This window comes from Pieris napi, chromosome 4 (genome assembly GCF_905475465.1).
Source record: "Pieris napi chromosome 4, ilPieNapi1.2, whole genome shotgun sequence".
In the NCBI taxonomy this organism is placed as follows: domain Eukaryota; kingdom Metazoa; phylum Arthropoda; class Insecta; order Lepidoptera; family Pieridae; genus Pieris; species Pieris napi.
Genome location: NC_062237.1, coordinates 5640836 through 5868973, shown reverse-complemented (window position 1 = coordinate 5868973; position 228138 = coordinate 5640836). Strand labels below are relative to the sequence as shown.

At 32.9% G+C, this 228138-nt stretch overlaps 20 protein-coding genes and 1 long non-coding RNA gene across 38 annotated transcripts; 10 read left to right on the top strand and 11 right to left on the bottom strand.

Moving 5' to 3' along the window:
• Nucleotides 1-8969: 8969 nt before the first annotated feature.
• Nucleotides 8970-76929, top strand: LOC125048605 (BAI1-associated protein 3). The gene is made up of 25 exons (XM_047647354.1): nt 8970-9157; nt 11192-11396; nt 20623-20815; nt 24491-24710; nt 29910-30057; nt 30534-30611; nt 31139-31317; nt 36807-36970; nt 41840-42078; nt 44335-44547; nt 46004-46087; nt 47807-47971; nt 48156-48207; nt 53145-53232; nt 54018-54150; nt 58797-58879; nt 60269-60332; nt 61774-61934; nt 63943-64033; nt 65262-65424; nt 67246-67471; nt 67679-67844; nt 69304-69463; nt 72216-72450; nt 74537-76929. Exons 1-25 carry the CDS (start codon nt 9004-9006, stop codon nt 74626-74628), a joined length of 3756 nt encoding a protein of 1251 aa, XP_047503310.1. The 5' UTR covers nt 8970-9003; the 3' UTR covers nt 74629-76929.
• Nucleotides 9719-10444, bottom strand: LOC125048606. Its single transcript, XM_047647355.1, has one exon. It carries the CDS (start codon nt 10393-10395, stop codon nt 9838-9840), a length of 558 nt encoding a protein of 185 aa, XP_047503311.1. The 5' UTR covers nt 10396-10444; the 3' UTR covers nt 9719-9837.
• A 656-nt stretch (nt 76930-77585) lies between the features above and the next one.
• Nucleotides 77586-79337, bottom strand: LOC125049216 (lipase 3-like). Its single transcript, XM_047648366.1, has 5 exons — nt 79155-79337; nt 78843-79044; nt 78340-78710; nt 78108-78266; nt 77586-78000 (listed from the first exon to the last, which is right to left on the bottom strand). The coding sequence occupies exons 1-5, from the start codon at nt 79293-79295 to the stop codon at nt 77608-77610; spliced, it is 1266 nt and encodes a 421-aa protein (XP_047504322.1). The 5' UTR covers nt 79296-79337; the 3' UTR covers nt 77586-77607.
• A 5707-nt stretch (nt 79338-85044) lies between these two features.
• LOC125048886 (lipase 3-like) lies at nt 85045-88448 on the bottom strand (the record flags this gene model as incomplete). The annotated part of the gene is made up of 5 exons (XM_047647840.1): nt 87909-88448; nt 87438-87639; nt 86820-87190; nt 86522-86680; nt 85045-85452 (listed from the first exon to the last, which is right to left on the bottom strand). Coding segments are annotated over exons 1-5 (1290 nt in total), but the record flags the coding sequence as incomplete, so codon positions are not given.
• Nucleotides 88449-91070: 2622 nt separating this feature from the next.
• Nucleotides 91071-94884, bottom strand: LOC125049237 (lipase 3-like). Its single transcript, XM_047648393.1, has 5 exons — nt 94712-94884; nt 93275-93476; nt 92762-93132; nt 91941-92099; nt 91071-91486 (listed from the first exon to the last, which is right to left on the bottom strand). Exons 1-5 carry the CDS (start codon nt 94856-94858, stop codon nt 91094-91096), a joined length of 1272 nt encoding a protein of 423 aa, XP_047504349.1. The 5' UTR covers nt 94859-94884; the 3' UTR covers nt 91071-91093.
• Nucleotides 94885-95439: 555 nt separating this feature from the next.
• LOC125048817 (programmed cell death protein 5) lies at nt 95440-97317 on the bottom strand. The gene is made up of 3 exons (XM_047647732.1): nt 97125-97317; nt 96895-97003; nt 95440-96198 (listed from the first exon to the last, which is right to left on the bottom strand). Exons 1-3 carry the CDS (start codon nt 97188-97190, stop codon nt 95984-95986), a joined length of 390 nt encoding a protein of 129 aa, XP_047503688.1. The 5' UTR covers nt 97191-97317; the 3' UTR covers nt 95440-95983.
• A 1647-nt stretch (nt 97318-98964) lies between these two features.
• LOC125048816 (tRNA-splicing endonuclease subunit Sen34) lies at nt 98965-100557 on the bottom strand. Its single transcript, XM_047647730.1, has 7 exons — nt 100316-100557; nt 100141-100227; nt 99941-100076; nt 99763-99878; nt 99581-99694; nt 99262-99411; nt 98965-99190 (listed from the first exon to the last, which is right to left on the bottom strand). The coding sequence occupies exons 1-7, from the start codon at nt 100365-100367 to the stop codon at nt 98997-98999; spliced, it is 849 nt and encodes a 282-aa protein (XP_047503686.1). The 5' UTR covers nt 100368-100557; the 3' UTR covers nt 98965-98996.
• Nucleotides 100558-106230: 5673 nt separating this feature from the next.
• On the top strand, nt 106231-110579 carry LOC125048646 (epimerase family protein SDR39U1). The gene is made up of 5 exons (XM_047647426.1): nt 106231-106472; nt 107031-107232; nt 107507-107741; nt 109050-109283; nt 110224-110579. The coding sequence occupies exons 1-5, from the start codon at nt 106448-106450 to the stop codon at nt 110428-110430; spliced, it is 903 nt and encodes a 300-aa protein (XP_047503382.1). The 5' UTR covers nt 106231-106447; the 3' UTR covers nt 110431-110579.
• Nucleotides 110571-121603, bottom strand: LOC125048645 (purine nucleoside phosphorylase). Of its 2 annotated transcripts, none has more exons than XM_047647424.1 (6): nt 121428-121603; nt 115102-115214; nt 114471-114649; nt 113113-113355; nt 111819-111962; nt 110571-111130 (listed from the first exon to the last, which is right to left on the bottom strand). In XM_047647424.1, exons 1-6 carry the CDS (start codon nt 121520-121522, stop codon nt 110945-110947), a joined length of 960 nt encoding a protein of 319 aa, XP_047503380.1. In that variant the 5' UTR covers nt 121523-121603; the 3' UTR covers nt 110571-110944. The 2 variants fall into 2 exon arrangements, with proteins under 2 accessions (XP_047503380.1, XP_047503381.1); XM_047647425.1 differs by having other exon boundaries at nt 115120-115214.
• LOC125048643 (farnesoate epoxidase-like) lies at nt 120273-137091 on the top strand. 3 transcript variants are annotated; one of them, XM_047647422.1, is made up of 9 exons: nt 120273-120607; nt 126833-127084; nt 127771-127996; nt 128664-128844; nt 130164-130263; nt 132194-132377; nt 133185-133302; nt 135222-135360; nt 136446-137091. In XM_047647422.1, exons 2-9 carry the CDS (start codon nt 126928-126930, stop codon nt 136631-136633), a joined length of 1293 nt encoding a protein of 430 aa, XP_047503378.1. In that variant the 5' UTR covers nt 120273-120607; nt 126833-126927; the 3' UTR covers nt 136634-137091. The 3 variants fall into 3 exon arrangements, with proteins under 3 accessions (XP_047503378.1, XP_047503377.1, XP_047503379.1); XM_047647421.1 differs by lacking the exon at nt 120273-120607 and adding an exon at nt 126196-126757; XM_047647423.1 differs by lacking the exons at nt 120273-120607; nt 126833-127084 and having other exon boundaries at nt 127166-127996.
• A 515-nt stretch (nt 137092-137606) lies between these two features.
• Nucleotides 137607-151039, top strand: LOC125049169 (equilibrative nucleoside transporter 4). The gene is made up of 10 exons (XM_047648311.1): nt 137607-138052; nt 139205-139359; nt 139547-139750; nt 140224-140462; nt 142619-142688; nt 143799-144014; nt 144445-144632; nt 148824-148952; nt 149710-149821; nt 150848-151039. Exons 1-10 carry the CDS (start codon nt 137886-137888, stop codon nt 151033-151035), a joined length of 1668 nt encoding a protein of 555 aa, XP_047504267.1. The 5' UTR covers nt 137607-137885; the 3' UTR covers nt 151036-151039.
• A 10154-nt stretch (nt 151040-161193) lies between these two features.
• On the bottom strand, nt 161194-165437 carry LOC125048744 (ATPase family AAA domain-containing protein 5). The gene is made up of 2 exons (XM_047647597.1): nt 161913-165437; nt 161194-161617 (listed from the first exon to the last, which is right to left on the bottom strand). Exons 1-2 carry the CDS (start codon nt 164978-164980, stop codon nt 161371-161373), a joined length of 3315 nt encoding a protein of 1104 aa, XP_047503553.1. The 5' UTR covers nt 164981-165437; the 3' UTR covers nt 161194-161370.
• Nucleotides 165438-174970: 9533 nt separating this feature from the next.
• On the top strand, nt 174971-179609 carry LOC125048678 (cytochrome b-c1 complex subunit 2, mitochondrial-like). Its single transcript, XM_047647487.1, has 10 exons — nt 174971-175101; nt 175214-175344; nt 175446-175620; nt 176411-176542; nt 176827-176997; nt 177655-177746; nt 178440-178537; nt 178626-178789; nt 179089-179310; nt 179429-179609. Exons 1-10 carry the CDS (start codon nt 175057-175059, stop codon nt 179510-179512), a joined length of 1314 nt encoding a protein of 437 aa, XP_047503443.1. The 5' UTR covers nt 174971-175056; the 3' UTR covers nt 179513-179609.
• A 670-nt stretch (nt 179610-180279) lies between these two features.
• LOC125049123 (multifunctional methyltransferase subunit TRM112-like protein) lies at nt 180280-180997 on the bottom strand. The gene has a single exon (XM_047648240.1). The coding sequence runs from the start codon at nt 180670-180672 to the stop codon at nt 180295-180297; it is 378 nt and encodes a 125-aa protein (XP_047504196.1). The 5' UTR covers nt 180673-180997; the 3' UTR covers nt 180280-180294.
• Nucleotides 180998-183158: 2161 nt separating this feature from the next.
• LOC125048741 (DIS3-like exonuclease 2) lies at nt 183159-188055 on the top strand. The gene is made up of 3 exons (XM_047647589.1): nt 183159-185818; nt 185944-186202; nt 186690-188055. The coding sequence occupies exons 1-3, from the start codon at nt 183285-183287 to the stop codon at nt 186900-186902; spliced, it is 3006 nt and encodes a 1001-aa protein (XP_047503545.1). The 5' UTR covers nt 183159-183284; the 3' UTR covers nt 186903-188055.
• Nucleotides 188056-192025: 3970 nt separating this feature from the next.
• Nucleotides 192026-193714, top strand: LOC125048735 (E3 ubiquitin-protein ligase FANCL). Of its 3 annotated transcripts, none has more exons than XM_047647579.1 (4): nt 192026-192826; nt 192897-193055; nt 193236-193426; nt 193602-193714. In XM_047647579.1, exons 1-4 carry the CDS (start codon nt 192337-192339, stop codon nt 193701-193703), a joined length of 942 nt encoding a protein of 313 aa, XP_047503535.1. In that variant the 5' UTR covers nt 192026-192336; the 3' UTR covers nt 193704-193714. The 3 variants fall into 3 exon arrangements, with proteins under 3 accessions (XP_047503535.1, XP_047503537.1, XP_047503536.1); XM_047647581.1 differs by having other exon boundaries at nt 192040-192373; XM_047647580.1 differs by having other exon boundaries at nt 192041-192234.
• Nucleotides 193715-194023: 309 nt separating this feature from the next.
• LOC125048734 (COP9 signalosome complex subunit 1) lies at nt 194024-196395 on the bottom strand. Its single transcript, XM_047647577.1, has 4 exons — nt 196276-196395; nt 196059-196140; nt 194639-195985; nt 194024-194421 (listed from the first exon to the last, which is right to left on the bottom strand). The coding sequence occupies exons 2-4, from the start codon at nt 196068-196070 to the stop codon at nt 194332-194334; spliced, it is 1449 nt and encodes a 482-aa protein (XP_047503533.1). The 5' UTR covers nt 196071-196140; nt 196276-196395; the 3' UTR covers nt 194024-194331.
• A 563-nt stretch (nt 196396-196958) lies between these two features.
• LOC125049121 (gamma-glutamyl hydrolase A-like) lies at nt 196959-205363 on the top strand. 12 transcript variants are annotated; one of them, XM_047648227.1, is made up of 7 exons: nt 196960-197096; nt 197705-197972; nt 198810-198860; nt 198967-199199; nt 201673-201779; nt 202619-202716; nt 204363-205363. In XM_047648227.1, exons 1-7 carry the CDS (start codon nt 196982-196984, stop codon nt 204694-204696), a joined length of 1206 nt encoding a protein of 401 aa, XP_047504183.1. In that variant the 5' UTR covers nt 196960-196981; the 3' UTR covers nt 204697-205363. The 12 variants fall into 12 exon arrangements, with proteins under 12 accessions (XP_047504192.1, XP_047504183.1, XP_047504191.1 ...); XM_047648235.1 differs by having other exon boundaries at nt 196961-197096; nt 202619-202729; nt 204363-204488; XM_047648229.1 differs by having other exon boundaries at nt 196966-197096; nt 197807-197972.
• A 1119-nt stretch (nt 205364-206482) lies between these two features.
• On the top strand, nt 206483-212400 carry LOC125049240 (gamma-glutamyl hydrolase-like). Of its 2 annotated transcripts, none has more exons than XM_047648397.1 (6): nt 206483-206699; nt 207185-207235; nt 208240-208472; nt 210711-210817; nt 211390-211482; nt 212051-212400. In XM_047648397.1, the coding sequence occupies exons 1-6, from the start codon at nt 206485-206487 to the stop codon at nt 212336-212338; spliced, it is 987 nt and encodes a 328-aa protein (XP_047504353.1). In that variant the 5' UTR covers nt 206483-206484; the 3' UTR covers nt 212339-212400. The 2 variants fall into 2 exon arrangements, with proteins under 2 accessions (XP_047504353.1, XP_047504351.1); XM_047648395.1 differs by having other exon boundaries at nt 211390-211487; nt 212056-212400.
• A 2333-nt stretch (nt 212401-214733) lies between these two features.
• Nucleotides 214734-224237, bottom strand: LOC125048908. The gene is made up of 6 exons (XM_047647872.1): nt 224086-224237; nt 223957-223982; nt 223411-223502; nt 218183-218271; nt 215470-215593; nt 214734-214900 (listed from the first exon to the last, which is right to left on the bottom strand). Exons 1-6 carry the CDS (start codon nt 224117-224119, stop codon nt 214753-214755), a joined length of 513 nt encoding a protein of 170 aa, XP_047503828.1. The 5' UTR covers nt 224120-224237; the 3' UTR covers nt 214734-214752.
• Nucleotides 218970-220390, top strand: LOC125048909. Its single transcript, XR_007116893.1, has 2 exons — nt 218970-219394; nt 219562-220390. It is a non-coding gene; the product is annotated as an uncharacterized LOC125048909 (long non-coding RNA).
• Nucleotides 224238-228138: the final 3901 nt, after the last annotated feature.

Genomic DNA, 228138 nt, shown 5'->3' with positions numbered 1-228138 from the left:
TTTTGTCTTAATATGTGACATTATAAGAATTATAATTAATATACTTTGACAGATATTAGAGTATAGTTATAATAATTTATATCGAAAATACAATATTGTAATGATATCAGTAACTCGATCTCTTTAGTCAGTCTTCAGAGAATCATAAAAAATTGGGTTCACGGAAAGCCTGAAAAATAATGATTATGAAATCTACTTTCGAAGTAGTATGTCCTGATACAAAAATTTATCGATAAAAAGCAGCCCCTTTCTAGACATACACTGATAAATAAATATTTATTGATCTATGATATCATATGGTACACTACTTAATCTGTACTAAAACATTTTTATATTAATATTTTAATTCCTACTAACAAAAAGCCAATAGAATGTAGATGACAATGATAGGCTTGTTTATTTAATAAATGTAATTAACAGCCATATATATTCATAATCATACTGTAAGCCTCTAAGACGTGTTTGTGTATTTAAACTTGAATTCATTACATCATTTACATAACAGGACTAAATATTCTACTACTATAATCAAACTAAAATCAATTATTTAATTTGACTACAATTAATTGTCGTTTATAACTAAATCTTAATAATATCGTACATAATTATTTTAATAGTCTTGTTACAAAACAGATATACCCAGTGGATCACACAAAGTCCCCGAAGGTTGCTTTGAAGTTCAAACTAATCGGCAATCCTATTTACCCTTAAACAGAGGTCCGAATAGTAAATTACTAAGTCAGAGTGTGTCAATGCAGTCAGCGTTAGATACTGTAGAGAGATGTTTTTGTTTAATCCATGAGTCAACATAGAAAATAGCGTTTCAGTCTTTTAGTACACAAAGGTTTACACAAAGGTCACATTGTTTACATTTGGAGATTTAGAACCCACAATATTGTTACGAGCTTTTATCAATAATATAATATAAAGACAGACAACTAAGAAATCTAGTACCAAGCCTAAGATAGCGCTAAGGAGGATGTGAAAATAATCTTTACTCCACAGCTTTTTTATATCTTCACTTATCGTATAAGCATTTATAACTAAACATAAAAAAAACGTTATAATTGTTAAATCTATGGCATAATATCGAATCTTGTCAGTAAGCACTTTGAACAATATTTTGAGATATAGCGCGGTCCCAACACTCATCACTGGCCATCTCAATGCAACACAGATTATTAAATAAAACGTCCAACAGTCGACAAGTCTGTTGTACACAACTATTAAAGCATACAACCCTGCGATCGGGATCGGTATTAACCACGAGTAGCACGTCATTTTGTAGAAATCACTCTTATTCACTTTCACGACAACTATAATAAGACTCTCGTACATATGTTTTATGAAGAATATTAATAAAATTAGTATCACAAAGTAGGAGTAAATATGTATAGTCAACAATAGGTCGTTATTGAACGTATCTGGTATGGATTGAAAAATGTACATATTCACTATTCTATCCAAAAGGCGTGCAATGGTTATTTGCATTAATAGTTGATTCCTGAAGTTCCTTCGCCATTTTGTAAGTGTAAATGTGGCCACAACTGATACTACGACCAGCAAGGAAGCCAAAACACATTCGGATGTAACGAGAGCACCGTACACTTTTATTTTTTGATTTATATGATATTCATCAAATTCGTTTAGGTATATTTCTGAATTATTTGCCGTATCGTTTGTCAATTCATCCATTTTTCATATTCACTTTGATCGTTATAACTATAACCACGTTACACTGGGAATAGAGAACTACAGAATAACCAATACAGGAAAATTATGTTCAATATTATTCATAAAGGAATTTTGTGGTTTTATTTATACGTCACTTTGGTTTATACAACGTACGTAACGTATATTATATTTTAATTGAAAAAAAAACAAATTGTTGGTAAAACAACAATCCAGTTGCGCTTCAATCCAATATGGGTCATGGTTTCAGATCACAACTGTATCTTTCATATTTATTTATTTAATAGGGAGATTCATTGCCCTAGGTCTGGAACAGTTTAGTCAATATAATATATCTATATATCTTGTACATGTGTTTACTATATCTTGTTATAGTTTTCACTTATAAGTACCGGTAAGAACAGTGATAGCCTAATAAGCACGACGCAATCTTCAGTCCATGCGTTGGATATCGAATGGATTTTATATGTAATTGATATTCTCATACGGTGAAAATAAAAACTACGTGACAAAACCTTAGACCCAAAAATCGTGTGTATGGCGCTTGTCTATAAAGAAAAAAACAAGTGAATGTTATAAGCGTCGAATAAATGCAGCTAAGTGAACAATTTTCTCAACTTTAATTTATAGAATGCATATGGCCGTTGGTCGATCGATAGTTTTAAAATATGGGTCAAGCTCACTTTATGACGCGATACAGCCAGGTGACTGACGCGTTAACTTGTTTGCGAACATTAACAGATCCCTATACATAATATATGCAAAATTCCCTTAATATCTCGTTAGCTTTGGCCAAAAAAAACATTAGACCTACCGTACTATGTAAAAAAATTTTATATGGTACACATTTGCTAGAATATAATTTATCATTATCGGGTGTGTCGTAATTTTTGGACACCTAAGGTTTATTTAATTGACTATGTGGTTTAAATGGCACATGACATGTTGTAGCCTGTAGGTCATTTTCCATTTTCGGCAAAGTAATTATGGTTTGGGTATAGAAGACTGCTGAAATGCATGTTTGGTACTTGTAAAAATATTAAAAAAGAAAGCACGTTTGATGACCGAATTGTATCATTTTTCTGCATAAATAACACCTAAGTATAAAAATAAAGACTTATTACTAGTAGTAGATACTTTCGTTATTCTAATATCAGAAATAAGCATTAGTAATCCATCCTTCCAATGAGTATCTTGAGGATTGAGCTATTGTTTATAACAAATCCCCCTTTCCGCTTCAAATCTCTGCGTTGGACTTTCTTTAAGTCCCCTGAGTGCGAAGCCATTATAACTTGAGTCCTTTTGGGCAGAAATGTTCTAAGATGATCAATAATTCAATGCAAGGTTGAAATTTCCGGTTAACGTATTAAGAACGTATTTCTTGAAGAAGTACAAATTCTGGTTAATAGCGCCATAAAATGGTAAAGTAGAATGTCAAAATAACTTGACCGTGAGTTGTACTCGCAGATTAAAAAAATAAAAGATAATAAACCATGTATGAACTTCGAATTAACAGTCATCATTCTTGCGCGACTATGAATTGAATTGTAAGAAGTACATTTCGTAGCGTTTCAAAGAGAGACAATATAAATGTGAGGAGCTTAATACATTTTTGCAAAGGTGAATTGTTAAGGTGTCTGAGAAAATAACGGGCTGGGAGGGCAGAGGAATGTGAGCCCTATAAATCAACTCTTCTTTTGATAAATTTGAATGTAACAACTGACTTTGTCACTTCTTATATAAGAAAAGTATTGTTTTTTATGCTTCAATACATTACCAGGCATCTAAGTACCCCTAAGGGATTAGCAGGTCAGTTATTACAATTTGACGTTAAAAAAAAAATCTGTGGCGCTACAACCTCTTTAGGTCTTGGACTCAGATTTCTGAATCTGTTTTATGATCATTTTTAAATCTAAAAGTCAAGTAGGTGATCAGTCTTCAGTGCCCGTCGACTTTTTGGGTCTAAGACATGTCGGCTTCCTCACGATGTTTTCCTTCACCGTTCAAGCAAATGTTAAATGCGCACATAGAAAGAAAGTGCATTGGCGCACACCCGGGGATCGAACCTACGACCTCAGGAATAAGAGCCGCACGCTGAAGCCACTAGGCCACACTCACAATTCGACGTTAACCATCTTAAAAACTATGTTTAAGACATATTTTCATATGCATTTGTCGCGCTCTACTACACACACAAACTGTGTACGACTATTGTTTATATGTGAAATCAATAAATAGTACAAAGTTTGCTTTGAAAAATTTAAAATTTTAAAATGAAACCAATTATCATGTCTTGTTTGAATTTCTCATATTTAATTTAATTTTTACTTTTTTTTACAAAAGAAATTTTAATTTCATTCAAGTAGCTATATGTTTTAATAAATGTCGACTTTAAAAAAAATAGTAGTAAAGGAAATTTTGTACCTCATTTGTGTCACTTTTTGTTACTCATTTTACAGCAAGTGTCGTAGCACCGTGTAATTCTATGTAATACAATTCGTGGTTAACACAAAATTCACGTTAATTCGTTAAATATTACGCACGTACGTACGTATAAAAGATCGTAGTCATCAATCGTTATTTAATTATATGTAAAATCACAAATAAGGTAATACTAGGAAAGCATTAAATATTAAAGTAAAATATATAAAGACTAGCTGAACGCTGTGGGATCGGTTTCCACTGAAGGTGATTTATGGTTATAGTGCATATAGGCCTCGTAAAAAGTGAGAATTGGAATAGTTCAAATATCTCAGCCCTATTACATCAAGTTTAATGTTAGATTTTATAGTAGTTTATTTAAAAAACGTAACTCTAAAAACAAAGATAAGTCTCTTTGCGCGGACTTCAGTATATTAAAATCCAATACAAGTTTGAATATGTCAATCAACTGCGCAATTACATTCCGGTAGCCCAGTAACATTGAATTGAATTAGAGCGCGGGAAAAAGCTCACATTAAACACCAGACATGATAAATGATAATCAATATTGGCTTTTATCACCAAATAATAAAGATTAACGAGCTCAACACATTTAAGTTAACGATAGTATATATTGTTTATAGGTAACAACTCTTAAGAAAGTAAGGTACCACATTAAAATATTAGATTAATACTTTTAAAATTTCAAAATCAAAGATGTTATTAAAATAATAGATTATTCCGATTCATATTGTCAATTGCAAGTAAAGAGGCTTTTCTTATTAGCTCTTAAACTTAACTTAGTATAACGGAAAAATAGACTCGATACAATGTCATGAGATACTTTCGCCTTAAATTAAGATTTACTGGCTCCGTATTATGCCGGGTAAAAATTGTTAGGAATATTATAAGACAAACATACAACAAGGATTCTCAGCTATACATAACAAAGTATGTAAAACCTAATTCCTTATATCTAATAAGGTACCTATTACCTGTAATATTTACAAAAATATAGAGAAATCTTTTCGTGTCGAGAAATAATTTCGTGACTGTTTAAGTATCATAATTTTAAGAATATCGTTAATAGGAGAAAAAGTATAGTTAAATCCATTCCGTAACAGAATTATCAGTATTCCCTATTCAATATTAATGTTTTCAGCAAATCACCAACATTATTATCATGGTCTGTTATTCAAGATTGAAATGAAAGCTTTTGACATCACCTGTCGCATACACAATCAACAGGAAGCGTATCCGGGCGAGGCTCGAAGGAGCACGCAGGCTGCCGCCCTGCGGGGAAGCCAGTCGCCGCCCAACCGCCCTAGCGTTCGACCTCACAACCCGCGCTGCGACCGCGTTCAAATTGCACATTCATCAAAGCTCTCTCATTCACTAATCATCACAACTAAACGATGTAAAGCTTGGTGAAGCTGTTTACGTGAAAAAGATCGGGTGAGGTAAGTGAGCGCTGTTTAATTTTCATTCCCTTTTTTGTTTTTAAAACTTGTATCCTATTATATTTAAGTAAATATTGTTATTTTTTTTAATTTCTCGTGATTACGCAAAACATTGCTTTAGGTACCTATAAATAAGTAGATACTATTGATGTCTATATATGAGCTGTTGACGTAATTTGTAAACATAAACAGTACGATTTCTCATATTATTTTAAAGCAAGTTCGCAATATTTATAATAAAATTAATTATTCATAAAAAAAGTTGTATCGAAGTTAAATAATGTCTTAAAAATGAATAATTTTCTTACATTTAAATATTTCCCTAGTAATTGGCAGGTGCTGTGTTATAATAAAAATCTATTAGCTGAAAGGCGCACCTGATCTTCGCCAATTCCATTAAGGAATGTCTGCAAAAATTAAAGTAATATGTATCCTCGATATAAATATTGAAGCTCTATTGATTACCATATTTAAACCTATAAATCAATGACTGTCATACAAATCGAAAGTTATACAAATTTAAACATTATAAAAACATACATTTTTGTTTTATGTTTTCATAATGTTGTCAGCTTGTTCGAAGTAATATTTGTAATAGAACACCCGATAAATTACAGTTTATGAGAGGAACTATTCGTAACAAATATTTCTCCGTCATTCATAGATCAATTCGATAAAATAAACTAAAATAGATTTAATTGATATGTTACCTAAATATAATTTATAACATGCACAACTTGAATAATTAATTACGTGTTTATAGTTTAAACAAGATAAAATATATTGATTAGCTTAAAACTCTATTTTATTACAATATGAGAAGTAAATGATAGATAACGATTTTACTGTACGGCAAACAGATGTTTCATTTTCACACTATTATCGACTCCCAACTTTTATCTCCCAATAACATTTGTTTCATATGTAAACAGCAATATGGGTGATAAGTCTTAATGAATCGGGATTGTTTACTTTATCAACAATACTTAGGCGTAGGGCGTAGTTCGCAACTTTTTGACGTACATTATTGATTTAGGCCTCATTTAGAGCTGAAACTTAACCTTTTCATGACATCGTTATATACTTTATACGTTACAGTATATGATGATGTGTGTGCGTTTATTTCTAACTCTACTATGAAAGGTATAAGCTTAAACATAAAACATGTAATATTTATTTATTGCAAGTTGATTATACATACATACATGCAATAATACAATTTCAAAAGTTGTAGACTTAGGCTTAAGAGCCTGTGTAACGCCGTCAAAACACACGGTGAAATTGTTGATCAAAGATGGTATAAAAATATTTCAATAACATACTGCATACAAGTGATGCGAATAATCTATGGCCCAAAGATTAGAAAGATAAGAAATCACGGTTTCCTAGTAAATATACGCTTATAACATTTGCAACCACAACCACTTCTGTAGAAACAATATACGACGATATTTTAATAATTAAAATAATATATTTCCTATATTTCGACATTACTTGGAGTATGTTTGACTTCTTCGTTTTTTGTATTCGCAACTTTAAAACTTTGTTTGAGATGTTTGATAAGAAAGAAAACATTCTTACCTTAACTATTATAATAGTACATTTCCTGCGTTTCAGTCCTACTTTATGTGTTAGAGCTAAATCAGCTCTTGGTACATTTCTTAATACAATATCGAATGAAGGCAACCATTCTTTTCAGTCACATATATTACTTAATAGAAGTAACAATATAACAGGCGTAAAAATTCATAATTTAAATTGTTTTATAAAAATTATAGACTTATATTTACTTTGGAGTTTCTACAAAGTAGTTTTTTTTTTGGAAAGAGAAAAAATAGGATTTCCATCGAAAAAGTAATTGGTTTTATCGTCACGTATTTGTTACATACAATTATACCATGTATGGTCAATATTGGCAAGGGTTTCGGAGTTTAACCTGTATATTAATTGGATATTGGTTTTGCGCATCACATACACAAGATATACAAAAACTACAAATATAAGTACAACAAACCAAGCTACAATAGCTTGTAGCTTGAAGTATTAGTGCAATAATAATTTAATACAATGCTTTAGTCAGAATTTACTTGGTGTGCAACTCCATATGAATACAGTCTCGTTAGAGCGAGTACAAAATAAATTCACCCGTTACCTATCCGTTACTGTATGGAGCGTATACTTTGTATCCCGGCGCTATTAGTTTTGGGTATGGTGGGTTATGATCAGCTCAGAAAAGAGCTGGCTATATTAGTAAGCATATTAAGGATTCTTACGGGTGCATTATGTTGATTAAATTCTTGAAATCGGATCAGCGGGTTCCAAGTGAGACTCTGACTACTTCTTTTATTAATGGGAAATAAATAAATACCATAATCAAAGCTCTATTCTAGAAAAAATAACAGTTTGGGAGAACAAAACATGATGAATAAAACAGACGCGGAAATCCATTTGCCCCATTGCCCTTTAGGGACTACGGGACTTCACTCAACTACTCACTTCAAATTTCACTCCACCTACTATCGGGGCTACTTAGAAGATTGACTCTGTTATTTTGACGTGATTAATGTATCCTCAAACCCTTATCTGCTGTCTCCTACAAGTGATATAATTAAAGCTGACATATATGAGTACCTTAATGTAATTGTAAGCCAAATTGACTGCTTAAGTACTGTCATATCTGTTTAACACTGGGCGTGTTTTGTTCACACACCTAATATGGGCTCTGTTCGAAATTATTTCGAAACTGTACTAGTTTAAAGGGTTATTAGGAAAACAAAGCTTCGCTAATTATTTGTGGTCGACATAACGAATAGACCTTTGCCGGCCATCTTCCAATATTGTGACCAAGAGATTAAGCTCACACACCGGCCGTAACTCGAGGCTTAATGGAATTACTTCTAGATTGTAACTGTGGTTACTCTACACAACTTTCTCTAGTGAAGGTCTAGTCCCTTTTACTGTAATGTATCAGTAAAACTATTTAAAGAACAACTACATCTCCGATTATGACGTCATGTTTTGAGGACAGTAGTAAACATATTAAGTACAGCATGTTGAACGTCCGTTGTTAGATAATTACTCGTATATTTTCAAAAGGAAATATCGAAATTAAATGTTGTAACTAAGTTGTAAGAAGTGATAATTAAATTTAAAGTGCAGCAATTATGCGGCTTTCAATCAAGTAATTCAATAATACCAGATGAATGTCAACAGCATTGGAATTTGCATAACTGTTGCGATTTAAAATATTAAATATACTTTGAAGTCAAATAGTTTTTAAACGTTGATGATTTATCAAACTTTTCCTCTATGCAGGTACCCTACGTGTCGGTTCGAAAACAATGTGCAAATAAGACTTGGGTGTTTAATTGAAAAGTGACAATTGCTTAGAACGAGGAACGAAGTGACTCATGCGCATAGTGTAAGCACGATGAGTTTTCTATCATCCTTAAGCCAATATGTGGCGGGAGTGGCAGATAGTGTGGCAGGACTGGCCCTATCTCCGCGCCGAGTTCCGCCATCACGACATCGGTCAGCTGAGGAGTCACAACAACAACCGCAGTCCTCAGCTGCAACCATGAGAGGTGAATTTAATTTATTTTTAAATATGATATATAAAAAGAAAGTCAGTCAGAGACATCTAGAAATTTCAAGTAAATAAACAAATACATACTAATACTAGCTGATCCGGCAAACGTATGCCATGTATATCATTTATAGTAAAAAATAGGGGTTGATCGTAGAGGGGTGAAAATTAGGGGTTTTATATATTTTTTAATGCTGTTTCATAAAAAAATAAAGAATATTTTTTTTATTTAAAAAAGAAATTAGGGGTGGACTACCCTTAACATATAGGGGGGTGAAAAATAGATGTTGTCCGATTCTCAGACATACCCAATATGCACACAAAATTTCATGAGAATCGGTCAAGCCGTTTCGGAGGAGTTTAACCACAAACACCGCGACACGAGAATTTTATATATTAGATAAAAATTTTAGAAATTATGAAATGTTTTGTATATGTCTTTGAATGATGACTTTTTGGATTTTTTTCCAACTTATTATAAATTTAAAAATTTAGAGAATGTTCATTATCAGCTTATATGTGTACGTATAATATTAAATAAAAAATAGTAAAACCAGTCTTATTTTGTCAATGGCGTTTATTTACACATTCATTTCAAAAAATGTACAAAGGTCTCAAACAAGGTATTTATTATGCACGTCCTGTATTATTGTATTATTGCGCAATCTATTTACGCACTTACTTCTTGATGAATTGAGTGTAGGCTAAGGGAGATCCTGCGTAGTAGGGAGAGGAGTAGTAGGGAGAAGAGTAGATAGGAGCAGCGGCAGAGTATGCGGAGTAGGCGGGGTACGCTCCTGAAGCGATGTAGGAGGCTGAGGGCACGATCAGGGGGGCGGCACGCTTCTTGATTAAGTGAGTGGTGTACACTTGGCTAGAGTGAAGTAGGGGCGCGTTGTAGGCGGTGGCGTAGGGGCTGCCAAGGGAAGTAGCTGCGTAGGTGGTACCCAGAGGAGCAGCGCCGAAGCCCCAGGGAGCTGATGCGATGTAGCTACTGACCAGAGGTACAGACCGTTTCTTGATAAAGTGCGGGATGCCGTAGTTACCAGAGTAGGCCAAAGCTGGGGACGAGTAGACCAGAGGAGAAGGGTTGTAGAAGTTTCCAGATGCGCTGTAGGTTGTGAGGGCTGGAGCGAATCCGTTCGAGTAGGCCAAAGAAGCAGTACTGATGAGAGCTGGGTCGGGTGACGCGGCGGCCACGGCGAGGAAGGCGACGACTGTTACAAACTTGAACATCTTGCTATCGATTCAACGAACAAATGTTGATTGATACTTTTTCAAATCCGATTACAATATTTATAGGCAGTACGCGTTAAAACAAAGGTTTTTTTTTTAATAAAACCGGTGTAGAAAGGAGCTGATATTTACATAGAAGGCCGCCAACTCAGCTGTTCATCAAAGACGAAGGATTATTTGCTCTTGTATAAACTGGATTAAGCTTTTCTCTTCCGGGTTTGTATTTGTTCTGTAGTGACAGGCTTATTTCTTTTACAAATGTTAAACATATGCATTTTCATATATCATAAAAAGTCCTTTTAATAACTATTCTCTACCAACAGTTCCAATACAGATACATATAGGTACATAGGTATTCTATTTCAATCTTAAATTCTAACGTTTGTGAGAATTGAAGTTCCATAATTATTTTTTCTCATATTGTTATATTCTATGCGATTAGCTCACGAGCTAGGATCAAAAGCAAACTAAATGCTTCACAATGCTTCAATTCACTTAGCCATATTTTACAACGTTAAAAAATAAGTCTCTTGCTTTTATGTTGAAACACTCCTGTGATTTATTTATATTTCTAGCGCAGAAAAGTTTTTTGCTTCAGTTTTATGTTTTTTGGAATTAATTTTGTTTTCTGGCATATGTACACTCATTTTTAACCAATGTTTTGAGAACATCATATACTTATTCGTGACTAAAAGATTCCAATCACATTTAAGACCAGTTAAGCAGCCGTGTTTTACTGTTATAGGTTAACAAATTAATTTAAACTCCCAAGCATATTATTCTAATATGTTCTTAGGTTTCCCTCGAGTTTTACCAACGGAAGGTGCATCAGCTCTGAACGCTCGAAGGAGGACTTTGGATTGCCTGGCTCCAGCCTCCGCTCCAAGGCGAGGTGGATCGTTGCGCGTGCCTCGACAACAACAACCACCAGAAAAACCATCGATGGCTTTCTGCAAGCGTCGCCTGTCCTGGCCTGAAGTCGATAACTCTGTTAATTCCGGGTGAGTTTCTAGGCAATCACAAAGTATGTATAATAGTGTTCATTTTGTACTTTGCACAATTATATAGATCATAGTTGTTATATATACGAGTTTAAAAGATTATAGGTCTGCTAAGGTTTTCCATTACAAGGATAATGTTATCAGAGTAGGTATAAAGTATAAACTCAAGTGGAACTTTAATGTATGACACGAGTTATACTTGATAACATTCCTCTGAATTCTCCCCTTACCTCCAATAACACCTAACGTTGGCACAATGCATTGCGTATTTGGGAAGAAATGTAATTGAACAAATGTTTTTCAACATTTCTTAACTAATATTTCGTTAAAAAGAGGGCATTTAGAACGATATATTTGTCTATGTTCTTTCAGTTACGCTATGCTAAAATAATTATTCAAAACTTATTTACTTTTTTAACTTGAAATCTTCATTTTATGTGGAAGTTAATATTAATGAATATACATCTTAATATATATATTTCTTGTGTGCGTGTGTATGTGACTGAACTCCTCCTAAACGACTGGACCAATTTTGATGAAATTTTTTGTGTGTCTTCAAGGGGATCTGGGAATGGTTTAGATTCACAAATCAGCCCGCCAGATGTTAAGGGTAGTCCACCCCTAAATTTTTATTTTTATTTTTTAGACAAAATTTTTAATTTCTATTTTTTTATGATACAGCATTAAAAAATACATACAACCCCTAATTTTCACCCCTCTATGATCAACCCCTATTTTTTTATTATAAATGATATACATGGCAAAACGACGTTTGCCGGATCAGCTAGTTTATATGTATATTTATATATGTTCCATTTTTGTACATATTTAGTAAAACAGTCTGAATTTATGGTTGTTTTGTGTGAAACAAAATCTCGAATAAATACAAATATTCGCTACGAAATCGTTTCGTGTTTGTAAGATATACAAACAAAATATAAGAGCGTCAATTATTTCAGAACAGTAAAGGGTAAACCACATGAAACTAGATCATGAATCACAAGGGATTTTGGGAATCAATGATGCCAACACAACAATATGTCAACGACGTGCGAACGGAGACAGACTAATGAATTCGTAGATTAGGACATTGTTATGTTGGTACAGTGAGTCACATTTGTATCGTCAACCAATTTGTATTATTCGAGTTTTTGATTGAAAGGTCTCGGTTGTTAAAAATGCTTTGAAGAAAGTTTGTATATATTTGGTTTAAATATTTCAATACAAAATTCATCAAAAGTCGAATTAGGACCGGTTTTTAACTCTAACAGGAATAATAAATAAAATTAAAAACTATTACAATTTATTTACTTTATTTATAAGTCCTAAAACAAAGCGTTTGCATAATTATTCAAGAAAATATGACATCGCAAATTTTACACACACACACATATACAGCAATTAATATAGAACGTAAACAAGCAAGCAAGGGAAAAAATAAACAAGCAACCACAAAAAAACTAATAACTAAAAAAAAATATAAACTTAAACCTCATTAAGAGCATGATAAACAATATTACGGTAAGTTGGAAGATTGATGTAAAATGTATAAATATTTTCATCAATGTTAGTAATTAAGTTGTAAGAGCGCACTGGGCCATTAAATTTAGCAGATATGCGAGCCGTAGGTACATTACAAAGAAAGGCACATTTTTCCAGAAGGTTAGTAAGAGTAATGAAATAAAATATTTTATACAAATCGCATTGGAGTTTTAGGGTATTTAATTTAAAAATAGTCCAAACGAGCCTCGTACGTTTCAATAGACTACGCGGGTGTAGACGATTGCAAAATACGTAACTAATATAAAATAAAAGGACTTTATACGAGTAAAGGCCTCCTCAAAACCACTCTATCTTCTATCAATCGCCAAGCCCAAAATTCTCCCCCTGTTTATAATTCCATCTCCAGTGGCCTTCCCCTCTTTTTCCTTTTTCATGGGGACCAAGCGCAACTCCAACGGAAGAGTGATTTTAATTCGTACCACGTAATTCTCTTTACGATATTAGTAGGTACTACGCGGAAACTGGATTTAATCCATAGATGACGTTATAACATCGGCTCTACGTTAGAGTGTCTGTTTCAGGCAATTATTGAGTCTATAATTGAAAATCGGGAAATTTAACTGTGTGTGATACGAAATTTCAATTTCCAATGAATTTGGACAAACAAAAACATGTACGTAACAAGCTTACTAATAATATAATAGATAAGTAATATAGTACGCGAATGGAAGAAATATAATACATTATAACATTATACAGGACTAACAATAGGGCTGGCAAAATACCACGGGGCCCAGACCCAATAGGGTCCTCCCCAGAGATATTATGTTCAATGGATGAATATGAAGTCTCCAATACGCATTGGGCTAGCGTGGGGACTACAGACCATTCCCTCTCGCATAAGAGAGGAAACATATGGCCATTAGTGGGACATAAACAACGTGTAGTTGAGTACGCTGAAAATCTCGAAGTTTATTAAAATTTAACTAAGTAGGGACGATTTTTACTGATAGGGCCCCATCAAAAGTATTGCCACGAAAGAAGATTTGCCACGGGCCCCAGATTGTACAGTAACGCCACTGACATTATATAGATATAACTAGCGACCCGCTCCGGCTTCGCACGGATGCAAATAAATCTCGTAGGGTTCGCAATGTGGAAAAAATGAAATTATTTACCGACATCACATATAAACAAAATCAACAAGGTCAAAAATAACAGTATTTCTCCATCCATATTTAATGGATGTTATTATATAAACCTTCTACTTCAATCACTCTATTAAAAAAAGCCGCATCAAAATCCGTTGCGTAGTTTTAAAGATTTAAGCATACATAGGGACAGAGAAAGCGACTTTGTTTTATACTACATATATATAGTGATTTGTATCATGCGACATGAGATAACCAAAAAACCGGGTAAAGCCCAAGGATAAAACGCTTGCACTGACCACTGGTGGTTTGCTATGTCCTTTCTCGATCTCAGTATTATTTAAACATGCCCTTGGTTTATAATTAATATTTGACATCTTTATTTCTTTTTAGTCGTATTGTCCTTCCGTAATTATACGTTTCAATATTAAACTACAGTCTTGAACTTCACTCGCAGTGGTTGAAGATAAAATATAGCGCATTTCAGTATATAAATTACTAGCTAAGTCCCGCGGTTTCACTCGCGTAGATCATGGTAGTGGAAAGTCTACTAAGTCGGACTATATATCGGACACAGCGCAGGCGATGATAGATTTTTTATAAAAAAAAATTTCACACCTTGGGTTATATTATTGCATTTTTCTTAGGGTTCCATATTTTTTTTTAATATAGCCTATGTCTGTGAAGATGCAGCTTTTTAATGGTGAAAGAATTTTTGAAATCGGTCCAGTAGTTTTTGTGTGAAAACATTACAAACATACATACAAAAACACAAATGTTTCCTCTTTGTAATATTGGTATAGGTAAATCGGGAAGTGGATAAGGCTCTGCGGTTACCACATCCTGCTTAGGGCAAATGTTGGTGGCGCCTTGGGGTTTTATTACATTTGCACAAAAGCAATCGCGCCGCCGAAGGGTATGCGCCTTGTATTTTTCCAAATAAAAAACAAAAATATAAAAATAATAAAGCGTATCAGTAGTAGGTACATAGGCTTATTAAATGAAAACTAACTGTTTGCTCTTTCGAAATTTTTTGAGCTGTGTTGGCCTAGTGGCTTTAGTGCGCGCCTCTCAACCCTGAGGTCGTGCGAATCACGGGTGTGCATCAATAGAATTTTTTTTCTACATAGAAAACACATGCGCATTTGACACTTGCTCGTACGGTAACGGCAACATCATCAGGAAACCGGCTTGCCTTACACTCAAAAATCGGCTGGCAGGCAAAGAATTTATTAAGAAAAACATATATTTTTGTGTATATAGTGTAAATATCACGAATATCATCCAACTTCTTACAATTGTTGAGCTATCAAATGCATTTCAACCCTATAGAATTCAAGATACCTTGAATTCGGTATTGGAGCACAAATTTTACATAAACTTGCAAACTTACACAAACAACCGTTCTAAAAACCCATACAGTTCACACATATCAAAACTAGATTCATAAAACCATTGATGATCGGCCTGTTTCATTTTAAAGTACATACTTACTAAATTGGTATATTCTTAGTATTGTCTTTGTTTAACATAACCTTTACACATTTAAAAAAAAAACGCTGACCACGTACGCTGTAAAGCACGCGAAACGTCGGATAAATTTAAAATTATGTCAAATAATTGTAAATTTATATAATACATAATTTTAATCCGGTAAAAGCCTTTTTTTGTCTTTAAATGGTATATTCTTTTTCATATATTATAAGTTTTGTTATATATATAACTATATATATTATAACTTTGATATTATACGTTTATAATATTTCATAGATGCCATAAAAATAGATATCTAATGATAGTAATGGAATGGTTGTAATAATATGGACATCGGTATCCCGCTGCTAGATGAGTTCATTTATCAAATGGGGCTTCAACCAATTGAATGGTAGTTGATTAAAACTCTTTAGCCTTATTTACCGAACCCTTCTAAATGCAATCAATTTTTATTCTCAACAAGTTGGTTTCAAAAGTAATCGTCTAAACATTTTAATTGGTTTATCTTAGGTTTGTCTCGGATTGTAAACCTTACCGCAAAATTTTTGTTGAATATTCGAACGCATTTTTAAATTTCGCCCGACAGCAATAATTAGTTGTCTATGCACGCTTAAACTTTATTAAAGATAGTATTGAGTAGTAATATATAAAGTTATAACTATACCGAACGATAGAAGAGCTATTTTATAAATTTTCATATTCATTGAATTTGCTATTTGTTTAATTGCATGTCTATAGAAGTAATAACTGTAATAAAATGAAGAATAAAATAATCCATAGACTATTCCATAAACTATAGAATTTAGTGTGTTATGTGGTCTGTGCATTTTTTACGCTCTGATTTTCTAGTCTACGTTTTATGCCAAGCTTTTAACGATATTACTCAGACTCGTTGACATCGTGGTATAAAACTTGTTAGGCAAATATAAACTTGGCCTCTACTCTCCATATTTCAAAGGAAGTCCTGAAATTGCTTTATTCATATAACCTGGGACAATTATGGAGGCAGCGTACATCCTACTCATGAGAAATCCAATTACTTCGCTCTTGATACAGTTCATCTATTTATTGAGGTGGCCAATATTCAATTAAGGAACGTGTTGACAATTTGCAGGATAGTATTAAAATGTGTATATGCGTACGTACTCGTATAGAGTACATCGTACATGTGACTACTATGATGATTAAATAAATTTTAATTAACCACTAGAAGAAGTGAGACAAAAAATTCTATTCTAAGTTAACATAGCAGCTTATAACTCAACAACAGCATGGTGCTAGAAGAAATAAGAAAATCTGTGAAGGGGTGTACGTGCCCACGTGGCGTATACGTCTAACAAGGCAGACGTATTTTCGTAATTGTTTCTCTGATACTTTTTATATGTAAGTGGGCCTTTCCACCCGTAATAAAGGTTGAATCTGTTTTATTTTAAAATAATTTATACATGAAAAGCTTACAAATATTACTTCATTTAAATCAACTTACAGTTGTAAGAAAATATTGCATTATCATAATAAATACAATTTTATCTCATTACTGCATAATTCAGTGACAACACTATAACTTATAGTGTAGTAAAGCTACTCCAATTATAAGCAAGATGACTATAATATACTATATAACTACGTAACAAACTTTCTGTGAATTCCGAAAAAGAAATCAATATTCGAAAGCTGAAATTTACCAAGCTTATGAATTCACGAAACTACGCAACAAATGTAAATTAATCTTGCTCAAATACGCATAACATGATACAGGGAGAGGTCATAGCGAATGCCGATTGGAGCGTTCAACAGGTCGCTCCATATTGACCTACTTAAAATTATTTTGTTATTCTACACATCGTGTAGGAATATCACGGTGACACAGTTACATTTTAATATGTGGCTAGGATCAGCTATTTTGTAAAAGACCAAATTTATGGAGAGACTTAAAGAAGAGAAATACCAAATTTATAGTCTCTGAAAAGTGACAGGAAAATATGTCTCCTGCCAGAAAATTCGACTTTCATTGGCGAACAATGGATTAATTTGTATGCACAAAGAATACCCGCCCATATGGTGATGAAAAACGACGTGAAATCAAAGACGCAAAATTGACAATGCCAGTCATGAACGCTGATCACCAATTGCGTATAAAGATCAAGAAAACAGATGGAGATAGTGCCACATGTTTTGTCATGTTTGACGACTCATTGGTCTAGTGGTTAGTACCCCTGACTGCGAATCCATGGGTCCCGGGTTCGATGCCCGGCTGAGACGAACATCGATGTGATGAGCATTTGGTGTTGTGCTTAGGTCTTGGGTGTTTAAATATGTATTTATATGTCTATCTATCTATAATATGTATGTATATCCGTTGCCTAGTACCCATAACACAAGCTTCACCAGCTTAGCATGGGACTAGGTCAATTGGTATGAGTTGTCTAAAAAAAAAAATGTATATAATCCCAAGTTAATCTTTACGTATGAGAGATCGCCTGACACGTTTGTTTCAAAGCGTATATACTCCTAACCGAACAGGTAGATAAGGTATCCCTCTCTAAGCCCCTCTTTATCCCCAAAAAGTATTCAACCTATTACATTTACCGATCAGAAATATATTGCTTAACCTTAAATAAGACCAAAACCTTTTTGTATAAAACGTAATAATATATTGGAAGTATGATGTGTACGAAATACGAATGAACAAGAAAATGTAAAGGACTATGAACGGAAAGAGAATGCGTGGAGCATTTCAGAAAAAATAATAATGGAGCTCTTGTGTTTGGAATCTGAAAAATAACCGGTGTATTTATAAAGTTCTCGAGGGTTATATTGATTTTGCTCTGTAAGGTTTTTATGAATGAACTCGCGAATGCAAGAATAATAGAGGAATGTAAAAATCAGAGAAACTGCATTTTTAATGTATTTTCCTTTTGCGTTCAACGTATGAGCAAAAAACAACATGAGAATATTTTATTACTTTATGCAATATATTTTGCCATCCACGACATAATTGCGTTTCCCTTATGAAAACAGCTTTTGAATAATAAAATCCATTAATATAAGTTAAAATTAAGAATAGAGATAGTATTGTCTGTGATTTACATAACCTTTACACATTTAAAGAAAAAACTGTTTAACCGGATTGAAGTTATGTATTATTATAATAGAGGACACCGTGAGCCATTTTTGCCAAAACCCTCCATCTTTTAGTCGATACCAACACCGGGGTAATAAATACAGATAAGGCAACTTTCTCTACAGCTGTGATGCTTTTTGACATCCAACATCTTTTTTCTTCAGTCACCGTGACCACGCACGCTGTAAAGCACGCGAAACGTCGAATAAATTTAAAATTATGTTAAATAGTTGTAAATTTATAATAATACATAACTTCAATCTGGTTAAACAGTTTTTTCTTTAAATAAGAATAGAGATTCCAAATCTTATGAACCAATCAAACGCATGACTGGGTTATCGCTATTATGAGAGATATTTGTATGGCTCACTAGTTTTGGGGCCCCGGGCGCCGCGATACATCTTTTTATAAACATAAAATAATATGAATTACATCACTTGTTTCGCCAAAAAAATTTTAGTAACTTTACAGTGAGACTTTTCAGCCTCCGATTTAAAACTATATTTATTAACATTATTTAAATCTTTACTGATTGTATACTCTGAGAACGACCGTAATTGACAGAATTATTATAATTATTTAGACAGAAATCGAACAACCTCATATATTGCTGCGCCTTGTTAATTGTATACCCTCAAATCTCAAAATAACCCCCGAAAATTGCAAGCGTACCGTAATTAAAAGGTATTTTTAGACAATCTGGATGTGATTGATTAGTAATAAGTCATATTTAAGTCATATTTTTATTTAGATTTTTGTATTAATTGTATTTTTTTTAAATTCTTACATTATAATTAATTTGAATTTATAGTCTGGTGTAACCCTTCAAGCACCAAAGTTTAAGTTAAAGCTTAGTGGTTTTTTTTAATTATTTTCTGTATTTTTATTTTACTTATTATATTAAGCAATAATAATAATAAAAAAATATGAATTAAAATTAGAGCGCTTACATATTGTAAAACTTATTTGAATATTTCCTACATATTCTCAGTACAATATTTGCGCTATTCGGTTATTTCTCTAGACTCGTCATTCCTAACTCCAAGATAACAAGGAATAGGAGCCATCTTTTGTAAAAGTATTTTCATATTATTCCTTTGAGAAATATGTAAATCGCAAATTTTCAAGATATTTTATTGAATAAATAAAACATTTTATTTATTTACATATATTTGATCGCACTTATACTTTACAAATCTGAATGTTTCCTTTTAACATGCGATTAACATATTTCATGAGAACCCATCAATTGAAGCAAGTATAATATTGACAATAAGGCGTATTAATTTAATTAACTAATGGAAGTATCGCTGGCGAAGTCATTTATAACATAATTTATTATGAAACTAAACTAATATAAGCTGATGTTGGAGCGGGTACAGAACAAATTTTTGAGGCACATCTATCATAGGTATATCTACGGTGTGTACCCTTTTTACCACTCATGTATCCGACCTTATTTATTTTTGGTTCTGTCGGCTACAACGAGCTACGCCGAGAGTTTGTGCTTGCGTACTTATTAAAATTGTTACATGGTTAGGTCAGTAATTCGGCAGTACTATAGTGCCTTAGCTTCAATGTGCCTGATTGATACGTCAGAAGGCGACACCGTCCACTGGTACTTCATGTGGCCATAGTTAGGACTAACGTTCTGAAAAGGGCACATATGATTCAACAGTTAACAGACCTTTTTTATTGTCCGTTGAGTGAACTGACAAAAGTGCTACTGTTTGTTTGTGCATTTAGAACTTAGTTGTTAATTCGTGTGTGAATTTTTTATTGATTAGGCTCTTGTTGATTTAAAAAATCCTGTCCATTTTGTTTTTTGTAAGTAAATAAATAAATAAAAATAAAAATTATAGTTACTAACTATGGGTTAAGACAATAACTGACAGATCAATCTTCAGCCGGTATTAATTCGCTTGTTTAATAACTTAGCTCATTCTTGTCATAGGGTTCAAGACACCGATGGATCATACTTCGAAAGCTTCACGGCTCTATCTTGGCGACAAGAAAATCGACGACTCGCTGCCCTGCGTTTGGCTGAAGCTAGAGCTGAACGTCCGCCGCCCGCTCCTCATGATCTTGGCTTACCAAGCGTCTCGGCTCAGCTGTCGCACAAAGAACACGAACATCTTTACACTGAGGTAATTTTAATTAACTAACCAAATTCGGGCTGATCAGTGGTCAGTTTTTATGAAAACGCACATCATTCCTTCCTTCACAATAGGAACTTGCCCAAAACCAAAAAGTGGGGGAAAATTATAAAAGGCGGGATATTGTGAGAATAGAAATTATCCATATTTATATCATAAACGTTTTTGATTTTGTAAATTGCGCATTTACTAGCAGTCCACATATGAGGTGAAAATATTTCCAGGTCAACGAATTCTCTAGTCTCTGAATAAAATACATTAAAGAAATTGTATGTTATTCACAATACCTACACGTCCGTAAGAGTCCTAGATCACGCAATGTTGCCCTTCCACTTGAAAACATTCTCCGGTGTCAGGCGTTTTCTTATACATACTTCGCTTTACTCTAAGTAATGATCAAATTTATATTATACTAGCTGACCGGGCAAACGTCGTTTTGCCATGTATATCATTTATAACAAAAAAATAGGGGTTGATCGTAGAGGGGTGAAAATTAGGGGTTGCATGGATTTTTTAATGTATCATAAAAAATTAAATATTTTTTTATCTAAAAATAAAAAAGTAAAAAATTGGAGCTAGCCTTAACATTTAGGGGGATGAGAAATAGATGTTGTCCGATTCTCAGTTATACCCAATATGCACACAACATTTCATGAGAATCGGTCAAGCCGTTTCGGAGGAGTTTAACCACAAACACCGCGACACGAGAATTTTATATATTAGATAAGACATCGTGACAGGCCGGATATATTTTGCACCGGTTTCACTTATTTTATTTTTTTAGTCAAATCTATTTGGCCTTTTGATTGTTTTGAGTTATGGGTATTAAATTTAATTATGTCAATTGTATATTTCAGTACATGCAACGATGTGATCGACGATCACTTACTTACCTATTAGAAAAAACAAATGATCAATACAGAAATCCAGGCATAAAACCTTCTAATTAATTTGCGTTATTTGTTTTAACATATTTTTTTAGCGCCACTTGTATTTGCACATTTATGCGCGGTTCTCAAAAGCGCGGTAGAATTTGCTTATCTGTGATCTTCGCTAATATGCCACTGGCAACAAACATAATGAATGTTGAAACTGATACCGTAGCTTTCGAGAAAAATGTCCAATGTAAAATTATTTCTGTTTAATATGAGTGTGTTATTAATATATTAATAACACATTGAAATTGAATGCCAAAAAACCATAAACAACACTATTTAAAACTAACACTGAACACAATACAACATAGGGATCGTGCGTATAAATTATATATTATTTTAAATATTTTTACGTTTATGTGACTCCTACTTTCTTTTACTAAAAGCTCCCAAATGTATAAGCGAAAATAATGTTCCTCCCAGAACACTCTCCTGACTGATATTAATTATTATGATATACGTATATTAGATTGATTATCAATCACACCTACGTACAATTTGTATTTACAATTTTCTTAACCTACAAAGTAATAATAAAAAATATTATAAAGAAAATTAATACAAATTTAAAAAGTTTGGTCCCTATGGCAGTGTACCTACCTTTAACGCTGGCAGCATTTCCTCACTGTATTTCGATATTTATTCGTTGAGCTAGGAAAGCACCAGCTCTGGGGTCACCGGTACTATCTACCAGACGCCAACTTAAATCTTTAATAACCTGTGCACTTGAACCCCACGGCCCAAGAGTCTCTACTCCAAAGGGAGCAAAATCGATATGTTATAAGAAGTAAACAAAATAAATTATTATCGTGAACAGCAACAATGAAACATAATATGATTATTGGTAATTGACATATTTAATCAATTCCAAAAGTAAACAATCTGTCCTCGTATTGGATCTCATTTAAACTGATGCAAAATATAACTCGAATCAATTTCCTACTCCGAGCAGGTAAATAGAATTGTTATTCGTCCGTTTCAAAGAGTACTCTTAATTTTGTTCATTAAAAATAAATTAAATCAGAATTGAGTTTTACTTCAATATTTGTATTTCGAATTCTCGTAATTAATGCAAAGTTAAATTGTTTTAGATACAGACAACAAAAGGGTACATGTTTTTTGTTAAAATTAGATTTTTTTAATTTTTACTACCAATAAGAGCTATAAAAATATTTCATAATCCACAGAATACAATTGTAGTGCGTTTTTAAAACTAAATATGACCTATAGATATCTAGTCTTGAAATGATGAATTAATAAGTTAGTTCTGTGTTTTACTTGTTAAAAATTAGTGTTCAAACAAACAATAACATTCTAACTTTGTTGTTTGACTGTCAAATATACTAGTTACATTCCTATAACATTATCGTAAATGTAAAGAATGCGGGTTCACAGATGCGACGAAGTGTTATTATTTAACGTTTTCCCTAGTTTTTCTTAAGGAATTTTTGTTTTCCTTCTTTGAAACATGTACGTTTTTCCTTACGGTTTTATTTATAAACATACTGTAAGCTTAATGTAGCTATTGAATAATTTGTTCTTATGAGCGTTGTCACTTTGTAAATGGAACAACGTTGTATAACCGATTTTGATTATAAAAAGCTTTAAAACCAAAAAACAATGTGTCTTATCTACGCCCAAAAATAAGAATAAGTATTTTAATTACATCTCAACTAGGACACATCTTATGTTTAGCATTTATTAGGAAACGTAAATTGTTAATTAAAACACTTTTTGTTGTACTAAATCGGATGAAATCGCAATATAATATTTGAGATTTATTTCACATAAAAAAGGTTTGTTTACTTAATAATATCCATCCATGACATCCATTTATTCTTCTCCACAAAATTGATGGTGAGAAATTAAGTCTACTTATATACTCCCTTGATGACAATGCAATAACTTAATAGCAAACATTCATTAAAATTCAAATGTTAATTAAAATACAAACATGCGTGCTATTTCTAATTGTCCTTTTCATTTGAAATATAAACAAAAATTTGATACTGTGCTTCGTTTGATTGGTTAATATAACGTATACCTACATTACATTGTACGTAGATGTGGTTTGCGATCCGATTTTTCTAGAATGAAATTGAATCTCCGGTAGATGGACTAGATCCGTTTCGAATTAATCAAGTTGTCACATGCCTACCCAATGCCATATGACGTAGTACGAGTACAACTAATACTAAAAAATGTGTGCGTGTACTAGGTGTACACACGTCATAACGAAGTTTCACTTCGTTATGACCTTATTTTTCGAAAAATTATCTACTATATGCAACTTTACAGAAATTGGTTAAATAAAGTTAAATTAGATAAAGTTTAACAAAAGGCTTTTATTATCATAGACATGAATACAAATACAATTATTTCATTTTAACTTATTACTGTACTACTATGTAGTAGGACTAAGATTATTACAGAATTTCATTAATTGTAATAGAATTATTAGTATTACTATCATTGTTATCGTTATTATATATTTTTGTTACTAATGGCTTCGAATCTCTTCGGATCAACCGTGGACAAGAAAAAGATGGCGCGTAACCGAAAAATGTGACAAATGTGTGTAAATTTTTTTCCAACGCCGATAAAGAAGTTTGACTTCAAAAAGCAACATGGCGCGTAACCTGCTACAAAATTTCTCCCATACGTCGATAAAGAAGTAACACTTCAAAATACATTTCATTACGAGTATGTTTTTAATACTGCTATTTCATAGGTCCTATACTGCATCGAGAACGCAGTAGGCGCACCAGCCCCAGGCGGTCAGTTTGCAGCTTACAAGGAAGAGGTGATTGAATATGCCAGACGGGCTTTCCGCGTGTCACCAGAAGTACACGCCAGGGCACTTAGGGCTGCAGACAGTGAGCGTCCACCTACCGTAGTGTTGGGCTGCGCTGTTATAGAAGCTGATGGGCTCGAAGCTAAAGACGCTAATGGTAAGGAATATCAGTCTATAGTATATTTGTGTGTAAAAAAATGAAATGTTCGTAGGAAGCTACGCTGAATTTTTTTTATTTGAACCTTTGATGTAGACTTATGTCACGTGAGCATATACTTTGTCTAACTGATAGATCAGGTTAGGGGGCGTCCATAAATTACGTGAGGTGTTTTTTTTTATTTTCTGTACCTCCTTCCCCCCCCCCTGGTGAGATGTCGTGAGATTTTATTCATCCCCCTCCCCCATCCTCCAATCTCACGTGAGATTTGTCAAAATGTGGGTTTCTTACGTAAACGCGTTGGATTGTTATTGTAAAAAGAAAAAATAATGCTTCGTGCTTTTATTTACGACTAAAACAAAATAAGTGAAATGTTGAGTGTTTAGATCGTGGTGTTAGCGGGATGTTGCAGAGATAGCCTTTAGGGTCAACCGTTTTCCTAAATTTTTTTTTAATTAGAAAAAAAATTGCGTGATATTTGCCGAGACCCCCCCTCTCTCCAACGTAAGATTAAATGAGAATTTACTCGACCCCCTCCCCCCCTTAAATACCTCACGTAATTTATGGACGCCCCCTTAACAGATATAGTTTAGTGATTAATCCCTCTACTTGTAGCCTAAACCTTGATTACTAGCCCTGAACCTTCGGTCCATTTCAGAAAAAATTGATTTACAAAAACGTTTAAGTGAAAGCGTGTAATTTTATATTTATTTATTTCGTACATCTAACATAAATTATATATAACAGAAAAATTTTTACTATAGATATAGCCAATGATGGAATACTTAATATATACAAAAATGTTCCAAATTTACGAAAGGAAAAAAATAATAAAACATATTAAATAGATATAACCTAAGAACAGTCTAATTCGGCTGTGTTATGCGATGGCGTGAAAGTGAGGGTATGCACGTGAGGGTGTGCTCTTGATGCAGGTGGTACCCTATTGGATATTCTTAATACACCTTTTACGCATGTTCCGCGATAGCTTTATTTAATAACAGTGAGAAATAGTTTCGTAATCGAGTGGTATTACGAGGGATCTGTCATGGAACAATTACAAAACTTTTAAAGCTTTGTAATTGTTCCTTGTTTGGTTTGGTTATATCAAAATAAGTTTTAATTGCTTATTTGATTTGAAAGGCTCTATTAGAACATCGTAATCCTAAGCTCTCTCGTTAATTGTAGCTGCGGGGCTTAAAAGCATTTAATATAACAACAATAACTGTTTACGAATATAGATCTCAATAGTGTTAAATTGTACGAAATTGAGTTTTTCTCGCGAAACGTGACAATAATTTTGAAACTTTGTCAGCCTCCGGCGCCCAAGTTTGTGAACCGTTATTCCCTTGATAGTACTTAAATTATTATAGAATAGTACTAGGTTTACAGGGTTAATAGTTTATATATAACGTGATGTATTTAAGATAGAAGTCGTAAAATCTTTTAACCCCAGCTTTTGTCTTTTTAGTCTTTTGTTTTTATCCATCTCGAATATTATTTGAGAATAGTTGAATCTCCGCTTTAAATATCTCCTCTTGTATAAAGTGTTGACCTAGTAGTTATAACCTGTGACTCTCATTGAGATCGTAGGTTCCCCGGCTGTGCACAGCCGTGTGGGCAGCTGGAAAGAAAACATCGTGACGAAACCGGCATGCATGATGCAATAGTGAATAGACCCAAAAAGTCTACGGCGTGTGTCCAGGCACAGAAAGCTAAAGCATTTGTCTATTAAGAAATACAAATGATCAGGAAACAGATACAGAAATTAGACGCCCACACTTAAAAGGTTGTGCGCTACCGGTTTTCTTAAAATATACTACCACTTAGCTATGGAAGCGGACTAAATTAGATTACAATTCAATATTTTCATCTTATCTTAGAATTGGGCTCTAAAATAAAAATACGGGGTCAAATAGGGATATTTACATGGAGAGTTAGAAGAACGTTTTAGAGAAATCGTGTTCTCAAATTCAAGAATTTAAGTCAGCCCATATTTCACTTAACCCGCTAGTTAAATAACACTGTATTTTTATGAGTTAATTCGCTTTACTGTTCAAAATGTTCCTCAAGTTAAATAAGTATAAAATAAATAATGTTTTCTTTTGTAATATTTTGCACCGACGTCAATTCAATATACTTTTCTACAACTTTGACGTCCCGTGACTTGGAAAGTATAGATGAACATTTTTATTAAAGAAAAAATTTATTCGACATCAAGTAAATCTTAAACAAATATTTGTTTTCAAACAACTTGAGCTATTTTGATATAATTGGCTTTTACAGTTCTTAGCGCATGTGGGCGAGACGCCTCAAAAGCAATATTACCAAATTGTAATACTTAAAACTTAAATTGTTATTCGTCATATTTTCTTCTTTTTGATTTATTACTTATCAGATACTAAATGAGGTTTTTATTGCCTTATTACTTAGTGCGAAGTAATAAGATGTGTTGTAGAACTGTGTTATTAGTGCAACGTTAGCAGTCTTTGGGTGTAATGAATACGTTTTGTAAGCTTTAGACAGTGAAAAACTGTTATCGTTTTCATTTATCTGCCAAGTAACATTAGTGTGATAAAGACAAAACATTATATGAGCATTTGAGTTTTAGGTTTTTTTTAGGTAATTTAGGGTTTTTAGGTACCATTAGAAAACGTTGGTTAAGGTCCTTTAGAATTTGTTCTTTTTACTAGATATGCTAGGTGTTTAGAGCAGTGTTGGCCTAGTAACTTCAACGCGTGACTCTCATCCCTAAGGAAATAGGCTCGAGCCCCGGCTGTGCACCAATGGACTGTATATCTATGAGCGCGTTCAAAACCCGCTCGTACGATGAAGGAAAACATCGTGAGGAAACCGCCGTGCCTTAGACTCAAAATCTCAAAAAAATTATGTACCACAAAGAACGGTTCGGTGGCCGTCGATACACAATTCATATTAAAATAATAAGTCCTGAGTACATACCTCGTCAATGTCTCCTCACAGGAAAATAGGCACACAATAATATCAGCCGTAAGGATTTGGATTAGTGTTAGTATGGGCACAAAAAGAGGTTAGACCGAAGATAATTATTGATACCTTGCCTCAATAGTTCTCAAACACGCACTAAACACTCACTATACAATTTTAAATAGTGGACGTGTCTATAATCATCTATATTATATTTAACAAAAAGTATATATCCAAATAAAAAATGCTAGACGCACGAGAACACGTAACCCGACAAGCGCAACAATGACTAACTAAAAAATGATGTGTCGATCGGCCGTGTAAAAATATTTGAGATCACCCTCATCAAATTAAATAAAATTAAAATTATGTATTTCGAACAGTGTTGGACACAGAAGACTGATCCTAACTATTCTAACTATTAGAAAAAACAAATGATCACGAATCAGAAACAGAAATCTGAGGCCCAGATCTAAAAAGGTTGTAGCACCACTGGTTCTTTTTACAGGTGGGAGTTGTTATAAATTCTTGTCAACTCTAGTCATGTTTAAACGTTGATATTAATAAGCATATACTGTACCTACACTTGCTTTTGTTGTTGGGTGGTTTTAAAATCTTACCCACTTGGGATATCAAATTTTCATTATGAAACGTCTGGGTACAAACTTTCTTGTGTAGCCCGGAGGAGTAGAAATTCCTATAAATTTCTGAGAAAGCACCTAGTCACCTATCAACTTTGAAGGTTTATTAATTAGGCAAATTACTGTAAGTAAGTAATTTTAGCGTAATGAATTACATAGCTATAGGTATGTTAACTAAAGCTGGCGGCTTCAACACATTTACACTTTGTGCTTGTGTAGTGTCTGTGAATAAGCGCGAGACGTGATGTCAAACTGAAATACAATCATAAATACATCATGAATAGACTGTCCGTCGTGTATGAGTGGACTAAAATGTATAGCATGGCAAAAAAATCATATTTTGAAAAATACTGTATGTGAAATTGCATTAGTGTGAGTACTGTGAACCCGCCAGCTTTCGATAACCGACCTGAACTTATATTCGTGCGTTATATTTGACGTTTAGAGCTAAAATGTTGGAAGCGAAGATTCTATTTCATTATCATTATCTTTAAAAAGTTTTTTATTGTTTAGATGTCCGGATCTAATCTATTTGAAAAATAGTTTTTTTTTGACAAGGTATTATACTCATAGGAATCATAAAAGCAGATGTACAATGAGTAGAATTATGAGAGCTTAGAAAAATCGAGGGAATACTTTAAATTTTATGAAAACGCAAAGGGACTTGAATATTTTTTATAATTTATTCGGAATCGGTAACAGCTTTACAAGATTTTGTTTTAAATCATTCTGATTACTAGAGTAATAAATAATATAAATAGTAGAGATACGTAACTAAAGTTATACCAAACTTAATTTCCTTGTAATGACTAGATTTCCTACAACTCTCGCAATTCATAAAGCATTTTCTTTACGAATGAAGAAAGTTTTATTTGGAAGCTTATATAGACGTAAACTAATTTTGTTTAAGTAGTCTTGTTTGTTATCAAATTAATGTCGGTCGGGAAAAAGGGTCAGTGATTGAGCAGATGGATCAAGAAAACCCAAGAAAACTTTCTATTTTCTTACATATGTCATAAAAGTAGATAATATTATATTAAGACTGGCGGGAACTGTCTAATGATTTTAATCGATTCGGCATTTATAATTAAGTTATTCCTTCGTGAACAAAAATGTCCTTTGATTCCTTCAGAAATATTATAACAAATTGTTAATTGTTACTTGTCAACGATTAGTTTAAATACTAAAAACTAACTAGTTTTAGCTTTATTAGATTAACACTAAAGTAATAAAATATAAAACATACACAGACACACAACCACACACATACACATAATTTACACATACACACATATCCCATGTGGTTTCCTCTATATATTGTAATGTATTGTATTGTATAAGATCTTCTGTCGATCCGAAGTGGTGGAGGCCTGATGACCTGTAACACAGGTACTCTTACCTTTAGCAGGCATCAGTCTCACACAGACTAGCTTTTTCCATAAACAGAAGTAAGAATATAACTGTCACTTGCTTATGTCCTAAGTATAAGTTTTTGTGAGAAAATAAATAAATAAAATAATAAATTAGTTTAAATCAATATTTTCAGCTAATTCTCACGTTATGTGTTATAAGAAATATATAACATATAATTTAACGGGACTTTTATTAATAGGCTTCAGCGACCCTTATTGCATGCTGGGTATCCAGCCAGCGTCGCTGCCGGCTTCTCCCCGGGCGTCGGAAGATGAAGGTCGCAAACATGGCTTCAGGCTGAGCTTCAAACGGCGAGACGGGCGCCAGCAACGAGACAGTCTCGGCAGGTACTACGACTGACCGCGTTTTAACCTTTACCGATAATCGCCTTTTAACTTAAGCAGTATTTAAAATGATTCACTCATAAACAAAATTCAACGTTGAGAGGAGTTTAAACAAATCTCAAAATTTATACATATTGACAGACAAAATGGCCGATGCTTGTTATCAGCTTTGTAGTATTACTTTGATTATTTTATAAAGCACGAGAAAATTATTATATTAGACAATGTGATAGTGAATTGGGGCCCACGATACGATTTAAATTTAGTTAAACATCGTTCAGATGTTGAGAGCGGTTCAGGTATGAACTAGCTAGGCAGGCAACCTATATTTGACTAAATCGGAAATAGACAATGCAAGATCACATATTAAAGTGATTTAATTATCAAATATAATAATTTTATGGCAGGGGTTCTCTATAAAATTGGTCGATATCTACGTAGCTATTGCGTAAAATTAATAAACACAATTTACTCGACAGATTGCCAGCTCGATACATTCGCGCCACAAGTGTGCGACCTCACACTCTCTCGCCTAAGTGGAATGAAACATTCAAATTGTGAGTAATTTAATTTTTAACTTTAAAATAGTATAGTTCATTTTTTACGTCTCTCTGAATTCTGGAATTTTGAATACTTATTTATAGGTTTTTTAGGTAGATAGGTTCACAATTTTATAAACAAAAATAAGATACTTAATAATTACTGTGATGGATATCGGTAGTCTCTTCTTTAGTTAGGTTAGTTAACAGCTTAGTTAACCAACAGAGTTAACTTACTACTAACTGAGTCTTACTCATGCAGAACTTTTTGGTAAATATTCCTTTCTTTGAAATCCTACAGTTACTAGATATTTATTTTACGTACCTAAGATTCGTAGGTATATCCGCAACTTCTTAGGCATATAGAAGCCATTATATCTATATAAATAACTATATCTTCACGTACTGTACGTAAAGAAAGTACACAGAAATTGGTGTAAGACATTATTTTCATCTGTATTCCGATTTGCGTGGCTCGATAAAGATATATGCAGTAATATGTTTGCTGCTAAGGTGGGACTGAATTAAATTTTCGTTTATCACAGTGATATAGACGATATATCATCGGATGTTCTACACCTGGATATCTGGGATCATGATGACGAGAGCTCAGTCCTGGATGCAGTATCTCGGCTTAATGAGGTGCGAGGTGTTCGTGGGCTGGGCCGTTTCTTCAAGCAGGTCTGCCAAAGCGCTAGGCAGGGAAGCCAGGATGATTTCCTTGGTTAGTTTCAAATTTTATTTATTTTATTTTGTTAGTATGCAACGATTAATATAGTAACGAAAACGATCTCTATGACGGTCCGGCGTGTAAAGATAATTTATTTTCAAAAACACCGTAAAATATATTGATTTACTTCGCATTTTGAAGCTAGTTTGGAGGTATAACCCACAGATGCGGCATAGAATTCTGTGAAAGGCGGGAAAATCTATTATCACTAGACCATAGATTTTATATTTTTTTACCGCATACAAAGAACAAAACAACGTACTGATTAAACATTCTATATTTGAAATTGAATTTTCACTTTATTCAGCAACACAATTTAAATCTCAATTACATGCGAGGCGAGTGTAAACATTCAAAGTACCCAATTCGTGTTTAAATGAACATTAAAGTACAATATTTGTTAACGAGGCCAAACAAACCTTTATCAATTATTTGTAAAAGAGGTAATATATTCTGAAAAGGTGCCCTAATTGGTGCGCATTTTCATATTGGCATTTTCTTACATATGATAGTCATCAAAGGAGAATGTTGTAGTAATAATTGTTACACGCTTTATATTAGCTTCACCTGTATGTATGTATGTATGTATGTAACCGACTCCTTCGGACTCGATTTTGACCCACATTAAACGGACAAACTTAATTCAAACTTTGTACACTTATAAAGAATCAGCGACAATATAATAATTTCATAGGTTTATCTCGAAAAAACAATGAATTTTTTTTTAAGTCCACAAAGCAATACGATTAAATTGAGACAACAAATTGCTGCTAGGACTAAAAAGTGGAAAATAAATATAGTTAAAAAAAACTAAAAAACACGCTTTTAAAGCACATCAAACTAAAAAGTGAAAAATAATTCCTAATTTAGGCTGAAAATGGTAATGAACAAAAAATACTGGTATTATTGTGAAAAAGCGTGGCGCGTTCTGTGCCATATTTTTCGTCTATCGAGCAACCCACGCTTGTTCACAATAATACCAGTATTTTTTGTTTATTACCATTTTCCGCCTAAATTAGGAATTATTTTAATTACAAATCACGTTATGAAGTTACTGTTGGCAACGGAAGTTGTAGTCTTACTCGTTATCAGTATGTGTAACTTGGAACAGTTACTGTACAAGTGATACGTCTATTGAATACTTCCTTAACTCAATGTGTATGAAGATTACTCTGTTTAATTATGATATGTTGATGAATTATGACATAATTTTAGAAAGGACACCATAGCTAGTCTCCTGCAAATAATTTTCTTTAAATTATTTTTTTGTAATGCACGATGACAAGACTTTAATAATTTAGTTTATTAATTAGAGACTATAGAACCTATACTAATTGTTTTGTTAACTCTGTTAAGTATTTGTTTTAAAATTCATAATTTCAATAATGCGCATTCACACTTCTCTAAACAAGATGGCGTCGCGAACGTGGAATGGGACGTCATAGGAACTGGCTACGACGTCCCATTCCACGTAATCAAACTTCAAATTTCAAAGTCTTAATTATCATTCTTAAAAAACCCAATTACACATTTTATTTGATCAGAATCAGTGTTCAACGAAATTAAACTCTAAATATTAGGTCTATATAGGCGAAGACATATATTTTACAACGAGCTACGTCATTGTTGATTTGTCTAATCTGTGACGTAAGAAAATTAAAATATTTTGAATTGATTTTATAAATAAATCATAAGTTATTTTTAAAGCAATGTTTTATACGGAATAGTCTCAACAACACTTGCTTTTTCATACTTTCAAACAGCCTCTCGATTAACGACTACATATTATTCAGTCTACATATATGGTTTTCTCATATTAAATTTACATGTGAAGTTAGTGAAATATTTTTACGGCAAATGCATGAAATGCGAATGCGCATTGAAAAATTGGATTTAACAAGATTGATGGTAGCGCGGATCCAATATTTATTTAGCAGGAAAACGTTTGAAATACACGTCAAACGGGAAATTATACTGTAACATGTATAGTCTAGTCGACAAGTCGAAAATGGAACAAAATAGAGATACTACTCCTAAAATTATGTGCGATAGCTCATTGGATCCGGAATGGCGTCTAGAAAAATGTGCTAAAAGCGTGTATTAGCACATAAAAAATTGCAAAAGTTATAGACCATTAAAGATGAAAAAATAATGGCATTTAGTTTTTTGCCAATATTTAATAAACTATTAATATTTAAGAAATTTCAAATAAAGATTCTGAAAGAGGAGGAAATTTCTAATAAAAAACTCCTGACTCCCAGAACTCTATCTCCATTATTTATAATGTTAATTTAACGCTGAAAATAGGTCTGCGGGTGACATTTTTAGGATTCGCGCGTGGCGTCAAAAGCGACTACGGCACATTAATTAATTTATTTAAGGTATTGAATATTTTTTTTTAAATTTGAAAAAATTATGGTGTGTTCTGAACACTATAATTAATTTATTCCCGTTGAAAATTTTACTTAAAGTTAATTTTTCAACAAGTTAAATAATTGTTAACTAACGAAATTTTCTCGAACGACCGTCTTAATTGTAAGTGAAAAAAAATGTTTAAATAATGGTCGTAAAAATATTTCGCTTCGTAGAGCCTTTCTTACATACATACTTAACAAGATCGTGCCATAAAAGTTAAAAAAATATTTATACTTTGTTTATAACAATTTTTTTACTTAAACAAAAACTTAAAAATCCATGTAATGATGTTAAAAAAAAAATTTTTTTTCTCAATCATCATATAATCGTTTTTTTATTAATACAAGATATTTATTGATTTGCAACAAAAAAAATTCCCGCCATTTGTTGATAATTTTTTTTTAAACAAATTGATTAAATCAATATTTTTTTTAAAAATTTTAACACAACTTTATTACATTAAAATTTTTATGATTTTTAAAAAAAAAATTTTTCCTTAATAACAATTTTTAATTATTTATAATCGTTTTTTTTTAATTTTCTATTGTTTAAATAATTAGTTAAGAAATTTTTTTTTTCCTAAAAATCATAATTGACAGTCTTCTATAAAGTAAAAGAAAAAAAATTTTTTTTTAATCAACAATTCTATTGTTTATTAACTTACCAATTTGTTATAAACAAATATTCAACTTTTGTTTATTTTTTTTCTAAAACTTCTAAAATTAACAAAAACAACCATATATAACAAAGTATAGAAAAATTTTTTTTGTAAATTTTTTGATTATCATGAATATTACTTTTATTTAAAATTAAAAAATTTTTTTTCTAGACTACTAGTCTAGTCGACAAGTCGAAAATGGAACAAAATAGAGATACTACTCCTAAAATTATGTGCGATAGCTCATTGGATCCGGAATGGCGTCTAGAAAAATGTGCTAAAAGCGTGTATTAGCACATAAAAAATTGCAAAAGTTATAGACCATTAAAGATGAAAAAATAATGGCATTTAGTTTTTTGCTAATATTTAATAAACTATTAATATTTAAGAAATTTCAAATAAAGATTCTGAAAGAAGAGGAAATTTCCAATAAAAAACAAAGTATAGAAAAATTTTTTTTGTAAATTTTTTGATTATCATGTATATTACTTTTATTTAAAATTAAAAAATTTTTTTTCTATACTTTGTTATATATGGTTGTTTTTGTTAATTTTAGAAGTTTTAGAAAAAAAATAAACAAAAGTTGAATATTTGTTTATAACAAATTGGTAAGTTAATAAACAATAGAATTGTTGATTAAAAAAATTTTTTTTTCTGTTACTTTATAGAAGACTGTCAATTATGATTTTTAGGAAAAAAAAAATTTCTTAACTAATTATTTAAACAATAGAAAATTAAAAAAAACGATTATAAACAATTAAAAATTGTTATTAAGGAAATTTTTTTTTTTTTTAAATCATAAAAATTTTAATGTAATAAAGTTGTGTTAAAATTTTTTTTTAAAATATTGATTTAATCAATTTGTTTAAAAAAAAATTATCAACAAATGGCGGGAATTTTTTTTTTTGCAAATCAATAAATATCTTGTATTAATAAAAAAACGATTATATGATGATTGAGAAAAAAAAAATTTTTTTTAACATCATTACATGGATTTTTAAGTTTTTGTTTAAGTAAAAAAATTGTTATAAACAAAGTATAAATATTTTTTTAACTTTTATGGCACGATCTTGTCAAGTATGTATGTAAGAAAGGCTCTACGAAGCGAAATATTTTTACGACCATTATTTAAACATTTTTTTTCACTTACAATTAAGACGGTCGTTTGAGAAAATTTCGTTAGTTAACAATTATTTAACTTGTTGAAAAATTAACTTTAAGTAAAATTTTCAACGGGAATAAATTAATTATAGTGTTCAGAATACACCATAATTTTTTCAAATTTAAAAAAAAATATTCAATACCTTAAATAAATTAATTAATGTGTCGTAGTCGCTTTTGACGCCACGCGCGAATCCTAAAAATGTCACCCGCAGACCTATTTTCAGCGTTAAATTAACATTATAAATAATGGAGATAGAGTTCTGGGAGTCAGGAGTTTTTTATTGGAAATTTCCTCTTCTTTCAGAATCTTTATTTGAAATTTCTTAAATATTAATAGTTTATTAAATATTGGCAAAAAACTAAATGCCATTATTTTTTCATCTTTAATGGTCTATAACTTTTGCAATTTTTTATGTGCTAATACACGCTTTTAGCACATTTTTCTAGACGTCATTCCGGATCCAATGAGCTATCGCACATAATTTTAGGAGTAGTATCTCTATTTTGTTCCATTTTCAACTTGTCGACTAGACTATAGTACGTACGGATGGCAAAGGCTCCGACCGATAGCCGGAAAAACCAATACAACCAACCTTGCAGATTCTAAATTTGATTTTATATATTAAACATATTATATTAATAAATAAATATATTAAATTAAATTTTTATCTTTATACTCTCCTACTCGACTAATAAATTAAGCTGACAAAAGACGATCGGAGAAATTCAAAAAAGTACTTTTTTATCTTAAAATGATAATTTTGAACGAATTTTGTGAATTGTTTTTAATAGGCATTGAGATTAGTAAGCGTCGATACGCGTTTTAGACACACTTAGCATTTAATATTATTTCTTATCTTTACCTATTTATGAGCATTAGTAGGGTATTCCTTAAAATACGCTAATTGCGCATTAACGTTAAAAGTTTTGGTTCATTTGCATTCAGAAATAGGCCAATTAAAATTTTGTACGCAGAACTTAGTGCACGTCTGAACCTCAGAATGGATTCAGAAAGGATTGACTCAGAAGAGATGCTTGAACTTCAGGCAAACGGTTTACTTATAAACGTGTTAAAACAGTTGTAACTTTCTGCTGAAAACATATAATCATAGTTCTGTTTAAGTACTTGGGTATTCATTCGTCAAGAAGTCGATAGCTGCAAAGGAGTTAATTTTAATTAACCTTTTATTCTAACCTTATACGGTCGCCAATAGAGATTGATAATATATTATATATTACTTCGTAGGGTGTGTAAACATTCCATTACGAGAGATCCCATCTACTGGAGTGGAGGCGTGGTACAAGTTGGATGCTCGATCCCAACGCTCATCTGTTCAAGGCCGTATTCGGCTTAGGCTTTGGCTGTCTGCCAGAGAGGCTGGTAGACACGATGACGATAACTGGCAACAGGTAATCCACTGTTTATTTACCTCTGAGTATATATGGTCTCTATTTTTCTAGAAAGCGTTTATTGTTATGTTTAGACATTTAATCTCTTTGATCGTCTAGATTAAAGTTATACATAAAATAGTGTGATTCATATTTTGTTTTTTATACATTGATAGTGATACCACTGCTCATGGACACGCACACTACCAAAAAGTCTTTTAAGAACAAGTACACCTGTTCTAGAAGGATTCTTAGTCGTATTGTTTCGGAAATATCTTGGTGGGTAACTGGTTCCACATAGTGGACTTGCGCGACAAAAAGTGCCTTAGAAATCGGCCAGTTGTGGAACGACGGATGTCGAGGTGATACGAGTGGAATTCGTATTCTGCTCGATATCCGACGATGAAACTTGTAGTCTAAGGTAATCAATCTTCTATGGTATAAAGGTATATTTTTTCTGTTATCTGCAAATAAATGCCCACCTTATAAAAGTTAAATTAAAAAAAAGGGCGTGTACGCGCGTAAGAAGTTATACTTCTTTGGCATTATTAAAAATAGTTTTTGATTGCAAGCAAATAATTAATTACAATTAAATAATCAAAAACTGGAAAAGGAGTCATTATAGTCAATAAAGTTCAGTTTACATTTGAAAAATTCAATAAATAAATATTTATTATTATTCTCTTACATTCAGTGTAACATAAATTCTTTTATTATTCGAATGTTGTTTTTAAATTATGTCCAATGCCGTAGCATCTTCCGTGGGCATCTTCATTCTGTTAATTTTGTGTAACGGTGCACGCGCATCGTAAAATTTCACACTCATCAATTTTTCATAACGTGCCTAAAGAAGTATAACTTCAAAAATAACTTGATTCGACAAAACTGGAATAAATATGTTAGAAAATTGTCAGCGAGCTTTTAATTTCTATCTAAAACCGCGCAGCTATATTGCGGTGTCAGTGTGATAGTGAAATGAAAAACAATTTGCGGATTTCAGAGGGAAAATTGAAAAATACACAAAAGCGGTGAACGTCAATGCATATGCAGAGTAAATTTATCATTGCGGTTTAAAGCAGATATTAAATCTATAAAGCTTCTGTCCATTACATAATAACACAATATATTATTTCCATAAAATAGTGAATCGCAGATATTTTGTTTTAAGGAAGAATGGTTTATATTAGATCTTGGAAGTCCTCTATCGCCCTAATACGACATTTTAGAAAATAATTTCTATAATATTATTATATATAACTACATATTGTGCAGACTTTTAATTGTGTACTGAGTATTCCTATTGAAAAACTAAATATTATCTACAAATTATCTACTAGACTTCTTTACAATTGTACAAAATTTCTTTATTTATCTATTTATTTATAAGCTCTAAAACGTGTATGCATAAAATTATTCAAGAAAATATGACATCACAAATTTTACACACATACACATCAATTTTATTAGAACATAAGCAAGCTAGCAAGGGCAAAAATTCAACAAGCAACCATAAAATAATAATAATAATAATAACTAAAAATACATGATTAGGTTTTCATTTAGAGCATGATAAACAAAGTTATGGTAAGTTGGAAGACTGTTATAAAATATATCAATATTTTCATCAATGTTAGTAATCAAGTTGTAAGAGCGAGATAGTCTATGCACTGGACCATTGAAATATGCAGATAACCGAGCCGTAGGTACGTATAGAAGTCTTTTAGTAGTAGTAACTCTAGGATGAGTATAAAGTTAAATATTTTATACAAATAAACTGAAAAATGAAGTCACGTCGGAGTTTTAGAGTTAACTTGAAATAGTCCAAACAAGCCTCGTACGTTTGCAAAAGACCACGCAAGTGTAGACGTTTGCAAAGCTTTCTAAGGAAACGTTTTTTACTGTTTCAATAGTTTTACTGTGCATTTGGAATGTGGTGAGCAGATTACAGTAGCATACTCTAAAATACTACGGACTAGTGATTTGTAAAGAGTTAGTGCCTTGCGATTCTGTAACTCACTTTCCGAACTCACACAGCGGTTTTCACAGCGGTGGTCGCGCTCAAACCAAGGATTGGTTGGATCGCAAGGCTATACTTTGATCGTTTGTAAAGGATGAAGAGGACCTTAATACGAAACCTAGCATTTTATTTGCTTCGTTGGCAACTGTTTGCGTGTGCTCACTGAAATTCAGTTTTTGATCTAAATTAAATGAGATAGAGATTCGTGATTAGGCCGCCCCCACGTATCGTATACGAAATGACTTTTTCTATCGTGCGAAGTAAAGTAATAAACAACCTGTTATTTAATGCTATTCAACAAGTAGTTGAAATACGTCGAGGTTATCAAAGAATAATGTGAGGATTGATTGTTAGACATAAAAAGCTGTTGACCGCACATAACCTGGGGCCATACGGTTTAATAGCTTTCAGCGTGAGGCCTATAAAAGTTTTATGTTTTACGCAGTAGTTTAGCAGATTGGCAATATGCCTTGAAGTACCATTATGTTATTAAGCACATACCTAGTTTAATTGCGTTGTTATGTCTGGCTTATTGCAAAGACTGCGACGCTTCACATTCTCGTCATTTTCGTAATTAATTTAACGTAAGCGATCGATACTTCATTGGCGCACATTCGTGTGTCATCATTTTATGAGCCGCAAAGTGATTTTAATCGCGTAAATCTTTCAAATTCAAACGGAAGTTCTTGTGAAATTATTTAAGCGTTGAAAGCATAAATAATTAATTTCACTTAAGTTAGATTACATAAAACAGAATCGCTTCATAAGCTCCTTCAGGCAACCAGGTATTGAAAGCTCTTAATGTGGAAAGTGCAAAATATAAAATTAATAGCAACGACTTTTTAATGTTGCTAAAATAATATTATAGTAGTCCGTCAGTAGCATTTTAATAGTATAAGATTTTTTTAAATCGAACCAGTTTAGTTTCTTTAAAATATTAGTACAGATAAGCAGAATTTATAGTAAAGTAAATAGTATTAATTATATAAGTTAAACAAATGAAGAGTTTCCTTTGCAAAATGATAACAGATGGCATCTTGAATGTCATTCCCAGGCCGCCCTAACATATCCGCTGAGTGAACATCGTTGGCCTCGCGTAATAAGTGAGTCAGCGAGTGAAGCGAAATTGCGATTACACGATAAATCCAATTCATTCCCCTGGCGTACTTTATTCACTTTACATTCAATGGGACCGGCGTTTTTGGGTAGATCTTCAAATTTTAGATAATAATCTATGCTGTGGAGGTTTTCTTGGCCAAACGGAAAATTATAGTACTTTTATCGAATCTTAGCATTTATTGATTGGAACTAGAGAAGATGTTTACTGAAAGAATTGCTTACACATAAGTTTCTGAAGTATTTCCAAAGCAATTCGACTTAGGGTCCTTCAAGAAAAGACCGTGCCAATTCTTAAAAGGCCAACAACTCACTCGCGAGACCTCTGGCATTGAGCGCGTCCCATTCGCGTCACTTAACCTCAGTTGAGCCTCCTGCCAGTTTGGGCAAACTGTTCTATAATAAAAAAGTTAATCAAAAATATACATCAAATATTAAGGAGGAAAATGAGTTGAAGTCTTGTTATTAAACAAAATGTATCTATAGCATATTTTTTACGTGTTCGATCTTCGGTGAAATATTAATTTTTAATAACTACCCACTTATAAACATAAAATCGTTAAATATGAAGCTGCAGCCGTGCGATTCTGTAACTCACTTTTTGAACTCATACAGCGGTTTTCGCATCAGTCGTGAAGTCACCTTTTTAGAATGTCAAATCATAAAATGACTGCTTCACGACTGATTTGAGAGCAACCGCCGATGCGAAAACCGCTGTGTGAGTTCAAAAAGTGAGTTACAGAATCGCAGGGCAGAAATCTTTATCAAATTCCAATCTGTTACGAGATGAATAAAAAGCAACTTAATCATAATGAGTGTACTTAATGTTAAAGCTTCAATGTATTACCAATATTGAGTAAATCCTAATTAACAAATCTACATAGGAGCTATTTCCGAGACTTTCTGTGCTTCCGATGAATCGAACGTTTAAAAAAGTAACTAAACGAAACGTCAATGATCAAAGTAGCGTAGCGTGCCGGTGTAATTTAAAACTTAATGAAGTCTAGATACAGGTGCAATGATTCACAGTCATTAATTGCACATGCGTTATAAATCGTACTAAGAAGGGAGTAATATAGAAAGTATTCCATAAGGGAGCGTTCAAGTATTACGTAACGCAATTTGAGGGGAGGGGGGAGAGTCTTCAGCACAATTGTGCCAAAAAATGCCAACGAAATTTGGAAAACGGCTAAAGAAAAACTAAAAAACAAAGAATTTTTTTTAAGAACATATAAAGGATGTTATACATATAACTTAAAAATCTCTTCTTTTGTTTATTACAACTGCAAACGCAATTAATACAATAACAAAGGTATTACTTTGTTAAACATGATTGTGTCTTTAATGGTTAAATGTGACGTAACGTTAGGGGGGGGGGGGGGGATAGAAAAACGTTATGGTGCGTTACATGCGTTACGTAATACTTGAACGCTCCCAAAGCCTCAATTAGTGAAATAATGTTTTCTCACGTTTCTTTATTTGTTGAAAGTGATAAGTAGAACATATTGTATTTTATATTTAGCTAGTTACTAATATATCCCTAAGATCATTACTTATTTATTGAACACTTGTTGTATAAACATACTACAGTACAGTTTTTGAAAGGTAACAAATAGCCTTCGCATACGAGCTGCTTGAAATGAGGATAATAAAAAAGAATATTCTAAAGTGTGTATAAAGTACAAAATTAAAGTACCTATCTGATTTTTTCTTTTGTTTTCTTTTAAATTTTGAACTCAAAATGATATCCTCTAAAGGTACGTCAACATGAGCGCCTATTTGGAGTTCTACTAGCCCACGAAGTTGAAACAGCGGCTAACATTGCATGTGAGGGCGCTGAGAGTGACAGCCACGCGTGGGAAGGTGATCTTTGTGGGGCAGCTCAAACATTGTTGCATCAGCACGCCGTACAGGGGGATATGAGTTCCCTGCAGGCAGCGATTGCTCGCTTTGCAGCAGCTTGCAGACTTAACAGCGAGGCTCCTCTTGATCCAAAGTAAGTTTTTCAATTGTTTTAACAGTATATACAGAATAAGTCGTTCTCCGCGTTATTTGGCCATATCATGCTTTTTTAAAAAGTTCGCGCGCGTTCAAAAACCTACAACAAAGATTGCCGCGTATGACGCTGGTGAGTTAATTTTAAGGAACTATAATACCGTAAATTTTAAACTTTGAGCAGCCTTGCGATTCTGTAATTCATTACAAGGTGGGAGCTTGTAGTTTATTGTTTATCAGAATGCCAAATCGTAATATGACTGCTTCACGACTGATATCAGCGCGACCGCCGCTGCGAAAACCGCTGTGCGAGTTCGAAAAGTGAGTTACAGAATCGCAAGGCAGCAATTGAGAAATATTCGTTATTAAAAATGGAGAGCTATTAAAATACTTAAAACATTCCATAAGCATGTGAAAATACTGACTTCAAAGAAGTTAATAATTACTAATTCAATTCACAACCTGTATTTCCTAAACATACGCTTTGTAAGTAAATACATTTATGGATACTAAAATAACGGTTGTTCATGTTTATCAATAACTTCCATAAATGAGCTGTTTTCATCGGCTTCCTGCCATGAATTAATTTAATCATGAATCGACGTGATCCAGAAATTGAATCACGTGAATGCATGCCCGCTAGAGCGACTTTGTTCTCGTATATTGCATTACTGGTGACGTAAATGCATCTACAATTCAATTTCCTCAGTATAATTAATCGAACAGTGTTTATGAAGGCACCTTTCATCTGTTTTTGACGTTATTAAAGCTAGGTATATTTGCTAAACAAACTAGTTGATTTTCTTCAATTTATTCGATGATTTTTTTTTGATTGTATGAACAAAAGTTGTTTGAGCAGTGTTGGCGTAGTGGCTTCAGCGTGCGACTCTCATCCCTGAGGTCGTAGTCTCGATGAACATCTGTGCCCAAATGGACTATTTTTCTATGTGCGCATTTAACATTCGATCCAACGGTGAAGGAAAACATCGTGAGGACCGGCTCGCCCTAAGGAAAACCCTTTTCAAAAGGCAAAAAAGAATTTTTGGGCTTAGACCCAAAAAGTCTTTTTTGACGGTGTCTGCAGGCACAGGAGGTTGATCACCTCCTTGCCTATTAGAAAGACAAATTACCATAAAACAGATACAAATCTGAGGCCCAGACCGAAAAAGGTCACTGATAATTTTTTTTTATATTAACAAACGACATTTAGATTTTATTTAAACAATCGAAGTATTTTTATGTGACTGTTAATAAAGTTTATATATAAAATTACAAAAAGTCATCGTAGATTCGACCACAACGGCTTAGCTCTATTGTAACGGGCCATGTACATGAAGACACTATTGTGGGCGTAGACAAAACTGAAACTCCATTCCATAACTGTCATTACCCGATGGGGCGGATGTCCGACATGTCCGGAGTATTACGAGAATATACACTGTACATATATCCCTACTAGTTTTCTTTTTTTTCTGTATAAAAAAAATCGAATTTCAATTAACATAAGACTTAATAATTGTAATATCACCCAGAAGTTTGCAGCGTATGAAATCAACTTGAAGTACGTAGAATGATATGGACTTCGAAGTTTCGAAGTTTGTCTCCAGGTGTTAGCTATTAAGGGCCTGAAACTTGGTGAAACTTGGAATCACGCTTTTCGCTAGGATTATTACTGTTTATTACTATCCAATGTCTCCTCTGTACTTATAAACAGTATTTTATCTTACTAAAGTTATATAATTTCTAACACTGCTCGGCCTGGTGGTATATCGTGCGACATCTATCCCTGATGTCGTAGGTTCAAACCCGGCTGTGCACCAAAAGACATTCTATCTATGCGCGCATTTGACACGTGAGGAAACCGGCATGCATTGTGGACCAAAAAGTAGACGACCTGATCACCTACTTGTATTATTAGAAATACACCTGTTCTCGAAATACACTGTATTTTTTTATATGATTTCGATTTTTATATAAAGACTAATTGAATAATATATAATAATATTAAATAATATATTTTGAAAGAAATACATGATATATAACTTTGACTTTTAACTTTTTACAATAATATTTTATTTTTAAAAATAAACTTTTTTTTATCATAATTACTGAATATATACAATTTTGAACACTATTGCCATAGGTAGAGCACCTCTGTAAAGGAATAAAGAAAAAACAAATGCAAAACCTTGTGTTCTTTTTTTAAATTAATTTTTTTGAGGATTCCATTTTCAAATCTTATTAAAAAAATCTATAGGTATATGTTCAAACTGCTCAACGAACTGGAAAGAGCATGGTGCGCCAGCGAGGCTTTAGTTGGAAGTGGAAGTGGTGATGCCGGCACGTGCGCATCTAGAGATGAAGAGCGTTGGTTAGCTGATTGTTTTGGCGAGTTGGTTGAACGGGCCTTACACCAGCTGAGGCTTCACCGGGATCTATACCCAGTACTTCATCACCTAAGTTTGAACAAGTAAGTTGTTTGTAAGCGTTATGATTTTTGTAATAATCATCTATGTGTACGCTTATATCACATCCTCAATAGAATCGTTTAGAGTACACAATTGTAACTATTTATTATATCATTAAAATTATGAAATTGTACCGAAGTTTTGCGGATCAACAAATGGTCCGTGACAACGAACGTGACGTGAACGTGAACGAATAATAATTATAATGAAATTGTGACAGTCAAACGAGTTTTTATCTAGTTTAAAATAAATAAATTATCAGCTATTATATTCTGTAAATTTCACTATTCACATTTCTTTTCTTGTCTTTAGCTACTGGAAGATGGATTAATTAATTTGTTTTCTTTACAATAAAATAATTTACACGATTATATTATTACGAAGTATTTTATAATATGTAAAAAATGCATACGATGTTTACAATAATGAAACGAAATAGTAAATGTGTTGTTTGTTATTCCAATGCTTTAATGTTATACTTATAAAACAAAGACCTTTACACTCCTTCAGTACTCAAAATGATATTCACCAAAAGTGTAATTCCTGAATATGATGTGTATTCATGGCAAACACGAAATCCACGCGCCAATTTATACATAAATGAAATGTATTAATTAATATTAAATCCGTCTCAAGAAACTGTTGAAGCAACGCCAATTAGAGTTGCAACAGTTTGTTGTTGCTTATTTATAATCCAGATTATTCCACTTGGTACTGTATTAATGAAGCTCGCTGAACAACATCCTACGCAAATATTGGAGTGGAAAGAGTAGACATCTTTGTAAAGGAAAATAAAAGTTAATAAATACACATTGTTCAATTAGACCTACATTCAACTAAGTCTAAATGGTTCTAAATATTTGTAGAAAAGGCACAGTTTAAAGCTAATCCATAGACAAATAAGATGACATTGATCAAAATTGGTCTATTCGTAGACGGAGGTGATTGTGTTTTTTTTTTTGTTTTTTTTATTGGAGAATTCACGCCAATTGACCTAGTCTCATGCTAAGCTAGTGAAGCTTGTGTTATGGGAACTATGCAACGGATATACATACATATTATACATCGATAGACTTAACACATATAAATACATATTTAAACACCCAAGACCTAAGCACAACACCAAATGCTCATCACATCGATGTTTGTCTCAGCCGGGGATCGAACCCGGGACCCATGGATTCGCAGTCAGGGGTACTAACCACTAGACCAATGAGCCGTGTTTTGGATGAACTTATAAGCTACACAGAAGGATAAAGACGCAAGGAGGAAGTGGCTATTTGATACCTTCTTCTTTCCTTGTATCTTTGTATTTAATTTCGAAAAAAAAGTAGTGATAGGAGCGTACCATACTCGTAGCTATGTGAAGCTTATACTGGTATGAATAAGTGACTTTGTGCCCCTTGAATATTATTTTATTATTAAAAACACTTCTAAGACAAATTGTAAAATTAACAGATTAGAATATCTCCTGCGGTGTTTGAACCAGCTGTCGCAGATGAAAGCTTTTTGGCGTTGCTGTCCATTTAGCAAGGAAATGAGGTAAGTGAATTGAGACGTGAGACGCGGCAAAAATGCTCGCATTATAATTAAAAATTGTTTCACATTTTACTATGATTTAAAATGTAAAAACACAACCTGTCTTAAGGAGCATTGAAAATCGGAAAATCTTGCTGCATACCAAAGTTATATTTCTTTTTATATTATTTTTTAAATGTAAATGGAATGTTATGTAATGTGGCTGAATAAATGTTCTCTTTCTTTTTATTATCTTTAGTAGTTTATCAAGAAAATAATTACCAAACTTGTATTATAAACGTATGTTTAGTAGTTCGCGGGTCCTTAATGTGATTTTACTTAGCCTACCTTTTTACGTAGTTCATACCAACTTGGAACATTTTGCTATGCTACACCAGAGACTGTTCGGTTTTCCGGAATGAAAGCTTTTTAGGTTTTTCTGTGAATTTTTCTATATATATAAACCTCAGAGTCCAGTTCCAGTCGTAAGATTTTAATTAACAAATAAAAAATAGGGATTTATCGTAGAGAGGTGAAAATTAAGGGTTTTATGTATTTTTGCTGTATCATAGAAAAATAAAAATAAAAAAAATTATCTAAAAAATTAAATTTTAGGGGTGGACGTAGTAGCTGATTCTCAGACTTACTGAATATGCATCTAAAATTTCATAAGACTTGGTCGATCCGTTTCGGAGGAGTATGGGAACGAACATTGTGACACGAGAATTTTATATATCAGATAAATATGTATTTATAATTTCATTTGACGTAATTAGCACACAAGTCGCTGCAAAATTATAAATGAAATTTGATAAGATCGAAACTCTGCTTATTAAGCATAAGTCCCTTAGTAGTCAATTAGGTAATAACGAACAAGGAATTTCATGATACCGTGTTCTCTTGGGGTAAAGTTAATAGGCAACCATATTAGCGAGGATCCTATAATACACTATTTTAATTAAAGATAGGCGAAACCTTGGAACCACAAATTAATCGGATTCAAAGGTACGAGTTTATCTAAATTAATCTTTATTTCGGCAGAGATTGCGACTGAACGGTTTCTTAGAAACCTGTTATTTATCTTCATTGTCCCTTTATTTTCATTCAAGTTAAACTCCGTAATGATTTTGCTAACATTGTGTACCCGTTCTGATTGAAGTTTAATTTAGTGTTAGTACCTCGAAAGCAATATTTAAAGACTTTATTTTCTCAAAAGGACAAAAAATTTCACTTACATAAGAATAATACTCTAGATTAACATAACATGGTAGTCGTTCTTAAAATAATCAAAATAAAAGATAGCCGTACATGGAATAAACTTAAAAATAAAAGTAACCAAAGAAATATGAATTAATTAATTAATAAAAGTAAGTAAGTAAGTAAAAATAAAAGTAATTTTAAGAAATGAATTTAAAAGTAATTTTGTTAAACATATTCACTTAGCTTCGATTTGAATGAATTGATAGAAGTAATATTTTTTATATGTTATATGTTTAATATTTAAATAAATCTTCTTTTCTTTTCTTAGTTCCAAGTGCTTTATAGCAGTTGTAGTCGGCGTAATACTGTAATTTTACTTATCTTCTTCTTTTGGTCTACACTCACTAAAAATATAGCCAAAAATCAAATATGCATTCGTAACATTGAGAAATCATGATTGATTATGGTAATAGGCATGTCCTATAGTTTATACTATGATTACTCACAAATATTTTTGATTTCATCCTAATAATTTGTATACAGAAGTGAAATAGTAGGAGCTCTTCGCAAGGGAACAGCTGAATGGTACGACGCGCTGTGTGCCCAAGATACGGAGTCAGAACGCGGTGAAGACCTAGTCAACCTCATCACGCTAGTCCAAATTGACCTTCAACAAGGGCTTACGTACTATCACCCGTTATTTGAAACGTGAGTAAATCATGTATAATTTATTGGAGTAACAAAAATGTTCACAAAACAGATTCAGAAATCTAAGGCCAATACCTAGAGGTAGCGCCAGTGCTTATTTTTGTTATAGAGACTTGAGGTTTCTTTCATGTTTTCTAAAATTTAATATTGTTATACACTGAAAACATTATTTTTTTTATTATAGAACAAACAACGTACCCTACTTCAACGTGGTGTTCACACAAATCGATAAAATGGTAAGTCCTTAGCCCAGTTTGATAAAAATAAATATTTCCACTAAAATAACCAATTTTAAACAAAGCTTTGAATATGCAAAATGGAAAATTCAAAATACAATGATGTAAAACAAAATAGGGATTTGCAAACTGGGTTTGAAGCCTCGGGGCGTGAGAATATACACGTTGCAATGCCTCACTCGCTTTAACTTTACGCCATTGCGAACAATGATACAAATATATTATGTCATAACATGCATTTCAGTTCTATTTTTGAATTATATTGCAAACTAGCGGACCCGACAGACGTTGTCCTGTCTTAACTATGAATATTGATTTCAAATTGGTATAATTAATTAAAAAATATTTCAGAAACAAAGTTTTATTATTCTAATGCTTTATGTTATACAACATTCTTTGTTTGTTTTTCTGGCTCGCATATTATTATATTATCAATATAATAACTCCGATCGAAGCATTTATTTTAAACGATATTCATTTTTCTTACATTTTGACGATATTTGCAGCACGCGTTCTGTCAATGTTGTCAAACGCCATAAGGTTACATCAAAAAGTTCGAATTGTATGTTGGTTAAGTATTCTTAAATTTTCTAATTTTCCGCCCAATTTTTATCGTTTTTTCTTTTATAAGAACCTTCTCCTGACAATTACAAACACAACAAAATAAAAATCAGACAAATCGGTCAAGCCGTTTTCATGTTATGTCGTGACAACGGAAAACGGGTTTCATTTTTATATATATAGATGTCTCTTCAGCGAGGCTTATATATAAGATTTAAATTCATATTCAGACTTAAAGCTATAGGGAAGTTTTCATATGTAAGTTTGTATGACCGCAATAATTATTTAATTCGGACTGAACTCTTAAGTAAAACAAGAATGAATGAAGGTTTGAAGTACTGAAGAAATAATGGTTTGACAACAAATTTGCTTGCGTGAGCTTACTTTAAACGACGCTAATGTAACTTTCATTATGCAATGGAGCAAGTGGAGCTAGTCACACTTACATTATTTATTATATAATTGAGCAGTGTCGGCTTAAGCGTGCAGCTCTCTTCCCTGAGGCCGTAATTTCGATTCCCGGCTATGAACTTTCTGTCACCACATTTAACACACGCTTGTAGGGTGATGGAAACCGACGCGACAGATAGACCCAAAAAGGCGGCGTCGTGTGACAGTCACAGCAGAAGGCTGATCTATTTGCATATTAGAAAAAACAAATGATCATGTTTTTTTTAATAGGACGAGTTGCCGATTGATATTTCTGGTAATATCTTTTAATGAGATTTTAAACGCTTCCACAAGGATTTTAAGGTTCGTACTATATTGCAAATCAAACAGTTTTAATACTGGAAGCTATATCCGGACTTCTAACAAACTTCGATTGATCAATTAACGGTTAGTGAGCACGACATTCGACTGCTCGTTATTCGAATGACTGATCGCTTCAAATTTCTGGTAATTCGATGTTGTTTTATTTGTAACTAGCTGGCCTGGCGAACATCGTACCGCCTAACAGTCTATGCTTTATTTTTGTTTAAATACTAATTCTGCTATTCGGGACACCGGTCACACATTATGTCAAAAATAAAAATTTACCTTCCCGGAACCCCTCCACTAACACTTGAACTCTATGATATGGTATTAAAGTTCAAATTGACTTTTAAGTATTATTACGAATATTTTGTATGGGAATATAGAAAAGTTGTTTTTAGACTTTTTCACTCATTTTTTTTAATTTTTCTCTCCGTAAGAACCATCCTCGTACTTCAAGGAATATCATTAAAAAAAATCAGACAAATCGGTCAAGCCGTTTTCATCTTATGTCGTGACAACGGAAAACGGGTTTCATCTTATATATAAAATTCTCGTGTCACAATGTTAGTCTGCATACTCCTCCGAAACGGCTTGACCGATTCCTCTGAAATTTGGTAAGCATATTGGGTAGGTCTGAGAATCGGCTAACATCTATTTTTCACACCCCTAAATAATAAGGGTGGTCCACCCCTCAATTTTTTTTTTTATTTTTTAGACAAAATTTTTAATTTCTATTTTTTTATGATACAGCATTAAAAAATACATACAATCCCTAACTTTCACCCCTCTACGATCAACCCCTATTTTTTTTATTATAAATGACATACATGGCGAAACGACGTTTGCCGGATCAGCTAGTTTTTATATATATAGATTAAACCAACGGTTATAAAGAATATATCGTGTACTGTGGGCTCAGTTACCGCACTTAGACGCCCATTTTGTCCTTTGTGCTTAAAATAATCGTATTTATAATAGTAAAAGTTATTGGCTGATTTGGCGGAATTCATCAAAAAGGAGACTTCGATTGATTATTGTTTGCTCTTATCGCAGAATTGCGCCGTATTCATCAATTTTACCGTTTTTAATAATCTTAAATGGTCAGTTTATATTCGATGAGTCATACCTATAAATGTATATTTATTTATCTACATATTACTTTCGATGTCATTACTTAAGTGAATTATTTCAGATATAATGAAAATAAAATGACTAACTATAGGCGTTGCTTAGATGATGTATTCAAAAGCATATTCCCAGATTTGTGCCTTAAGAATTACAGTAATCTAATTGATTAGAGTTTAAATTACATGATATTTGCTATATACCAAATCTCTAATATTTATCATCGTTCCCAGAGCTTGATATAAAAAAAAATTGTATGGCCATACACCATTGACGAAGAAAACAATGATTCTTTAAGTGTGCGGTTGTCTGCGATAAGTCTTTATTTTGTCAAGCCGCGAAATTGAAAAGTTCCATGTTGAATTGCTACTGTACTAGAATCTTCAATGGTGATTTAAATGATTGACTTAATAATTATTTAACAATAGGCGAGCGCTAAACATCTAGTGACAGAACTCAATTTCGTTCTTTCAATATCTGTAGCGCTAATGTGGTAACTTGGATTAACGTGGCACGAAAACTCAATAGTAAATGATAGATGAAAGTAACTATTTTAAGAATAAGCACGCTAAGCTCCTTTGGGTTTTTAAGCTGATCAAGTCTAAGCAAAGCCTGCGTGGGCAGCCCAGACATGTACAGTATTATTTGTCTACAAATACAACCTAAAATGGTCGACGTTCCTATATAATGTAAGCATTTGCGTGTTCATTGTTACTTACAACAACTATTAGTAGCCCATAAATTACAACATAACTGAAAATTAGTGAAATTATAGTGTAAAGATTCATATCACAACACGTTATATTGTTTTTCCTTAGTTAAAATAGTTTAATTGCTTTAATGTTTTTCGTAAACACCTTTTTTACTTATTGATAAAAATGGTTCAAATATTTATTATGAAAAAACTAATTATATTCGTATTTAGTTAAGAAGTAAAAACCTGTTCTTATATGAGTATAAGGCTTACGTCGCACAAAACATTCGCCCATTTTCATATTACATATTGTTTGAAAAGGCGATATATTTCAAGTCTAACCAAATTCAAAGAAACATAAGCGAAAATTCTTTTTACTTATCTCACTACAATAGATTCTTTATCCAAGGCACTTTTACGACAGGCAAACCGTTGTAAGAATGCTATAAAACCAAAATACTGTTAAAACAACGAGACTACGTGGGCGGCTAGAATTTCCTTCCAAACCATTTCCCGTACATAAATATGTATTTTTCTTTAGGCGCTGATTTAAATTACAAATGTGGATTCAAATAACTATAAAAGATACATACTTTTATTTTATTTTACTGATCTTACGCTCCTAATTGATTAATATAAATTTGCATTTTTATGGATTTCGTCATCATAATCCTTATTAGGACTGCACAGTTAGAATATTGGGGTCTATATAGAAAGTGGGGGAAAAAAAACGCGTAGACCCTCAGCGACTAGAAAGTAACTCCCGTTAGTATTGGTTGTGAACATACAGGAATCAAACTTAGCACCAAATCTTGACTCAGAATTTTACCCTGAAATATTCCGGGTTTTTTTGTCGCAATGTTTTTTTCACCGCTCAGAATAAGACACATTTAGGTTACATTTGGGGTTTAAACATACGACATCAGGATTGTGAATCGCGAATTAGTAATTAGACTAACTTTTATATAGTTTGAATATTATAATAATAGTTTATGCAACTGTCATATAATAGAGGGTATTAAAACATGAGTGTAGTTTTTTGAAACGAGCCGCAAGCGAGTTTCAAAATAAGATTACGTGGTGTTTAGTTAGTGTTTTAATACCTAATTATATGCAGTTGCATACACTACTATTATAATAAACTTAAATATTTATTTAATCTCATGGATACAGGCTACCAAGTCATAAAGTCTTCTTGATTTTTCTGGTAAAACTATTCGTCAGTTTCGTAGCTGTTTCTAGAATGTCAGGTGAAGTTAAATTTTCATCGGAATCATCGGTGTTGCTTGACATTTTTGCTACTAAAGTTTTATCCAACAAAATGTTAACTAAAATTCGTTTGACTTTTTCCATTTTGGCGCTATTTCCTACATGAAAAAGCACCAATTGAAATCTCCTTGGTCGGGACACATTTGTCTTTAATAATTAAAAAAATATTTTAAAGCATTGTTTTGTTAGGAGAATAATGCTTTAATTTAATTTTTTAATTTTCTTAAAGAAGTATGTAAATAAAATATGCCAATACAAGTCTGTATTTCATTTCATAATTAGAATATTACCGAATGAGATTATATAAATACATATAAGGGAATTTAAGCCTTGACGGCCTGAGAACAAGAGAAAATATGAATGGTTTTAATCAAGTACGCGGTACGTACGAAATACTCAGCATGAGATAAAACTTTTCGTATTTTAGTGCACGATCTAAAAACGAATTTACACATTATTTAATGTGGAGACCAAAACTTTAACAACATTACAATTTGGGTTATGGTACATTTATATTTCATATTTGTTCAAGGTATCCGAAGATGTGAAGCAATGCGTCGAGCACTGGATCTCTGAGGGCTGGTGCGGCGTCGCTGAAGAGGAAAGCTATGATGTACACGGTACAAGTACACACAACCATTATTAATAAAGAGCATACTAATTCTTAAAAGACCGTCAACGCATTTGTGATCCTTCTGGCAGTGTGAGGCGACGGTATCACTTAACATCGGGTGTTTGCCCTCTCTTCTATAAAAATAAAGCATTAGGGTTACATAGTATTATATTGTTTAATATGATTTAGTATACTTATCTATGACAATTTTCTGTGTATAATTTTTAAGGTGAGTTTTTTGAAGGTAGGAAAAGTGTCAAACTACATTCTCGATTAGCTGATCTTAATTTTTGATTTTATGAAACGACGCAAATATTTGGCGTTTTTTTAATTAAGTCATTTGTTGTATGTTTAAGTAGCTTGATATATTTTCCTTAGTTTAAATGTCTGAACGCACGCATAAGTATTTGTCAACCAATATATATGTCAATTCGTTGTCATTATTCTACATTTTTTAAATAAAAAAAACGCCACTATCCGAAAATTGTGGATATATTGTCGATTCGGTCTTTGTATTAATACGTTTCAAGAGAGATTTTACCATACCGACAGGATGCACATGAAATGTTTGACAGTTAGGAAACCCATTATTTTAAATTTTCCAATGTTATTAATTATGCTATTCGGGACGATGACAAATACAATATACATGGGAATCGGTCCTGCCGCTCTCGAGTTAAAAAATGACTTTATTTTATATATTAACATTTATATAAACAAGGACAACATGTGTTTGTCCCAATTATAAGTACATTTTTACAAGCTTGGACTTTTACTAAGATCCTTGTGCAGTATGCAACATAGTAGCAGCAAAAACGTTGCCATTCGAAGTACTAGCAGCAGTGAGGGAGCTGAGTGCAGCAGCTGCGCCTGCGCCGCTGCCTCACCCGCACGACCCGCCACCACAACTGCTTGATGCCTACCAGTAAGTTGTACATATATAGAAGCTGTATATAAATGACTTGCTTGAATAATAATAATAAAATATCATTGTGCTTTTATTTTTTGTTAATATTGAAAATTCTCAAAACGTTTATAATTATTTAAAAAAATAAAAAAAGCATGTTGTCAGGCAAAGTATATATAACGATGGTGGATATGATAATATGATAATTTATTTTACGATAGACATATGTATTTTTTTATATCATTCCTAAATGTGTATTAAAGACACTGTTTTATTCTCTTAGTAAAGTATGCTACGTAAAATTTAAATTTATGTCTAAACATAAACTAATGATGATCACTAATGATGGGTTTATCAAAGATTATCTCACTGACGTCGTTTTAATACAAAAGGTAAATCAAATCATCTTGAATTAAGTTAGCGTTGTGGTAAATTTAAAGAAAATATTTGTATTTGGAGACTTTTATTTACAAACGTAGTTATTCATTCTATACAGGTTTTATGTACATCATTTGGAATTGACAGTAGGCACGTTTGTTTAAGTTGCTAGTGTCCAGATGGTTTTTGAAGCTGAATGGATGGAGGAGGGAGTCCTTAGAACTTTTCACTTCTTGATGAATTGAGTGTAGGCGAGGGGAGAAGTTTGGTAGTAGGGGGAGGAGTAGATAGGGGCAGCGCCAGAGTATGCGGAGTAGGCAGAGACGAGGGGACCGCTAGAGTAGGCTGCTGGTGCTATGTAGGATGCTGAGGGGAAGATCAAGGGTGCAGCACGCTTCTTGATGAAGTGAGGGTTGGAGTATATTGGAGATGTGTGCACCAGGGAAGAACCGAAGGTGGAGTAGGTGCTGGCTAGAGGAGAAGCGGCGTAGGTGGTGGCCAAAGGTCCTGCGGCGTAGGTAGTGGCCCACGGGGCAGATGCGTAGTAGCTGCTGACCAGAGGAGCAGACCGTTTCTTGATAAAGTGTGCGTAACCGAGGTTGTCAGAGTAGGCATAAGAGGGGGATGAGTAGACAACAGGAGCTTGGTTGTAGATGTGGCTAGCTGCACTGTAGGCAGGACCGAATCCGGCAGAGTAGGCCAATGGAACGGTGCTGATGAGGGCTGGATCGGGGTCGGGTGACGCGGCGGCCACGGCGAGGAAAGCGACAACTGCTACACACTTGAACATCTTGTTATAATATCCTTCGACTGGGATCGACTGATATCCGACTAGAATTGTGCTTCGTATTTATACAAATCCCACTTAGTTTTTTAAGGGCGTACTACTTAATAAACCGGTGCCAAAAGGCTGTCCAGGAAGCTGATATTTACGCTTATGAAGGTCATAGCAAAGCTTGAATCGGCACAGTATATCATCCACGCTGTAAATAAGACTAATTAAATATCAACTGAACATTGCCCGTGAATGTTACCGATAATATTTAAAGTACGCAGGTGTAGTTGCTAACGACAAGTGACATTTTAAACATGCGCAATTTTTTTTTGTGCCAAACTTTTTGTCGCGAGGTAGGTAGGTGTAGGTGGCTACTAACGATATTATTAGCTGTGGTTATAGGACCTTTAGAAGTTATCTGATGACCAGTATAAACTGGTTATAGGTAGTTGACAACGAATAAAATTAATCATTGTTCTGTTGTTATTACCAATTTATATTGTACGAATATTACGTTTTTTTGTGGTCATAGTTAAAACAAACTAATCTTTTTAAATCTTCATAATATGGTAAATTTAACAGTTATACCTTCATAATAAATCATCTGCAACCTTCTAAAGAAAGTTAATTATTCCATGTTTCTTCTTTGTATTTGAATTTGAGAGTATTTCTGAGTTTATTTTACTCTTCATTCATAAAACAGGTAATCCTTTGTCTGAATGCAGTAACTTTTTAATTAAGTCTTTGTATAACAGCATTGTAAACATTAATAAAAGTACCTTGTTAACACAGCTATTGCATGATCGCTCCGATAACATCAAAAATAAAAGTAACTCTAATATCCTAAGTTTTTAAATTTCTTAACTGAATACTCAATAGTTTTTTAGTATTCTTTCGTCCAAATTAACTTTGCATTAAATCACAATTGTTCGGTATTAAATAAAATTTATCCTTGAATCATTTATAAAACAATGTAACATTTTGAAATTTTATATCTTTGCTATAGCTTACATTACTACTACTATGTAATATGTATACTATACATTTTAATGATTTGAATTGAAATGTAATATAATAATGATTTTAAGGCTCACTCTCATTATATATTTTAAAATCTAACTGTGTTTATTGGTATATTTTATTCTGTAATTAAATTACGTAACATCATTAATTGGGCCTGAATATAGTAATTAAAAATATACTTTATATATTATATTTGTCACTAATATGATTAGTATGCCCCCTAGCAGTTTATTATAATAATCCATATACATATATGGGTACAAGTTGTGTTGTTGCCTAACATTTTAATAGATCTGTGGTTTATACGTTATATTTTCTCGGCCGTCGTAGAACTTTTATCGCGTTTTTTTTTCTTGCATCAATGTACCTTAATGACCATTGATAGTTAGAAAAGGATGATTATTATAAAACGGAAATGAATCCATTATATCAAAAAAAGTGTTAAATGCAAAGTTAAGATAAAATAAACATTTATTTATTTAAACATTTCGTGAGCTTTTGAACTCACTTACGCTTTATAAAAAGCGTACTTTATTAGTTTTTTTTCACTGAGTAGGAGTCTCTCTTTTGATTTTGTTAGAGAAGACAGGTAAATCCTTTAGAATAGATTAGATAGTAGTCAGATCTAAATAATTTTATTATAATTATATTTTAAATATTCTTTGTCTGTTGTTAAGTATTATATACGTACATAAAAAAGTTCAAGGCTTCTAATAATAAGTAGGATTATTATCCAAGCATATATATGTAAGGCTATACCAGTTACTCTATAAAAAAAGTGTAATTTTATTCATAAACAAGTACAAAATTATAAATATTACACAAAAATTCAAACATGTACTTCTTACGGAAGTAAGACTACTTAATAAAATTTATAGTTAATTTATTAGTAATCATGACCATCAAATACCTACAGTTTTAAGATTTTCTTAACCTACATAGCAATAAAATAAATAATTAATAAAATTCAAAGAAATTTAAAAAGTTTGGTCCCTGTTTTTTTGTACCGTTTTTTTAATATTTTCTAGGTAATTCCCCGACTAAGTTGTCGTCGGAGGTATTAAATAACTTACGTAAAAGGTATTGGTAACCCGGATGATTAAATTACTACCTATTTCTTTTAACAACTTTTTGTATGACCTTTACAGCAAATTCCATAAAGATGCCTCTTAACCTAATGTTGAACATTATTTCCTTTAAATTCGACTCTGTTACTTTTATTACTATAGCTTGTTCAGTGTTATACCTGTCGTATCCATACATTGAACAGTCGGTCAGAACATGCAACGGCTCTTCATTCGTTCTTCAACAGTGATATGGGGATCTATTGTACACGGGTGATTAAAAATTAAAACAGAAGCAACATTTTATGAAGATTTTCTCGATGAAATTGAAAGACCTGTTTTATTCGATGAAATTTAGATATTAAACATATTGTGCAATGCTATTTTTAATCATCTAATAATGCTATCATTAATCGCAAGCCTCGTCCGTCAATGTCCACTTCATGCAATCATTTTGATTAAGTAGCATAAAATAAGTCAACAATGATTCCAAGTATAAAGAGCGGACTTTGCTTTATTCTAAAAAAAAGCTATTGCGCATTTATTTTCCAGGCCTGGTTTACCTTCTGTGAAGTAGGATGCATTGGTACGATACAAACGCTTGGCTAAATGTAGAATAAAAACATTTCAATAATATTTAATAAAAATAATCCTAACTTAAGAGTCAATATGTTTAGTGTAAAAAATGTCTTTTACACATTCTGGATTGAACACTCTTTAATGTTTCTTTAACTGAGTAAAATGAAGATGGTCACATACTTTTTTAGTACCTAAGCAGATTTCTATAGATGACGCACGAAGTTTAGGCTTTAGACTAAGATAGGCCCTTATTTAGGCCTTTGTAAGAACAAAGTAATTTAAGGAAAAAAAAGCTGTGCTTTAATTACCTATTGAGTTTCCTTTAATAATATGGTAATAACTATGGTTTTTGTAAATGAATGAACAGTTTGATATTGTTATATATCTTATTGATTACTGTATATGTTATGTTTTTGTCATATTTTTATATCCGCCTCTGTGACTCCAATGGTGACTAATCACCACTAATCACTTCCACCGGCAATCGACAGTCGGAATCATAATGTTTTGGAGCACTAAACATAAAAAGATAATTATTAGTTGCCATAAAAAATATCAATTAAACAGACACAGAAATGTGTCCTCGTTTCTAAAGCTTTTTGTTTAAAGCCTTAATTATCTTGCAATTGGTCTACATGTTAGCCGTATTAGTTTTATTTTGATCAAGGTTTTGCTTTTAATTGAAATATCTAAGAAAAAACAAACAAGTCGTAATGTCGTTAAAATAAAAATAACAATGACCGTGAGTCACCCACACTGGATAGGTTCCAGTCGTACTAATGCACCTCTTTAAAAGTCAAGGCCCATTAAACCTTGTATATGTGACAAAGTTATTATCTTGTCAGATGGTTTGAGCCCCTAATCGATCGTTGGTTGGCGGTCACTAAAACTATGGCGCTGCAAAGAGTGCGAGCAGCTGTAGAACTTGGTATGTATATTTTTATTGTCTAATACTCATGACTTTACTAGACGAAATACCTCGAGTTTCATCGAGAATGTATGTATTTAATGTAGATAAATTGTATGTACAGCAATTTTGACAGTATTAGACAAAGTTAAGTTCTGTTTATGCAAAATATGTCTTAGATTCCATGCGTCAAGTGTGACTGACACCGCATAATCTATATTTGTCGGAAAAATTTTTTTTTTTACTTATTAAAAATCAATTAAAAGTAAGTAAACTCAACTTCTGAAGTGTGATTGAATTAAGAGAATTATTAAACTTTCCCGAAATTGTAATGGAGTTTGCGTGTCACATTACGCATTTCTGCTAATTGCTACTGTCAAATTACAAGGTTGAACTAGTTCTGAGTAAGAAAGCTTAACTCGCGACAACCTTTTTTGATAATTGTTTTTTCAATAAATCAGCGATTTTATATCGATAAATACTGATGCTTATTTGTTACAAATTCTATTTATACTGTCCTTTTTACTTTTTTTAAGTAATAAAATTTTAGTGGTAATAAAATTGTATGATTGTGGATATTCAAGTTTTAACTACTCCGAACAGATTTGTTTTATTATTGATAATAAATATGTGTCCTTATTTTTAAATATTTAATAGTCTCTGTATACTGATATTAAGCGCCTTAAACCTATTAAATTTTACTTCCATAAAACAATTTACTGACTTACCATAAGGTAAATGGTAAATATCTTGAAAACTGTTATAATGGAACCAAAGTACATAAAATATAGCGAACAAAAGATCTGTTTTCGAAAAGAAAGAGCATACCTAATTGTGGGGGCAAAAGGGGAAAGTTCACACCCCAAGCTAGGGCACCCATTTAGATAACAATCAGCTTCTAAACGGTGCCGTAACATGAAAGCTTTTATTGGTCCGAAACAAATAAAAGATGCCGCGAAAGGAAATCATATCTTTGATTCCAAAAGACATTTCTTTGAAATATTTGGAGTTAATCCCTCAAAGCGATGTGTTACTACTTTGTTAAAACCCAAATATATAAATTGAACAATAAACTAAAAATAAAATATCTTATAAAAAGTAATAAAATAATTCATATAAACTTGCTATATCGGACTATGACATCAATCCCACATCTAGTAAAAAATCAAATTCGAACTTTGACGAAACTTTGACGAAATTGTATGACTGATCAAGTTTATTATGTCTACCCACATTTTTGTTGCTGTTTTGTTTTTATACGTACCTACATCTGTGTGCTCTAATTTTTAATCTTAGTTTTACATATTGTTTCTCAGTAAGTGAATTATGTATGCAATTCTTATGAGAAATAAAGTTATTCTTAAACCGTTATCCTTCATACCTCAGTACTGATGTATTGTTTACTTTTAGATCGACCCGTTGACGGAGAACACATTGTGAAACATAGCACATCCTCAGTGGATACAGCGGCATGGTGAGTCACTTATAATTGACGTGGAGACCTGAATAATTGTTCTGAAACCAATTAGCCTTCGAGGACATATTCGCACTTGATTTTTGATTATGCCAAATAGATCGATTTGTGTATCTATTTTGAGGATTATTTTTTACTTTAAAGAAAGATGTCTGCCTGAAAAGGGCCTCAAATTGTAATGCACGATGAAAATATATTTGATATTTGATTAATCATACACATCGGGAAATATTCTTTGGTGCACAGATGGGGTACGAACACACGACCTCTGTCTTGAGATGCACGTAATAAATCAGACCAAATTATTAAATAACCAAATGTTTTAAATACATTATTTTGCATTTTCTGTTTGCATGAATATAATGCATTTCCCACCTAAATCCCTTACGTAAGCTTTGAAGTAAATTTGAATAATCTGTGGTACACTACACAGAACACGAAAGTAAATTATAAAAAATACAAGACTATTGAAAAATTATTTTCATATGCATTTGCTGCGCTCCTGACAAAATTGCTATTGTCACATTACAATAAACAACAGTAATTTTCAAATTAGATTGTATTGTTCTAAAATAATTAAATTTAAAAAATGCAAATACTTCTATAATTATTAAATCCGATTAATAGAATATTTTTTTAATGTTTTTTTAACTATTTGTATTGTACATTTTTAAGTTATTAGTTTGTGTTCTCGTAGTAAATAGTATATTTTTTCAGAGAATGAATTCTGTAACCGTTAAACATATCCATCAAAAACACATTTATTTTTAATATCTGCATAGGTTTTGCATATTCATATCAATTTACCTAAAGAAGTAAGTGAGACCTTAATAATTAGGAATGTAATATTGAAAATTACTGTCGATACTCTCTATGAATGTACTGTTCCTGTATATCCTGCTTCTATTTATGCGAAGGCTTCAGGTGCGCTCCGTAATAACTTATATCCCCAGTACAATAACCCATTGTGTGGCCCGCTCTTATTTTATCACTCTAAATTAAAGTCTATATCGTGGCGGTGTATTAAAACCTCTTTGCTAGAATATTACTTTATTAATGAGTACATGCAGTAATACAAATATATTACCTAAAATTATTTTAGCACATGCCTTCCAAGGGTGAATTACTGCGCGCAATCGACTTTTTTTGGTATTTTATTGACCTTACCATTTCTTTTTTATCGACCTTTTTTTTCTTTAAATAAATTTTATATTATAGAGGTTGGTTGGTAAGTTCTTGGGGTTCTTGGGTCTTCTAAAACCGATTCTGCAAAATGAAAGTACTTTTTGGTGTTAATCGTATTTGAAAAGTTGTTGAAAAAACCAGCGTCCTCCACCACCTCTATTAAATTAAACACGCATTAAATTTCAGGAGCATAGACACTATATCTATATAACTACCTACTCTAGGAATAATTTTAAACTGTTTAATATTGTTTTAGTTTATACCACATGCGGCTTGTCTGGCGTTCCATCGGTGGGGCTGAAGAAGGTACTCTAGGAGGAAGCGTGAGACTTCTAGAGGCAGCTTGTGCAACCGCTTTGCACTACGCCGATTTAGTACACGGTGCATTAGCTGACCAGGGATATTACGAAAACCATGGTATGAAATTTCTTTAATATTATATAAACTAAATTGGGATTGTAACATCTAAATACAAACAACTTAACTTAAATGAAAAGCTTACTTAGCTTTGATTAATATTCTATTCAACCATTCAGGTAAATTATTTTCTTGAAGGTAAAATAAGTCGCAAACGAACTTCGATTTCTCTTTGTCTTTTCTCTAATTTCTTAAGTTAAGAACTCTGAGCGTTTTGAGAAAATGGGCGGAATATACTGATCAGCGAACTTTCGTGATAATTGGAGTCCAATTATATACGTTTCAGTGATATTTATCAAGTTTGTACACTTCGTTTAACATGGGAGATTTTCTTTATAATTATTTTACCCGTACTAACGAGTTCTCGTATGAAACGGAGGGTCCCTATTGTGTTGTAGTCACTTACGTTTATTTTACTCACTTACCTTGGGTCCTAGCGTGAATTGGAAGATAACGAAACGAAACCATCGGAGAGAACATCATGATGTTTTTAGCATGCTATGCACAGACTCGTATAGGTATAAATGTACTGTTACGGTGATATAATAGAAATATTCATTTCACGAATAACTTAATTAGCGCTCGTGAGGGTATTTTGAACTAAAACATGTTACGATATTGTTCGAAATCAAACGTATATATATATATTATTTTATTTCGTATATTATACTATGAAGAACACTGTGTTGCCAATTATCGTTACTATTATATTGTGTATGTACCAATGGCCAATGGATTTGGCCAACAATCCATAGTTTCGGGATTGTTGGCCAAATCAAAACAACACTAAAATTACAGCGAATCCAATCCTGATGGAATACAACTTTGGTGGTACTATTGAAATATTCGCCTTCTCCAATTTTTAATGCCACGCATTAAAACAATTCCTATCCTACAACTATTACCCGAAACGTTATCGAAAATTACAGGATAAATCCTAAACACGAACTAGGCTGCCTGACGCGTGTTGCTTCCACTTAATTTTAGCACTCTGTGTGAGACCCTGCTCTTTAATACATAAATATTTACTTGTTTATGGCAGTTGTCTAAAAGTGGAATATGAAGTTCTAAATTCAATTTTAGACATAACAATATTAAGTTGTGATAATGTGTATATTGTCCTAAGAACATATTGGTTTAATTTAACAATTTTGGAAGTAAGAAGGTTACTTATACATATAACCTTAATTTTAATCAATTAAAAAAAGCTCTGTGTCTCTTTCGCAATCAATTGTTTTTTTCTATTGGGCAATTATCCTCGCAATGTTTTCCTTCACTGTGGGAGCGAGTGTTAAATGCGCACATAGAAAATGCATTAGTGCACAGCTGTGGATCAAACGAACGACCTCAGGGATGAGAGTATGCTGTAACCACTAGACTATTGCTCTTAATTATTTAATCGTATTATTAATAACATGCCTAGTTTTTGCATGGAATAAGATTATAAATACTATTTGTAGGAAATAAAAAGTGTTATTTATTAGGTAAAATATTCATTTTATGATCCATAAAAGCCCATGATAATATTACCTTCACACTTCATATATTGAATATGTTCCCCATATTTCGTCGTAAAAGGTCGTAACAAAATTCGATATTTGCCCTTTGTGTTTATTTTTAGGCTGGTAATAGATTTATCTGACATGAAGTATTTAGTTCTATGTGAAAAGAATGAACTGATGTGAACACTATGTGTTAGGCGTGGGCAGCATGTCCTTTCATAAATCCTTTATTTGTTTTTGGATATTCGATTGTCTCTAGCATGTTATTGTCATATGGAACAAGTAGGTCATATATTCGTAATTAAAATACACATATACACATGGCTAAATGAATACTTCAAAGATTCCCGCTAATCTAATGTGATAACATTCCTATTATACATTACACCCACTAAATAAAATAGGATTTGTCATGGCAATATGTCGAAAATAGTTAAACAAAAGAGCGGTTACACTTATATGTAATCATTATTAAAATATTTATTTAATATAGATAACATTTTCAGGTCAGAACAAATCAACTGAAGAGATTTGTACAATTGTTAACAATTTGGAATACGTTCGCCGTTCTCTGTCTGAATACGACGATGAGCAGATGTAAGTATGTAAAGCATTGTAAAGTTAGAAACCGTTACAGCTTTGATCTCGCTAAGACGTAAGCTCCCGTCACTATTTAATGCTATAAGGTGATTCCTTCAACCAAGTCTTAATATATACCTAATAGTACAAGTAAAAATATTTTTTTATATACAAATTTATAGATGGATGTGGATGAATTATGGAAAGAACATATTATGACAAAAACATGAACAATAAATGTATAATAGCGAATTATTATAAAAATTAATAAGTCCATTAATGTTTTTTTATCTTTGGCAACAAATGATAATATTAATTTAAGTAATACCTAATCAATTAATTATTTTTGTAATCACAATATACATTGTTATCGTAAAACGCAATATGCTCGTGCGAAATATCAATACGTTTGTTAGGACATTATTATAATTATCAATTTGTGAAGTGATTGATGATATACGAGTTGATTTGTTTACAATAAATACAAAAGCATAGACGATATGAATGATTTTTTTAATAAGTGACACAGATTCTATTCTATATAGTTATAAGACATTTAATATAATATATTATTATCGTAAAGGCAGATCTAGATTTAAACCACGATATTGCTTTATGTTTAACCTCGCTTATATGAAATATTATATATATATGTTAATGTAAAATTGTAAACACCGTTAGATTGTAATCTATCTCGCGAGATTATAAACTGTCGAAAGATTGTGAACCTCAGCTTACTGCTTACAATTTAACGTATTATTATTCGGTAGATTGTACTACACTAACTTAGTTATCATTCAAACTTCTTTGGTGAGTCTTTATGGGATCTAATGAAATATTATATATATATGTTAATGTAAAATTGTAAACACCGTTAGATTGTAATCTATCTCGCGAGATTATAAACTGTCGAAAGATTGTGAACCTCAGCTTACTGCTTACAATTTAACGTATTATTATTCGGTAGATTGTACTACACTAACTTAGTTATCATTCAAACTTCTTTGGTCAATTACAGATTAATTTTACTTCCCAACAATTTCATATAACTACGTTAAATTGTAAGCAGTTCGTTGAGGTTCACAATCTTTCGGCAGTTTATAATCTCGCGAGATAGATTACAATCTAACGGTGTTTACAATTTTACGGTGACATATATATACTAGATATTTGAAGTATTTAACGATACTTCATAAATTGCTTATTAAAGTATAGAATCCTATATTATTATAATACTTATGAACAGTGCTAACGACGACAATTCCCGCCAACTGGTTCGCGGTGCTTTGGGTACCCTGGAGTGTCGGTCGATTCGTGCCGCCGTTCCGCTTGCAGTGAGGGCTCGACCCCCTCTCCGCAAGGCTGTGTTCCACCTCGCCTGGTCGCCTGACTCACTCCCCACACAGCAGGTGGGAATAAGAACCTTTAACTTGACTAATTGTGGCATTTGTTCACTGTTCTCACTACAAGGTAAATTATTTTACCTATTTCTAAGAATTAAACGTAATAAGTTTTTTTTACAATTTACCAAATTAAAATAGTCTATTAGTAGTATTTTGATTTAACTTTTTCAGATAAGTAAGACATCTAACAGTTTCCTTTTTCCAATTAAAGAGATAAATATACCCGACTTAAGATTAACAAAACTATTTAATTTTGCCTTCCTGTATATAAAGATAAAAATACTATCGTTTTTGTTTCGAGTAGGATGTGATCTTGTGAACCAGATCTTGTTATTAAATTCGTATTTCCGTTTTATAACGTTAGTTCGAATTACTGTATTTAATTGCATTATTTAAAATCTGACAACCTTTCTTATTAATATCCTGAATAATAATTAAATACATTCGAATATTGAGGTACTTATAAAGTAACACATCAAAACATTAAAAACACAAATTCGCCTTTTTGTGACCCTCAACTCTCAAATAAAAAGGGAGCGTTCACTCTGCAATAAATAAAACAAGATAATATCGTGTTAAAAGTAGATATAAATCCCTTGGGATTCGTTTCCCAACTTCAGTTTTTGAAAAGGTCAAACAGTTTCATGAAACCTCACTCTTTCAGGCTACGAAGGGCTTTAACTCGACCTCGCTGTAACTTTTAAACTAATTTTGTTATGACAGTGCAGCACTTTGTTCCACTTAAGAACTTTGTTATACGTCGAGCATTTAAATCGAGGTCCTTTTAAAGTGTTAATTTTAGCCCAAACGTTACACCGAGGGAATATTAAGAATATACTTGCAATTAAACTTTTTTAAAAGCCACGTCTCAGTTTTAATTTTGTTTAAAAACAATCATTAACATACATTGATATACAAAAAACCCAAGATGCACACTCAACGTCAAAAAAACGTCCTCAAAAAATGAGCGCAACATTCTAAATTGTGCGCTCATTTCAAATAGTCTCGCGTCTACAAGTGGAGTCGATGTTATTTATTTGTGTTTTTTTTTATAAATAAATTTATGTACTCTTGAACTTTTTTGTGTGTAGTTTTTGACAAATATATTTACGCTATATAAAGTGTGGGTCAGGAGGTAGCCAATTTAACATTTTTTTTTAATTTAAAGAAAAAACTTTTTAACTGGATTAAAGTTATGTATTATTATAAATTTACAACTATTTAACATCCAACACCTTTTGTCTTCAGTGACCGTGACCACTCACGCTGTAAAGCACCCGAAAAGTCGGATAAATTTAAAATTATGTTAAATAGTTGTAAATAAAAAAGTCATGTTCGACTCCACTCAATACCTTGTCCTACCGACCACGGTCGGTCGTTAAATTTTATTGCTTTAAGTACGTATACACTGCGTTGTAATAACAACTTTAAGCAATTCGCGTAAGGTTGATTTTGCAATAATATATGCTTGTAACATATACTGTTATGGACAGAAATAGTGTTTCGGGACACTTTCGAGTGTTACTTTTATATGAGACTGTGCATCTTGGGTTTTTTGTATATCAATGTTAACATATCGACGAGAGCTCAAATGACAGAAGTTTTATTGACATCGGAAATGCCATCCTTACTCGATATTAGTAGTGATACTTAAAGGCCGATTTACATTATCTTAGTGTTTAGGAGAGTGCTTTAGTACAACTTGAAAGGCAAGTTCTTTAGCGTAACGTTTACTAAAGCAAGTAGCGTTTACATGTTTCAACTAAAGTACTATCCCAAAGCACTCTCCTAAACACTAAGATAATGTAAATCGGCCTTAATCCCCAGGCAATAACACCGCTATTGGAGTATTTGGATCAACATCTATCATCTTTGAACACCTGGTTGTTGCCTCGAGCCTTCACAAGGGCTTTAGCGGCCTGTTGGAACGCTGTGCTCAAGGAGGTGTCGAATCAAGCAGACTCGGGAGGTGCAGAGAAACCCCGGGTCTATCATCACAGATTGAAGGAAGCGTTGGATCTTCTCGCTGAATTTATCCACGCTGAAGGAAAAGGTACAAATTATTTGATTAACAAAAAGTACGTTTCTATATAGCATATAATACTTGGGTCTGATTAAAATCTCAAAATTAAAAATAGTATAAATGCTAGTAAAATAAATAGGCTTATGAAGAAGCATTGTATGCTGACACGTCGTAGACATAATAGATAGATAAAATTTCGGCAACGGATCTGCCTAACTCATTAATTGATAATATTAGGTCTCCCAATGACGGAAGTGCACAATACCGAATGGAAACGTCTAGAACAACGAATGCAATATCACCAAGCACCAACTGAAGAGTTGCTAGAGCTTTGGCTAGAGGACCGGTTAACAGATCAAGGGCGTACACCACTGCCTTCGCCCTATGGGTCCATCTTAATCAGGTAAATGCAATTGTGAACTAAAAAAATTATGTTAACATTTTATTATCACATTATATTTCTTTACTAGCTTTTTTTTTTTTTATGACAATTCACACCAATTGACCTAGCCCCAGCTGGTGAAGCTTGTGTTATGGGTACTAGGCAACGGATATACATACATATTATAGATAGATAGACATATAAATACATATTTAAACACACAAGACCTAAGCACAACACCAAATGCTCATTACATCGATGTTCGTCTCAGCCGGGGATCTAACCCGGGACCCATGGATTCGCAGTCAGGGGTACTAACCACTAGACCAATGAGTCGTCAATTTTATTAGTGTAATTGTAACTGTTTTATATTTTTAAGATCTTTCGGGCATCAGATCGGGTTTAAATTTTGTTTAACGGATTAGAAATGGTTATACTGAGTATATCGTGTTTAGATCGAAATAATTTTGGTACGCATAGATAAAATCCATAACACGACCTTGACATAAAAATAGCTTAACAAAGTACTTTAAACAATATTTATCTATTTTATAATACGCTATTGTTCTAATTTGATAGTATTTAACGCAATTAATCGTTCTGAAATATCTGAAAAAATTAAGCACAATATTTCGACTCAAGGGCGCTCAAAATCTGCCAGATTAAATAAGTAATTGAACGGCTCTGACAAATTCCACTAGACGTTGAACTAAAAGGTTTTAGAGAAATTACGACCGTTTGACAAGGGACTCAAAGAAATTACTCTTTAACGTTAAATATAGGTTTATCAAGCATATCGTGTCTATAGAGTTACATAGGAGCGACTTGTGTTTAATTTCAATTAAAAAGCGGGTCTAAAAAAATAAATCGTCGTAAACAAAACACTTTCGACATTGACAGTGAACTAAACAAAACAAATAATTTGATGCAATTAGAAAAGTCAATCACCGCTTCCATGGCTGAGAGGTTAACGTACGTACGATTGGCCCCATATTGGTATATTAAAATAGTGGAGAGTTTCTTGCCAGTTCTCCTTATCTACGCCCTTGATTTTTATTTTTATTGTCACTCATAAGTGACATAACGTTACTCGTATGAATAGATGATAATTTGACTTTATTCGACTAAAGGCTGGTTTACCTTCAAACTTACAACACAAGCGATTTCTCTTAGGGTAATTTTCTGATTTCGGTAACGAAACTATAATTGTTGTCCTATCTAAAGTTTTTTTCGTTTAAAATATGAAATCTTCTTTCAAACAGTTAATTAATACTATAAAATAAATATTCTACTAGTATACTATAAAAAATATTTATTCACATTTCTATATAAACAAGTAGGTACATTTGCAATAACTATACCTACTTGTTTAGTATTTTCAGCTTTAAACGTAAACAATTAACAACGTACTGTTTTACCTTAGTCCTCAAATACGATTTTTTATAAAACGGTTATAAAATGTTATCTAACATTGTTACAGAGTGTACTTCAATCACGACTCTCTATGTGTGGAAATACTGTCGGCGCGTGACGTGATTCCGCTCGATCCGAACGGATTAAGCGACCCTTTCGTGGTCCTCGAGTTGCTGCCCAAGAGGCTCTTCCCCAAAACACACGAACAGACCACTAATGTACAAAAGGTGAGCCATATTTAATTACAGATATAGCCTTTAACACCAGTGAGGTTTTACTTTCAACTGCCGTCGTGTGTTTTTACTCGGCTGTAATTATTTTTCATTACGCGAAAGAAGATACGGTTATCTGCTTGCTTATAAATAAAAAATAACAAAGAAATAGATGTTGAAATCTCAGGAACACGTAAATGATGGAAGCGCTACTTACCTCCGCTTAAATTATCGTAATATTTAAATCGTTAATTGGGTATAAAGTTTTTTTTAAATTCATATAATTTATACTAAAACGGTAATTCTATGTTTCGAAATCTTTTTTAGAAATGAGTTGTGATTACAAAGTTTTTAAAATTTGAATTGAAAAATGTTTCATTTCATATTGCACAAATTCTTGTGTAATATAAATACTACAATAGTACTATTATTTTATAGTAGATAATTAATAGAATTCAATTTTTTTACTATAATAATTTTTGTATTCATAAAACGCAGTTCTAGAAAACCCTTTTCATGAATATTAATGGACCACTATATTTGGGGAAAATAAATGAATCCTCTCAGAGGTTTCATTTGGTTAGAGAGCAAAACCCTAGATTTCAATTTTCACGCGTGCGTTATTTAATTCTATCTGCCGTTCAAGTTTTTTAAATTATATTTACGTGCATTATTAATATCAAGTATTAATATTAAGTAATAATACTAAACAAATCGGTCCCATATTGCCATTGATGAATAGAGAAAGTTTTAACTATTTACGTTAAAACGCAATAATGAATATAGCATAAATTACAGACAAAACTAATCATACATGCTGAATGTTCCCTTTACTTCAGATGATAAAAAATAATACGTACGTAGTACGATGTTAACGGTAAACGCATATGCCGTACAACACGTTCTCGGTTCGGCGAAAGTTTCAGTAATTATTCTGGAATATTATCAGGATCAAAAGGTTAATCAGATACTTGCTTTAAAAATTACGCAGATGTATGTCTGATGCATGTAATGTAATGTTATTGAGGGTTACGATACTTCTAAAGAATATACATATTTTTTTGTGAATTATAATTATACACTATACACTAAAATAAAGACAATAATTTGTGATCTCATTTTCTGTTGTGAGATTTTATCAAATATTTTAGTGAGGTACACAATATTAAAAGAGAAGAAACTCCACCATTCCATGCCCATTCTTCTCCACACGAAACTACCTTTTGGAAGGGGCAACTAGAATCTTCTTTATATATATATATTTTTTTTTGACGTTCAAAAGTGCCATTTTAGATGGTCTAATTGAAATAAATGATTTGACTTTGACTTTGACTTCTCTGACCCCGTGACAAGATCACTATCGTTGATGCTTCCAGCCCTATAGACATTACGACTGAGTTTAAATTATGAATCAACTGCTGTGCATTTTAATAACGCTCCTTAGTACTTGGAAACAGCTGTTCTATAATGTTACGTAATTAGGACTTTGAAAGTCCGAAATCACTTTTAAATTTTTGTTGTTGCTTCCTTGGAGGTTGTTCAATAAATGTATATCTTAATTACATTCATGCCTTAATGTTATTACTGACTTTAAATATTTAAATCTCGACATTACTAGGTAAGAACATACAGTTTATATACCTACTACTTCTTTGTGATAGTACTTTTGCTATAGATTTTTAAGTAACATTCATTGTTTTTTAATATTCAATTTAAATAAAAAACTAGAAAGTAATAAAGCAATAGCTACCTCGAACGTTATCAACTATTATATCATGACAGTGCATACGTGATCGAATTTATATAGATTTAAATCCATGATAGTACATAACCGATTAATTAATTCATTAAATTTAGGGATTTTCCTTGTAAAATAAAACTGTATGTAATGTATTAAAAACATTCTGAGATCGTGTGTTCGAACTCACTGCACAAATAACTTATTCTTCAATGTACGCAATTATCCTTACGAAGAAAAACATTATAATGAAAACGGCAAGTGTTAGACTAAGGGTGAGATCTATAGTGCGCACTTAGACTTTGCTCAGACTTAACTACAACCATTCTTTACTTTTTTAAAGGATAATAAAGAAGGTATTGCATGAAATGAAACATCAATTTCTGTCTTAGCTTGAGCTTAGCTTAATCTCACCGTTAAAATGTCTATAAATATACTAAATCATAGTTTAACCTTAGTGTTTTTCGTAAGTAAAGTCTGAGCAAAGTCCAAGTGCGCACTATAGATCTCACCCTAAGATTCTAAGCCGAGGCTTAGGGCGCTCTATGATTTTCATATGCCACGCTCCAATATGTTTCTGTCATATAATAAGTCCCGACTCTCCCTAAAAAACAACAATGAAGTGGCCCAGAAAACAATGAAGTGTTATTAGTCACAGAAAGTTGATCCCTTATCGATCACCTATAAAAAAAAGGGTGCGTGTACTTATGTACGCGCGTAAGAAGTTATACATCTTTGGCATTATTAAAAATAATTTTTGATTGCATGCAAATAATTAATTATAATTAAATAATCAAAGACTCCAAAAGGAGTCATTATAGTAAATAAAGTTCAGTTTACATTTGAAAAATTAAATAAATAAATATTTATTATTATTCTCTTACATTAAGTGTAACATAAATTCTATTATCATTCGAATGTTGTTTTTAAATTATGTCCAATGCCGTAGCATCTTCCGTGGGCAACTTCATTCTGTTAAGTTTAAGAGGTTGTAGCCTCATTGGAATAACCCTTTTAAAATATTACTAGAAAACACTGAACCCGGTGTGGGACGAGTGTTTCGAGTTTGCCGTGTCCTTGGAGGCGTGTCGGTCACCACAAGCGACCCTGGCTTTATCCGTGTGGGACCGGGATGTACTGACCGCGGACGATTTCGCCGGGGAAGCCTTTGTACCCATCTCACGTGTGCCCGGGGTCAATAGTCACGCACCGCCGGACCCTCTGAGGCCCATAGAGCTACCACTTATGCAGTTACATGATCGGGGTAAGTGTTTATTTGTGTTTGGAACAAAACTGAAAATAAATTAGTACTAAACAATTTTCGTCTTAACAAGTTTGAATCGCAACACCTTACCCAACAAGCATGGTCCATAAAAAGAGCCGACAAAAAAAGTTTGTCGCTAGTAACACTTTTAAATGAAGTTTTAATTGGTTTAGTGTAGCATATATTTATATGTAGGAGTACCTTGTTTTTATTTATTACTATATGGAGGATATTCTAAACAACTCTATAAATAACAATTATACAATAATAAATACCTTTATATTGAAAAGTTTATTAATTCAAATTGGAACATTTATTAAGCGTAAGCGTAATCGCTTATATCCTTGGTGATATCTACTATACGAAAATTATTATAAAAATATTACACGTTGAATTGTAACCTTCGTTTTTTTTTGATACATTTGTTCTGATCTATGAAATAATATAATTTTACTACAATATACTCGTATAAAGTTAGTGTTTGTATAATTGTTAGAGCAAAGAAACACAGCTAATATATTAGCACATCAACATTAGGATTTCACACAATTTGCGTCCTAGATAAACCTGTTAATATGTAAGAGACACTTTCAGTACTTGAAGAAAACTATAGAAAAATACAAATATAAGTCTAAAATCCTAGTAAAAAATACGCAACCATATGACGCTACTAAGTATACTCTAGCTAGACGTTATGACAATAAATCATTAGATATAGACTAAATATTGGAATAGTGCTATATGTCGGATGTAAACGATAATTCAGTGACGCACGATAGGATTATTTGACGGTAATCATCTCGAATTGAAACAAATGATTACATTTACTAATTAACAATTATCTAATCACGTGCTATCTAATTGTATTCACTATCATAAGTATTGATGATCTGTACTTGTAGTAAAGCCGGAAATGTTGAATATAAATAATACTGTTTACGTAAAACGTAATAAGATAACGCCAAGGCAAAATAAAAGCACGCGTTAATTATCGGAAAGTAAAAATTCAAACGTTTCAAAACGTTTTCAAAAATTGCATGTCCTCAAATTTAAATTTAAGCACAGGCACTTTTAATTTTTTATATTATAACTAGCGGACCCGACAGACGTTGTCCTGCATGATATTTCAAGCGATTAGGATATTAAACAAAGTATGAAAGTACCGACTGCAGCTCTTCTCCAGTTTGTAGCCTGCTGTTAATTTGAGTTCGTGCTCCCATCTTTTGCGTTCTGTTTCTTCGATTTATCTGATCTGAGTTGCTAATAGGTATGATGTTGGTTCGTTAGTTTTTACGATATGTCTTCTGCTAGGCAAGCTATTGTGCTTTCAATGAATCTTAGGGGGTGCCATTTTAAGCGATTCTCTAACCAATAACCATGCGATGGTTAGTATTTAACTTTAACCTTGAAATTACTTTGGTGTCTGTCTTATAATATAATGTATTTCATTTCTGTACTTTCTGACCCCTGTCCACTTGTTGTTTTTATTCTTCTTGAAGATGCTGATTGTAAGATTATGTTCTAAGAGGAGATCTCTTTTCGTAGCCGAATTTTTCCAGTATGTATTCGTCATCATTTTGTCAAGCGCCTACTTATATAATTTGAGATAGTGTGATGATGAGTGATTTTGAATGATGTTCTAGTTCATCAGCTTGTTCAGTTAGTGCGTAGACTTGGACGGTCAACCGTATTGTTTTGAAGCTGGGTATTTTAAAATGCAGTATAGCTATTCCCTCCGTCATACCGATGGAGTTTTATAAAAACCAACTCCTCTTTGGCCTCCAATTTTGCCTTTATGGAACATTCTTCCATATTTTCCATTCTTCGATTGATTGTCCTCATCCTCAACCTCATCCTTCACCTCACCTCATCTTTCAACGCTTCAAGCTCAGATAGTGATTCACGAGTTCTTAAAGTCCTGGTATTGAGTGATGCTAGATATATATTATATATGTATTATGTCGTTTTGTTAACCGTGGTGGGAAGACTTCTTGAGTAGGTGGTTTTAGAATTTGTTTTTTCTATATTTGTTTTGTTTTTTTTTATATTAGAAGCTCGCAATAATAACTTGTTATTAATCTTACAGGACACCCGATTTTGCAGATTCTGGAATCTCGAAACACGGACAAAATGGCTATGGATTTCATTAAAAAACAAAAACTGCGATTCGCTGAATAAATTTTCTTTTAATTTCAATTGTATTTACAAATATAAAACTATCCTTCGCTGTTTCTGTCTGCACAACGTCCATTTAACATTTCGACAATATATTATTGAAAAGTATATTTAAAAAGATTTCGATGTATTTAAAGAGTTGGTTTTTACAAAAGTATTATGAGATAAGAAAATTTTATCAGTATTAAATTATAGATGTATATGTATAATTAATGTGTACCAAAGACTGTATCTTGTATTGAGAGAATATTGCGTATGTTGGTTTTCTAAATATATATGTATGTGTAATTACTGTATAGCCTGCACTCTCAGAGCTTATGTCCCTAGTTGTTAGAATCTAGTAGAAAATCCCGACCAAGTATTATAAGACTTGCTGTTGTGTTTGTAGTTCTCTATGAATATGTAAGACCTGAACAAACGTAGCAATTTCACCATATATGATTATACATAATACTAGTTTCATTAAATGATCGAAAAGTATCGCGTACTTGAACGTCGGGATTATAAAATTACATTAAATGTTTCCGACAAATTTGTGTCAAATCAGTGCTAAAGTCGGTTAAAACAAGAGAAGGAGACGCGTTTCTTTATCTGAATAGCTCATCCAATCATCCAACATTTAATATGCCGAGACCTATACAATAAACCAGGTTTAACAACGCCGTGTTCTATGCTTGCATGATGTCCATTATTCGAAGAAACTTTCTGTCTTTTAAAAAAAATGATAGAAGCATGCAATCTGAGAGAAAGATTGCATTTGGTTTATTATCAAATTGCTACGTTTGAACGGTCCCATCTCAACAATAGACTCGTTTTAATTACTTTCGTTATCAATATCCCTCATGGCTTTGCCTTCTGACCTCACCTATCTTGCACAGCTCTCACCGCAAAACTTTGTGCCACAACCTAAGCTTTAATATGAGCTTCAGAGCGTTGAGAAGTTCTATCATATCTTGTTCTTGTCTTGTCGACTGATTTTTCATTGTTAGTCTTAAGTATTTGTAATTATGGATATTTAGTATTTTATAATCGATGTGAAAATTTTCAATGTGTATACAATTGTAGAATCGTATTGATGTTTATGAAGTAAGATTTCTATGCGATTTTTCGGCTTGATTTCGTTAGAGCTTTTATTGTGAAACGATAATGTATTTTATTTACAAAACACTGAACTATTTTTGTATTTAAGTTTTTGTCGAAATAGTTTATCGCTATTTATTTAACAAATGCCAAATGCTTGTGTGTTATTTATATCTTGTATTGACATCATAGATAAATGGAAATATATTAGTAAACAAATATGACACAAATCAATGGGTTGGAAAAAATTTTGGTCACACATTTTTGAAACGATACATAATGTCATGAAAAATATCGTAGCAATAGTGAATATTTTAAATTCCTGCCGGAGATTGTAGTCCGGGCGCTAGAGGTGGTTGAGTATTCAAAATGTGTGTGACGAATTTCGCCAACGGATTTGAGTTAAGAAAAGGTCAAGGATTAATAATGTGGATCTTGCCGGTCTATTTTTTTGGTCCATTTTTTTACCCCCTTTTCTCTTATGCGTAAAGGGAATTAATTGAATACTACTACCTCTAGCGTCTGGACTATTGGATGAATTTTTGAAAAGTTATATGAAACTTTATAAGTGACTGGAATCACTATCTAAAACATATAATTATACTTTTTATAAATGTATCCTATAAAGAAAAAAATCTTAAAGATTTTTAATTTCCTATAGTCCAGCCATTTTGTAATGTCTACAAACTACTATAATATCCAAATTATATTTGAACCAAAAATCAAAAATCCATATCCACTTGATAAAAGTTTTTATATTACAGAGCTTATTTATAAAGAATTAAATTTTTTATATTCTTATTTACCTAAACAGTACTTTAGTGTCAATTAATGTTTAGGCTAAAATTTTCTTATAAAATATGACATTAATTCTTATATTGCAGAGATATTTTTTCAGATTTTAACCGCATCTACGAAAGTATTTGATATTTTTGGCCCATATTCAATAAAATATATACTGACAGTTTGTATTACTTTACGTTTTGCTAAAACATGTAGTAATTTCAAATGCTTGTCCAATGAAGTGTTGTGCTTTAGAATTTGCAACTTATCGCAACTATTATTTAATGTTCTTTCCTCTAGAACGATAAATATTGTATCCGTGTAATCAAAAATTGTAGTTGGTGTAATGTATAAATGTTTTGTGGTTATGTTCCTAGCTCATAGACTGTATAATAATATTTTTCTTCATTTGCTGTGGCCAATAATAAAGAATTAAAGAATTATGTTGTATTTACTCAACCTACTTACTTGTTAAAAATGTAATTTATGACAAAGCATTATATGGAACGACTATAATATCTAATAGCGAAATAACTGAGTCAAAAACCTCAACAGATATCCTAAAGCAACTCAACAAACCAAACGTAGTGAAATATACTTTAGAAAAAATCTTGGAAATCAACTTTATTTAAACTTTTTATTTGCAATCGTCATAAAGCGAATCTATTAACTTTTTCTTTAACCACTATACAAAATTAACTTGACATGATTATTAATAACATGACATGATTATATAGAACTGTATTTATTCAATTCTCCAGATTTACTTTTGTATTATACAACTGACAGTATTAGTGTATTGATGATACTTTGAGCCATGCTTTAAATTATATATTATAGGGAAATGTAATATTTAAAAGGAAAACAGTTTTATGCCAAAATATTAATGCTAATAAAAAGAATGATAGTATCAAAATAGTTTGATGCTATATATTATTCTAAAAAGCTTGTTTAAAACTAAGTGCCTACGTGAGCAAAATGTACTACCGTGGCTACTACAAAATTCACTGACTATATTAATGTCTCAATATAAAATCATTTCATTTTTATTTGAATAAATTGAATTTTATTCCTACAAAAGAAATAAAACTACACAATACAACTTAGTTTTATATTATTTTATTTTCGAGAACTTTCAATCTTTCTTATTTCACTTATTACTCTATCATATAGAACAGTTTTAGCATTTTTGCCCCACATGAAATCAATGTGACTGAAGTTACCGTCTGGCACACGGATTAATTCTTTGGTCGTATCAAGCGAGTCGTATAACAGATGAATGTCAACGTCATTTGTTCTAGAATCACCATCAGAATAATGTAGAAAAACAGGGTTTTTAATGTTAAGTAAATTGTATTCTGGCGGTGTAGTTTTGCCGTAGCGCAGAACATTCTGAATTGGGCCATAATCGTATCTGCGGAATTTCTTTGACGCCATATTCTGAGTCAAGTGTGCGAATTGTCTCAAGCCGGAGCCGGCTGGTGTGTGGGCTAGTTTAACAGGCAAAAGGGTCTGAAAAGAACAAAATATGATTATAATTGCGAGTTGAAGTTTCATTTGCATGATTTGGATAAACTATCCGGTTCATTTAAATATTTAAAGTTGGCTTAATGGCATACCGCATTGTGTTGACTTTCACTCCAGCCACCGAGCATAAAGAGTATAGTACTGCAAAGACTTTGGGTTGGAACTCCGTCCCTACAAAATCTACGTCCAATGTCTGCCATCAACTCACTCTTTGGGAACAATTCACCGAAACCATTATCGGTTGCCCACGACTAAAAATAAATAAAATATAATAATAACAATAATATAATCAGCAACAGCTTGTACAAAAGCAAGAATAATTACCACAACGGCTGCAACAATGGGTGCTACAGTATCCATAAGAGGGTTTCCGTTACCAGTGTTAAATACAACAGGAGCTAACATGTGGGCTGACGCAATCTTTTCACTGAAATCAGGTCGAAGTGATCCTAATACAAAGTAAATGGTAGTGCCTTGTGACATTCCAATGTAGTGAAGGTTGGGTCTTCTTGTTCTTCGCAGAATATAATCAATCGAGGAACTTAAGTCCACGTTACCCATTTCGTCAAGAGAAAACTTCCAAAAATCGGTACTGTTAGTGTCATTAGGATCTAGAAGCAAGTGCCTCCTTGAATAGTAGTTTCCGCGGTTATTGCCCAGCCATACATCAAAACCCTCCTCTGCGAGAATATACCCTGAAAAATTATTTCAGAATTAAAAGTCTTTGTTATTTTACACGACATCAGAAAGAATCAATTGTACCCGGCATTTAACTCATTGAAACAAAGATACAATAATCTGTGGCGAAATAAATATAGAAGACGTACCCAGTCCAACGCCAGGTCCAGTGAGTACCCAGTCAGCTGAGGAGCAAAGTACACCATGCATAACAAATACTGCAGGTTTGTTACCAGATTGTGTGTTACTGTCGCGTCCATGAGGGATACGATGTAGGGTTAATATGTATCCATCTGGAGTTATCACATGGTGCTCTTCTAAGGGGTACTTATACTTTCTAACTAATTGGGGCTAAAACATATATTTTTCATTAGTATAAAACAAAACACTACCCAATATTAGACTCGTTAGTTATAATTTTTAAGTCTAAAACTATTTATATCATTCGTATATGCACTTACCACATCTAATCTGGCATCTTCAAGAATTCCGCTTGATACGCTTCCAAAAACATTGTTTTTAACTAATTCTTCAACAAATTTAGCATTTGGTGACCCACCAACTGTTGCCAAAACACAAAACGTGGCCACTATCAACAGCATTTCTAAGTCGTTCCTTAAATGACTCTATTCAATGAATGATGGGCTTTTATAATGATCATTCAAGAGATAAAATTGCATATCATAATCAATACCTGCGATAAATTTTATATTTTTGTTCATTCATGTTTAATTAAATGTGAAAAGTGCTGGCTAATATGACTCTTATAAACAACTCAGCATATAATGACAGTGATGGAACTAACAGCAACATCTGAATCGCCTGAAAATTTTTGGAGGCAATGAAGATATTGCAGTAAAAAATATTATTTTTAATGTCATTAAATGTTTATGGCTAGACCCAAAACATCCTACAAATACGAATTAGGTATGAATAAAAAGTTACTTATTAATTATAAATCATACTCGCGTAAATTTTTACTTGATTAATTTTAGTACTGATCGTCCATCACTATAGACCATATTGTTGAACTTATCAAAATCCAATGCAAAGCCGTCTTGTAACGTCATCAATTTGTTCACGTTCATAGTTTTAAGATCAATAGAATAAATTCCATCCTGAGCTACAATGTGTGGCACTCCCTTCACATCAGTAACCAGTCCTCGGATATTGTTAACATTGTTTGTAAACCAAACGGGACTGTTTTTATTATTATTTTTATCCAAATAATATAATCCATTTGAATTTGAAAATATAACAAGATGCCCAGCAAAGGTAAAGTGTTGTATGCCATACTCTTCTATAACTGTAATCTGAACTTTTTTACCGTTTTTCAAAGCATACAAATTTAGATTTGCCGTATCGATAAAATACAACAATTCATTAAATTTCATATCAAATATATCTATATTCTCAATGATTGCTGGGTTTTCTATGTCTTTAAGATGCTCGTTATATCTATAAATTCCATCACTGCCAGCCAAATAAACTGTGCTTGTCTTGTTATCTACTGCACTTGCAAACCCGTTCCGAATGCTTGGTATAATCCATGGAGACGCAGTTTCTAAATCTACAACTGCCGACTGAAAGCTTTGATCACAAAGTTCATCAGCGTTTATGCAAAAGAATAGCTTATTTTTATTTCTATCAATTGAAAAATTGTATGGTATATTAACATCTTCTAAAATAACTTTTCTACAACTGTTTTTGCTGTTCTGCATTTTGCTTAAAGCGCAGATTCATGATATTTTTTTTTACATTTTAAATTCACTAGGATGTAAGTAATATTATTTTTTTAGTAATCATGGCTCAAGATAATGCACTTAAACTGTCATTTTGATCAACTATATTATTATTCTCATTCTAGTACATACAATCCCCGTAAAGATATACTTAATGACAAATAATTGTCATTAAAACAAAAGTGTTCACATCACATAAAATTTATTTTTATAAGAAAAAATAATTATCTGGTATCATTACTTGGTATTTATTGTCTATAGTAACCATACAGATGTCGACTATTTGCAGGGGCAAGGAAAGAATGACTATCGTTTTACTAAAGCAATGCTACAAATCATAAATAAACAATGATATACATTAAGTAACAATTGTTATTTCTGTGCGGACTTTAAGACCAACCTAGTGCTAAAATGACCAACATAGAATAAATATCTTAAATAATATTGAGAACATTGAGAATTTATAATTTTATTACCTAAAAACCTTTGTTTATCTTACGATTTTATCAAACCTTTGCATTATTTTAACTACGCCATGCTCGAATGATATATTCTATAATAATTTGGACTAATTACAAAATTTTCCTAAACGGGATAATTGTATCTTCTGATCAAATCAGGCTTCAAAATATAGATATTGACTATATTTATATAATCTTACCTACCTACTTATTAAAACTAGAAATTATACTCATTCTTTTTTGTTTTTTTGTTTCATTGCTTTACAGACTTTTGAAAACTGCTACTGATTGTTTTAGTTATAATATTTTAAATCATTTATTACGACAATTTGATACATAACGAAATATAAGTAATACTGTCGATGTAAGGATACAGTATAAAAATATTGGTCGTGGTTAGTTTTTTCCAAACACTATGTCTAAACAATTCATAGAGTCACCACGAGGAGATCTTCCAGAACTTAATAAATAAATAATTTTGCTTGTACATTTACAAACATTATCAACGGAAATGCTTTTATTTTCGATTAAAGAGATAAACATTATAATCACTGATAGACAATCGTAAATATTTATTTAGGGCTATGTGTACAATAATGAAAGTTTCTCAATTAATGCTGAAAAATATGATATGTAGACTCGTGGTTATTTTGTGTCGAGCCTGCGAGCTTCTGAGCGTCGCAGTACGGTAAGCAAGAAATTGTTTTAGTGGGTATTGCCACCTTGTTCTTGATTAGCAGCCTAAGCAAATTCAGTCATGTTTATCCTAGAAACAGCATTGAGCAATTTTTTTTCAGGTGGTTCGAATGGTTTTATTTCCAATGACGCTGCAACTTTACCACGTTCGGGCACACGATAGTGATTGCTGGTACAGGAAATCCTAGAGAGTCTAGAGTGTAGGATTGTGTATTTTAATACGGTTTCTAAAAAAGCCCACTAGATTTAATGAAGCATCAGTGCATCAGCTAATGAATACATCAAGACTACATTCCTCCAAAAAATAAATGTTAATTGAAGTACTAACTCGAAACTATAGTGTTAGTTATCTGAAGTTACCAACAAATACCTCTAATGTTTGATAGAACTTTCTTGTTAACATACGTTTTTAGCCTCAGTTTACCGTACTAGATTCGTTTTAGTAACATTATGTAACAAAAAAATATGCTAATACTGTCATAGTTTCAATTTAAATTTGTTTTAGGTCTGGGCCTCAAATTTCTGTATCTATTTCGTGTTTTTTTTCTAATAGGCAATTGTGTGATTTGCCTTCTGTGCACGACCCACGCCGTCGACTATTTAAAACTTAAGCAAGCCGGTTTCCTCACGATGTTTTCCTTCACCGTAAGAGCGTGTTAAATCCGTACGTAAGTAGAAATTCCATTGGAGCACAACCCGGATTTGAACCTACGTCCTCAGGGATAGAGTCGCACGCTGAAGCCGCTAGACCAACTACTCTTCTTAAATGCACTTACCGCATCTAATCTTGCATCTTCAAAGTTTTCTTCTGATATTTTACCAAACACATTGTTTTTAACTAGTTCCTCTACATATTTAGCATGTGGTGACGTTTCGACTATTACCAATATTACACAGAACACCCCCACAGTCAAAAGCATTTCTGTGAATTCTTAAGTGTTTCCTTTTAATAACTGATATGCAAACCTTTTATTCAAGAAATAAAATGGCATATCACAATTATCAATCATAATACAAGCGATAATTATTATTTATTTTATCCATGTATGTACTATAAAATGTGTAAAAATTCTTGCAATATTTCGTATAAAAACAACAAATCACTATATCAGCAGTGATAGAACAGCAATAAGCGCCTGATAATTCTTTAAGGCAATTGGGATTCAGAGCATTTCTTAAATTTATTCTTTAGATATTAATGGGTACGACAAAACGTCCTTAAACATTATGTTATAATAATCAACCTTTTTATAGTGTTAGCCGTAAGGTATAAGGTATGTATATATTCGTCTTCAATTTGGTATAACTTAATTTTAGTACATTGTTATAAAAATATTACTTAAATCGTTTTTAAATTGAAATAGAAATTGTGTGGATGCACAGAAAATAAAACTTTATCGCATTTATTTAGTTTAAGTACCCATGGTAATTTTTATAAACTTGAAAAAGAGAAAGGATTTAGTGTTGATTAAACTAATATAGCAAAATAACCAAATTGCCGGTTAAAACATACAGAGCCACTTAACCACGAAGAAATACTAAAAACTATTAACAATAGTAATGTTAAATTTACTAATTAAAACTATGTTAGCGCAGTCTCTTCTGCTTCCTATTCTCGATTATGCGGACTCATGCTCCTCTGATTTGAACGAAGAGCTACCTACTTGACAAGATCGAACGCCTGCAGAATTTCTGCATACGGTTCATATTTGGTCTTAAAAAATATGACCATGTGTCTAAAATTCCGCAGGCAGCTGGGGTGGCTACCTATTCGATTCAGACGTCACGCTCATCTTCTTCAACTTCTATACTCAATTCTTTTCAATCCGAAAACCCCTTCTTATCTCAAATATCACTTCAAATTCTTAGGTCCTTCTAACTATATGTTACGCTCTTCTAATAGATGTTTATTGGAAATTCCATCTCACACTTCATCCTTCTTAGGAAATTCATTCACGATCTCCGCCATTAACTTGTGGAATACGCTGCCCGACTCCATACGATTGGCTACCTCTCTTTCATCTTTTAAAACTCTTCTGTATAATCATTTCTTAACCTTATCCTATCCTGATCAATCGTGACTTGTATAAATCTTATGTTTCCTTTTACATCACTACTTGCTGTCCATGTATTTGTAAGATTAGCTTTTAAGTTTTTAGTCTGTTGTTAATTTTTTTTTGTATTACTTTAGATTAAGGTACTATGTATATATATATATTTTTTTATATAACATTTGTTTCTGCACTTCTCGCACGCATCATGTTTCTTTTTTTCTTTTTTTTTTAGTTTTTCTCTTTAACTAGGGTTGCCTGGAAGAGATCGCTTATTAGCGATAAGGCCGCCCGTTGCATCCCTTATAATTTTTTTGTATTGTGTTTCATTCTTTGTTTTTTGCAACGAAGTGTAAATAAATAAATAAAATAATTAAAACTAATCATTAATATATTATTATCTGTCATTGCATTTGTATGAAAATCATGGATTATGAAAATTACTTTAAAAAGATGCGTTACGTACAAGAAAGTTTAGTAAATTAAGATTTTTTATCGATATTTATTTTTACGCTCGCCACATAACTCGTAAAGTACTTTAAACTTTGCAGATTTAACATGTTATAATATTATGGTTAGACTGTTTAATCCAGCGCTAATACACAAAAATTTCATAATTTTGACATATTTTTTGTTTGGTGCAGCTTCTCTGTACATACTTTATATTATTACCCTAATGCATCAATATAAGTAATTTTTAATATATCTAAAAAAAAAAGAATAGCTAATACAAAAAACTATATTTTTAACGATTTAAAAATAAATAGTCCAAATTAAGTTCTCCTCGCAATTTCAAAAATATGTATCAATTTATTTAAAAATATTATTGTTATTTCAACATTGTATAGAATTGGTATACAAAGTAATGGAATAACATGAGTTATATTATTATGATAATAGTAGGTAATTCCCATTTTGTGAAAGAAAATATTGACCAGTGTAGGTACGAAAGTACCAATTGCAATATCCTACGTCATTGTTGGGTCTCTTTTGCTTATGAATGTTTCAATAAATCTATAACATTTAGAATTAGGTAAATACATATTTGTTATTTTGATACACGTAGTCAGAACGCGTATCAAATTTGTAATTACCACGAGACGCTACTTTTCCTTAGCAATTATTTGTATATTAATTGTCTTTGGTATAACTGACTCGGAGAAGCTACGATGTTCGTTTAATCATCAGCGGTCGTCAAAATCTATCGATAATAACCCGTTAGATAAACGTACAACACACGGCCGTGTCTATGATATAGTCACACACTATTTGTATATAAACAGTAATTAGTTAATAAAATACACAACATACAATTTATCTCTTATATTTCTATTGAGAACATCGAATATTTAGAATATTTATATAATAATATAACATTAATAATTCGTAATTTTATATATATCTAAAGTCTTTTGTTTCTTTTCCGGTTTTATCAAAGTTTTTCATGATTTCTATCACGTTATCATAGACTAAGGTTTTTGCATCAATGCCCCACACGAAGTCAATATGGCTGAATTTTTTGTCAGGAACACGTATCCTTATCGGAGTACCACCCAATTCGTTAAACAATTTATTGACGTCAATGACATCAGCTAATGGATCGCTTTCGGAATAGTGAAGGTATACAGGACAGACTATATTTGATAAGTTGTAGCGGGGAGGCTCAGGTGATCCATATCTTAATAGATTTTGAGCCCAACCATGGTCATATCGTCGGAACATTGAAGTTGATATACTCTGCCCATAGTGGCTTAACTGGCGGACTGAGGCACCGGCGGGGAAGTGACCGAATTTAACCGGTAACAAAGTCTGTAAAGAATTTAATCAAAGTATTAAAATATAATAATAAAAACACAATTAATTAGACACAGTCCAAGAGTGTGTTATTGTTTTACACTGTTATACATATTATTTTTAAATATTAAGTTAATTATTCTAAATAAAACAAATGTTAAAATATACGCGTGTATAAAAATCCATGTCTAATTTAATTTATTGTAATTTTGTTTATTTGTTTGCATTGGCTTCAAAATAACTGGACCCATGAAACCATTAGAATAAACACCTGATCAAGAGCCCATAGAATATTTACAAAAAAGGTGGCAAACAATACAATCACTGTTTCGTTTACGCTGCGGAAATTATTCGTCAAAGTAGAACATCACTAAAGTTATAGTAGACATCAATATTAAATCCGCGCGAAGCCAACTACTGAATCTAGTGTTATAAAAGCGCTGCTCAAAAATTTAATTTTTATTACTAAACTAGCTGACCTGGCTAACTTCGTTCCGCCCTACAACCTTATAATATCGTTGTTACTTTAATTTAACTTATTTTAGGATTTCATTAATGTTAAGTATTACATTAATACAACTTTTTTGCAAATACAGAAATGTTTTATTGCTTGCCATTGCGAACGAAGAATGGCAGTTTTACACATAAGGCATCTTCTCTCTAGCGTCAATATGGCGATACTGCACGTTAAGCACTTTCTGATATCCAACATCTTTTGATCAGGATCAAAGCATGGTTATGCATCTCCTCATTCACCTCAAGATCGGAATTTCTTGAACTGACACGAATTCGACGTAAAATGATGCGTAGTTTTGTCAACAGATGGCACCATATGGTTTTTGCATTCGTAAAAATAATTAATTTATTTATTGTTATTCGATAACTTATCCGATATTTTATTGCTTATTCTGCTATTCGGGACGGAAACAAATCAAAAATCATGGCAATCGGTACAGCCGTTCTCGAGTTATAAGTGTTGTAACAAACACGACTTTCTTTTATACATATAGATAGAATATCAACGATTATATATTTATAATTAATTAAACTACGTTTACATATTTTAAGCTCTCTTATTACTTACAGCATTGAATTGATCTTCATTATGGCCTCCTATGAAAAAGAAAATATTTTTGCAGACTACTTGTAATGGTGCTTTGTCTTTGCACATATTCTGACCAACCCATGTCCATATAGCTCTGTTTGGTAAAAATTCTCCAAGACCAATCAAACGCGCTAAAGCCTAAAAATCATTAAAACATTCAATTTAATTCATTCAATCAAAAACATATGCAATTAAAGTGGTTGGAATCCTTTTTAAATAGGTACATAAAAGTGAGATTTTTTTAAGCTAGAATTTAAATTATATTTAATATATTTACCGCAAGATTTGCTGAATAACGCGCTATATGCCTTAATAGAGAGTGCTTGGTATGTCCCAAATACGCTACCGGTGCCAAAGCGTGCATTGAGATTATCTTTTTGTTGTAATCCGGCCGCAAGGAACCCATAACAAAGAATGACGTAGTTCCCTGCGACATACCAATGTAATGCAACGCCGATTTACCAGTCTGAGCGAGAACATAGTCTATCATCGTTGGTAAATCAATGTTTCCAATTTCATCCCAGGAAAAGTCCCAAAACGATAAAGTGTCTTCCCCTTCGGGGTTGAGTGTTAAATGCTTCCGCGAATAATAATTTCCGCGAGCATTGCCAAGCCACACATCATATCCTTCCTCCGCCAGGATGTAAGCTTTAAATAAATTTTCAATTTAATACAACACTTCTAAACTGCTACCTGCGCCTCATAAAAAAAATATTAATCTATTTAATACTTTGACTAGACAGTCATAGACTAATAGGTTAATTAATTTAACTTGACAATTCAAAAGTGTACTTGGTTACCCACTTGAATAAAGATATTTTGAGTTGAGTTGAGTTTGAGGTATAGAAAATGATATAATAATTACGTGAAAAGAAAAATATAACAAGAAGTTTACCTAAAGCATCTCCAGGACCTGAGATCAGGTAATCGGCTGAGGAGCTCAAAAGGCCATGCATAACAAAGACAACTGGCCTGTCTCCAGGGATATTGTTCCTGTCTCGACCGTGGGGAATCCGTTGCACGCCCAGGATATATCCATCAGGAGTAATTACAAAATGTTCCTCCATCGGATAGTTGTATCTTCTGATCATATCAGGCTTGAAACACATAAATATTTACTATTGTTGTTTAATGTTAGCTATTCCTAATAATTTCTTAGGGATTTTAACAAGCTTTTTAAGACAATATTGTTAGATAATATAATTAAGGAGAAATGGTTTTGATGAAGAGGTACCGCGATGTTTTATTTTTAGCATTGCTTTCTCGTCGTACTTGAGGCACTATATTATTTTAAGTATTTTCATAGAACTTTATAGTGATACTGGATTTTTATCAAAACAATTCAAAGTAAGCAAAAGGTACATACTACATCTAGAATAGCATCTAAAAGGAGGTTGTCCGAAAGTGTTGGTCCAAAAGCGCTTTCCTGGTTTAGACGAGTCACGTACTCAGCATGAGGAGATCTTCCAGCACTTGTCGATATAAATAAACCAACAATTAATAATAATCTAAACATTTTTGCTAGTTCGCATACAGAAATTATACACCCTAATGTTCTTAAATTCGGGCGTTTTAATAATAAAGATAAATAGATAAACCTAACTATAATCTATGATAAACTATCGTAAATAGTTTCAAGGGTTAAATGTGAAAAAATAAAAGTTGTTAAAATTGTTATTGAGAACATGATTTGCATCTTTGTGTGTGATTTCTACTTCCGGTTCGTCCGATGATGTCTTTTAAAATTCTCGAAATCTCTGAAAATTTTAAGTATATTTTTAAAATCCTAGTGTAAGAGATTTTATATTAATAAAGTGTAGACTTGATTGATTAATACAGATTCAACATTACTCCATTTAGTAAAGTTAAATTTAGCTACTCAAAATTTCGCTTAATATAAAATTGAATGAATGATTATGGACAATACAGAACCCTACCAAGAATATATCTTGGAGGAAGTAATAAGTCAAAACTATCAACTATCAAGATATCAAATAAAGTAGTCTTGGCAACAGAACTAATTGATTTTATTTCCCTTTTTATATTTCTATTTCCTAGGAAGTATTTTATTATCAAATGGTAACTCAAGCAATATTGCATTGATTGTATAATCTTTATTCTAAATTGTAAATACTAATCCTACTTTAAAATCCATTAGCAATTAGTACCTACTTGCGATGTTGTTTGCAAGGAATATGAATATGTTTCGTCTTAGGAAATCAGTCTGAATTTAAAAAAAATTAATTTCTTTTATAAAATGTTAACTAAAATCTCGTATTAAATCTATACAACTTAGAATACGGCTATGAATCCCGTATGTTAAAATTCAATACGTGTTTGACATATGAGATGTGTGTTACAATCATACTTAACGCTGTGTAAGAACCTGAGTTTAATTTTGTGACTGGTTTATATAAAGAGCATTAAAGTCGTTCCCTCATTGCTTTACGTGGGTAACACTGAAAATGTTTAGAACTGGCCAGTTAGAATTTGCCAATAAAAACTTTTTTGAATTTCAATTTTAGAGTTCTAAAATTGAAATTCAAAAAAGTTTCCTAGGTAAGGTTTCAAGGTAACCTAAGACCGGATATCAAATTATCGCATGTTGGCGAGCAAGATAATACTTTTTCAACTTCAAATTACCGAAGGGACCAATTATCATTGATTTTATTCAAATTATCGAGAGATTCAAATCAACGAGTGTCAAATTATCGAGAGTCGACTGTATATTGCATTCATTTGTCATTTATTTTTGTGAATTGGCGGCAAATCTAAAACTCTTGTTGATAATAAATAATATCTTGTTAATAATAAATTGTCGTGAAAATGAACTGAACGCGAGAAAATTTTCGGTCAATGATTTATTATGACTTTCGTTGTGGGCTTACTCAAAAACAAAGCTATGATAGGCTGCGATTAGCATTTCTTAATGAAGCCCCATCTCGTGCCACTATTAACAATTGGTTTAACGAGTTTAAGCGCGGACGTAGCAATATCAATGATGATTCGCGTGAGGGACGTCCTTTAACAGCGACTACTGAAGATCACATGACTAGAAGATGGAAGAACAGTTACTGCAGACATGTTAATCGCTGTTTGCCTGTTGTCTTAGAAAAAAATTGACAGCAGCGCCCTCGAAGCAGTATCCTCCTTCACCACGACAATGCTTCAGCGCACTCCGCAAAACGTACTGTTGAATATTTGACTACGGCAGGTGACGAGATAATGAGTCATATAGGAAAACGGTTGACCCTAAAGGCCATCTCTGCAACTTCCCGCTAACTCCATACCTAAACTCTCAACATTTCACTTATTTTGTTTTAGTCGTAAATAAAAGCACGAAGCAATTTTTTTTTCTTTTTACAATAACAATCCAACGCGAAACCCAAATTTTGAAAAATCTCACGTGAGATTGGGGGATGGGGGAGGGGGTTGAATAAAATCTCACGACATCTCACCAGGGGGGGAGGGAGGTACAGATAATTTTAAAAAACACCTCACGTAATTTATGGACGCCCCCTAAGGAAGAATGGGCCCATTGTTTTTCTCAGTGGTTCCATCGAATGCGACGATGTGTAGAGAGGAACGGAGATTACTTCTAAAAACAATAAAAGTATTGGAAACTTTCTACATTGAGCCGTTTTTCATTTTCTTAACATTTCAGCGTTACCTAGGTATTATAATAAATGACAAACAAGTGCATACAAATCTTTGAGCAGTTGAAAGCTTGAACTCCAATGTTGCACCCATTTTTTAAATGATTTCAATGTCATTTATGTGTGTGTTTTGAGTGGGAGTGAAATCTTAAAATTATTTTATGTTATCAGATATTACACGTTATCTCATTGCCTTAATGATGTCGATAGAATAATTATTGTGTTTTTCGTTATGACAACAATTATATAATACAACAAAATATAATAGGGGAACGAGCCATGGAATTAAATTAATAAAATAGTTTTTGCCTAAAATAGTTATTTTTATATATTACTAGCAAACTCGGCGAACTCCGTTTCGCCACCAGATGGCTTCGTTTTATGTAACATTTCGTTTGGTGATCCCGCTTTTCTGTTGAAATTTTTCCTGTATGATGTATTACCAACTGTATTTTTAAGGCAGGGGTCAGACGGTCGGTATGACATTATATGAGAGATTAATCCTTGAAACATAAGTCTCGGCACGTATCGCTATCACTAAAGATTTTGTATATTCGCAAATGTAGTTTACTAAAATTAGATACTACCATAGGAAAACTTTTTGCGCAAAAAAATCAATTATAATAAATATTAAATCGTCTAGAACCGTCAAGTAGCATGCAGTGCTAATAATAAGATCCATATTATGTGAAAGTGAAGGTATGTCACACTATTGCTATAATGACCGCATTTTGAAAAACAATATATAATACATAGCTGTTACTACAACTAAAAGCAGACACCAATTTATTATTAAAAATATTGATTCAACCACGTTACAAGTTTTCTCGTTTTAGCCAGCCTTAAAATACAAAAAAAAAGAAAACAAAGAAGAAATTATAATAAATTTGTGTATTTAGACTTCCAAAGCATCCATAACATGTAGAAAACTAATAACTCTATTATAAACCAAGGCCCTTGCATCGATCCCGTACATGAAATCCAAATGACTGAATGTGTTTTCTTGAACTCTGAATTTTCCAACAGGGTTTTTCAGTTCTGACCATAATTTGTCCACATCATTTACGTGGGCCAAGGGATCACTACTTGAGTAGTGCAAAAACACAGGTGTTGTTATTTTCTTCAAATCGTAATCTGGGGCGCTGATTCTGCCATACGTGAGCAAATTTCTTGTCATACCATGGTCGAAACGACGAAATTTGTTGCCAGATATACCCTGTCCGTAGTGGGCGAATTGCCTTACCGACGCCCCGGCTGGAGTGTGGCCGAAAACAACAGGCATCATTGTCTGAAATTTATATTTTTTTTAATTTTATTTAACATTTATTTTCTGAAGAAATTTATTTGTTACCATATTTCAAAGAGAGTCACGAATCGGAGGTGTTACCCCAGTAAGTTTACCCCGAACATCAATAGCGATCGCGATTTAGACGTTAAGTTTGATTACAATGTAATTTCAGTTTGACAGCAGAGGGTGACAAAACGAAATAAAAAAGTCTCATGATGTCTTAATTAGTGGAATCGTTCGTAATGCGTATCGGTCCTGTATCATATCATACAATTCAAGATAAAAAAAATAAAAAAAAAATCTTTTTGAATCGTAATTCAACTTATTCGTATAAGTTGTATAAATTTTCCTAAAGTTGTATCAATTTCTACTACCAATTTATAGCAGATAAATATGTGTCGTCAGTAGAACAATATCGTTGAAATTTATAGTAGGTATAAGAAAAACACCCCACCGTATTGTGTTGATTCTCATTCCAACCTGCGATCAAGAATAGAATACTGCTGCAAATCGGTTGGAATAGAGCTTCATCTTTGCAAAATGCTTCCCCAGCCCATGTATAGATAAGTCTGTTTGGCATAAACTCGCCAATTCCAATTAGATTTGCTAATCTCTGAAAGTTTAGGTATTTATTAACTTATTTCTAAGCCTCATAAACAAATTATAACCCTTAAATAGAATTAAATGTCCTTATCATTCTCGCTCCCAATAAGCAAACGAAACTGAATGTTTTCCGTTTTGAAAAAAAAAATAGTATAAAGTAATTAAACACATATTAAACGGAGAAGAAACATTTTTCCCTTCGGAATGATACTACATAATAATACAAGCCAAGAACGAGGAGGATATAGAAAAATAGGTAGGCAATGTATATCACCACGCCACATCTCAGGCCGTTTGAAAGTTTAATACAGATACCAGCATACATCTTGAACAAATGCCTGCGCAGAAGCGATTTTTAAGTATCACTGGGAGGGGAGGCGGCGGGAGGGTGACGTGTCGATCGCGTCATTGGTCAGTTGACGTTTGTGTCCCGCGATGCGCAAGCTTTCCCCCACTCGCTTGTTTAATGCTCAAGAAGTTTGCCGGTATCTGTACGTATAGCCCTGAGCCCTAAAGCGATACTTCGCAAATCACTCGGTTTAGTTTAGTGTACTTGGCTTGTTATTCATATTTTTTTAGTCTATTTTTAGGCGTATGATATGTTTTGGGATTATTATTGAGATTATATAAAAACTTCGTACGCGATCTATAAAATCAGTAATAACAACATACCGATAAACTCCTAGAAAAAGGTGCCAAAGCGTTTAACAGAAGATTCCTATTATTGGCCATGAAAGCGACAGGCGCTAAAGCATGCATGGATATAATCTTATCATTATATTCAGGCTTTAGGGATGCCAAAACAAAGAAAGTAGTTGTGCCTTGAGAAAATCCAATGTAATGCAAACGAGATCTTCCAGTGGTCTCCAAGGCATGATCTATCATAGCTGCTACGTCTATGTTCCCTATTTCATCCCATGAGAAGTTCCAGAAATCTGTGTTTAATAACGCATCGGGACGTAATTTTAAATGTTTACGAGAATAGTAGTTCCCACGAGCGTTGCCCATCCACACATCATAGCCTTCATCTGCTAAAATGTACCCTGAAAATATAAGTAAAATTATATGTATTGTGAATAAAAAATAAATATATAATATCATGACTCCGTTGTTGTAAGACTTATTCATCTATTTTTACTATCCTAGCGAAAAACTATTGTTTTAGGCATTGTTAGGTTTACTCACCTAAACCAGATCCAGGACCCATCAAGACAAAATCAGCAGAGGAACTAAGGAGGCCATGCATCAAGAAAACAACTGGTCTTTGTCCTGCATCATTGTTTGCTTCCCGCCCGTGTGGAATACGATGCATGGTTAAAATGTAGCCATCAGATGTTTCCACCGTGTGCTCCTCCAACGGATATCCGTATTTTCGCACAAGTTCTGGCTAAAATATATATAATAGTACGGAAAAACAAGACATTACTAATAGATACATATTGCGTTGTTCCATTAGTAAACGCAAAATAATACATACCTACTTGTTTATATATCATAATCAAAATATTATTTATTCATATAGGTAACTCAATGTACACTTATGAACGTCGCTAAAAAATTGTTTTTTCAAAATGTTTGTGACCTTGATCCTTATCACATGTTATATAAGTATTATAATGTTTACCTTATAGTATATTTTACTTTAGCTGGTGATGGCGCTTTAAATGGGTAGGTTCATAAATAGAACCATCAGTTCAGACTTAAATTTTTAAAGGTCCAAATTGTAGCGACACCTACATTCTATGGCTAACAAAACTACTTCTGCTGCTAAGGACATATGTATACAACTTCTCCTCCTAAGCTACTGGGGTCTTCACCAGGGTTCACAACCGTACGATAATTATCGTACATATACGATAATTTCATAACTATGTACGATGGTACTCGACTATCGTACGCAGATTGTACGATAATTTCCGTTCTGATGAAAAATTTGATGATTACAAATATATCCAATAGCCCAATAACAATTACAGTTTTTTAGTGTCAGTGCCATCTATTGGCTCATAGCCTAGCGGTCTTATTAAGTGGCAGCTAGGTGAGGTGGGGGTTCGATTCCCTATTCTCGGCCTTTGGGAGGGTTGTGCGGTACTGGGCGTCCTTCACGCTGGCCAGTCAGTGGTTAGACTAGTCCTGGATCCTCTCTTTCGGTTGAAGGATCTGTTCACCATTCTCCTTCCACAAAATTCATACTTCAGCGCTAAATATTACTCCCGCAAGTCAAAAATACGTAGTGGATGTCGTTTAGGGATTTCGACATTGGTACGGCAATCATGTATTTGGTAATAAGCCCTGATCTGACGGCGATTTTATGTTACTCTTAAGGCCGATTTACATTATCTTAGTGTTTAGGAGAGTGCTTTAGGATAGTACTTTAGTTGAAACATGTAAACGCTACTTGCTTTAGTGAACGCTAAGCTAAAGAACTTGCCTTTCAAGTTGTACTAAAGCACTCTCCTTAACACTAAGATAATGTAAATCGGCCTGAAAGGCAAGTTCTTTAGCGTAGCGTTTACATGTTTCAACTAAAGTACTATCCTAAAGCACTCTCCTAAACACTAAGATAATGTAAATCGGCCTTTAGAATTAGGTACAAATAAAAAGTCATACAAAAACTCTTACCACGTCCAATGAAGCATCTTCTTGTATATTGTCCGAAAATCGTCCGTCATTATTCAACACGACTAGTTCTTCGACAAACGCAGCATTAGGGGATTGGCCCGCTACAGCCGATACTATACAAACTAACACCACAAGACACCGCAACATTTTCAGGGTAACAAAGACTTTTTTGCCACTTTAATTCGCAGTTTTATATTGTGTTATTATCTACTAAAATCTTAGATTAGACTAGAAAATCATTTGAGATAATTTTTAATTCCAATAAATTTCAAAAAAAATTCAATAAATTAATAACTTTATAATCTTTATTTTAAACTAGGGGGGGGGGGCTACATGTATATATCGGCGGGACTATCTCTCTCTCTATATTCAATCTATGCCTTAAAGCATCAACATTCTCAGATCGTTGAAAAAATAGCAGTGGTTCCGGTGCCTGAAGATAGACGAAGTGAGTGGACCATTTTAGGTGATATTATGTTCTTACTTAAATTTTTGTAGTAATAAGTTTTCTATTGCATTAGTATTAAAATACTGTTAGAATATAAAATAAACATAACTATGTTTAAGACATAATATAGCTATTAGCTTTGATTATCAATTATCAATGAATACAATCTTGATAAGTTATAATTTCCTAACAAATAATAATATCAAGATTGGAATACAATCAATTATTAAATTATTACAACGACAAACAAAAAGATAGATAATAAAATAAAAAAACAATGTTTTTGGGCATACTTTAATCAAAAGTTAAATTGACGGCACAGCAAAACATACACATACGTACGAATTTGTAATAAGTAATATAGAGGCTATGCATATACATTTGAGTACTTATATAACTCAAGTTGCTCTATTCAAAGTAATATAACACGACTTTTATATCTTCTTTTCGTACAGTAGGTTATGAACAAAAAAGAACTCACAGATGACTTAAAAGTATTTAAAACAAAGTTAATGAAATAGCGTAGATTTGAGTTACTTTTTGACAAGATATGTAAATATAATACCCTCAAAACTGTTTTGAATAGGGGGTAACAATTCCGTCAAATGTTTATTCTAATTTCGCTTTATGAGAATAAGTTTTAAGCGTTATTGAAATTCTATAAGAGCATAAATCTAGAGTCAAAAAATTCTCTATTGCCATTGGTAAATAGATTAGAGAATAGTATACCTCACTCAATCTTTGCAAAAATATATATTACTTATTGTTAAAAAGACTCCTGAGTTTTTGTTAAATAAGGCATTAGTATTGCTTTCATGAGGTTACTACAAATCATCATCATCTGAATCAAGAGCCGCTCTTCTTCTGTCAAACTTTACAGTACTTGTAGACCTGGGCATCTGCTGGTTAACAGACTCCAACAGTTGAATGAGTTCCTGCTCAGATATTTTAGTATTCAGTTGGCCCATCTGGGCCATTCTACAGATCATATTTTCCACCATAGCCGCTTTTTCTGGTTTACTGTGCTTTATTATATTTACTGAAAAAAGGAAAATCAACATGAGCTTAAAAAATCTTTATGTCTGTAAGTTATAAGCATGTCTGAGTAGATATTGATCACTTCATGATGTGGCTAATTTAGCTAGTAAGATATGGACAGTCTGTTTGAATGAATAATCAGTATTTGACAACATCAAGTAAAATTAATGCTCATTTAATGAACATTTTTTAAGACATTATTTGCCGCACACCACCACTATGGAATCTGCTGCCCACTGAAGTATTTCTAAACCAATTCTACATAGGGTCGTTCATAAAGAGCATACCAAATCTTAAAAGGCCGGCAATGAACTTGTGAGCCCTCTGGCAATGTGAGTGTCTTTGAGCAGCGTTATCATTTAACATCAGATAAGCTTCCTATCTGTTTGCCCCATTCATTTCTTAATAAGTAAGAATGTTAGACTTCATAGGCCCATATTTAGTAAGACTAGAATATGAAACAAACTTAAATTTAGTTTCAAGAGCTGTCACACCGTTTTTTTTCTATATGAAGTTTGACACATTTGACAGCACTCAAGACAAGATTGTGACTAGATAATATGGACATGAGCTGAAGCTTGAAGAAAAGATAAGTTTTTTTTAACACAAAGGCATGTACATGTTACCATAAAACAAATCCATAAACAATCATGAAACTGAACAAACTAAAAAACATAATAATAATAACTTAAATTACATCTGGTTCTAGCATCTTGGCTAAGGGCTTGTGACAGTATTGTGTGTCTAGCATCTTCCATTGCCTTCATTCTTTCTTGCTGAGCCTTCGCTTGATTAGGATCTCCACCCTGAAATAAAATATACACAATAAACTATACCGCAATTTGATTAACCGGTATTCTACAAACGAGATCATGACTTATTTATTCTAAATATTTAAGTTAACCTGTATGATACTATCAAACTTACCCCATGTTGAGCTTGCAGCTCAGCCATTCGCTGCTGCCGAATTTTTTGCAACTCAGGATCATTCATGTTGTTATTTGTTAAATAAGTAAGTTGAAACCTTAATTAGATTCAACAAGGAACGACAAAATTAAAAAATAAAAACATTTGTTTTCACCGTATATATGATGAAATTAAAACGCTAAATTTGACATCTGACATTTATTAAATGACAAAGATTATATTGATTGTCTATGCTCTATAAACAGATAAAATAAAGTCGCTTACAAATAAATATAGTGTCAAAATAATTTATATTTTATATATGTAAGTTTACAATCTACTTGAGCGAGACCGGAGAAAGGAAATATATTTATTTATTTACACGTCTTTATTACATTAAAAAAAATCAAATAAAATGATAATTATAAGGGATGCAACGGCCGGCCTTATCGCTATCAAACTATCTCTACCAGACAACTCTAGTAAGGAAAAACTTAAAAATTAATAGTAGAATCTACTAGTCTTTTTTAGTTTTAAGCGCAGCTTAGATTAAGTGCATAACCAAATCTTATACTTATAGGAAAACATAGAATTACCAACCTTAATCTAAAATAATAATAAATAAACTAAAAGCTAATCTTACGGATTCATGTATTACGAAGCAATACAAAAGAATAAGAAATACAAGAATTACAAAAGGTACGATAGAGCAGGATAGGATGTGGTTAAAAAATGTTTATGTAGAAGAATTTTAAAAGATGTTCGGGAGGTAGCCAATCGTATGGAGTCGGGCAGCGTATTCCGCAACTTCATGTCGGAGGTCCTAAACGTTTTAAAATTACCTAAGAAGGATGAGCTGTGAGATGGAATATCCAAAAAACATCTATTAACATATAGTTATTTTCGTTAGATATGAGCGAGTTGAAGGAAATGAGCGACCCAACCTGCCTGCCAAATTTAGACACTTGTTCATATTTCTTAAGACCAAATATAAAGCGTACCTATACAGAAATTCCGCAGGCAACCAATTTTGTCAGCAGCTCTTCATTCATATCAGAGGTGCATGAGTCCGCTTAATCAATATAGGAAGCAGAAGAGATTGCGCTAATAAAGTTTTAGTGCGGATAGGAAGGAAATTAGAAAGACGTCTCATAGCATTAAAGTGGCGTGTAATTAGCGGCTGATTACTTTTACGTGATAACCCCAGGACAACGTTTGTTCGAAGAAAACACCAAGATTTTTTAGCAGTTACTCTAGGTAGCTGAGCCCATTTGACCATTGAAATAAAGAAAGGACTTCCGATGATGATGACTTGGCTCTTGGCACGATTAATTTTAAGACCAAGGTTTTTACTCCAATTGGCTATATTATGAAAATCATCATTTATCGCCAAAATCACCAGAGCAAGTTCATCTAGTGTAGACAGAACGTAATTTGGAGGTCATCTGCGTAAAGGTGCAGCCGATGAACGCGCTGTCAGGGAGTTGATGAAGATAGCAAAAAGAAGAGGCGAAAGAACGTCACAATACTTACATTATTCCATTGAAAGTGGGTCACGTTATATCATATTTTAATACGCTGGCGACGACCGTAAAGATATCTATCAAACCAGTCAATAGCCAGTGGAGAGAATTTAATAGAGCGAAGCAATCCAAGCAGAATTTCGAAGTCTACAGTCTTCAGTTACATATCCCTCGACAGATGTTGTCAGAAACCTTAACTAATACAGTAGCTGTGCTACGCCCTGGCCAGAATCCAAATTGGAGAGGGTCTATGTATGGTCTTGAATTGAGAGTATAAGATGAATAATAATAGTTATATCACCTAGTAGTGTCGATGGTTTCAAATTTCAAAAGCTTAATTCAACAAGTACTCAATTTATTTCTTATTTTATTATCTTACTACACTGTCATGCCATTGTAATGTCTGGTATTCTATTGCACCAGTATTATTGAAATAGGCTAAGATTGCAAGTTTATTTACAGCAACAGACAATCTTCCAAATGCGACTAAATTAGCTGGACGAAATTTTGTTGCAACACTGGTACATTTCACCATGTATGTAGCATGGAATTTTACTGGATCACCTTTAAAAAATATATATATTTATAAAATATTCAGCTCTCACTATAAATGCATCATAAATCTTATTATATACCTTGATAAACCAAAAAATCTGATCCAAATTTTGATCCATTCGTTAAATAATATCCATTTTTCCATAAATCATTGAATACTGCATATTTTATTTTTCCTTTTTCAGTTCTGAGGCTAGGATCCAGGACATCGGTAGATAATATTTTTTTCTCTATAACAGATTTTTTTCTTTTCAAGAAGTAGAAAACTGAAGCCTACTTATAGATAATTAACATAAAGAAAATATATCATATTACATCATTTGGAAATAAAATAAAACTTCTTTATTCTACTTAAAATAATTTCTAAGTGAGGAGTAACTCATAAGGGTACCTACTTACCATTACATTTTAAATGATGCTGAGTTGGTAAATGTACAAGTAAGTGCCCTGGTGCAATATTAGGAATTTTGTTAATTTCTTCTTGTAATAAAATGTTTTTATCTAAATCAACATCTGCAAAACATTTTACTAATTACATTTGTTTTAACTTATGCCTTATAAAAATGTAATAACTATCCAACCTGAGATTCCTTTAGATAATAGTTTTTGTTTTTTACCAGCTACAATTATATCAATTTTTTGTGATAACTGCTCAATTTTCCTTTTTTTTAAAGCTTCTGTTTGTTCAAGTGTTATTCTGAAAGGAGAATTAAATTAAAATTATTACTAAAGGTTACAATAAAATGTCTTAAATTTTACCTGTTTTCACAGTCATCAATTTGCTGCTTCAAATCATCAGATGGCTTCACATTTAAGTCTGTAATACTAATCAATTCACATATGCCTTCATTGACTAATAGTGTTGCCTCTTCTGTCATAAGAGACACAGGTAGCCCTACAAATAAAATCATTTTTAAGTTATAAAACAAAAATATTGTTAAAAAATAACTAAACTGTACCTTGAAAGTCATTTTGCCTAGGAAATGATGGAAGAGAACCAATCAAAGCACCACAAATGCGATATTTTACACGTAATGTGTACCAATCTGAAAATCAAAAGAGTAATATAAAAAAATAGGATACAATAAAAGTAGTAGTAGTAGTATAGGATATAATAAAAGTAGTTGGATATACCTTCTGAATTCCAAACATATGCAGAACCATTGGTAACATAAAGAGGAATCATTTTAAAATATGTATATTGTAATAAATTGATGATAGTATTTAAGTTTTAAGCCGTTTATAATTCATTGGGTATTAAAATAATGTTATGGATAAACATGACGATAACTGATTAATCTTGGCGAATAAATTATAAAATCTTTATTCTTTTGTATACAACTCAAAAATCACCTCTAATTTCTAAATACATATTATGTACCTCAGTGAAATTCTGAAATTATGAAGTATGAACACAGGCTACGAGTTACGACAGTGGACAGTAGCACAGATTAGACTAGAATACATGTAAGTCATAAAAACATTCCTAAAAAGAATGTATAGCTATCCGATTTTTTTAATTTAATGCTGAGATCGAATCCAGCCGATTTTTGGATAACCGATACCATAATATTATGGAACTAAGGAGATTTTTTCAATTGTTTAAATATCGGATGCGGTCAAAAAGGTGTGATTAGGACATAATATAGTGTAGGTGTGTTATTATGGAGCCGTTACTGAATTACAATCGAGCACTTTAGTTTATTTATATTATAAATTGTCGTATTTTTTCATAGTAATTTGTGAATGCTGTAAGAGCTCCTGGAATAATCTAACAATTTTAAGACGATTGAGATGATTCAATGAAAAAGAAGATTTAGAGTTCTTTTAGAAAAATGTTACAATTCAAGACTAATTTTCACCACAAGGGTTTTAGCTATCAATGAAAGTAATGCCTTTAAGCCTATATTATGTTGTCATCGATGCTTAGTCAATTAAGTCTTTAGGGATGTTGGTTGAGTGTTGAGTGCTTCAGAATTACTTGGTCGATGTTAAAATAAAACTCCCTAATTACTTGTAGAGAAGAGGTGTAGATGGAATAATGAATGATATTTATTTACAAAACTGTGTACAATTATACTTAAAAATTATCCTACACTTACAACTAATATTGACATGTGGTGCCAAGATGCGGAGCGTTGATTGGTTGCGCAGGTACCAGAGTAGGCGATAAAAATGCGGCGCGGCAAAAAGTTGGCCTTTTTCTGCACGCAGCCGCCGAAGCGTACGAACGTGTTCATCTCAGAACACTTCGGTATCGTAGCCTTACGATAACGCTAAAACTGTCCTTTTCAGGACAAATTATCGTATCACGACTAAACGTCTAACAACTGTCCTTTTCAGGACATATTATTCTTGTTTCACGACGAAAACGTTTGACAACTGCCCTTGTCAGGGCAACTTACCGTGTCTTACGACACGATGAAACTGTTCTTTTCAGAACACACGACCGTAACTATTCTGATATGTTCTTGTCAGAACACATCACTGTTTCAATACGACACGTTAATCAATCACCTACAGGATTCCCCCTCTAGCGAAGCGTACCGGCAGGCGTATAACGCGGCCTCGGCGAGTTGTCCTTGTAGGTATTGAGTTGTTCCCAATGTCTTGTTGTTTCAGGTCGTTGTCATTTTGATGTTTCAGGTTGTTATCGTTTTGATGTTTCAGGTTGTTGTCGTTTTGATGTTTCAGGTTGTTTGATGGTTTATGTAGTTCGTTCGCACTTGATGTGATTTGCTTGTTGCAGGTACTCGGTATTGTATCAGTGGGCACATCTGGCTCGGCAATTGTGTAGGCGGGTTTGAGTCTGTCAATAGAGATCTTTGTTTCACGGTTAGGTAACTGCAGCGTGAATATCTTGCTATCTCGTTTCAGCACGCGGTAGGGTCCGTCGTAGGGTGCTTGTAATGGCTTCTTTACGGCGTCTATGCGTACGAATACGTATTCACATGTCTGCAGGTCGCGGTGTACGAATATAGGTTTTGTATTGCTGTGTGGTTGGTTAGGCATTGGTTGCAAGTTACGTATTGCGTCACGAAGCTGATCGATGTAGGCAGAGTCCATAATGACGTTATCGCGGGTCGTTGATAAGAAATCACCGGGTAAGCGTATGTTGCATCCGTAGGTAAGTTGGGCGGCGCTTACGCCGGTGTCACTTCGCATAGCGGCGCGTAATCCGAGTAGGACGGTTGGTAGCTCGTTAATCCAGCTTCTTGCGGTCTGTAGTCTTGCCTTCAATGCGGCCTTAAGGACACGGTGCCATCTTTCGATGATACCGTTACACTGTGCATGGTATGATGTTGTACGCGTTTTTTCAATTCCGAGTAAGCGAGAAAGAGATGCAAATACTCTGCTTTCGAATTGGCGTCCTTGGTCCGTTGTTATTGTAGCAGGGCAACCGAAACGGGAAATCCAACCTTCGTATAATGCTTTGGCGACGTCTTCGGCTGTTATTTCGCATAATGGGTATGCTTCGGGCCATCTCGTCGCTCTGTCGATCATTGTCACTAGGTATCGGTGACCGGTGGCCGCGGTAGGTAGCGGGCCAACGATATCGATGTGAACGTGTTCGAATCGTTCGGTTGGTGAAAAAATTGATAATGGACTTGTTGTGTGGCGTTGTATTTTGGCGCGCTGACACTGTAGGCATACTTTTGCCCACTTGCCGACATCTGCGTTCATTGAGGGCCAAAAGTAGCGTTGCGTAATTAATTTCCTCGTGGTCTTTATTCCAGGGTGGCTAACGTTATGTACTGCGTCGAATGCGGTACGTCGGTATTCTTCAGGTAGGTACGGACGTATGTATGAGGTTGAAGTTTCGCAGATTAATTTGATGTTTGACGCGGGCAGGTTTACTTCCTTGAAAGATAAGTTGCTCTGTAAACTGAGTGCTTGCATTGTATCGCTATCGCGCTCTTGAGCTATTGCAAGTTGATTGTAGTCGATCGGCGATGGACATGTGATTGCGTCGATGCGTGATAATGCGTCTGCGGCTGCATTTTGAGACCCACTGACGTGTCGTATGTCAGTGGTAAATTCGCTGATATAAAGTAGTTGTCGGGTGCGTCTCGGTGATTCGCTGTTTGTATTTGATTTTGTATAAGCGAAAGTTAGCGGCTTGTGGTCCGTGTATATTATTATTTCACGTCCCTCGAACATTTTTCGGAAGTGTTTGACAGCCATATAGATGGCGACTAGCTCTCGATCATATGTACTGTAGCGAGTCTGTGCGTCGCTGAATTTCTTCGAAAAATAGCCGAGTGGTTGCCATGTGTTGTTGACAAATTGATTTAGTGCGGCACCAGCTGTTTTGTCACTCGCGTCGCTGAATATAGCAAGCGTCGCATGGTGAGACGGATGAGCGAGTAAAGCGGCGTTTTTTATGCTCTCTTTACATGCTTCATAAGCTTGCGTCGATTCAGCGGTCCAGTCGATCTTTGTTTTGTCACGTTTCTTGATGCTGTGCAGGTAGGTATTTAGTGGCGCTTGTATGGTGGCGGCGTTTTTGATATTTTCGCGGTAGAAGTTTATCATACCGAGAAAACGTCGCAGCTCTTCTACGGTTTGTGGCTTTGGAAAGTCTGTGATAGCCTGTACCTTCTCTTGGGGTGGCTGTATTCCTTCCGCCGTGACTTGATGACCGAGGAATTTGACAGTTGGCTGGCCGAAAACACATTTTGATGGGTTGATGGTAATACCGTATTCTTCTAGTCGCTGTAATACGGTGCGTAGGTGTTTTCGGTGCTCTTCCTCGTCGATTGACGCTATCAGCAGATCATCAACGAAAGGGAATACGAAGTCGAGTTCGCGCAGTACTTCGTGAATAAAACGTTGGAATGTCTGGCCGGCGTTCTTTAGACCAGGACACATGCGCGGAAACTCGAAAAGGCCAAATGGTGTGATTATGGCGGTTTTCTCCACATCTTGCTCGCTGACTGGCAGTTGTTGGTAGGCGCGGTTGAGGTCAAGTGTGGAGAAAATTTTCTTCCCTGCGAGTTGGTAAGTGAAATCACGTATGCGTGGTATGGGATACCGATCGGGCTTGGTTATGGCGTTGAGCCTTCGGTAATCGCCACACACGCGTAACTCTCCACTCTTCTTAGGCACGACGTGAAGAGGTGATGCCCAAGGGCTTTTGCTTGGTCTGCATAACCCTTGATTTATCATGTTCTGAAATTCTTTCCTGACCATTTCGTAGCGATGCGGCGCAATGGGGCGTGGTCTGCAGTGAAGAGGCGGTCCATTTGTTTCAATGAAGTGTTCGACGGAATGTTTAGGACTTAGCTTCATTGAAGTGAGTCTAGTTGTGCCTGGGAAATCTGCTAGTATGCTGTGGTAATTTTGCTCAATGTCTATACTGCGAACTGTAGGTATGCCCGCAGTACTGAGTTGAGCGTTAGTTACCAGCTGTGTTTTCCCGTCGATCAATCGTCGGTTTTTTACGTCGACAATGAGGTGGTGGTACTGTAAGAAATCTGCTCCCAGGATTGGCTTGGACACATCTGCTACGACGAATTTCCATGTGTATGGTCTTCGAAGGTTAAGATCGAGTGTGAGTGACTTCTCTCCGTATGTAGGAATTACAGTATTGTTGGCGGCGTAGAGTTGAAACGGCAGTGGTTTTTCGCGTGAGCCTTTTTTCTTTGGTAGCACGGAGATATTGGCTCCTGTGTCGACCAAAAAGGTAAGTTTCGTTACCCTGTCGGTAACGAAAAGGCGGTGTGATGATTCGGTAACGCCAGTTCCCGCCGCGGCCAGCGTTACTTTTAGTTTTCCGACTGGTTAATGGGCTTGACACTGCATGGTGGTGCGCATTTCTGTGCGTCCATACCGTAGCGATGATGGTAGTAGCAGTATGGCATTGGAGACTTTTTGCGACTTCGGTCTTCCATCTGCGACTCTCGTTGGTTTTCGTTACGATTTGTAGATGCGTTCTGCGAGCGTGATTGTAAACGGTGGCGAGGGCGACGGTTGCGATGGTTGTCGCAAGGTTGTGCTCGTAGCTCAGCAACTTCCGAAGACAATCTTCTTATTTCACCGATGAGTGTGTTGATGGTTGGCTGTTGCGGATGAGGTGGTGGCACGCGGAGCGACAGTGAAATACCGGAGGCTTCCTGGCTCGACGGTGATGATGAAGTTAGACGCTCTGCACCGGATTTTTCTGTTGTCGACATCTTCAATTTTCTTGGTGTTCTTCTCGGGGTTTTTCTTCTCGGGCTTGTTCTTCTCGGGGTTGTTCTTCTCGGGTTGTTCTTCACGGGGTTGTGTTATTGTTGTTATTAGTGATATTTGGTAATTATTGACTTGAAAATTAAACATTTGTTATTTTAGAAACGCACTAATAAACTTATCTATGTAAGGTGGCTTCACACAAATTGCCACTTGTAAACACGAAACAAAACGTGTTATTTATTATTTTGTAATTTGTATTACATTTTAATATGAATTAATTATGAAAAAATACTCTCTACCGTTGTTGCGCCAATTTTATGCAAAATATATTAATATGTACTGCATATTTAAATAAAAAACAGTCTCAGTCAAAGATAAACTTCACAATAGAATTAGGATTGGACAGGCTAACATATTTACAAGCAGCCTACGTCATCGTCATTTCGACGGAATTTAAACAATATATTAATTATTATTTACAAGTTATTTTACTCCACAACGCTTTTTTAAATAATATTATATAATAATCGCTTTCAATAAACCTTTATTTTTCATACTATCAAATAGCCTATGTAGACATAAATTTATTGTAGGTAAGTAAATTGTGATCTTAACATTCTTTAGTTGATTCCAATTATGTTAAATTTGTGGATCATCACCCTAAACGCCAAATTAAAAGTATTTTTATTTGAATGTGTATTTAAAAAGATCTCTTGGTACTCAGGTCGAGTGCAAGCTCGTCGTCAACCGTTTCGATCACGTCATGCTTTGATCGTCATGATTGAATCGGATCAAGCTCGAAAAAATATCTTGTTGATCGAGTATGTGTCTGTCATGTTTTCGCTCAATGTCAATGTGTCAAACGATATCTGGGACTAGACGATTAGAATTATTGTTGTGAAATAGTTTGACATTCAAATAAAAACTCTAAATATATCAGCTGAGCAGCTGACTATTGAGTCTCAATAATAAATATTCAAAATACTATTAAATTTAGAAGAAAAATAAGGTTTTAAACATTTTGTTGCTATAAGATCGTTGTATTTAAAATGTTGCGACTTTAATTTTCAAATTACTATTCATTATATAACAATGGCATCAAAAAAAGTTTTAATCGGTATGTACTTTTTATTATTTATTACTGTAACTTTTTACCGATAGACTTAACTCTTAACTTGATATATTTATATCCCATAAGATCGTAATTTTTATGTATACATATCTCATTTCTCGATATTATAATTTAATAGGCGACTTTTTGTGTGGATTAGTCGCATGGTACTGCGGTAAAAACTATATAAACGCATGAATAGTAAGGAACAGAACAAAGCGAGTATTATTTTTTCCATTGTCAAATGGATACCATGATATTGCTGAAAATGTCCACTGAGTGATTTTTCATCTTTACTCTTAAACGCAGAATAATCTTTTAACAGGGGCTTTAAATGATGTGAGACAGCTTGTAAAATATTACTTGTAGAAATTTGAGTTAAGATTAAATTGGAGTAAAAAAAAACTATTACAATATTATTAAGCTTTTTATTTTTTAGGTACCTTATTAAGATCAAGTGTCTAAGGAAATATACAAAATATTAGCAGTAGTAACCTATAAGATAAAAACACAAAATTTACATGCTTAAGGAAATAAATCTGAAAATCTAAATACTAATTGCAGGAGGCGGTACAGGCTTTATTGGAAAGCACTTGGGACAAGTATTGACAAACAAAAAATATACCATTGTAAATGTATCACGAATGCCAAGCACAAATTCAATCACATGGACAGATGTTGAAACTAGTTTACCTAAACAAACAAATGCAGTAGTCAATCTTGCTGGACAACAAACAATGGATTTTACTAGGAGCTGGACTCCAGGGTTAGCAGAACTTGCTGGAAATTTTTAGTTATAGTTTGAAGTTAGAATATAGAAAACAATATCAAGCCTCAGGGCTACTTAATTTATATCCTATTGTCATAACACTTGATCATCTTTGTAATTGTGTTATATATTATTTTTAGTTATATGAGAATGATTCAAGCAAGATCTAAACTGTTTAAATCTTGACTCATTTTAGTATAACAAAAATAAAAATCCAACTAACATAAAAACATTGTTTAAATGTTTTAATTACAAGTATTTTATTTTTCAGCTTTAAACAAAATGTTAAAAATTCAAGAGTATTTACCACAAGGGCTTTAGCCACAGCTATCAATAAAAGCAATAATAAACCTAAAGTATATGTTGTTGTCACTGGAGTGGGTGCTTACGAGCCTTCGGATATTAAAAAGTATGATGAATTCAGCCCCACAACAGGCAATGATTTCTTTTCTAAACTCTTAGTGGAATGGGAAGAAGCTGCTAAAGTGGACCCACCAGTGAGGCTTGTAAGTAATTATTAAAACTCAACTCATCATTAAAGTAATGCAATAACAAACAAAGTAAAGGTGTCATAAAAAATACATGTCTATTTAATGAAGTTAATATAGGGTATATTAATGGTTGAGATGGCAAACCTAATGAACCCATAATCAAAGGTATGTTCTTATTAACACCAATTATAGTGGTAAACACTTTACTACATAAATGATATAATTATGAAATAACCACGGGGTTGAACGCTGGGGTTCACAGGTTTAAGGTCGGAACATGCTCCGTCGATGACGACCTTGATGCTCCGATCGGCTCTGGCCGAGCTTAGAGCTTAAAGCTGGAGATGCAGTCGCATAATTTCTCGGGAAGCCCGTAGGCTGGAAGCTTCGAGAGCACTGCTCTGTGCCACACCCGATCAAAGGCTTTCGCTATGTCCAAACTTACCGCTAGCGCCTCCCCCTTAGACTCAATTGCCTCTGCTCATCTATGTGTAAGGTATACAAGAAGGTCACCAGCCGACCGACCACGACGAAAGACGTACTGATAATCGTAAATCAGCTGGTGGCCCTCTAGATACCTCAAGAGCTGGCCATCTATAATGGATTCCATTATTTTGGAGGACAAGAAGGAAAATAATGGATATATGATTTGAGCAAATACAAATATTAATAGCTTGTCAACGAGGAATGGAACGCAGTGTACTAAGTTAACAACTAAAGGACAAGACAAGAAGTACAGAAATAAAAAAGAATAATTTTTGCAGCATTATCTCATTGTAAAAAAACTTCAGTGAAAATGGCCAGGCAACACATCTTGCATGACAGATGGACAAACAAAAGGAAAGGACCAGGGAAAAGAAAGAGAGGTCGCCCAAATGTGGGGTGACGTGCTTAAAGAGAGTTGAGAGAGTTGGTAAGCAAGATTGGCAGAAAAATTCTCAAGATAGAGATAGATGGAGACTCTTGAAGGAGACTTTTACTCTTTAAGACGTACATGTAAAAAGTATAGCTAGTTTTGTATAAAAGTATCTTTTGCAAATAGTATTGTTTCACAGAATAAATAAAGCTTAATTATGAATTATTATTATTATATCATTTTGTGGTGCTCTCAACATATTAAAAATAAATGTTATGTTTTACGTAGTAGAGATAACTTAGGAAAAATTTTATTCTAATTAATCTAGGTATTTTTTTTTTTTAATGTACACTAAGCTATTAAATTGATCCATCTCATTAAAGACCCGAGATATGTTGTCTCCAACACATTGTATGTATTTAATGAAAGAAAATAATATTTTTTAATGTAATATTTGTATACTTCAGGTTATAATCAGATCGGGGGTTGTCCTTGGACGAGACGGTGGAATGATAAAAAATATGATTGTACCATTTTTCTTTGGTCTTGGTGGTCCACTTGGTTCAGGAAAACAATATCTACCCTGGATACACATCGAAGACTTGAGTCGGCTCATAACATTTGCTATAGAAAATGAAAATGTCAAGGGGATATTAAATGGAGTAGCGCCACATGTGGTGACGAATGGAGAATTTACGCAGGTATATATATACTTAGGTATTAACAATCGGGTCAACTGCAGTGTGTAATCTTCAATTTAAACATAAAAAAAATACTAAGATTAATATAAGAAAGTTCTTTAAAACGAAAACAGATTGATAAAATGTGTTTATTGATAAATTTAAACGACTATTTAAGGTAAATTTGAATTTTTAAAAAATTGGAGGCAAACACACTTATGAGCATATAAAGCTGTCAATCATGCCAGGTGGACTGTCGTGTTATTCAAATCGACTCTTACTCACAACACGAGAGGCTTTTCTTTTTTATTGAGAAAAAGCTTGCCAACGCTTGGCACACTGAGACATTGGTAAACACAAATACAATTTTTAATGTGACAAGCACTTATAGGCAAACATGACATACATATAGAAATCATATAGAGATTATTAAACAAAACAAACATTACAAAAAAAAAATATTGGTTGTTTGTAAAGTAGGTTTACGATCGAGATGTTTACGTGATAACGTCTTATTGGTGATATAAGTTTTTGGGAAGTAAGGAATTAATGAAGATAACAATTTTTTCAAATTTTAAATTACATCTATCGTTTTATTCACACTTTTGATGATAAATTTCGGGTGTAAAATGACAAGTTTACTTATTCGACTATGATATACATTTTTCTTCATACATTCACGGAATGACTGGCAGCGCTCGAGATGAGACGGGAGATCGGTCCGTCTCTCGTTATACCTGCGATCGCGCTCGTGAGGTTTTGGTGTGACACAAGTTTCTGAACATGTCACCCGACTAAAACGATTTTAAAGACGTTATCACGTCAAAAGAATTCCTTATTAAAGAAAAAATTCTAATAACAAAAAACTAAACAAAAATCCATTTTATTTATATTATTATTATATTATATATTAGAGGCTTTGTAATTATATTTTCATAAATTAATGGTTGAATATTTACAGGCATTTGCGAAAGCGTTATCAAGGCCAGCATTGTTTCCGGTTCCGGAATTTTTACTGAATTTCCTCTTACACGAAGAAAGGGCAATGTTGATGACAAAAGGACAACATGTTACACCGAAAAGAGTTTTAGAATATGGCTTCGAATACAAATACGATAATATTGATGCGGCTTGCAAGGAGTGCGCACATCTGTTTCCGAAGAAATAGTTTTAGTTATGTAAGATAGGTTTTTGTATTTCAATGTATTTAATGATTTAAAGCTTGAAAAACTTTCGATTTACTCTCTTGTTTTAAGTATTATAAACACTGTAGCAAAGGAATTAAATGCGATGTGATAAAAGAAATTCTCGAAATAATATATTTATTTTATTGAAAACATAAATTATTTACCTATTTTAACATTTAAAGGGATTGTCATTAATAAATTAAAAAGGTAAGGCACCATATATAAAACGATAAAATTATATGTATTAAGTAGATATTAAAATTAAAGTTTTAGTTATATTTTTATATAAAAAAAGAATAAAATTTTATAGATTCAATCAAAGGCATAAAAAAATAACAACTATACAAAGTGAATTATATGACGCAAAGGAAACATAAATAACTGATCAATAGAATTAAATACACATTTCGCTATTATCTATATATTATTCTAACTTTTTACATATTCAATATCCTTTATAGATAAACGCGTTTGATTTATGGCTCTCTTCCTGTGTTAAACTTTGCTGAATTCATTGACAAGTCTAGAAATATATTCTCTTAAAAGGTCCTGTCTCATTTTGCCCACGTCTAGTACCTCCTCGTGGTTGGCTTCGGCCTCTACGTCGTAATTCGTGATACATTCGTTGGTTATTAAAGAGAGACCGAATACTTTCATATCGCAATGGCGCGCTGTGATTACCTGTAAAATTATATTGTTTTCATCAAATTTTACCACATTTTACCAATCAGCAATTCCTAAAATTTTGCACTTAACTGTAGATCGATTTTATAATGCATATTTGGAAGAAGTCTAAACGTTTGAAAGTATTAGTAATACTATAATTTTTCTCTCCGTAAGAACCATCCTCGTACTTCAAAGAATATTATAAAAAAAGAATTGGCCAAATCGGTCAAGCCGTTTACATGTTATGTCGTGACAACGGAAAACGGGTTTAATTTTTATGTATATAGACTAGTTGACCCGACAGACTTTGTCCTGCATGATATTTCAAGCAATTAGTAAAGCAAAGTATGAAAGTACCGACTGCAGCGCCATCTGGCGGGCTGATTTGTGAATCTAAACCATTCCCAGATCCCCTTGAACACACACAAAAAATTTCATCAAAATCGGTCCAGTCGTTTGAGAGAAGTTCAGTGACATACACACTCAGAAGAATTATATATATAAAGATATCCTATAGTGTTTTTTTGTTTTAATGTCTGTTTCGTTTTTATGTAATGTGTAATTTTGTAGATATTGTTATAAGTGTAGCTGTGGGAATACTGGAAATCAAATAAATAACTTACATAAAAACTGCTGACGAAACATTTGTAAGTAGTATAATCTCAAGGCTTGAGGCTTTGTAAAAGTCGTGTTATTTACGTACCTCATGTACAGTAGACATGCCAACAGCGTCCACTCCAACCATTTTTAACATTCGTAATTCCGCGACTGTTTCAAAGTTGGGACCACCCAGGCACGTGTAAACGCCTTCCCTTATGATGTTGTCCAGATTCAGTTCCTTGGCTACCTTCAAATTATAATCGAGTTATAAATACTTAAGGTTATCTACTCGGAAGAACAGATGCTTGATATAGCCTGGGTCATAATAGTACTAGATACTGCGACCTATAACTAAGAAAAAGCACACGGTTCTTATCTCATTTGAATTATCATTAAAATATGATACCCACTTCCTAAAAGGTTGTCTACACACCCTAAACGGGTTTTGTAGTCCTTATTTCTCAATAATACTAGTCAGTCTGCTTTTCTTCTATTAAAAAACATCCGAAAGTCAAAATATGATAACACAAAAATGCTTTGTTTCAATAATTACAGTTTTATGTTCAACAAACAGATTTCACAGTAGGGATGTGAAAAAATAATCGATTAAAATCGATTTTCTTACGCGATTTTTATAATTGAAAATCAATCATAGTCGATTTTTCATCTGCCACCTCCCGACATTATGTCTGTATGTTTACAATGCGATACATTGAATCCGATTCTTTGAAGATGTATTGATATACTCGATACATTGATGTTTTTTTGTAAAACATCTAAAGGATGATAAAACCAATTAATTTTACAAAAATTCAAGTTTGAATGGAACACTCTTATTTAAAAGTAAAATAAATTTATTCAGCAGCACAAGACTACATACAATTAAAAAGACAACAAAAATACTGCAATGTGCTACTGAAAAGGCATACACTCAGCATTTATCAAATTTCACCTAAAATCTATCAAAACGAGAATAAGTTAATTTCGATTTTGATTATTCTTAAACGTTAATTTGTGTTTATAATTTCTTTTGTTTATTTTTAATTAAAAATAAAATATTTAGGGTGTTTATTTTGAAATTAATTCAAAAATTAGGAAATAATCGATTAATAAAAAAATCGATTATTTATTAATCGATTTTTCATGCTAAAAAATAATCGATTAATAAAAAATCGATTTTTTTATGCAGAATGTCACATCCCTCAGTCACCTGTGGAATCTTGAATCGCGGTATTGTTTTGATTTGAGAATAGTATAAGTTTTTCGAAGAAGGTGACATCTATTTGTTGAACATAGAACTTTTATTATTTAAACATGACTTACTACTAAATTAATTGTAATACACTAGCAAAACATATATATTGTTACATATTATTATGTACTTTATTTGTATTTACCTTTTTAGCAATTTTTCTGTATTCGTAGTTATACGCTTTGTTCATAGGTGGGAAGCGAGGACCAAATCTCTCATCATTGGGACCTTGTAACGGGTTATTACCCGCAAATCCCATCAAATTAATATGGTCGTTAACAATCATTAGATCACCAATTTTGTATGAAGGGTTTAAGCCACCCGCAGCATTCGTCGCCATTAAGGTTTTAACTCCTAGTAATTTCATAACCCGTATGGGCAGACAGCACTGAAACAGATATTGAATTTTATATCTATTATAATTTCCTTGATAACTAATTTAAGACATATACCTACATGGTATTATCAGGTAAACTATAACCTATTTCGTCGCAATACGTATCGCACCGATTAAAGTATGTTTTGGTAGGAGAAGATCTAACTCATTCCCAGTAGAAATTCTTCACATAACTTAAAGAGGAAAAACTTAGCTTATTATCTGGTTAAAGATTACATAAGCAAATCCAGAATATCCATTATACCGATAAAATACATTGGAAAAGTTGCGGCATGTCAAGATTTGATAACAGTACATAAAAAGTCTTAAAACCGAGTACCTACTCTGTTCGCCTTTAGCTAAATCTTATCTAAATGCGACATATGGTTCAAAGAGATAACCCCGTCGCTGGGGGTCGAGACACAATACGCCCTTGCATCATCCTATATTATCTGTACAGCTTACCAATCAGATGACTATACTGGAGTAAATTCAAGTTTATTTATCACTGCTGTACCTTACTCTATAACAATATTTGATTATTAAATTTTGTTGATAACAACTTTCAAGCTAGTGTTTCGTCTCTTGCAAACATTATTTCTTAGCTATTAATAATACTATTATGTCTCATATACAAGTCATAGATACTCTTATAACGTATTTTAAATTTATATTCGATTTACAATCAAAAGGACAATGCGTGATATATTCTATGAATGCAATGTGAATTTTATTTCAGTGATAATTTCTGCATCAATAAAAATATTTTAAATTTATTCTAACGACGGAGCATAAATATAGTCAAATTATGGAATTCGTCAATTTATATTTTAATACCAATCTTATTTTTATATAGAATATAAATTTCAATATTCAGTTGCTCAAATGATATTTGCATATATTAAAAGTATTATCGCTTATTGCCCTATGTTGAGAGCCGTCATTTATCATCAAGAAACTTCCTTATTCATTTTATTGTAAATTCTAATAATTAAATTAATTGATAGGATCTCATCTGATCGAAACGTCCGATGTCTTAAGATGCGATGCGACCTTGCCTTGCAAATAATATAATTTTTACGGGTCTTAGATTAATTACATTTAAGCGTTTCACAAGTAGACCTTACCTTCCATAAAGGGTATCCTTCATAATAATGGAATCGTCCTTGCATAGCTACGACGGGGACCTCTCCAAGGCGACCAAATACAAGTTGACCATGGTGACCTTCTACTGTGCTTGTGGGGAAGTTTGGTATTTCCTCGTATGGAATCCGCTCAGCGTCTACGATAGTATCTGCTAACGATCCTGGAACAAGAATGTAAGATAAAATATAGTCTTTTGTCAATCGTTAGGTTCAATTAGTAAGGAGTTTGTAACAATAAGTGTATCTTTAACTAGCACCTTTAGGATGAACTGTATGTAACAAGAGCTGTAAAAGAATAGAAATGATAGATTATTTGAAAACGAGTTTGTAAGTAAATGGACGCACAAACAAGCATTGTTCAAATAGAATTCGTACTCCTATAATATGGAAAATCGAAGACTAAAATTAACGAATACTTGGCTTTAAATAAGTCTCTATTTTTCAGACAAATATTAATTCATATGCTATAATGAAGTTTTCAACATTATAGCTGCAAGTTTTCAACAACACACGGTAAAGGAAAATCATCGTAAGTTAACTAAATTCAAAAATGTAAGATTTTTTTTTTCTAATACATTTCTCTCATAGAATAATGGAAGTAATTAATAGGTACCGTCTTTCCAATACGAACCCATGCCAGAGCCGCAAATTATTCCAATAATTGGTCTAATTTTTGTTTTCGTCAGGAGGAAATTTGCAATCTCCTCGAGCATTTCGTATGAGTACCTGTTAACAAATAAAAAATATTGTAATTCGAAAAATAAATATAACCGATATATATGAAAATATAACAAAACAATCAAATCAGCTGACTTTAATTTTTATTTATTCATTTAGTTGCAAGTGCAACCTGACTTAGAAATTTACTATTTAAAAACCCATTCTCCTGCTAAATATTTTTTCACTATTGTAAATGTCGCCAGAAAAGACTTATTTGCGTTTATTGCTGTGTATATTGTAATACTAAAATACGATTCTCAACCGTGAGTTAGTGCGTTCGCGAACCCTGGTTTTTCCACCAATAGCTTTTTCTTACTATGAACGCATGACACGTTGATTAAAAACATTGTAGGGAAACCCGCATGGATAAGAACGACATATATCGGGCTTTGATCACTGAAAATTACGCTGAAATGTACCCCATGCCCTTTAGATTAAAATGACCCTAAAGAAGAATCTAAGATAGAATTTCCTTTTTAAAGTCAGTTAAAAAAATTAAGCATTTGCATGAGCATTTTTATGTGATATAAATTCAAAAGATTTCGTCATATCAGTTCAGATTTATAAAATACTTATAAAAACACGAGAGCAAAGTCACTCAGTTGTCTATTTATAAAAGTAACCGATTTATTTTTATTCTATGACTAAATACAAGCCAGATTTGTAATATGATATTTTAGCTTCCATCCAAGTAAGTTTTTGTCCTTTCTAAGGGTATAGCGGATGAGTGGAGGAATACGTAAGGCATGGCTATGTGAACCTCAAAAATTAAAAAAAATATTTAATATTTCTTATTTTCATTTAATATTTATTTTTTTCAGTTTTGTAGTGTAGTACTAAAATAAAGGTTTATTTTTTCTTCTTTAAATTCGATCTTTACCTTATCTAAAGGCCGATTTACATTATCTTAGTATTTAGGAGAGTATTTTAGTACAAGTTGAAAGGCAAGTTCTTTAGCGTAGCGTTTACTAAAGCAAGTAGCGTTTACATGTTTCAACTAAAGTACTATCCTAAAGCACTCTCCTAAACACTAAGATAATGTAAATCGGCCTTAAAATATATAAATAGTAGTGGAATTTTAAGAATAAGAATTCAACAAAAATTGACTTAATGCCTACGAGATCTAATTAAACGAAAATATTTTGAGTGACAATTAATGGCAAGATCTTATCTTCACGATAAAAAACGAAATATTTAAAAAAATATAATTGAAGATAATATTAACATTTTAATGTATTCTAAATATTATACATGTTCTAAAACCAAAATTTAATATAAATTACTATTGACCCTCGTGCCTACTCCGCAATGGCTTCATTATTCTGTTATCTATGTATTTTCATCTACATATAATCTATATAGTAGAATTTATTGACAGAATACAGTATAGCCAAAGTAGTGGTTGAATGTATTTTGTCAATAGATTATTATGATAATTTATGACATTACTAGATAAGACACAAATGCTTGATTCAAGTTTAAGCCTAATTATAATATTATACAAGATTATTTTAAAGATGTGTCAAACTTCTCCATTAATGTGATTTTTCGCACACATGAATATCACCTGTATGTTTGTATTTTGTAGGTATATTAAATAACTTTTACGCCGACTTTTTCAGTGTAGAAAAGTCTATCTGGTCCATCGTTACCTTCCATAAAGAACTATATAATTTATCACACAGAGGAATGAATAGGTATTGCCTAGATTGAGTCGCAAACAGATCATCTACTTGCATTATTAATGCCAAAGTAATTAATAAACTAGGAATAAAAATAGGTCCCATCTAGAAAAATCCCTCGGAATCATAAAAGCCTAAGGCGCGTACCGAGAGCTGTTTATTTAACCAACTCATTTCAAGCATTTATGTAAAACCCACAAGTTAATTACTTTAGTAATAAATTTAATTACTAGGTCGCGTTCAGTTGTTTTATATTAATATAAAAATTACAAAATATTCAATATGTACCTAAAAAATCATCGTATTCTATAGTCGTATTGAAGACGATGAATGATTAATCGTTTAATAATGAAATATCTCGTTTTTGTATAATTTAAATTAATGGAGTCAATAGAAGAAAAAGTTCAAGATCGTTTATTTATAAGAACAACAGTTTTATTGAAACGGGATATAAATTATTGTTACTTTTGACTTATGACTTGGAATGAAATAAGCTGATAGACGTTTGATAAATTCAACATTCGATTTTTCTTTCTAATTATTAATTTCATAACAAATAAAGTTACTTTAACAAATATTCGAAATAACATTAGTCGATTTTAAGCTGCATACGGTCAGGTCCGTCGGGTATGCACGACAAAGTATATTTCCTATAAAATGTTTATATACCAAAGAATCCAAAACTGTAAGTTGGGAAATTGCATATTATATAATGTTTCAAAAACTTGTTTTTGTAATAGTCTAGTCGACAAGTTGAAAATGGAACAAAATAGAGATACTACTCCTAAAATTATGTGCGATAGCTCATTGGATCCGGAATGACGTCTAGAAAAATGTGCTAAAAGCGTGTATTAGCACATAAAAAATTGCAAAAGTTATAGACCATTAAAGATGAAAAAATAATGGCATTTAGTTTTTTGCTAATATTTAATAAACTATTAATATTTAAGAAATTTCAAATAAAGATTCTGAAAGAGGAGGAAATTTCTAATAAAAAACTTCTGACTCCCAGAACTCTATCTCCATTATTTATAATGTTAATTTAACGCTGAAAATAGGTCTGCGGGTGACATTTTTAGAATTCGCGCGTGGCGTCAAAAGCGACTACGGCACATTAATTTATTTATTTAAGGTATTGAATATTTTTTTTTAAATTTGAAAAAATTATGGTGTGTTCTGAACACTATAATTAATTTATTCCCGTTGAAAATTTTACTTAAAGTTAATTTTTCAACAAGTTAAATAATTGTTAACTAACGAAATTTTCTCGAACGACCGTCTTAATTGTAAGTGAAAAAAAATGTTTAAATAATGGTCGTAAAAATATTTCGCTTCGTAGAGCCTTTCTTACATACATACTTAACAAGATCGTGCCATAAAAGTTAAAAAAATATTTATACTTTGTTTATAACAATTTTTTTACTTAAACAAAAACTTAAAAATCCATGTAATGATGTTAAAAAAAAAAAATTTTTTCTCAATCATCATATAATCGTTTTTTTATTAATACAAGATATTTATTAATTTGCAAAAAAAAAAATTCCCGCCATTTGTTGATAAATTTTTTTTAAACAAATTGATTAAATCAATATTTTTTTTTAAAATTTTAACACAACTTTATTACATTAAAATTTTTATGATTTTTAAAAAAAAAATTTTTCCTTAATAACAATTTTTAATTATTTATAATCGTTTTTTTTAATTTTCTATTGTTTAAATATTTAGTTAAGAAATTTTTTTTTCCTAAAAATCATAATTGACAGTCTTCTATAAAGTAACAGAAAAATTTTTTTTTTTAATCAACAATTCTATTGTTTATTAACTTACCAATTTGTTATAAACAAATATTCAACTTTGGTTTATTTTTTTTCTAAAACTTCTAAAATTAACAAAAACAACCATATATAACAAAGTATAGAAAAAATTTTTTTGTAAATTTTTTGATTATCATGAATATTACTTTTATTTAAAATTAAAAAAAATTTTTTCTATACTTTGTTATATATGGTTGTTTTTGTTAATTTTAGAAGTTTTAGAAAAAAAATAAACCAAAGTTGAATATTTGTTTATAACAAATTGGTAAGTTAATAAACAATAGAATTGTTGATTAAAAAAAAAAAATTTTCTGTTACTTTATAGAAGACTGTCAATTATGATTTTTAGGAAAAAAAAATTTCTTAACTAAATATTTAAACAATAGAAAATTAAAAAAAACGATTATAAATAATTAAAAATTGTTATTAAGGAAAAATTTTTTTTTAAAAAATCATAAAAATTTTAATGTAATAAAGTTGTGTTAAAATTTAAAAAAAAAATATTGATTTAATCAATTTGTTTAAAAAAAATTTATCAACAAATGGCGGGAATTTTTTTTTTTGCAAATTAATAAATATCTTGTATTAATAAAAAAACGATTATATGATGATTGAGAAAAAAATTTTTTTTTTTAACATCATTACATGGATTTTTAAGTTTTTGTTTAAGTAAAAAAATTGTTATAAACAAAGTATAAATATTTTTTTAACTTTTATGGCACGATCTTGTTAAGTATGTATGTAAGAAAGGCTCTACGAAGCGAAATATTTTTACGACCATTATTTAAACATTTTTTTTCACTTACAATTAAGACGGTCGTTCGAGAAAATTTCGTTAGTTAACAATTATTTAACTTGTTGAAAAATTAACTTTAAGTAAAATTTTCAACGGGAATAAATTAATTATAGTGTTCAGAACACACCATAATTTTTTCAAATTTAAAAAAAAATATTCAATACCTTAAATAAATAAATTAATGTGCCGTAGTCGCTTTTGACGCCACGCGCGAATTCTAAAAATGTCACCCGCAGACCTATTTTCAGCGTTAAATTAACATTATAAATAATGGAGATAGAGTTCTGGGAGTCAGAAATTTTTTATTAGAAATTTCCTCCTCTTTCAGAATCTTTATTTGAAATTTCTTAAATATTAATAGTTTATTAAATATTGGCAAAAAACTAAATGCCATTATTTTTTCATCTTTAATGGTCTATAACTTTTGCAATTTTTTATGTGCTAATACACGCTTTTAGCACATTTTTCTAGACGTCATTCCGGATCCAATGAGCTATCGCACATAATTTTAGGAGTAGTATCTCTATTTTGTTCCATTTTCAACTTGTCGACTAGACTATAAATCTTACTACTTAAACCACTGAATCATAGATAAAATGAAATCACCGTAAAATTAAACTCATGGTATTGTTATCTGTCAAAAATTTAATTTGTGACATAGGTATAGAGAATCTTACGAAGAACAACTGTCAAATTGTCAAATGGAACATGACAGAACTCTCTGTTTGCTCTCTTTCTCTTGCTTTTTTGAAACACATTGAAGGATCTTATTGTTTTTGTTTTCAATAATAACTACTAATTTACTGAATTTAAAATGTATAATTAATCCTCTTATTATGCAAGTCACACGCATTTTGGTTGAAGGTTAATATTTGTTATTGCAATTATATTAAGTAAACTTAATGTGACTGTAATAAAAAAGTAATTACCTAATAACATACGTATAAGTGCACACGTAACAGTGCCTTTTACAACAAGAAGAGAACTGGTTTACAAGGATGTAAACAATAAGGACTTGTTTTTTTCTTTAAAGACAAGAAAAATTCCTGTCATTAAGAAATGCCAATGGCCTACAGAGTGATCCTACGTTGCTCCCAGCCTAGGAAGGTTTGCAACTTTCAAATGATTAGAATGACGAATAGTTTATATTCAACTCACATTGTTTCTAAGTATACAATTTCAGTGATAGCTAAGATATTTCCTTTTAAAAAATCGAGAAACTTATTAACCACCATTATTGTTGGGCAATCAATTTATATAACCCCGCGCCGGGTCCGTCTGAAAGTGATGCGGGGAATGTGGGGGTCGATCCATGAGGTGCAAATTATTATTTTTTTATGTACATACCTAGTTAGTTTTTTCTAGGTCCACCTAAGAAAATTCTACCGTAGGCTCTGTGATGTATTAAACAATGCATTTTATAGTATCATATTTTTTCTGATATCAAGAATTTATTATAGCGATAAGTAGTGATTTAAAGGCAGTATATTCATTCATTTACTTAAGGAAATATCTGTACTATTGATAAGAATACAAAGATGCCATTCAATCTCGTATCCAATTAACCCTTATTTATTTGCGAACTACGATCATGAAGTACTGTTTTATTACAAAGTACGCAAGAGTGGAATTGTTCATTTGTTCCGACGTTTAAAATTTATAACAAATTTTCGTAAATTTTATGAGTAGTGATAACATATGAACTATAACATATATATATGATAGGGTTTTAGAAATGACGGCGGCGGTCATCAGCTCTAATATTTAAAGTAATTTTATAAATTGCATTTGTGATTAGTTAATTTTGAGTTAAAGTTAAAGATAGAAAATAACTTGATACAATATTAACATAACTATTGTAATATAAAATAATATTGCGTAATTGTATCACTAATAAAAAAACCTAATATTCACAAAGCAAACTTACATCTTGTGACCATTTCCATTGCTTTCCACCTCAACTTCGGGTAATGTTTCCTTCGCCGGTTTCACTTTTGTTCCATTCATATTTGGGACCGACATCACTTCACAATTTATCAATCAAATTATTTGAGAACTGTCCACAGTCTTCGATAACATACAATATAATGCGATCGGCACGTCTCTCTCACTTTTATATAGTGCGCGGACGTTCAATTTGTTCTCGTAATCTTTGTTTTAAGACCTTACTGCTATTCAATTATTTTTCAATTTTCTTGTTTGAACGTTAAATACCTGGATTGTGATAGTTTTATTTCAAATCTACTCACGCGGCAGCTGGTCAATCCAAGTTTAAGAAAAAATAATTGTATTTAACAAAAAAAATAGGATAGTTTAATATGATATATTTAAAATATATGCACTATTTAAAAGGCATTCCTTATAATATTTATGTAGGTAGGTACATGTCATTGATACCGTCAATATTTATTTATGGAAAAACAGTGATTCTATTATTTTTGTTATTGCTTTATTATCAACTTCTATCTAAGTACTTCGTTCGCGTAGAAAGGAGTCAGCAATATGCTTGTCAAGATGAGTTTTAGACTTATCAGTTCGTAAACTTACAAACTTTACATCTATAAAATGTATCTAAAAAAGCGTCGTATTTGGTTACCATAACATAACACGTTAACCTACTGGTCATTCGGAAAAATGTGCGCGCATTACAATAATAACCAGTTCGTAGGCTATAAAAATACTTATTAAACGCTTTGTTTAACATAAATTATTATTAAAAATCAAATTAAGTAGCAAAGATACGTGAAAATTATCGATTTTCCTTAGATCTTTATGAATTAGATAGCATTTTATATAAGTATGAAAGATAAATATAAAAATGAAATTAAAAAAAAATTAACTTTTAGGCAATTTTATGAGATTATAAATTGTTTTATTAAATTAATAAGGCAGATATTAATATGGATATCACTATCAAAACATGGTTACCGAAATGAAAAAGATTTCATCATCTTCATAACAATAATAACTTAATTATTAACCTCTTAATTGTTTTTATATATTTGTTTGTGTATCAGCTACCAATAACATTATTTTTGACATCATTATTTTGTTTTAGTACGTTAATTCATTTGCGGTCCGTTAAGGGGACTATACAGTATACAATGAGCGGCTACGAAATTACTTTCGTAAAGACACTTATCGAACATCGTTTATATGTGAGAATGCCTACAAAGTCGCCTAGGAATTTGGTCCGTTTCCTGACTAATCGACAAAAAAGGATTGTAACAAGATAAGGTCAATGTTAAAAAAAACAATCGAACACCTAACACCCATCCTGACAAGTTTGTTTTTTCTTCAAGTTGTTGTTGACTCAGCCATTATTATTCGGTAATTCAATCAAGTGGAAATTGTTGCATTAATTAATGCTATTACCGACTTCTTAACGACTATGTTGTGGATCTCATTAATAATTTTATATGATATTACTATTAATCAAATAATAAATCCGATCGAAGCATTGGTTTTAAACGATATTCATTTTTCTTACATACTTTGACGATATTTGCAGCACGCATTCTGTCAATGTTATGTCAAACGCCATAAGGTTACATCAAAAGTTTGAATTGTATGCACTGACAAAAAAAGCTATCGTAACAAAATTCAGGATTACTTAGTATGGTGTATAAGTATAGTAAGTATAAGTATTCTTAAATTTTCTAATTTTCTTAAACGGAAATAGGTATTCATTTTTATATATAAAGATGTAAAGTTAAAAGACGTTTTTTGTTCCAAGCAGTTACATAAAGCACCTCACTGTTCACAAATATATTTTCAGTGGAAAATATAAGTGTCGTTGAGTAGATATTGTATTTATCTTCTATGAGGCGAAGCTGCGAATCTATAAAAATAAGGTGCATTTTTTGCACGAATATTTTATTAATCAGTCATACTCATACCAGTTTGGTCTCGGATTTCCTGCGAGAGATTGCTTGTTAGATAAGCCACAGCATCGTATTATGTTTAATAGTGACTTTTTGTTTGCAATAGAATGTAGATAAATAATTTCTTTCTTGACATTTTTTGTCAAATGAATTACAGACGCAACAATGCTTGACTCACTATAAATATTGTACAGTCCTTGTTTTAGGAATCAAGATAGAAGACTGAACTTTGCCTACTTCAAAGGGCAACTCTGTTAAGTTTTATGATTAATATTTTCTTTATACCTACTTATAGTACGAGATCCCGCTGCAGGATTGGTGCGCTCATCGACTATTTGTTTAAAACCAAATTTTTATGTTTATTTATAATTAAGAGAATATATATTTACTAGGGTGCCTATCAAAATTTGGCCGCAATTATTTTTAATTAAATTATTTTTAATTGATTTTTGGTAAAAAATTTCGTTCATGTATTATTTAAATAAAATAACGTCTACATCACGGTAATTAATATGAAGATTCTAAAAAACCACGGGTGCCTTTGCGCACCTGGCCGCACCTCTTTGCAGCCAGGTGTAAACAGGTATGATTTCGATAAATTTATACGTTTATAACCTATTTTTATTAATTATATGTCAAATTGAAGCTAATTTTTTTCTATTAATTATCATATAAAGTTGCTTAATTAAATCTGGCCGCAAATAAGGGCTACTGGCTGTTAAAGATAATAAATATTTAAGGTAGAGTGAAAGAGAGTTAGCGCGTAACATCATTTGTCAGACGAGGACAGCGATTGTCGGCTAAGCGACGCTTTTAAGCCATTGCGCATGCGTCGAATGTCAGTGTTCTCAAACTGAATACAGTAGAAGCTCGTTAAGTCGAACCTCGACAAGTCAAAAACCTCCAAATCTCGAAAAAATGTTTTGTTCCCTTCCCTTAAAACACCAAAACCTCCATTACTTGAAATCTTGACCCTCTGTTAATCGAAATAATCACCGAGTCCCTACAAGCCATTTTGGTACATATTTTTTGGCGTCTCCCTTGATGTTCGACTTATAGAGGTTCTACTGATGATAGATGCAACATTTTTATTCTAACATAAAAAACCACGCTGTTTTGGAGTTCGTAATAAACAACGTTTTATATTTACATTGTTATTTTATTTGTGCATCTAAAAATTATTATATTAATTAATGTAAAATAAAATTGATAAAGATGAAGTCGTGTTTTTTGTGTAACGAAAAAAGCAATGTACTCGACTTTAATAATGTATCATTCCAAAAGTGCTCGCTAATGTTATTGTTTCGTCGTAAAAAAAAATATAAACTTCAAAATTTATTATCATTTTAAAAAACCATTTAATATCATTAATATCTAATAGAGATATAATATTTAAGTTTGAATCATTCAAATAATTTGTAATTGGATTATTGCTTCATCAAAATGTTCAACAAATTGCTAACTAGACCTTCGATATTATATCAAATCAATATTAATTTTTTGTTGCAATTTTTAAATTTGTCATTTTGAAAAAAATTACATATTTTTTATAAGTCGTCTCTATTACTCCCCGGTGGTTGAGAACACTAACGTTCGACGCATGCGCAATGGCTTAAAAGCGTCGCTTAGCCGACAATCGCTGTCCTCGTCTGACAAATGATGTTACGCGCTAACTCTCTTTCACTCTACCTTAAATATTTATTATCTTTAACAGCCAGTAGCCCTTTTTTGCGGCCAGATTTAATTAAGCAACTTTATATGATAATTAATAGAAAAAAATTAGATTCAATTTGACATATAATTCATAAAAATAGGTTATAAACGTATAAATTTATCGAAATCATACCTGTTTACACCTGGCTGCAAAGAGGTGCGGCCAGATGCGCAACGGCACCCGTGATTTTTTAGAATCTTCATATTAATTACCGTGATGTAGACGTTATTTTATTTAAATAATAAATGAACGAAATTTTTTACCAAAAATCAATTAAAAATAATTTAATTAAAAATAATTGCGGCCAAATTTTGATAGGCACCCTAGTACATATATATTCTCTTAATTATAAATAAACATAAAAATTTGGTTTTAAACAAATAGTCGATGAGCGCACCAATCCTGCAGCGGGATCTTAGACCATTACAGTAAGCAGTGTTAGCCTTAGTTTTTAATAATGTGATTTTTAAGCTTGAGATTTGATGCATTTGATGAATGAAAAGCTAAACGGTCTCAGATTAGTCGAATCGACGACGACCTAGCTTCGATAATACTAATACGGTTTTAGTGTTGTCATTTCGTCGGAGATTGTTAGAAATAATACGTAGTTTTCATGTTATTTAATGGTTATAAACACTTAAAAAAAATATATTGGTTGTTTGTAAAGTAGGTTTACGATCGAGATGTTTACGTGATAACGTCTTATTGGTGATATAAGTTTTTGGGAAGTAAGGAATTAATGAAGATAACAATTTTTTCAAATTTTAAATTACACTATCGTTTTATTCACACTTTTGATGATAAATTTCGGGTGTAAAATGACAAGTTTACTTATTCGACTATGATATACATTTTTCTTCATACATTCACGGAATGACTGGCAGCGCTCTAGATGAGACGGGAGATCGGTCCGTCTCTCTCTCGTTATACCTGCGATCGCGCTCGTGAGGTTTTGGTGTGACACAAGTTTCTGAACATGTCACCCGACTAAAACGATTTTAAAGACGTTATCACGTCAAAAATTTGACGCTTGTTACGACGCAATCATGGTAATTGTTTATGGTAGCTACATACTGATAGATGGTACGTATGGATCTAACTAACGTATCTGTAATTTATTCGACAATAAACTATTTGATTTTATTTTTTATTATTTGGCATAAAAAATAAATATAAAGCTAATTTTTACCTTTATATCACTAACCTCCATATTTTAATAGCGATATTAGTTCTTTAATAATATTTATAACGGCAAAACAACGTTGGCCGAGTCAGCTAGGTCATTTATGAAAATTTTATTTCAAAGAAAAGTATACAAAAGATAACATTACGAACTTATAAAATCGCATTGCTTCAAGGTTTTCTTAAACATCATGAGAAAACCGGCACCGTCGGTTGTTATGTGCGGCCAAAACAAAAGGTTGTAGCCCCATTTTATATATAGATATTGAAATCCCATTATTATACGACTTACTAGAATACAATACACACATTTAAATATGAAAGAAGCGTTACGTTAAACGTTAAACGATTTAAGTTAATCCCGACACCAGTAAGTCTCGTGTAAACCTATAGCTAAGATGTGGGTGTTAATAATTTTCATTTTAATCATGTTCATATTAAAGGAGGCCGTACAAAAACCAGCATATTTTCCACCAGGTTGACTGATTATTTAAAATTTATAAGTAAGACTTTTTGACTGGTATTTTTTGTTCTAAATTTAAATACTTCCAGGACCACCAGTATTACCAGTCATAGGCAATCTATTAAGCGTGTGGCTGAATTTAAAAAGGTACAAATATCATCATTGCGTTTGGAAAAATTGGTCCATGAAATATGGAAAAATACTTGGCTTACGATTAGGCGTAGTTAATGTTGTTGTGGTGTCTGGGAAGAAATATATTAAGGAAGTGTTGTCTAGAGATGTGTTTGATGGAAGACCGGATGGATTTTTGTACACCATAAGGTCGTTCGGAAAGAAACTGGGTTAGTATTTTTTGAGAATTTGATTCCGTATATCGGTTGCAAAGTTAGTCTATGTCAGTCACGATTACGTAAACAATTTTATATAAAAAATTTAAATAACTTAACCATCTATCAATCGTTATTATTTGATTTAATAATTACTATATATCTTATATTAAAATGTTTCATACACAGTAATATCGATTGAACTATTTCTAATAATTACGTTTAAATAACGGTGCAAGTACAAAGTTTAAAATAGTAACGATTGTTTGATTGAAACCATTTAATACAAAAAAAAATTATCGGGTAAGCGTGAATATAAGTTTTAGTTTCATTTTGTTTGGGTTATTAAAATATCCATACTAAAGAAAACGTTCACATCACTTCACTTCACTTTATTTATAATGGCGACATCTGTGTAAATCACAATTCCGCCAATGTCACGTTCTAAGTCTTCACACAGTGAGGATAGATTTGATAATTTTGAAAGAAAACGTTCACTACAATATATTTTTTTGTTTTATATTGCCGTTACTGTCAGCTGCATTTCGTTTTAAACGGTCACAGCTTATAAATTAACAACGTAAAAGTCTACAATGACACCAATTTGCTCATTTTAAAAGGTCATTTATACAACTATGCATGTATCAACGCGTATTATTTTTCTTTTGTTTTATTTATTGTACTCAACCAAACAAACGTAGGTATTGTTTTTTCCGACGGTGCTACGTGGGCAAAAACAAGGCGTGCTGTGCTGAAGCATCTAAAGAATTTCGGCTACAGCTCACGAGCTATGGAAGCCAATATAAGCGAGGAAGCTAAAGCAATCGTGGAGCTTCGAAAAATAGATGCCGGAATACCGATTGTCGTAAATCATATACTTGATGTTGCCATCGTCAATATTTTGTGGAAATTAGTCGCTGGGAAAAGGTGAGTGGAGCACTATAGTCGTATTTTTAATTAGACGAAGCCAACTGACAGTAGCTAATGTCACTTTGTAAAATAATGTTGACACATTTAAAGTAATAGTGATGCGTTCAGTTCTTGTTAAATCAGATGAATGAACAATGAGTGTGAATAGTCAATCATTTCAAACAATAAAAGAATATTATTTCTATTTCAAAATTGTATAAAAGTGCTCTGATATAAGTTAGATACTAGTACTATGTAACTACAATCAGTTTTTTGACGTCTTATTACAAAGCGCGGCGCGTCGACTAGTGCCATCACCGATCATTCATTCAGGGGTTTTTACTTTGTCACAACACTATTTTTATTTCATTAAAAACTGACAACACCGTAAACGTCAGTTAACTTCGTCTAATTAAAAATACGACTATACTTCCATATGTCTCTCACTTTAAGGTCATAACTTAAGTACTATGGTATAGAAACTTGAAGGACAACAAAGAGAAAAATAATTAGGAGAGAAAATCATCAATAATATTGCCCGCCTTAAAATACAGATGGAGGTTATGAATTCGACGTGAAATTTATTTTTAACTAAACGCATTTTTAACAGGAAAATGTGTTTAATTCAAAAACATATTAACAAAATCATCTTGTTTGATAAACTATTAAAATTTAAATTTTCTAGATACGATTTGAACGATGGCCGATTGACACTATTGTGTGATTTAATAACGAAATCATTCCAAGTTGTGGACATGAGTGGTGGAATATTAACCTTTATGCCATATCTGAGACATTTATTTCCAAAAATAATTGGATATACAGACTTAAAAGCCGTTAACGATGATGTATATAAGTTTATAAAGGTAATTAATTTATTAATAAAATATTTTTCCCTTAAACTTAAGATATGCCTTCTATTTATTTCATAATTAATAAGTATTTAATTTGTAGTCGTTTCTTAAACCGTTTAAACAAGAATCATTTCCCATTTATTCTTTAGCAGACAGGACATTAAATAAATTGGTATGAAGTAATAGTAAGTGTATATAATAGTAAGTAGTGTTATATATGTACTTATCTTAATATATAAAACAATGTCACGTTTGTTCGAACACTTATAACTCAAGAACGGCTGGACCGATTCTCGTAGCTTTTGGTTTGTTGTCTGTCTGTTGTCCAGAAGAACTATTAATAACATTGGAAAATTTACGGAAAAATTCAATACAAAACCTTCATGGGTTTCTTAGCTGTAGTGTTAGTCAATACGAGGTTCGCCAGGCCAGCTATTATATTAATAATAATGCAATAAAATTGTTAAATTTCAACCGAATGTTGATGTAAGTAAAATATAGACAGAATCACGCAGTACGTTAACGGTTAACCTTATTTGATAGCCCATTACTTTAAATATCTTTGACAGCACATTTAAGATTTAATGACGAAAAACGTACTACAGAACTATCGAGGTCATTTATTTAGCAATTGATGAACGATCAATACAATATTTGCACCAAAATTTGCACCAAAGTTCCATCACTTTGTAGAAGTGCGTAATTTATGGTTTTGAAGAATACATTTAAAAAAGATTGCGTTCCATTTATAGTATCATATAAGTTCTCATTTCGTAGCTTATACTACTAGATTATTTAGATGACTTTATGTAACGCTATATAGTCTGTAAAGAGGTTAGTGACGAATTCCATCTGATATTTCATTTAGTTTCTGTTTCGAGATTATATGTTTTGTATAGGCATGTAGGTGATAAGCTTTCTGCGTACGAGTCACGCGTCAGGCCGTACGAATGTTAAATCCATAGGCCGAAAGTCTATTGATGTTTGTTGTTGTGTTGCGCAGTTGACCTCAATAATGAGTCGATGAGAGTAGTACGCTGACGTATTTCAGTACCGCTAATAAGAACTGCCAATAAGAAGGGAGGAGTCCAGGAGCAGCCTATATAATTTTTCCTTTTTTGCGGCAGAAATAATATGTAAATATATAAAGGTTTAAAACTTCGAGTACAATACTGTCGTTCATCTTTATTTTCCTTTACTTTCTACATCTTGGTATTAAGAATAACCCTACACAATAACGTGGTTCATATGATTTTTCCTTTAGTACAAGTTTTGGCATTTCATGTTTTAATATACATTTAAATTGTTATCACCTAAAATGTTTATTTTAGGAAACCATACACGAGCATCGTACAACGCTTGACGTCAACAAACCAAGAGATCTAATCGACTCTTTTCTCATTGATATTATGGAACAAAAGGACGAATGCTGTATGTATTCTATTGTATACATTATCAGTTATCTATATATAGACTAATATCTATGTCCTCAAATAGGGTAGAGCACCTGGAGCTGCTTTGTAAATTCCAAAAGCGTATGCGATTTTAATATTAACTTACGTACCTGAATTTCGAGTGCCATGTGCTATAAATTAAGAGAACTGCGTGAATCGGTTTTGTCAATAGATGACGTCATTCTTTATTGTCGATTAAATCGGTATTGTGTTAACATTTAAGAAATACGCGATAATGTCTTTGAGGTTTCATGATCAGCTTGTCGACGCCAACTGCTGCTCTCTCTCCTGAAATCTTAGTTCGATTTCACGTTTAATATAAAACTGACACAAACTGCAACCCTTTTCCCTTGCTCGTACGGTGAAGATATAGAAAAACATCGTAAGGAAAACAGCACGTCTTAGACCCAAAGTTCGGCGTGTGTCAGGAAATATACATCTCTGAGTAACCGAAAAACGAGAAGTTACATTACATTAATAAAAACTTGTAATGCGTTATCGTTAATGAAATCAATTTTTCAAAATTACATAATTTGTTTATGTTTTTTCTACTATTACAGGTTTGATCAGAATAACCTAAAACACTTTTTGACGTGACAACGTCTTATAATTCGATGGATCCGGCTGCACGTACGAAAAAACATGACTCATGCGGCGTTACCTCGCTCTGAGGCGTTCCATTTAAGGCTTGAAGTGCAAGCGAAACCTCGGGACGAGCGACAAAGAGGCACAATCGGCCTCCGCGTTCGGCTCAATTCAATTGTGATTTCCATTTACCTCGTTCTCTATATTCATACAAAATATCTATCAAACAAATAAAATTAAAAATTTCTTTTGAAACATGCAACCATTCCATCAGTATTTTCTTATGACGTTGTCACGTTCAACTATCGTCAGTAAACCGACTTTACAGACAAACGATTTTTTTTAACAAAACAGTGTTACGTTAGCTTTTTATATATATATTGTCTCTGCACAAAGACATCAACATTAACAATTAACATTACGATGTAGCCTAACTTAAGACTAATAATAAAAAAAGTAACCTAATTTACTAAAGTAATATTGAACAAAAGAAAGTGTCTAATAACACTACTTACAGTCTCTATTAAGGGAAAGACACTCTGATCTTGTGTACTATTTTTTTTCACCACTGTTTAGCACTTAAGACTACCGTGCACTCACACTAATTCACTACTTCGAATGGTTTCCTCCTTTTTAATTTTCTCACCAGACCCGTGGTGTCAAGAATTTGAATAGCCTCGACATTAAACTTGGTGGAGCCTTTGTTTGTTGGCTCCAGCAATCTTTGTGATTATTGTGGTAACGTCCTCTACATTAAGGTCCCGATGGAGGTCATTGCGAATGTATCAGGAAGCATTGACTATTCCCCTGAGCACTTTGAACAAAACAGGACTGCAATATAAATAATATAATTAGTTTATCTCATATTACAAATATACTGTTAGATGGCCTGCATATGATAGCAAATAATAATTATATAGGTGTTGTGCACGAACATGATACTTATAAGAAAATTACATATTAAATAGAATGTAACACATGATTATAGACGCCGCGACCAGGTAATACAGTAGAGTTGTAATTCAATCAAGGTAAACGGAAGTTAGCTGTTGTACCTCATCATGTTCATATAAAAATAAAAGATATAATAAAACTAAATTTTGTGTTAAGAAGCATATTTAAACTATGAGGAAATAATTTTAATATTTTTTAAAAAGGAAAATATTTATAAATTTTGTTTATACATTTAAGGTTCCAAAATGTAAGCGGTTAAATATGAATGAAATTTTTATATAATTTTAAATCAAGAACGTCACCGGCAACTACCGTCCGTATACCGTACCTATATTTTCCCTTTTCCTTTATATTTTATTTATTTCCAGTCACAGATGAAGAGCTGCAAGTTATCTGTCGCGATTTGTTGGAGGCTGGAGTAGAAACAGTTAATAACACGGTAGTGTTTATGCTACTTCATATAGTTTTAAATAAAGATATACAGACGCAGTTGCAGGCAGAGATCGATACGGAAATCGAGAATCGACCTCCAACACTTAAGGATAGGTCCAGGTGAGTAAATATAAAAGCAGTAGCTGACATTTCTTTGTTCCTTCAGTAACTAACTAGCCAATATTGTTCAATGTTTTTGTTCAAATCGCACACCAGCCCTGCGATTCTGTAACTCACTTTTCGAACTCACACAGTGGTTTTCGCATCGGCGGTCGCTCTCAAATCAGTCGTGAAGCAGTCATTTTATGATTTGGCATTCTGAAAAGGTAGCTTGTAGTTTATTGTTTATCAGAATGCCAAATCATAAAATGACTGCTTCACGACTGATTTGAGAGCGACCGCCGATGCGAAAACCGCTGTGTGAGTTCGAAAAGTGAGTTACAGAATCGCAGGGCAGTATTGACAGCCTATGAATCAATTTAACATTTCTTTAATATCTAAGCCAAGTTCACATTTCAAGGATCGTCATGCTCGCTTAAATGTAATGACATTTGTGTGTGCAGGAGCACGCACTTACATTCTCGTGGGCATGGTGAAATAGGAATCGCTGATAAAGGACAAGTCTTTGTTTTTGATTTATGTTATTATTATTTATTACTTAAGATGTCACATGGAACATGGTGTATTGGTTGCAGCTCCTTACAAACGTTGTGTAAAAAAAAACATGGCGATTAAAAAGAGTGGCGAAGAGTTTATTGCCAGTTCTTCTCTTCCGTTCTACGCCCTTGATTTGAGAACTGGCACTAAATGTAAACTTAGAAGCATTTCATACACATTTCTTTTTTTGACGTTCATAAGTGTAGGTACATTGTGTTACCTATATGATTAAATGTTTTTGACTTGACTAAAATAATAGTCTCCTTATAGGATGATATACACGGAAGCAGTAATACTGGAAACCTTGCGAATATCGAGTGTAGCAGCAGTAGGTATACCTCATATGGCAAGAGAGGATGCGCGACTTGGTGATTATATAATAAGAAAGGTAATTTCTGCATTAAAGTCAGTATTTTAAGTATATGTATTAAATTATACATAGTAGCCTTTATGCCCTGGCCAGTTTATTCTACCGTAGTTGATTCTACTTAACATTACCACTCTCCATTAGTCTGACTGTTTCGGCCCTTTACCATTAATTCTTTTATCTGTTTTTGACGTGATAACGTCTTTAAAATCGTTTTAGTCGGGTGACATGTTCAGAAACTTGTGTCACACCAAAACCTCACGAGCGCGATCGCAGGTATAACGAGAGAGAGACGGACCGATCTCCCGTCTCATCTCGAGCGCTGCCAGTCATTCCGTGAATGTATGAAGAAAAATGTATATCATAGTCGAATAAGTAAACTTGTCATTTTACACCCGAAATTTATCATCAAAAGTGTGAATAAAACGATAGATGTAATTTAAAATTTGAAAAAATTGTTATCTTCATTAATTCCTTACTTCCCAAAAACTTATATCACCAATAAGACGTTATCACGTAAACATCTCGATCGTAAACCTACTTTACAAACGACCAATATTTTTTTCTTTATAAATATATTATTTCTGTTGGGTTTACAATTATTGCTTCTCTCGTTACTCTTTGAATTTCCGAAATCTGTTTACTAATGTAGGTATGCACGATTATAATTTACTTGATAAACTAATTTTGATATAATGACTTTAATTTATTGTTTCAACAGAAAACTGTGTTTAGAATATTCAAGTCAACGTACAGCACATTTTAAATGTTATCTTTGTCTTCTGTTATATCTTATTGGGTTTTTGATAATCTTTACCATCATAAAATGCTACGATTTCGGGCGAAAAACAATATGAATTAATTAATGTGTTTTTAAGTTTCATATGTGCAATATATTTAAATGTGACCTTTAGCACTATTTTTTTAAATATGATAATTAAGCGTTATTAAAAACTAGAATTTTGATATTCTAAATGTGTGGTATTTTTATTGTCTCCACATAAATAGTGATTCATGAATTTTAAAATCAAATCCGATAAGTATTTTTATTTATCATAGGCTTAGACTTATAATATATAACGCTCAATTACAACATTCATTCATACATTAATTCATTATGGAACAGGAAATATCTGGCAATTTCAAGGTCTGAATATTCGAAATAAAATTCAGTCGGCCTAATGGTAACCCTAAATAATAACCTAGCGGTATCCAATTTGCGGAAGTTTTAATCCAAAAATCATAAAACCGCCGTACATGGCTAACAGCGTAACGGGAGTTGATCTCCCGGTCTCCGGCTCCAAGTCCTTGTAGTCAAATTGTAGTAAACCTTGAGCAATTAATAGGGGTAGTGTATTAAATTCAAAATGGCCGTAAAAAATGATGGCCGCCTTACAAATGCAGGAGTTTCTCGCATGTATGCATAAATTGACCCATGCATAAATTGACCCATGCATAAATTGACCCATGCATAACTTGACCCATGCATAACTTGACCCATGCCTCGGTATACTCAAAAATTGTTACGACCTCTGGTTTCGTAATTCATAATGTGGCCCCTATCCCATCACCGCCATCTCGCGGGCCGCGCATTTAGTTTTCATATTCAGTTGCAACCAAACCAAAAAATAATCTATTTATATATTTTCATTGATTATAATGTCTTTTATTTATACAACTGCATAAGAAAAGTTCCGAATAGATTCTCAATCGCACATCACCATGGCGGCATAAAAAAACAATATTTTGCAAGTAAACACAAATCTTAAAACATCAATATCTTATAAAATAATAATAGGAACTTGTTAAAAATATTTTGAAGTAACAGTGACGTAAAATAAAATAATAACAATTGTTAAAATGACCTGTTATCAGTGATACTCGTTGAACTTGTTTTGCTCGTGTTATCATTTTATTTATTATGTAATTATTCCTCTTAGGGTACATTTTTGCTACTGGCTATCCATGATCTTCACAACGGGGATCAATGGAAGAACCCTGATGTATTCAAACCAGAGCGATTCATAACAGCGGAAGGAAATTTGATTCAAAGTGACTTATTAATGCCGTTTGGTGCCGGTAAATATATACCTGATAATTTTGCTATGGGCTAAACTTTCCAATATGGACCATCGATTTGAATGTCCATATTGCCGTTAGCCGCTACGGCTTGCATAATGCCTGTGCTTTGTTACAGCGGGTGGGGGCTGCTCTTCCTCCGCGCCTCCGATTTTTTATATACACTCTAGGGGTAGGTTAGGTTAGACAAGACCACGTGGATAGTGGGGTGCTCTGATTCGGTTTGGGGTACTTTTTGAATATAAAATTTTCGGCATAAAGAAAAACACTTTAAAGTATCGATATTTTCAAATTTTTCGGAACCTACACTAATTGAAACGTGAATTGACGTTTAACATCAATTATTTGTCAAATGTTAATACATTATAATAACACGCCATAACATAATTGTTATGGCGTGTTATTTGCCCATTTTTATTAAGTAAAAATAAATTTATCTTATGAACCGTAAGTTTCCGCAACTTAAAACTTTGCAAAACGCTACTATCTACATAAAAAGTATGGGCATTCAAATCGATGGTCCATATTGTAAAGTTTAACCTTGGCGGTATCATCACATCATCTGCTAAAAAATATATAGATTTTTGTAAGCTCTATAATTTTTCGCTAACGTGCGGATCGGCAACATTTTTCAATTGGACCGTTAAATTAAATGTCATACAAACTTTGTATTTCTAGTATCTCAAGGAGGATCTTTCATAGTATATCGCGATTATTGCTTGAGCTGAAGAATTTAATTGGTGGCTGCAACAAATATTTCGTATTTAGAGTAGATTTATTGGCGTAGTAATCAAAAGCCTCTTCTATGAGACTAAACAGGGTTTATATTCAAATTAACAATGAATAGATACTACGAGTTATAATCTTCGCAAAAATCGCATGATTTCCTACAGAAAAATATTAATTTATTTATCTATAACTAAAAGTGACTTTTGCCTGAAACCTAAGTAGGCTCAGATCGTAATATTACCGGTATTCATTTTGGTATGAAAGCTCATATTTATCTTAAATTGTATTGCCTATTAACGATACGAATTTAAGAGATTAAATTATTCGATTGAGAAATTAAGAATTACCTTTTACAGGTAAAAGGCGCTGTATTGGCGAGGGACTGGCTCGTGCTGAACTATTTTTGTTCCTTACTCATATTTTGCAAAGGTTCAATCTTAAAATACCTAATGGAGATCCCATACCATCGACTGAACCGATAGATGGCGTTACACTGTCGGCAAAAGAATTCAGAGTCATTTTTGAATTAAGGCGGAATAAATAATTGAAGAGTACAACTACAGTAAAACCTCTATAAATCGAACACCAAGAGATGCTAAACAATTCGAGTTGTAACATTCGTATGATTTTGACTTAAGCGGATTTTGTTTCAACTTTTAGAGTCAGAATCCATGAACTAATAGTGGGTTACGCTGTCGGCAAACAGTAAGATTAAAGCAGATAACTTATTTTGTTTCGAATTATAGACGAAAAAGCTTCAAATTATTGCGTCGTAAAGTTTGTAATATAAAACAGTGCTATGCTGGAGATACAGTGTTCCAATTAAATATTTCGAGTCATTATGTACTAAACTGTGTGGTTGAGTTTTCGAGTAAAGGTACTTTTGGAGCTTGAGGGAATGGGAACAATTTCTTTATCGAGTTTTGGAGAATTTTCTCTTATTGATTATTTATTATACAGTAGAAATAAAGATTTTATGTGTGGAATAAATCATAAATTTAATGTTTTATTTATTTATTTTATCCCTACAAAGTCAGATTATGGTAGTAATAATTATTGTGGTTCCAATTATAAAGCAATAAGATTGCTAACAAAAAAAAATGTTGTCTATTAGCAACAATGTTAACAAGAAACGGCCCAATCAAAAGTATGACGCATTACGCAAGCATTATAAAACTGTATGGGATTAACCTTACAGTTAGTCACGTGACCATTTCCGTAAAATTTCGCTGGGAGCGGGAGAGAAGCGGATAACGCCTGTCACCAAGTATTTTTGTCTATGGCATCAAAGCAGTGTTGAACAAAATCTTTAACATTAAGTTAGATTCAAATTATTAGGAATATGTCACAGCGCATTACAATTTCATGTGAGAAATAGTTCTCCAAAGTTTTATAAAATATATTACGAATTTGCATGAAGAATCCCGCCCACTTCCTACAACATCATCGCATACAATTTCTAAACTTGGAACTGGTTTCGTTTTTTAACATTAGACATCGATTTTGTCTCACGCATGCGCCCCTAATTGCAATCCCAGCTGTCAAATTGAGCCGGTGCACCGCGACATAAATAACTTAAAATACAAAATATAAACGAATCATTATCTTATAATTTAAACTAAATATCAATCAATAAAGCGTGAGAAAAACCACTACTGTCTTCGAAACAAAAATCAGATAAATGTAAATAAGTGAAAAGACAAAGGTCGTCGTAATTTGTAATCTGTGAATTATGGTATGTGACGAAAAATATTCGAATTTGGAATACGCCGAAATGGGTTGCGAATTTGCGTAAAATGAATGAGTTAGGTCGCGGGTACGCCCGCATTGAAGCAATGCGTGGTGCTCGAGGGGAGCCCATGGGCAGTGTCCCGGAGCCCAGCCCACCACCTCCAGATAAATATAACTCCGTTTATTTTACCCTGTTTGTCTCTGGTGCTGCTTTCTTACTACCATTTAACAGGTGAGTGCTTACTTTATACTATATAAACAAATTTTGTTTGATAATAAAATTAACAATAGTCCGGTTCATGTTTTCTATTTATTACAACATTAATGAATTTTTATACAGGTAATTTTCGTACCGCACACGTTCAGCCAGGACGTCATATTTGACCACGAGAAACAATAGTAATTTCGGCAAAATAATGTTTTTCTATGAAAATGACATCAATTAGTCCAATAATATAATTGCGGATTGACATATATCATGTTTACAAATATATAATCGCGAAACGCATTATTTTGTAATGATCATAATTATTCGTATTTTTCTATACAGACAATATTCTTAAAAAAATAATTTTAAATCGAGGTACTTATTCCGTAATGCCAGTGAAATATAACTTCGCGTGTTCTTAAACAGGCTTAAAGTATGTAATTACCACCATTCTGTTTCTAATGAAAACAATAGCAACAGAAATTAGGTTAATCATGTCTAGTTTTTTTGTGTAATTGAATATTATTTTGTCGTTAATTATATAAGAACCAGTTTCATTCATAAACAACAATAATTCTATTACCTATAGATTTTCATAATTTTCTTTAGGATGGTAATGGCATGGCAAGTATTTTGGTCGCATGAAGGAAGAAAATCTATTGATGCACAGAATGCGATACGGCTAACCCTTAGATAAATAAGAAATTTGGATGTCATTAAATGAAAAACGTTAATATTCAGCAATGCCTCAAGTGATAATTTTGCCCCAAAAAATTTACTTTTTTTGCCTTAACTTTTTAAGTGCGAATAAATTCAACACCAGTACAAAACGATTTCGCTGACTTCATCGCCTACCGTCCGGTAGACAGTACGGGGATAAACAAACTACCATCAAAATGGCAATAACAATACTATATTATAATATATATAATTATAATATATATAATATATTATAATTTGGGCGAGAACTTTGATTAGCTGAAATAAAATAAAAATGCCAAACTTGTAAGTTTTCATACCACATTTCACAAGACCTAATACTAGGTTAGTATTTTCACGTTTACAAAACTCAACTAAAACAAACGCGCTTTGCAATTTTATATACAAAATATAGCGTCCTCTAGTCGTAATAGTAAAATACAAGAACAGGTATCCAATATAATAATAATATTTCAGTTTCATAATGGCAGTAGATTACTTCCAACATCACTATCCAAATTCGACGATAATGTTTGATATGTCGACTGTTTACATCGCGTCTGCTTGTGTCGCTGTCGTCATTAACAATCTGCTGGTAGATCTCTTCACTTACAACACTAGGATAACATTTGGTACGTAACTTAAAATACTGACACTTAATAGTAAAAACTATTGATGCACCATTTATTATGCAAACATTGTATTTTATATGAAACAATTTGGTAATTTAATTTTTAATTTCTTGATTGTTGCTCTAATTTATGAGATAAAAACCCGCTAACCGGGACCAATATTTAACCAAGATTGATTTAATTTCAGGTATACTATTGTCCCTAGCAACGATGATATTTGTCGCGGTGTGCAACATAGGATGGGATGGATTTCCCAATAATGTGTCCTATACTATCAACTTAGTTGCAATAGGAGTTGTCGCTTTCGGTTGCACAGTACAGCAAGCCTCCTATTATGGTTTTACAGGATGTCTTCCTCCAAGATATACCCAGGCTGTTATGGCAGGCGAAAGTTAGTATATATGGTTGAAAATCGATAGCCCTACAACCCTTTATAGATTGCCTCGAATCTGTATCTGTGGATCATTTTCTTTATAGGCTAGTAGGTTAAGTGCCTGACACGCGTCATTGGTTTTTGGTTATAAGACACAGTTTCCTCACGATTTTTCTGTAACGCACAAATAATTGTTTATTGCAAATGAATAAAATCATGGACGCTCAGTTAATGCATAAGTTTAGATTTGCACGCAATTAGTAGGGTAATAACTTTGTCAGTATAATAGGCAAATTTAATTAAAAAAAAAATTTTTTTTTCTAAAATCAATTTAGATAGGAATTTTTACACTTGGTCTAAAAATTAACAACAGACATCATGCTAAATCCTCTATATATTTTAATGCTCAAAAGTAGATAATTCTCTTAAAGCACCATGAATTAAAAGTGCTAAAAGTGCACCTAAACTGAATTGCAATAAAACTTTACCAGGCGCGGCCGGTTTCTGGGTGTCTTTGGACAGAATTATGACGAAGTTCGAATTCAGTGAACCTCAACGAAGTACATTTATGTTCTTCACATTCTCCATACTCATACTTTTGGGTCACTCGGTGCTCCATCACTTGATGATGCGGCATCCTCTTGTTCTTCATTACCTAAGGCTCACCGTGGAGTCCCGTCACAGGCGACGTATTCAGCTACATTTAAATCCTACTGAAGATGCTACTTTGGTTAGTAATTTTAACATAAATAGTCATTTAACACACTTTTTAGTTTATATGGTACTAGTGGACCCGACAGACGTTGTCCTGCATGATATTTCAAGCAATTAGTAAAGCAAAGTATGAAAGTACCGACTGCAGCGCCATCTGGCGGGCTGATTTGTGAATCTAAACCATTCCCAGATCCCCTTGAACACACACAAAAAATTTCATCAAAATCGGTCCAGTCGTTTGAGAGAAGTTCAGTGACATACACACTCACAGAAGAATTATATACACTCGGCGTCAAAAAAATCGCACCTTTTCTAAAATTCGTGTCAAGCGATTATAACTCCGAAGATCCTTCTTGTACCCTATCATTATTAGTATCATTTGAAAGCTAATGAAATCCCTTATTTGAAAACGGTAGGAAATTGGTAACCACCCCCCTAAAAAAAGAAAATTCTGGGAAAATGTGAAACATGTGTGCTGTGTATTCTGATCAAAATTACAAAGAAAATTAACAATACAAAAATTAAAAATAAACAATAACAATAATTAAAAATTAGTCTTAAAACCTAGTGTTGCCTCCTCTAGCCCTCCGGCCAGCTTCCAAGCGGCCAGTCATGGACCTGATAAGCGTCACGACGTGTTCCTGGGGAATATTGTCCCACTCCTCGATGACGGCATCTCGAAACTCATCGAGAGTGGCAGAAGCTGGATTACGGGCCCAAACTCGCCGTTTCAGCTCGTCTCAGAGGTGCTCAATAGTATTGAGGTCTGGGCTTCTTGCGGGCCAGTCCATAACCTCGATGCCAACTCGACGTAGGTAGTCCTTGACAATCATGGCTGTGTGGCACCGGGCGTAGTCGTGCATGAACTCGAAGTTGGCGCCGACAAAACCTGCACATGGGACCACATGCTCCTCCAAAATCTCGGTGATATACCGGTGGGCAGTCAGAGACCCCTAGCCGCGACCATCTCCAGCTCTGGAGACGCACACGAGGTCTGTTTTGCCGTCGATAGAAATGCCGCCCTAGAACATGCAGGATCCTCCTCCATATCCGACGGTTTCCACGGTGCAGGCTGGTGTTAAACGCTCCCCTGGTCGCCTGTAGACTCTTTTACCCATGTCTATGGTGTACAGGCACACTCGGGTTTCGTCGGAGAACAGGACATTCCTCCACTGGTCGAATGTCCACGGCACGTGCGTTTCGTAAAATCGCTTCCTCTTCGTCCGGTGGATGGCAGTCAATTGGGGGCCTGTAGCAGCTCTCCGGGGCAGCAAATTCTTCTCTCACAGCCTTCTTCTGATAGTGGAGACGCTGTCTGCTGTCCTTCGAGTAGCTCGAAGCTACTGCTGCAGCTCCACAGCGTTGGAGAAGCGGTTCCGCAAAGACGTCGAAAAAAGTAGCGAACATCTCTGACGGTAGTGCAGCGACGTCTGCCGGATCCATGTCTCCTCCAGTCCTCCAGATGTAACCTCCAGTCTCTTGGAACCGTTGGTATACCAATTGCACTCGAAATCGGCTGATTTTCAGTTGCCGAGCAACTTCAACCTGCCGTAGTCCGGTTTGAGGTAGGGCCACCACTTGAGCTGCTTCTTCTGCCATGGTATTCATTTTCACTGGGTTTTTTATTGTCGAAGCTCTTCAGGTGTGACCTCTGTGACGTTTGGATAGCGAATAACCCATAATTGACTTGTACCCCCTCGTTTCAGACGCGTCCAGGGTGGTACAATTAGTGAGCCTCCAAATGCGTACATCGCCACTTTTTAATCAAAGTGCTGGCGATTTGTGTTTTTTGATTTTCCGTAAACAAATGATTATTTTTTTGAAAGCTTATTAATTGAGCTTTTAAATGATACTAATAATGATAGGGTACAGGAAGGATCTTAGAAGTTATAATCGCTTGACACGAATTTTAAGAAAGGTGCGATTTTTTTGACGACGAGTGTATATAAAGATTTGTTTTGCTCTTTCAAATTTATATGTAACGTAGAGTAAACTCTGATCCTTAGGGCTCATTAATAATTGTGGTCAGTTTTTTAATTGTTTTAATCTTTTTGTATAAAAACATATTACATTTTTGGCTATTTTTACAGTTATAATTTTATTTTATTTTCTGTAATATATAATTTAAGTGAGCTGTAGGTTTACAAAAAAAATATATTAATTATTTTCTAGATGGAGAGTGAGGCTGGTGACGCAACTTATGGTGTGTTGAAGTTACAAAGCCCTGCTCCTTCGAATACAGGTAAATTTATTTTCAAGTTACCTTGTATTGGGTAGAAAAGCTAAAATATTATAAGTGACTAGTTGACCCGGCAAACGTTGTTTTGCCATGTATGTATATTGTAGATTATTTCTAGGAAACATTTTTTAGTTTAATAAAACAACTCTACTATAATAAAAAATAGAGGTTGATTGTAGAGGGGTGACAATTAAGGGTTGTATGTATTTTTGTATACTGTATCATAAAAAAATAAAAACAAAAGGTTTTGTCCAAAAAATATTAATGTAGGGGTGAGACCACACTTAACATTGAGGGGGATGAAAAGTAGATGTTGTCCGATTCTCAGACATACTGAATATGCAAATAAAATGTCATATGAATCGGTCGAGCCGTTTCGGAGGAGTATGGGACCGAACATTGTGACACGAGAATTGTATATACGTATATAAGATATTAATAATAGCGCTTCAATGTAAATTGTGTAAATCAGTAAAGTGATCTTCTAATCTAAACAACTGAAACCGTTAATTTCAGTAAAGCTGTACTAAGAAACGCTTACTGACAAATCTCTTCCAATTGCTAATACGAAAGCTACAAAATATACAAAATCTTCCGTTGGAATATATGTACCTTTATTTATTTTTTAAAGTGAAACTTCTTTATCGACGTATGGGAGAAATTTTGTAGCAAATCGTCACGTTTTTCGGTTACCTGCCATGTTGCTTTTTGAAGTCAAACTTCTTTATCGGCGTTGGAAAAAAAAATACCATCACATTTTTCGGTTAGGCGCCACCTTTTTTTTGTCCCTTCCACGGTTGATCCGAAGAGATTCGAAGCCATTAATAACAAAAATAACGATAACAATGATAGTAATAATTCTATTACAATTAATGAAATTCTGTAATAATCTTAGAAGTAATAAGGTAAAATGAAATAATTGTATTTGTATTCATGTCTATGATAATAAAAGCCTTTGTTAAACTTTATCTAATTTAACGTTATTTACCCAATTTCTATAAAGTTGCATATAATATGTAGTAGATCTTTTTTCGAAAAATAAGGCCATAAAGAAGTTTCACTTCATACGTGTGCACACCGTACACATTTTTATTTAATAATTTAACATTCCAGGTGAAACTGATAACGCGTTCAGTTTCGCTAATCCCGTTTACTCACCAACTGCGAGTGGCCCAGAGCCTAGAAGCTCTGGTGGTGCTTCACCACCTCCAAGTGCTTCTCAACCTTCAGCTTCCCCTTCCGCGCTGCAAACCCCAAGGCCTTCATACAAAGTTGAGGACGTGGTCTTCGAACCACCAGACCGACCTACCTCATGGAGGGGCTTTAAACGTAAGTTTTCATTTACCGCGTAATAGAAATTCAGAATTAAAACTTGACTCCTACGCCTATACGTTCTAGCAAAATATCGGTGATAAGGGATGAACGCCTGCTGACAAAATATAGCAAAATCTGTTATCTGCGCATATGAAAAATTAACTGAATTTATTTTATTCATAAAAACACTTTGGCATTAGATTGTACTCAAGAAAGTACAATGCTTTTCGATCTTGCACATTTTTAATAAGTTAATTTCGCATACCTCATTTTTTAATATTTTTAATAGGTATGATAAAACTATCAGTGCTTGCCTAATATCATATGTAACCTGTTTTTTTATATGTGGGTTTAAGGTAACGAAGTGTAAATAAATAAATGCTTTTAATAAACTAATTAGACCGATTTACAAATAATCGTTAGACAAAATATTTTTTTTTTTTAGGTAGCGTGCAGGCACGATGGTCTGTTGCAAGAGCCATCTACCCTTACATGGTTTCGATCGGTCTGGTCTACTTCACAACACTGAGTTTATATCCCGGAATTGCTTCTGAGGTACCTTCATGTCGACTGGGGTCTTGGATGGCTATCGTTCTGATGTCATCTTTCAACTTCTTTGACTTAATAGGAAAGGTATGTAGAGCTTTGACTGAGAGACAGATGGGGCAACCATCATCATTTTTATTTCTATGTTCATCTTTCTGTGCCAACTAACCCGAAACAATTGTTTCGCCGGGAATTAAATCCCATTGCAATACCAACCATACATTTGTAGTTAAATGAAAAAGTAGATTAATAATTGCTTAAATTCAACATCCAATACCGTATTACTTAAAAAATTGTATTTGCTCGTTAACAAATTAAAAAAAATTAGTCCTTCAAAAATTGCCAAGGATACTTTTCTCCTATTTTAAAATACAGATAATGTTAGCCTTAGACAAAACATCAAAATTACCGACAAGGTATAATAGCTTTACAATAAGGAAGTAATATATATAAGTTCCTCATAGTCTTTTAATTAATCATGACGAGATGAAGTAATAAATCTGAGCAGAATGACGTAATGAGTGTCATTATTACAATGCACCAATGTTAAACAGAAAATGTATTCTATGTTAATACGTTATAATATTATTCGTTGAACTTCGATGTCGCCAAAAGCCAATAAATTTTATTTATCAATACTACAAGCGAATTGTCGTTTATTTCGTGCGTTACGCATAACAAGTACGCATACTTGGTTTTATATCAATGTTTAAGTTAAAACTTGAAAAATATAAAACATTAAGAAGAATAAAGAAGTTGATTTGAACGTAGTACTCGCTTGAACGTTGTGGGTACGTACAAATTTATTAGGCATACCAATTAACATGAAAATTTTACTTGATTTTGAAATCACTTACATTTTTTTAAAGGATTTTTCAGGCTGATTTATTAGTTAACGCCCTGTAATCCATTATTCCGTATGCCTCCCAATTTCATATTTGAACTTGTTACCAAGATCGACCTTTGAAGTTTATCTTAATATTTAGTTTTTATTATCAATTTTTTAGTTCCTTATTATGTCTTCCGTCTTGAACTTTATCAAAAGTTGTATTTTTAGCTCAATCAAATAACGTTACAACATTAGTGGAAAGTTTGTTATCTATTTTTCAAAACTTTTAGGTCTGGGCATCAGAATTCTGTATCAGTTTCCATTTGTTTTTTGTAAAATGCAACCCTTCTATGCAGGACGCACGCCGTCGAACACACTTTTTGTTGTGGCTGGTTTCCTCACGATTCCTGTGTTGTTAATGCACGCATTGAAAGTAAATTGGAGCACGCTATGAATTTAGAACCTCAAATCAAACACATCTTGAGAATGTAATAAATTAAAATAATAAAAATAAAAGTTTAATATAGAATATGGTCAATATTTTTCAATTCATTCAAAAATTTATTATAGAAATTCTTAGATTCAAGATTCTTAAGGCGCTTGTTACCTACAGGTGAAGTATTTACTGTGTCTCGCCAATAAATGTTCATGTATCATGGTATTTATTGAACGTGTAACTAGCGTACTGATGAATGTCAATATTTAATAATGGATTTCTAGATTTCTTGATTCCGTATTGACGATCCTTCAGAATGTGATAAATATTGAACGTTTAATCTCAATTGGTTCACTTTTCAAGTCTTTTAGATCTACTTGAATACCTAACACAATATGTTTTTAAGTAGATAGATAGAGATAAAAGTGCTTCAAAGCCCGATCCATGCGATAATAATTTTCGTAATCATCCTTTTCGCCGTGTAGTTTAATTTCGGCCATTCAATTTAAATGGGTGTACCTTTCTATTTGTAGGTACCAGTTTTATTACCATCGTCTTATTTTAACTTTTTTTAACCAATTGCTAAAATTATAGCCACACACTGTATAACTTTTACCTCTGTGTCCATTTTAACGAGTATTCAGCAAGAAACCGGACTATATACTGACGTAACAAATATTGAACATGTGTCTGGTGTAATAATCCATCATTAGAAGCAGACAACTATCAACAAATACCGAACTGACGAATCACAGTAAATACTTTTTGTGTAACAGGCGCCTAAGAAGTAAAAAATATAATAGTGAGGTTGTGCACGTGAATATCACGAGAGTGTCGAAATATAGTTTCACTATCACTAATTTACGATTACCTAAAATTTAAGATTATACTCGTATACATTTTCTCGACCATTCCATATAATATAATGCAAGTGAATCTTTATAATGATAATGAATGAATATAAAAATATATGTTTAATATTTTAACGAAAGAAATCAGCACATATCTACATCATTATTCATCAACATTTAAATTCACACGTCCATATACACAATTTAAAGGAAAAACCGTGGAGTAGCTCCATATCAAAAGTAGGGGACACCGGGCTAAGACGAGGTCCAGGACATAACGGGAAATATAGTACGTAGTTGGTCCCAAAGTTCTGTCAATGTCACATTATTTTTAAATTTCGAACATAATTTTATAAAAAAATATTGAATTATATTTTTGAATGTTTGACTATTGTTTTAAAACAAAAAACAATCACTTTCCGTAATTTTTCACGATGGAGTGGACATTGAAAGAACACCGAATAGCTGTTATTGCGTTGCACCGCTGTGGACACTCTCCGAGTACCATTTTCAAGTTGCTCAAAAGTTTGAATATAACGCTTAGGTTTCTGTACCGTACTATTGATAGGTACAATGAAGTCTCCAGTGTTGAGGATAACAAAATAACTTGCCGGCCACGCTCCACAAGAACACCAGCAGTAATCAAAGCTATCAAGGCGCGGATAGTAAGAAATCCTGCCCGAAAACAGAAATTGATGGCTTGGCAGATGGGTGTCAATAGGAAAATAGTAAAAAAGGTTTTAAATGAAGATCTTGGTCTACGAGCATACAAAAAAAAGAGTGGGCACTTACTTAATGCTCGTCTATCCATGCAATAAGGCTTAAGAGATCGCGGGTGTTGTTAAAGCGGTACGCGAAAAACCGACACCGTGATATCTTCTTTACGGACGAAAAAAATTTCGATATTGAAGAAAAATACAATAAACAGAATGAAGAAGTTCTGAAGAAGCTAAAAATAAAGTTCCAAGGGTGCAACATGGACATCATCCATCATCAGGAATGGTCTGATTGGAAGTGTCATATTACGGGCCAACTGAGGTTCATTTTTGCGAAAAGGGGGTCAAAACCAGTGAAAAAGTATACCAAGAGACGGTTTAGGATCAGCTTGTCAAAGACCTGCCCAGCACGCTATTTATGGGACATCCCTTCGTGTTCCAGCAGGACTCTGCGCCTTCACACACAGCCAAGACCACTCAAGCCTGGTTTGAGCGTCAAAACATCGACTCAATTAGACATGAGGTTTGGCCTTCCTCCAGTCCGGACCTTAATCCTTTGGACTATAAAATTTGGCAGGTCTTAGAGAGGAAGGTCTGTGCTATACCACATAAAAAAATGGAGAGTCTGAAGTCATCTTTAAATAAAGCAGTCACTGAAATCGACATGAATATGGTGCGTGCTGCGATAGACGACTGGCCGTGGCGCTTAAGGGCCTGTATTAAAAATGAGGGAGGTCATTGCGAACAATTTCATGCTATTTCTATTCCTTAATTAATGTACTATAAATTGATATATCACTCATTAAAAAGTGATAAGTACTTTTGTTTTTATCATTATTTCCATTTATGACAAAACTTTGGGACCGACTACGTATAGTGCGGGACTCCTACACACGAATTTGAAATAAGTCTGATCAATAAATCTTTCTTTTCAATCTTTGTCCATCATGGACAAAGATTGAAAAGAAAAGAATTTAAAGAAAAACAAAACCGAAAAAGAAAAAAGCTACAGATAGTTCGAGTTCTTGCCAAGAATATAATTGAATGTTGAAATAACAGAATGTTGGGTTTTCCGCAATTTTTACCATGCTTCTGCTCATAACTCTAGTTCAGGAGTTGACAATAAGGACGAACTAGCATGCAAACGTTGATATTATTATAACAACACTATACTCGTTTTGCCCCGACGCTGGGGCAGATTGGGAAAACTATCATCATCTCCAAATATATTATTTCCAAGGAAAATTTTGTTTTTTATTATCTAATAAAGTCTTCAATGATAAGTAGATTAAGATATAAGAATTACTGTTATTTGAAATGAAAAATATTTTTAATAAAGTATGTCATTTCCTTTATATAATGTTTTTTTTTCTTCACTATCCCACTTTGCCGCGGTCTCTTCAAATAGTAAGTAATCTGTTCTAATTCAAATAACGCCCTTTTTAGTTTGCAGCGGCATGGCCTTACGAGTGGAGTCGCAGCCAGCTACTGATGGCCAGTGGTCTGCGGCTGCTGCTAGTTCCTTTACTTCTACTATGTGCAGCACCTCGGCATTCACCTCACATTATTGGAGACGTTAGTATTTTTAGTCTGTTTCAAATTAGTTTGAAGCCGACCACAAAAAAAACAATAACTTGGGCCCACAAAAAATAATTATACACGTTTCATGTTAATTTAAAAATATTGCAACAAAGTCAAAATAACTTTATTCATATAGGTAACCAAGTACACTTGTGAACGTCAACAGAAACTATGTTTAATTTTCTACCAGTTCGCATGTCAAGGGCGTAGAGCGGGCAAGAAGAACTTGCAAAAAACTCTCCGACACTCTTTTTAATCGCTAAGTTTTGAGTCATACAAATTGTTTGAACTGGAGCAAATGAATCCCAAGGATTAGGATCATTTAAATATTCGTCAAATTTATAAAAAGATTTATTGATTAATTTACGTTTAACGAGAGCTTTGAATTTATTTAGTGATAATTCTCTAATTTCACTTGGGAGTTTGTTGTAAAAACGAATACAATTTCCATATAAGGAGTGGTTTATCTTCTGGAACGTGGTTGATCGTATACTTAAATTAGTTCTGTTTTGAGTATTATTCTGGTGAAAGTCACAATTTGTTTTAAAATCTTTTATATTTTACGTCTTTACGTCTGTGCTCGTGGGTTACGCGCGTGATTTCTTCTTTTTTCCCTATTTTGCATTAGGAGACGATAATATAAGGCAAAGAGTTGGATAGTGATACATTTTCTAATAGGCTTAAGGGCCTAAGAAATTAATAAGATAGTTTAGATTAAAATGGAATATTTATTAGAATAAACAAATTTCAGATTTACCCAATTATGTTCTCCGTCATATTGGGCTTTTCCAACGGCTTGTTTGGATCGGTTCCGATGATAATGGCTCCTTCTCGAGTTGGGAGAGAACATCGCGAAATAGCTGGTATGTATCGAAACTAATTTAACATGCTAACTAACTTTTATATATATTCTAGATTAAAAAAAGATTTTTAAAGGGAAATAAAAATTGTTTCGGTTTAGATGATTGATGATGTCAATGAAGAGATGTGATCGGTGATGGTAAAATTTCAACCAATTTAGGTTAAAATAATTATTGTTTAAACAATGACGTTAGTAAAACGTCGTCTGTTACATTAAATTAATTAATACGGACCCCATTAGGATTTACGATAATTCTAAACAATCTTGCTACTAGTGGGCATAGTTAAATCAAAGTGCGCATTTAACATTCGCTCGAACGGTGAAGGAAAACATCGTGAGGGAACCGACATGTCTTAGACCCAAAACAACGACGGCGTCAGGCCTACTTGCCTATTAGATTGAAAAATGATCATGAAACAGATTCAGAAATCTGAGGCCCAGACCTAAAGAGGTTGTAGCGACATTGATTTAGTTTTTATTTTAATGATTTTAGTTAAATCAAAGAGACAATTAGGTTGCTGTGTCTGACACGTCGTCATTATTTAGCTCTAAAGGCCGATTTACATTATCTTAGTGTTTAGGAGAGTGCTTTAGGATAGTACTTTAGTTGAAACATGTAAACGCTACTTGCTTTAGTAAACGCTACGCTAAAGAACTTGCCTTTCAAGTTGTACTAAAGCACTCTCCTAAACACTAAGATAATATAAATCGGCCTTAAGACATTTTTCTCCACGTTTTCCTTTACCGTGGCACAGTGTGCATCTTGACTTCAAAAAAATAATTACACATCGAATTGATAACGAACTTCTTCTTCTTTCGCTTTTTTTGAAGTCGATCAAAAACCGATCCCTTTTTTACATTCTCGTCGCAGTATAAACTCCCGCATGTTTACAATGTACATTTTATGGGTCATATTTCACAGAAAATGTGTTAATTTCTTAACACTACGACCACAATTGAGCTTAAGATATGCGATTTCCACGCTTAACCACATACAAATGAATAGTGAGTAAGAATGTATTTACAGGTAACATGATGACGCTTTCATACAATGGCGGGTTATTATCTGGTACTCTAGTATCGTACTTGCTTCTTAACATGCTGGGGCCCCCAACCGGATCACCATGTCGGATATACCCCACTCCGCCTTTACCAACATTACCACCTATTATTACTACACCATCTAACATTACTTTTATTACAACGCCTCATTAAAGAATGGCTTTACAGTAGACACAAATTACCACAGTGAAGAAACAACACAACTTCACGAGCGATTTGAAAAATTACGTACGTATTGGTTATAACCGAGAACCATAATGACGTCAGCTAGATTCCAAATTTCGACATGGCTGTAATTTGGAATCACCATTGATTTTTATTGTATATCCAAGGAATACAGATTTACGGATAGAAATCCCCCGTGATTTAACCATTATACTGAACAGATTATGTGCGAACTAGTGGAAATTAAAGCAGCAAACATTTTTTTTTTGTTATCGCTTCATAGGATGTCAAATTTTGACTATCGTTTAGAAATTTCTTTACTTTAACTAAGAATATACCTTGTATGCTATATTAAATATCTGCGATATAAAAATTGTATATATAGTTGATTGTTAAACACCTAAGATAGTTTAGAAATTAATATTAGTATTTATTTCGGTAGATTATAGTTATCATATAAATATCAGTTACTAACATTTTAACGGTACATTATTTCGTATCACCCATTTGTTGTGCTTGCTTTTGCTTTTTTTTGTTATTTCTTTCTTATGTTTTTCTTTCTTATATATTATTACTAAAATTGTGTAAATTGAAGATGGCTTATCAAGGACTGAGAATATGGTAGGTAGGTAAATAAAATTACCTTTAGTACAAGGAATTAGAAAAATACTAATGTGAGGTTTTATTATTAAATTGGCGATATTATACCAGGACGGAAATATTACTGAAATAATTTTATTACATACAAAATAAAAAAAAATTGCAATAATATAATAAAAACAATGGCGCTAGAACTCTTGGTGCTGCCTTAGTTGCTTTCGTTATTTGTTTTAAAGGCACGTAGGCGATCAACTTCTTTTACTTACATACGCCGTCAGCCTTTTCAATATGCCGTGAACAAGACCAAAAATTGTTAATTTCACAAATACAACTTTTAAAAACTTTCATACATATTAAGCATTGAAATACAATACAAAATGGCAACACTCCCGATGCCGGCGCCGCACCGTACACATGTGTCCACGACCTACCGGCGGCGGTGTCGTGCCGTAACATGGTGGCGGCACACAGTAGTTCTTTTGTACCATACAGTTGTATTAATTTACGGCAACTTTGGTTATCCATAATTGGGAGCGCAACAAACACAAAAAAATACGATATGTCCGTCCCAACTGGCGCGCGCGCGCCACGCGCGTAAAAAACCGACACCCGTCGGAACGGACCGCTCCGCGTTCGGACGCTCCAACGAACACATTGGCGCGCGTTCCAAAGTGGTATCCATTGCGCGCGGCTGGAGCGCGCGCCAATGTTCGCCCACTTGGAGCGCGTAGTCGATACGCGGCTTTAGGCATGAGAACGTCAAATAATAGTGACATAATGACAGCCTGTAGAAAAATCCACATTTGTGCACAGTCGGGATTTAATAGGCCAACACTGCTCAATAAAATAATACACTAATATTGGTCTTTAAACAGTTAAAAGTTTTAAAATTTTCAAATTCATTTACATACAAAATAGTCGTAATATTTTATAATACTATAATTAATCTGAATATAACTAATCGTAATAAGTGATGACGTTAATTCTATAAGTGCGATAAATATAATTGTAAATGCAATTATCATGTTTGGAAAATAAGCAATTATTTTTTCTACAATTCGCTGATTGCTTGTTATGATTTATTTAATGGGTGTTACCAAGTAATTATGACTGATGATAAGCATTAAAATATATAAATAATTGTAAATCGTACTCGTAACTGCATTACAATTATCTTAATGCTACATATCACCAATCGTTATTTTTCTCGTAAATATTCAGATAAACTAAACACACACTGTCGGAGTAGTCACTACATATCTTAATAGAGAAGCAAGCCTTTATTTCGAAATCAAAAGTGTGAGTTAACATATTTTGATATTTACATTTTGTTTGCTTGCTATGAAACAAGTAGCGCATTATAAAGCGTATGCGTTTTACATCCATTTTCTAGTAAGGCCGATTTACATTATCTTAGTGTTTAGGAGACTTTAGTACAACTTGAAAGGCAAGTTCTTTAGCGTAGCGTTTACTAAAGCAAGTAGCGTTTACATGTTTCAACTAAAGTACTATCCTAAACACTAAGATAATGTAAATCGGCCTTTACGTGTCGCTACGACAAGTACACTATTTCGTCGTCTCCGATGGAACGGATGTCCGCCAAGACCGAAGTATCACGAGAGAATGCGCAGCTTTGTTTGCTCATAGGAATCTTTAAACATCATCAATCATTAGTAGTCGCTTTAAACTATTGACTTTTGATAAAATCGCAATAGCATATTTTATTTTTCAATATGCAAACAGCTAGGCCAAAATATAATTTCTTTTACAAACGCTTGACAATGGTTCTGTTCAATTGCTCCTAACATCTTGACCAATAGATTTTTAATAGTATTATGTAAGGGTTACTAGTCAGTACTGAATGCTTTATTTCGTTACTTATCATTTTGTGTTGTTACTTTATAAATTTTATAATTAATTAAATACAAAATTATTTTGTGTTTGCTAAATACTAGCTCCTTATGTTTAAAAATAGAAACCTATGTGTATTAAAATAGTACATAATAATTATATTTTTTATGATTTTATTATTTATATTAATTGTATAAAGATATTTTTTGGATGTAATAAATATTTTATCGTTTTTATATTATTATATACGTAAGATTATATTTAAGATTTGTAAAATTATTATTAAATACGTAATTGTACCAATATTGTATCTCATTTTGGTTTATAGTTATAAATTAGTTATTTTCTGTAAATAACAGTTAGTATCAACTGAAAAATGTTTTCCAACATAATGAGATATTGTTGTATAGAATTTAGTAGCTAAGTAGTGGTTATAACTCAGTGTAATTAAAGTTCACCAATCTGGAAAAACTTTTCTTAGGTGGAATGTGTAAACTTTTACACAATACGGCCTCATTGTATATACGTGGACGTTATTACGGTAAATGTTAACATCGCTATGCGATTATTTAGCCTTATTATACAACGTGGATATACAATTGTATATCCGCGTTGTATAATAAGACTAAATATGAGAACAATCTGCCAAGTATAAATTGGCGTGTGGTAAAGGGGAAATTAATATTGATAAACGTAAATTCTTAATGTAATCTTGAAAGCGTAATTCAGGGGTATTGAGATGAAAGCACTGTACGACAGGCGAACACCAAAATATAAATTTGTATCAGAATAACAATAGCTCATGCTCACATGATTTTCATACAAATTTCTTTTGGCGTTCAGTGGCTCACGTCTATCGCAAAGTGATATTGTCTCAAGCAAGTCTCAATTTGATCTAAAAAACTGTTACATAATACCTCATGTAATTAGTATTATTTTCAAGGAAGCCATAAAACACATACCTACAATAAATAAAGGTAAAACATAAAGTGTAGGAGGCGCCACTAAAACGTCAAGTTATTCTTGACAGCACGTAATATTTAATTAAGTATCTGTCTCTTACCTATCATAATAATTAATGGCATGAGTTTCAAAAGCACAAACAATTTCCCACAGATCAAAGGTCTGAGAAATAGCTTTATTATTTTAGTAACGTTTAATTTAATATTTGTAATGTCATATCTCTCACTTGTGCTTATATTGAAATAAAGTGATGTTGAAAATTTTAGCCGGCTTTTCTTTGTCAGAGAGAGCTTTGTAAAATTATTATCTTGGGATATAGAAACGTTTTCTACTTAAAATTAATTAATTTCCAACAAACAAATATACAGTATTAACAGTATTCTTAATAATAGTAATATTAATTAACAATTGATAAATAGGAAATTAAAACAAATTTGAAAGGTTTGGTCCTTGACGCCGTGTATCTTTAATGCTGGCAGCATTTCTTCGCTGTATTGCGATAGTCATTCGTTGAGCGAGTAAGGCACCAGCTGTGGGGTCGTCGGCAGGTAGGTACTATCTACCAAACGCCAACTTAAATCTTTAATAAGCGCCTGGGCACTTGAATCCCCACGGCTCAAGAGTACTGCAAAGGAAACAAAACAAAGTTAGAGGAAAGACTCTTATATTTTAGCCATTTATTATTATCCGCCTGCTCTGCGGCCTCGCCAGCTTTTGTGCTTGTTCTACGGGGCTAACGTGTCAACACGAGTAGCCATACCAAAGCCCTTTCCATCTAAGGCTTTCCAAGCAAGGCTTCAAAGACAACCCATCCGGCCGCTTGCCATCGTCTCTAGCGATGCTTGTTGACTCCAAAATGGCTGGAATATTGACGGGGACGAGAGAACTGCGTATGATGTCGTTGACTGCGGCGCGGAGTACCGAGAAAAACGACCTTTCTTTTACGGTACTTAAATTTTATATTTTTATACTGCCTACTTGATTGGATGGGCACATTTCTATGTATCTTTCATTTTAAATCTTTATATTTAAGCAGTAACAACATTAGAATTCGAAACGGTTACTTTTTTGCTGAGAATCAAACCCTACTCTCAGACTCTTCAGGCATAACTCCGTATTCTAATTAAATGCAGGTAAAACCGCGGCCACCGGTACCGATAGCTGTATGAAATTTATTACGATTCTGACCTTTACTGTAATTGTAAAATAGTGTGCGTAAATACGTAATTCAATTATATTATTGCTTGTCAGTATTTAATTATGTTTACTATAACCAGTAATTCACTCCATGTCACGATATCGATATCTTGTTGTTGAGCTAAAAATATCATAGGTACATCGTTTCCTAAAAATAATTATTTTTTTGTTTTTTCATTCTCGTTTTATCACGCCAAAGCAATTTGTCGCTTAATGAACTCGATGTACGAACACTATCTTATAAAAACAAAGATTGGGACACATCAGTAGTTTAACTCATATATTTTTCAGTGAAACAAATTTTCTTATTTTTAGAATGCCTTTACTTTTATTGTATGAAGAGTGAAAATATTGTAATAATTCTGTGGAATATTGAGCCAAAACCGGATCATCAATCAAGCGTTACAGCTTCATCTACTAGTAACTTTTCAGAATTTGAATCTTATATGCTCGTAATATTAAAAAGAAAAGAAAATCCCGAACCACTATGAACTACAATACATTTTCTGCCGAAAAATGGGTATGAGTTGGAATAGATACGAGAAGTCGCATTTATATTTTTTCTTACTAAAAGAACTTACTCCCACCACAAAATGGTGCCAAGTTAGTACTTATACAAAAAGAAAATAATTAACTCCAGATTTATCCATCTTAATATATATAAATTACGTGTCACGTTGTTTGTCCGCCATGGACTCTTAAACTACCGAACCGATATCAATCAAATTTGCACACCGTGTGTAGTTTGATCCAACTTAAAAGATAGGATAGCTTAGGTACATCTCAATTTATACCCGCAAAATTATTTTATTGCAAAATATTTGTTTATTATTTGATAGTCACAATTCTAACAGATGGCGCTGTGTTGAAAGTACCAACGTTTCACATAAGCTACAATTTTATGGCATAATCACCAAAAAAGTATGGTGGATTGGTGTTCGCCTGCCGTTTCTCTTGAATAGTTTACTACACTGTAATATAACAAAAATCTTATCCACAGCAACGCTTGGCCGAGTCTACTAGTTGTTATATAAAAACGCTTTAAGTTTTTAAATCTTTGTGTCGAAGTCACATCCATATCGAGATTTGATAGTCGGTCGACAATTAAAAAATCACGCTGATATCATGTACCAATGTAGTGATTTAGAGAAAGTGCGCAATACTGTTAACCAGCCGCAAATAAACCTTTGTTTGTTCACAGACACAAAAATTAAAATCAACAGTGTAAATAATTTGGGATATAAAAGAGATTAATGCGATATTTAGCGCACATAGTAATCGATAAAATTTAAAATTAATAAAGCCATACATTTTAGCGATTTCAATTTTTAATACGTACCTAAGTGTATAAGAAAAAGAAAATGAGTTGTCATAGATTAGATATTCATAATGAAAGGCTGTGTGTTTAAACAAGTATTTTGCAAAAAATACAGAAAGATTAATAATAAGATTATACTACTATTTAGTTATATTTTATTTATTTCTGACACAATAAAATTACCACAGTTGAAATACAATCTCACTTATTAGGTGTGGTATAAATGAACATGTAATTATTAATTATTGTCAATTGGGTTTCAGTAATAAAACAACAATACATAAAAATAATTTATGAATACATAGGACATTGAACATCATACATCGGATACACACAATGACTAGTATAACACCGCTCGCTGTACACAACAGCTTTTAATAGGCGTTTGAATAGGAGACAATAATTCCAATAACATCTCAAAGTTCATCTATCTCTTACGGCGTCTGGTTCGAGATCTATTGGACTGTGGACTCCACTCCAAACTGAGATCACTTGAAGAGGGTGGCGTTTCAGGGAACTGTGCGTTGGACGTCCATCTACATGAAGCGCACGCTGGTTTGGGAGATTCAACTACTTTTTCACCACTGCTGAGCCCTCCATACGACTCCAAAATGTGTTTATATGCGCACTCCAAGGGCTCCGGGCTGCGGCCACGGGCGGCGCACAACCTCAACCGAACACAGGCATTGCAATAACCGCAAGTGTCACCGCGTAGAGAATTTTTCACCATTTTTGACGTGCGTAACAAGTTATTGTCCTAAAAAGACTATTGTGAACGTCTTCGATACGGTATATTTATGCGGCGTACCGCACGCGACAGCTGATAACCCCTTCCCGGCGCCGAAGTGTTACCGACCGCTTAGCTCTGGCCTTAGAATCAATAATGTCTAATACTTATAAGTAGGACTAAATGAATACGACTCTACGTAGTCTGATATAGAAGGAATCTGACGAAATAACAGGAAACTATAAAATTCTTATGACTAATGCTATTTATAAAACTAGGGAACTCGACTCTAGGATTTTTTTTGTTATATAATATTGCATAGAAATACACTAATTTTCCATATTAAGTAATACGAGTCCCTATCATTCCGCAAACTACAACCTAGTTTTCACATTAGCTATATAAAAAACCAGCGGCAACATAACCCACGTAACACGTTATTATATTTTTGATTTATGTAATTAGATATTTCTTGATACATTTTTCATTGATTTCTTGATTTATTTCACTCACTAACAACTTTTAAGAGTCTAAAGCATGCCGGGTTCTTTTCAACGTTCGTCGCGAATATAGAAAGAAAAATCTATCGGTGCAAACCGGGCATCGAATCTGCGTCCTCAGGGATGAGAGACGCACGATCAAGCAACATATACAACATTATACATCGTATTTGTGCCATCATTCCTATTCCATTCCTTACACACACTATTAAGTAAAATAGGAGAACTGGAGGGGCATGCTCATTGCTCTACCCAAGCCAATGTCTTATAATCTGTAACGTATTAGTGTGGTCTGGGTCATAAAAAAAATGTTAATGCGAAGATAAATTTACATAGCAATGAATGTAATTCATTATTAAAACAAGTAATAAACCCTTATAAGTGTAAAATCTTAAATTGAAGATGTCAATTATATTTTATGTCCGATAGCGTCAGTATTGTTCTAGATCTTTACCAGTAATCACCAGAATGGCAACCTCAATATAAACTGCAGCGCATTCAATATGACTCGTAAACAAAGATTAGTTAACATATTATACTATTTCATTCCCACGAATTACTAAAATTTTGTATGAAACTATCAGTTCCCTGTAATAGTGTTGTCACATGTTTATCCAGTGAAATGGCATGTTTTTGAGTTTTAAGCTAATTTTTAATTTCGCAGAAAATATTGGAATTTGGCCTCTAAATAAAATGATTTGAAAAAATACAGCGTCCGCGTTAGCTTCGAATAACAAATCGAAAAAAAAAATAGTATTTTCTTGTACATGGACGTCAAATAATATCAAATTGTTTTGCCATATTGTCTTAATGCATTACTATATTTTAAGAACACTAATTTTGAAGTTAACTGTACAGAAATCGCCGATATCATATTTTGTACTTCAGACATGTTCATTCATAGAACAAACGAATGTGTACGATATTTCTGGAAACTGATGAATGTGTTCTATATTTAATACATGGGTCCGCTTATCGATGAGTGACTTGATGTAAACAATCACTTTATATCCTTAATTTCACTCGATTTCAAGAAGTAACGGAAATAGGAATATATTAAAAATTAAACTCATTCTATAAAGTAGGTAAATTCTCTCAGAAACGAGAATTAGCACTAAGTGACTACCGTATGTCAAAATCATATGAATCAATGTCTTAGATTTATTAAATTAAATTTTTATTTAAATATGTATTACTTTTGTAAACAACAAAATACACAATTATAATTCTAATAAATCTATGACCATCGCAAGAAATCGTCTGCTTGTAGAAATTTCACGGCATATTGTACAGCCATCGAAACCAAGTTATTGTAACGAAATATGTGTCAAGCAAAGAAAAAAGAAAGCTGATCTCTTAACAAATATTTCACTGAAACAATCACGTGTTGGTTACATGGAATGATCGACAATACACATATTAGTGACGATAAATTTAAGGGGTCATTCATAAGATAATTCTCACACTGTAAGACACAATACCTATATTTTTTTTAATTTTCCTTAAGCAGCAACGAAGGTCAAAAAATGCAACAAAATATCTAAACTTATTTTAAATAAAATAATTTAAGTAAATTAATTAAATTATTTTAAGTAAATTGTAAATAAAGTCTATAATATATATAATTCGATAAGCGGTCATTTACCCATATATTGAAATAATAACAAAAAATAAGAAGACTAGGTATTTACATAATGTATAAGTTGGTCGAAACAAATTAGGTAGGTATATCTGCATACTTCCTGGACATTTTGTTCCAAAAATATTTGTTAAAAAACGTTATAAACTTGAAAGGGCTACAAAATTTGTAAATATTTTAACCTCAAAACATAAAGATATACGTCCAAATAATTTTTATTTTCGTCTTGCTACATATAGGATTTTAATAATTTGCGATCAAGAAGCTTTCGTCTTGAACTTTTGAAAGTTCGTTAGTGTTACTACTAAAGATGCCCGGCCTTTGAACAAGTAAAGGCCCTTACGGGGGACCATCACCCAGGCGCAGGGACTTACCGAAGACTGGGGAGAGTGGAGGTAGTTGGAGGAGGCCACTAACACGATCTTCAGAAATGAAGAGAGCGACTGAAGAAGATACTATACTTTGTATTTTATTATCATTGTAGGCAGGAAGACAGTTACTTATACTATCATACATATACTATCACACTATCTTCCGTTTACAAATTAGCATTGAGCCAGATTTAACCTAGACAAAACATACTTTAGCATATAGTCGATAAGAATTTTTTGGTTAAATTTTGCTGTCTGATAAAAATTATAATTTTGAAAATATCAAATACTACATATGTAAACTAATTATCAGTATTGAATTGGCAGATAGTTGTTGCAATAACCTTAAAGGCCCGGCCTTTAACTTACGGCCGTCATTTTACGGTTGTTAATAATCGCCGTCCTTACTTTTTAACATAATGAAAAAAAAACATAATTTCGGCTCGTCCAAGTCACGTTTCCACTCATTGTATTAATTAAATATAGGCACCGCTACACGCGAAAAACGTTGAACTAATGTTTATCGCCGCTATGACGGCCGTCATTTCAAGACAGCACGGCTATTTGACGTTACGGTGACACTACCTTCTCTAGGAAAACTACTCCAATGTTATATATAGACAACGTATGGGTGACGTCACCCAACGCTACATTACGGCCGTTAGATAACGGCACCGCTTTTCTAGGAAACCTAAGCTTTAGTGAAGTATATTTTTAGGTTTTGTCAAAATGCGCCGCGAGACTGTTTGAGAATATTCCGATATTACCTTCTTTATTTAACTTTATATTATTATTTAACACTTGACCAACTAGCCACGGTTTTCACAGTCGTATCTATGGTGACTTGAATTATGAAAAATGATTGAGGGATAATCAAATATATATTAAATTAAAAATGAAATAATTGATGTAAAATTTATAAATAAGTAATATACAATACTAGAAGAATGAAATATTAGGGAGGCAGAAATGTAAAAACATAGCTATATTAAAAATGTATTAAGTTTATTTTATAATATATAGAACCTATCTTAATACTATACAGATAGCCAGAAAGTAACTGCAAAGTACTGATAAAAGTAAAAAGTTATTGGCTTAAAACAAATATGATTATGTTAAAACTAGGCGAATTTTGTTTTATCTATGATGTTTTTAAATTATAGGGCATTGTTCAAGCTTTTGCTGAGCGCATCAAAGTAATCATTTTTACATAGGACATTTAAAGATTTAAGATAATGACAGAAGCGGTTATTTCTTTTTGTATTCAATGTGTTTTTCTCCAACCTACATATGGTTCTGCAAGACGGCCAGTAGTCTAGGGCTAATGCTCTTCTGTCCAGTACCACTCCAAGATTTAAATAACTTGACAAAGTATGATGACGAGATGCAATTTTCTCTTGCTCTCTGAAATGTAATATAAATTAGATTTATTTTTAAATAACTTTATTTGATATTTAGATGAAGTGAGAATTTTTTTTTTTCTGATTAGTAGTTCAGTGATGTTAAGGTTTTTTGTTGTATGTATTTTTAAAACAGTGATAATCAAAGATATAACATAAAAGGAATGGAGTAACTGAAAAATTACATAATTTCTAAAATGTCTAAAACAGAAAGCCCAACTTGACTTAATGATATACTTGCCTGGAACCAAAAATATTATGTTTAACTAATGAGATCAAAATACACTATTAAAACTCACCTTTCTGTATAATATCCTGGTGCAGAGATATCGATAATAACTTCACTCTTGCAATTTGTTGTACATTTTGAACCTAATAAACCAAGCTCTCTAGCTATATCTTTGCTAACTTCATTATTCCTATTATAATATTCATAACTTTCAGTTTCATTGAGACTGGCACTTTCTTTTGGATACCACATTTTGTTACAAGTGTTTGCTCTTTTGGTGAAACAATCAGCTTCAGATATAATAGAAAGCCCATTTGATATAGATATTAGCTGTTTCGAATCCTGGTTATCATTTTCTATGTGACTTTCATATACATTGGAAATACTCCACCATACACTTAATAGGTCTAATGGGGCACCAAGACTGATTACTTTAATATGTTGCTGTACTAAATTTTTTGATGTATTTGGTTGGGTGGTTTTGTCTGTATTATATTCATCTGTCCAAGATAAACATGAATTCTCGTCTTCTACACTTAATTTATCATGTATTTCCTGTGAATTTTCACATGTTGAGTGCTTGTAGGACACCATGTAAAATTGCAGGCTATGAATTGTTTTTCGTATGTCACCTTTGTAGTAATCTAATAACCCATCACCAAGACCAGGAAAGCAAATTCCCGTGTCAGCTACACACATAATATCTAACCAAGTCCCTGACATTCTTGGTAAAAACTTATGCATTTTAATAATTTTCCCAAGCTGAATGAATTTTTGCAAATGTTGACAAGACAGAGAACTTGTTATCAATATAACTGGTCTTTTTGAACTTTGAATTAATTGTGAGATAGCAGAACAGAATCCATCATCTTGTTCAAACACAATATCAGCATCATCAATTAATATTAAAGAACTGTCAGTTCTTACACTATCTTGACTAGAAGAACATTCTACAATGCATTTCATATTTTCGATTTTTTTTACATCTTTTGACAAATCTTTTGCTTTCTTGGGTCGTCCTCGTTTCTTGGGCAATTTGGGTTTAGCTGTTTCCTGAAGTTTTTGGCTATTATCTGAATTACTTTTTCCCCTATCTACTTTATGGGATCTTGTTGCTTCTTGGAGATCTTGTAACATTATTTTTCCTGTCCTTTTACTACTAGAATTCACTTCAATAACTTTTATAGCCAGTTCTGCTGCAACTGCATAAACGCTAGATGTTTTACCTGAACCGACGTCTCCATAGATAACCAACACATTATTAGAAGTTCTCAAAGTCTCTCTACTCTCATCATCTGAATCTTGAAAATCATCAAAATCAGAACTACCACTACCTCCACCTTTTTTAGTCTTAACCAAACTTTCAGTCCAAGATTGTAACCATTTCTTTAACTCATCAATTGCTGCAAAGTTCCCAATAATTTGTTTTGTAGATGTAGGTTTATATTTTTCAACCCAACATAATTTGTCTAAAGAATCAAAATCATTTGGAAGATCATGGATTATTTCAATACTGTTGTCTAAATCTGGGTAATTGAAGTCTTTGTTTTCACCATTACTTTTTCCTTTTAATAAATGATAGGTTCTGTACACTGGAAACTTGCGATATGAATGTTTTATCATATGTAAAAGATTTTCCTGGTCATGTTGATTTGATGGAATTATTTGCTTCACTTCTTCATCCAAGCTAGTCAAAGACTTGAAAAGATTATCATTGGTTTCTAAATTTGAATCATTAATCATCAAAGATGAATCACAGAGGGAAGAAAAATTTATTTCAATTTTATCTAATGTCTTTGCAATATTTTGTTGAATGTGGACTACAGGATGAAACTCTAATTTAGAAGTATTATTTTTAGGTTGTGAATTATCCTTCTTCAACTTTTGAGGAATACCACTATGCAAGAATTTCTGTCTGGCTTCTTTTTCTGCTACTAGATTCGATAGTTTTGATGTAAAAATAGGAGCTAATTTCAATGGGTTGATTAATTTATGATCTCTACACTTCATAGACTTTATTTGTGACTGTGAATTTTCATGGTTTTCTATAATAGATGGATTTTTATTTTGACATAATTCTTTCATACCTATTGAATTTAAGGTAGACTTATTTACAGTTAATCTTCCTGAATTCTTTTTTTTTTTTGGTGTAAATATGTAAAGCTCCTCATCAGAACTGCTTACTTCAGCATCATCTAGGTATTTTGCTGGCCTTTTAGTTTTTCGTTTAGGTAGTTTACCGTCATTTATGACTTCAGTGTCTTCTATTGGAATTAAGTTTGAAGTAGTACATTCAGATACTTTGAGCTTCCTACTTTTAGTTAAATCCTGTATTTCATCACATCTGCTGATTTCCGTCTTAATCTGAGGATTATTTAAAAAGTTTTGATCTCTGTTTCTTCTATGTGATATTTTCTTCATTATTTTTGAATTAAATTTTACCTTAATAGTATCAGTTACTTCCACTTCATCAGCAGGGTTATCTGTATCAGCAACTTTTTCTTCTACTTTAGGAAAGTAACTCATCATATTTTCTTTTTTGCGAATAGAAGGAGATAATTTACTTAAAAATTCCATATCCTCGGTAGAAACTTTCTTATTTGTCAATTTTTTACTGAAACCCTCTGCATCTGATTTTTCAAACATATTGCATAATTGTAAAGTCTTCTTAACATCTAGTAAATGAGTATCATTATCATCAATGATTTCAATATCACTCAAAGAATGTTCTTTATTCTCATTAGTTTTATTTTTGCTCTCAGTGTTTTCCTGACTAAGCATAAGTTTAAATGTTTCTGCCTGTTTTGAAAGTTGTTTCTTTATGGATCTATCTCTAAATTCTTCAAGTTCTTTATTTTTCAGTGATCCTTTCGCCTCAGCCATTTTTTGTAATGACAATACTCTTTTTGCTTTCAGTTCTTTCTTTTCTAAAAGTTCCTGGCATTCAGGCTCAATGACAGGTCTATGTTTCCCAGGAGAATTGCTTCCAATGCTTTTAAGTCTGGACTCCATCAACAATTGAAATGCATTAGTAGAAGACTTTTCTTGGCTATTGTTTAGCTCTAAAGTCATAGCCTTACTATCTTCACTTTCTTTATTAGATTCAATTAAGATATTACATTTTCTTCTTTTACCCATATTGGCCTTTAATTTATATATCTTTAGTAGATATTAAGGATACTATCTCCAACACAAATCGTGGCTTATTGACAACTTTGAATTCAATAGGTACCTGAACTGAAATTAAGATTTCTAGATTTTTCTGTCATTTTTATAAGCATAATAGTTGTATAAAGTCGGTTATTTGACCATTTTCCTTTAGAAATTCAAGCATACTGTCATAGTGCACACACATTGCTTTCATATTTCATTTTCAGAATAAAAATGTAACTACGTTTATTGATAAAATAGTTTTCTTATTATTACATGACTAAGAAGTTATGTCAGATTAATAATTTATTTAGATAAAATACATTCAAAAGCACGGACAAATTAAAGGAAATAAATTGGCGCTCAAAGGCAACAAGCACTAACATAGATTATGAAAATGAAACATCACATTACACATGTAAATAAAGCTACGTCATAAGTCACAATGGAGGCCACAATTCACAAACTTGAAACTATAGTCCTTTTCATGAAAGAAGTCCCCCAGACGCGGCGCTGCAATCGCATGACGTAATGTTGCCATTTATGAGTAATAAATTTACCTATTTTATTTACATTTAGCAGATGTAATTTATCAAATAATATTATTTTCTGCATACTTCGATGAAACAATATTTCTGTTATGTAAAAAGTATTTTTTTTATTTACTTATATTAGCGGTGTTCTACCTGCTAACAGGATAAAGATGAGAAAATAGGGTAAAGAAAAGCAATACAATTTTTTATCCAGAGTTTTATTGCATAATTGTTGGGTTACAATTTTTTCCGAAGTACACGCCGCTGTTATACCTTCGTTTGTAATTCTTGTTACAGTTTGCTCTGACACACCTGCAATTAAATTATGAACAATTGAAAATAATAATAACTTTAAGTTTATAATGCTTATGTAATATGTAATATATTTTTAATTTCAGTTACCTAGTTTCATCACGTTATGTATTTGTTCAATTTTGTCGCAAAAACGAATTTATATCATAAAAGTCCCATCAATACAGCAAAAAATTATTAAATGGCAACTCTAAAAAGTACCTGTTATGGCGGCAACTCTCTTCCGAACATTGTTTAGTGGTATTAAAACACCTTGATTCTTATGTTCCGCTTCACAGAAGTCTTTCACCTTTGATATAATTTCTCGAGCCGAACTTTTTACAACTTTTGGCATTGTAGTCAATCTTTAAAATGCACTAAGCTAGATAAAAATTCACAAAAATCTACCACAACAAACGAACTTGATAACATTGCCGACCTGTCAAATTTAGTTCCAAAAATCACCGCGGGACTTCTTTCATGAAAAGCACTATAGTAGAATTTGACAAAAAGATATATAGAGTCCTTTTCATGAAAGAAGTCCCCCAGACGCGGCGCTGTAATCGCGTGACGTAATGTTGCCATTTATGAGTAAAAAATTTACCTATTTTACATTTAGCATAATTATATAATTTATCAAATAATACTATTTTATGCATACTTCGATGAAACAATATTTCTGTTATGTAAAAAGTATATTTTTATTTACTTATATTAGCGGTGTTCTACCTACTTACAGGGAAAAGATGAGAAAATAGGGTAAAGAAAAGCATTACAATTTTTTATTCAGTTTTATTGAATAATTGTGATCAGCAGCCATAGGAACATCACTGTCTGAAGAGTGGATGGAAACAGAATCAGATTCTGTTTCGGTATCACCAGCCGTAGATATAATTATTCTTTTTTATATTGATACTATTTCGGATGCGCGCGACTCTTCCCCGAGGTGACAATTTTTTTCGAAGTACTCGCCGCTGTTATACTTTCTTTTGTAATTCTTGTTACAGTTCTCTCTGACACACCTGCAATTAAATAATAAACAATTAAAAATAATAGTTACTTTAAGTTTATAATGCTTATGTACTATGTAATATATGTTTTAATTTTAGTTAACTAGTTTCATTCGTTATGTATTTGTTCAAGTTTGTCGCAAAATGAATTTATATCATAAAATTCCCATCAATACAGCAAAAAAATATTATGTGGCAACTCTAAAAGGTACCTGTTATGGCGGCTACTCTCTTCTGAACCTTGTTTAGTAGTATTAAAACACCTTGATTCTTTTGTTCCGCTTCACAGAACTCTTTCACCTTCAATATCATTTCTCGAGCCGAACTTTATACAACTTTTGGCATTGTAAACAATCTATAAAATGCACTAAGCTAGTTAAAAACTCACAAAAATCTACCACAACAAACGAACTTGATAACATCGACGAATGACAACATGGCCGACCTGTCAAATTTAGTTCCAAAAATCTCCGCGGGACTTCTTTCATGAATAGGACTCTAATTTGGAAGTATCAAATGTAAGTAGATATAAAGCATAAAAGGATCTCTATCGGATTTGGGGCTTAAGAAAAAATCACTTTGCCAGTAGGCGTCACCGAATTAACTCAAAATTTTAATTTTTGAAGTGAAACTTCTTTAGAAAAAAGATTACCCTCATGCTTCTAGACTACAAGCCCATGGAAAAAAAATACGAATGACTTATTCACGTTGGTTCATTTCACAGGTATTTTTTTCCATGGGCTTGTAGTCTAGAAGCATGAGGGTAAATTTTTTACGGATGAAACGTCACGAAGATGTGCAGCGTTTTTGTCGAAGAAAAGGGAGAGAGTGATTGAGACCGATTGAGAGAGAGTGAGAAAGGGAGATCGAGAAAAATACATGCTATTGGTTGATGTATTCGTATCTACCTATTAGAGTAGCTACCTATTAGAACTTTAGATGGCAATTCTGTCGCTTAACGTCTTGTGCAGTGCAGTATACGCAGATTTTTTATTTATTTATACATATTATCTTTAGCACGTATACAGTGTGAATATAGCTGTATATACAAATACATGGAGTGATCATATGTACTGTATGATCATATATTGGGCCTTTTACTTTAGTAGTAATTAATTTACAAAAAAGTTTTACTACTGACATGTGTAACTTGTACGCAGGCACTTTTTTTTGTAGCAATAGTTTCAATTTTATGCCAAAAATTCAAATTTATCATTATATAGTGTAGACAGACTATGGTATCCACCAGGCATCAGCGTACAGCGTGTGAGATAGCGAATGATCGACATATGTCGTATTTACAGTTTTAATTCATTGAAGATTGTTTATTATTGACCAAAATACACATTCGAATGAATAATTCTTGAACAAAGTTAGTCGTCAAAATAAGCTACTTACCGATGAAAGGTTATGTTTGGTTCTTTACGTTCACTATAGCTTTTACAGCCAATTATGCAACAATTCACCATGACTGACACTTTAAATACACCTCTTATAAGGATAAAATCTTAAAATATGGGTTTGACTTGGGTTTCACAGATTTATCAGTAAGCGGTGAAAACTTGTTTAAACCAAACAATCACCAAGGGCTCGGTGGTAAACAAATAAAACCCGATACGCAAATAGAGACAGAAAAACTGATACTTTGTTTCGCTCGCACTTAAGTATTTCACGTTAATGCCTTCTCTCTTTAGTTATTATTGTCATTTTAGAAGCTCATCTCTCTAGATAGAGTTCTATACTCTATCTACGTTTTTTTTTATTTATTTTTTTTATGGCTCTGGCACGGTTTGTGCATTAGCCAGCGTCAAGTATAAGATTTTTAGAATTCGTGCTTTTTGCCTTAGAAATTCGACCATGTCCTCCATGTACGGTTTAGGCACTCGCCCGGTACCGCACAACCCTCCCAAAGGCCGAGAACAAATTTAAATTAAATTAAAACTTGCCCTCGAACCGGGAATCGAACCCGGTACCCCTCACCTTGCTGCCACTTTCTATCTATATACGTTATATAGGGTATGTTCCGATATACACTGCGACCACTGTACAGAGTACCGTCAATTTAGTATACTGTGAAACCGTTTCTCTATAGCCAGCTATACTGGTTACAATTTAAAACGGAACGCAGTCCAGTATACTAGTCAGCTTCGTTTTTCGACATAGTTTTCAAATGAGTGCATCAAAGTTTTTCAATTCAACAAGAAAAACTATTATTGGAGTATTATCGCATTAAAAAAATCTATATTAATATTAACTGTCAATTGAATTAATACTACAAAGAAAGTAAGTTAGAATTTTAAATGTTTGTTATTAAACTGTAAGTTATATCAGCCGTCAGGCATTCAAGTGGTTTTGATTGATCACGTGATCAAAGCACTGCGAGTACCTTACCTCGAAAACGCCAGTGCTCGCAGTAGAAGTATAGCGGGGATTTGTGACGTCATATATTTCCTAGGACGCTGCGGCTGTATGCTGCAGTCCATAGCGGAACAAATTTTTGAACAGTGGGAGCACTATACAGTACTCGCAGTGTATATCGGAACATACCCATAGTAAATTTGTGACACTTTGAAGTTAAGGTTTGAAGGATCATGACAAGTGTCACGATCCTTCAACAATGACACGAGTCCATTTTTGTCAATGTCACTTATGAATTATTGGAACTAGGGATTCGATGATCCATGAAACGGGTTAGCTTTGGTTGACGCACGTGTTAGTGAGATTTCCGTGTTTTTCTCGGAGTTTCTGTGATTTTCCTAAGCTGAAATAGTTGTTATTGTGCTATTTAGATAAAACTAACCCTATTGGTGCTGGTAAAGTATAAAATTTAAATTAATATAGTTGCTGCAGTTTTAGTAATATGGATCTAGATCCTGACCCCGAGCCTCCTGACCCGGGAACCTCTTCTACGTCTCGCAAACGACAAGGAGAGGAGAGAAATGAACCATCCTTTAAAAAAACTATTACGGATCCCGCTCAGGCGAACCCGTCTATACAACACCTTTATGTCCACCCCTCCTTCTCCGATGGACCTAGGTCTTACTCTAATGAAGATAAAGGTCCGTTCATTGTCCAAGTCTCCCGTGAAGTAGAAGACCCATCTTCCGGAGCCTCTTTACGTGCTATAACATTCGGCCAGTTTATGCATAAGCACAAAATTAATTCTATCATACACGATGGTGTAAAAAATATAGGCCGTAATAAAATCACCGTTGAGTTCTCTTCTGCTGAAGCTGCCAACAACTTTCTGGTCAACCCGGTTCTTAGTATGTGCAAGTTTAAAGCTATTATCCCCACTTACAACATTACCAGAATGGGGTTGGTCAGAGGTGTACCGGTGGACTGGTCAATGGACGAACTCGTGATTTCATTAGAGCTTCCTCCTGGATGTGGTGAAGTATTAAAATCAAGGCGACTGAACCGAAAAACAGTCACTGAGGGTGTCACCACCTGGGTGCCTACCCAATCTGTCGTCCTTACCTTCAGGGGGCAAATGCTCCCTGCCAAGGTTTACTCCTACCACACTTCCCTCCCTGTCGAAACCTACCAACTCCCAACCATACAGTGCCTGAACTGCTGCCGTTTTGGACATATCAAATCGATTTGCCGATCTAAGCCAAGATGTTACAGGTGTGCTCAGCCCCATACAGGTGATACGTGTGAAGTCACTTTAGAAAAATCCACATGTTTACATTGCTCAGGCAAACATTTTGCTTCTGACAAGGGCTGTCCAGAATTTACTCGACAGCAATCCATAAAAATGGTGATGTCCCAGGACAACATCTCATACGTTGAAGCAGCAATTAAGTTTCCTCCTGTCCGACGTTCATATGCTGAGATGACAAAAGAAATGTTTACCCCTCCTGCCTATTCTCTAAAATCTACTCAAAAAGCCCAAACTCCTACCAATGCCTCCTATCGCCAAACAATTTATCGCTCCCCTCGTCCCCAAGCTCCTCTAGCAAAGGGGTACGATAGAACAGCTCACCAGACTATTGTTGGTGAGTGCTCCTCATCCCTCCCAAATGGTTGTGCTCTCAACAATAATGTTGACACCCTTCCCTCTCAGGGAAAAATGTTAGAATTTATTTCTGAATTTCTTCTAAGTATTGTCGCTCCATGTAGCGAAATCCCCCTACCGCCCAACGTTGCCAAAAACCTATCCCAACTTTTTAAATTACTACAAAACGGACCCAATAACCCTAATTCAATGGAATAGTAAAAGCTTACGTTCAAAAAAACATGAATTAATTTCCCTCATAAACCTCCATAAACCCACGATTGTTGCCATCTCGGAGACATGGCTGAGACCTGGTTCCCGATTTCGGGTGCCTGGCTTTTCCTGTCTGCGGGATGACAGGAATGATGGGTATGCGGGCAGTGCTGTCTTTGTACGGCATTCCCTCCCATTCTCCCAAATTCCTCTCCCTACCCACAGCGATCAGATTAATGCTGTTGCTGTTCGTACCTTAGACATTTCTTTTGTATCTTTGTATATTCCTCACCCTTCTCCTTCTCTTCTTCCTGAGATACAATCAATTTTATCATCCCTTCCCAGCCCTATCATAGCCATGGGTGACTTTAACACCCATCACACTATGTGGGGGTGCCATGCTAGTGATAGGTTTGCTCCACTGCTGATTGACTTACTCGACGATGTCAATCTCTGCATCCTCAATGATGGCTCTCCTACTCGCAGGGTATACCCTAATCAGAATCCCAAATCTGCAGTGGATCTCACCCTCTGTTCCCCTAACCTAGCCTCGCAACTAACTTGGAACGCCCTTGAGTTCACCTATGGCAGTGATCATTTTCCTGTAATTATTTCATTAAATAACAAATCCTTACCCCCCTCTTACCACAACCCCCTTTTAAAATATAAACTCAAAAAAGCAAACTGGAAAGATTATGCCCAATCCGTTGATTGCATGGTAGACACTCTGCCTGATTTGGAATGCGAAGAAAATGTCTTGTCGTGCTATGATCTTTTTTTAAATTCTCTCATATCTTCGGCCGATTCCCAGATCCCCAAAAAGCACTCTCCTAAAAATCAGCTGCTTTCCTCGCCCTGGTGGGATGATGAATGCAGCGATTTGTTTGGTAAGAGAATGGCTGCAGAGAAATCCTACTCAGCCAGTATGTCACAGGAGAATTTTATTAATTACCAGAAGCTTGATGCTAAAATTAAAAGGTTGGTATCCAGGAAGAAAAGATGTAGTTGGATACAATTTTGCGAATCCCTTAGCCCTCGTTCTCCATCCTCTATTGTGTGGTCTAATGTGAGGAGATTCCGTCGTTCCCTGAACCATGTTAATCCTTCTTCAAATAACCCTTCTGACTGGCTTAACAACTTTGCGGATAAACTGGCTCCACCTTTCGCTCCCTATGTGGACTCATTTCTAAGTTCTACGCCAGCTCCGGCTAACAATGAAATGGATGCTCCCTTTTCTTTCTCTGAGCTTCAAATCGCTCTTAATGGTCTCAAAGATTCAACTCCAGGGGAAGATGGCGTTCCATATTCCTTCCTGACTAGACTAAATGACAAAGCTAAACTTTACTATCTAAAAATAATCAACAAAATTTTTGAAACTGGTATTATACCGACATCTTGGACATCTCAAATAGTCATTCCCATTCTCAAACCTGGAAAAAACCCTTCAGATTCAAATTCTTATCGTCCCATAGCTTTGTCATCTACTTTAGCTAAAGTAACGGAACACCTTCTTAAAAACCGACTGGAATGGTTAATGGAAAGTAGAAATATTCTCCCCTCATCCCAATTTGGGTTCCGGAAGGGTATGAGTACCACAGACAGCCTCAGTATACTGACAACAGACATTCGCCTAGCCTTTACAAAAGGAGAGTACCTTGTGGGTGTGTTTCTTGATATTGCTGCTGCATATGACAGTGTCCTACTTCCAGCGCTCAGGCAGAAACTGCTTAAGCTGAGTGTTTCTTCGAGGATGGTACATCTCATATGTAATCTGCTATTTACCAGATCTATTTTGATAAAGCATCAGAATACCTCTCTTCCCCCCAGACTAGTCTGGAAAGGTCTCCCTCAAGGCTCAGTTCTCAGCCCTCTGCTCTATAGCATTTATACCTATGACCTCGAACTGTCTGTTACCAGTTTTTGCAATATTTTACAATATGCTGATGATATTGTCCTCTATCACAGCTCAAGCAGTATAGGGGAAGTATCCTGTCGTATCAATTCTGCTTTGTATTATCTAGGCCAGTGGTTGTCTGACCACGGCTTGTCCCTGTCAGTGGGCAAATCTCAGGCAGTGGTGTTTACAAGGAAGAGATACATTCCCACTCTACTCATTTCATTTGAAAATCAAGCAATCAACCTGACAGATAAAGCAAAATTTTTAGGTATTTATTTAGACAACCGGCTGAACGGAATTGCCCATTCTGAACACATTATCAAAAAATGCGAAAAAGGTATTAACGTACTAAGAGCAGTAGCGGGAGTTTGGTGGGGCGCTCACCCCTATTCTTTAAAGTTATTGTATAATGCCTTAGTACGTAGTCATATGGATTACTGTATGTTTGTTCTGGATCCCTTTAACAAATCAGCTGCTGAGAAACTAAACAAAATTCAATATAGGTGCCTTAGAATCATTCTAGGTGCAATGAAATCCTCCCCCACTAATGCTTTGCAGGTTGAGTGTGTTGATCCTCCTCTACACATCCGCCGGCAGTATTTATGTGACCGCTTTGTTAGCAAGATGTTACAGCTATCATCCCACCCTCTTTGGCATCGATTATCCCAACTATCACATTCTCCTTGTACCCGCAACTCCTCTTCCTATCTGCTAGATAGTTATCTAAAGTTCACCAGCCTCCCTAACCCCCTGATATCTTTTCCAATAAATCCCCTGTATTCTACTTCTTATAAAGCCCTGGTATACAAACCTCCCATCATCACAGACCTTGGTCTGATCAAAGGAGCCCCAGATACCAACATCAAATTACAAAGCTATATTAATCAAAATTGGCCAAATCATCTTCTTATTTACACTGACGCATCAAAGCTGTCTCCAGACGGCTGTGTTGGTGCTGCCTGTTGGGTTCCTCGGTATAGAATTATCCTGAAATTTAAATGTCCTCCCGAATCTTCAGTGTTCACAGGAGAGGCTACTGCTCTATTGGAGGCAATCCTGTTTGCACACTCCCATAACATACAACAGACAGCTATTTTGACAGACTCTTTTAGTTGTTTAATGTCCATTAAAGAAAACCCATTTCGCAGCAAATCACGTTTTCCCATTATTCTAAAAATCAGGGAGACTCTGCTCTCTTGTAATCAAAAAGGATTGTCTATCATACTAGTTTGGATTCCTAGCCACTCAGGTATCCCTGGAAACGAGACTGCTGATTCATGTGCCAAATCAGCTGTTGAGTCAGGTTCTCTAGATCATTTTGAAAATTCAGCACAGGATCTTTGTACTCTTGCAAAGACATATCTGGACAGAACCTGGAAGACATTTTGGAATGACTCCAAATCGGTTAGGGGTAAGTTTTATGCTTCCATCCAACCAAACATACCAAGACAACCCTGGTTTTGTCATTATCGGAATGTAAATCGCTGGATTACATCCACAATCTCACGTCTTCGTCTTGGTCATGCTTGCACTCCTGTTCATCTAGCCAAGCTCCGGATAAGGGATCACTCTATCTGTGAGTGTGGCTTGGATGAAGGCACTGTATCTCACATTCTATTTAATTGTCCCAAACTAACCTATCCTCTCTATGACGTTCTTCCCCGTAAAGTCCCCCGTCCTTTAAGTGTTAAATGTTTGTTAATGTTTGTGTTTAGTCCATATTGTAGATTTTTATGTAAATATATAGAAAGCAATAAAATTAAAGTGTAATATATATATAAAAATTATTATAAAGAGGAAACAGTATTTAATAATGGTATTATTACTCACTCATATTTGTGTTGTCTGTGCAGTCTTAAAACTAACAATCGAATTGCAACTATTTTGTTTTTGTTTAGGTGCATATTCAAAATTAACTTAATTATTATTTTCACCGATCAATCTCCATCGTGCCTTCTCCATCTACACGACACTGGCGAAGTACCTTGTGCCCAGTTGGCACATATAAAAGCCATTAAAAAAAAAAAAAAAAAAAAAAAAAATAGGGATTCGATCGCTGGCCACGGCCAACCAATTTTTTCGAAAAAGAATTAATAATTAATTTTGCAAATCTATCTAATATGACTTCAAAGGCCATGGTTTTGCCCCTTGTTCGTCAAATTGCGGTAAATATCTTCATTGTAATATGTGATGCTATATTAATGACTAGTGTCAAACCCTATTATGTAAACGCGTTAATGATAAGTTCTTCCTTTTAAATTTTTCATATTGTTTTAGACGAGGGGTTATGCACAGGCTGCTCCTGCGACAAGGGAAGTGCGCGTGAATTCGAATATATTGTCGAATAAGACCTTTGTTGCTACAGTAGATAATGGGTCTCCAGTTACCAGAGTCACCATAGCCTTTAAGTAAGACTTATTTAAAGATTTGATATTTACTTATCCGCCAGCAGAATAATTAATCAACTCATTTTGTAGATGATATGATAAATTGGAGAATGTAATTTCAGGGCTGGTTCCCGTTATGAGCCACAAACAGAGTTGGGTGTTGCTCATGTCCTGCGATCTGCTGCAGGCCTCAGCACTAGGAATGCTAGTGCTTTCATGATATCTCGCAAACTGTCACAAGTTGGAGCTTCATTCTCTGCATCAGGGGACAGAGAATTCATCTACTACACCCTTGAGGTAAATTACTTTTTAATAATTATATATACAGTCAAAATCTGTTATAACGACATCGAAGGGACTACTCATATTTTGTTGTAAAATCGGATAGTCGTAACAGGCGATGTTGTTGTACCTACTACAATAGAATTCACCTGGAACCTTTGATTTTGGTCAATATAACTAGTATGTTGTTTTAAACGAAGTTGTCATAGAAAATTTTTGACTGTATATATGATAATTATGTTATTACAGTAGGAGTGCTTTGTACCTAAGTACAGTAGAACCTCTATAAGTCGAACATCAAGGGAGACGCCAAAAAATTCGAGTTATAGAGTTTTCAACTTATGGAGGATTTCGACTTAGGCGGATTTTGATTAGACATAAAGAGTTTGAGGTTTATTCTTATAAATTGAACACCTGACACAAAGCAAGCAAACACGTGTTTCCATGAGTCATAAATTTATTATTGTATACTCCTAAAATGTTTTCTAAAAATAAAACGTTCCTATGTTCGAGATACAGAGGTCAAATTTAATTTTTCGAGTTATACAGTGAAAATATGTACCAAAATGGCTTGGAGGGACTCGGTGATTATTTCGATTAACAGAGGGTCAAGATTTCAAGTAATGGAGGTTTTGGTGTTTTAAGGGAAGGGTACAAAACATTTTTTCAAGATTTGGAGGTTTTTGACTTATCGAGGTTCGACTTAACGAGGTTCTACTGTATATATATTTGTAGTTAATTTTTTAAATCTTTTGCTTCTATTAATTTATGAGGTATAAAACCATAATTTTTTATGTAATTTCAGGCCACTCAAGACAATTTAGATGTTGCTCTTGAATATTTGAACAACATTGTGTCTAACCAGGAGTTCAGGCCTTGGGAGCTCAGTGACAATGCTCCTCGTATGAAATATGAGATTGCTTCTCTAGCTCCTCAGGTGACAGATTTTTTTTCTTATCATAATATAAAAAAATCATTGTAGGTAAGTCAATGTCCACTTATGAATGTTAGTAAATAAATGGCCTATGGCCATTAGTGGGACATAAACAATGTGTAATTGAGTATGCTGAAAATCTCGAAGTTTATTAAAATTAAACTGAGTAGGGACTGTTACTGATAGGCAATTCTTTGCCCCGTAAGAAGATTTGCCACAGGCCCCAGATGTTATAGTTTTTCCACCAAAGCCACTGCTTTCACATATCTGTTGTGTTAAACTTTCAGATCCGTGCTGTAGATCTTCTACATCGTGCAGCCTACCGCCGTGGCCTTGGGAATTCCCTCTTCATTTCCCCGAAGAAAATTGGTCATATCAGCTCAGAGTCAGTACAACATTATGCCAGTACAACATTGTCACACTCTCGTTGTGCCATTGTTGTTGTTGGAAGCAACCAGGTAGTTTTACCTGTTATAAAATATTACATTAAATTTATCTGAAAAATTAAGATATAACAATTCAAACAATTGATAAACAAAAGGTTTGTGTGACATGGCCCATTTGATTGTTGTATTTTTTTTATATTTAAGATTTCATACCTGACAGTCTCCATGCAGTGTTACTATGAATTGAACCAAGTGCAATGCTCAAAAATACAACAACAACAAAAATTATCCTAAGTTTTCAAATATATTTAAATTAATTGCCCTTCCTGCATACTAAATTAATTGATTCTTAGAAATTGGTTTGACCCATTTAGTCCAACAGTTATTTAGATAAAGAAGTTTTTATGAGTGCGCTTCACCAATTCTGTTGGTTGACAATTAACCTGGACGTAAGAAGGGGGGATGCTTTTGAATTTTGTTACTAAATTGTTACTTGTTTTGTTTATTTGAAATTCTACTTTATATCATTATAATATTTTTAATATTATCAAATGTAAATTAATAACAAACAATAATTGGCTAATACATATTTTCAAATCATTCAGCTCACCAGGAAATTTAATTATCAGGTTTGTAAACACAATGTACCCCTCCTATCTATCCCATATACATATGTGTATTTGTGTTGTACAATAACACTTGATATTTATATCATATTAATTTCACTAGGAGAAAGCCAGCATTGTTGCTCAAGCTTTGCAGTTACCTTCATCTGGTGATGCATCATGTGAAAAGGCTTCTTATTTTGGAGGTGAACTTAGGTATGCAAATTGAAGTAATTTAGAAGTTTTTAAATATTTTAATCATCATGGCCTGTATAAAGAGAGTGGTTATATAAAGTACAAACCTGAGCTAGAATCTGGTGTACATGTCATTTTTGAAGTTATACTTCTTTAGGCGCGTTATGAAAAATTTATGAGAGTGAAATTTTACGATGCGCGCGCACCGTGACACTAAATTAACAGAATGAAGTTGCTTACAGAAGATGCTACGGTGTTGGACATAATTTAAAAAAAAACAACATTCGAATAATAATAGAATTTATGTTACACTTAATGTAAGAGAATAATAATAAATATTTATTTATTTAATTTTTCAAATGTAAACTGAACTTTATTGACTATAATGACTCCTTTTCCAGTCTTTGATTATTTAATTGTAATTAATTATTTGCTTGCAATCAAAAACTATTTTTAATAATGCCAAAGAAGTATATCTTCTAATGCATATTAGTGTTAGAATATGGACCTTAATGCGTTTTGAACTTAAAATTAAAAAACTTATGCATCATTGTAGTACATTTTTTAATAAAGGCAGACAAACAGACAAACTTTGTTGGGAAAAATATTGTTTCACTTTTCAGTCATGTAAAACGAAAAACTCTAGTGTGGGCCAATTTACACTTGTGTAATAATAAGTTTATTGTTAAATATCTGATATTGGATTTTTACCAGGAAGGAAATGGGTGGAGATTTAGCTCATGTGGCACTAGCAGTGCAGGGAGCTTCAGCTGGTTCTAAGCAGAGTCTCGCCCTTGCTGTAGCTGCTAAGGGTATGTTGTATTTGAAGAAGAAATGAGAGAAGTAACTCATTTGGGATTACTGAATTATTTGATTAATGATTATCTTGTTTCTCTACAGCCATTGGAAGTGGACCAGTTACTAAATGGGGAGCTGACAACTCGCCCATTGCCAAGGCAATTGGCAATGTAGGTCCATTTGCTGCAGCTGGATTCAATGTCTCATACTCAGACAATGGACTTTTTGGTGTCATCCTTTCAGTGGCTAAAGACGAGGCAGCTAGTGTATGTATTTCATACAGTGATTGTTTGTTCATACATTATGATTTTATTTCTTTTTGCTTTATTAACTTAAACAGAACTTAAAACTTACTCTACATAAGTGTTGATATTTAGTTTTGAGATCAACTATACTTTAAATTCAAAATGAATCAATTAGAAGAGTTGCTAGTCACATTATAAAGAGCTGAGAAAAGTCATGTGATTTAAAATGTAAATTGATTTTTGTTTAACTATTATTTGTTAAATTATTTTAAGAGCACAAACTTAATTAATATTATATTCATTTATTTAAACAATTTCAGGCAGTAAAGAGTGCTGGTCAATTTTTAAAGAACCCCTCACTGTCAAGTGAAGCTATTAAAGCTGGCAAGAACCAACTAAAACTACAAGTATTAAGCGAAGCTGATCAGGGCTCCGCCCTGGTTGAATCTCTTGCTGCCCAGGGCTTTTACACAGGAACAGCCAAATCCCCTATTGAGATTGCTGCAGAAATTGATCAAATTTCCGACATTGATGTATCAGAGGTAGATTGGTTTTTTATCTAATAAATAATATTTTGGATTCCCAGATGGACATATAAAATGTAGAAACTTATACTATTAAGCTTTCAAATAAAACAAATTAATTTTTACTTTGTTACAGGCTCTATCTAATGCTGTAAGAAACAAAATGTCAATGGGAGCCGTTGGTAACCTAGCATTCGTTCCATACGTAGATGAAGTATAAATTTAACTCCTTTAAATGTACCTTAATTTAACAATTAAGGAAATTTCTGAATTGTACATTTATTATAATTTATTGTTAAATAAACAATAGCTGTTAATAGTGAGTTTTATTATATCATCAAAGTTTTCTTTCAAAATAATTTAAATTTTATAAATCAACTAGCGACCCGCCCCGGCTTCGCACGGATGCAATGCTGATACTAAATACACTACAAAAAAATTGTGAACGTTTACGGGTATAAAATATTATATAGACTATGTCACTCACTGAAAAAAATTAATGATTAAAACCGATCCAGTAGTTTTGATTTATTCATTACTGCCCGTGGCCCGCACGCGTTAAATTTGGATATTTTTTTATTTATTATGTAAAAGGAAAAAATGAAATAATTTACGGCATGACATTAGAAACCTCAACAATAACAGTATTTCTACACTATTTAATGGATATTATCATACATATAAACCTTCCTCTTCAATCTCTCTATCAATTAAAAAAAACGTCATCAAAATCCGTTGCGTAGTTTTAAAGATTTAAGCATACATAGGGATATAGGGACAGAGAAAGCGACTTTGTTTTATACTATGTATTGTAAATCAAAGTACAAATTATTTCCAAGAATCACATCTACCAGAAGTTAGAAGTGCAACTAAATGTTAAAAGTTACATAGGTACTGTTCAAGATGTGGTAATATCTATGTATGTAGGAAAATTTATTTTTAAAATGGATTCATCTGCATATGATATAAGCACAAATAAAAATTCAATTACTGCATCAAAATTTATTGAACTTCTGCTTCTGTTAATAACATATTTGGTATGCCTTTAGATATGGGAAAGCGCCTACCCGATTCTGGACAAACTAAATTGCCCTCTTCAATGTCTACTTCTAGTAGCACTCTGTGTGCTTTCTTTAAAAACTCATTGTTTTCTTCAAACTTTGGTTCAATTGTCTGTGGAAGTCCATCACTGTGACCAATACTATCAGCAGCCCTCCACAACACTTCCCAGTCCAGTTTTGGTATTATTCGAGTAATAAATTCAGGATTGTAATCAACTTCTGTTATATTAATGTTTGTAGCATTGATTGATAAAGGATAACCTGTAACTACGCCTTTAAGGCATTTTGAGGTAAGCATGTTATGAGTGATTAATTTCATTTCGAGCTTTTTACTGAACCAAATATCAGATAAATGAAATTTGATGTTTTAGAGAAACATGTAACATTTATGTTAGTACCTTTATATCCGTCTTTTTAAACACTTCGACATTTGGAAAGTGATTAATAAGTTGAGTGAAATCTATTTTATAGAATTCCAAAAGTCTTATTTCATTTAAAATATTGTGCCTTGTGTATATTCAATTTTGTAAATTATTTTTTGGTTATGAAATAATATGCACTACAATACAATCTACATACACTTTTTTTTTATTTCCATTTCTTGGCGTCCACAGATTTGTGAAGACAGCTAAGTATTATATAATATGTGCGCTGTAGCATGGTGCGGGTGCGGGGTGACACTTGACAGCTAAGCAAAGTGTTATGCGTATAACGTAAGGCCATAGACGTATTCAGTGATGTACTGCTACGATGGATAGTCGATGTTTTTTATAATAAAAAACGTATTTTGTGCGTAGTTCAATTTTTATTGTTAAAAAGTCTATAATTATATAAATGAAACAACAGAACATATATAGGGTAAGGTTACTTAAAAGGTTGCTAAGAAGAAATATATTTTATTCGTCAAAACTCATATAGGTGTCGGTCATTGAGTCAATAGCCACTAAATTCATCATCTGAATCTGTGATTGGCTTCACCTTGGTCCTTTTTTAGTTGAGTGTCGATAATTTATTCTCAGACATCCCTTATTGCCCAATTCTCTCACGTGTTATTTGCGAAACAATATTGCAGCCAATATCAAGGGCTTCGGCTACTCGATCCACAATTCGATTCATTGGTAACAAAGGTACATTATTTTGTATTTCTCTTTCAAAGTACTATCGAAAGCAAATAAAAAAGCTCTTTGGCATGTAGTATTGTCTTTTATTAACATAAATTTTACACATTTAAACACTTTTTTGACGGATTGAAGCTATGGATTATTATAAACTTATAATTATTTTACATAATTTTAAATTTTCCCCGACGTTTCGTGCGTGCTTTACAGCGTGCGTGGTCACGGTGACTTATCAAGTTATCACTAAAGACAAAAGGTGTTGAATGTCAAGTACTTTCGGTTGGACAAAGCGTTTGTAATGATTAGGCTGGTTAAACTTGGAAAGTTCGATTATTTATCGATTACATATTTCCCAATTTTTGAACTTTAAAGTTTTAGAATTTCCACTTTCAACCAACCCCTTTCACGCGCCAGAAACAGTTATTTAAAAAAAATATTAATATAGCGAGTACTAAGTAACTACAAAAAAATATAGGCATTCAAATCGATGGTCCATATTGGAAAGTTTAGCCCGCGAGGACGGAGTCTCCACATAAATACCAATTAAATAATAATAATTTGCTTCTTAAACTAATTTTCATAACAACATTAAAGAGAACTAGATTTATGGTGCGGGAATCGTCAGCGATAAAAATGTATTGCTAAATGTCACATCCCTAGTCATGTGGTACTGACAGATGTCAACGTCATACAAGTAACTGTCATCCGCCCCATGCTACAGGGCACATAGTATAACAATTTAAAGTATAGTGCTTTTCATGAAAGAAGTCCCGCGGCGATTTTTGGAACTAAATTTGACAGATCGGCAATGTTGTCATTCGTCGATGTTATGAAGTTCCTTTGTTGTGGTAGATTTTTGTGAATTTTTAACTAGCTTAGTGCATTTTAAAGATTGATTACAATGCCAAAAGTTGTAAAAAGTTCGGCTCGAGAAATGATATTAAAGGTGAAAGAGTTCTGTGAAGAGGAACATAAGAATCAAGGTGTTTTAATACCACTAAACAATGTTCGGAAGAGAGTTGGCGCCATAACGCGTACTTTTTAGAGTTGCCATTTAATAATTTTTTGCTGTATTGATGGGACTTTGATGATATAAATTCGTTTTTGCGACAAAATTGAATAAATACATAACGTGATGAAACTAGGTAACTGAAATTAAAACATATACTTATTACATATTACATAAGCATTATAAACTTAAAGTTACTATTATTTTTAATTGTTCATAATTCAATTGCAGGTGTGTCAGAGAAAACTGTAACAAGAATTATAAACGAAGGTATAATAGCGACGTGTACTTCGAAAAAAATTGTAACCCAACAATTATGCAATAAAACTCTGAATAAATTTTTTTATTGCTTTTCTTTACCCTATTTTCTCATCTTTTCCCTGTAAGTAGGTAGAACACCGCTAATATAAGTAAATGAAAATATACTTTTTACATAACAGAAATATTGTTTCATCGAAAAGAAAATAATATTATTTGATAAATTACATCTGCTATTATTATTATTAAATAAAATAGGTAAATTTTTTACTCATAAATGGCAACATTACGTTATGCGATTGCAGCGCCGCGTCTGGGGGACTTCTTTCATGAAAAGGACTATACTTGCTACACACAGAATGGACCATATACAATGTACTCTATGGTATAGATTAATCTCTGTGCCGTTCTCAAGTTTCAAAATTCACTATCAAATGTCAATAGATAACAAAAATCAACTACCAACCTTTTACGTTGGCATTTGCCTTTCTTAATATAAAATTAATCAGTTTTCCACTCCATGGTTAGTAAATTAGTATCCAAAAAATGGGTACCGTTACTCCAAAAGATTTTGATGACGGGACTTTAAAATCCGAAACAACTGTTCAGGAATCTGAAAACGCCAGCAGTGAAAACAATGACCTGCGAGATCATCAAAAAAACGTAGAGAAACAAGAAACAAACAATGATTCATTACTATCGAAAAAGAAAAATGCTCGTAAACGATCAAAATTACGTAAACTGCATATGCCTGATTCAAATAATGCACAAACAGAAGCAATACATAATGAGTCCCAGGGTTATGAAGAAAAAAAAAATATGGCTTCTACTTCATCTGTTGACCCTAAAATACCTAACAGGAATGATAACTTGAACATTCAAGCTACAAAGGGAACTAACCATATGCATGGTCATAATATAAGTGGAAATTTCAATAATCTACATATATCTCCTCAGCAGATAGGGCATAATGCTAGACCCCAATGTAACACACAAAGTGCTGAGTCTGTTCAAGATTTTTTCATAAGACAAGTCATACCTTTGTATTCAAATGCTCAGTACATGGAAAATCTTGCACATCATCCTCAGTTTCAGTTAACACAAAATGTAAATACACCTCAGCCTGGACACAGTTCACCTCAAATGCATGCCAAATTTGGATATCCAATAAGTGTCCCTAATTCTCCATTAGTTTATGGAAGTCCCAGTTTTCCATTCCAGCCATCTAATTTACATTCTCCAAAATACTTACAAAATCTTATGCAACATCCATTACTAAATTATTCCCTTAAGTCTCCAAATCATATAAACAATATATGTAGGAATGTTTTTCCTGGATCATCAAGTGGACATTACTTCAATTCTCCTCAGAGTAAAAACAAAGATGGTAAAAAAGATGTAAATAATGATGATAAAAAATTTGAGTCATATATGTCAAAGGAAAATGTGGAAGCTGGTTTGCTACAAAATACTTTAATTCAAGGAGTAATAAGAATCAATCCAAAGCAGTTTCAACATGCTTATATAACAGGTACAGATCGTAGCGAGCAAGATGTTCTGATAGACACAGTAAAAAATAGAAACCGGGCCTTAGAGGGTGATGTTGTGATAGTACAAATTTTGGATAGTGACACTGAAGAGACTAATGAAACTAATGAAGTTAAACAGAAAAAAGGAAAAGTTGTTTATATCAAAGAAAAGGTGCATACTCGGTCATGTATTGGTTCTTTAATGTTAATGCCTGATAAAAATAGACAGCGAGCTCTATTTGTACCCCGAGACTACAGAATACCAAGGTTAAATATATCTTGTACATTTTGGCCAGATAATTTTTATACTGATTACAAAAGGTATGAAAATACCTTATTTTTAGCAACAATTTTAGAATGGCATGATACAAGATTTGCAATGGGTAGGATTGTGTGTAATATAGGGGAATCAGGAGATATGCAGTCAGAAACTAAAGCTATTCTGGCACAGACTGATTTAGATGTGACGCCGTTTGAACCAGATGTGAAGCATCTATTTCCAAGCATAGACTATGTTATACCAGAAGAAGAGATAAAGTTGAGGGAAGATTGTCGTAAATTATGTTTATTTAGTATAGATCCTTCTAACTGTAGAGATATCGATGATGCTGTATCATGTAGAAAACTTGATAATGGCAACTTTGAGGTTGGTGTACACATATCAGATGTATCTCACTTTTTGACAGAAAATACTATTTTAGATAAAAAAGTAGCAGAAAAGGCTACAACAATATACATGGTAGAAAGAGCTTATCACATGCTGCCAGATGAGCTATGTATGCTTTGTTCCCTTTTCCCTGGAGTTGATAAACTTGCTTTCTCTGTATTTTGGGAAATTACAGAAGATGCTCAAATTCAAAAGACAAGATTTTCTAAAACTGTCATTCATTCTTGTTGTCAGTTAGCATATGAACACGCCCAGGATATTCTTGATGATAAAGAGGAATCAGAAGCAAGTTTCCCCGAAATTTACAATGGCTTTAAATTTTTAGATATTTTAGAAAGTGTTAAAAATCTCGGCAGAATTTCATCTATTTTGCGGGATAGACGTTTTGAAGGCGGTGCATTAAGAATTGATCAACTAAAGGTTTCATTTCACTTGAGTCCCACTAATGGTTTGCCAGAATCATTTCAGATTTATGAAAGCAAACAAAGTCACCAACTCATTGAAGAATTCATGTTACTTGCAAATATGGCCGTTGCAAATAAAATTTATGAGGACCATCCCAAATTAGCATTTTTAAGATGTCACCCTGAACCTAGTAACTACATGTTACGGCAATTGGCCAAAGCATTAAAACCTATGGGTATTGATTTAGAAATAAATTCTGCTGGTGACTTATACAAATCACTGTTACCATATATGGGTCCAAATGCAGACAAAGGCAAAGCCACGGTACTGAGTATGTTGTGTGCTAAGCCGATGGCGAGAGCAAAATATTTTTGTGCTGGAAACTGTGAAGAAGATTTCAATCATTATGCATTAAATGTTCCACTGTACACACATTTTACAAGTCCTATTAGAAGATATGCAGACATTATGGTCCACAGGTAAGTTGGTTCAAATTGTATAAACTTATAAATAAGTGATAATTTCTTAGAGTGTTAGAGCGTATTAAATAAATAAAATTTAAAATAATCATGTTAGATTAACTTGGTAATGTGATTATTTTCAGATTATTATCGGCAAGTTTAAAGTATAGAAACGTACCAACATGGGACATTGACTTTGTTAACATGGTTGCAGCTCAGTGCAATAAGCAAAAATACAATGCCAAAAAGGCAGGTGAACTGTCAACAGAATTATATACCCTGAAATACATAGAAATGCACTCGCCTGTCTTCACTGAAGCAGTAGTTGTTGAAGTAAAGAAAAAATACATTGATGTCATCATAGTTGCTATGGGTTTAAACAGGAGGATATTTTTCAATAATGTAAGTTTTTTTACCATGCCAATCTACATAAGCCAAAAGAAATGCGTGTTGTTTTGAACAAAGTACTTTTTCATAACAGCATGCATTTATATTGGAACTATACAAGAAAAAATCTACGAGTTGCACTCTGGGAGTACCGGCAGAAGTGAAAACTTGAATATTAACGTTGTACATTTTTGATATTTTGTAATGGTTAGGGAATAATTTTGCACGAATTGCTTTAATTATCAGTATAAAAGTACTATCATTTATGTGGTAGAATACAATATTTATTTATTGCGCTATTGTACACAAACATGACAATTTATATTACATTAAATACGCCGCGCCAGCTGTCTACTATCCATCCGTCTTACGAATTTTCGATCAGGTCACGTGTCCTGACGCTAGTTTAAATTTTTTTACCCATTCCAACAAAAGTGTACAACGCCGCTAAAGAAGATTTCACTGCAATAATTATTATCATTTTTACTTTTTTTTTTTTCAGGACTTTCCTGGAAAATATGAACATATTGTTAATGAAGCAGGATCAAAGCTATCAAAGATGGAATTAACTTGGAATGCAACAGAGACTCTTCCTCAAGTAAAACAAGTTATTAGTGTATTCTCAACTTTAAAAGTTGAAATGCACAAAGGCGATGATATGGTTAAAGTTGAAGTTAAACTTGTGAGACCAGATGATATAGCCCCAATTTTATAATTCTGAGCAGTACATTTCTCTTATATTTCTTGCTATTGCATATTTGACATATTTCAAAATGAAATAATGATTACATAATAAGAGTATCAGTAAGACTAGATTATGTTCTTGAGAATATAACAAAACTTTTATCCCTAATTGAGGTCAATTATGCACATCATTATTATTTAAACGCACAATCAAATGATATTAATTTTTTTATGACTAACTTTTGACCATCACAACTTTTTACACTAAATTTTTATTTTTATTAGTAAAAAATTAAAATCGGCCATGCATGTGATGATATTTTTTTGAATAAACACGTGGCTGTTATATTATACATAATTAGCAAAATTTTAAATTAGATCATATTTTAAACAAACATGTTTAGTTATGATACTTCTTTTAAGTTGAGTGGAGAAAGTGTTGCCTAGAATGCATTTACCATTATTTGGTTTTTTTTGTTACAATAATTATGAAATCTTATTTTAATATTTCTATGCATTTTTGTCCTTTTATAGTTTATATAATTTCAACAATGAAAATTAAAATAATGAAATGTGTTAATAATGATTTGTTTAGAATGGATTTTGTCAAGTCTTCTAATCATTGCTAAGACTCATTTCTAGGTACCTGAGTTATTTTAATATAATATTACACAAAAAAATCCATTAAGGATCTAATACAAAAATGTTTATTTATAATAAGTACATATGACAACATGAATGATTCATGTATAGAATAAGTAGTTTTGTGATCTCTGTTTTAACCTCTTGTATTATAATATTTTTGTAACACCTTTTTATTACTAGTTAAAACTAGGAGAATGTCTTTAGGCTAAATTTTAAAGAACGAGTTGCTGATATACCAACTAACAACTGTTAATATTTAAAAAACCAAGCAAATCAATACTTTCACAACCGCAGCCCAACATTGCAAAACAATAACTTTATCAGCCCAGTGGTCGAGGGCTAATCGAATTCAAGATTTTTAAAATTTATTGCTGGTGGTTTGTTGGCCTATACAGTTGGATTATACATATACTTTTTGATGGACTTTGTTGTACTTGATGAAATTTTAAAGATATATGTAGTTCTTGTGTCCACTTTAAGTAAATTGATGTTGTGTAGAAATAAGATCTCAATATGATAATAAAGGTTGTAGTCATTTTTGTCTGTGTATTAATCTATTTCAATTTGAATAAAATTTTATTTTGAGTAATAATGAGTTATTATTAATTAAAATAATAATTATTATTAAGCCTTATGAAAAACAGATGAGAGATGGAGATCCGGCTGCAGGATCAGTTCGTTCATCTGTTATTTTTGTTTTAATTTATTTAATAATTTTTATATGCACAAATAAAACAACAATGTAAGGTATTAGTGGGGGCAAGATGAAAAATCATGTGTCCAATTCACACGTGGTAGAAGTGAAACCTTCAAAAACAAAGTTTTTATAATTAAAATATGTAAATTAGACTTTTTCTCTATCTAAATGTAGGATCTTTTCTTTAAAAAAATATATATTTTAATGTTAAATTTTTATTTATAACTTTAATATCAATCTTTAATTTGGTAAAAACTAAAATAATAAAAGTTTGAAATAAATTCACAAGATCCAACGTGGGAGAAAATGAGATAGGAAGCATTATACAGTGTATAAACTTTTAATTAAGTGTAGTACGAAGTTTTCACTTTAAAAAGTTTCTATAACTAAGGATTTGTAAATAAAATTGATAAATAATCTAATTTTATAATTAAACTACTTACTTGACTTACTTATTTAATTTTCATCAAATCTGTTTTTTTATTTCAGAAAATGTTCAAATACACACTAATTTAAAGTTTATACACTGTATAATGCCTCCTATCTCACTCTCTCCCACGCCAAATCCTATTAATTTATGTGTCTGTCTCTTTTTACTGTCGCTTTTTCCGTTGCATCCGGTTTGAAATCACAACGATTCTAAAGAAGTTTCACTTCAAAAATGGGGTATTAGACAATAAATCGTCTTTAACACCTTATTTTTTTGAGTGCTGGTATTTTTATTGAAACCGCCAGTTTCTAACGTTCCAAACCACATTCGAAATTATCCGCGTGGAGAAAGTACGTAAATTTGAATAATTTCTGCTTCGTGATTTTTTCGTTAAATATTCAAATGATTTCTATCTTACCCCGTGTACTTACTGTAACTTTAATTATAAGATAGGTACGACTGTTTCATAGGCTTATTTAACTATAGTTTCTTAGTGACGAAATCACATCAAATACGTCAATAAACAACTATAAATAGTATGTCAAACGCAAGAACTCATCAGTACCAATCTAGTGGATATTATGAAAAAGATACAGAATGAAGATATTTTCGAATTTTAATAAGAATTAGTTAAAAAAAGTCAATTTTCATATAAAAACTAAAACAAATCATAACTCTGCAGGGGTTGACCTTAGAGACCTCCCGTAGAACAATTTTTTGCCGCTGATGACCTCATCTATCCCCTATTTGCGTTTGATCCACGACTTTTTGGCCATCCTGTATTTTTTTCAACAATTCAAACTTTCAACCTAACTTCAAGCGTAGTGTTCAGTGTGACCGTTTTAAGTATATTCAGTACCAAATTGGTATAATTTGGGCTCCGTAAAACTAATTTAGTTTTTGAAGTTATACTTCTTTAGGCGTGTTATGAAAAATTGATGAGAGTGAAATTTTACTATGCGCGCGCACCGTGACACAAAATTAACAGAATGAAGTTGCCCACGGAAGATGCTACGGCATTGGACTTAGTGTAAGAGAATAATAATAAATATTTATTTATTTGATTTGTAAACTGAACTTTATATTATATTATGTTTATATAATGACTCTTTTTCCAGTCTTTGATTATTTAATTGTAATTAATTATTTGCATGCAATCAAAAACTATTTTTAATAATGCCAAAGAAGTATAACTTCTTACGCGCGTACATAAGTACACACACCCTTTTTTTGTATCCTTTCATATTGATATTCTGGTATTTTTTGGTACATTTTTAAACATTTAACATTTTTAAACACAATATTGATATTTTTTTTTGGGTTGGGCGGGCACGGGGCAACACTAATTTCCATTCGTTCACATAATTTCGTCTTTGTCTGATGTTTACCGCAACTGTATCATTTTGTCTCTTTCGAATCGTCATCGCGGGGTATTACTGAAACTTAAAAAAAAAGCGTGCGTGTACTTATGTACGCGCGTAAGAAGTTATACTTCTTTGGCATTATTAAAAATAGTTTTTGATTGCATGCAAATAATTAATTACAATTAAATAATCAAAGACTGGAAAAGGAGTCATTAAAGTCAATAAAGTTCAGTTTACATTTGAAAAATTAATTAAATAAATATTTATTATTATTCTCTTACATTAAACAAATAAAACACTATTTATCTTTAAAACATTTTTATTTCATTATACTATTTATTTTTAAGTGACTCTAATGTCTTCATCAGAATTTCGGTTTGTAATTTTAAATTAATCATTACTTGGTTGTGCATCTACGAGGCTTCTCCAAAACTACTTGCTTTCTGCAACAAATAAGAGAATATTAATTTAAGCTCTGTCCATGCAAAACTTAAAATTTTTTATAATTCATATTATAAATTTAAATTAATATTATAAAGTAATGTTGTAAGCATATGCCTATGCTTGAAAGGTTGAACCTTGAACATCACCATACATCATATTTATAATTAACATTCCTACCTCGACAGCATCACAATCAAATTCATTGAAATCTACTTCAAACCATTGTGTCTCGAGAAGGTGATGGTGGCTTTGTTCCACCTCCAGTTTTTGATGTTTCACGGCGATAAGATGACAACTCTTTTTTTGTATTCAATTAAGTGCACTTCCACTGATTCATCAATTGTTTTTTGTCTCTTGTCCTTATATTTGCTAGATTAAATCTGATGTTTTGATTAAATAATGTGGTCATTTTTTTGAGATGCAGGTACTTATTAAAATGTTTACTTCTCTGTTATATCGCTCCAAGCCTTCATTTTCTCCTTATTAGTATTCGTGCTTAAATCTTTGTTCTCAATTATTGATATATAGGGTCGTAGAATATTTCTAAAAAGTTGCTGTAACAAACGCAATAAACAAAAGCAATGAATAATGGTTCATGTTTCAGTTTTAATCAACAATAATACTCGATAATACATACGGATAGTTAACCTCAATTGTATTGAAGCACTCAGGAAGGTTAGCACAGTTTTTTCACAAATATTTTATATTATTTCACAAATATTTTGTATAATGAAAATAACTAGGTATATAATTATTAATTTTAAACAATAATTAAAACTCCTATATTTGTTTAAAAGGTAAATGTCATTGTCAGATGTCAATTGTCATGGTCATTCAAAATTCTTGTTAAGCTGCTAAGCTAGAATATGCGTGAAGTTAGCTTCACGCATATTCTATTTCTTTTTACTTGTAGTTTGTCTTATTCCCATCTCGCTCGCGCACGCTATATCACACTGCCAATTTTGTGTCATAGGTGCGCGCGCAATCGTAAAATTTCATTCTCATGAATTTTTCATAACGCGCCTAAAGAAGTACAACTTCAAAAACGATTCCTAGCAGCAATGATTCCGAGTTACGTTTGATAGACCCACAAGTAGCGGTTTGTGAAAATTGTACATCTCTTACCAGCGTAATCAACAGGTTTCCGAACATTGACAAATGACACTACAAATGATACAGTAAGACAATTAATTGACGAGGAATATCGTCAAATAAAGTATGATTCAGAGGTACAAAACCTGATGAGTGGTTCTAGTAGTAGTGCTAGTGCTGTATATAATGAACAGTTATACAGTAAATGTTCCTAAGTACAAAAATTTGACTAATAATGTAAAATGTCTATTGGGCATACACATTTCAAACGCTGAATGCGAAAGATTTTCAAAAGTTGTTCATATAAAAACTAAATACAGAAACAGGTTTCTAGCTAAACATATTGCGTGCGTGTTGCACGTTAAGCAAGGTATAAGTGAAGGGATTGTAGTTGTGTCTCATTTGACCCATCATTATCAATGATATGGTAAAAATAATCAGTCGAATCGTGTTTTGGTATTATTTAGTACTGGCACCTTGTAGTTTTAGTAGATCACCATATTTTCAAACGGTCACACTGGTTGTGTTGTGCACGACGCACGTTGTACTTTAAGAAGTTTTATAAAGCTCTAAGACACTCGTAAGAATAAAAGAAGGAAGAGTTTAAGAAGTATTAAATAAAACGTGGCAGTCCGCACTCCGCAGTATGTTTATATGGCTTTAGCCTGCGCTCTTCCCTCAGGAAGAATAAGTAATAAAATTAGCGGTTTTTTAAATGATTAATGAACAACAATATTTTAAGTACCTTATTAATTTATTAGTTCTTGTTTAATATTTTTATATTTGGAATAGAATGAATAAAGCGCAGTGCCTTCGAAATGTATTACAAAGTAAAGAATTTAATACATTACCAATTTTTTTAAAAGGACTCGCCAGTTTTATTAGTGGTGATGAAGATAATAAGTTCAAATCAATTAGTTCGTACTTAGTGGATTCACAATTTTTATCTGAACTTAAGGCACCTCTACCTGGTGTTGATTTCGCTTTTGGCGACTCGCTAAGGGATGTCAAATGTACTTTAAGGGACGAAGAGTCAAGGCTTCATGAATTATATATAACTTATGAAGGTGTTAAAAAGTTAAAGATCACTGCAGGTGATATCCCGTATGCGCCATTTCTCGAGCAATGCTTTAGCAATGTTGAAGAGCTTGTTGGTGCTTTCTTTAGACATGTCAAAAGCTTACAAAGTTATTTCTATGAACTTGAAAATATAGATAATAATTGTGTGGTATTGGATCCAATCAAGCCAACTTTTAAGGATAATTTCAGAAATATTCGCATTGGTTTGTTTTTAACTTTCTACATAGGTTTTTGTTACCTGTTTGCTCTTAATTAAATAAACTTCTTTTGTAGATGACAAAACATGGCTGTATGTAGAAGTTACTCTAGATGGATACCCTACAAATATGCATTTAATAGGGCAGTCCCAAGTATGGCAAGGAAAATTACAAGATGGAATTTTAAATTGGGACCATGATAAAAATATAGTAGAAAACATAACATCCATATTTGGTAAGTTATCCATATAATTTGATTGTATTTCAGATAGGGGTCTTAGATAAGTGATTGAGAATCAAAAACAACATAATACAACTAAATATAATAATAGGTTGACAAGATTGGTACTAACTTCAAACTATTTAAACATAATACTTTAGAAGACTGTAATGTATGAGTAAAATAATTTTTCAGATTTAAATGATCAGTCAATCGCATTTAAATCACTAAGTGAAACTATGAAGCCATATGATGCACAAGAGAAAGATGATATAATATGTGGAATATGTTTCTGTTCTGAGCTGCCTGATAACCTCACTGTACCACAGCCATTATGCCAGAATTCAAATTGTGATGTTCACTTTCATAAAAGCTGTTTGTTCCAGGTAATGTAATGCGTCTCATTACTATGATTTAAAACAATATTTTAACTTAAACTATGATGTCTGATTAATAACAAATCACGCTTAGGGTAAGATTCAGAGATGGATTATTTCTGGCCATGGGATAATTTTACTTTGTATTTTTTTCTATGCCATTTAAAAATTTTATATTTTTCAGTGGTTGGTTGCATGTGAAGGAGGAAGGCCTCCATCTTTTGGAATTATAAACGGTAGCTGCCCTACATGTCTTCAACCAATCTCATGTAGTAATAATAACTGAACCATTGGACATGACAAAAATAGCAATGTAATTATTTTTTTTTTGTTTCTTAAGATGTATGTCATAAATGTTAATAATTAAAAATCCAGAAAACAATATGTTCAACCATTCAATCTTGCCTAATGGCTAACGCGTGCGACTCCCTACTTTTGAGGTCGTGAGTTTGAATCGCTCAAAATCGAAGCACCAATGGTAAATCTTATTTATGTGCACAATTAAAACTCACTTGTGAAACAAAGAAAAAGCTTGTGAGAATAACAACATGCTATAGATATAAAAATCGTCAGCGTGCTTTTGTGTGTTAGAAAATAATAAAGAACTTGCATTTACTTTTTAATATCATAAAGTTGTTGACATATCAATATATGGTTACACATATTAATTCTGTTTATAGAAGCTTTTTTGTGTGATTTCGTTCATTTACATAAACAATTAATTTAGAATCAATCAAGGCCTTAACAACCACAACAGAAAAAATAAAAATTATTTATCAATACACAAAGTAAATGCATTAATTAATTATTTATTACTAAACAAGTTTTTATACAAAGTTGATAAGTTTTGGGTGTGATTTTCAATTACCATGTAAAAGTAAAAAGTAATATGTCAACTACAGAGAGGTAATTCATCACAAGGGGACTGCATCAAATGTACGCGTAAGGCTTGTGCTTGACCCTGGAGCTTCCCCACCCTGTGGACCAGTATCGCGCCCAACATTCTGAAATTTTTTTTGAGTTACTAGAATTATACATACACCTATCTGACAAAATTAAGAGTGAATTGTAAGCATAAACTGATTATTTTTTTGAAAATATTGTATACAATACTTGTACTTCAACATTGTTGGTTGCAAATAAAACTATTACTAAATTATTAAAAATTGTTGGGATATTATTTCTGTATAATATTATAAAGTACAGTTTGCTGTTCCTTACCTTAACTTGCATTTGATTTTTTATCATGGCAGCTCGTAAAATAAACATAGAAGTACGCCGCTGATACTCTTTACCCATGGCCAAGCTTTTTTCGAAAGTAGTACTTCTCTGGTCTACATCTTTAGCATATAATATTTTATTATGTGAATCAATACGGGCTTGTATTTGACCATCAAGAATCAATTGCATGAGTTCATCCTCAAGAGCATTCACAGTTCGGTTAAATGCAGAAGCCATCAAACGCATGTCAGCTGACAAGTATGGGCTGAAGTATTGAATTAAAGCTCTGTTTCGTATTTGCATATAAAGAGAATTTAAGTGAGGTGCTAAATACATATCTAGGAGTAAGTTGTCCCTTATCTCATCAAGTAATCTTAAGCAGGAAGCATATTTAGATTCATAGAACTTAAAAATTATATCTCGCAATTGCGGCTCTAGTTCTAAGAATAATTTAAAAGAACTACTAACTATAACTTGTTTTTGTAATTCAGCACGATCAAAAGTAGCAAGTGCACATAATCCGCCATACACAGCAATATTATTGCTGCTAAGTAATTCAGGGTATTCACAGTGGTCAATACTTGCTGCTAGAAAATGTTTTGCTGCAGACTTATATTTCTTTGTTGCCAATTCTGCAAGTCCTGCAGCACATTTTAGGCGTGTAAATATGACATAGTTAGAATCCTTTGGCGGGGCCTCGTGAAAATCTGGGGTGCTCTCAGCTTTTGATACATAGTTGAGAACATGAGCCCAATTTTGCAAATATACAGACACTTTAACTACATTGAGGCACATCATAATTACATGTTTTCCACTAGTGCAATAATCTCTTGCCCTTGAATAACATTTCAGTGCACTTGTCAAGTCTCCACAGTCCAGGTAATGATCACCTAAGTCATCATGCCCTCTTCTAATGCTTTCCTTAATAGAATTTGTTTTATAGTTTTTTAAGTCTGTATCTAACTTTTCCAATTTGATAGCAGCTTTTTTGGTCTTTGACTCAACCCACATAGTATCGGGAACAGGAATATCCTGTGATCCCATTTGGACAGCAACATCAGGAAGGCCAGATGAAGCAATTGCTTCAGCAAGTTTTTTATGAAGTGTTTGGTAAAGACTCACATTATAAGTCGTCATTACATACGATATGGCCATTTTAAGGGCCTCTAATCTCAGTGATGGACAATGATCAGCTACAAACATTAATCTATACAACTTCGCAAAACCAGTATATGAGGCCGCATAAGTCTCTAAATCCAATGTAGGGTTTTCAACCACAAAGCACTCTGTCTCATTGTTTTCATTGTCTTCAAGTGGAACGTCCACTTGCATAGGTTCCGCCGTATTCTAAAAATATAATATGATAGTATAAGTTTATTCAGTCATAACATATTATTTAGTAAAGTAATGGTAAACTTACCAATTCAAACATGTTTATTTAAGTAAATTCTTATTGTACTACAGAAAATATCCGAATTCCACTGTCAACGCAGGAAACCAACCTAGAATACAATTAAGCGTTTATATTTTAACATTGACCTACTTTGTCGTTTTACTAACTTGTAAGTTTTGTAAATAAGGGAAATTTATGTAATATAATCTATTAACAGTAACATCATAAAACGCTAACAAAATACCTTTATCATTACGTTTCTTTTTTGCAGCGGCATTTTTCTTTTTGACGATTGACGTCTTATAAATTGTTGCCAGTTAATTTTTTTGCGTGTGAAATAACTTTACGACACCTTTGCGTTTTTTAAATTCTAATATAACAATATTTTGTTAAATTTTTGATCATATTTGATAGAGATATTTGATCATGAATAGGTAATGATTAGCAAGACAATTGCCAAATTTATAAACATTTTCGTCCCTTGTCGACATTTTTATCGATAATAACCGATAATTACGATTTGTTTTTATATGAAAATTACTCATCACAATAACTAGTTTATTGGTTTTATTATTACTCTATGACATACAAATGTTTAAAACACAGTTATAAAAGAAACAGTATGGAAATAGAAATTATTATGCCAATATGTCTCAACTCCAAAATCAGCAATAAATTTACAAAAATTGACGTTTCAACATTCAATCGGGCAAAGTGTATTTTCATTTAATGCACGATTCTGAACCTAAATCAAATATATCCTATAAAGATATTCAGTGGTTCATAATATGTATTTATACTTTATAGCTAGCAATCTTGTGTACTTCTAATAAATGTTCGTACCTTTAGTAATGGCAATCGTAAAAACGCGCAGGCGCGTAAATTTATCCATGACATACATATAACATATTATGCCATGGGGTAATAGAGTCACAATATCTAATTACAAGATGTTTTACCAAGTATATCATTTATTAAAGTCTGTACTTAACAATAACACTATATTAATATTATTGATAGGTTGCTACTATCTAAGATTATTGTCCCGAAAAAAGTGGAAAACAGGTGCGTATACAATATATATGTTCATTGACAAATATTTTGTATATTAGCTATTCGAATTAAAATATACTACGATTTAAAATATACTTAAATCATAAATAAATCGACGTAATATGTATGTTGATTTATTTATGATTTAAGTATATTTTAAATAGTAGTATATTTTAATTCGGATAGCTAATATACAAAATATTTGTCAATATAAAGACAATAATTTTATCTACTCTAAAATAAAAGAATTAATCAGAATCGACATTGTTTTGGTAGCTTACCTAAAGCGTTAAAAAAAACCTGACATTAAATGCTCTATGATAAGATTAGGTAGATTTATATCAATTTATATAAAATGCAAAAAGATAATTTGTCAAAATATATTGCTTGCACGCGCACATTGTTTACTTTTGTAAACGCGTTGTACTAAAACAATCCCGTATATAAATAACATTTAACGAGTTATATTCAGTAACATAACAGTCCCTTAGCCTAATGCATGTCAGGTATAAAAGTTCACTGTACAACATAAAAATTTGTGTTTTCAACGACGTCACAAGTGTGATTTTTATATGGTTTGTAGCGAAATTGTATTTTATTTAATTTATTCTTTATTTAAGGGTGCAAACGTTTTAGGTTGGTCGGTGGGTCTCCTGAAGGCTGGTTAGAAATGTTAACTATTAAAGCGTTAATATTGACTGCATATGTATACTATTGTGAAGGAACATCGAGAGCTGCACTGAACGATCGACCTATTATCGGCGTGTTATCACAAGAACAATCTAAACATCTTCATTCGAAGTTTCCTGACGAAAACTATACGAGTTACATCGCTGCGTCATACGTGAAGCATGTTGAAGCTGCGGGAGCACGAGTTGTGCCAATTCTGTGCGTAAATATTTGTAGGTTTATTAAGGTTACGTATGTAAGGTCGCTTTTTGGTTATATTTTATAAAAAACTAGTAGACTCGGCCAAGCGTTGCTGTGGCTAAGATTTTTGTTATATTACATAGTACCTACTAAACTATTCAAGAGAAAAGGCAGGAGAACACCAATCCACCATGCTTTTTTGGTGGTTATGCCATTAAATTGTAGCTTATGTGAAACGTTGGTAATTATTTTGATAAGGATCAATACCTAGGTACGAATAAAGAGCCTTTTCTAGCGGTGGTATTTTAATAAAAAATAATAATAAAAGGACGCTTATTGTGACGTAACTATAAGAGATAGAGACATGCTGTCGCGAATTTTTTTACAGATAGTGATGTGTCCTGAAAAATTGTCATACATCATTTTGTTCTATCATTAATAGTTTTCGCAGCGCACGCGATTAAAGGAAGTTTTTTGTTTATTTTTTTTATACCTTGGGTTAGATTATTCAAGTTTTAGTAAGCATCCCTATTTTTTTTGAAAATGAAACATATCCTATGTTACTCGGGAATAGTGTAGCTCGCCAACGGTGAAAGAATTTTTGAAATCGGTCCAGTAGTTTCGGAGCCTATTCATTTCAAACAAACAAAAAATCAAATCTTTCCTCTTTATAATATTAGTATAGAAAACTAATTAGAATGGCTAAGTTATTCATTTGTATAAGCTATAAATTATATAACTATTATGGATGTGTAGCATTGAAACTAAATTTTGACTGCTTTTTATGTTAATTGAAATTTAGATTTCTCGTGATTTAGCTATAACGTGTTTTTTTTTAATAGATTTTATTTGCAGCATTGGAAAGAACCGCAAATATTATGAGGATCTTATGAAAAAAATCAATGGGTAAGATAGAAATAAAGTTTTATCTTATGAATGCAAAACATTAGTTTGTTATTATATGAGTGTCACCGAAATTTTCTTTTGCATCATCAAGTATGAAATGTTTCAGGGTATTTCTTCCAGGAGGCGCCACATTCTTCAATCAGTCGAATGGATTTGCCGATGCTGGACAGCATATTTACGAGATAGCTCAAGAAATGAATAGATCGGGAGACTATTTCCCAATTTTTGGCACTTGTTTGGGATTTGAATTACTAATAATACTCGCATCTGGAAGAGGGGAGAAGGAAAATAGAGTCAAATGTTATTCGTTTCGGAATTTATCGCTCAACTTTACAAAGGGTAAGAAATAGTTTAAATGTTAAACAAGATATTTAGATTATTTAATATTAATTTTCATCACGACGATTAGCAAAACTGTTTCATAGTTGGATTATCGTGAATGGATTTGTAAAATGTAAAATTTACAAATATTGTTCGTCTTCTGCCAAAATTGGTTAACTTCATGCATTGCATGAAGTTGGCTAGAATTTGCGTAGGGGATGTTTAGTAGAACATAAAAACCAATTTTTCAATTCTATAGTATAGAAACTGGATATGATATTAAATGTTACGACATATTAAACAAATTGATCTAGATATGGATATTGCACTTGCGCGAAATGTAAAGACTTAGACAGTCGATAAATACATATTATAAAAACATTAGGATATCCATAGTAGGATAGCACACTTTGAAATCAATTCCTTTAATTTTTATAAATTATGAATTGATGTAATTTTTTTTCGTTCGTGTTTGTTATGTTTACCTATAAGTGCTTGTCGCATTAAATTTTGTAGTTTATTTTTTTAATGTACCAATGTATGAGTGTGCCGAGCGTTAGCAAGCTTTTGTAAATAAATAAATAATAAAACTTTTCGAAGGAAACTGTTGCCAAGATTTTGAAACTGAGAATTCATAATTAGATGTATGGTTCAAAATTTTCTAAGCTTTTAAGCCTTAGGTTAAAATAAATTCAGCATATATTATTATTAGCTAAGACTAAAACGAAAGAAAAAGAAAAAAAGACTGGTAAAGCTGCGAAAATGAAATCCTGCGTTCTATTTATAAAAACTCGTTCTTTGTTTGTCAAACTGAACAATAACAAGGCAAACAAGATTATATTACCTTTCGGTATGTCCACAGTCTATAACCGTGTACACTGGAGATAATAAATATATTTTTTTTATATAAAACGACTAGAATTTGAAATCTTCCTGTGGAGCTACAAACTTTTAGGTCTGTGTCTCAGATTTCTGTATCTGTTTCGCGATCAATTGTTATTTCTAGTAGGCGAGTAGATGATAATCCTTTTGTGTCTAGTACACGGCGACTTTTTGTGTCTACGGCAAGGTTTGCTCACGGTCTTATCGTACACCGTACGAGCGAGTGTTAATAGACATAAAGTACAAAGCACAGCTGCGGTCGAATCTACGTCCTCAAGGATGAGAATCGGACGCCGAAACCACTAAGCAAACACTCTAATATTATTATCTATATATTTTTATTTTCGTTTGTTCTTTTTGATCTAAAAGAGTTCTCATCTACTTCATGTTTATTAACTTACATTATTATTCAATCAATAGTGCCGTTTTATTCCCGGCGAAACAACGGTTGTGCGTTAGTAGGCAAAAAGTCTGATTGAGACGGTCAATCTAACGCAAAATTGGCGTGCTTCATGCCCCATTGTTTTACGGGTCTTGAAACACGACAAAATTTGATTTATAAAAAAACTTACAACAAAAAATGAAAGAAATTAAAAATAGCTCCAGTATAGTACTGTTAGGAACACTACCACGGTTATGATATCGATACGTTATCAATTTACAAACAGTCAGTAATGAGTTTATTACTCGGTCAACTTGACCTGGTAATAACAACACAATGTGTACCAATGACCGGAAGAGGTTTTTGATTATATTTCTACCATTATTATCATGCGCATACAAAAAAATTGTAATACCTAGATTGTGGAACCCGACCACATTCGTATCTTCTATCTGTGGTCACCTATACAGGCTGCCCTTGTCTATGCCCAACGCACGGTCACTGCACGCTAAAATATATCCTCTAAGATATTTTTATCAATGACCGAAGATGGTTTCATTCTTGTATTTAAAAAAGTAAAAAAAGGTATAGAGGAATAGTTCTCGAATATGTACGTATATATATTTCGGTGTGTAACATGGCTTGGACCTTTGCTTTAGCATAATTTAGCGTTATTTATATCAAATAGATTACATATGACAGTACCTATAATAGTATATAAAGCATATAATAGACTATTACTTAGTATACAATAACATACATTAAATAAATTAACAGACTATTTAAAAGTCTTTGGTGGTGTTTAAATAGAATCTGTAATCTGTTAAAGCAAATTAAATAAGCTTTGACATTGTTTACACTAATATTATAAAGAGGGAAGATTTGATTGTTTGTTTAATTGAATTGAATAAGACCCATGACTACTGGACCTATTTGAAAAAAAATCCATCATTAGATTCCTACATTACTCCTGATATAATATTTTCAAATAAGTAAGGGTTACGTATGTAAACTTGGATAGTATTGTATAGGAAGGTGTTAAAAATTACTAATTAAATCCCTATACTGCGAAACTGTACTAATAATAGAGCAACGACTACAGTTTTATAGAAGACCGCGATAAAGTCCGCGATATCATATTTCTAACACAAATTTTTATAACATAAATATTCAGCTGTGCGATGTTAAGAATGAACGCTAGTATAAAATAAATTTTAAAAATTTCAGACTTTCGTAGCAGTAAAATGTTTAAAGATGCTACTGAAGACATTATCAGAATTCTTGAAACTGAAGATATCACTGTCAACGCGCACCAATTTTGTATACTCGACGAAGTAAGTCGATTTATTTTTGTATGACTTTAATTTTGTATGACAGATGTTATGCGCAATGCGCCACAGTTTCCATACAAATATTTGGACCAGGCGTTTTGTTTAGCGTATTAAACTTTAGCATTGGCATATAATTAATGTGAACTATACGCTTGAGACAAAATTATTTGTCGACATTCGTGTTCCATTTACGCTAAACGAATTTGTATGGGAATGGTCACGTGACAAAGCAAAGGTAACGAAGATTTTCCATGTAATAATAAAATAATTCCTAATTTAGGCTGAAAATGGTACAGAGCGCCCCACGCTTTTTCACAATAATACCAGTATTTTTTGTTCATTACCATTTTCAGCCTAAATTAGGAATTATTTTTCACTTTTTAGTTAAAAGCGTGTTTTATAGTTTTTTTTAATTATATTTATTTTCCACTTTTTAGTCCTAGCAGCAATACGTGTTGTCTCAATTTAATCGGATTGCTTTGTGGACTTAAAAAAAATTCATTGTTTTTTCGAGATAAACCTATGAAATTATTATATTGTCGCTGATTCTTTATAAGTGTACAAAGTTTGAATTAAATCTGTCCGTTTAAAGTGGGTCAAAATCGAGTCCGAAGGAGTCGGTTACATACATACATACAGGTGAAGCTAATATAAAGCGTGTAATGACTAACAATAGTCCATGTTTTATAATAAGCCCTTCTACGTTGTTTTCTTAAACCGTTAAATTATTTATCATTAATTTTAGTAAGGTGACCCACCTTGTTTAAAGTAGTACCCGTTCGTAATTGAGTGCGTTTACGATCTTTCATAAGTTAAAGTGATGATCTTTTTAATGGTTTCAGAATTTGAAATCTCATAACTTGACTAAAGACTGGCGAGTTACGTCACACAGTAAGGACGACAACGGGACATCGTTTATAGCAACTATTGAACACACCAGGTGAAAAATATAGGTGTTTGTAGTTAACTATTAAATTATCACATTTAATTAGTTTAAAGGAAAAAATCATAGCCATAGTATAGGTCGGTTATCGAAAGCTGGCGCGTTCACAGTACTCACACTAATGCAATTTCACTATACAGTATACAGTATGTTTAAAAATATGACTTTTTTGCCAAGCTATATATTATAGTCTACTCTGGTTTTAGTAAGGTTGGGTGGGTTGTAAATAAATAAAAATGTGTCAAATACATAATATTATGTGCATTCGAGGGTGGATCCAAAAGTTCTAAGCCCGACCAAGAACGTAAAAGAGTAGTTTGTGTAAATATTTTTTCATTTTTCGACATAAGTTCCATGTAGCTCAACACACTTCACTTTTACTTCACTAACAATTCTTTCAATACTCCTCTTAGAAACCCCAGTCGCATCTGATGTTAAATAAAAAATAAAAAAATTTCATTAAACTGTTTTTATTAAGATGCTTAAAATAATTAAAAACATTGTGCACCATTTCACGAGATTGTCCTGGTAATGTTTGAAAAAAGATCAACATGTACAGTAACAAAAGCAAAACAAAAACTGTCTCTTTTATACTCATAAGCTTGACCGAGCGCGAGAGAGACGGACAGTCTTTTCGTGATGTATTTGTGATTGTATTTTAGTTTGACATCACGCCTCGCGCTTATTCACAGACACTACACAAGCACAAAGTGTGAATGTGTTGAAGCCGCCAGCTTTAGATAACATACCTATATCACTTAGCATATAGTATCACTCGCGTGGATTTCGTGGATTTCGTGTATTTTAACCTCTCTAACAATTGTAGTATTGGCAGTCAATTTGCATTTCATTAAAAAAAATATAGAATATAAACCAATCCTACATGGTTTTACGAAATGTATTTCTTCTACTCAACAGGTTGGTTTTGTACTTAAACAGTAATTTGTTGCATAAAACCACTATATGGAACCAGCTGCCCACTGAAGTGTTTCCAAGTATTTAAAAGAGCGTACCAATTCTTCAGAGTCCGGCAACAAACTCGCGAGCCCTCTGGCATTCTGAGTGTTCATGGGCGGCGGGGCGGTATCACTTAACATCAGATGAGCCTCCTGCCCGTTTGCCTCCTGATATATAAAAATATTAAAAAAGCTATATTTTTTTTTTCAATTTTGAGTTTTTCTCATTCGTACACATAGATAACCGCGGCCAGGAAACTTCATTTTATAATATGTAAGAATGTGAGGAAATAAGTATGACTATAGAAGCACAGAAGTAAGGGACGAAATGTCAAATAGTGTTAAACATTTAGATATGGCAATTTAATTGGGGTAGACATTAAAAGAAACTTAGTTAATATTTGTTACCAGTGCCATCTATCGGAATATGAGGAAACTACGCTCCGAAAAGTTAGTCATAGAAGTTAGATAGAAGCATTTATACTATTAGAATGTTATAATCTGGAAGTTTTGTTCAATTTATTAATTTTATTGAAAAAGATCAAATTTGGCTGGAGGATATCGTAAATGTATGAACTATTTTAACTTTAAAAGGAATATTGAAAAAATATTGTTTTCTCTTCACGCCGATCACATGTTAGGGAAACGTATACAGTCCGAACAATATAGTTTATGTTCTCTTTCCAGGTATCCCTTCTATGGAGTTCAATTTCACCCCGAAAAGATCGCCTACGAATGGAAGGCATCTAAAAATTACCCACACACAATGAACGCGTTACACACAAATCGATATTTCATGGACTTTTTCGTAAGTGAATGTAGGAAAAATAACCACCGATTCCCCAGTACGAAGGAGGAAAATGATTACTTAATATATAAGTATGTACCAGTTTTTACAGGTGAACTTGGGAGTTCGTACCAACAGTGTTATTTCTTTGAACCTAGAGGTGTTGATACTAAATATAACTTGGATCTTTTAAAGGATAAACATGATTCGTACTATAGAACGGATTTGTATTGATATTTTGTATCGAATATTTAATCATTTATTTTCATTCACATTTCCATGTCAAATTTCACAAAATAATATTATTGAATTTGGATTGGATGATATTTTTTTACTAACATAATTTTAACACACAAAATCTGGAATTAATTGCTAGTCATAATCGTTTATTATAGGGACAGAAAAATGTTAAAAATGTTGTAGAGGAATAGTTTACACATTGCCCCATCATATCAAAGATTCTGTTAATTTCCTAAATGGTCTCTCTGTGTGGGAAGAGAACTACCGTTCTCTCCGGGAATGGAGGGCGTTGCTAAATTACTCTTTTTTAGGTTAATAGCACTGTAACTTCATTATAGTCTTGATACGTTTAATACAAAAACAATTAAAGGGTTAACATGGAAATAAATGAAACGACGCGTAGCAAATAATAATTATTTATGTGTCGGCACAGACAATGAATCGTCAACTTGTGGAGACATAATTTCACTGCCTTTGTTATAATATATCCGCAATTGTAGAGAACTTTAAAAAAAATATTGTTATTTGTTCAAAACAAACTTAGGTTTGGTATACCATTATTAAAACTATATATTTATCTTAGCATAGATTATATACTTAGTTGATACTAGGTCTGACAAAGAAGTTTTACTGTGATTATTAAATTAAATTAATTTTACCTCAAACATGTTTTTTATTTCTTGGTTGGTTATTAATATTTAGTAAGTAAATTTTTTTTTTCATTGGGAACCATAAATACTCAACTTTTTTTATTGTTTGTTCATCTAGTAAGAAAAAGCTAACGCCTGCTATGTGAAATAGAACAACTACTTATTTGTTAAGCCTTTATTGCTGACACCCAGTATAATATATAAACACTTATTTAAGTGACATAACCTAACTTAATCTAATATGGTAATCAATATCTCCTGCGACACATAGGCCTTTCCAGCTGCTTCTATTATTTTATGTCGATGTATGTGTTTATGTATGTATGATGTAGATTATGTTGCTCTTCTTGTCCAACTTTGCCTCCTATATATATATATATATAAATATTTATATCGTCTGCCCATCTCTTGCTCTGTCTTCCTCTTTTCCTTTTTCCGTCTCGTGGTTGCCATTCCGTAATAATTTTTGTCCATTTCAAACTGCTATCCCTCGTCATGTGCATGTACAAAAATATACAATGATTTAAATTTTTAATTGAAGCCTAAAATGCAACTTTTTATTTTTTACCTTTCTGAGTCCACTGTGATTCCCGTAGTTGTGAATATGTTCTTGACATACGTGGTCATACTTGGTGCGTATGAGCTTACTTAGTTAATTATATAAAGAAATTGTAATAGAATGGGCTTACACTAGAGAATAGTATAGGACTAGAAATTCTATAAATTCATCCTTAACATCTGTTAACACATCTACGTAGGTCTGCGTTGATATTCATATTTAAATACACTTGGCGACCGCAACATGTCTAAAAAAATATTTATAACCTCCACTCCCTCCTAAGCCTCAGCGAGTCCAAAGGATTCACGGTAGAACTATTAATAGATTACCAAGGGACCTTATTGTGACATTAACTTCAGAAACGAGAGTAAATTTTTAAATTGGTTAAATGAGTTGAATTAAAAAAGCAAATAGCTCAATAAGATATTCCTTTTATTGGTTATTTTTTGTATTTTTTCGCAACTGGTACAAATAGGTAAAATCTTTAATTAATCAGTTTTGATACACTATCAGATAAGATTAAGTGATATAAATAATGAGAAATTCACATCATTCACATAGTTGAGGCGGAAAATGAAGTATTTTTTATTCGTTGCCTTGTTTATTTTCGAGTGTGTCTTTATCAGTGATGCCAAAGAAATAAATGAGCGTCCAATAATTGGCGTTCTGAGCCAAGAACAGTCTCGCTACCTTCATACTAAGTTTCCCCAAGAAAACTATACGAGTTACATTGCAGCTTCTTACGTGAACGATGTGGAAAAATCTGGAGCCCGGGTGGTGCCCATATTGTACGGCGTTCTAAGTATTATTTTAACTTTTTATAAAAATTTATTGATCTTTCTATCATATCATTAGATTATCGGCAATGGCAGAGCTGATGCATATCTCTTAGGCATGAGGCAGATATATAAATGCGTTTGTTTCATTAATAGTTTTCTTCATAAGCCAGTAACCAGCTTTCTGTGTCTGACACTTTTTTTTTATGGCTCTGGCTTGGTTTGTGCATTAGCCAGCGTCAAGTATAGGATTTTTTATAATTCGTGCTTGTCTTTTTTTAGAAATTCAACCGTGTCCTCCATGTACGGTCCTCCGAGAACAAATTTTAAATTAAAATAAAACTTGGCCTCGAACCGGGAATCGAACCCGGTACCCCTCACCTAGCTGCCTTAATAAGACCGCTAGGCTATGAGGCCCCCTCACTGATAGATTTACAACTTTATAATAAAATGTCATTATGATTTAAATTTGGCTAACTTGGTGTTTAATTTTGCAGAATTGGAAAAGATCGTAGCTATTACAGAGATTTAATGCTAAAACTTAATGGGTGAGTGTATACATTTTCGGCTTTTTTTGTGGTTTTTGAGCCAAGAAAACTGTTGGTAAAATTTCTTCATTATTATTTTAAAAATCATGGTAAAATTAGGTTATGTTCTGTCAGACTTGTTTTGATAGAACCACACGGTATCCGACCTAACCAGCCCTGCGATTCTGTAACGCGGTTACCGAATCGTAACTGTATAGCGGTTTTCGCATGGGCGGTCGCTCTCAAATCAGTCGTGAAGCAGTCGTTTTATGATTTGGCATTCTGACAAACAATAAACTACAAGCTCCCACCTTTTCGAAAAGTGAGTTACAGAATCGCAGGGCTGAACTTGCCGTTCCGTGCTCTACTAAACTTGGAGGCCGTGTAACTAAGTAATGTGCGAACATCGCTTCTTCAATTATCATATTATTTTAAACATCCATATATCTATGTTCGGTAAATTTAACGATAAGAGGTAAAAAATATTTCCTAATTCCTATCATTAGAATTATTGTGGGCAAGAAGCCGCGTGTCGGTGTCTAATCAGTTGTGACCTTTACTATATAATTGTAGCCTTTATTTATAGTCTCAAAGTTTCCTCAACAGTAGGTAGTATAGTAAAGTAGTATATTTAAGTTCATACATTTGTTTAGTATTTTTAACATGTAGTATAATTAATTTAGAAATGTTAAATTGATATATTTCTATGTAATTATGGCCTCAGTAAGAAAGCACAAAAACGGCCTCAGGACCGTTCAGGTTTCAAGTCAAAGAATTACTGTTGTGTATCTTGTACCTTAGTAGCGACACCCACAATCAAGGGCTACAATCTCAGCGATGACATCAAACCCTGAATCACGGTAAGTTATTCCGAGTCCTAAGAATATATAACACTTCTCGACCTTGGCTTGACCTTGACTGGCCTGAGGATTGTCCCTTTAGGTTGAAAGAAAAGTCCGTCCTCCACAGTAAATTTATTTGTCATATGTTTGTATACATTATTCCTTAAAAAAAATTTGTTCTAGTGTACTTTTCCCTGGCGGAGCTACTTATTTCAATCAATCAAATGGTTACGCTGATGCTGGTCAGCATATATATGAAATCGCTCAGGAGTTTAACGATGCCGGCGACTATTTCCCGATTTTCGGAACCTGCTTGGGATTTCAGTTAATCATCATATTGGCTTCTGGCCGCGGACCAATCGAAAACAGGGAGACCTGTTACTCCTTTGAAAATTTGCCGCTAATATTTGCACCAGGTACATTTGTACATAGAAAATAATGAAGCTTCTAAATAAAGTTATTGGTCCAAGATCCCAGGGCCGCCAGACGTCACGTATTTTCTGACGGATGAAATGTGGACGATTGGGTAGTGTTAGTATGTACTATGATCGTATGCCTACCTGCTAGCTTGGTCAAACGGCCAATTTCCAGGTATCAGGTAATCAAGGTACACAAAAACATTACTTACTTCACGTAAATTCTCATGGCTGATTTTTATATATGTTTTCGAGTGTATAGTTAAAAATAAATTGTCAATACTCCCAGACACTTTCCGTCGGCCATATTGCTTGACAGACGCTTTAAGGGTCTCAAAATAATTAGTCAACTTCACGTAAATTCTGACGCTCCATTTTTATATATATTCATCCCACAACTATTTTAAAAGCTTTGACAAGAAGACAGACCGATCCAAGGGGCCAATCATCCCCTAAACTAAATTTTAATATCTCTATGAGTGAGAGAGCATTATCTACGCGCATGAGACTGAGTGAGACCGACTGCGCTGTTAAAGCCATGAAAATTACTTGAACATATATTTTATAAGTTTCAGAACTTTTGTTGACAAGTAAATTATAGCAACAAATATAAGAAAAAAATTGACACATAATAAATAATACTAAAGTTAGCCGACATTTTTTTTTTTTCAATTTATTAATTAAAACTAAAAAATATTTTTTAAAAATACCACTTATATTTAAATAGCAGAATTTTTTTAAATTAATTATTTATTAGAAATTTGGAAACAAAGTGGAAAAATATTAATTCTTCAATATTTCTTAACAGTGGCTTTTAATCTTCATTATCATCATCATCAAATATCAATCTTGAAATTGAATATCTAAATCGTGATCGTCATCATCAGCATTATGCTTATTTTCTTCCTCTGTAAAAAACAAGTTAAACAATGAAGGTCTGAAAAAACTAAAAAGATACAAATAATATGAGAAACGAAAATAATTTACCTGATTGTTCTTCCAGCGACTCACTGACAAAACCCGGTAATTGATCTCCATCGAACCAATGAAAATCATATTTACCATCTTGTAGTGTCCAGCCATTGTTTTCGGGGTTGAAAATATTTATCATCTTCATACTTGCATTGTTCCAAAGCTAGCCCGTCGAAACTGTTGCCAAAGCTCACTTTTACAAGGTGGTAAGTTACTGGCATCGAAGTTTCTTAAATTCTTTCGATTGAATTCTTCATTTATATCAGATACCATGTATGTAAATGATAAACAACTGTAGTCTGGCAGCATCTACATCAATTATTCCAGGAACGTTGTAAACATCACAGATAAATTTTTGTATTATGTTGAATACACGTTCTTCTTCATCTACATCACCAACAAAATCCAACGTACCAAAACGGTAAAATGCTTGTTGGTACTCTTCATTTTTCTTCAAAATATTAAACGGCTTTTGCTTGCCCTTTTTGAATAATAATAATTTTTCAAGTAATTTTCATGGCTTTAACAGCGCAGTCGGTCTCACTCAGTCTCATGCGCGTAGATAATGCTCTCTCACTCATAGAGATATTAAAATTTAGTTTAGGGGATGATTGGCCCCTTGGATCGGTCTGTCTTCTTGTCAAAGCTTTTAAAATAGTTGTGGGATGAATATATATAAAAATGGAGCGTCAGAATTTACGTGAAGTTGACTAATTATTTTGAGACCCTTAAAGCGTCTGTCAAGCAATATGGCCGACGGAAAGTGTCTGGGAGTATTGACAATTTATTTTTAACTATACACTCGAAAACATATATAAAAATCAGCCATGAGAATTTACGTGAAGTAAGTAATGTTTTTGTGTACCTTGATTACCTGATACCTGGAAATTGGCCGTTTGACCAAGCTAGCAGGTAGGCATACGATCATAGTACATACTAACACTACCCAATCGTCCACATTTCATCCGTCAGAAAATACGTGACGTCTGGCGGCCCTGGGATCTTGCTCTATATACTTTGTCTAAATTTATTAGCTCCTGCAAGGCACTCGCAAGCTTTCAGAAATGTAAACGAACATCGGGGAAGGTATTATTTAACATAAGGCGAACATGACTTGCCTGTTTGCTCTTTTAAATAGTAGAGATTATGTTATTATTATTAACACGTGTAGGTTCCAATGGCATCAACTATTACAAATTAAACTGAAATTATGCTACCTATGTAGAATATTTAGGGCACGTTACTTGGCAATTGATATATTTTTAGACTTTCGCACAAGTAAAATGTTCAAAGACATAAACGAAGACATACTCAAAATTCTCTCTACGGAAAACGTCACAGCAAACCTTCATCAATTTTGTATTCTGGATAAGGTAAGATATCCCTTCAAATAAAAAAACATTAACGTATATCTGCTTTCTTTTCTCGCACAGCACCGAGATTGCGCCAGATCTGGTCACACCCTGGCCCTTGGACCAAAACGACGTGGTTCAAACTCGGAGATATTTATTGTACAAGAAGTATATACCTACTATTTGACAATTGACATACAGTACTTTGAAGTTTAAGCACCGCTCAAGCACCAGCACGCGTTTCGACAAAGATGAGAGACACCGTACAATACTTGCTCTTATCATTAGTCAAAGAGTGAAATTTTACATTAAGCTTATACGGATTCTTCGTCGAACAAACGATAGCGCGATCTATTTCAAACCCAGCGCCATCTATGAACATTTTTTGGTACTAAACTTCTGTATGGCGCTGGGCCTGTGAAGATTGCGCGTGTATTGGATAGGTAGCTCCTTCTGCTTGTTACTTAGGGTACTACAATTTTTAAAATACTGAATTATTTTCAATGTTGTTTTCTTTAGCTTCGAAGCTTCCGAGTTAAAATAAATTATGGACTGGCCTGTGTAATAAAATATATAACTATTTCATATTTCAGAATCTAGAAAATTATTATTTAACGAAGGACTGGAGACCAACTTCTTACGGATATGATGCAAACAATATAAAATTCATTGCGTCTTATGAGCATACTAGGTCAGTAGCCCTTTTTATCAGAGATACGGAATTGGGTTACGGTTACGGGTTCTTACACATCCTTTACGGGTTTTTTTTATATAACATTGGTTCTGTACTTCTCGCACGCATCATGTTTCTTTTTTTTTTTAGTTTTTCCTCTTTAACTAGGGTTGCCTGGAAGAGATCGCTTATTAGCGATAAGGCCGCCCGTTGCTTCCCTTATAATTTTTATGTATTGTGTTTCTTTTTTTTTAGCAACGAAGTGTAAATAAATAAATAAATAAATAAATCCTAAAGATTCCGTATCTTTTTGTTGTTTGTACTAAACGTTTATTCTTTTGGATAATTTTGACTTATCGGATCTGCATCCTCATGCGTTATATATAAAGCAATACTGAATAATTTAATTCTCTTATAAAGCCAAGTCAAATAGGAAAGTTTATTAATATTGTTTAAGGAGTTCAATAAAATATTCCAATTATTCATAATTTTGTTCCATACATTTAAAAACGGTTCATGTTGGATTATCTGTACAAACAAGCCCTCTTTATATACCTAAATATTATAACTTGTTTATTTTGTTTAGGTATCCCTTCTACGCTGTTCAGTTTCACCCAGAGAAGAGTTCATTTGAATGGAAACGATCCAAAAACTATCCTCATTCAATGAATGCTATCAAAGCGAACAGGCACTTCATGGACTTTTTCGTGACAGAATGTAGAAAAAGCACTCATTCATTCAAAAATGAAAGAGAAGAGAATGCTAATGTGATTTACAATTATCCTGCTGTACCAACAGGTATTCTTGGCAGCGCTCATCATCAATGTTACTTCTTCGAGCCGAGAGGAATTGTGTCCAACCGTTTTTAGACCGTATATATTCAACGTATCCAACGCTTGAAATCAAGTTGTTTCATTTAAAAAACCTAATAAAATTATTTCAAAATAATATATTCAACAGCATTAAAACACGTTTATTTTACTTTTAATTTAGAATAGTATAATTAAAATTAGTTTTATTCAGGAAAGCGTAATGTATTTTCTAATAATAATAATCGAGTAAAGTAAATAAATGTATACTATGTTTCTATAAAAAAATATTTGTTACAGCCATACAACTTTTAATAATTCAAATAAAATATTTAATCAAATTGGGGCGGGCGTCTTTAATCGCATTTTTATCTCGTTCAATCATTCGAAACCAATTTATAAGATAAAAGTGTAATTCTAGAATCGAGAGACACAATATGACCCTCCGACCTATTTGTCCTAATATGAAGGAATTTCACTTAAGTAATTTTAGGTTCAAGTTTTACAGATTCTCACGTAACGTAATAAAAAACGTATTTATTAAAAGTGTGGTCCTGAGTTCGAGTCACGGTACTAGTGGATTTTATTATTCTTCTAAGTACCTATTCTTAGCAATCGTTTCCCATGCAGTAGACTGAAAAATGGACGGAGTGTGTCAGGCACGGCAAGCTGATCACCTACTTGCATATTAAAATAAATAAATGATTACGAAAGAGTTTTTTTACGATTTGTATTCGTTATTCTTTTAAGAATCCAGCGGCACTCCAACTATTTGGTATCAGATTTCTTTAATTATATCTCTTTATAGGCCATTTTACCTCCATATACCAAGTCATAGGACCGAAAATTGACGACGCATGTCTGAAAGTTCTACTTGGCTTAAAAAAAGATTTATTGTTTACCTCCTGGTCCATTGGTGGATTACGGGATTTCATACAATCTTTAAGACACAATATAATATACTACTATATCGATAGTACATATCAAGCATTCAATGTTTTTAAAACAATTTCAGTTTATAGTGATATTATTCAATTAACAAAATATTACGTGAACTGAGAAATTGTTTTCTTTAAATGTAATAATCGAAATAGTGTTTTGTAATAAAGCTGTGAGGGTCGATCAAACATAGCTAAGGGCTGTTTGTCTTTGTCCTCAACCACAGTTGAAGGGTACCGACCTAAAACTCAACAAGATACTCAATAAGTGTACTGCCTCAAGCTATTGACACCATTCTAGATTGTCCGACCTATGGATATGGTTTGGGTGAGAAAAAATAGCACAAATACGTATAGAAACCTGGTTAAGTGGGACCTGGATAAATGAGAAACCTCTATTATTGAGAGTTGCAACGAAGTCCCAGTTCTTTTTCATTAAATTACCTCTGTTAATGAAACTTTTTGAAACTATTTGAATAAGATTTGAATTCTAAGACTTTTTCGATGTTTACCTCTATAATTGAGACTCTGTAGCTCAATTACCTGTATAAGTGAGACAAATTAATCAGGTTTCAAAACGTTTTGACGTGTTTGTTTACATACATTTAGCGTCGTCTTTCGCGCATGCTTTGATTGTCAGTAAATTGATTGATTTGATTGTATACTATCTCATGTTTTGACCCAAAAACAAGACCTAACAACAAAAATACGCATTTTTATTAACATTCCCACCTCTAAAAATGGAATAATGGCACATTTCGACGTCTGTAAGCGGGGGCCTCTGTAAATGAGACAACTATAAATTTAAACCTGCTTAATTGGAAAACTGGATTATTGGAAACCCTCAATAATTGGTACATATGTCTTGGTCCCTTGAGATCCCAATGAACCAGGTTTCACTGTATTTGTACGAGACGGGGCAAACACATTTCTGTATCTGAAAGTAAGAAGGCACTCAGTTTAACTAGCAAAAAATAGTATCGAAGTCAAGTAGATGCGTTGTGACCAATCAGGGAATTTCTAATATTAGAGCGATGAACAATAATTAAAAAGTTAAAACCACACTGATAAAAAAAGGGTGCGTGTACGTATGTACGCGCGTAAGAAGTTATACTTATTTAGCATTATTAAAAATAGTTTTTGATTGCATGCAAATAATTAATTACAATTAAATAATCAAAAACTGGAAAAGGAGTCATTATAGTCAATAAAGTTCAGTTTACATTTGAAAAATTAAATAAATAAATATTTATTTTTCTCTTACATTAAGTGTAACATAAATTCTATTATTATTCGAATGTTGTTTTTAAATTATGTCCAATGCCGTAGCATCTTTCGTGGGAAATTTCATTCTGTTAATTTTGTGTCACGGTGCGCGAGCATCGTAAAATTTCACTTTCATAAACTTTTCATAACGCGCCTAAAGAAGTATAACTTCAAAAATATGAATTGCAGTGTTCTTTGTGGTTTTTGAAAGGCATTCACAAATCTTAAACGTAACAAATAAAAAAGGACAATAATGAACTTATAATTTATTTAAACACAATAAACTCCAGCATTGCCCACAATAATGTTGCAACTCTCTGCCTTTTCAGGAATTGGTTCGGATTTTATTTTTTTATACCGTTTCTCCCTTTTCAGCTTAGCGGCCATTGCATCAACGTCCTTTTTGAGACGGTTGTCCCTAAAATAATTATTAATTCTCAATTTGTAGAGTAACATACTAAGACTATATGAATAAAAATAGATAAATAAAGGGCAATAAAGCTCTGGTTTAAAAAGAAAACTTTTTACTAATACACTAGATAGGTATGTAAAAAATACTCGACGAAAAATAAAAAATAAAACTGATTTTAACTATTTCTGTACTTTACTGTACACTTTGTTTATATTAGAGTTCACTAGTACATAAATACCACTTCCAGCTATTATTGAATAAATATTAAATTCATTGGTCTAGTGGTTAGTACCCCTCCCCTGACTGCGAATCCATGGGTCCCGGGTTCGATCCCCGGCTGAGACAAACATCGATGTGATGAGCATTTGGTGTTGTGCTTAGGTCTTGGGTGTTTAAAATATGTATTTATATGTTTATCTATCTATAATATCTATGTATATCCGTTGCCTAGTATCCATAACACAAGCTTCACCAGCTTAGCTTGGGACTAGGTCAATTGGTGTGAATTGTAAAAAAAAAAAATGTTCTGTCCTTTTTACCTAATCTAATCTAAATTAATGAAATTAAAAACATACAAATAATTTATCCGGCAGCAATAAAAACAAGCTGAAAAGACACACAGTACGGAGCACGCTGCTACAATTATTACAGACAATATAATTCTTTTGAATACATTCTCCGCTTCAGCTATTATTTTCTCTGAAACAAAATATTGTATGTGAATATGTTTATCGTAAAATAGATAATTCAAACAAATAAACATCGGGTACCCGCGACGTATGTCGTCTGCTTGGTTCAAAAAAGTGTCATTTTTCATAAGAAAAAGAGAAAGACTACAGTAAAAAATGGATCGTATTGTGTCATACGTTAGTACACGTATTTTATAATAATAATAATAATTTATTTATTACAAGAATATGGTACAAAATGTTAAGTGGATACAATCGTAAATGCTGCCACACACAATGGCGCACAAATTTGTCTTAAGGAATTTTACATTACTAGTCAGTCAATTCTTATATTATCTAGTCTATTATACTATATATACATTAGATCATTAAATTTATATCAATTACGGTGTTTCACGCAAATAATCATTTGTTGAATAGTAAATTTTTTCTAAAAGTAATACACTTATGTCGCTTTTTGACTCTTGACAGAAGATCTTTTAATTCTTATTATATCTAAGTACATTCAGATTATATATTGCTTGTTTCGCACTTCTGTTCTACAAACACTTTATCTGAGGTAAAAAGAGCTCCTTGTTTGTCATTTTATATTATGGTAGGGGAGCCCACGATGCTAAATGGGGATTTACTCGAGCGTCGTAGAGACCTATTGGGATGCAAAGCTTAGATAAAAAGAAGAAAAAAATGTTATATGATAAATTCCTTTTCATCGGTGGGGGAAGCGGCTATAGATAGTTAAATATGTAAAAAAAAACTGTTGCATGGACATCCTCGAGCGCGTCAGATATTGATAGCATCTATGCCCTACGTATTTTTAATAATGTACGTATGTTAATCTGATCGTTTGCATGATGCGGGTGGTTGTATTTAAGGGTTGAAAATGAAAAAAAAAAAAAAATATCGAGCGAGTCAGATTTTCTAAGGGAGTGTTAAGTGCACCAAAAAAAAGCTCTCATTCACTAATCTGACGATTTCGATGGGACGCAAACCCACAGCCATTTTCTTAATTTGCAAAAAAAAATCGCAATTTTGAAATACTCAAGCGCGTCAGATTAAGATATATGTGGTTCATCTTTATGTTCTAAACGTACTGTCTCATAATCTGACGATTATCTAGAGGGATTCGCCTGATCTGACAAAAATAATTTAGAAAAACGGTTCACCTAAAGGGCCATCCCTGCAACTTCCCGCTAATTCCATTCCTGGGCGCTTAAAATTGATATTTAGAGCTCGCTGAGTTCAAAGAAATAACATTTCGATGCATTTGAGCTCTCCCAGCTCGAAAGTCTGATAGAAGTTTCATAGAACACTATTTTTGGAATTTTCAAACCGCAATTACTTTTGAATGGATCAAGCAATTTTCACGCGGTGGGTGGCATTCGACGCAGTTTTATCATCCTCATAAGTAATTTTGCAATTTTAATTGATCGAACCACAAATTTCGGAGTAATCCCGAAAAAACACTTTTTCGGGTTTCTTTCGTTCACGATATCTCTCGAACGAATCAACCGCTTTTGACCAGCTTGGTGGTGATCGACGTGGTTTTTCAAGCTCAAAGGCGGATTAGTTTTTGAAGTTGATCGATACAGAAACCACTTTAAAAAAAATATTTCTTATTTTTTTAAGATTTTTCAAAATTTCTCAAAATCTATCGGTCCGAATCGGTTCAAATTCACAGGAAATGTAATTTTGAGGGAAATATTTAGAACGCCGTTTAGTAGATTCCGATCGGTTTAAGGAAATGTAGGCATCACGCAGCTGCACGCATTTAACTTTATCGACGAATTTTTGTTGCTTGCGGCTTGCGGAAATCGTCAGATTATATATTTTTCATTATTTCCTTCAAAATAAAAAAAAAAATAGCTACGCTCGAGAATGTCGAGATGACGTTTTTTTTTACAACTTTGTTGCCCTCCCCTTTTTTTCCGTCACTCTCAAATTGTCAGATTAGTGGAATATACACTTTTTAGGATGTAATTAACTCACCCTACCTTAATCTGACGCGCTCGGGAATTTCTGATGGTCAATTTTTTTTACTAATCTGATCCTGTCTCCTTCACGCGCGGCCTTATATATGGGCCTCATATTTTGTGGAGGTACTTAACCGGGTACAAGGTATCCCCCTATATATTAATCTGCCGCGCCTTAGTAAATCCCGAAATCCCCTCTTGGGCTCCCCTACCATTATTGCGGTGCTGAAAAAGACGGTTCGGTGGCCGTTGATAGACATTATTTTCAAATTAAATAGAAAGCCTTAAATACATCAATATTGATTCAAACCTAATAATGAAAGGCACACAATTGTTAGCCGTATACGAAATAATTCGTATAGGAACAATGAGGCGGTTAGACTGATAAGAAATGCTTTGCCTTCAAATAAAATTACAACATACGCACAAACACTTACTAGAACTATATTATAGGTGCATTGAGGCAGTAATTATATAATCTGAACTAGCAGTATAACAAAACAACAGCGGAATATAAAATAAAATGTGGCGATCGGCCGTGTCAAAAATTTTAGATCACCTTCAACAAAATTTATAGAATAAATATATATATATTTCGAACTATTACAAAACTAGTACACTATCCTTACCGTGTATATCATCTTTTTCTTGTAATGTGTGCAAAAACTGTTGGATGTTTAATTCACATTCCTGCGTAGTTTCATTAAAAACAAGAACTCTGAAAAAAAAATTTCAATTTAAAGAAAATACAGTTTGTCTGTCTTAGTTGAAAATTACTGTTCCAAATAGGAATACACAGAAAAAAAAAATCCTCATCAAGTATCACAAATTTATTAAAATAATAATTTCGACTATTGCGATTGTCTGAATTATTTTTGAGAAATATATTGTGGATTGCTACCCTTTTTCTTTCCACTTCTATTACTTACAAATACATTTTGCAAGATCACTAATAGTGATAATAAAATTGACTAAACTTCGATAGGCAGGTTGAAATTGAAAAGTATATAATTCTGTTATATTGTAATTAATCGGTAAAAGAGTAGAGATTTTGATTTGGACATCTAAATTCTAAGAGGTGAATGTATGTTTACCGAACTTATTATATGCTTTAAATAAGCGCAATAACAAATCGTACTTAAAGAGTAGAGATTTTAACCTAAATTCTAAGGGTGAGATCTATAGTCCGCACTTGGACTTTGCTCAGACTTACCTTACGAAAAACTTTGCTTAGTGTACACTAAGGTTAAACTATGATTTCGTATTTATAGACATTTTAACGGTGAGATTAAGCTAAGCCCAAGCTAAGACAGCAAATGTCAAAATACAAATTGATGTTTCAGTTCATGCAATACTTTGTTTATTATCCTTTAAAAAAGTAAACAATAACAAATATTTAAACATCTAAAACGGTACACATATATCTTCAATTTATTGTTATTTATGTATTCATTTATTTTATTATTGCAATAACTAGAAATTTACGAGTAACCTTTAGAAAATGTATTAATTATTTAAAGATGACAATAATTTTGTTACGTAGAACGGATCGCATTGTTTTGACAACAGCAACAGAGCACTTGTATCAAATATCAACAATTGAAAATTTTGCCTAAAGTGTTGTATATGTTCGGAACGAATACAACCAAAATCCTTCCATCCTGTACGGTGAGAATGAATTCAAAAGAAGGAACCGTATTTTGAAACACACGGTATTAAATGTGATCCTGCCACTGATCATTACAAACTTGCAACCTTATAACAACAGAGGATCGCCAAACCTACCGCAATTGCAAATACTTTTTGCATTAAGGCATAAAAATGCAACTGGATGTTTTCAGGTAATACCTATTGTGTTCATAAATATGTATGGTTTTTCGATTTGAATATTATAGGTACCTATGTATTCTCAAATGATTTTAAATACATTATATGTTGAAGACATTTGTCTTCTGACTTTCAGAAACATAACATATATGTAACTAATAATAATTCATTGACATTACAGATGGTGTGTGGTGATCTGAACAGAATAAGCCAATCTACAGTCTGTTTAATTATAAATAAAGTCTCTGCAGAGTTGAGTAAATTACTTCCTAGATTTGTAAATTTTCCAAGAAATATGAACACAGCCAAAAGGAAGTTTGAAGAATTAGGAAGATCTAATACTCACCATGACCTAAACAGTATAATCAGAGCTATTGACTGCACCCATATAAAAATTAATAGACCCAAAGGTATCGCTCACTCTGAAGCATACAGAAATAAAAAAGGGTAATTTTCTGTAAATGTGCAAGCAATAATAGGGCCTGATATGGAAATATTTGATATAGTGACCAGGTGGCCTGGTAGTTCACACGACAGCAGGATATTTAGAAACTGCCAGGCGTATGCAAGGCTGCTAAATGGTGAACTAGAAGGAGTTTTAGTAGGTGACAGCGGTTATCCGGCACTTAACTTCATGTTAACAACACTTTTATATCCAACGACAAGAGCTGACAATAATTATAATTATTCTCAAATAAGAACTAGGCATATTGTTGAAAGGGTTTTCGGAGTGTAGAAAAGGAAATTTCCATGTTTACAGCTAGGACTACAGTCAAAATTGACAAAATATACTAGTTATATATAATTATAGCTTGTGCTGTATTGCATAATATAGGTATACAGAGTCATAAGCATCCCCTATGCTTAAGATGATGGTGATCTTGCCGACAGCAGAAGTTGAGTAACACAGAAACAATGAAAGATCTCCTACAGGTCTAGCATTCCGGCAATCTGTGATTGCACAATTTAACTAGGTAATTTGTTCGGTAATAAAGAATATCAAAACAAAACTTGTTTCATTTTAAACATTTATTTTCTGATTCTTTTTTTGAGTGTAATACATATTTCTAATACTAATTTATATTTTTGTTGAAGAAATTCTATTTCTAACAGATTTTTTAATTTTATATGTTCCACTCCTATCTCAAATTTTTTAGGGTAGTCAGGTAATAAATGGTAGAAGATTCAGGGAAACGAAAATAACAGATGTGAAGCGAGAGTCATCGGTTAGGTTATAGTTTGAATTTCGTTGTCACTATAATATGCCAGGGCTGCCAGGTGACATACAAAATCACACCAGTTATTTTTAAGATTTCTCAAAAATGGGGTTTGAACAATTACATAAATAATATAAATAAACAACAATAAATACCATAATAATGTGTAATTATTTTAATTCATGCATTTCATAGGTATTTATCAAGATCATTTAAAATTTCTTTGAATTCAAATTCTATTTTTCCCAAAGTCTATGGAACTCTGATACAAAATGGCAACACCGTTCATTAAAAACCGACAAAAATAAAAAGTCCAGTAAAAGATATGATGGTAGAGCAAATTTTAGGCCATTATTTTTGTTAGGCTTATAGTCAAAGTTTTTGGTAAGTCGTCGATTTCGTGGACTTGAGATTAAGCTAAGCCAACACTAGCGAGGGATTCGCAGTTTGCTCTATAAATACCGACTGTGTCTTAACTCGATAGTTAAGTCAGAGCAAAGTCCAAGTGCGGACTATAGATCTCACCCTAAGGGTAAAATTTGCTCTACCATCATATCTTTTACTGGACTTTTTATTTTTGTCGGTTTTTAATGAACGGTGTTGCCATTTGGTATCAGAGTTCCATAGACTTTGGGAAAAATAGAATTTGAATTCAAAGAAATTTTAAATGATCTTGATAAATACCTATGAAATGCATGAAATAAAATAATTATACATTATTATGGTATCTATTGTTGTTTATTTACATTATTTATATAAGTGTTCAACCCCATTTTTGAGAGATCTTATAAATAACTGGTGTGATATCGTATCTGTCACCTGGCAGCCCTGGCATATTATAGTGACAACGAAATTCAAACTATAACCTAACCGATGACTCTCGCTTCACATCTGTTATTTTCGTTTCCCTGAATCTTCTACCATTTATTACCTGACTACCCTAAAAAATTTGAGATAGGAGTGGAACATATAAAATTAAAAAATCTGTTAGAAATAGAATTTCTTCAACAAAAATATAAATTAGTATTAGAAATATGTATTACACTCAAAAAAAGAATCAGAAAATAAATGTTTAAAATGAAACAAGTTTTGTTTTGATATTCTTTATTACCGAACAAATTACCTAGTTAAATTGTGCAATCACAGATTGCCGGAATGCTAGACCTGTAGGAGATCTTTCATTGTTTCTGTGTTACTCAACTTCTGCTGTCAGCAAGATCACCATCATCATAAGCATAGGGGATGCTTATGACTCTATATACCTATATTATGCAATACAGCACAAGCTATAATTATATATAACTAGTATATTTTGTCAATTTTGACTGTAGTCCTAGCTGTAAACATGGAAATTTCCTTTTCTACACTCCGAAAACCCTTTCAACAATATGCCTAGTTCTTATTTGAGAATAATTATAATTATTGTCAGCTCTTGTCGTTGGATATAAAAGTGTTGTTAACATGAACGTGCCGGATAACCGCTGTCACCTACTAAAACTCCTTCTAGTTCACCATTTAGCAGCCTTGCATACGCCTGGCAGTTTCTAAATATCCTGCTGTCGTGTGAACTGCCAGGCCACCTGGTCACTATATCAAATATTTCCATATCAGGCCCTATTATTGCTTGCACATTTACAGAAAATTACCCTTTTTTATTTCTGTATGCTTCAGAGTGAGCGATACCTTTGGGTCTATTAATTTTTATATGGGTGCAGTCAATAGCTCTGATTATACTGTTTAGGTCATGGTGAGTATTAGATCTTATTAATTTTTCAAACTTCCTTTTGGCTGTGTTCATATTTCTTGGAAAATTTACAAATCTAGGAAGTAATTTACTCAACTCTGGAGAGACTTTATTTATAATTAAACAGACTGTAGATTGGCTTATTCTGTTCAGATCACCACACACCATCTGTAATGTCAATGAATTATTATTAGTTACATATATGTTATGTTTCTGAAAGTCAGAAGACAAATGTCTTCAACATATAATGTATTTAAAATCATTTGAGAATACATAGGTACCTATAATATTCAAATCGAAAAACCATACATATTTATGAACACAATATTACCTGAAAACATCCAGTTGCATTTTTATGCCTTAATGCAAAAAGTATTTGCAATTGCGGTAGGTTTGGCGATCCTCTGTTGTTATAAGGTTGCAAGTTTGTAATGATCAGTGGCAGGATCACATTTAATACCGTGTGTTTCAAAATACGGTTCCTTCTTTTGAATTCATTCTCACCGTACAGGATGGAAGGATTTTGGTTGTATTCGTTCCGAACATATACAACACTTTAGGCAAAATTTTCAATTGTTGATATTTGATACAAGTGCTCTGTTGCTGTTGTCAAAACAATGCGATCCGTTCTACGTAACAAAATTATTGTCATCTTTAAATAATTAATACATTTTCTAAAGGTTACTCGTAAATTTCTAGTTATTGCAATAATAAAATAAATGAATACATAAATAACAATAAATTGAAGATATATGTGTACCGTTTTAGATGTTTAAATATTTGTTATTGTTTACTTTTTTAAAGGATAATAAACAAAGTATTGCATGAACTGAAACATCAATTTGTATTTTGACATTTGCTGTCTTAGCTTGGGCTTAGCTTAATCTCACCGTTAAAATGTCTATAAATACGAAATCATAGTTTAACCTTAGTGTACACTAAGCAAAGTTTTTCGTAAGGTAAGTCTGAGCAAAGTCCAAGTGCGGACTATAGATCTCACCCTAAGAGGTGAGTATGTTTACCGAACTTATTATAGGCTTTAGTAAGTACAATACTCAATCATACTTACAGTGAATAAGTGTCACAACCACACTTCTTATCACAGTTATCAGGACTCGTAATGCAATCACCAAGCTCACCACATCCATTTGATGACGGTCCCTGAAAAAAATTAAAGACATCTTGATCACAGAACATCTCCAGAGTTTGTCTCTGACGTTTGACTTCAATTTCGTTTCGTTCATTGTTATATTCATATCAGACAGCTTAGGTTGGAATTGGATCTTTATAAGTGGTGTTCCCTGTTGGTGTGTCTAACAAATTGCTGTCAAACATAGGTTTTAAACTTTCACATTAAAATAACTCGTCCATTCGAATCACCAATGAACTTTTCTATGTGTGTAATTTTGGTGAAGGAAAAATATCGATGGGAAATTGGCACGCCCTAGACCCAAAAGTCGATAGTACTTACCGCTTAAGATAAGAAACATAATTGTTTTACTCATAAATGGGGCGACACAAAATACTATGTACAATATTGTATTGATATATATCTATAAATATAAAATATCATAATAAATCATGATTGGTTACTATTTTTAAATTAGGTACTTACGTCTGATACAGCAGTTGATATGAATGCTTTAGAAAACAAACATAATTATTTCAGTAACATATCTAAGTAATAACTATCACATACATAACGATGATTAATTTATCTATTTTTCACTAATATGATGCTTACGTATGAGTAGCGTCAACAGCCATAAATAATTCATTTTTATACAAATTAATACATTATAGAATTTCTGAAACACAGGTAATGCATTTGAACGAACGGTTGAAGCTCACTGCCCAGTTGTAATTTCCTTTATTTAGATTCTGTGAGCCCAAAATAGCTCGTATGACCTCGTTCATATATTACTCGGATTAGCAGGTCTACAGTTTAGACAATCGAATGGGAAATACTTTCTTGGGGGATCTCATGTTAAGTATACTTTTTTAAGAAGGCAATTGAAACTAATATTTCTTTTTATTCAAACTCAAACTCAAAATATCTTTATTCAAGTGGGTAACCAAGTACACTTTTGAATTGTCAAGTTAAATTAATTGTAAATTTACATTTACCACCAGTTCGCAAGTCAATGGCGTAGAGCGGGTAAGAAGAACTGGCAAGAAACTTTCCGCCACTCTTTTTAATCGCCAAGTATTGTCATACAAATTGTTTGAACTGGGGCAAATCAATCCCAAGGATTAGGATCATTTAAGTATTCCTCAAATTTATAAAACGCTTTATTGATTAATTTACGTTTAACGAGGGCCTTGAATTTATTTAGTGGTAATACTCTATTATTGGTTTCTCGGAACTGGATTTATGATTTCAAAGCAAGGAATGAAAAGTACATCCAAATTAAATAAGAGTAATTTTAAGTTGAAAGCAAGACCGACCTACATGGATAATAAGATATCAATTATTGTGAGAGTTTCATTGTACCAACACAACGTTTCATGTATTAATGATTTTTTTAATGATTTCTTTGTACATTCCACATGGAATTTTTTTTTTTAAATGTAATACTACTACAAATGTTTTACTAAATATTCGGTTAATTACATATTTTATCGCTGCATAAGTATTTATTTGACGTTAACGAATAGGAAATAAATTATTAAAAACTTCCTTTATCCTTAATTAAGCTCCAGGGAAATTATCTCCGATTTCAAAGCTTTGATCCCCGACGTCAAAATGATATCATGTCAAATTCACCAATCATGACCAAGATCCGATGGGGGTCAGTGTCCGATAATGTTCAAAAGGTTTTTGTGATGCGTTCATTTGGAATCAAATTAAAATGAGTAAAGTTATTTGCCGTTTCACTTGTTGGTTATTTTATTCATTCGGGCATTTTTTGACAAGACTGTAAATTATTTCTCATTTATTTTCCACTTATTTGGTTTCGTGTCGCGTTTATGGAATGTAGTTTTATGTTTATTAATGTAAAGAACATCAAAATAAAAACGGAAATGTAATTTATATTTAATCTACATTATTTTTGAACGATATATTTTACGATGATTCTTTATATATTAAATAACTATATGCATAGTGCCTCATAAGCATCTTAAATATTACCTTGGATAGTTTTTTTCTGGAATACAACGAAAGTAAGTAAATATAAACGTACCCTTATCTAGTACGACAGGGTATATACTATATGACTTTCACGCCTCAATAATTAATCGTACAGTAAAAGAAAACATAGTTTCAAATTTCTTTTCTACCCAAGGAAACCAGATATTCAGTGACGGAAACAAATATAAAAAACATATTGTATTTGTTCCTGGTACAAAACCAACGATGATATTATACGCTTAACATCCCGAACACTTTCTTTAATTTTTATATTGGATAATATTGGCTATATTATCGAATTAATTAGAATGTTAAAATCTCGGCAGTACACGTGTTTCGTTGTATGTGGACGACTGTGAAGGTAAAGCGTGATTATCGTGAGGAAATCAACATGTCTTAGACCCAAAAAACTGCATGTGCGATAAAAGGCTGATCACCTATTTGTCTTTAAAAAAATAGTGGATTACTAATAAACACATAATTTTATTTATAAACCCTAAAACCTTAACCCTATAGATTATAATATTTATATCCGATAACCAATTAATAGAGCCTATAAGAATTTTAAAACGTTTTCATCGTTTTAATCTGTTTATTTTCCGAAAAAACATCAAAGAGTTAAAAAGGTCGTAACAAATTATTAGTATTCAGAAAACGGTCATTGACATTGCGACGAAAACCTATGATCGGTTTCAGTTAGGATTAAAAGTAATTTTGATCCTTGTCTGTCTGTTATTAATAATCACTTGTTTTAGAAAATTTATAGATACCTAGTCCAGCCATAAGTTCTATCACAAATGAAAATGCATTTTTTTATGAAGTAATGTAATATGATTAAAATTCATACCTACATATTTATTAATGTTTCAGCAAAAAATTAAAAAAATATTCTATTCGAATTGACCACCTTTGGCTTTTATGCAGGCCTTTGATCTGTTTGGCCACGAATCTATGGATTTCCGCACTGTTTGCTCCAGAGATTTTTTTTTGTTGCCGTGTCGTTTAGAACTCCTCTTAAACTAACCATAATTTGAAGATGAGGGCCAGTCTTCAGCTCTTACAAAGTCCGGAACGTTGATTTCAAGCTAGGCTTGGGTAGTTCGTGCCTTGTGACCAGGTGCAGAATCCAGCTCGAAAGTCCACGGTATATTTTTAAAAAGTGTATTGAGTACACAACATGATCCATTACTGTATCATGTTGGCTGAAGTTTTCATTACTTTTTCACAAAAATGTAGTTTTGTGACTCCTTGATAAGACACGCCCCACCAAACCATCACTGACGCAGGATGGTGACCACATTGTTCCTTTCCGACCACTTGATCCGCTTCTTTAGAACTGTGAGTGTACACTTTATCATTTTGCTTATTGTTAGTGAAAAGTATAGTATCGTGTACTTCAATCGTGAAAATGTTTTCATCGGTAAAGAGGATATTTCTGTGCATTTCATCGGCGTATCGTGACAGAAGGCGTTTTGATCGATCCTCTCTCTTTTAATTGTAAATATTGATTTAGGGCATGTCCTGTATATCGACGATAAGCACTGAGCTTCAGGTCTTGTTTTATAATACGTGACAGAGTCCTTGCATCTTCATTTCTCGCGAAAAGATTTTTTGCTTCCTAATGGGGTTTTGACGAAATCTGGCTTTAACAGTATTAACATCCTTTGTAGTTCTAACCGCCCCGATCCTTTCTGGTCTTCGACAGACGAAGTGTTGTTGTATCTGTTGATAGTACGATATACGAACATACGGCTGATACCAAGCTTTTGAAGTGTCTGGAATATGACTGACGGCTCTATACCCACTTGTGCAAGGCGATCACTGCAATCCTATTTTCTTTTACTCCCCATTACATATTATAATTTGATAATGAACACGAAAAAATATGTGAAATGGCGCAAAATGGCGAATATACGTTTTCCAAATTCAAAATAATTTAAAAGTTGAAAAAAATTTATGTACTCGTAACACTATTTATGGCCAGACTAGTTATATACATAATATATATGTGGTGTTATTCTTTAGAGTGCCTACTATGCCATATTTCAATTGTAGATGCAAAGAGACTATTAGAACAGTAGATATTGATAAATAAACATGTGAAGAAGTTTATAGAAGTAGAAATAGAAATATTTCCATATTGTATGTGAGAGGTGATGGAATATCATAGTCTCACCTTAGGTTGGGGCTGAAATTGATATGGTGGTGTCTCCAACTGCCTTGAATAGCTGTAAAGCATTTGAAACGTCATGTCGTAAATGATTGGTTTAAAGCCGTCAATTTTTCATTTAAATGTTGTAGAACTTGCGTATACCAATCACAATATTACAATAATTACCCATCCTTCTATCTTTGCGACCCGGAGAAATAAAAATCCATTGATCCTATGCCATTTCCCGTGGGACCATTGTTGAAGCAGGTCCTGCGTTCGGTTGATCTAGCGATACCTGGGCCAGCCTTTAGTAGAACAATTTAAATACTAGTTTTTTTTTTGAGAAATATCTTTTCCATATAAACATGATAGACATTTAATAAAACATTCGCTTAGAATACTGCTACAGTTTAATATCGCCTCGAATTCTCTGGAAATTACAACAAATAATATTCTATTATTTGAGAGTTATATAACGTTTATGAATAAGACTAATTTATCTTTTAGCAGAA

Coding starts and splice junctions, on each gene's coding strand:
- LOC125048741 (XM_047647589.1), top strand. CDS start 183,285: ATGGGTACCGTTACTCCAAAAGATTTTGATGACGGGACTTTAAAATCC. Junction 185,819..185,943: donor GCAGACATTATGGTCCACAG/GTAAGTTGGTTC, acceptor GATTATTTTCAG/ATTATTATCGGCAAGTTTAA. Junction 186,203..186,689: donor GGAGGATATTTTTCAATAAT/GTAAGTTTTTTT, acceptor TTTTTTTTTCAG/GACTTTCCTGGAAAATATGA.
- LOC125048643 (XM_047647421.1), top strand. CDS start 126,679: ATGTGGGTGTTAATAATTTTCATTTTAATCATGTTCATATTAAAGGAG. Junction 126,758..126,832: donor ACCAGCATATTTTCCACCAG/GTTGACTGATTA, acceptor AAATACTTCCAG/GACCACCAGTATTACCAGTC. Junction 127,085..127,770: donor GTCGTTCGGAAAGAAACTGG/GTTAGTATTTTT, acceptor AAACAAACGTAG/GTATTGTTTTTTCCGACGGT.
- LOC125048735 (XM_047647579.1), top strand. CDS start 192,337: ATGAATAAAGCGCAGTGCCTTCGAAATGTATTACAAAGTAAAGAATTT. Junction 192,827..192,896: donor TTTCAGAAATATTCGCATTG/GTTTGTTTTTAA, acceptor CTTCTTTTGTAG/ATGACAAAACATGGCTGTAT. Junction 193,427..193,601: donor ATAAAAGCTGTTTGTTCCAG/GTAATGTAATGC, acceptor TATATTTTTCAG/TGGTTGGTTGCATGTGAAGG.
- LOC125049240 (XM_047648397.1), top strand. CDS start 206,485: ATGAAGTATTTTTTATTCGTTGCCTTGTTTATTTTCGAGTGTGTCTTT. Junction 207,236..208,239: donor TTAATGCTAAAACTTAATGG/GTGAGTGTATAC, acceptor AATTTGTTCTAG/TGTACTTTTCCCTGGCGGAG. Junction 210,818..211,389: donor AATTTTGTATTCTGGATAAG/GTAAGATATCCC, acceptor TTCATATTTCAG/AATCTAGAAAATTATTATTT.
- LOC125049123 (XM_047648240.1), bottom strand. CDS start 180,672: ATGAAATTAATCACTCATAACATGCTTACCTCAAAATGCCTTAAAGGC.
- LOC125048734 (XM_047647577.1), bottom strand. Junction 194,422..194,638: donor AAAATCAAATGCAAGTTAAG/GTAAGGAACAGC, acceptor AAAAAATTTCAG/AATGTTGGGCGCGATACTGG.
- LOC125049237 (XM_047648393.1), bottom strand. CDS start 94,858: ATGTTGCGGTGTCTTGTGGTGTTAGTTTGTATAGTATCGGCTGTAGCG. Junction 93,477..94,711: donor AAGATGCTTCATTGGACGTG/GTAAGAGTTTTT, acceptor TATATATTTTAG/CCAGAACTTGTGCGAAAATA. Junction 92,100..92,761: donor CTTTTTCTAGGAGTTTATCG/GTATGTTGTTAT, acceptor CTAAACTTTCAG/AGATTAGCAAATCTAATTGG.
- LOC125048605 (XM_047647354.1), top strand. CDS start 9,004: ATGAGTTTTCTATCATCCTTAAGCCAATATGTGGCGGGAGTGGCAGAT. Junction 53,233..54,017: donor GGAAAGCTATGATGTACACG/GTACAAGTACAC, acceptor ATCCTTGTGCAG/TATGCAACATAGTAGCAGCA. Junction 72,451..74,536: donor TATGCAGTTACATGATCGGG/GTAAGTGTTTAT, acceptor TTAATCTTACAG/GACACCCGATTTTGCAGATT.
- LOC125048908 (XM_047647872.1), bottom strand. CDS start 224,119: ATGAATTATTTATGGCTGTTGACGCTACTCATAC. Junction 223,983..224,085: donor GCTGTTGACGCTACTCATAC/GTAAGCATCATA, acceptor TGTTTTCTAAAG/CATTCATATCAACTGCTGTA. Junction 223,503..223,956: donor TATCAACTGCTGTATCAGAC/GTAAGTACCTAA, acceptor AATTTTTTTCAG/GGACCGTCATCAAATGGATG.
- LOC125048744 (XM_047647597.1), bottom strand. CDS start 164,980: ATGGGTAAAAGAAGAAAATGTAATATCTTAATTGAATCTAATAAAGAA. Junction 161,618..161,912: donor CCAGGATATTATACAGAAAG/GTGAGTTTTAAT, acceptor ATTACATTTCAG/AGAGCAAGAGAAAATTGCAT.
- LOC125049121 (XM_047648227.1), top strand. CDS start 196,982: ATGTTTTACCAAGTATATCATTTATTAAAGTCTGTACTTAACAATAAC. Junction 197,973..198,809: donor GCACGAGTTGTGCCAATTCT/GTGCGTAAATAT, acceptor TTTTATTTGCAG/CATTGGAAAGAACCGCAAAT. Junction 202,717..204,362: donor GCAACTATTGAACACACCAG/GTGAAAAATATA, acceptor TTCTCTTTCCAG/GTATCCCTTCTATGGAGTTC.
- LOC125048817 (XM_047647732.1), bottom strand. CDS start 97,190: ATGAATGATCCTGAGTTGCAAAAAATTCGGCAGCAGCGAATGGCTGAG. Junction 97,004..97,124: donor AGCTGCAAGCTCAACATGGG/GTAAGTTTGATA, acceptor ATTTTATTTCAG/GGTGGAGATCCTAATCAAGC. Junction 96,199..96,894: donor CCAAGATGCTAGAACCAGAT/GTAATTTAAGTT, acceptor TCCTTTTTTCAG/TAAATATAATAAAGCACAGT.
- LOC125048645 (XM_047647424.1), bottom strand. CDS start 121,522: ATGTCGGTCCCAAATATGAATGGAACAAAAGTGAAACCGGCGAAGGAA. Junction 113,356..114,470: donor AAGGATACCCTTTATGGAAG/GTAAGGTCTACT, acceptor TATCTGTTTCAG/TGCTGTCTGCCCATACGGGT. Junction 111,131..111,818: donor GCATGTCTACTGTACATGAG/GTACGTAAATAA, acceptor ATAATTTTACAG/GTAATCACAGCGCGCCATTG.
- LOC125048678 (XM_047647487.1), top strand. CDS start 175,057: ATGACTTCAAAGGCCATGGTTTTGCCCCTTGTTCGTCAAATTGCG. Junction 176,543..176,826: donor TTGCTTCTCTAGCTCCTCAG/GTGACAGATTTT, acceptor TTAAACTTTCAG/ATCCGTGCTGTAGATCTTCT. Junction 176,998..177,654: donor TTGTTGTTGGAAGCAACCAG/GTAGTTTTACCT, acceptor TAATTTCACTAG/GAGAAAGCCAGCATTGTTGC.
- LOC125048646 (XM_047647426.1), top strand. CDS start 106,448: ATGGCATCAAAAAAAGTTTTAATCG. Junction 107,742..109,049: donor TGGACCCACCAGTGAGGCTT/GTAAGTAATTAT, acceptor TGTATACTTCAG/GTTATAATCAGATCGGGGGT. Junction 109,284..110,223: donor CGAATGGAGAATTTACGCAG/GTATATATATAC, acceptor GAATATTTACAG/GCATTTGCGAAAGCGTTATC.
- LOC125049216 (XM_047648366.1), bottom strand. CDS start 79,295: ATGCTGTTGATAGTGGCCACGTTTTGTGTTTTGGCAACAGTTGGTGGG. Junction 78,711..78,842: donor TGGACCTGGCGTTGGACTGG/GTACGTCTTCTA, acceptor ATAATTTTTCAG/GGTATATTCTCGCAGAGGAG. Junction 78,001..78,107: donor GTGAAAGTCAACACAATGCG/GTATGCCATTAA, acceptor TGTTCTTTTCAG/ACCCTTTTGCCTGTTAAACT.
- LOC125048606 (XM_047647355.1), bottom strand. CDS start 10,395: ATGTTCAAGTTTGTAACAGTCGTCGCCTTCCTCGCCGTGGCCGCCGCG.
- LOC125048816 (XM_047647730.1), bottom strand. CDS start 100,367: ATGATTCCTCTTTATGTTACCAATGGTTCTGCATATGTTTGGAATTCA. Junction 100,077..100,140: donor TAGGCAAAATGACTTTCAAG/GTACAGTTTAGT, acceptor TTTTATTTGTAG/GGCTACCTGTGTCTCTTATG. Junction 99,879..99,940: donor ATTGATGACTGTGAAAACAG/GTAAAATTTAAG, acceptor TTCTCCTTTCAG/AATAACACTTGAACAAACAG.
- LOC125049169 (XM_047648311.1), top strand. CDS start 137,886: ATGAATGAGTTAGGTCGCGGGTACGCCCGCATTGAAGCAATGCGTGGT. Junction 139,751..140,223: donor GGCTGTTATGGCAGGCGAAA/GTTAGTATATAT, acceptor AAACTTTACCAG/GCGCGGCCGGTTTCTGGGTG. Junction 144,633..148,823: donor TCTTTGACTTAATAGGAAAG/GTATGTAGAGCT, acceptor CGCCCTTTTTAG/TTTGCAGCGGCATGGCCTTA.